Source organism: Notothenia rossii (assembly GCF_949606895.1).
Source record: "Notothenia rossii genome assembly, chromosome: 5".
NCBI classification, from domain to species: domain Eukaryota; kingdom Metazoa; phylum Chordata; class Actinopteri; order Perciformes; family Nototheniidae; genus Notothenia; species Notothenia rossii.
Genome location: NC_136903.1, coordinates 64837271 through 65125628, shown reverse-complemented (window position 1 = coordinate 65125628; position 288358 = coordinate 64837271). Strand labels below are relative to the sequence as shown.

Genomic DNA, 288358 nt, shown 5'->3' with positions numbered 1-288358 from the left:
GCAGCCATTATGTTGGTCTGCACTCTAATTGCCTTTTCTGTGGCTCCTTATCTACTATAAGGTTACATTATTAATGTATTCCCTTCTTCTCTTCCTCTCTCTGCTCCTCCCATCCGTTACTTTCCCTCCGTATTATGCTTTTTTTGGAGTATTCCCTCTCTTGTACTGTGTTGTATACGTTTTTGTGCATGCAAATGGCCTGCAAAGGCTAACATCGCAAAGTTCCTGCCATAGGGAGTTTCTCTCCCCGCCTGAAAAGCCTCCATTGGACTCCTTTGTTTGTTTCTGTAAGGTAGTGAAATCACTGTGTAACACTCCAGCACATTGTACATGATAGGCTACGGAGTGGGAGATTTTCGGAACACTCTAAGTGTTTGACCAATCACAACACATCCAGCCAGCTAACCAATCAGAGCAGACTGGGCTCTGCCTTCAGACAGAGGGAGAAAAGAGGTGATGCAGCACAGGCAGTATGAGAACAATAAGGAACCTTTTTGAACATTAAATCATGCCAAGATGTCACAGTAGAGCACAAAATACAAATATAAACCTGTAGAGAGTAATGTTGCCAATCTGCACTCTAGCTGCCTTTCCTTTTGCTCCTTATCTGTTTGGTTGCATTATTTTTTTATATAATTATTCTCCCTCTGCCTCTCCAAGGTAATTATTATGGAACCCCGAAGCCTCCGGCGGAGCCTAACCTGGTGCAGCCTGACCTGGTGGATCAGGTGCTGTTTGATGAAGACTACGGCGGTGATCTTCCTAGGAAACGAACCACCTCTGTCAGCAAGATGGACAGGAAGGACAGCGCGGTCCCCGAGGAGGAAGATGATGACGAGAGGCCCCCACTGGTCAACGGATTGCCCGGTCAGTAAATGTCAAAGCATAGAATGTCATGTTGAAATCTGAGAGATTCTGCTGTATTCTGTTTGTCATTTGGATGTGGAATTGCCACAAAACATTAGAGTCATTGTCACTGTCTCTTGTAAGACAAAAGACTGGATTGTTACAGATTGTATACCGTTTGATGGGCACTGTGCCGTCTCAATCTGTCACATGAAATGGCTTTAAAAGCTTGTCTAGCTACACCCTACGGAGCAGCTTCATCCTCTCTCCTAAGCTCTCCTCCCACCCTCTTCTCATTCTTGTGTAATTTAAGGTGGTAGTAATGTGCAAACTCAGATCATTTTATTTATACTTTTGTATTCCTTTAGTCTTTTAAAAGACCAGGTGAGAGAGTTGTTGCACAGTAACATTTAATGGCTGTTGCAAACTCTTTAAACCTTTGAAAATGACTTAGATGCAACAGACATGTTTTACCTGTAAGAACTATTTAACCAAATAACAAAACAGGTTAATTAACACTGATATCAAGCAATGCCTTTTTGAAATATCTTTACTAGACATTTATGTCACCACAACAATGCAACAGAGGCTTATCGTTTTTTTACATTAGGGCCATCAGTGGAGAAGATCCATCATTTTGGATCTGATCTGGAAAAATAAAAACATCTACATGAAGCCAATGGAAAGTCAGAAACATCCCTAACACTCAGTGACTAAGACCTCCATCAAGGCCTTTTTCAAAAATGATGTGTATATCTGCCCCATGTTTTGGATCCGCTCCAAAATGTAATGGGTTCTTCCTTGGCCCCTACTTCACCCTTTCAAAAGGTTTAATAAAAACCTGGCCTAATCCTGCTAACAAACAGACCAATAAAAAAACAAGCGGTAATCATACTGTAACCCTCTAGGCAGAGTTAATTAGATCCAATCCAAATGCAATTGTATTTGACCCAGATAAAACATAGGCTCTGACTCTCTTCTCCATTTGGAAATTTGAGCCATTTATATTTTTGAAATATTAGCCCACACCTGCAGCAACAGATAACACTAGTTCGACTCTTTGTTACAGAAACGGTGCCTTCCATTATTCTGGAATAGAGGCAAAACGATAACTCCATTAACGGATTAGTTGACCAACGACAAATTACTGGCAAACAAGGAAAGGGCAAATATTGTGGTGGTTTCGCAATTAGATGTTAGTGTAAACTCTACTAATCCTATGGGATTTAGACTGTTAGTCATATTAAAAGGGTACATATATTTTGGTACAACTCTCCTACTTCCAATGTCGAGGGAGATGGTTAGAAAGAAGGCATGATGATGTCAAATATTTCAGGAACTCAACAAGGTCTGACAATGAATGTGTTTTCCAAGTGTTGCTGGAGATTTGACCTCTTCAGTCAGTTGAAATCAAGCATTTGTAAAAGGCATCTTGGACTCTGGAAACTCATGATGGACATTGTTTTTAATGGTTAATTAATGAATAATTTTTATCAGATTAGACACTAATTGCAGACCATCTGTGGCAAATGTGCAGACGCCACTGTCAGCAGTCATTATTGTCAATATTTCAAAACGTAAGCAACCATAAAAATCATATTTGCATGCCTTTGTCCGTGAATAAACCATTTTATTCTGATCTGCTACCACATTCAGTGACTAAACATGGCCGACATGCTGTCTCCAATGACAGTGACAATATTGACACACATATTCAAATGTACTGCTGGCTACAATGTTGGGAAATCTTTCGCTGCTGTCCTAGACTCCCCCCCCCCCCCCCCCTTATCGACGTACCACAGGTCACCTTGAGAAAGTCTCATCCAGATAGCCGGACAGTGTGTGTGTGATCAATCAGGACAACTCCTCTGCACTCTGAGGAACAAATATGTCCTTAATGCTCAAGAACATCCCCCACAACAGAAATGGGTTACATACTGTGCGTGCGCCATACCTGGGTTTTTATAGTGAGAGAATTGAGGTTAACATCGATGCACGTCCAAACTGAAAATTGTATTTTTCTTTCCACGATGAAACATTGTTTTGACAGTCACGGCTCAAACAGTGCTTGCTCAGCTGTACAAAGGATTCACAGAAATCCAAAGTCTGTTTACCCAAATGCTCTGTCATATTGAAATCAAACAGGAAATGATGCCCAGACATCCAGGAGCTCTTTTTATGGAAAGAAAGCAGTCACAAATGGCTGCTCTGCTACAGCTGTGGCAGAGGAGTCTCAGACCGGCCATAGATGGGCAGAGTTATGGGTGAATAAAAAAAGAGGTTAATGGAAAATGTGAGCTCTAAGTCTCTAAAGTCTTGACTGCAGCTTTCCCCCCATCTTTGCTCTGTTTGTCCTTATCACCCTCCCCCTCCCCCCTGTTAAGTGGGCCCTCACCCTGCTGTGAACCTGATGTCCCCGGCTCTCCTTCAGGCCTGTGCCCTCAGGCTGCTTCAAGTGTTTACATGGCTCTTTGAACAGATGTGCATCTACTGTGTGTTTGTGCCCCTTTAAATAGAAAAACGCAGCTTTGTGTTTTTGATCAGAGCGGAAAAAGAAGAATGTGTTTTAGATCCTGCTGAAGGGGCTCTGTGTTTGCTTTTTTTGCACAAATTATGTATTTAATCTAAAATTCAGATGGAATGATCTCATTCAAGACGCAACATCCCTAAATGTGGTGTGCCTATCATCTTTAGGCATCATCCTCTGTTGCGAGGAGGTTAAAAGAAAGGGATGAAAAGAACTTGTGTTTCATCCCTTTATAACCATCTTCTGAGGGAAGGTGTGAAATGCTAAATGCATTAGGGCGGCTTTTGTTGTATGTTTCCTGTTCAGTGTAGAGCAGCTTCTCAATAATGGTGTTTCACTAATGCAGTGGTATATATAGGTGAAGAGCAGCAGTTAAGTATTATCATACAGGAACTGCCTCAGGCTCAAATGGCCCTTTCCAATGTGAATCGCTGCCACTATCATTGCAACCCACAGGGAATGTACATAAACACATATGCATTAACAGTGTGCACATGCAAATGTAAAACAGCCCTTTGGCGAACACACACACACTATCTCTCACATGCAAATCCTGTGAGCGACAGCAGCTCTTCCTCCACTCCCCTGCAGCTCGCAGGAACACAGAGGGGCAGAGGTGTTCCCGCTGGCTAACCATCCACTCTGCCTGCTCTGCTTCATGCCTGTTTTTTCTTCCTTTCTCCAGAGCTCAAAGAGGGGGCAGACTGGAGGAAAGCAGTGCCCAGCTACACCCAGTCAAGCAGCAGCATGGACTTCCGTACATGGAGCTCTCTTCCTCGCGATGACAGCCTGGAGCCCTTGCCCTTAAACTGGGAGATGGCTTACACCGAGACTGGCATGGTCTACTTCATAGAGTAAGTGCAAGACACATCACACGGGTCAAGAGATCAATTAGGGAACTGACTCATTATGAACATCCATTCTAATGCATAGATATATTTAATGAGCAATGATTAATTTCAATAAGTTTAATAAGTAATATAATGCCAGACATTCCATTCTCTTTCATAATGAGGGTTCACAGAACTTCTGTGTCCTTTATTATTATAAGCCAGTTGTGTTTCTGGAAATGCGTTCTTACAATACAGTATATACTGCAATAGTGTATACAGAGAAAGGTTTTTGCCATTATGCACCTTTCTTTATTTAAATGCTTGACAAAATAGAAGAAACACCTGTCACTGATAAAAAAGAAATGCAATCTCCAAATGATTTAGTTAATCTATTAAAATAAGTATCAACCAAAATTGATTATTACTTTCAATAATATTGAATGTATTGTAGTTACAGTTAAAAACTAGTAACTACAATAGTTGAACTAGTGGGAGAAATGGCACTGTTTGTCTGGAGCCAATGCCTTGAACCTCGGCAAAAAAGGCATTAGAAGCATTAGAAAGTCAAGGTAAACTTGCGGTTAACTTGCGGTCTGCAATGCGTGTCACGCTCGCGCACACAAGTAAATATATATATATATATATAAATGCACGTTCACTCTCACAACGCGTCAGACACAAGAAAATATACCTTAATTTGCATCAGAATCAGAACGTTTTTCTTTTTTTCTTTTGTATAATTTTTTTATTAAAAGATAATAATTTTCTTTTTTCATAATGGGACACAGGGTTCGGTCCGGATTGATTTGCAGTTCGGTCTGGATCCGGACCTTGGTTTTAGAAGCCCTGTTATAGCATAAGGAAACACAGATAATGGGTCCGTTTGAATCAAACCAGTATCTATCCAGAAGCCTAAAATGCACATAAAGTGATGTTTCCTTTATAACTGCAATGATATTCCAGGCCCCTCACTTATTGTGTAAGTAAAGCTCAGAGCTTCAGTGTAAATAGTCAGATTTATTGGCCGCAATCGTTTCGAGTGTTAACTTTGCCAAACATAAATACGTGTGAAGCTCTTCTCTAAACCAATCAATACTTTGATTTAAGAACAATCAATAAACAAGCCTCTCTCAAAAGTATGTACTATGTGTGGGTGTATTTACAGTACAGTACAGAACATGTGTGTGCATGCAAGCTCCTGTGTTTTATTCATATTTGGCTCCAAGCCACACGTCTGTAAAGATACCTGAAGACCATTGTGATTTTCCTCCTGATTACACACCCCAGTTGTTAACACATTTGAGGATAAACCACTTTGTCTGGTGTCTCATTCAGTGTTTTTTTAACCCTCTTTAAAAGGCCACGTAACCATAAACACGGTAATGTGACAGCTGAACATAAACCGATGGATCAGATGTTTCTAGAATGAATCCAGTGGCTCTTGTGTACAAGGCATATTTCATAGGGGACTCGGTTGTCGTTCTTCAGTTATTAACTATTCTTTTATTGGCTTCTTGTGCCTCAGCAGCGGTTTCTCTGCTGGCACAGGTCTTTATAGCTGATATTTACTGTCTGCTTCTGTGCTCCGCAGTCACAATACAAAGACGACCACGTGGTTGGACCCCCGCTTGGCGAAGAAGGCAAAGCCCCCTGAGAAGTGTGAGGATGGAGGTATGTAGGCTGCACTACTCAGCTGGGGTTCTCAAGCATAGAGTCATCCCATTAACCACTGCACATGTATTTACACAAGGGCATACCTCTATTGTATGTGCTCCACATTACATGATCCATCACTTTACACTTTTAATCAGACAACCAACTGGGCTAAAATAAGACTTGTCTTTGAATCCACATGTCTTCCAACAGTAACCCTCAGCCTTATGACCTAATTTACTTAAAGCTGGGATCTACTTTGAGGAATTCCTGTATCCCCAGGATGCTAATGTTGGCCTAAGTGCAGGCAGAGACAGAGAATGGCCACGGTTCAAAGAGTGGGACCCTTCCAGCCGGGTTTTAATGGATTTTTTACAGGCGGACAGAACGCTAGTTGGTGTGTTGCTTCTGAAAAGCTACTCCAGAGCTCTCTCTTGCGTGAAGAGCTCTTTTCTCTCCCGCCGCCCTGATATGTTCAGGGCATAGCGTACATCAGCCATTCCAGCCGGCCTGCTTCTTAAAACCACGGAAATGTTCACTTTATAATTGTACGCGATTTCCATGGCTACTGCCTTATGCTAAATGTCCCATTCAGGGGGAAATAAATACACTGGTAACTACTGCTGTTCATCACCTCGATGTTGAATGTGTTAACTCCCAGATGATTGACTGGAAACATTGTGCCAGCTCTTCTTCTTTCTTTCCTTCTCTTATCTTTATGTGAACTCCATTTGCATCTTTGCCTGAGCACCCTGTCTTCTCTCTGCAGAGCTTCCTTACGGCTGGGAGGAAATTGACGATCCACAGTACGGCACATACTACGTTGAGTAAGTTGTATCGACTTATTGATATATCCAAGCACTCCATCTGTTCCTCGTAGATGCACATAACACACAAATGCATTTCACCAGAAGGGTCCGAGTGCCTATTACACTGCTAAGTGTACATTAGCAGTGGACTAGCATGAATCAATACTTAAAATAAATAAATAAACAAATCTATGAAGCATACAGCTTGTTTTGTTCATCTCAGCCGAGGAGAACGATTGAAGTTTCTGATCAATATTTTCCCATTGTTTAGCAGTGGGTGGCAAAATGAATCTCTGAGGGTAACATCGCAGTGAACTGTATGAGAACACTAGTCTGATTGTGCTCTGCCAGTGTTAGCGTAATGAGCGTGTGTGCAGAATGCCGACTCTGTGTATACTTCTCTGTGCATATTGTTTGTACATTTGCAAAATGTGTTTTTCCTCCTCACCACCCCAGCAGAATCTGTGAAACACAGTTATTGTACCAGGAATAGAGAGAAGTGGGGAGCAACTAGAACGCAAGAAGGGAGGAGGGAGGGGGGCTGGGAGGTGAGGTAGCAATCTGTTGTGATGAAAATAAAATGGGGACTTGCATTGTGTTAGTGCTCAGACTGCAGTAGGATCCCTCCTAGTTAGAAAGAGTGACACGGGAGAGAAGCTCTTACTGTTTGGACAAGGAGAGTCAATGGCGTGAAGATGGGGCTTATGGCTGCCAGTGTTTTCACTTGAAATGAGCTCCCTGTGATGCTGTGCTTTGTATGCCAGGGGGACAACAGGCTGTTTACCTTTTTAGTAGAGGAACAGGATGTTGGTGGCAGTTAGGGGTTCATTTCCGACAATACACAATCGCTAACAGCTATACTACCTTCCCCACATAAAGGGGAGGCACGCCATCCTTTACTTTACGTGTGCTGTGTCTATGAATGTATTTATAATGGTGCAACGTTAGCATCCATGTGTTGGAACATCATGATTCCTTTATGGGGAAGGTGCATGCATACTTAATTGTGAAAAAGTGGCATACTAACATCAAAAGGTCAGAGGTGTGTGTGTAGATATTTAGTGTGTGTGTTTGCAGGTCTCTTAAATCTGAGCCTGTTTTTGTTGCAGCCACATCAACCAGAAAACCCAGTTTGAGAACCCGGTCCTGGAGGCAAAAAAGAAGCTGAGCCAGGAGACGGCTGCGATCCAACAAGCCGCAGCAACACCTACCCAAGGTAACAACTCTACAAAATCTGTCCCCCTCTCCTTTGCTCTCCCTTTGGAGTGTAAAGACAAAAAGACAAACTTGTATTACTGCAGAGGAGTTTAGGTTAGGGCACACAGAATTTGATCTTACACACGTTAAAAAAGTGCAACTGCTGCAATTGCGACATATCTGCTCCAATAAATGGAACAGAGACTTTTTTTAAAAACATCACAAGATATCATATTGTACCCTGCGTCGTGGGTTTGGACACCTCCCTCATCAGACATGCATGCACATGTATAACTATAATTAATCCACCAGCTTTCCGACTTTCACACTTGTCATTGTCTTTCTGTGTAGAAACAACACAGCAGGAAATTCCAGTAAAGCTTAAGTCATCTCAAATGAAAATGATAAATCCCTCTGTTCCTGTGCATATGTAAAACATCTTACCTTTTTGTGTTAATATTTTTAAACCTTGTTTTCACTGCACTAGTATCTGTGATGTTATAGACCAACAGCTGTATTTTTGGCTTCTTTGCAGCTGTGTAACTTTTTATTTTATTTCCATACTCATTTTTAATCACTCTGGACATGAGCATAAGGCAATTATCTAAAATTAAGTTCAACTACACTGTATAATTATTTTCGCGTTTGCTCTGCACCGAGTCTAACATTTTCACCTCAGTCGCTGTGCTGCGCTGTGATGAATTTGTTTTCCGGGAATAGAAAGCAGTCGGAATGTCATCATTTCATGCAAGGTCAGCTGAACGTGTCAACCTTCCAGTAGCCTCAAACAGTAATAGATTATCAAAATGAGCATGTTCTACTCTGGTTCGCTCGTGTTTTTCCCTCATTGCTGCGATAATGGTTTGTTCTTTACGTTGACAAGCCATTTTTCTGCTGCAATAAACATTATGAATTAAGTATGTTTTCATTACAATGGATGTATAATAGATTAGTGTGCTGCAGCAGTGGAGACAGACAGGCGTGTAGCGCTGGAAGGGTTCCAGGGAGTGCGAGAGGGAATTCAGGGGAGGAGGCCAGCTTTTAGCGGTGCATGTGGCAACAGCTGGTGGAACAGCACGTCAGAGGCCAAGCGTAATCAGACATCTCTCTGCTCAGGTGTGTAGGGACTCAGGAAACCGCCATCTCGCCCCTGATTACCGATTACACAACCTAGTGAGCTGTCAGTGGGCTGCCATTATGAAACCAAGGCATGAGGCGACGGTTACACCTCGGGCCAGAATAAAGATTGTTACAGTTCTCCAAGATAGGTTCCCAAGGAGTGAAACACAGTAAATGTTGCGAAACGATTCACTACTTATTTTCACCAGCTTGACATGACATTATAGTATGATTATAGAGGAATTATATGACCAAGCTTTGTGCCCACATGTTGCTTTGTTCTGATAGCTTGTTTACAGGATATGTCCCTGTCTTACATTGACAGTTGTTTTCAAATTCCGATGTTCAAGGTTCATTTTTTGGATACAGCTGAAGCTATTGCTCCATTGATGTAGTAAGAGAGATGTCTTCCCAATTATGCTGAATAATGTCGCTTGAGATTTACAATGCAATTGAGTCACACTAATCAAAGACCATGGCTGTTTGATGCGGTGGATCTGATGGTTTTTATCTGCCTCTGGCTTTCAAAGTCTGCCCACAAACATTGGCACAGAGACCATCCTTGGACTCTCCCACACAAGTACAGACTCGCACACGCCACACTCACTTCCTCCTGTATTTCATTCGCCCTCCATTACCTCTGTTTGTTTATTCACACACAAAAGCGCAGTAGAATGGTTATTTTAGCACTCACTGGCGGCAAGAAGAAACAACAAACAATTTTTAGTGTTTTTTTCTAGCAATGTGAATGTGATTATGCAAATGAGCTTTGTTTGATCCATGCTACAGTGTGGACATCTGAAGTGCACACGACTGTGATAAGTTACACTCACTCAGAGCCGTTCATGTCTGCGCTGGATGTTTATGACTGATGAACCATTTGATAGTATGAGAGTGCCTGCGTTTAAACTCCTCACACACGCCTCTGACAGTTATAGGGTTTTTAAAAACTGAAGGAAATGAGAGGGGAAATACGAAAAAATGTGGCACCGTCCAATCACCATGTGCAACAGAGAGAGATAAAAAGGTGGAATTGGAAGAAGATATGCAGCTTTAAATGAACAGACACAGAGCAGTTATTCTCAGGTGAGCCGTACATATGCAGTGATGCAGTTTTCTCTGATCCAATTTTAGCAGCAGATCTCAAAAGACACATACAATTGGCACATATACATTTAGCCAAAGGTAAATGTACTGCGTTTATAGAGTGCTTTTCCAGTCTTTACGACCCCTCCAAGCGCTTTTACAACACAAGTCAGCATTTACCCATTCACACATTTATACAGAGGCAGAGGCTGCTATACACACTCACACACTTTTGGACATGCAGTCGGGAGCTACTTTGGGAAAGTATCTTGCACAAGAATACAACAATGTTGACTGTGGGGAGTTGGAATCGGACCACAGACCATCTGATTAGGCTCCTTCTCAGGCATGATTCATAACCAGAACCACTGGTCATATTCCATCATTTTGTTATTGTCAACAAACTTAATTGTATTAAAAACAACAACAATGAATTCAAGGTTCAAGGTTCTTTGTTTTGTCATACCAGCATAGCTACAGTGTAGTTATGCCGATGAAAATCTTGTGTCACAGGCTTCTCCAACAGTGCAACACAATAACACAGATAAACAGAAACATATAGTGCAAGTAAATAGTAAATACAAAAAGAAAAATAGTTAAAAAAGTGAAATAGTGAAATAGAGTCTATATGCAAGTTCAGTCAGACAACTCAAGTGGTTCTTTAACATGTTTATTAGAAGCAGCATATAGTAGAGTTTGGCGACTAGGCTCAGGCATCATCACTCCACAGATATACATAGCACGATGAGTGATGATTAAATAACTAACCCCCGAGCCTACAGGTGGAAGCTGGGGTGGAAGCTGGGGTGGTGGTGAGGCAGGCAAGCAACAGCGACATAGAGGTAGCTGCAGCAATAGCAGCAGCAAGCAATGCATGGAGAGAGATCTGGCAGGTTAAATAGAGCGGCATATTACGGAGACTCTTACGTTTGGTTGGTCGTAGAGTGGCAAGGGGCGTTATGTATGAATGCAGCATAATTGCTCGAGTTGACTGCCTGAACTAGCTTGCAGGCTTCGCCCCATTTATTGGAATGATATATTAGATAAATAGATAAATAATTAATAAGTAGAAGATGAATGTTATGGATGTTATTTCAACAGTTCAGGTGTTTAACAGTCTTATTGCTTGTGGGATGAAACTGTCTCTGAATCTGGTGGTTTTAGTCTGGATGCTGCGGTACCGCCTGCCAGACGGCAGCAGACTGAACAGTTTGTGGCTGGGGTGTTGGGGGTCTTTTATAATCCGGAGGGCTTTCTTCCTGAGCCGCTGGGAGTAAAGGTCCTCCATGGATGGTAGCTCCGTCGTGGTGATGTTCTGTGCAGTTTTCACCACCCTCTGTAAAGCCTTACGATTGAGGGCGGTGCAGCTGCCTTACCAGACCGTGATGCAGCCAGTCAGGATACTCTCTATGGTGCATCTGTAGAGGTTGCAGAGTATCCTGGAGTCCATATTGAACCTCCTCAGCCTGCGGAGGAAGAAGAGCCGCTGTCGAGCTTTCTTGATGATGGTGGTGGTTTGAAGAGTCCATGTCAGGTTCTCAGTGATGTGGACCCCAAGGAACCTGAAGCTGCTGAATCTCTCCACCGTAGTCCCATTGATGGCAATGGGGGTGTGTCCCTCTCCCTGCTGCTTCCTGTAATCCACAATCAGCTCCTTTGTTTTGCTGATGTTGAGATGGAGGTTGTTATCCTGGCACCAAGATGTCAGGTTTTCCACCTCCTCTCTGTATGCCGTCTCGTCGCCATCTGTGATCTGGCCGATGACGGTCGTGTCGTCGGCAAACTTCACGATGGTGTTGGTGCTGGCCACGCAGTCGTGAGTGAACAGGGAGTAGAGGCGAGGGCTGAACATGCAGCCTTGAGGGGCTCCGGTGTTGAGGATCAGGGTGGATGATGTGATGTTTCCCACCCGCACCGCCTGGGGTCTGCCCGTCAGGAAGTTCAGGATCCAGTCACAGAGGGCGCTGTTGAGCCCGAGGTCTCTGAGCTTGATGACAAGCTTGGAGGGCACAATGGTATTGAATGCTGAACTGTAATCAATGAACAGCATTCTCACATATGTGTTCCTCTGGTCCAGGTGTGAGAGGGCAGTGTGGATGGTGAGGGCTATGGCGTTGTCTGTGGACCTGTTTGCTCTGTAGGCAAACTGCAGGGGGTCCAGAGAGTCAGGGAGGGAGGAGGTGATGAATGTTTTGACTAACCGCTCAAAATACTTCATTATGATGGAAGTGAGTGCTACAGGGCGATAGTCGTTGAGGCTGGTGATTATTGTCTTTTTGGGGACAGGAACGATGGTGGAGTGTTTGAAGCATGTGGGATTACAGACTGCAGCAGGGACCTGTTGAAGATGTACATTTCCAGGCTGTTTAAAGATATATTTTTTCTTTCTCTTTTAATATAAAATACAATGACAATCTTCTGCTTCTATAGCAGTATATAGGCATGCGTATACAGATAAAACGTTATTGGTTTTGGTCTTTTGATGGGATTTGTTGCGAATAAGGAATTTAAAGTATAATGCCGGCTTTTCTGTAACTATTGTACTAGTAATGTTATTTTGTCCTGTGAGCTTCGAGGTTGTGTTACTGCAATCAAACAATGTTGTACATAAATAAACTGGCAGCGTCTTTAAAAAGTTATGCACTATTTCTAAAACCTTAATGATATGTATTGCATTCAATTGCCACATCCAGCTACATCGAAAGCTCTGAAATAATGCAAAGTTGCTAGAATGTGCATCGTATATCACCCTCTGGCTTCAGTTTTAGTGTGTTTGATTCAAAGCTATAACGCAGTAAAGGCCAGAGTCCATCAAGCAGCAAGGGAAAAATGGAGTGTCCATGATCTAAAGTGCTGATACCGCAGTAATGCCAGATAGGGAAGCTGCTCCGTTTAATTCAGTGTGACCCTGACAGTTGGTTATCTAGAGTATAGCGTATGCCACAGCCGAGCAGCAGGTCCGTATTGATGTTGCTACTGACCTTAAGTTGTTCCTTACTCAAGTTATAAAAAGTCTACAATGACAAACCTCTTTTTTTCTGCATCATTGACTGCCGTAGGATAAGAGAGGACACTGTCAGAGGTATTAAATTGCTATTTTGCTCCATGGTTCTGTAAAAGGTGGAAGCACAAAACCGGTTGCAAGTGAATTAGCATCTTAAGCTAACATTTATATGATTGTATCTGGGTGTCTGCTCATATCAAGGGATACACAACAAGGTCCCTGTTGATGGGTTTATCTAGTTTAGACATGTACATCATGCCTGTTAATTAGAAGTGACTAATTACTATGTTGTTCCTCAGCACATAATGTGTGTCATCATTGACATTCAATGCAGACATGGAAGAATTGTGCTGTCTTTCAAGGGGGATATAAATGTATTAATCTGTGTTGCTCCATTTTTATGTCAACGCTGTTTGGAGATTTAAATAGTTTAATGTAGCTTGTTGTTTCACTTCTCACACCTCCCTCTCCATACGCTCTTTACAAACAGCCATTTTACACACACATGTGCTCTTTGTTTGCAGGTAAGGGAGGTGGGTTCAGCTTCACTTCAGACCCCAGCGAACTAAAGGGGGAGATGTACCACACAGCACTGAAGAAGAGCCCCCAAGGGTTTGGATTCACCATCATCGGAGGAGACCGCACTGATGAGTTTTTGCAGGTGAAAAACGTTCTTAGCGACGGCCCTGCTGCCCACGACAACAAGATGGCATCTGGTGAGCAAAGCAGATGTACACCTAAAGACTTAAATCTCATTTAGCTGGCCGGAAGATGGATGAGTTTAAAGCTTCTAATTTCTGTGATATTAAAAAAAAAAAAGATTTTACAGCCAACTGCTACCACGATGCACCTGGGGGTGTTACCTCTGCAGTGTTCACTTAACCTAACACTGTCCCATGTGTTCAACAAAGAAGCAATAACAGCAACTCTAGCTCTGTCAAGGGTTTAGGTTTATAGCAGACAGTCTGATTATGGTGGGTGGGAAGCCATGTGCCGCCTTTGTTGTTTAGTTACTGATCTTGCCATTGCCTTGCGACTGTCTACACAAACCAACAGCTGTCAGCTCTGTGTGTGTGTGTGATGGGTACAATGGTGCGATGTGACGGAAATCTACACCCGTCTCCCTTCCGCGCAGTTGTGGCAGAGAGTGCTGTTCTGGTCTGCTCAACAATAGAGTGTATGAAGGAGGGACAGGAATAAAGAAGCACTGAATGGTAGACTGAAGATAAAAGGAAAGGGAAGAGGTACAGGGAGCTGTCAAAATGAAATATGTGGGAGAGCAGTGAAGAGGAAAGGGACATTTTAGAAGAAAGATCCAACTGACAAAGGAAAGAATAAGTGCTTTCCAATAAAAATGTAGAGACGTGATGTCTGGATTAAATACCAAAAGTGAATCAGTTTTTCTCCCCCTCTTTTAGGTGATGTGATTGTTGAGATTAACGGGATGTCAGTGCTTGGAAAAACCCATCCAGAGGTTGTGCAGATGTTCCAATCCATTCCCATCAACCAGTATGTAGACATGGTTCTTTGCCGTGGCTACCCGCTTCCTCCAGATGTGGATCTAAGCAGCGACGACCCTCTTCCACCTCCCCCTCTCCCACCGGCAACCCAGCCTCAGCAGGCCCTGCATGGCGGGGAGGTAGTGACGGCCGTGCCCCTGATCAACGGGCAGCCGCTGCTCGTAAAGGGCGACGTCCTCCACGGCTCCTCTCAGGAGCTCCACTACGTCACCACGGATGCTAGCGGCCGGCCCGTGGTGGCGGCCTTGCCCAACGGGAGGCACGGGGAGGTGGTGGCAGGGCTGCTGCAGCCGGAGCTGGTGAGCGTGCCGCTGATCAAGGGGCCCGGGGGTTTCGGGTTTGCCATCGCCGACTGCCCGCTGGGCCAGAAGGTGAAGATGATCCTGGACGCCCAGTGGTGTCGCGGCCTGCAGAAAGGAGACGTGATTAAGGAGATCAATAGGCAAAACGTCCAAACGCTGAGCCACGCCCAAGTGGTGGACATCCTCAAAGACTTACCAGTGGGCAGCGAGGTCAACGTGCTAGTGCTGCGAGGAGGTGAGACACTGGAAGACAAATTATTTGTCTGGCTGTTAATCTCAGTCCTTTCATTCTATCCATCCTTCATTCTCGTGCTTTAATGTGCTTTTGAATGCGATTTGCCATGGTTTTCAATCAGTTCTAGAAAGTGGAGTATTTTCATTTTATACTACTTTATTCTTATACTCTATCTACAACATTTAGGAAGCATATTTGGTACTTTTTACATTTATTTTACTAGTTATTTTATAAATTCAGTACTTAGACAGGTTTTAAAATATGATTTTTTGGTTTAGATGAAATCATCCAACATGATATTTAAGTATATCTAAAACTATGTGTTGTGTTAACTGAATTTGTATTGGAATGAATACGTTTCAAAATGTTTCACAGTTCCAGATTCCTAATGCGAACATGTGCTGGTTTTGCTTTAAAATACAATTTTTGGAGTTTTCTCTGCAATATTTACTTTTACTCCTAATACTTTAATTACATTTTCCTAATCGTAGTTAAATACTTGTCAATACCACTGCTGTCAATTCAACAGGGCCCATGGGGGTTGAGCTCAGAGTGCTGATACTGACAGGAGGTGAGGTGTTGTAGTGGCTGGTCGGGGGGGCATTGACTGAACACACTGCTTTGTAGAAACCTGTGTGATGCCACTGTGTCTGCAACCTGTAGAAGGTCACCACAATAGAATAGACGTGATCCGACTCGATCCGACTGACTGAGCCCCATTTATCGTCGTCACATGCAGCCTCTTCGCATTTGCAAACTGTACATGTACATCTGGGGAAAATCTCGAGCACCCCTCCTGTGTGTCTCCACGCAACTCTGCTCTGTTTATGATGACACCCATCCAGGCGTAATGCAGTCTGTTACAAGTCTGAGAGCAGGAATTACATAAGCGTGGGGTTGTGCCTGAATCTAAAGTAGAGAGGGAGGAGTAAAGGCACCCTTCAGATGTCTCCTACAGCCGCCCCGGGGAATCACTGCTTAAATCGATGAACCCTGGATTGGCTTTGATCATCAACGGGCGTAGGGGACTTTTGGATGCCTCTACATCCATGGCCCCTTAAAGAGCCATGGCTAAATTTGTATAGAGACAGGGGCCTCCTCCCTGCAGCCACGCCCCAACTCTCGTCTCTCCTCTCACACTTCTCAACCTCACTGCTGTGCCACCATCACCATGGCCTACTCCCCTAACGCACTGTATGATCCCACAGTCAAAGCAAACAGGGCTCAGATGTATTCAGCTTGCCCAATTGCAGAGCTAATGCTGGCTTTAACCCTCATTAGACAATGGCATTTGGCTTGGTAAAGGATCCTCGTGTGTGAGTAGTGGGCATCAATACACACAGAAAAGTCCAAGCTTATAGGAAGGATGGAAGGAAAAAAGTGTGTTTCAGGTGTGTGCATAGCCATGTCGTCCTTTATGTGCCTTCGATGGATCTGATGCTGGATTGGGAATTTCGCATTGGAACAAAAAAATGCTGCTGCGTCTCCCCCCTTTTTACATCAGGCTCCATTAACCCCTCATCAAGCCAAGTGTTGGTCCGGCCCCACAGGGCTGTGGGCTCCAGAGGAGTGTTTGTTAATTCAGTTAATGCGGGGAGTCGATGGGAGGGGGGCTGTACGAGATGATCTGTAGGGAAGAATCTGAGCGCTGGAGATGGAGCGTGTGGGTGTACTGTACAGCGAACAGAGAGAGAGAGAGAGAGAGAGAGAGAGAGAGAGGAGAGAATTATCGTTCATTGAATTATATGCATGAATCTCTAATGCGCTCACCCGCTTTCTCTGCCCTGCAGTGGGCTTCCACTATGAAGTCCGCACTCCAGCACATTTATATTCCCTATGTATGTTTAATCGCACGTGGATGCATATTCCTTAATGGAGCATTCTTAAGTCAGTACACCTCTTGAGTTTTGTACTGGTTCGTATACTCATTGCTGCTGTTTCTCAGCCAAAGAGGCAGTGCCATCTGGTGGTTCAGTGATTGTTGTTTTTTCCAAATCATATCTATATTCCTGACCATATTCCTATCTGTGTCTCTTCATAGGTCAAACATCCCCTGTGAAGAGTCTCAAGCCTGTGAGTAAAAGCGTATATTTTCCTATTTCCTCACTATTGTTTCCCCCCTTGGGGACTTATCCCCCCCCCAATTTAATTTCAAAGCGTTTTGTCCTTCAGCTTAACCAGTAAGCCTCTGTTGCATCGAATTAAATGATAGCAATACATTTGAATATTGATTATGTTTCTGGGCGACTCCTTTTGTTTGCTCTGAAAAACGCTCTTAATTACTTCCTTTCAGTATTCGTATTCTTAGGGCTATTGTCAGGGGATTGCAATGGTAATGAAGCATGGATGAGCCTCTTTAGATATGGCGGTATTATTAATACAACAGTTTCAGATAAAGAAATTGCCCTTTCCCCCTGAATGGGGTCCACAAGGAAAATCTTTAGTTTCCCCATGGATTTTTAATTGCATTAAAATCTCATTGCTAAGCCTTCATCACAATTGTAGGAATACAAAGTGAAAGGAAAAATGAGTGGAAGTCAAGTGACCTTTATTTCTCTTGGTAATCTATCACTATCAGATGCTCAGCCCCTTGTTTGGGATAATGAGCTTAGGAGACTATCAATAAAAAGTGTGATGTCCTTTATTGGTGGATACAAAGGGTGTGTGATCTAATGAACTTCTAAAATGAATGTGTCCAAAAATAACAATGCTGAAAGCAAGATGTAGTATTGATGGTGTGTCTTTTCAGAGGCAGGAAATGACGGCCAGTACAGAGACTCTGGACTGCCTAACAGACTCAGCCCCCCAGGCACTGCCTTACCACTCCAACACGAGCACCCTGCGCTCCATCGACTCCCCCAAACGAGAGACCACGGAGATGTACCTGAAGTCCAAAGCCCTGCTGGAGAGCAGACGTAAGTGAAGACAAACACAGCTTGAATTGTTCTCAGAAGTAGTTTTTGAACCTGAAACTGTGATACCTCTGTCCACAGAGCCTTACACCAAAGACATAGACGTTTTTCTCAAGAGAGACATTGAAACCGGCTTTGGCTTCCGTGTTCTGGGAGGAGAAGGTCCACAACAGCCAGTAAGTATATATCACAAATACATATGTTTGTTTTAACTATTTTGATTTCTATTATGGAAAGATTACTTTATAAGGAAAGGGACATCCCAAATCATTTGATTTGAAGTGCCTTTTGTCATGGGGGTAAAACATCAGGACCCAAAGACAGTATGAAAGAGAGGAAGAAGGTATAAAAGTATAATAAAAAAAAGCAAGCTTTATTAAATGAAAGCTGACACAAAAAATAAGGAACAAACTGGGAAGACTATGAGAACACTAGGACAGACGAGGAAATCCAGAATAATATGGAAGTGCGACTGACCGAACAACACCAGGGAAAAGTAGATGACCAACTGACAATGAAGATACTAGGGAAGATGGGCACATATACAGTACACACAGCACAAATCACAAAGACACAACACAGCTAGGGGAGGCATGGTAAACTCAAGAGGTTGCATGTGAAAATAAATTGACAATCCAACAGCCGCGAAAACACAGAGACAGGAAGTACAACAAAACTAAAGTAAAACATATATTTAAAAAAAACAGGAAACAAAATTGCAGCAAGAACATGACACCTTAGTATCAGACTATAATGACATAGTTCTCAATTGAATTTGGTAAACCCTTGAAATCAACTTATGTGCCTTTTCTGTGATGTAATACTTTCACACTAACACACACAGTAACAGTTGACAGTGTCAGTGTGGTACTATGGAAAAATAGAATACTGAGAGTAACTATTTTTCTTGTGGAGGTTTTAGGTGTGTAAATAACACGTTGTGTAGTCAAAGATTGCACTTGTTTGTCTCTACTTTTTCACAACTTCTGCACCTTAATGATTAATAAATCAAATTTTCCTCAAAGGCCAGTTCTTCCTCATACTAACCCTCCATCAGAATGTGTTTCCCCAGGTGTACATCGGGGCCATTGTGCCCAACGGAGCAGCAGAAAAGGATGGTCGCCTGAGAGCGGGAGACGAGCTCATTGGCATCGATGGTGTGATGGTGAAAGGTCGTTCGCACAAGCAGGTGCTGGATCTGATGACCAACGCTGCCCGCAACGGTCAAGTTATGTTGACTATCCGCAGGAAGGTCATATACAGAGGTGGGTAACAAGTAGAACAACACCTGACACACTTAAAAACCTGACACTGTTATATTTAGATCATGATAAATGTGTTGCTCTTAACACCACACTGGACATCCGGAGAAAAAAATCCTCTGGCTCACTTTATATTTTGACAGTGACAACATTGCTTAGTGGTTAAAATAAAGATGTATGTTTTAAAAAAAGATAATTATTCAGAAGTTGTCTTTAGCAATAAATGGGTATAGCTGGTCCAAGATGAAGCCGTTTGAGCAATGGTCATGCAGTTGTATCTAAAGTAATATCACAGCTTTAATTTTAGATTCAATATTGTCTTTGGTAGTTATTGGCAACCAGCTTCAACATCCACACTCTGTAAATTACACCGCCGCACTTTCAAGACACCACTTTTATTTGCATATTTATTGTACATGAGCACACAATAAACTCCAGTCGGTTCTATAAAAACCATCAGGATTGCAGGCAAATACAAAGTTGCAAAAAACACAAATAACATCTGTATCCTTTTATTTCAGATGTGAACGATGAAGAGGCTCTGGAAATGGCTCCAGTGCTGGTGAACGGTTCTCCGAAACTACCTCACCTGCCAATGCCCTGCGATCTGGACCACGAGTCTTTTGACATCACACTCCACCGCAAAGAATCTGAGGGCTTTGGCTTCGTCATCCTCACCTCCAAGAGCAAACCGCCCCATGGAGGTGAGTGTTTAGATTCTCAAATCCTGCAACAATCATTTACAATATACGTTTTAGGCTTATATTTGGTGGAAATGTAGATATCTAGATGTACAAAAAAAAGCAGTTTTAAGTTTTTTTTATCCCTCTGGAAATTGCTACTACTGCAAATGGATTATCCCACAATATTTGTATCATCATATAATCCCTATATAGTCCAGTGGTATCAAAGACAATAGGAGAAAAACATATTGATGTCTGGTTTTCTGATGTTATTGCAAAATATAATGTATTTTTATTTGTAGCAGAGAAGGAGGATCTCTAGGATTTATATAAGCTGCTGTATATTTAATGGTAGTGCCTAACGCATAGAACAAACCATGATTCGCTCATCTTCCATAGGTGATACATACTGATGTAAAAAGCATGTACACCAAGTCAATTGGGACTGAATAATAGAACAAACTAAATTATCTTGATTGTCTTTGCTTTAATATATCATTCAGATTAGATCTTGTTCTAGCTCACATAGACATTGCTATGCCATATTACATAAAGTAGCCAGTTATTCACTTTATAGAGTGTATCTCACATCATACAGAATCATATATAACCACATATATCTGCGGTAGGAAAAAAATATTTTCTATGTGTTACCCTTAGCCCAGAAGCGAGTCAATTCTTGGTTGGAGTCAGGAATATTTAGCTTCCTCAAAAAGCCAAGTGTGAAGGACTCTGAGGACTTTGAAAATACCAAATATGTGACAATGAACAAAAAATAAATATATTCATGTCTGATAAAAACATTTCCACAACTAACACTCTCACGCATTGAACAATTCAAGATCTCAACCAGATTTAAACAAACCAAAGCAGTTTTGCTTTGACAATATAAACTCCTATTATATTGGTTTTCTAGACACATTTTCTTTGTTCACAATATCTGCTACATCTACGTGGTAATGTGTCATTTCTCTTCATATTAACCATTTCAGTCATTCCACACAAAATCGGGCGAATCATTGATGGCAGTCCCACGGATCGCTGCGGCCTGCTGCACGTCGGAGATCGTATCTCAGCGGTCAACGGGCGCTCCATCATCGAGCTCTCTCACAACGACATCGTGCTGCTCATCAAGGAGGCCGGCAACGTGGTCACCCTCACTGTGGTTCCTGAGGACGGTGGGTATCTCTGGGTGCACATGTCTGCAGGACTATGTTGGTATTGTCATCAATTTGGTTCAATTAAAATGTTTTTACTTTATTGTCAGCAACAGGGAAATTAGTTTTGAAGGCATTTAATCAAAGCTATCAAACTAGTTAGAGAATATTAATAGTTTACTGTCAGATTGAGTTCTAATGGAGGTATTCAAAAATGGATAAAAAATAAACCCTATTCATCTGAAAATGTTAAATTAATGAAAAAGAAACCTTGGTCATTAAATCAAACATGTTAATGTAATACTAACACATTAAGTAAGACAGCTACGTCTGATGATAATGCTTTTTTTGAATGCTGCATCTTCTTGTTGTTGACCATATTCGAAAGTATTGTTTCTTCATTTTAAAATTACAATAAAAAAAGTAATTTTTTTATATATTATTTTTCACACTGATTTCTTGAACTTGAAAATGTTTTTTTTTAGAATACAAGGGCCCTCCATCTGGAGCGAGTTCAGCTAAGCAGAGTCCAGCTCTTCAGCACAGAACCCTGGGTCATAGGTCAGCACTACAGGATGAACGGTAACAATCTCACTCAAAATAAAGGCATACAAAAAAAGGGAAATACAAAGCGTTCAGGCCCCGGGAGTAAAAGGCCTTTGAAACTTTCAAAACATCTCTTGCATATTAACCCAACCCTAAATAATTACGCTCAAACAACAATAACCCCCTTGTGCATAGCTCTCCCAGGAATGAAGCTTGTCTTGTTTTTCGTCAGCTGTTTTTTTTTATTCCCACAATCACAAATTCAAAATGTGCCCAAGCCACAAAAGACACCTTCACTAAACATTTGTGTATTTCTCTCCACATTGTAATGGCCAACTCCTCTTTCCTCTCTCTTTCTGCTCCAACTCCCACTTTTTGCCTGAGGATGTTATGCAAAAGAGCACAACAATAAACACAACAAGAACCCCCCATAAGATTAAAAGTAAATCCCTTTATGTTTATGGTTATGGTTTGGTAATATTAATACAATGATATAGCTAGCTGCCCTTATAAACCATAAAACAACCTCTGTAATTACACTCAACATGAAATGATATGTGGAAGAGGGAGGGGTGCCCTCAGAGCAAACAACTAGAGAATATTCCTTCTCAGAAAAAAAGCAGCTGAATAAACACAAACGTGTGGAATACAATAAAGAGGCCCTATTATGCTTTTGGGGGTTTTCCCTTTCCTGTAATGTGTTCTTCATTTCATTTCATTTCAAACCTTTATTTAGACAGATTAGTCCCTTGAGATCATCGATCTCATTTACAAGGGAGACCTGCATCATTTAGTTCCACATGAAACATAAAAACAACATACAAACAACAGAGGATATCATATTTACATATTCAACATTTACAACTACCCAGAGTGTCAGAAAGCATTTCATTTAGACATGCCTTAAATACATTCAAAGAAATAAAAATGCTCAATTTCAATTTTGCCTGTAGACTGTTCCAAGCAAGTGGAGCTGCGCACATAAAAGCTGTCTTACCTAAGACAGTCCTTACTCTTGGCACATCTAACAAGACTATATCCTGTGATCGCAGACAATAGCTGCTTGCAACTTTCTGCTTTATCAATGAACAGATATAATACGGGAGTTTGCCCAACATAGCTTTATAGATAAAAGTGTACCAGTGACTGAGCCTCCGTACAGTGAGTGATGGTAAACCTGCCTTGGTATACAGTGTACAGTGATGAGTAAGTGCTTTACAGTTAGTGACAAATCTCAGAGCACTATGATACGCAGCATCTAGTTTGCTTAGGTAGTTGGCAGGTGCATTCATATACAGCAGATCACCATAGTCCAGCACAGGTAAAAAGGTCACAGTGACTAGCCTTTTCCTGGCCTCAAGCGAGAAACAGGACTTATTCCTGAAAAAGAAACCTAGCCTAACCCTCAGTTTTTTAAGCAGGTTATTGACATGAAGTTTAAAAGAGAGACAGTCATCAAGCAAGATACCAAGGTATTTGTAACAGGCAACAACTTCAAGTTTTGTTCCTTGCGTTGATACAATATCTAAAACAGGCTCTGGTGACTTTTTAGCTTTTGAAAAGAGCATTATCTTGGTTTTATCCACATTTAAAAGAAGCTTTAGTTCAGAGAGCTGAGTCTGAATAATGTTAAAAACAGCCTGTAATTTAACAACCGCCTCCTGAATGGAGGGACCTGCACAATACATCACGGTATCGTCCGCATAAAAATGTAAAGTAGCTTCATCCACATTTTCACCTAAACTGTTGATATATATGGAGAATAAAAGTGGACCTAAAACAGAACCTTGAGGAACACCATTAGCAATGTTTAACCACTCAGAAGACAGCCCATCAAAGTAGGTTGTTTATTACATAGTGACAAGGCTCTGGTTTCAGACAGAGGGTGAAAAGAGGCGCTGCAACACAGGCAGTATGAGAAATATAAAGAGCTTTTTGACCATTAAAGCAAGTAAACATGTCACAGTACACAAATACAATGTGAACCTGAAAATCCACATAATAGTGCCTCTTAAAAATCCAGCATTTAATACATTGTAGATTTGCATAATGGCTTTTTGTGTTTGTGGCCTTGAGCAAGATTTGTACAGCATGTGTTACTGAAGAAATATCTGTTGTTTTTTTTATAGTTATAACCTGGACCTGGAAGAGAAAAGGGAGGCTGTCAACTGGTCTGACCACAAAACTCTTCCACTTAGTGAGCAGGGAACGATGTGTGTGACGGGACCCAATCAGGTAAGAGTATCTCTCCTATTGCTTCTACTATATGTTTTCTTTTCGAATATCTGAAGGTTGTACTGCTAAAGGCACATATTTCTAAATAATAAGTATGCAAGCTCGAACATTTATGACTTTTATGAAATAAATATTTCAGTTTATCTTTTTCTTACAATAAAGCATGATGTTCCCAACACATACTGTAAAGCTCTGACCTCCTTTTTGTTGCGACACATTGCCCAGATACATTACATTGAGTTACATTGACTTCATGGATTCTGCATTCATTAGGTGTGAATGCTAGCTATTTATTTTTGCTTTTATCATTTATAACTTTCATACTTTCTATTCCTGTGTTCCCATTCAATGAATCTCACACTGTTTTTTTAACCCTTATTCATTCAGGCTACAAGGCCAGAACATCTTTCATATAGTCTCTGTATTAAAGAGTGCCTGACATCACAGCTAAAGTGGAGAGCTGCTGTTGAATATTATCTAAAAATGATATTGAATGTTGTCTTATACGAAGAATTGTAAATCTTGATACATAATGTTAGCTCCCAAAGTGTATGCCCATGCTCACAATGTAGCGAGAAGAAGTGTCAGGGTTGCCCAGAAGTTGGCACTTTGACTCTCTTGGAAACTAAGGCCAGAGATTTGTGGAGTGAAGCAGTTATTCAACATGCTCCCAATCTCACAATGTTGCACCACTGACAAGAAGTCTTATTGGCAGAGTCTTTTCTCTCTCCTAATATTTTTTGCTGATTAGATAATGGATTTTTGAGCACAAAGCAGTCACCGGAAAATTATGCTTTACATAATTTTGATTAAATTACTGCTCGACCTAGGACTCATTTAGCAGCTACAATCACCATGGCAAACAGTGGATGCAACAGCAGACACATAGTACTTATTCACACTTAAGTAACCTCAGAAAGCTCACAATATGCCACATATTTCATACATTAACATTAGAACCGCCAACGGGTACATTTTACCCGCAGCTGTTTCTTGATTGTATGTCACTTTTTTCCAAAAAGATATTCAAGTCTCCCAGTCTGTGACTTTTCCTGAAAGTGTGTTATGTAGCACCCTCTGTTGTAAAAAAATTGTCAATATGAAGTCAGATTGAAAAAATTGCCAAAAATATTGCCATTTATACCTATCAGCACCAGCGGGTAATATTTACCTTATAGAAAATGCAGTGATTTTCGCGCTATTGACTCGCGTAAACATAAACATGATGTGTTACTATAGCAACGCCTGTTGTTTACTGCAGTTCCTTATAGATAAAGAGAGAGACTTAGAGAGAGAGAGATAGAGAGACAGATAAATAGATAGTTTGAGAGAGATATGGATAGATAGATGGATCGATAGAGAGAGAGAGATAGAGAGATAGATAGATAGTTAGAGAGAGAGAGATAGATAGATAGAGAGAGAGAGAGATGGATAGATGGATAGATAGATAGTTATAGATAGTAGATCGATAGATAGTTATAGATAGAGAGAGACACTTTGCACATAACTCACGTTAGCGATATTTCATGCTTCATGCTATCTGCATACATATACAATAAGAAAGCTGAGAGTCCACATATTCTATTGGTATACGTTTCATCACTGGGCGATCAAAACTCACTGTTAACCCTGTGTTCTAGTATGATAAATAAGAGAATATTGTACCTTGAAAATCAATGCATTCTAATAGCGGGTACATTTTACCCGTTGGTTGTTTTAGGTATACAGCGACCCCTGTCGGTTCTAGTGTTAAGGGGCATTATTAAACATTTGTATTTCTTTATATTGCCTTCTCTTGTTATAGTTTCAAATGACGTTACTTTCCGATCAATATAAACAAAGAATAAAGCCATTCAGAGAAGAGGGAATCAATAATGACATCTCAAATCAATAGACCATTCACTGAGTCTGATGAGACATAACCGATCCGAAGGACGATTTGGCCTGAAGACACAAAAGAACAAAAAAAGGGCAATAATTAAACAAGAATGTTTTGCAATGACGTTTTCCATCTAAATAAACTGCACCCTGAACTTGTTTTATCACAGGAAGTATTCATTAAGCCCAGCAAGTATATGTGGTTTCATGGAAATGTTATGTGCATGAGTGTGTACATTTTATTGCATGTCTTTATCTTTCTCTATGTGAGTGTATTGATGACTTGTGTTGTGTTTAATCGCGCAGGGTTGCCTGACAGTGGAGTTGGAGAGGGGTCCCAGGGGCTTTGGCTTTAGCCTGCGGGGGGGGACAGAGTACAACATGGGCCTGTACATCCTGAGACTGGCTGAGGACGGAGCTGCTCAGCTGGACGGAAGGATCCATGTGAGTGCTTCCTTTATAATATAATAAATATCTTTCCTTTATAATAATTCCTTATATCAGCTCTGACCTATGAGGACTGGAATTGGTTTTTACTGCTGGAACAACCTGGAAGAATAATCATGCTGAGGGAGTTTAACGTTTCTTTAGGATATCTATGGAGCTATTTCAGGGTCATAAGTTTTGATCATTCAAAAAAATACAATTTATTTGAAAGTTCGAGTTTTTATCCTGAACTTTGAAAAATAAAATTATGTATTCAAAATAAAAATAAGTATTTGAAATCATTTTTCAGGTTGAATATCATTTTGATTCAGTTCAGCAATTTTTTTGGAATAAAATATTTATTTTCAGATTTCACTTTTATACATATTTTGATATTTGAATCCTTATTTTTTTCAGTTACATTTTTATCGTTTTCAGATTCAAAACAATTATTTTTTTAGTTTCAAATCTTGTTCTTTCAGGTTTCACATTGCTTTTCACGATCTGAAGGTGAAGGTTAATTTATCTGGATATCATTTTTTCAAGTTAACCAATGACTCAACATATACTCAGTGTTGGATGGAAAAAACAACATATTGCTAATTACGCTATTCTTAGACTCTTCACAGTGGAGGGGCTGACAGCATACAGAGTCCCCTCAGGGATGAGCTACAAGAAAGGCCATGGGGTCATTCTTTTCTCGCTCATTATCTCTGAGAGTTAATGAATCTGCTTGGAGTATTTCATTGAAATTCACATATCAGATTATGAGATATCTTGTGTGCATAGTTGAGCAACGGGAAAGCACATAAAATGTTCTAAACTTAAAATTAAAGGTCAGACGGTCATAAAACTATTAAGATTCATTGTTTCTGGACAATGAATATTAATGTTAAGATGTCTCGCTGTGGGACAAAGTGTATGGCAGGCAGACTGAATGATCGACAGACAGGTATCACCATCAACAGAGACTTTATTAACAAGAAGTAAAAGAAACTGACTAAATCAAAGTGAATGCGTTCCTTGGGAGCTCATTTTGCTACATTTCATATTGTTATACAGTTTGCTAAGCTATTATACTGAGCGTTACATGGCTGAAATCAAATGTTGCACATTTACTCGTTTATGAAGGAGAGCAGTAAAACAAATATTAGTTCTGTTGCAGTGTGTTGAATGCACCAGGGATAAAACTAATGAATAGAGTTACAACAACTGCCAGCTTCAGTGTTCAGGGTATAATGTTGTGGTGCTTTCAGCTAAGATGTGTTTACACTAGTTTTCGCTTTCATTTAGCAAAGTAATTCAAGATCTCCAAGCTGCACAATAAGAGAGAGAGTGGGGAGATAGTCTTTAGGCCTCTATTTTAAGATATGATTGGATTCTTTTCTTGCTTATTATAATAGATTTCTATCTTGTATTTTTTTTTAAACTAGTGTTTCCTTGAGTGTGTGTCTGTGTGTATTTCTCACTGAGGCAACGTATGATCATATGGGTAATGTGATATCTCACGGGAAATTATTCCACATTTTGTGTGTGTTTACCTGCGAATGTCTAGAAACATGTCAATCTGCACTCTGGTTACAATAAGGGAAAACAAAAGTGCTGGCTATGTTTAGGTTAAGAATGTGGCTTGCGGCTAAATCACACAAAAATGAATCTGATTACTGTTACATTTCAAAAGAATTGGGATAAGTAACAGGATTGTAATGTCACAAGGCATTTTGAAATACCGATCAATATATTACTGGTAGATGTAATGCCTAAAATGTTAATTAGGTTTTCCTTTAGACTACTTTCACTCTTTTTTTTATTTTAAATATATTTTAATGCAGTAAGTGGACACCTGATTTATTGAACAAAGATACTGTTTGCTTTTAATTCATGTGTTAAACTTAAACAGCATTTAAACTGTTTTACTCTGTAGGCCTACCCTGTAATGTAAGATGACACAATTTTTCTTTTGCATTTATTTGCATTGTATTTGATATTGAGGTAATCAGAAAGTATTTTTTTAACTAGTAATTGTAACTGAATTAACTTTTAAAGGAACCCTCCCAACCCTGAAGTCACAAATATGTCATGTTAGGTTTAAATAAACTACAGAAGATGCGTGAAGAAGTGCCAGTGGTCTCCTGGACGAAAGGCTACTGTAAGTGTTTTTGGATCCATTCATGCACTTCAACCTTCTTCCTATTGTACTTCCTCGGTCACGAATACTACAATACATTCAAGGTATATGTTCTGGTGTATACACAGTGCATTAGTTTCTCATGGTTTATCTATGAACAGTGTATGAGAGAGCCTGATGTATGACGCTGTCCATTTCCAGGAAAGTTCACACTGTGAGGGACCCTGTACTTTTTTCTGTCTGAAAGAGGTTCAGCTAAATAAAAATTCCCCCATGGCCATGAAGTAATCCCTCTGTTATTGTCAGGATGAGAGGGGAGACGGTGCAGATGAGAAGCTGCTGGCTGAAATCCATCTCAGGCTTGCCAAGCTGTGATCTGTGCATAACTTTGCCTAGCCAAGGGTGGAGACAAATGTCAACACTGATTAGATACTAACAGGATGACATGTTTACACTGTTTATCACGAGGTATTTTGCCTCCAATAATAGGCGATACCTCTGGGGTATTACAAGGCTGTGTGTGCAATTTAGATACTTAGATATGTAGCGTGTTTGTGAAGGCATACCTCTTCTGTTTGTTTGAGTGAAAGTGGGAATGTATGCACAGCGGAGTAAACTAGGCTTCGATCAGATGTGTTTCTGTTTGGTAATTGCCTGTTCTGTTTTTACTGACAGGTTGGAGATGAGATAGTGGAGATTAACGGGGAGCCGGCACGCGGCATCTCTCACACCCGGGCTATCGAGCTGATCCAGGCTGGTGGAAGCAAAGTGGTGCTGTTGCTCAGACCAGGGGCGGGCCTGGCTCAGGACGGCAGTAAGTACTACACACACCATTAAATCAATGATGGTTATAGCATACAGAACAGAGACCAATTCACTTTGAGTTTAAAGTCAATATAGACTGCTCTCGGGCCTAGAAAGCTGTTGCTAGTTTGTCTTTTTTGGCAGAGTCAAGGATAGTAGGGGAACTTTAGTACTTAGTTGACCTAATTGCATTTACATATTTAATTTATATCTGGTATAAAATCCTTTATTTTCTCCAAGAGGTATTGTCGTTTTTTCTTTACAAACTCCTTAACGGCATAGCTTGGGAAATACGTTTATTTACTTTTTACAGAGAGCTATAAAAGACCTTGATATCATTGTCCTGTCTGTCTGTCGAAGTTAAAGGGGCCATATTATGCTTTTTTGGGTTTTCCCTTTCCTGTAGTGTGATATACAGTATATGTTTTTATCCATGTAAATGCTCTCCAGAGGGAGTTTTTCTTCCACACAGTTAAGGCACAAAATACAAATATGAAACAAAAAATGAGCATAATAGTGCCCCTTTAAGACGAGAGCAAGTTGTCTATTAGCATAAAAACTAGCTTGCCTGGTTCCGTCCAAATGTAGAATGTTGTACGTTAGATTAACGCAATTAAATTATGTTAACAACTAGATTGGATGTATCTACTAAATGTGTTTACGGGCAAGGACACAGTAGTTAAATACATGCTGAATACATAAATACTCCTGACGTTTAGCTAATGATAATGACTCCATCCTTTTGTTTGTTTCCCGAGCCTATTTTGGAACACTGTCCGTATCGACTTAAATGTACTTTCTTTATTGACTTTTTTATTTATGCATTGAATCTCTAACCATTTGCTTTCTTTTGGCTCTTCTTCTCTTGCCCCTGATGCAGGTAGTACAGCTTCTTCTACTCTGTGCTACTACACTGAGCACCAACACTAACATCTTCACTGCTTTACTGGCTGCTTCTATTTTACCTTGGTAATTCTTGTTTCTTTTCCTTCTGTTAACCTTTCTTGCTACATTTCTTGTTTTGTGTGTGTATTCAAATGATTGTATGCCCTTAATGAGTCTTAATGTAAAATGTGTGCTTTTGTTCTCAGGTCAACATGATCAAAAAGTCATTTCACCTGCAAGCTCTCCCGGAGAGGTGTTTTTATCAGACACATCACCCCTCTCCTCTCCATATCCCACCGGGGCTTCCAACTTTGTTTCCCCTCCCTTCTCCAGCAATCTGAAACATTCGCACAGCTGGAGCAGCATCTCCCCCCAAGGCCACAAGCCCCGCAGCAGGGGTTTGGACTCAGTGAAGGAGATTGGTGAGAGGTCAGAGAAAGAGGCAGACAGGCTCTCTCCCGCCTCCCCTGAGCATATTAACTTCTACAGAAGGACCAGGCCCCCTAAGGACCCCAGAGAGCTAAGCAGCCCAAAGAACACAGGGGAGGCATTTCCTAAAGCCAAAGAGCAGCATCACGGTCCCAAAAAGACTGAGAGTCAGCCGAAGGAAGAAACGCTGACTAGGAAAAGGATGTCTCAGACAAAAACACGATCCACAAGCCCTAGAAAGTCTCCTCCAGCTGCACAGCAAGCGGCTTCAACAGTGCAGCGTGCGGAACATCCACAAGGCGCCCAGAGAAGATTAAAAGTCTCCTCCAGCAGAGAGAGCTTGGATCATGAAAAGAAAAATGGCAAAGGGGGGACCATTGGGACCAGAAAATACTCACAAAGACGAGAGATGGAAGCGAGAGGAGAAAGGATCGAGCCTGGCCATGAGCAAGAAAGTTTCATAAGAAGAGTGGGGGGAGAGTTTCAGCACCGCAGGACGTCTCATAAAGTCAGAGAAGGCGAGAAAGGTACATCTAAAGACTCAGGGCAAAGAGATGCTAATGGGAAATCCATGGAAGACAAGAATTCAAGTAAAGGAACCGTCAACAAAAGAGAATCACTGTTGCATTTTAAAGATTTGTGGAGTAGAAAAGGGTCCGTGGTCTCACCAAGAGAGGCAAAAGGAAGAGAAGACACATTTGTTCACTCCAAAGAAGCCAGCAGTAGGGAAGACTTTGTGGCCTCTATAAACAGTACTCCAGGGACCCCGCAGAGCCCAAAGGGACCCATTATCCCCGGCCCTTGGAAAGTGCCCTGCTCAGCCAGAATCCTCACCGAAGCAGAGGTCCTTCAAGACCCTTTGTGATAAATATTGAATCACCCAGACATGAGAATATTTAACAGTGCTCTCAGCGGGTTGTTTTTCTGAGTTCTTCCATAAAACAGGGCAACATGGTGCCACTTTTATTACCTGCTGGTCCATGTTCCAGATTTTCTCTTTGGACTCTGTCTTTTTCTGGGAGTCCTGTGACATAACGTGTTGGCATGTAGCAACTCCCCCTCTGCCTTGTCCGCTGCTTCATCATCTTTGATGTGAGACTTAAGCATGTGTGGCATGCTCGGGGCCTCACCAGACACGACATTTTGAAATGTGAATATGTGCCAATCCTGGGAGCCTCCTGTGGAACCATGACTACCAACAGCGCTTCACCCATTACAATGCAATGACCCATATGCAAAGAAAAGGAGATAGGCCCTAGCCTCTCGCCTGTAGTATACACCAAGTGTGACTGTCACCTCGGGTTTCATTTAGCTCTCGGCCTCATAGCGGGATATTTTGACTGTCTTTTTCTTAAACGTTTGCTCAATTGCATGCAGTCGGTCCTTCTGTTTGTTTTACTGCACGTGTTCTGCACATCACTGAGGATGATTTTCTTGTTTATAGTTCTCATTTACCACTCCAGGCACATTTCGAATATAACCCAGCAAGCATACACTTTACCGGGGACTCAAGACTGTTCTACGATTGCAGACGTGACTCTCCTCCTTACGAACAGTATCATTAAAAAGACCAGAAACTTGTGGTTTGAGATCTCGTTTACCATGTGTATGATAAGCAACCAGTGTGTAATTTATTGAGATGATAGAATAATATGTGTATATGTAGCTGTAACCAAGCCATTCCACATTTTTGATATAGAATCCAGAGATTTCTCCCATGTTATTTGCGCTTTCACCTCTGATGTATTTCAGTGCTAGGAATTACCATGGATCTCGTAGTTCATGAAATGTATAGGTAACGCGCAAACCGCTCTACCAAATGTTCGCAATCGCTCAAACGTGTCTCATTGTGAAATATTATATCTACATATATATTTGAATGTGTCATGTTTTGCAGATTCTAACTTAAATATATATTGAATTCCATTGCACTGCATCTGCCCTTGTAGCATATCAGAATGACCATGAGTTGTATCTAATTTGTGATGTTGACTTGCGACCAATGCCATTTTATTCTTATCGGTAATATGTTTATTATTTTATAAAGCTATTTCATTTATTTTAAAGACTCTCTCTTTACGGCCAACATGTCAATTTATATTATAATGTGCAAAAGTCATGTCCCTAATGGTTTAACCTTTGCCCACTGAGAAAAGAAACATTTGGGTTTTTAATGTATGTATTTGTCAATCCTGCTGTATAATTATCTGACAGGGAAGCTTGAAGGAAAATGGAGCCTAGAGGGTAATGTGTTGGCTTACTGAGATGCTGCTGATGTAAAAGTAGCATACAAAGATCACAACTTCCTATGTTTTTGAATGGTTGTTGAGCTGAAGAGATAAACAATTGGTTCCATCATGGGGTCAATGAAAATGAGAAATAGTCGGATTACACTGTAAAGTCAGTCAGAGGAAAGGAAATATACTCTCAGCACAACTGCTTATAAGATAAAGACATATTAGGACGAGCTCAGGGAACACAGAAAAGTAGCAAACGTGTGATAAAGTCAATGTTGGTGAAATGGTGGTTAAGGTTTGTGCGTGACTGTGATAAGAGCCTGTGATTGTATAAGAGAGTTAGCTGTCAGGTTTAAAATGACTTGAGGACACATGAGCCAATCAGTGGTAAGTTGTGTGCAATAGTAATAGTGGTTGGTTGAAATCCAACTAAGGGTCAGGTACAGGCAGGTCACTGGTTAGTCAGATAATGCCCTTTTTATTGTATGTCCCCTGCACTGTTGTTCTCCTACCTGCTTTGGTTTTCTTTATTTCATCTCTGTATCATACTGTGGCCTTGCATCGCTTCATTAGAAAAACAATCCTTGTGGTATCTTCTACATTCTGTAGGAACAGTAGATGTAAATGTTTGTACATTGTACAGCACCTTTATAAATACTTGCTGAGTGCTATTTCAAGGGGGGGAAAAATAGAGGTATATTAAATCGCTCCATTATTTTTTTATGTATAAAAAAAAGAGAACATATTTAAAAAATAATTGAAAAGAATAGACTATGACCTTGACATGGTGTTCCGTTCATGCACTGAAAAATAAAGTTTTACTGAAAACACCTTCTGGACCTCTTGTATCGAAATTAATCAATTCATTATAAAACATTTGTAATTAAAACTGTTGTATTCTATTTCTGTCATAATTGTACACACATTTAGATTAAATTGCTTCTTATGCACTTCCTACAAGACCGCCTTTTATATGAAAAAATTGCCAGAGCTCCTGTTTCTATGGCAGATTTCCAGTTGTCATGGTAGCCGACTGCTCTTCTCGACAGAGAAAGCTCCAATGCACGAAGATGCTTTTTCCATTACAAGAGAAAGCTAAGACTCATCATATGCGTCGTGTCCATTAAATATCAGTTTTTCAAAAGCATAGGAATGGAATAATAGGGCCCTATTTGAAATGAGAAGAGCAAAGAAGGCAGAACACATGAATGAAAGACACATACTGAATTAGAAACAACTGCAAACCATTAACCCTCCTATTGTCTTCGTTTCCCCCCCCCCCTTACTTTGGTGTTCATGGTCAAATTTGACCGGTCCTGTTTTAACTGCTATTACATTAACACAAAAAAACATTAATCATCACCAAATTTCATTTAACACCCTTTCAAACTGTAAATATTGTATCAGACTACTGGTATACATGAAAAAGTGTGTGTGTGTGTGTGTGTGTGTGTGTGTGTGTGTGTGTGTGTGTGTGTGTGTGTGTGTGTGTGTGTGTGTGTGTGTGTGTGTGTGTGTGTGTGTGTGTGTGTGTGTGTGTGTGTGTGTGTGTGTGTGTGTGTGTGTGTTTTATCTGATCCGCATGGTTACTAATTTATTTTCTTTATGGCGGTCATTTTTGACCGGGAACACCATGGGTGTTACAAAGTTGACTAAATCATCCAGAATTCAATGAAAGTGGTGATCAGCAATTGTATATGTTCAAATGTCTACTGTAAAGGATCATAAAGCCTTAATGCGATCGGACGTATAACAAAAAAGTTATGATTGATGAAAGTATCGAGCAGATTTGACCCGAAGACAACAGGAGGGTTAAAGGGGCCCTATAGTGTTCATTTTCAGGTTTCAATTGTATTTTTCTCATAGTGCCTCTGCTGCAGCACCTCTTTTTGCGATGTAAGTATTTGCAGACCATTTACATGCGCAAAAACCTATGTAACACACTACAGGAAATAGAAAACCCCAAAAACCTTAAAGGGCCTCTTTAATTTAAAAGTAGTTCATCAAAGACTCTACATAATGAGCTTGCTAAGGCTAACTATAAACCTTAACATCAAAGATAGATTTATAATAGGTATGATACCTTTTGTAACTTTTACCTTAAAGTTTAACATATCTTCTGCAGTGTATTCCATCTAATTCATGCTGCAATTGCACGTCTCCGCCTAAGGCATCTACAACAGTAATTTGTTCGAAAATGTTCGTCAATATAGAAAAAACGCTTGATACGTGAATAAGTGCCAAGCACCCTACCATCAAGTCCTTGACTTTGACCCTGGTGTGAATGAAAGCCACTGAGTCATTCAGAACTCTATACAGCCGTAGTAGAGTAGCCTTAATGGCAATAGACGGAATGGTCTGAATTGCATGTGTTGTTAATTGACTTAAATTGCTTTCAAATGCCTGGAACTGTACCAAACTGGATTTATATTCATACTATTTCATAGAGGATGTGGTAAATTGTCTGCAAAGAACCAAAAAGAAAACATAGACATTCTAAGTTTGTTCAGATGTACACCATAGGAAGAATATCTAAACATTACGTTTCACTAACCCTAATGTGTTAATGTGTGAAAAATGACCTTCTGCTGAACAATGTCGAAAGAATATGAGATGTATTTGTGTTTTATGCAACCTTTATCTAAAATGGGTATAAGCATTTGTTGATATAGATTTAGTATCAATTAGAGGTGGGAATAGGCACACATTCATATGTGCATAGTAGCCTTGTACACAATTCTGGTTGCATAGACAAAGGTTGTTTTGCTAGCAGCTACACCATGGCCCTTTCTCATTTCATCCCCTCCTCGACTCCTATCCTCGAGACTTAGTCCCGCCCACAGGAGATGCAAGCGGAGGAGCAGAGGAGGGGAACCGAGGAGAGGGGAAGCAGCAGGCGGTTAGAGAAATGAGAACTCCTCTCCTCTGAGCGGTCATTTTAAAGAGACGTCCATTAATGATGACAGGAGGCCCAGCAGCCCTCTGTCTGATGGACAGATGTGTTCATGAAAACTTATATATTTACTTTTAATTCATTCACAGTGCGGTATAATGAGACAATAACAGGCTACAAATGCGGACACACACACACACACACACACACACACACACACACACACACACACACACACACACACACACACACACACACACACACACACACACACACACACACACACACACACACACACACACACACACACACACACACACACACACATAAATATATACAATTTCAGAATCAAACAGAACACTCTCATAATAACGTAACACTATCAGAGACTGGATATACCCCCCCCCCCCCTCTCTGGTCGCTACAATGAGGAAAATAAATTACGGGCCAAAAGTTTTATTTACAAGTATTAAAAGTAAGCAAAGGACACCAAACAAACTGAGACCTGTCTGTCCGCCGCATCTACGCACACACTGTACCACACGCACCTACAGCTCCTAAAGCATATAATCAGGCTACAGACGTTGTGTATTTTATTACGTGAAGCACTAAATGGTTTTAGAAAAATATCAAATCTTTGTTTGTAGATATCTACTAAACTACAGCAAATAAAGAGAGTACGCCTGTTATACTGAGTGATATATATTTTACACACTGCTCTGCTTTCTGCACTGACCTCACAGCTGTTCTCACTGCAAACATCGTGTCGCGATGAAAGCAGTTAATAAAATAATATCCAGGGGATGCATGCAGAGCTGTCATTGGCTGAGATAAGTCCGGCCGTGCGTCACGACTCTTTGAAACATCTCTGTTCCCGGAAATGCATCTACGAAGGAGCCGTGGAGGCATGCGTGGAGGACCGTGGAAGACCCATCAGTGTATCCTCGGTTATAGCTCCTCCAGAGAGCCTGCTCGAAGCTTGATCCTCGGTCCTCGAAGTGCATTTAGAGAAATGAGATGTCCTTCAACATGGCGCGCTGAAATTCATTTCCGGGTCACTACCGGAGGACCGAGGAGTCGCGGGCTGTGGCTGCAGTCGAATAGTCCATTTAGCTTAGGAACCTTCCTAACCGAGTGAAATGACCCGGAAGTCCGTCAGTGGCAGCCATGATAAGTGCCGTTCAAATTCTCTAGAATGATAGGAAAGGAGGTTTCAAACTTCTTTTATAACCTCCTTTAGCTTAGGAACCACTGGACCTCCCTTGACGAAAGGAGAGGAGAAAATGCTGCCCCACAATGCCTTGCAGCCGCAGCATTTGACGTCACACAACAGTCGGCCGTTCACAGACACAAACGATTATGACGGAGAAATTATATCATGAAAGTTACAGTGCTTATTAAGCATTTTAAAACGTATGTGGTAAGTTGCCAAAGTGCTTTTTTTTTTAAACGTTCATCAGTATTATAATCAAAAAGAGAAATATGAACGTTAGTTTTTACTGAAATGATCAAATAAAACAACATTTCACTGAGCTGTGTGGGGTTTGTTCAACTTTTAAAAGATGTTTGAATGGTGATATAGGTGTTAAAGACTAACGTTTATAATAAATGCATGTGTATTGATTTTAAGATCTTTTCATAGTTCATACAATCATACGTATTGGGATCATTTGTATTAATGTGGACCGGAGGGAGAGGGTGACGAGCATAAGTTTCACTTTTTTATTTCAATTCCAACTTTGGTCATGAAGAATATGTTTCTCTGTTGTTCATAAAGCATAAAGCAGCAGCATCAGAGCACGGTGCAGTCTCTAGATGAGTCCGTCGTTCTTATTATGCATCCATGTTGTAGTCCGCTGTATAGAAAACTGTAGTTTCCATAGTTTCCCCATAGCAGCAGACGCACAAAATGACGTCCGCTGGCGCATCATAAACACGTCGGATAGTGAAAGTGCATTCGGATTCTCTAAAGTACCGCAGTCTCTTCTCCTAAATGTTTTTGAATTCTCCTATCCACTATCCCTTAACCCCGTGACATTTCACTCAGAGGTCAAGGAATAGGAGATAGGATTAGAATTTAGGAGCTGATTTTTAAACTATCCGAACGCAACTTGTGGCTGTGTCTCAATTCAGGGGTTTCATCCTTCGAAGGGTGGGTCATTTTTTTTATAGGGTGCCATTTGGACTTCATAAGTTGGGTGAAATAAATAGTTAATTTACCTACTTTTAATGTTCTATTCTATAAAGGACATATCTAATTTGCTAAAAAACATTTTGGTCAAGCTCAGGCACCTAAATCTTTTATATATATAGATATATTAACAACACGTGCTACCCGGGATATGTCCACCCTGTTAAGGACATACACATAACTGCTTAAATGAGTTTTCAGTGCATTCTTACAATTAAAATGACTTTTTAACAAGGGTTGTATGTCCCTAACTCTAATTAGATATGTATTTCATACCCAATTAGTTTTAAGTAGTATACATTGAGAAAAACAAGTGTAGATCATGACAACGTGGCATATTTTTCCACTGTTTTTCATGAGAAAACTTAAATACAATAAGAATTACTAAAAGTTTCTAGAATATATAATCAACCTCTCTCATTTCTTTATAAAAGTACAAATATACACTTAATATTTGATATTTTCATTAAACTATGCTAGAAAAATACCAACATAACAGGGTGGACAGACGTCTAACAGGGTGGACATACGTCTAACAGAGTGGACACCAGTGGAAGTCCATCAGGGCCTTCAGGACCTTTTCTCCAGGCCCTATCATTTTAAAGTGTAATTTTTGGTTAAAATATTACACAGTATTAATTCTATTGTTAAAACAATCTTTTATATTAAATTATTAAAATTGTTTGAATATATCAAATCGTTTTGGTTTGATGAACCCACTATTTGGAGCTGGAGCTGCAACTTTGTGTATCTGTCTCTGCCTTTGCTTTTTCATAATTCATTCTTACTTCCTTCTTTTTGCCCTTTTCTCCCTCTCACAGACCTCATTAATACCCATCTTCATGCCTTTCTCTCTGTCCCTCCTCCCTTTCTCTCTCTCTTTTTCAAGGTATTGCTGTCTTCTCTCTGGGTCAGCATCACGGTGTGCTCTGTAGTACCGCTGTGATTCAGCTGCACTTATCGGGGGGGCCATTCCTATACAAATGCATGCCATTACTTTAAGTACTATACCTATAATTCTTGTGTACATAATATACTAGATAATATACCCATCCGTGTTTCCCTAGGATTTTTTGCAGCAGTTTGTGTTGTGCCTATAGATCTAATGGTGGTGATAATTTATTATATTATAAAAACATTATTATAAGGTTATAATAGTAATATAATAATATAACAATAAATAATATAATATTAATATAATATTAACAAATGTTGTAATAAGTAAACAATACTTACATTTCCACCCTGTTAGGATGTTGTCCACCCTGTTAGTTGAATAAGCCTAACAGGGTGGACACTAACAGGGTGGACATTTTGAGCAAAAGTTAGCCTTACCCTATCTGTGTTAGCATATTTGCTAGCATGACCTTGGATATTTTATGAGGAATCAATCACTTTTTAAAGAAACTTTTTAAAATAATAAAATTCGATTAATATCCTTCATACTTAGGCCTAACAGGTTGGACATGTTATGTTCAAACACATCAAACTAAATTGACAGAAACATCAAAATCAGTTGTAAGAGCAGTAGAAACCCACACAGCTTACCTCAGTTGAATTTCCCGCCTCTGGTGTCATTTAATTTCATAGGTGTGATGTCACTGAGAAATAATGTATTTTTCTTAAGGGACAGATACACAGCTCAACAGGGTGGACAGCGACCCGCGGGGACGAACATTAAACCTTATTTTTTTGTTTACAATTTGAATAAAAACATTATTTGATTAGATATAGTATAAGTTAAATAAAATAAAATAATAATAACATATTTATAAATTAATTTGTTTTTAATAGTTATATTTTAGATCTAAGTTGAATGACCAGCAGTGGGGACATGGAAAAACTCCTCGATATCCCTTTAACCAAAGCTTTTAAAATGAAAAAAAACAACTTAGATGTGCATATCATTGTAGTCATAATAAATTAACAATTGAACACACATTAAAACCAGCATTTAATTAGTATTTGTCCAAATTTAGACAAAATACAACATATTTTGTACTGGGGACACCAAAGGCACCACATAAAAAAAAAGGACCCGGGTGCATTCGTAGACCGCACACGTCACTTCCGCCAAAAGAAGGCTGTCCCAATTTTTTTTTAAAAGACGAGACTCCTCCGAATGAGGCCCACGAATGCAGCCTACTTTTCCCCAATTTGAAGGATACATCTGATGCATCCATGATCTGATGTACACTCCGCGGCCTACCATATCCCAGGGTGCAATACGCGCAGGCAAGAGGGAGTTTTTTTCAAATGAAATGGCTTCCGGTCTCCCCAGCAGAGTGGATTTAAAAGCAGCTGAAAGCGGAGGAATCACTAATAAATGTGAGTATTGGGTTTTAACCTATGGTTTTAACTTACTTTAAATTAACTGACGTCACACACGTCAAACCCAAGGGGCATTAAAACGTACATTTTCGTTAAATAATACGGATAAATATGTTACGCTAACTAGCTAGCTGGACGTACTGCACTGTTGTTTACACTTATTTTTAATTCAATTCAGAAGTTTACTAAAGTCATACAGAGATCTTGGCCCTTTTTTAGATAAGTTATACTTTATATTACATAAATAGGCAAAAGTGAAAACATTTAGACCGGTATAGCCTACAGTACGGTGGGATTTATAAAATGCTACCCTGACGTGTAGCTGCTGTTATCTTTATTTATTTTTCTGACATGTTCCAATTTTTTACTGTTTATTAAACTTTGGGACAACATTACAACCTTTTTATTCAGCTCATGCTGCTTTGAGGTAGGGCTAAAAGAAAAGCATATTTAAAATATTTCCACCAGATTTGATCATCTTTTATTTAGGTTAAATTGTATTTAATTTATCCTAATCCCATAATAATAAGACAATCATAAATAAACAGCATCCTTTAGCTTGGTGTTAGTTTGTGCTGTCAAAGGGATGCAGGTGTGACTGTCATTTCATCTCTTTAGTTTTTTAAAAACCAGAACAGTACATTTTTAAATGATCCTTTACGGATTGTTTGTCTGAAAGGCTGAGTTACATTTTGCAATAGTACTTTTGCAACCCTGTATTTAATATGATTAATTCACTTTTTCTTTTTCTCTTGTTTTTCTCTTTAATTAGGACAATTCTGGAGGAATGGATCTGCTGGAGAAGGACCCCTAATCTGAAAAGTGCACAGCAGATCATCAGGACAGAGCTGCCATCCACCTGGACCCCCCGAGGAGCTGGAGAAGGACCCCTAACCCCAGCGGATCATCAGGACAGAGCTGCCATCCACCTGGACACCCAGTGGTGCTGAAGAAAGCAAAACGGCGATCAGGGACATCCTCCACCCAGACCTCTGCTTACTGCCGTCCTACAGACTTGTGTCTTAATTTCAGAATTTGATTTTGTACGTGTCCTTTCTTTTAATAGATATTTAACGATTATAGCTTGAGTCTGTCTGATTCCCCAAACAGCTGCTTCTACATACTTGCTGCATATATAATACAAATAAACAACTTCATAAAAACACTTTTTCTGATATTTGTGTTACTGCTGGTGATGTTAAATAACATGATTGATTTCCTCTGTCTCAATGATGAAAGTTATAATAATAGAAGACATTAAGCTGCAGAGAGAGGATGGATATATTCTTACCTCTACTTTGTGATAAGATCAAAATACAATATTACATTGTAATTGTTAAACACATTGTTTATTTCATTTACTGAGGTTTTAACCATTATTTACAACATGTGTACATAAGCAGTGGAATAATAGGGTATCTCTAGGTCATTAAACTTGTATTCATAAAAAAAATAGGTCATAAAAAATGTTTAATTGTGTATTTCAGCAGAGTGGGGGGGGGGGGGGCACGGTGCTGCTGGACCTGGAGGTGCTGACTTGGGGTCAGTGGGACATCATCTGGGCAGGTTTAGGGGAAGAAGGAGAATATTATAATCACAGCTATTAAGATTAGAACACTATTATTGTTAACAATCAATCTATACAACATGATTTTGTTCATTTAAAAAAACATTATTTTATTAGAACAGAAAAATTAAGACTTATTTTAAATATGAAATAATATGATTAAATTACATCAACTATATATAATTTACTTATTAACTTACATTACTGGGGGCTAAAAGAACAGCTTCATCTTATTTACCTGGCCATGGTCCTCTTTAATTCATCGCTGACGGTGATCTCAAAGAATGTGTAAAAGTAAAGTTTCTGGATCCTTTTCAGCTGAGTTAGCTTGTAAGCTAATTTGCTAGAAGGCTGCTGAAGCAGCGCGACCGAACAGCGCGTATCAGGTGACGTAAATACAAAGCCCTCCGTAAACTAGACTAGCATCCGTTATCTACTAATGCTATATTCTTTTTTGAGCACCTTAAAAGGAAGTGAGGTGCCCCACACAGTTGGAAAAGGCCATATTGTTTTTGTTTTGCAGCATTGTGCTGGCAATACTCATCCCAACCAACCAGAGACCCCAAGCTTCTTTATTATCCTGTTTTTCAGTGATGTAATCTCATAATCAAAAATATCCTGGTGTTTCGTCTCTGGCTCACTGAAGAGAACAGATGCAGGCTGCTTAACTTCATTAGCCCTTTGCTGCCAGGTTTCTTTGTAATGTCTGTGTTTCTTAGGCAACGCTGGGTGGAGTAAGAAGAGGGCCCCTATCAACAAACGTATGTGGTTGGAAATGGGTGGTGGAGTGAACTCCTTGGAATTCAACCCAGAGTGTGAGTGTGTGTGAGGCAATGAGGCAATGAGGCAATGAGGCAATGAGGCACAGCCCCCTTGTTGAGGGGAAATTGTTGAATGTAACCATGACAAACACTGAAAGCTAGAAAAGTGACTCAGACTCTGCATCTACTGTATGAACTACTGTAGAAAACAACCACAATCTTCACATTCATTGTTATTGTATTTGTTTGATTATTATTATTGCCAATACAATTTAAAACACTGTTATTGTTATTATTATTTGCCAAGGCCATATATATTCAGATGTATTTTATTATGATATTTGTCATCATGTTCTTGTAATGGTTGTCTTCAGAAATGGGAAGTAACTAAGTACATATAAGTACTGTAATTAAGTACACTTTTGAGATACTTGTACTTTACTTGAGTATTTCCATGTTATGCTACATTGTACTTCTACTCCAAACAAACAGAGGTAAATCGTGTAATTTTGCTCTACTGCATTTATTTAGTTACTTTGCAGATTTTGATTAATTATGTGAAATATAATCAACCCTTAAATCAGACTTTAGTTACACCTGGAGTAAATTCACAAGCTACCCTGCAATATACAAAGTAATTAAAACTAATTTCTCCTTTACCAGCTTTGATAACACTTTTATGCATCAATAATTATAATCAGAACATATCATATACAATTATTCTGAAGTGGGTCAATCTGCATAATGAGTACTCTTACTTTTGGATATTTAAGTATATTTTGATGCTAATAATTTTGTACTTTTACTTGAGTAATATTTTTGAATGCAGGACTTCTGAGTAGACTTCTCCCACCTCTGGTTTTCTTTACAGAAGTGTAAGTCTCATCAAAAAGTAGGGTAAAATATAACAGGCTAGTGGGTTTCCCCTGTTAAAGAACCCGAAGAGGGATTACCCTCTTTTTTCCAGGACACACCCAAAATGTTCAACTGTTTGGTTTTGCAAAACATTGGGAGACGTTTCCAATTTTTACATGAGGTTGGACTACTGGGCTTCTCTCACCGGTGGTCATACTGGAAATGTGTGTTGTGTAATTTACGGCGTAGTTACACACACATTACCAAAGAAACTCAGCAAAGTAGTTCAGATTATATCATTGAAATTGTTGACATGTCTTTCCGAAACCTCTGCCTGAAACCTGTCTGTGAATGTTGTCTATCCTGCCTCTGGAATACAAGCTGCTATTTTAAAAGCGAAACTTCCTTTTTGCCTTTCAAAATAAGACACTTGTTAACGCTGTATAGATAGATGAATCGCTATACAAACAACAAAGAGAGCACTCAAAGATGTAGATAAGAATATGAAAACATATATAAAACTAAAATAAAAACTAGTCACTAAATATTTAAGTGGAAATATACACAAAGCTACTTATAATGCTATGAATGTTGTCACAATAGACACATCAATGTTATGATTGGTTAATGATGTGTATCAAATATCTGTAATTCAAGAGTAGGCTGATTTAAATTATCAATGTGTTTATTATTATGTATTTACCTAATGTTTCTTTGTGCTTTTATTGTGAAGGCCATTCTTTTCTAACTTCCTATAATTCTGCTAACTTGGCCACAAATAGAAAGTAATCCAGTGGTGCGTTCAGGGGAGGACCACAGTTAACTGGCAGCGGAGCGACTCGCTGCTCTGCATCGCCTCTCAGGGGTTTTTGGATCAACAAGAGACAGAACCTGGATCAGATCTTCAGTCAGCTTCTGCAGCCCGGCATGGAGGTTCTCCTTGACACCTGTGGACGGAGAACAGTCAAAGTTTTGCTGTTACTCCACCTCTTCTTCGCGAAGGCAACAGGTTAGTTTTACATCAACTTTGCAGTCTGGTTAATGAGATCATATTTATTATTCACTTGTTCTAGCAAGATACGCCAGGCTAGATCTTTGGTCAACTCTACATAAAACAGATAATTGCTTTCTCTAATTTTCTTTTATTATGCCAATAATAATCATAGATTCCAACTTTTTTTTAAATATGTATAAATACTGTACTGCTACCCAGTAACATTAAATATGTCTGATATTCGTACAAAAAAAACTAACAGTAGATAATAACACATATTAAAACTTGTATTTTCTCCATGGATGTCAACACTGCCATTTAACTGTTTTAATTCATTTTAATATATGATTTAGTATTTGAGTCAACATGTGTTGTTATGGAATGGGAAGGACATCATTTAGAAACTTCTGGAAAAAAACTGAATGTAATGATCTTCCTAAATATAAATAATATGGAGACTATGTTCACCTAAAGTGGCCACTCAGTGAGTACAACTGTAACTTCAGCAATTATTTCTCTACTACTTTCTTTTCTCTGTAAAGTTTTCTGTCAGTTATATATTGTGCATTTGCATTTTATACAGCAGGCAATGTGCTTCTAAATAGAAAATGGGAAAAAGGCAATGATCATACAAAATAAATCTTCTACCGTTAGGAGCACTCCCCTGAATATCTTAGATGTGTTCTGTGGTTTAGTTAAAGATAACATAACTCCATTAAGTATGAAGATGCTTAAACGAAAATGTATCAGTAACCCGTTTATAACGACATCCTTCACATAGGCTTAAATAGCTATTTAATTATTGTATATTTTTCTTTTTTTATAATGTTTATACATCAATCATAAATAATTTAGAAAAGCACTGTGAAATTGCACGGTTTTGGAAATACTCTTGGACGAAAAATCCATGAATTAACAGCTTAAGTATTGACAGACTAAAGGACTCTTAGTTAATGATTAACTAACTTTAAACTGCTGACTTTTTGACCTAATAAAAAGTGAGCAATTAAAATAATATTTACCATCATTTATAACTTACACATAGGGGATTTTCTCACCCGCATTTTACCATTAATATAAATGACTATATGACAAGTCTGATATTAGCTTTATTTATTTACATTTTTATTGTAAATAAATGTATTGTCTGGAACTGGATCATTATCATGCCAGATTTTAAAACAAAAATAAGTCGCTGTTCATGTTTAATTTGTCTCTTTTTTCCCCCTAGCCGACTGCCCCAAACCTCAGACAAGGGGAGATGTTGTCCTAACCGACAACGCACTTCTAATGAATACTTTTCCAAAGGGTGTTGTTGTCAATATGGAATGTGCGAATGGATTTGTGAAAGACAGTGGCTCTGGGCTTATAACCTGCATTGATGATAATTGGACTGAACCAGATCTCACCTGCAAGAGTAAGTCTTGTCCTCTTTAATTCAATTACAGAGACTCTTATCTTATCTATATTGACCTTTAGTTAGTCCTTTTGAAGTGAATACCCTGACCTTAAAGTTCAGTGTTAATGGTTTTTATTTTTTTATTTAGCCTTTATTTATACAGGTGTAAAATCTTGTTTTATATTACAGAGAAGGACTGTGGTCTCCCTACTATTCAACCGAATATGAGCTTTAATACCAGCGCCGGTACCCTGTTTGGTGCTGTAATAAAAGTCATTTGTGACAAAGGGTGAGTTTTAATGTGAAAGGTATTTTTCCCATGTAATTGCTATCTAGCTGAGTTATACATTAATTTAAAGGTAGAGAAACATGTGTCGGCAACACAGTGACAACACAAAGGATGCCATCAGTAGATGATCATTTCCCCACGAAGTATGTGTTTTTGCTGTACAGTTGCCGTACAGAAAGTGCTGCTGACAATTAGCCTTAGATGACTGAAGTCAAGGTGGATTCGCTAATGGAAACAGTTTCTAAAGATAACCAGAAAGTCTTGAAAGACAAATAAAGCTGTTGCCAGAAGTGCTACGTTGTGGTTTTGCTGATTAGAAATGTGGCTCTCCATTTGCGTACGTTGAGATATTGGTTAATTTTTAGTTCTTGACTGAACTCTGTAAGAATTTGCTATCAAAGTTGAAATTGCCCTTCTGTTGCAATACAAAATGATAACTCTACATTATCAAATCCTCCTTAAATAAACCTCCCCTGCTTTATTTTCCTTAATCTTTCAACAGCTTCCAAGTCAGTGGATCTAGCTTCAAACAGTGCTATTCTTTCGGTTGGTTTGGAAAGGCCAAGTGCGAAAGTAAGTCTCTCTGTTTTTGTATTTTATGAAGCTGCAACCAGAAACATAAATTATTGTTTGGTCCCGCAACAAAAAAACAAAAGACAGCAGTGGGTTGTTTTTTTATGAAGTTTTTCTCCCTCTGTTTACTGACTTCTTTGTTCTTTTTCTCAATTCTCATTGTTTGTCAGCCTATACAACAGTTTATACACAACAATATGCATTATTTGAATTTTCTCTTGATTTTTATAAGAAGAATGTGTGAAAAACATTTGTTTGTCTTGTTCCTCAGTTGTAACATGTGAAATACCTGTTAAATTGACCAATGGCAAAAGCCCATGGGATTCTAAAGATGAACCAATGTATGGAGAAATCATACAGTACGTGTGTGAAGACGGATACACCCTGATTGGGAAAAATAACACTAAGTGCAGCGAAACTGGTGTATACGATTCTCCACCGCCGACTTGTGAAGGTAAGGACAATCCATTCATGTGGATGTGGACCACACAGGTGGTTTTGCATGTATTAACCCATTGTTTAAACACATCTATTTACATTAGGTCCCCCCATTTTCAAACCATACAATTATTGTAGATAGATTTCCAGTCTTTATATGGCGTAATGAATGAATTTAGACATTTCTGCTGTTAAAGCATTGATGCTTTCGTACTCAAAGTCTTGCATGAAAGAGTGTAATGGACATATGTACAATGACAACGTTTTATTCATTTTCGTACAACAGAATAGTACAATTATTTTTAAAGGGGCCCTATTACGGTCATTTCATCTCAGGTTTCCTATTTGGAGCACTATAGCCATTACAAGCGCAAGTGTTACATAGTGATGTCACAAAGGAGTCCAATGGAGGCGTTTAAGGCAGGGTGTGTGTGAGAGAAACTCCCTCTAGAGGCAGCTTTGGGATTTAAGCCTTTGCAGACATTTACATGTACTTAAACCTATATAACACACTACAGGAAAGGTGGAACCCCAAAAAGCAAAAATATGGCCCTTTTAAGGGGATACACTAAGGTAAAAAATAATAATGTAAAGTTTCATATTTCATATCTATGAGTTGAAATATGTACCCAGTTCACGAGTAGTACATCCCCTTAATGAAATTCTGCCTGCAATGCAATATTCCTCAGAAAAACCACTGGCATGCTTTGACATGTTGTCTTGTATCTGTGATCAGTGGTAAATCTTGTTCTACCGCAGGCGTGGTCAAAACATTCCAATCTTTAATGAACATGAACAGAGTGTTTATCTGTAATATACTGTATTCAATTACACGCAGTGCACATGCTTTAGGTGTTGCCATGGTGTCACTGACGACACTCTGTATTGAACACTTTCAAGTCCACACATCATCACTTCAACTCCTCTCCAGACACTCTGATCCCAGCTCTTTTGACTCAAGCTTCACAACATCTCTCTATTCCCCATTCATGGCTGTCCTCACTCACAGTTGCTTTAATACTAACTGTCACACTCATACTCTCCTTAACAACTTAACAAGGTATTGACTAAAGAGCAACCTTTTGATGTAGGAGGATCAGGGGAAGATTTTTCACATTCTGCATGTCAACTAAAATGCTCCTCGACCAAACTGCTGATTTATTTTATTTTATTAAAACCCAAGAGAAATTCACCAGTTTTGTATTCATAGGAATGACGGCCAAAGCTATAACTACAACAGAAATGGTAACACCAACACCAACACCTAAACCTGCAGCACAAGGTATAGAAATAATATCGCCTCCATACAAGAAATCCAGTTTCACAATATTTCATCATTTGTTAAGACATTTTGACTTATTATTTTCCACTTCTACAGATTCCTCTGCCACACCCACAACTCTTAGAGATAACACTGTCAGAACCAGCACAACAGCCGCTGTCTCACCTTCAGTGGGAGGTAAAGAAATATGTCTCCCAACAAACCGATGGGCATGTAATTAAGTTAAAAACCTTTTAGGCACAGCACTTGGCAGCATGATTGGATTATGTGCATGCTGCATGCATCTGAGAAATTGCTTCTCAGCTTCACAAATCACATTTATTCTGTCCAAGCTTTAGAAGAACTAAGAATTGCTGTGATCGCTCTGTTCAAAGGTGGCAGAGAAAATGTGACAGCTGAAGGTAGAGCTACAACCAGTGTAACATCAATGACGTCGTCTTCATTTCAAGGTATTGAACCATTTTTGGAAAAGCTGTCAAGTTGTAGCTTGGGCTTTTACTGTGCCTCCCAGGAGCAGATGCTTCCGGAACCCTCCTTGTAGCCTCCTTGCGCGTCTTTTTAATTTGTTTATCATCACGGTGGTATGGTGGACCACAGGGCAAACGCGCTACAACGCAAATTGGGGGGTAATGGAACAGGCTATTTATTGGGTCTTGGGCAGTTGCCTGGCAACAAGTGAAGACTGCTCACACCGGACATAATATATATAATCCAGCAGTTAATCCCTTGTAAAATGTGTTTTTAAACTTTGCACATATTAAACTAATGAGATGTTAATAAGTGCATTTCTGATGTTTGGGGGAATTGTAATGCTAGCTGTTTACCCATGTTTCCCGTCTTTATGTTAAACTAAGCTAACCATCTGTTGGATATAGCCTCATATTCAACAGCGAACAATAGTGGTATTAATCTTCTCAATTAAATCTCCAGCAGAAAGCAATTAGGCTATTCCTCAATTTAATTCATGGTTCTGAGTTTGCCTTCTAATTATTATTGTTTGCAAGGCGGATATTACAAAATGTAATTGACTAACTGACGATAACTGTCATCTAATATTCAGACATGTATCCCTCCCTCAGTCCCTGTGTCAGCTATTATATTAATGTGTTGGTCTTTCTCTGCCTTAATAATCCAACATGGAGACACTGAGAGGAATGAGCTGGCAGCAACACAACAGACCTTTTTGTGTGTATAGTGTTACTGATGCAGCCCGAGTGAGTGCTGTTGTTCATGCCAGTTGAAATAGTTTACATACTAATAAAACTGTTGTAAACTTCCAGATAAGCATGATGAGGCTGTAGATACTAACCAGGACGTCGGTGAGTTGTTGAGCCTCGTTACAATCAAGATGTTTGAACTTTATGTATGCTTTGCATTTAACTTTGCATTTGTTTTTCAGGACACATGCCTGTTATAATCAGTGTGATATGCGTTTCATTAGGTAATGTAAATAGGTTGTCCTCGGGAGAACATTTACCTACATTTTTCAGTTAAATACAAAGCATATTCTAATGTTTTCTTTCTTTACAGCTGTGTGTATAATGGCGCTCTTTTTACACAAGTTTCTTCTGAAAAGAAAAGGGTGAGATCCACTGATTTACTCATAATGCATGACTCCTACTTGATTATGCTTTTTATTCTTTTCACTGTCTGCTCCTTTTAACTTTAAATATACTTTGTGTACTCTCAGAACATAATGTACAGGTCAATGTTAGCAAATATGTCTGCAAACAGTTACAGCATGCAGTGAAGTAATATGCAGTAACTTGTGAGAAGGTAACTCAGGTTCAGATTCTTCACTGTTTTTGAGTTTTTTAACTGTTTGAGGAAATCTAGAGGTCGGTGTTTCCTGACCTCTGCTGAGGAATGAGGGAAGTTAACAGGAAATCCTTTAGTAAAACCGGCTGTGACGTAGACACAGCATCAGGAAGTAAATTCCCTTCAGGCCGGATTTATGAATCACGATGTCTTTAATAATCAAATTCAATAAAAAGAACAGTTTGTGACTCTGATAAAGTTGTTAGGAATGCATGTAGCCTGATTTGACAAACAAAAACATACAGAGATGAAGGCACTGAAAGATTTGTAACATTTTATGAATTCAATTCAAATCAAGATAAAGAGAATACCTGATTACAGCCAGATTAACATTCCTTAAACATGACCAATTCATACAAGCACATGCATGCTTAACAGCCAAGGTTAAAGCTTATTTGACAAATAAATCATTGTTCTCTCAAAGTTGCAACGACTAACACTAACATTTCAGAATACTAAGTTAATACCTAATAAAACACCCTTTGGTGAACTACTAAAATCTTAACATAAAAACGACATAATCCAACAATTCTGACATAAATTCCTTATGACACCATAGCTCATATGACACCAGAGAAGACCTGAAGCCGGAGTTATTACAGTTCCAAAATCTTTAGATTGCCAGCCTGACAAAGGTACATGTCCTGTCTCCCTGTGTGTTAACTGTTATAAGAGCAATTGCCAACCAAAATATCTCTTAAAACATATTTAAATGTTAAAAATATTGTTCTTAAATTGGGGCATATGAAGAAAAATCAAGCTTGAATGTTGTGTTCTTTTCATTTTCTGCACCACCATGAAATTATCTCAAACTAAACAATTTTCTGCTTATTTTTTGTCAGCTCTGCAAATGGAACCGCGCCTATCTACTAAAGAGCATTTGTTACCCAGGAGGGACGTGCCAAAAAAACAGTAGTAGTGCCTCTCAGAGGCGATGGGGAAAAAAGATAACTCACGTTATTGTTATTGCACTTCAAATGGCAGATACTCAAATCTGTAAAAGCATCATAATGTAAAGCAAAATCCACTGAAAAGCACTTTTTTAATGATTTTTGTATTGCCGCTTTATTTTAAAAGTTGTAAATACTTCATGCCACTATAGAATTGCTATTTTGTATGTTATTTATGTTATAGACTGGAATAAAATCCTTAACATTGCTTCCATGTCTAATGAAGTCTTGGGAATATATTTTTCCTTTTTTGTGTCTGTGTGTTTGCAGTGTATGCAAATCTTAATTCATTCATTTATGTGTTATTTATGTGCTTTTTTGTTAGGACAGACTCATGAAAAGTTGATTCAAGAGGCTTACAATGTGGTTTCTTCAGATTGCAGACTGAAACGGCGACTGTTAAAGATACAATCAGCTGCATTCTTCGCCCTCTGACTTTCTCTTTGACATTATCTATTGTTCTGGGGCTCTTTTTGTAAGCTTCATGTGCAAACATAATCAGAAACCTTCTTTCTTGAGAGAAGAATCCTACAGAGTAACTCCCATCAATGAATGCTGTTTAACTAACTTCCCCGTCACTAAGTGTGACGGGAAATTCTCAGGAAAGTGATGAAAATATGTCTGACCTTGAGCGTGTGAAAGGGCTCATTGTGCCAAAGGAGCAGAAGCCTTCAAGAGCTTGTCAACCTTTCATATTTGACAAGGCTGGGATTGTAACGCACCAATTGATGATACAACTTTTTTTTATATTAAAAAAACCTGACTGAGAGATTTATATTTTCAAAATCCCTTGTAGGCTACACTTAGCAAATGGCAAATATATGTCTTGAATCTGTTACTTAGATCTTTTGGAATATTTTACAAATAAAATGTCAAATTTGAAGTAATTTTTGCATTACAAGCATAGATTGCAAGGCACAATATAAAAAAAATTGAAGTTTAGTGTTGAGAACATGACCTTCCTTCTATTTTTATTTTTGTATTTTCACAACTAAGCCTCCCACCCATCCCCTCCTGCTAATACATTGAAGACCTATAGAGTTACAACTTCAACAACACAGTAAAACAGTAATATATAATAATAAAACAGTACATTTTAATACTTAAAATGTATCTAATTATTAACATTAAGTAACACTGTCCAATCCATATGAATAATATTCCTGTATTTAGGTGTGAGTGTTTGGAGGTTCATTATATCACTCATATAAAGCCAGAAGGAGTAAAGTGGAAAAGATATTTAAAAAAACATTCCCAAGCAGAGCATTGCTCACGTCTTTCACCATAGTACTATTATGTTTAGAAATTAGCCTTTGTTGTGCCTTAGGGGAGAATCCAGGCTATTATCCTGGCAGGGGGGGGGTGTAGTACAGAGAAAAATCCCCATTATGAAATGTGGTTACACTGCCTCATTGTACCCTGGTCTGTTGAAGGGCCAGGGCTTTGAAGTGGGCCTTTTTGGGATCAAAAGAGAGGTTTTCTTGTATCTACTTCAAAAGAACTACAATATTTAAGCCCTGTTTTACAGTGTGCTTCAGTGTATATGATTGAGCTTTAGCTTGTGAAATCCTCTGGAAAAAGGAAGAGCGGGATCATAAACAGGACATGGCCTCCTCTTGGTAGTTATTCATCTTCGTTGAGTGGACAGACAGTGTATTATCAGACAGGAAGGGTTTGTAGTTTTTCTCAGAGAAGCCCCGACAACAGTGGTGGTCTTTGTGGAAGTCTTGAACTATCCTCCAAACCCAGTCACCAAACAAAGGGGGAAACAAAGGATTATGATGTTACTGACTGTTTGTATGTTCTCTGGATCGGTCTTCTGATTTAAGAGATAAGTCTGTGGATATTCTACAATTTCTATTTTCAACAAATCCCATGGGGGGACGAAAACCAACAGTGAACAGAACCAAGTATTTCTATGTATTTTCTGTGAAACCATTTTTGCCTGAAACTATTCAAAAAACACCAGTTAACCACGGTATTGCATTGGATTACATGTTTCTTCATCAATATAACCACGGACATTCTAGGTATTTTACTTGCTTCGGTAAATACTCCAAAATTTGACACATCCACAACTGAAATAGTTCCCCACAAAAAAAAAAAAAATGTACTCCAGTTTAACAAACATGTGCTTCAAACCACAGCGCCCAGCTGTTTTATGAACTGTTTGCAATGAAATGGCTTGAGGTTGAAAACAACAGACAGGCTTGTTGCAGCAATGCTTTGGCTTTGAGGCTTTGTTTTTCAGTCGTGGTTTGCACTAAATGCTAACTGATCTTAGTTTAGCCTGTTACCATGCTAATAATTTACTGATAAGCACTACGCTAATTCTGATTTAAAAGTAATTTGTTTTTGCAGTATTTGTTCAAAAATTTAAATATGAGACAAATACAAAAATGTATCCCATGATGGCGCTACGTAAAAAGTTAATTTCATAGTATTTCAATGATAGTTGAGGCATTTTCAAATAAACTCAAAGATGCCAGCCTTAAATTCAGGAGGTCCACAAAGTCAGAATTGATATGAATCAAAATGTATTAATATGTGTTTATAAGAATATACATCAGTCTAGAGTCTAGACCAAAGTGGTGGCCCACCAGACCATCATTGCCATATAAGAAGAAGACCCTTTATTTATCTTTATATAAAAGGGACAATTAAAAAAAACTGTATCTGTTATACACAGTACAATACATAAGGTCCAAATACATACATATACTGTACATACAAAAACATGCATTTCTGTTATGGAGATGTCAGAGTTAGTTTTTCCAAAGCAGTTAGAAGTGTTGGTGCCTTGCTCAAGGACTACTCAGCAGTGTAAGGATGTGAACTGGCACCTCTCCAGCTACAAGTCCACCCACCGTGTTTTTGGTCCGAGCAGAACGTGAACCGGCACCCTTCGGTTCCCAAGCAAACTCCCTATAGAGACTGAGCTACTGCAGCCCCACACATAGAGCCAGGGATGTGTCACTGCTAAAGATTAACAATACTAATAGCTCTATCCTTTAAACACAGATGGGTTAGTGATACACATGGCTTAACTGTTTACGAATCAAACGTGAAATTTCTCCAAGTGCTTAATCACCCTATCACAAGGGAGTTTCCCTTCCATTACAAACACAGGCTCTGCCCAGTGATCCAGCTTTGCAACTGTAGTGATGTTGTACAAGTAAACAACAATGTGTGTTTAATCCAGTTAGTGCATGGTTATTATATATAGTATCATGCAAAACCTGCTTTACTGATCCTCTTCTGTAGCTTCAGCAGTCCTTCGTTAGATGAGAACTCTACCACAGGATGTGAAGAGACAAGACCTGAGTGACATCAGCAAACATGCCGGGTGTCCTCCCTGCCTCAGCAAATTTTCCACTCACTCAAATCAAAAGCATTGATTCCTCCTTCTCTCTCAAACTCTGCTAAGTCAGCACAAGCACAGTGCCACACCCATCCTGGCACATAAAGTACCTTCACTATCAGAACAACTTGAAAAACATTTCCCAAATGTCGGGTTCACAGAACCTTGTTTAGGACAACATTTGGGAACTAAAAAAAGTATTCAACTGTCTTTGAAAGGGGTTTCGTAACATTTTCTTTTATGTAATCTTTCTATTCAGAACTTGAAGAAAACTTTTGAAAATCCCTTTCAATGGAGTTATGAGGCTTTCAAATGTAAACACAATATGTCACTTCTGTGCTTTAATTGGGTTTGCATGAGTCCCTATCCTGTTTGTGACGGACAGGATGAACTCTGTCCATCCTCTTTGTGGGGATCATATGCCAGAAGTTCCCTTCTGTACTTATAAATATAAAATAATACAGTATAAAATGATATGACACTGTTCAAAGATGATGAGGGCATAAGCATTTAACTGAGCTTAATCTTAACCATAACACTTGCGTGTTGTACAGTAAAATAGTAATTAAGTGCACCATTATAGGGTTGTAAAAGCTTATCAGGCTAGAATATATTTGCATACATTTAGCAACAGTTTTGGCTCCTATTTTGAATCATTTATAACCCAGTTTTAATTTAGCATGTTTACACAGAGATACACATCTTTTTGCTAGTTGTTCAAACATCTGTACAAAATTGTAAGCCTTTCCATTGAGGATTTAACTCTTAAACGCACGTAAATATTCCAAGAGAAGGAATACTTTTCGGAGCATGAAAATAATTTATGCTGAGCTAAGCTGGGATGTATTACCTTGTGAGGATATGAAGACCAGATGAGACTGGAGCGGAGTTGGAAGCTTATTGTGAAAAATGCAGAACTCAGGCCAAACTCCTAAAACATATTTTAAGCTAGACCAAAAAATAAAAATAAACATATTGTGAGTATATACCCATGCATAGATTCTTATTGAGGGCTCACTTTGAGTATCGAGTCAATTTCAATAATTTATCATGCTCTTTCAGGAAGTCTTCAATCAAATATGATCCATTGCAGCTGGACATTAAACTTGCTCCCTGTTACGGCCCGCCCTCTACTCCATGGTAGTGGCTCGTGGGGAGACCCGCAACATAAAAGAAAATACACAAAACATCTAGTATTTAACAGCGACCGTTTATTTAAAAGCACAGCCGTTACTCACATGGGCCAACCGGCCAAAGAACGAGGTCTGGAGGACTGACAAAAACAAACAAAAACAAGAAGGGGGCCTGAGCCAGCCACACCACAAGCTTCCATCCCCTACCCAGAGATCTAACAAAAGACTACGGGTAAAATAAAGCCGCGAAAATCTATACTAAGGTCCTCCAGAATCCACATATTAACACACAACAAAAGAGGTCTACAGATCCGAAAGAGCAGCGAGAGTGTCCACAGACAGAGGCCGTTTCTCAATCTCGAGGATACTGGCTTCCAAGCCAATATTTCAAGGATGCTACGTCATCGAGTGCTGCAGAAGTACTGTTCCAATCTCCAGCATACTTGGAATTCCACCGAGGCCGCGTCCTTGGTTTGGGAGAAATTTCGAGGCTGCACATGGGTAGACTTCGTGTCCTTAAAATCCCCACAATGCTTTGAGAACGGACCAATTTCAAAAACCCTTGCGGAGAATGGCTGAACCGACGCAGCACACATTTAAATGTAAGTCTGTAGTTGCGTAGAACATGTGACGGTAAAAATGTCACTTTGTTATCACCAAAAATGTGTTTCGTGAAAGTAAAGCAAGTTCATAATTAGATGGGCATCTTGAGGTATTTATTTTCGGTACAGTTTATGTTGAAACCGTTAGAGAGAGTGGCACACTTGTTAGCCTGTTCCATTCTTCTTCGTTTTCCGAAGCCGTGGCTTGGAAGCAGAGTCCTGCACGGGTCTGATTTTCAAGACCCGCTCCCGCCCCGCACCCGCGACGTGCAATACCGAACCCGCCCCGCTACCCGCACATATTACCAATTAGTTCCGCAACCCGACCCGACCCGTCGGCACAGGATCCGCAACCCGACCCGAACCCGCATATATATATGAGCAGTGAAAACGTGCAATTATTAACACACGCAGTTGCATATTTCTCTCAAAAAGCGTGGGATGTTGGTTATTCTCTCCATCTAGGAGGACACCAAAAGCCTCCCAGACGTTGGATTTCGCTCTTGAGGAAGTGTTGGAAAATGCTGTATTCTCCGCTAGAGAGCTTCACCTCAGCCATTCAGAATGTGGCACGCTCATAAGCAGATTGATGCGCTGCAGACGTTATGATTATGCACGGTCCCGCGGGGGAGAGGTCTGAGGATTTAAACATTAAACTAAATTATTATTATTTAAATATATTTATTATGTAACACCCGCGACCCGACCCGCATCATCTTTGTTTTACCCAGAACCGAACCCGGAAAAAAGTGTTTGGAAAAAATACCACCCGTGAATCACCTTTTTCCACGATTCAGGACTCTGCTTGGAAGCATACTTGCTTCGTTTCTGAAGGAAGTGACTTGGAAGTACGCTACTACCAAGCCAGCATCCTCGAGATTGAGAAATCGCCAGAGTCTTCCGGCATAGCGATAGCCCGCCTCCTTCTCCTGCGGTTTCTCCTTATAACGGGTGAAGTGGAATTGGAAACACCTATGGAGAGGCGGAGCCAGGGGCAGATCAGGTGCATTTGAAGTTGACAAACGCGCTCTTGACTATGCTTGTCTTTAATGACCACAAAGTCCACACACCGAACAGGCAAATACCACTCAATACACCCAAAAAAACACTCGCAACAATTGCGAGAAACGGAGCAAAAACTTCCAGTCCTGATTTAAGAGATCGTGGCTCTGAAGTATTCACCAAGGCGACCGACTTTACAGACTTCTTCATATCCCGCAAAGCATAACAATTAGCCACAATATGACCCGTTTTCTCACAGAAGATACACACTGGGCTATCCTTACGTCCCCAATCCACCTCCCTCGCCTTTTCCTCCGCAGCTCTCGACATGCTGCCCTGTAACGGCACGTTAGCGGAGCTTTCCCAAACCGGGCTGGCGAGCTATCCCTCTCACCGAAGACAAACTTGTGAGTGAGAACATACTCGTCAGCCAAAACCGCAGCGTCAGACAGTTTAACGGGCTTTTGCTCGTTAAGGTATGTGGCTACTCTGTCAGGTAAACAGTTTTTAAACTCTTCCATGAGCATCAACGTTCTTAGATTCTCTAGAGATTTTACCCCCGTCGACAAGCACCATCGATCAAACAAAATCTCTTTCTCACGGGTGAATTCCACATAAGCCTGAGTCATTTTTTTTTTAATTACGAAACCTCTGACGATAGGCCTCTGGCACTAGTTCGTAGGCACGCATTTGCAGCTTTGACCTGCTCATAATCCAGACTAACTTCGTCAGGCAATGCAGCATAAACCTCCTGTGCTTTTCCTGTAACATAACAATCCACATATTACTATGTCATTTCAGGGACGTCGCAACCCGTTCAAAAAGAATAAAATAATTATCAATGTCCCTCTCATGGAACATTGGGTATACATCGTGTATTTAACCACATCAAACTCCTGTGATTGTGCAGGCCCCAACTGCTGAGCCTGGTGCGCCAATGTCGCCAGTTCCAGCTCCCTTAACCGTATGATATGCTTGGTCTCCTCCTCTAACTTCCTAATTTCGTGGTTACAGTCAATCTCTTTCTCTTTGACCATCAGCTTGCGCATCTCAATCGATCAATCAATGTTTATTTATATAGCCCAATATCACAAATGTTACATTTGTCTCAGTGGTCTTCACAATGTGTACAGAATATCAGTATGACAATACGAAGCCCTCTGTCCTTTGGCGCTGACATCGTACAAGGAAAAACTTCCAGAGAAAACCCCACAGCTTAAAGGGGAAAATGGGAGAAACCTCAGGGAGCGCAACAGAGGAGGAATCCCTCTCCCAGGACGGACAGACGCGCAATAGATGCCGTGTGTAGAAGATAATACATTTACAACATACAGTAGGTAGTCCAAATGTTTGGAAATGCATGTGTCTATAATAAGAATATTAATCCACGAGGATGTCAGCAATCTTGTGGGAGCCATCAGGGAAGTAGTATGGTGAGAGTCTGGCAGGACCGCAGAGACAGGTTCAGCCACAACTCTAAGTCCAGGACTCAGATCCAGTGCTCAGGATAGAGGATCCAGGACACACGACCACAGCAACAGGATTAGCCTCGACTCTGCGTATATATGGACACAAAAAAGAGATTTGGGGGAAGCTGGGTTAATCGGAACATGAGAGTACACAGGTACAAACAGCCAGAAAAACGGAGTAAGGTGCCCCCCCCAACAGTCCAAGCCTATAGCAGCTAAACTAATGTGTCTACATAAATGCACTCCCTTAGGATAGGTTGAGGGAAAAGGGTAGCAAGTAACAGAGGTGGAGAGGCACACACAGGGAAAAAGGTCCCATTGGAACCTGAATTTGTCAGAGATAGGAGTGGGTCAGTGACTACGTACCACACTCCCCGGCCGGGCTAGGCGTTCTCTGCAACCTGTTACCCTCTAATAAACCTCGAGAGGTCATAGAGGGGAAAGGTTTGGATAAAGTTTTAAATATAAGATCTAAGTCTTTAGGATTTAAGTGAAAGAGTAAGAACTAAAATGTATAGGTGAAGAGGGACAACGTATCTACGTCAATGCACTCTTATTAGATTATTTTATTTTATCACTATAAGCTTTATCAAAAAAGGAAGGTCTTAAGCGTACTCTTAAAAACGGATAGGCTGTCTGCCGCCCGAACACAAACTGGAATCTGATTCCACAAATGTGGAGCTTGATAAGAAAAGGCTCTGGCTCCCATTGTACTTTTAGAGACTCAACAACCCTGCATTCTTGGAACGCAATGCCCTAGTAGGACAGTAGGGTATAATGAGTTCTTTAAGGTAAGATGGCGCCTGCCCATTAAGGGCTTTGTAGGCGAGAAGAAGAATTTTTAATTCTATCCTGTGTTCTATAGGGAGCCATAGTAAGGCAGCCAGAACAGGAGTAATGTGGTCCCTTTTCCTAACTCTGGTTAGTACACGAGCTGCAGCATTTTGAATCAGCTGAAGCGACTTGACTGACTTTTTGGTACACCCTGATAATAAAGAGTTACAATAATCCAGCCTTGAAGTAACAAATGCATGGACTAGTTTCTCTGCATCGTTTTGAGGCAAGATATGCCTGATTTTTGCAATGTTGCGTAGATGGAAGTAGGCGGTCCTTGAGATTGATTTTATGTGGGCGTTAAAGGATAAATCCTGATCAAATATCACACCAAGAATCCTTACAGTCTCAATGGAGGCCAAATTAATGCCATCCATAACTAGTATATCTTTAGAGTTTGTTTCGTAGATTCTTTGGGCAGAGTACAATAACTTCAGTTTTGGTCATGTTTAAGATCAAAAAGTTTAAGGTCATCCACGTTTTTAAGTCCTTGAGGCAGTCTTGAATTTTATTTAGGTGATTGGTTTCATCAGGCTTGATGGATAAATATAGTTGAAGCTCTTGCTCGCTCATTTTTGGTGAGACCTCCTTCTCTTCGTCTTTAGAAAAATAGTCAACGCCCACTTCTTCCGACAACACTTCCTTCTCTATCAACGCCTCCAACAGCTGTTCCTTAATTACCTGCTTCCGGCTCTGTTTACTAATCGGAACTTCAAACCTGCCTGCGATTAACTCAAGTTGTTGCTTACTACATGCGTCCAACTTCCCCCGCGTCGGACCAGCAACAAAACCCTCTAAATCAAAATCCATAACGTAACTTCTAAAAGTTAAACCACCCCCAAACAAAACAACATACCAGTTACGGCCCGTCTACACTACAGGCATGACAAAATCTTGAAGCTGGGCGTGTCTGAAGCTTGGCGATTTTTTGCGAGCAACCAATCACATGAATCTCCCGCCCCCGACATACAAAGCAATAGCAATGTTAAAACGAAGTAAACTGGATATAAACTCTCCAAACAGGCGAAAAAACTATCAGTTTCACCCACTGTCTCTGCCACCTCCCTCCATGCCTGGTTCCTCCAGTTTGTATCCCGGTAAATAGTTCCGGTCGTAAAGAACCGGGTGATTTGCTACAGTAATATCTCGTTTGGAATATGAGGAAATGAACTGCGGTCTGGCTCTCCCAGCTTGTACGCGGTTTGATTGGCTGCGCTTGCACTGGCGGGATTTGCATAAACGGGATTTGATTGGCTGATGCCAAGCATCGAGCCTCGAAAGTTGAACATTGTTCAACTTTTGATGCCGATAGATGCTTGTGATGCTTGCAAAGCCATGCCATGCTCCCCACAATGCAGTTCGGCGAAGATTAAAAATCTTCTACGTCACCCCATTCAAGTGAATGGGCGAAGCGTTGAAAGCATTTTTTGATGCCTGTAGTGTAGATGTACCGTTAGGCTACCACACAAGCAGCTCTACACTGTTTACAAACAACCAAAACAAAAACAAAAGCCGTGGCTTGGAAGCATACTTGCTTCGTTTCTGAAGGAAGTGACTTGGAAGTAAGCGACTACCAAGCCAGCATCCTCGAGATTGAGAAATGGCCAGAGTCTTCCGGCATAGCGATAGCCCGCCTCCTTCTCCTGCGGTTTCTCCTTATAACGGGTGAAGTGGAATTGGAAACACCTGTGGAGAGGCGGAGCCAGGGGCAGACCAGGTGCACCTGCGCAGCAGGGAGAAAGAGAAGACAACACGGAGGGGAGCACATAACACTCCCATTACATTATTTTTTCAAGATCAGGATACTATGATGAGGCTTAATAGTTGTAACGATCAACAATCTAAAATAGTTGTGTGTAGTGCCGTGAAAAGGGAGTCGGAGGCGGTGTATTCAGAATGGAGTTCCAATCTGTATTAGCCATTAATATCAGAGAGGTTAACACATGACTGCTCTGCTTGATGCGCTAGGAGGAATGGCAGCTGAAGTTACAGGTGTTCCCTACTAAAGGGTCCGTGTGGCAACACAATACAAGAGGTGAATTATGTCCAATAACATGTCACCACACAAGCCCCCCCAGAATTCACATGTAAACAAAATCCGTATGGCGGGGAGGAACAACCCGCCTGCCCCCACGAGACCTGCGCACCGGAGTCGGTGCAGCGACCTCCGCCTGTGCGGCCCCCGACAGAGGAGGGACCGGAACAACAGGCCCACACACCCGGACAGGAATCGAAGCCGGGGGTCGGCCCTGTCTCGGCGGCCGAACCAGCACCAATGGCCGGTCCACGTCCAAGTGAGCAGCCTTCACCCCATTATTATTTAAATATATTTATTATGTAACACCCGCAACCGGACCCGCATCATCTTTGTTTTACCCAGAAGCGAACCCGGAAAAAAGCGTTTGAAAAAATACCACCTGCAAATGACCTTTTTTGCGGGTCACCCGTCGGGTACCCGCGGATACCTGACCCGATGCAGGACTTTGCTATCTGGTCAGTAGGTTGCAAACTGTCTATTTGTTCCATCACCTGCCAGATCTCTCTGCAGCATACACATTCATCTGAAGTGGGCATGCTTTCACAGCATTGACATGTACACCTGAATATTGTACATAACATTAAAAAACAAAACAATATCTGCCGGACGTGTGAGGAACAGATGACAAATTAAGATCGACATTTAGTGCAGGTCAAATTAAATAAAACAGAATTTACCATTCAGTATTGCCGACTCGAGTCTCGCCGGCTGCGGAATCCGCTTCTCTTTCACAAGTTTCTGCCTCGTTGTTCGATTGCTGGGCAGGAGGCTCGTACTTATAAGGCAAGATGCCTTGAAGTGAAAGGCTAGCTGGTTCACTCTCTACTTCTGTAACTGAATCCAGATAACCCACCTAATCTGAGCTTGAATGATCGCCGTCGCTGTCGCTGTCTGAAGTTATCGCGTTGCTTGCCATTTGGACTGATTTGATCAAATGGCAATGTTTGCCACGTGTGACGTCACCGCTCGTTCGGGAGTGATCGGGGGCGTACTCGGCAAACTTCGGAACCAACATCGGTTTTTAACGTATATGTCATTTAATTATGACGAAACTTTAAACATTTTTATTTATTTTCATTCTGGTGATATCTAAACTACATTTTAAAAAACACCTGTGTTAGATGCATTACATGGCCTTTAAGAACTGCAGTTGCGAGGATATTATACAGGTATCATAGTTCATTTCATTTCATGATAATCAACATGCCTTAAACCTTTTCCCCTGCCACTACAGTTTAGAAAAAACACCTTAAATCAATGTGTGGCCGTCACATAGTGTTAGGGCACATCCGCCCTGTTAGCCCTGCATGAGTCCCTATGGCTAGAGGGGAATCTCACCACACAGGAAGTGATTCAAGTTCACACATGTGGTAAACAAGAAAACGAAATAAAACCTCACCCACACGCAGGCCAACTCGTCTTCTCTGTGGCATTGCAAAATAAACCTGGCAGCCTAAATAATGTGGCCTAGGCTTTGTCGATTTTTTCAGTGTTTATCTATTTTAAGTGAATGGTCATAATTTGGTGAGTATGGGGAGAGTGGTCATAGCACAACAGACTTAACAGTGGCGGGAAGAGAATGAAACAGGAAATAACACTTGTTGGTAAAATACTTGAAGCTCCTCTTTAACCTTGTTCTCATGAGTATAGGGCAGATGGAGATCTTTAAAATGAAAACCAACAAGACATAAATGGTTCCCACTGAAGCCTCAGGGTTAGACCAGTAACAGATGTTAAACGTACCATCAGTGTGGCAGTCATGTTAATGTGAATGTTTACATGCTTTCCATACAGCTGTTCTTACTGTAAGCATCTTCAACAATATGGATTATAAGTATTGTCATGAGCAGCCTGCTTCCACACCAGTAAATACATGAACAGAACCTTTACTAACGCTTAATATGTAGACATGTTGCTTACAATAACTGCATGCAGCAACACAAATGTAAGTGTTGAGGTGAAGTATAGGGCGGTTCCGAATTTCGCAGTCCACACGTAATACTAGTGGGTGTAACCTTTGTTTAACAGTGACCTCTTCAACTATAAAAACAAATGACAGAATACAACACATTTAAAGGAGTTTCTCTACCACCCCTGACTGAAACCCCTGGATTGGACTCCTTTGTTTAATGATGTTACACAATGACATCACTATGTAACACTTGGGCTTCTATTGGTTAGCGCTACACGTTGAACGTGATAAGATAAGGAGCTAGGTACTAGGTGGTTGACCAATTACAACTGATCTGGTCAGATAATCAATCAGAGCAGACTGGCCTCTGGTTTCAGACAGAGGGTGAAAATAGGTGCTGCAGCACAGGTAGTGAGAAAAATAAATAGCTTTTTGAACATTAAAGCATGGAAACAGGTCACAGTAGAGGCACAAAATACAAATATGAAAAGGAAGATGTCCTCCCTAACATAAAAGCTGTTTCTAACATTTTCCTTTACTTTGGAAAATCTGATATTCACACCCACTTAATAATGTATCCAACCATTTCTGTCACTCTAACTACAAACGTGTACAACACTATGTATGCCTTCCAGGAATGCCCATATACAATAACAGTGAACACCTCCCTTTTTTTATTTACTGACACAATCTGGTTTTAATCAACTCTACCCAAACCTTTATCGCAGTTAGGTTAGTGATCTGACTCTAATATCTAAAGTTAGCTGACATTAGCCACCGTAAGCACTGGTGGTCATAGAATTAGGGCTGTATCAGCACAAATTTGAATTCACATGAATACAACTCATAAGCATGCTATTTTTTCTTTCATAACTCACACAATCTCACTTTAAATCTTCAGTTATTGTTTTTACTATAACCAATCTATCATTTTAATCGTTGTTCCTCCTCCCACATCAGCTGAGGTCAAGGGAAAATACAGAAAGTGCTTTACGCAACCATGGACACAGTCACACTTACCACATTACAGTGAAGCAGACAGGGCGTGTGGAAGCAGAGCTGGGTGGATCATGAAGGGATGCCACTGCTGATGTCATGCTAACTCGAGACACACCGTATGACTCACATTTGTTACAAGGAAATGGACATGGATTTTCTTGTTTATTGTTGATATAGCAACTGACTCTCCTAAGAATAAATCATTACCCATTCGCCAGGTTGGCTTCTTGCAGACGCCAGAGATAAAAATAAAGACATGGTGGGGGTGAAGGTTTTTACCCTGGTCAAGTCTAGAATTTTTTTATTTTAAGACTTTTCTATTTAGCTCCCCAACACTTGTCACTCTTATTGAGAAGGTCAGTAGGTAGTGGGGAGTCATTCGAGCTTCAGTGGACGGCTACTTGCAGTTAACCCTTTTTTTTGGGCACTGTTACTCTCTAGTTAGAGAAAATGTCAAAAGAGAAAGAGTAAGGTGACTTTTCAGTTTCTTTTGATACTCTATAGAAATTAGGTCCATATCAGCCGATAAATAGAAAATGTTTCTCATCTGAAATTGTGTGATTCTGTGGTTGCATATTATGTTATGGTTACTTATGTAGACATTAAGAATTCCTTAAGCTAACTACTTGTACATAGTATCACATTATGCTAAACATGATGGCATATCTGAGATTTATTACAACAGAGATGCAAAATGCTGTGAATATCAACTGAAATAGTATTTTGGCTGTTTTTCTGTTATTTGACCTACCATTGTTGATATGAATGGGCAGAGCAAATCCATTGCTTTACAATTCAACACTAAAAATAAATTAGAATATACATGAAGGGAAAATACATTTCAGGAATGCATTAGTTTAAGCCAAATTCACCAAATAAACTTGCAACTAAATGTACATTCATAATTGATTTGTCAATCAACCTGCCTTTTAACCTTAACCATATGGGTAAAAGCAGGCATGTATTACAAGATTACATAACTAATAAAGTGCCAAAACTCAAAATAATTGCCTCTGTGACCTATGGGTTCTATGGGTTCTAATTGGAAATGGTTTAATAAAAACCTAAAGTAGTTGCTGTCGAAGAAAATATGACATTGTTGCTGACATTAAAATAATACAAAAATAAACTCAAACTTAAAAATGAATCATATAAAACATAAATAGTGTATTAGCTACATTTGTATTACATAGTCAGCCAAAACGGCCTCATTTAATGAGATAAATAAAACACTGTACAACTTTGACCACTTTTTTATTTATGAATGAAACAGAAAGTAAGGAAATTTGGCCAACAAATGTTAATTCAACAAATAATGTGCACTATTTCTAGATTTAAATGTATGAAGGGAATATCAGAACTTGACAGCTGTGAAAACGGCTCACAACTTCTGAACTACTGAAGCATTAACAATATCTTTTCTTTGTTACCAGCTTCCATCTGTTCCTGAAGGAAACCTACAGGACAAGGTAACTGTATCTGGAACTTGCACGCGACACGGCTGAGTGACAGCAACATGATTATAGAAGAAACTGAATTATTTAAAAGTGCAACAGACTAACAAAAAGGAACTCAATGGAACAGGGATCAGGGTTATCTGGTAAAACCTTCACTGCTTCTGTAATTTAAAAAAACAAACACGCTAGCCTTGGATCGTAGCTCATTGCTGCCATCTTCTGGTACTTTTAGGGAATCCATCATGCAACTGCTGGAGCCAAGCTTTGTTGATAGTCCCTCTACATTTTAACCGATTTCAAATGGTGCTAGACATGATGGAAACTCTGAACACCAGACGAAAACGGTCAGCCTTGGTAAGAGGGGCGGACAGCTGCTCAGGAGATTTAGACGTCCAACACCCTTTTTTCTTCTGGTTATTGGAGCAAAAGCTAATAAAGGACTTATCCAGTGGCCACATAATCATATAAATGGATTGTCTTGACTGATGGCATAACACATCTGAAAATGGTTTGTAAAATATTGAGTGAAAACAATGCAACCATAATGAAATCCTAGTGATGCAACTTGTGAATGAAGTGGTCATTGTCGTCCTTCCTGGAGTCGGTTCCCTCTCAAGAACACCGATTTCAAATGGTGCTAGATCATATTTTACACTCTAAAACACCATCCGAAACCAGTTCCCTGGAGAAGATGTCTTTAAGAAAAACTGCATTCTGAGGCCATGTCCTTTCCTGCAATTAGAAAGAAGAAAAAACATTACTCAATAATAACTTTTGAACATGTTGCTTTCATTGCTTCACTTGCATTATGGTGGGTTAAAAACATGGGACTCTTCAATGTTACTACAGTTAATTCAATCAATATGTTGAAGCATTTTACCAACAAAAATGATCTTATTCTATCAATAATAGTGACTGACCCCTGGTTAGGTTACAGTATGGTAAATCCATGTGTGAAGGAATGTCATTCAATTTATACTACTATACTTTTATTGCTTAATATTCTCACTGCTTTGCTTCGTTGAGATGAATATGCTTTAAAGCAATACCATCCTTAATATAGAGCCATCATCTGCAACAACATATACCAATGAAGATAAAGGAACATGTACATGAGACAAGGTATGGTAATAGCATGTAAACCTAACAAACGATGCAACACAGGCAGGTAGTCAGAAAACTCAACATATATATATAAATCATGTTTAAGTCTGTAGATTGATACATTTAAGTATATTTATATAGGCGCTTATTTGCGCTGATCATATTATCCTTTGAAAACAATTACAGTCATTTCCAAAGAGAGAGACCGGCGTAAACCGAGACGTCAATGCAGACGCTTTGCTGGCCGAATAACCACTGAGTCATGGTCAGATCCTGCAGAGTGACACAGCAGCTCAGTGCCTTGCATAAGTGCATCAGATGATCAAGATCTCAGAGTAAGAAAGGACGCGGCAGCAGACTGGCACCAGAGATGAACTCCAACAAAAACTGTCAGCGAATCATACTGTGGAAAAATAGATCCATGCAGCTCCCTGTAGACTTCTTTGTAATGCACAATAGGATAAAGTGTCCTCTCTTGGCTCCGCCTCCAGGCCTGTTCCTGGTCCTAGCGGGGTTGACTGTGGTGCAAGAAGCAGAAAAAAGCAGCTCCAGAAATAGGTAAGGATCATTAGCATGAACCCCTGTTGTCTCTGCTGAGACATGCAGTGCAGAATGTCTATAGAGAGCTCATTCAAGACTACCGCTGTCACTATTACTGTTCCTATGTTTTATTGAAATGAAAACACACGCAGACAACTAATGTGGTAAACTCACTGGATTCTATTTGCAGGTCTGGTATTAAAGGACGGCTGTTATCTGCCTTGTCAGCGTCTCAGACACTGTTGTCCTGTTGATGGGGAAAGGTGACGTAGCAACTAATCCAGAACATTCATGTGTCTTTCGGGGACAATTTGCCTGTCTGTCACGACCTAATCCTCTTCACTGCTACTCTAATGTTTTGGCTTAGAAAATAACAGCAGCTGTACTGATTGGTTATATATCCAACACTGATGATCACATTTGGGCATGTATGATTCATCATTGTTTTAACAACGTGCACTAAATAAAGATTATTCAGTATTAAAAAAGAATGCAGTGCAAGCTTACAGAATAACAGCATTGTCTGTCCACTCCTTGTTTTTGCTTTTCTGACTCCCCCTGTGTAACACTGCTACTTGAGAAGGTGTCTAAAGCTTTCTTGCTCTTTAACTGCAAGCGCTTTCCTCTGACTACTGAGTGGGCAGAAACTTCTTTCTGCATCGTAGCATTTTTTCCGCCAAGTCACCTGACTATCTACTGCTTGTTAAAGGCACATTGCCCCCTTTTTAAAAATAAATAAATAGATAAAGCAACAATTAGTGTAATGTAGAGCCTCTGTATCAAACTGTGAGCACTGTCCAATGTTCAAAAATGATAAAAATGATAAAAAATCTACAATCACAAATACATTTGGCTAATGTATCTGATTTAGAAGAAGGATAAAAAAAAACATTCAGTTTGTTTACAACAATAACATAATAACTGCAAATGAATCAGGCAGCCCAACTGTGTCACAGGGAGACACTGGGTCGGGTCATATTAGGGAAGGCGACGTAAAAAGAACACAAAATGCCTGGTTTGCGTGTGACTGTGGGTGCGTGCGTCGGTTAGGGTGCATGTGTTCACAGGGTAGGTGGTTAATCCTCTTACAGATTACAGGTCCTAATTTATCAGGAGTGTGTGGGGGGGGGGGGGGGGGGCAGCAAACTCACTGAGGTAATGTGTTTTTATAACGCCACTCAACATTTTCACAAAGAAAGAGTACTATACAATATATATTTAAACGGTAATTGACTGGACCAATCAAAGCCAAAGGTTGCACATACTTTTTTGCCTACAAAGGTCCTAAAAGTACCAATTATGTTTTGATCTTGTAATAACTCGTATATCTCCTTCTACGTTGCATCAACACATTGCGAAATGTTCGCAGGCGAGGGAGCCTTAACATGTTCAGATGAGCCGGATGCTTTGTTTGTTCGATCTTTTGCGCGATGGGTGGAAATAGACTGGAAGGCCACAGATGGAAGGGTTGATTTACATGTTGTCACCCTCTTCTGGCTCCCACGCTGCCTGTTGGGAAATATTAGATGTGTGGCTGATAACACGTGCAGCTTTATGAGGTAAATAACTAGAGATAAATGCGTACATAAAGATGTTAAATGTGGCATCAAGGTGTCTGGTTAGGCAGGTTTACAATAATATTGTCACTATTCCAATCTCCTATGTACTGTAGATCTTTAAGAAATATTTACAGATCATAGTAACTACCTTTCAGGAGTCTACAGACGTTTTGTACAAACTTTTGCAGCTTGTTAGGTGGAGATCTGCTAACGATACACACTTGTCTATTAATACATCGTCATCGAGCAAGGCCGGCAGCGCTCCGAGTTTAAATGTAGCTCCGTCATCTCTTGGCTCTGCGCCCCCTCCTATTCTATAATCTGTGTGAAGGAGGAATTTTTTTTTAAAAGGCAGTGGGTCGCTAACCATTTCCTCTGAAGTTGTATGTGGGCTACAGGTGATGCTGCCCCCCTGCTGTAAACATATGGGTCAGTATATTTATGCGGCCCCTCCTCTTTTGCTTTTTTGCTGCATCTAGTTTTGGCTTCAACAACATCTGCTGAATTGCAATAGCTTCAGCTGATAAAGCAGGGCTTGTTTTTATTGTGAAATGTGTCCAAGAACTTTGAATAAAGTAGTAGAGTGCATAACATTTAGCCCACTTGTACTGGGCTCCTCTGTTTGCTTGACTTTAGAGGCAGCGCCCCTCCCTGAAAGAATGGCAAAATAACTGAGGTCACGTTTTCTTCTTTGTGAAAGTGGGTCACTTGTTCTACTGGTCAGCCTCCAAAGGCATGATAACATCACAACTGCAGAGGATATGGTAGTCAGTAAAAAAACATTCAGGAGTTTTGGTTTTCATATAATGCAAATAAGCAAACGGGATGTTGTTGCTGCAGTAAAGCCACCCCTGACACTCTTTAAGAGATCAGCTTGTACTTCCTCCCATGACCTTTACCTGTTGTTTTAAAACTACCATAGTGACATTCCCTCAAGAGTCAAGTTTGTATTTACTACACTTAATAAAGCTCCCCTCCCCTTCTCTCTCAGGCTTTCTCTCTCTTTCCATTTTCTTGCCAGTGGTTTAGCAACGCGAGAAGCGACTGCTGATTCACCCATTGACCAAACAAATCCGCTTGGCAGGAGGGAGTTTGCTCCTCCTGTGTGCCTCATGTTCACCTCACCGCTCTAAGATGTGACGAATCACTTTATCTCCCGCACCCTTCTGGCAGGTAAGCAGCAGGAGGCCTTCCCCTCACTGGGGTCACTGGAAATGTACGAGAGCCAGAGGCCAGCAACATCCCATCAGGCGTTTCAGTGTCCTATTGTGCTTTGGCGGGTGTGCATTACAAGATCTAGTAAAGGGAGACAAATCCACTAAATGGTTCTCTCACAGCAACAACAGCTCACAAAACAGAGAAAGCTCAAGGCTTTGTGTCATGTATTGTAGTTACATAATTCGTCATCGGTGTAAAATGACATAAAATAGACCCTAGATAGAAAAATAAAATAAAACAGTAAGTATTCAGGTTATAGATGACGAATACCTGGATGTCAACATCCCTTTACAGCTAATGATACATTCTAAAGTGTTTGTTACTCAATAGCCCCCCCTATGTTCGAGAAATGAGCTTGTTTTCATCATATCAAGTGCGCAATAAAAAGCCTGAATTACTATAAAGGACCTTCTGGGATCTCGGTGACGCAGCAAATGTTGTTTGACATCTCAAAGATAAAGCAAGCTGCGTCACCATTGTGTTGCTCTAAGTTTTCCTCTGGAATTACGCAAGCAACAGCACAACCCTCCGTGCGTCAATATGTGACTATGCTTGGAAAGTCTCTTTATCCTGATTTCTAAAAAAAATAAGGAGAAAGAGGACACCTTCGTTCTAATAACATTTTATAAATGAGGAGTTGAATGATCGTGTCAATATGAACTGCATAACATCGTCTCCTTCCACAACAGGATTACGCACTATCCATCTCTTGCTACGCACTATCCACCTCTTGCGCAGCATCCTATTCCGAGCTCTCCCTTCACACGCCATCCCCACCGACTTTACGCTTTGTTTACACCTTTGTTTTATCATTACAATCAGCCCCGAAGCAAGGTTTGGATCCAGAAACAACATCGCTTTCACACCGTCACAGCATGTTCCACCATCGTAGAGCAAGGTCCCTCTGGATTGCATGTGTCGGTCCCTCTCACTGACGCAGTTAAATTTACCTGTTGTCATGTCGATGATGAACACACTTTTCATCAGGCTTTTTCATAAACAACTCCCTGCGTCCTGTTTCCCTGCAAACACTTGACTTTTATATTATTGCTTTCAATATTCTTTGCACTTTTACGACAGCTCCACTAGGCTCGCTTTATTACCTATTCACCCAGTTGTTGAGTGGTTATGCAAAGCATAGTGGTATTCTCTACGCACCATACGCAGCATTATGTATATCCTCTCGTCCTATAATGACATAAATGACTTACGTGTTTTATCCCATTCATGTTCCCCTTCTGTTCCTAGGCGGGCAGTTCCATTTCCCGGCTTGTTCCTCTCAGACCCGGTCCTCAGGTTGCTACGTTCCCGTTTCAGCCTTATTGTCTCTATTATCAATCTCGGAGGGCACGTTTATCACTGTGTATCTCTTGTACGATTTTCCATAGCGCAACACTGGAACCCCGCCCCTGATACACCCCCGGCCGCTGGTTGGCCGGACACTATTTCCTCATCGTCAAAATCACATGTGGTTGACGCATGTTTACAAACATCGGTGAAATCACATGGTAAAAGGGCGCCGTTTTTACCGTAAACTACCTCCATTTGACGCAGCTTCCACATGTCGTGCAAGACTCTGATATTCTTTTTTTTAGAGTAGCCTAAACATTTCTATGTATAAGGGCCACAGCCTGTCGACAGTCACATAGTGTAATACATTAGGATATTCTAAAGCAACCTATAGGAACCTGTTCCAACCCGAGGAATAAAAAGGTCTAATAAGAAATGAAAAAATCCGATAGGCCTACGGAAAATGTGTACATCTCAATGCATGTGCATGTGTGCATAATAGCTAATAGCTGTATTTGTATATGTGCATGTTGTAAACAACTGTGTGTAGCCTACTTGTATTTACCTGTATAACATAATGTTCGTGTAGAGTAGAAACTGAAGTCCTTCTTCTTTAATCATGCCTTTTAAAATTCATTAAAAAGGAAACATCCAACACGGATAGAACCATTTTTCTGAACTGTTTACAACCCATATCAAGCCAGAAGTCATTGCTTTATTTTAAATATGCTAGGTCATTGCCCAAAAGGTTAATTTTATGCTATGTATAATCTACTGTTGTCAATTCTTACTTCTGATCTCACTATATCCCCTTGTGATTTATAGTGTGTCTTCTTAATAGACATTGTCATAGCCATATTTGTGTTGTATATTCATTATGGCAATGTGATTACTTTTCTTGAATAACAAGTGTTTTGTAATCCGTAGAACCTGCATCAATTTGTGAGGTGACGAGACAAAAAATAAAAAGCGTCTAAATTGTAGTTTCGTTTTTGTTGCAGCAGATGGCAGTGTAACCTTACAGTGCAACACAAACAGTTGGATTGGAAAAGTGGATGAGTTTAAGCAAGCCATGTCTATGGTTTAAGCTTAATATAAGTGTGTGTTTAGCTGTATGCCTTTTGACTGCTCTTTTGCATGACCATGTTCTTAATTTGGTAGGGAAATTGTCTGGATTGACATTATATAAATATTTGAAGAGGTGGTTTATAGCATATCTACATAATGTTGTAGGCCTACTTATGATTTAGCCTAAATATAGTAATTTGTCCCATACTAGGCTTCTACAATAATTATAATCCTATTTATGCTACTACTAGCCTACTTGTACTGAATGCAACTTGTGAGAAGAGATAAATGGCCACAGGTTTTCGGGGGAATTGTGCTATTTTAGTTTCTCTATTTCACTGTAAATTACTGCTTTATTTTATTGCTATTTAACTATATTTTATTACAGTGTCCTTAAATATTTTTTGTTTTCTATTGTAGCTATGCACCATGACACCAAGTATGTGTAACCTATGTACCTATCTAATTTCTGATTCTGATCCATTATAGATTATTGCATGGCATAGATAGAGCATATGCAGCTATGGACAAAATTAAGAGATCACTGCAGCATTATCAGTTTATCTGGTTGTACTATTTATGTTGGCTTCGAGTAAAATTAACAAGCTTTTTTTATTCCATAAACTACTGACAACATTTCTCAGTGTTGGAATGCAACAGACACCGGAATGGCTGCCATACATGTAGAGATTGAGATTTAAGAAACATTTTCTAGTGGTTTCTTAATTTTCCGGAGCTATAGCAACGACAAAGCCATACATCGAGTTGTTGCTTTGTCGTTCGCAGTGCCAAGGATGTATAATAAGAACCGATATCATTATGTCAGTGTAATTTACGGTCAGTGACGTTCTCACCCCTTACGGTAATTGGCACATTACGTCAATTACGTTTTGGCGGGATATCAGCCGAGCCCCCAGTTCAGATCAGAGAACCTTAATCACAGGTGTGCCCCTCGTACCTTGACACACACACTTCTTCTCAAGTAAGTACATGATTAAACTACTGTAGTGTTATTTTAGTTAAGTACAAGTTTTTGGTCTTTGGCTTGGCTTAAAATGCATTCAACCTTAAAAGTATTTGACAAGAGAACAAGCGGTTCCATTAGTCGCCTAGCAACACTATTTTAGCAGGTAAACACCGAGCACATACTGTAAACTTCCCAGGCCGAAAACAACACCACGTGAGCTCAGTTTCGAGTATTTAAACCTCTCTGGTATTAATCAGATATTTTTTCAACAGCGACCATGAGTTGAAATTACGATTGACTCCCAGTAGGTGGAGATACAGTGTTTAGTTTGGGGTGTTCTTGACTGGGAAAACAATTAATACTAAGTTTATCTCTACCCAAACTCATTCTCTCCAGGTTGTTTTTGCATGCTGTGAAAGTGTTAGTGAGTAGTGACTATTTATTTTTCATCTGTGCTGCAGTGAAAAGTAATTTGTATTCGTAGGCTAATTGAGATACTTTTTACTTAATGAGAATATTGTAGCCTCCTTTTTAACCAACAACTATATTTGAAAATTGTTTTATAGGAGATTCATTTTTAAAGATACATTTATTAAATGTGCACTGTTGTTGTGTACTATCTTCTCCATATAAAGTGGTTAACTCAACTTGACTTAAATGCTAATTTGTTGTGGTATATTAAACCAATAATATGTGTAGCATAGCATACTGTACGATCTCTTATTAATCTGAAAGGGTTATTCTGGATAAAGAGTACTATTCATTTTAGCACCTGAGTACATGTTGCTTCAAGTATGTCTGTACTTTTAACATGGCACATTTTTAACTGCAAATTAAAGATTTAATTACCTTTTCCACAACTGGTTATACATTGCATTCAATGCATTGCATTGCTTTACATTTTTTTTAGGATTGTATGACAGATTTACCTGATATTTTGTTATGTTGTGACAAGTTTGGGGTTTTAGTAGAGTGGTATGATGTCCGCATGTTAAAGTTTTATTAAGCAAGATATGCACACCAAATTAGTGGAAAAAATGTTGCCCAGGTAGCCTATGGTAAAAAATAATGCTAATAAATTGTCCTTGATTGTGTGGCAAATGTGATCTTTGATGTTTTAAGCACTGACATTTTCATATGTTTGGATATTATTTGTTGTTGCAGGAGTTCAGCGATGGAGCGATACAGCCATGTTCAGAGTCATTCCCGAGCGGCTATCAGCAAACACGGCGCTGACCTTTGCACCCACTCAACTGGGCAGAAGCCTCTAGCCCAGTGGGCTCGGTAAGTGAACCGTAACAGCAGACATGTATGTGCTGTCAGGGTGTAACAACAAGGGTTGAAAAAGGTCACATCAGCTAGAATGACAGCAGCTGTTAATTTACTGCCGCTACATCAGCTGTGCACACACACCTACACATACAGTCAGGCTTTTCACACACACACATTCCCTCTCCAGAATATCAACACCCAGAAGGACGTGTGGCTTTTTGACATTTTGTTGTGTGAGTGAATCTGCTTCACAGCCATCGGGAGTGCATAGGTCATTGCCTTTTTGGCACAAAACACTTTTGCATTAGAACATGTTGTTAAGATACAGATTGAACACAAACAGGTTTTAAATAAGGATATTCAATTGTTACATGACAACGCTGAAAAGGCATACTGTATGATGTCGATAATATTTAGTTGGTGAAAGTATACCAAAGTAACATTAGTTGTCATGTCAGTGAACCAATTAGAAGATGTTTTACTATTTCTATTTTTATCCATGAAAACACTAGGTGGCCTTCATGAATATTTTGTATCTATTTGCACCAATCATAAGGACATTGGTTGAATGAGTATGTCTTCGGAAAAAAATGTACATAACAAATGTCAGAGGCAGGTAATGAGTCACAATTAAACCATTTGATCATTTACAGGACTGTCTCAGAAAATTAGAATATTGTGATAAAGTTCTTTATTTTCTGTAATGCAATTAAAAAAACAAAAATTTCATACATTCTGGATTCATTACAAATCAACTGAAATATTGCAAGCCTTTTATTATTTTAATATTGCTGATTATGGCATACAGCTTAAGAAAACTCAAAAATCCTATCTCAAAAAATTTGAATAGTTCCTCAGACCAAGTAAAAAAAAAAGATTTATAACAGCAAAACACAATCAAACATTTGAAAATGTCCACTAATGCACTCAGTACTTGGTTGGGAATCCTTTTGCACGGATTACTGCATCAATGCGGCGTGGCATGGAGGCAATCAGCCTGTGGCATTGCTGAGGTGTTATGGATGCCCAGGATGCTTCAATAGCGGCCTTTAGCTCATTAGCATTGTTGGGTCTGGTGTCTTTCAGCTTCTTCTTCACAATACCCCACATATTCTCTATGGGGTTCAGGTCAGGGGAATTTGCAGGCCAATCGAGGACAGTAATGCCATGGTCAGTACACCAGTTACTGGTGGTTTTGGCATTGTGGGCAGGTGCCAGATCATGCTGGAAAATGAATTCCTCATCTCCATAGAGCTTTTCAGCAGACGGAAGCATGTAGTGCTCTAAAATCTCTTGGTACACAGCTGCATTTACTCTGCGCTTGATGAAACACAGTGGACCAACACCAGCAGCTGACATGGCTCCCCAAACCATCGCTGACTGTGGGAACTTCACACTGGATTTCAAGCAACTTGGATTTTGCTCCTCTCCAGCCTTTCTCCAGACTCTGGCGCCTTGACTTCCAAATGAAATACAAAACTTGCTTTCGTCTGAAAAGAGGACTTTGGACCACTGTGCAACTGTCCAGTGCTTCTTTTCCTTAGCCCAAGTCAGACGCCTCTTCCGTTGTCTTGAGTTCAGAAGTGGCTTGACCATGGGAATACGGCTATTGTAGCCCATTTCCCGGACACGTCTGTGAACAGTGACTTTTGATACCTGGACTCCAGCTTCAGTCCACTGTCTTTGAAGCTCCCCCAAATTCTGGAAGCGACTCTTCTTCACAATGCTGTTAAGGCTGCGGTCATCTCTCTTGGTTGTGCAGCGTTTCCTGCCACATTTCCCCCTTCCAACAGACTTTTTGTGGATGTGCTTTGAAACTGCACTCTGTGAATAGCTTGCTCTTTGAGAAATGTCTTTTTGTGTCTTACCCTCCTGATGGAGGGTGTCAATGACGGTCCTCTGGACAGCAGTCAGATCAGCAGTCTTCCCCATACTTGTGATTTAGTTTACTGAACCAAGCTGAGTGTTTTTCAAGGCTCAGGAAACCCTTGCAGGTGTTTCGAGTTAATTAGACGATTCAAGTGATTCGTTGAACACCCTACTAGTATACTTTTTCATGATATTCTAATATTTAGAGATAGGATATTTGAGTTTTCTTAAGCTGTATGCCATAATCAGCAATATTAAAATAATAAAAGGCTTGCAATATTTCAGTTGATTTGTAATGAATCCAGAATGTATGACATTTTTGTTTTTTTAATTGCATTACAGAAAATAAAGAACTTTATCACAATATTCTAATTTTCTGAGACAGTCCTGTATGTTAAATAGTTTACCAATAAACATGATGTTTACATTTCCAAATCACAACAATTTCATCTCTTAATGAGTTTCCCTGACACTGATATATATATGAAGGAAAACTTAAGCAATCCATTTTATAAAGGATAAGAAAAGTATGGTATATAATAATATGCTGCCTTTTTCTGACATTTACATTAGACTACCTTTATATCTTTCTAAATGAGTGGGACATACTATGATATCCTTATAATCCACCAACATATCTCTATAACTTCTATATTTCCATGCTAATCAAGATATATCCAAGTATTTTAAAAGCAGACAAAGTTGAGTTTGGCTGCACAGTCCCAGCTGTCCAGGTGCTTTTCCTCTCGTGCGAGGGCCCCACAGTGGTGAGTCCAGGCGGGGCACTGGGGTGGCCCCTCTTTGCCCCATGCCTGGCTTGTCATGTTGTCCCCGTTCACCCACAGCCAGCTGCCCGCCAGGTAGCGCATTCCGGTCCACACGTGGTTTGTCTGGGCTTCCGCGCTGGTCTGCAGGATTTGAACCAGATCATATCCTGTGTTGAGGCTCACCAGGTCGGTGTGTTGGTAGCGACAGTGCTCCATCGCCTCCTCCCACGTCTTTTTTTCTTTCACCAAGACCAGTTCTTCATTATAGCACTAGAAAGGGTATTTCTGGTTACAATTCGTTTTGAGCCAGCCTTTTTCAGTTAGTACCACACAACTGGTTCTAACTCGAACTGCATACCAATGTTCCAATTTTGTACACGTTCCATCCACATCTTGGTAGGATACGATCCACGCATCTTTACGCATGTAAGTTTCATGTTTCGCCATAAGTTGATCATGTTGCACCTGGTTGCAGATTGAAGACGGATCGATATAATGATTTTTGCAGTATTGTGTGGCCTCTGACCATGTCATACTTACATCGACATACTTCCACCCACAGAGGTCCAACTTGAAAACACTTGCAAGGATGAGAAGCCTGAGTGCACTTGTGCATATGTGCTCCATATTGAGTTGATGTTCCAGTCGGTGGAGTTATCTCTTGTCAAGGGTCTTATGTACACTGGAAGGAGCAACAAGCACCCAATCACAGTGCATTCTAGGCTGTTATGAAAATACCCAGGTGATACAGGTACGGATACAAATTAAGGGCATTCAAATGAATACAATAGGCTTAATGGAAAGTCTTGATTGCCTTGAATTTGTTTGGGAACAATCATGTCATTCCAAAACAGCTGTCATACCCATTAAGGCTAGATAATGGAATAAAGACAACATTACATGTTAAGTTGCATATTTTATGCCACTCTACTAGACAAAATCTTTCTGATATTGATATTTGTATCTTTGTCACTGACTTTGTGGCATTATATAAGCGCAAACCCATATATGCGTTATACAATATAACTACCGTTTGCCAATCCTTAAAGAGTGTTGTATGAACATTGAGCTCTTTAGACTGATACATATTTGGCTAATGGTATGTTTTGAATAGCACGTTTGTTTTTTCATAATAAACATTCAAACTACACTCATCAGTTCTTCGGGCTATTGACTTCTCTGCATTAGTCAAATGACTGATTTTCATATAAATGGAAACTATGACTGTAAAAGCATGCGTAATTAAACCTTTGGTTCGTGGGAGAAAAGAAAGGTTTCTTGTTCCAGTGTTTCTATAATATTCTTTGATCGGTGCTTCATATCATTTACATTTTAGGAATGACAAGTTCAAATGTCCATTTTAATCCAAGCCCATTTCATTTGTCATTTCCTTTGGAGATTAAATAAAAATGTGTTAACTCGTAATAAATTATAATTTAGTTATCAAATCAACCAGGAGCCTACTGCTTTGCATGATTGGATGTTTGTCTATTGTTTTTAGAATAGTAAATAGATTAAATTAACCAGGGACTTATTCTGTTTGACTGGTCGTTAAGGATAATGAGTATGTAGTTCTTCTAAACATCTTATGTTTAGATGGTAGACAACAGATACCAAGTAGCTGGGTTAAAAACCCTTGGAAACCACATATCTTGAATATACAGAACAAATGTACATGCTGTACATTCCAGAGTACAGCTAAACATTTCATAATGTGAAAAAAAGGGTAGAGGAATTTTGATGTATGTATGAATTTAAATGTTTCAGTTCAAAAATCAAGTAAGCTCCACAGAATCAAACTTAAGACGACCCACAAAGATATTGTCAACAATCACAGTTTATGAGTCAGGCACAGGTAATACTAACATAGAAAGCAGGCTTATTTACACATGCAGTACATTACGAAAGCAGCCAGTTGTTCCATAGAGAAGCTAAAAAATGTGTACCACAGATGTAAAACAGGTTTAATATCAACAAGGAGATAAAGTCTAACTCGGGAATGCTGAACCTGCTTTATGTTGTGTCGAATTGTAATGGCAGTTTCATATATCAGTTTCGCAACTTTAAAACTCTTTAAAAGTTAGTTTTTCCGTGTTTTTCCCTTTTTCTCTGAATTTCAAAATGCTGCTGCTCCTTCTCATTCAGAAAGACAATAGTGAGAGTAAACTTTCAATGTTTTTATAGAAAAACTAGAACTGTACACTAATGTCATCATGAAATCACCAGAATATCACAAAAATAGAAATGTACTTTCTGACCTTTCCCAATTAAATTTGGACCAATTAAACGTCATGTTGTTAATTATGCTTATCAGTCTAAAGCATTGAGGCAAATACTAATAGCTTTCTGCTGACATTTCCATGTTATGAATAACTTTGTAGCATTACTTAATCATCACTAAAACCAAAGAATATGCTTGCCGTCTCATTTATCTATTTTGTACATTGCTAATACTTAAAGAATGGTTAAGAACGGTAACAAGAAATTCCTTTTACAAAAATGGCAGTTGTATTTTTAACACTTTTCAGTTTGACAATCTGTGAGAAAATATAGAAAACTTTCAGTAAATAGAAAATGTATGTTTTTTTCTTTCCCTTTTTTGCCCATATCACACTTTAAAGGTCTTAACAACGTCGAGGGAAATAGAAAGGAAAAGAAAACATCATTTCCTGAAAAAGAACAAATCAAAAAAAAAAAGAAATCCAGTGAGCATCAGTCCTTTTTTAAAAACTGTACAAAAGCTGGTCTTCATTCAACTGCCTGGCTTCAATGGTTTCCTTGCACCACATTTGTGCATTAACACAATAGAGCATTGGCTCCTTCTTTGTTGGGAATCAACAGCACATATTTGGCATTATTTGGGTTTCCTACAATGATTGTACAACTAGATGGAAGTCAGGGCAGTTAACAAATCCCAGTCACCTCCCTGCTGAGCAGCCTCAGTCCCAAACCCAGCGTATGTAGGCTCTTCTTGATACCAGCAAAGGCCAGTGATCCCTAACTTTTCACATTACAGGCATTGTCAATATCGTCATCATAGTCATGAGCTTCATCATTGTTGTCATCATTGTCTTGAGATTTGCAGTACGGAAGAGGGGAGGTGAATGTAATTGGTGGATTCTTGTTGAATTTGTGTCAGTGTTGACAGTCTCTGAGGCAGCAGAGGGGCTTGTGGGTAGTGTGTCCTGGTGGATGATGGGTAGAACAGGATGTCATGGGTGTCGAGATTCACATCTCCGTGTCAGCCACCGGGGTCTGGGTGGCAGAGTGTCCGTTAGTGGTGGGTCCGGGGTTGGTCCCATTTTCTGGTGGAGACTCCCCATTGGTGGTGGGCTTGTCGACAGGCTCCTGGGGTAGAGGGGCCACTGACACCAGGGTGTTAGCCTGGTTCTCCTCATCCACTTGGAAGGTATCAGCCTAGGGAAAGAGAAACATGACCACCAGAGCTCATACACGTTAAAGATGCACATTAAAACCAACAAGTTTAGTTTTACTGTCAACTTGGACATGCCAAAAAAAGCAAGAAAGGGTGTTGTTGAAAATTAGTTGTTTTGGGCGTTTAACCAATGCATTCTTTGTTAATGAGGTTTAATGGTTTCATCTGTGAGCACTCACAGTGAATGAAGCATTTTGGTAATTTGTTTTACTACTGGGTGGTTAACAATGTGCATGCATGTTTGTTGTTTCATTTTGGTTCTAGCTGAAACAAACCCTTGAACCTTTGGTTAAGGACCTTTTAAAGTTTGGGGATATGCTTTGTCTTTCTGCAAGAAAATTGGGGATAACATTTAATTCCCTTGCCAGACACTTATTCAATAAATAAGACGACAAGAGTAGGCAATTCAGCAATCTCTTTCATCCTAACCGTCATATGGGTGTGCCCCCATATGTAAACGCTTTGAGAAGTGATGTCATGAGCTTTAGTAAAAACTAAAACCATCTGTTGCCCCCTGGAATGGGATTTGGAGTAGAAAAAAGCTTAAAGCACCAATGCAACTTTGAGTTAACGTGACATGTGAGTCAAGCATGTCCTCCCTTGAGTGAGGAATTGACCGTAGGATAACCATACGTTTGACCTAAAATCCATATGTACACAATCACGGTTTTCAATTTCCTAAGTGAACTGGATCTTGTGGGGCCAAATTATTTAAGCTTAGGTCAGTAAAGGTAATTGCCACACATGATGTTATTCTCCACACAGTTTAAGCACCAAAGGCAATACAGGATAGAAAGAACATGTCTACGTGGGATTTATTTTAAAGGTAGTCGGGTTGGTATAATAACTTAAACCAGATAATGAACAATGATTTCTTGGACAACTTTAATGATTCCCCAAGTATAAACAACTACAGATTTTTGGTTCAGAATGCATTAACAATGACACCTCCATTAATCCACTCACCAGTCTGACTCCTTTAGAGTTCTTGTGATGGGTCTTGAGGTAGTAACCAGCTACCAGCAGAGCAGCCAGCAACAAGCCAGCCAGCAGCAAGGAAACCAGAACCAGCTTAGAGTTCTTCCCCCAACGAGGACTAGCCTCCTCCACATCCGTCTGAGGACAAAAAAACAGAACGAAAAACATGAGTCATGTGTTTTTTTGTGTTTGTGTGTCCTTGAAACCCATCTAGGGAAAAAACTGTATCCGACACGCATGAACACATGACGTACACAAAAAGGTGTTAGGGTGTACATTGTTATACCAGCAGGAGGAAATCTTATTATCCGGTTAATGTTATCTATCGTGTCTTAAAGCTAGAAAGGAAACGACCCCACCCAATGGCTTTGTTTACGAAGATGTGTAGTGAAAACTGAAATGTAGTGCATGTGGAATGCAAAGAGGCAGAGGGGTGTGACAGGCACACCCATAACCCAAGATTGCTCCCAGGGTAGTAGAGAAAATGCTTTGCAGCTGACAAATGGTCTGTTTGTGGGCTTTTTGTTTGTCACTCAAACTGACAGCCTGGCAGCTTGAGAATTTAAGTCTTCACACTCAGCCAGTGCTTTTGCTTCTCCCCAGTATATTCCCCTGTCTAGTTTGATTGTTAGGCAACCAGAAAATATGCGGCGGCTGAGTCGTGTGGATATGTCCCTTTTATATTGCATGGTGTGATGTTAGCTGGATATGTGACATTGAATACCAGCTTATACATGACGCTGCAGTTCCAGAATGATCTGAATAATTCACAATGCCACACCACTACTATACTAGTGTACAATCAGGACATGATAAATAGAATTTCTATAAATATACGTGGTACTGTACCATGTCTTTGATGTTGTCATTGTTGAACTTCTCAGCCATGCCTGCAACATCATCTGCAAATAATACAAAGAAAATATGTTTGTTAGTGTTTTCCTGTAACTAACTTTTTTTTCTATGATGAGTACTTTGTTTATCTTTTTGTATCATATTCACTACCACAGGACGTCACTCACCTTCAACATATTTCCCAGATACAATGATTTCGTCTGTGTTGTCCTCCTGGTAGATCTCTAGCTTACAGTCTTCACCACACAGCTCCTGCAGAACACTTTCAATCTTCTTTTTTGTGTCTTCCTGCGAGGAATAAAAGAGGATTAGTATTGAAACATTTTTCGTTTCAACATTTGAACAGTTTAAATGATTAATTTCTAGATTGCACAATGTGAAATTCAACAGTTATCCCAAATAATAAGCTCTCTCCAAATCTCAATAGCTGCCTACAATAACGCCTTGAATCCTCCACTCCGCCTCTTATCCCTCTTTGTCTGTTTCCTCATCTTTTTTTGTCTTTAATCCGATAAGGGCTATCACGACCCGGTGCACAACCTTTTCCCTGATATCATCTGTAATCCAAACATCAGGATCTGCTGCACTGTAGGAGCCATTGATCCAAGATCAGATTGTTAGATGCACAGCTATGGGTGGGACACAGTGACCTCTTCCTGGAAATCTTTATCATAGGAAGCTCTGTATTTGAACTCTGTGCAAAGAGAGCTCAGAAACAGCTGGATTTCTTAAGGAAACAGCTGGATTTGAGTTATCACCAACAAGTGTTGTCACGATACCAACATTTTGGTTTCGATACCAAGTCAAGAATTGCGATTCAGATTTTTTTAATTTATTTTTTTAGATACTTTTCTTAAAAAAAGGGAAACAGTCTTAAATGTAATTATTGTGCTTTATTTCACACCATAACACAAACTTTTAAACAATGAGAAAAATAAATAAAATAAATGACAAGAATTCGTATTAAATCAAATTAATACATTTCTTACTGACAGGCCTTGTGGTGTCCGTAGGTTTGCCCTCACTGTCAGAGATATAGCTAAAATACATTACATTTTGCTTCTGGCGACTTTTTTGTCAACAAGCCGAGGCGCAGCGGCAGTTGCACTCCCACTTGCAGCCATGCTTCTCGTTTTCTCACATGCTCTGGCAGCTAGCGCGTGTACGAGAGAGGGGAGGAACTTAGACGTGCACGAGAGGGGAGGGACTGCAGGCACGGCTGCAGTGCAGGGAGTGGAAGCTAGGGGTGGGCGATACCACAAAATCTGGATTCGATCCGATACCAATTATTTCCGGGCCAGTATCGCAGATACCGATATTTTATAGACAAATAAACGTTTTACTTTTGCAAATTTAAAGTGCAAACATGAAAAATAACAATACAAAGTGGCCAGAGTAGCGAACTGTGTTCTTGCACACATCACAGTTCGCTAAGGTTTAATTGCCAGTTGTGAAATTGCTCCACACAACGCTGCTCTTTCTCTCAGCCATCATGCACGTGTGTGTGTTGCACTCGCGAGTCGCTGGCTGCTGCTGTCCTGCCCTGCCGGCTGCTGTCAGTCAGCTTGATAATCGGCGTTCAGGCAGGGAGCGCGCTGCGTGAGCCTCCAGGAGAGGAGGACAGTATGGAGAGAGAAGAAAAGAGCATATACTTGTGTTCGTTTGCACATAGTTTTTTGAAGAAATTGACGAGTAGAGGACACGGGAAAAAAAGTATAAAAGTATCGATCCTATTGGCTCTAGTATCGATATTTTGAAACGTAATATCGGAAGTATCGATATTTGGTGATCGATCCACACACGGCTCTTATTAAAACAGCGCTTTCTCTCCGGAGTACTTTCCCCCGTCATTCTTAAAGTACCGATACCAATGAAACGGAGGAATCATAACGTTTTTAACGGCAGGGTATCGCGGTACCTTTCAAGTATCGGTACACCGTGCAACACTATCACCAACACCTGCTTTATTTACAACTCCATCATCCTTTCTCAGTCTCGGGTCAGAAATACCAAATTGGATAACTTAATGTAAGCCAGTCCTTTCAATATTTTAAAAACAAATATGACTTCTCTGCTTATATTTGATGTTTATGACTAAGAACCCAAGGGTCGCTCTATTGTGTATTCTCTTTTCAGCTGTTTACACACTGTTTAAATGATAAATAAGGTATTTTCTCCATGAGCTGAAATCACATCTAGTGGTTGCAGACATCGACATGAGTGCCATGATTCCTGTAGAACTCAAGGCTGTTATCCGGAGAAATTGAGAAATGTGTGTTTCTGAACATAAACGCCTCCACACTGCGATGCCAGGCCTCTGTACATCACATATTCTACGGCACCACTGAGCCCACCCATGGTGCTCCCCTCCTTCTGCCCTCACAGCTCAATCCATATCCTGCCTAATGCAAAAGGAATCTCTTGGACTTTCCACCCGACAAAAGAAGACTATGTTAAAAATGTTGGATTTTCTCCAGCTTCACTGATTTATGGGAAATGGAGAAGAAACAGTCATAAATAAGGAATATATTCCTATTGAGCTTATGTTCATTAAGCTCATGGCCAACTCAGAATGGCATCAAAACCAAGCTAGAGACTATTTTACTTTCTTCTGTGTACTTTGTTGGTATGTGTGGAAGCATGCATGTGCAAGAACATTTTGCACCCCGCGATCATACGGCTCTGTAAGATTTGTGCTGCACAGACCACCTTTACTGTAAAGAGCAGGAACACATAAACAGACAGAAGGAGGTGCTTTCTGAACTTACACAGTTGGAGGAGGCCTTGAGTTTTAGACTGACAGAGTTTTTGTCCTCGACCGCCTCTTTGCTGACACAGACAACATCTTCCTTGGGCACCGGCTGCAGATAGAAATAATAATACATGGTATTTATTTAGCATTGTTCTAAGTATTGAAAGAGAAACAAAACATTTCATACAAACAGACAGAGACACAACCAAAATGACTTCCATGGGCCCATTGCACATTCTCAGGTTCATATTTGTATTTTGTGCCTCTACTGTGACATGTCGACAAGCTTTAATGTTCAAAAGGTCTTTATTTTTCTCATACTGCAGCACCTCTTTTCACCCTCTGTCTGAAACAAGAGCCCAGACTGCTCTGATTGGTTCGCTGGCCGGCTCTGTTGTGATTGGTCAACCCCTTATCCTATCCCTTAACCTATCACATACACTAGCCAAAAGAAGCGCGAAGGACTACAATCAAGACGTTTCAGGCAGGGGGGGGGAAGTGTGTTGGAGGGAAACTCCCTCTGGCGTGAACTTTGGGATGTTAGCCTTTGCAGACCATTGAAACCAAAACCCTAATGCCATTTAAACATTTGAAAATGTGATAGCTAAAAAGTGTATAATAGTGAAGACTGAATAGACAATATAGCACTAGTATTTGATTGTACTGGTTACTATCATAGGACATGTTTCTGTGCACATACTGTATATCCAGAGTGAATATTACAAACCAGGGACTTAATATCTAAATAACTTTATGACAGACTGAGGGATTTGAAAGGACTTCTTTGTCTTACCTGTGGTACATTGTCGGGGCCGTCCCCTCTGGCAGGCACATGTGCTGGGGTCTCTGGTTCCTCCGTTTTGGGCATCTCAGTATGTTCCTCAACCGTAAACTCCGGTGTATCGTCTGTTGACTTCTCTGTATCGACATGGCTGCTGTCGTTATTGTCGATGGCCTCTGGTGTAGCTGCCGGTGTTGCTACTGCTGGCGTAGTCGCTTCACTCACTGGAGATAGACTAGGGAAAACCTGGATCTGTGGATCCCCTGACTCTGAAAAAATAAATCCACTTAAGATGTTAATTTGTGATTTGTGGCATTTCAGATGTTTTTGTACAGGTGATGTACAATAAGTGAAACATGATAATAAACTAATAAGCAACCAACTACTCATGCAACCTGGGGCCTGCAATAAACGTTGATATATTCCAGACCACAACTTGAAGAGTTTGAATCGATCAGGCTTTGGCAAAACAGTATAGTTTCTACAACATGTTTTTAGAATTTCTTTCTTATCTTTTTATCTATTTTACACATCATCAAAGCATACACTGTAGTGTTGGTAATCTTTTGCCTGTTGGCAGAGGCTGATGGCTGTGTTTACAGAGGAAGGTCTAAGGATATAATGAATCGATTTTATTGCAGCACACACATGGATTGACTGTCAAACTATATTTTTATTGACTTAATGTTGTTCTATAGTGTGCAAGCGAAATAGGTTGATGTTCTTTCAATGTTCTTCTTTCGAGCTGACACATCAATCTATAGAGAAAAAATACACAGTATTTCTATGAATAATTGTGGTCAGTGTTTCTTACCAGTAGCTTCTGATGTCATTGGATCCCTGTCTCCTCGTGCGAGCTCCATTGCTAACACAGGCGCCAACGTCCCTGTTACAACTTCTGGATCCTGTGCTGTGACTCCTCCTGTCAAATCAAAAATAAAGCGTAATGTCACATTGTTTGAAAAAACACAATAGCATATTTATACTATTGTATTCAACATTCAACAAGTAGCATATTGGTCTTTTAAATCGTGGCAAGACTTTTTCAATTCAGAGTCCAGACATCTTGGAAAAGGATGTGAGTAATTTACAGACGGCTAGCTCACATGTTCCAAAGTGAGATCTCATTATCACTGGTGCAAGTCTAACGGTGAGCTCTAATTTCTCCGCTTGGAGCACTTGCTGCTGCTGGTGAGCGCACTTTTCCATTTTGTATTACCAGCTACTCAAGTCCAGCTTCTCAGAAGTGTGATTCCACTTCAACTCAGTTCTGCTGCCATAACATGATAGCGCTGTTATGTGAGGTACTAGCTCAGAGCTTAGGTGGTTGGTAGTTTTCACCAGTGTGCTATTGTAACATCAATTAACTTCTAATGCATGAGATCATGCTCTTTGGTGTGCTCCCATCAAGATTTCAATCCCTCGAGGCTCTACAGTGATGTAAGATTAGGTCAAAGATCTTATTGCAATAGATAAAAGATCTGCTCAGAACCACGGATCACATCATGAAGTCATTTATTTACTTTGAAATAGAATCGTTCTCCCTCTGAGGTTTTTTAAAAGATCCTGTGGTAACAGTGACTTAATTTACGGTAGGCAAGAATGAGATAAACTAAATAAGTTGCTGAAATATATTAATTTGAGTAGTCTTGTTTTCCAGTTGAATGTGCAGATGAAATGTGCCGCTGGAAGGTGCCAGGTAATGATGCCATTGGAAACGTAACTCTTTCAATTTTTTTTGAATGATGTAATATGCCTTTATACCATTTTCCATTTGTCAGGGATCCGTATGACTCTGGGGAGAGTCCTTGATAAATTGCATCACTAAATCAAAGTCGTGATAGGGTATTTCTAGTCAGGTACTCTCAGCTGTAAATTACTTCAACTTGCAATGTTTTTAATAAGCTGGATAACTTTCAGGGCACATTTTCATTCTCCGTGCAAATGAGTCAAATGTGCACCACACCCTGCAGCCGCTGAGCTAATGAGCTGAGTCTTTATCGCTCTGATTTCCACATGTCAAATTGCAAGTGTAAGATCCAAGAGTCAAACCAGAATACCCAGCATGCTTTTCTTTTACCCAGATTTCCCTCTCTCTGTCTATGAACAACAACATTACCTCACTCTCAAAACATTCCCATAATGCCTTACCTCTGCAGATCTCATTACCATGGTTCCCGCACTGGCTGCCAGTTTGAGTTTGTGATTGATTTCATGTTATTAATCCAAGTTTGCTGCCCCCTGTTGTAATAAATCTTACTGCCATTCATACTTTGTTTACAATACTGTTTTTAGCCGTCGTGTCTTTTTCTGTGCAAGTATTTTTATGTTAACAAAAGAGCACACTTCAAATTCCTTTTATGTGCACACACTTTCCTCGCAAACATAGCTGATCTGATCAAGATTGATTTGATGGCTGTCTTTGTTTTTCACTTTGCGTAGTGAATATGTTTATTTATAATCATTCCGTGTAAGATATTTCCACCATGTAATTAGAGGTAAACTGAAACATAGATTTTTAATAGTTTGAAATGTAGAACAGATTAGCATTTTTATTGTTTTCAAATTGATATTTCCTTGACTGCTTGCCTCTTGTGTTAAATTACAACTTATGTAAACACTTTTACACCATAACAAAGCATGTTTTTCCTCTTGCACCTTCCTTGTACAATATAGCTTTTTACCTCGGATACACCCTATACTATAGTCTCCTTACGCTTGTCTGTAGTCAGTACTTGAGATGTTCACACTTGAAGCACATACATTCACACAGTGGTGGCACTGTGACACATGTCCACTGACTTCCTCAGATAAATCATTGTGACAGGCAGGTGCCACCAGAACATAGTAAACAGTGTGTGTGCCGTGCTAGCACATGGGGCAGTATAATCTCCCAGGAGGTCTTTTGGCATGCTTTAGTGCCAGCAACTGTCAACTGCAGCTGTCTGTCATACTGTGTCTAACAGGGGAAGTAAGTCTACAATTTGTAACTGGTTCAAATAAATGAGAAAATGCATCAGAGCCACTGACCTTTAAAGCAGTTTTTACTTTCTTGCCCTTGTCAAGCCCACAATAAAAGGCCCAGAAAGCTTTGTGGTACACATGGTCAGGTTTCACTATACAGTCAGAATGTTGCCTCGTCCCACAATCCTCCCCGACTCCAGTTTACCATTAGGAGCATTAGCGTGGGTGTGGACCAGCGACAGGTCAAGGACTCCCTAACCTTGTTAAGTCTGTCCATTAGACCTGGAGTCTGCAGCCTGTAGCCTACAGCTGCCACCCCTCACCGTCCCTGTGTGGTCTATCTGTTTATGTTACCGGAAAGGATGGGGTGACATGGTCTTGCATAAATCAGGGTTTTCCATACAAATGTGACACACAGGAGTGTTAGAGTGCAGAGGCTGAAATGTGTTGTTTCAGCCTCTGTGATCACTTTCTGTCATCAGGTGATTTGTAGCAGCATGGGGAGTAAAGCTATGTCAGTGTTGTTGTAAAATAATAAAGCCTCAAGATTGATGCTGATGGCTATGTTTTAGTTTACAGTTACAGTTTAGGGTTTTGGGGAGTCTCTGATGGGATTTTGGGGAGATGCTGTGGTGAGTGAGAGGAAATGAATTCACATTTCCTTTTAAAATGGAGAGAAACACAATCAAACTGGCATTATATGAAACACAATTTCCCTGTTTGTATAACCTGTTTGGAAGATCATAATTGTTCAAATCCAAACTGTAAAAGATCACTATGTTTCCCAAGTATTTAGCTTATTATGTCATGGCATCTCAAGCACTCTTGTAACACTGGGCTGCTTAATTTTCATAAAGCAAATCATCCTTATTTGTCTTCAGACACAATAACACCATGTCTCTTTTTGTTGCTACACAGCCAGTAAACATTCTCAGCATTCATCACTCATTACAGACAGACACTTGCCTGACACACCAGAGCTCAGATGGAATGAAACCTCTGCATATAATTGCCACTTATGACCAACATTTGCAGAAGCGGTAAGATCTGAGTCACCGCCCTTTTATTGTTTTGTTTTTTTTCTAGACTTGAAAGCTTCCAGTCTTGCTTTTATTCAGGCAATTTCAGTCCAACTCTAGATGAGTTTTTCATGGCTCGTTGCACAACAACCATGAAGTTCTGCTACTTTTCTAATGATGTTTTAGTGTTTATGAAGACAAGGGGAACTGCATGCAGTTTACTGGTGTCTTTTTAATGAAATTGAAGCCTTGAACTCTAACTTTGTTTGTTGTTGTTGCAGAGGTGTCTTGGAGCTTTTTGCTGACCTGCTCAGCACACTTCCTGTCCGTGTAACCCAGGGGTATTCAACTAAAATTCAACAAGGTCCAGTAAGAGAAAATCTCCCCATGTAAAGGTCCGGAACATCAAAATGTCTAAGTTGCTTTATGAATTAGTGATATATATATTGAAGTAGCCTGTAGCTTTATCAATGTCTGCATGTTATCAAAAACTGACTGCCAAATAAAGAAAGTACAATTCATTAACAATATTTATTGTCAATTAACATTGAACTATACAGATATACAGTAAATGCTGTGGATATGTGTAATGTTCCTCTCGGGCTGCATTTAAAAAATAAAATAAATAAAATAGCTTTTGAAAATATGTGCATCTTAAAAGTGCTTAATTTTAGATAAATAAAATAAATTGTAGCAGCAGCTTGAGTTTCCCTTTTTCTTTGTTAACCGTTTCACATCATGACTTAACTGTTTCAGCCGATTATAGAACAATATCAGTCTTTCATAACAATTTAACAGTTTTAAAGTTTCTCTTTCTTTCCCTCTCATTGCAATCCATCACTCACTTTTTTTTAAATCAGTGCGAGAATTGAGCCGGAGCTTCTCCTGCCAGGAGTTTAAATCTGGGCTGAAATGGTGTCAGGGCCGTTCTCATACACACATGCAGGTGCTCATTGGTTAGCCTCGGTTAACCTGCCCTGGAAAGATATTTAGTTTTAATTTTGATCCTGGTGGACTGATCATATTGGGCTGCTTATTTTTAGTGACCTCAGTTCTGACTTGAGAGGGAATGTTTGGTCAAACACTTTGTGTTTTGTTTCATAGTGGCGTGTTGGCACTTTTAATGAGCGCCACGGCCTCTGAACAAATGAGACACACTGGTTCTGTGCTCCCAGTGGGCAGGATGAACATGAATGAGTCCACTCAGGGTTAAAAGCTCTGTTCTCACTGTCCACTTTCCTCTTCTTGGAGAGCGCCATGTGTAATTATTTGTCTCTCCCTGTCTGCCGCTAACACGCCTGTTCACTCTCCTCTCCGCTTCTCTCCCTGTATCGCTAATTATTCTCTCATTTACTCTTATTTTCTTCTCCGCTTCTCTCTGCCGCGCTCTCGTCTCTTCTTCTGTGTTGCTCTCCCTGTATCGCTCACTCGTCTCTTTCGCCCCCTGTCGGCGGCGGTTAAAATAGAATTGCCCCGTCAAAATTGAAATCCCCTATTAACGTATTGATTATAGGTCCGGGTCCGTCTGGGTCCGGATCCGGACCGCGGTCCGCCTGTTGCCGACCCCTGTTCACCACCTCACTTCCCCACTACCATCCTCTTGCACACTCAACAATAACCACAGGTAAAGGTGATGAATCACTGATTCTACTGAAACCATTCCACTGAAACATACTGTACATCAGCTCACACCCCCTGACCCTCGCACAACAAACAGACTTGACTTCTATTCCTTCTTTGTGTGTAATGTCAGAAAGCGTCCAAGAAATCAGTCATCATTCGTGAGTCTTGCTATCAGCGCACAAACACGGCAAACCTAATCGGCCCTGACTCCATATGTCATACAGCCCGGCCCTCACTTCATTGCTCTCTAGAAGATTTCCCCACTAGATTGCTGTGAATGACGGCTGCGGTCTTGAAATGCTTCACCCCCCAAAATATACAGTATTTCAACCAACGTTCTGAGTTTGTTTCCAGAGAAAAGTTAAAGGCACATGTTTTAAAACATTGTAGTATAATCTCAAAGAGGGGGATTGTTTAATTAACCACAGATTTTCATGAATATGTACAGTAATTTCCCCATGTTGCGCAACTTTGCACGCCATGCATCTTCCCAATGTAGCGCATACATCTGCAACCACTGTACATCTGTAACTGTGCAACCTCTCTCGTGTGTCTTCTATCTGAGACATGCACAAGCTGTTGGATGTTTTGAATGGGTAGACCCTCCCATGGCTTTGGCCCACAGTCCCAGTTAAACCCCAAAAATATGGCCTTCCACCTTTGGGCCCCCAGGCCCTCTCTGCTTCTGTTGGGGAAAATCCTGTGCTGTGTAATGGGGCATGGTGAGGATATAATGGTCAGCACACGTTAGTGGACCACCCTGTCAAAGTTGCTGCCATATGTTGTATGCAATAGTTATCACATTGTTGAAAAATGACGATCCAACCCTAATATCATATCATTTATCAAAGGTTTTTCTATTCATAAATAAAGTTTGCAGCTCTGACTAGTGACAACACCTATTTTTCAGCTTTTTAGGCTACATGCAGGTTCCCTAAATATTTTTGACTGAGTGTGTCTCTAGCCAGACATCTTCTATAAACACTCTTAGAACACTTCGCCTCCTCTTTTCCTCTCAGGGTTTCATGGCCTGCAAATGTTCCTTTTGTGTACTTTATGTATGAGTTTCTTCCAGAGTAGTGATTGAGTGGGGTCTGTGGGAAGGGGCAGCATGAACAGCACATAATTTGAATCCTTTTATTGGACCTTATCTGGGAATTGAATGTTCAGAAATTGCGAAAGGTTCCTAATTTAACGGCCATTAAGTGTAATTTTCTTTCTGCTGCTGCCTCTGTACCTGGCTCAACTTTGTAATGTCAGAGCACCTCTGCAGAGGTTCCCTGACGTCACTCTGGCATCTATTGGATAGACATTTGATCCAAGAGCTCACACCCCCTCCACCCCAGCCCTCCAGCACTCTCCACATGGATTTTCAAAGTAGAACTGAGGGTGGAGACAAAACAGTAAGTGAAATAATCAGTCTTTAATACACGTTTTATTTAGAGATATTCTGGCCTCTTATAATTATCCTGCAATATATTCCTATGTTATCTTCTTAATGTTAAAACTTACTCTAAGAAAGGACAGACAAAGCTTAATATGGTTCACTTTCTTTCAATCGAAGCTCCAGCAGTTAATCAGATGTTTATATTTTGAAAAATAAAATAATAAAACCATTTTTTCTTTAAATGTCTCCTTATATTTAGTCCAATAAGGGGTTCCCTCAAAGCATCATCCATTTAGATTGTTCCCTTATAAAGATGACTTTCCTGATTTAAATATCTGAAGTCATATCTTGAAGAATCTAAATTTGCGAGGTAAGAGCGTGCTGAGGAATGTGACATTGGAGCTACATCCCTCAGGGTTAAACATGCTCTGCAACTCTATCCTCTTTGAAACAACAGACCGCTGACCCCACTATCTTGACCCACCCCCCCCCCACCCCCCCACAGCGCACCCCCCCCCCCCCCCCCCCCCTCCCCTGTCGTTCCTGCCACAGCGATTAATAGCAGAACCCTGCCCATTCTTCCCGCTTGGCTGAAAAGCAACTGGATCCCGTGGTTTTAATCAGGGCTGTTGAAGCAGCACTTACTTCAGCTGCCCAGCTGCAGCATTCAGCCCACCCCACCCTGAGGCCACGGCAGCCCCCTTATCGAAAGCATGATGCCTGTTTCTGAGGGACCACAATCAGGAAACATGACATCTGCTTTCAATTGGGAGCATTATATCACCCCCCTCCTCCTCCTAACACACACACACACACACACGCACACACACACACACACACACACACACACACACAACCACACACAACCACACACACACACACACACACACACACACACACACACACACACACACACACACACACACACACACACACACACACACACACACACACACACACACACACACACACACACATTTGCCCCACTACAGTTTCACTGCCTCGTGCCTGTCTGGTTTGAGTGTGTGCAGGTAGACTGTTCGGGGATCCTGTTGCAGATCTGGGCGTCAATAGCAGAGGCTCAACATTGATTTTGTCCAGAGAGATTTTCAGGCATACTATATCTTACAAATAAATATACCAGAGTAACTACTTGCACACACATTTAGGGGTGGTAGTGAAAAATAGTAGGCCATTAAGGCGCCAAACTTTAGTGCACTTTTGGCGATGTGCAAAGATTTGTTCGCTCACAAGTTTCATTTAGTTTTTTTACAGGACGTGTTGCCATCTGATACTCAGGCTCTGACTTCCCATCTGATTCTCTGATTAAAAGCACATAACGGCACCTAGTTGTTTGATGAAGAAGCTTGTTTGGCATGTCTACGCTTATTGTATAAGAATACACACATTGTAAATAGTCTGGAACAAGATCAAAGACAGAGCTGTTAAGTGGAAAAGCAGCCTTCCTCCTATTAGGCGTGGATCAAAAACACTATCCCAAGTACACTGTGTGTGTGTGTGTGTGTGTGTGTGTGTGTGTGTGTGTGTGTGTGTGTGTGTGTGTGTGTGTGTGTGTGTGTGTGTGTGTGTGTGTGTGTGTGTGTGTGTGTGTGTGTGTGTGTGTGTGTGTGTGTGTGTGTGTGTGTGTGTGTGTGTGTGTGTGTGTGTGTGTGTGTGTGTGTGTGTGTGTGTGTGTGTGTCCAGGCATCTACTTGCCACCACTGGCTCACTTGACATTTGGATTTGACTTGGCCCGCTCATACCTCATTCACACCAACGGTGTTTCAGGGCCGGTTCGGAGCTGGAGCTTGAAAAGCACCGTTTTTTCCTGTTCACACCGCAGCGGAGCAGCCTCTTAGCTCCGGAATCCGGTTTGTTTCAAGCTCCAAAAAATTGTCCGGCTAGAGCAAAAGCACCGCATATGTCACGCTTACGTCAAGGCAGGGGCAGGGGCGGGATCAACTCCTGAACAACAACAAAAAGGTTGCGTTTTATCCAGTTTCTACACAACGATGGAGAAACTTAACAAGCAGCAGTGGTCCACTGAAGAGACCAGCTACCTACTGGGAATCTGGTCTTCCGAAGAGGTACAGAGGAAGCTGGAGCACAATCGGCCATTGTTGTTATTGTTGTTGTTGTTGTGTGAGCCTTGAGGGGTTTCCGCGCGGTTTGGCTTTATGAAGCAGGTACGCAAACGGTTACGTCATGACGCAAACAATGACGCAATGACGCAGCACCAGTCAGACTCTGGGCAGTGTGAAAAGAGCCGGAGCTGAACCGGTTTTGAACCTGAAAAGCTCTAGCACGGAGCTTGAACCGGAGTTGCGTTGGTGTGAATGAGGTATCTGTGCCACTTTCTTCACGAGAGGACAGAACACTCTGTTGTTGACATTGTTTCTGTGATCCTTTGGTGCATCCATTCAATGGGTACAGCACAAACAATGATTTATATAATTACATTCTCTTGGGTTGGCAGAGGAATTGGGCAGGGTTTGTTGCTTAACTACAGAGCCTCCTAAAAACCACTTCACAGCACAGACTTGAGCTGAAACTGTATTACAAAAATTGTGTTTAAGTGCAGTTTTAGAAATGTAAATGTCATTTTTGCACACATGAGGCCAACTGATCAAAAACAAAGGAGTCTTTAACTCCCTGTTCATTGCTTCATCTAACCATTGTACTGCTTTTCTTAAAGAAATCTCCCTAACATTCTCACAAAGGGTTTCCCCCAGAGTCTTTGATCATCTAGCCTCTGTTACAATAACCCACCTCCACGTTGTCTGGGTAACGGTTACACTCACTACCATCTGTGAATCCGCTCGGACTTCATCACAGCAAAGTTATACAGTAAGCCCATCTTTCCTCTACTTGCGTAACTCGGCCCCGCTCCCCTCCCCTGGGTTTACAAAATAATACTGCAAGAGGGATTTCTGTCAGACAGGAGACAGGTGGTTTATCCTGTAGTTGAAACAGAGTTAAACATTACTGTTCTCCTTTTTGTTTTTGCTCTCCAATATCTGCTGTATATTTTGTCTTGATGAAAGGCACAAGGTCCAACTGCGGTCTGTAACACATTGCTATGTTTTAGCAAACTGGGGTTATTTTCAAAAGCTAAACATTGTAGTGTTTGTAAAGAGGTTTTGTTCTTCTCTGGTTCAGAAACTATAAGTTACAATTATGGCCGGGCAATTTTTCGATGCAGATGTCTTACATTGCTGATGATCTCATTCCCATAAGCTATATCCCATGAACAAGACAGGAGGTTTGAATTAAGCTATTCAGCGCGGGGTTCATTCCCAGCCACAACACGGAGTACTCCAGATGATCGTAAAGCTTTAGTTTGTTCTCAGCGCAATTCTTTTGACATCTTGGTCTTTCTCTTTGTTTATTTTGATTGGACTTGGCTCGGCCACTATTGAAGGATGGAACAATCATCCGTCTTAAAAGTTTCACAGATATTTCTATTCAGCACATGATACATCCCCTAGTTATTTGCAGGATTCTGTATATATCTACATCGTAATGCTTAAGCAAGTACAAGCAATACGTTTTACATTTGAAAAAGAATGTGCTCTTTGTTTCATGGTCTTGGTTTACTCTCGTATACGTTTTTTTAAATGTTCTTGAGTTGAACTACTGAAAAAAAAACTAAAGTAATGCTAAATATCCTTTAAGTGAGAGGAAAATCATATACACTTTGGAAAAAAAAGCAAATCTTACAATTACAATTTCAGAAACAAAACCTGAATTGGATTGTTGTCCCACCCTTCTGATTGGTTAAGAAAGATGAGATACTAGGAAGTTGTTGATAGTTTTAATACAGCTGATGGATGGAGTTGTTCCATTCCAGATGAGCCCTTCTCGCTGTATATAGAGCTCAGCCATGTGAGCCGCATGTCTCTACACATAGTTCAACAGCCACAGTCGTCCCTGATGCCTCAATAAAGCTCCCACTATATCAGCATGGCCACATTCGAAATGCACATTAACGACCATACTCCACAACCTTTTCTCACGCACACTTCAACTGATCTCGCATTCCACGGCTAAATATAAATACAAACATTTTTCAAAGTGCTTCAAGATCGTGGGAATCCGCTCAATGAAATAGCAAACATAGCGCCAGAGATTCAAAAATAGTTTGAATCGGAATAATAACAGATAAAAAAAAGTAAATACTCGAGATAAAACGGCTCTATTTTGTAAATGTATAAGTTCAGAATAGAGATCTGGAAATCTATTATCATAATTTCATACTTAATGCCTCCACACATTTCAAACCTCTCTCTAAAATATTCCCTTTGTTAGCTAAGGTTCTCCAAAGTAATGTTTTCTGCCTGCATCTTGAAGGAGGAGGTATATTTATAACTGTTTCAAAAATCTATTTTAGGGACATACTCTATTCCACAGAGTAAAAGAGTTGTAGGGTTAAAACCTGGTTTCAACTCAAAGACAATTCAAACACTCCTCCACCCCCAACCCTCCGGGCCCCCCCTCCCTCCCTAAGGATGGCCTTACGATCTCAGAGAAGTTTACCCTCATTCATAAAGCATGTTTTTACTACTCACCATTTAAGAAGGAGGCGATGAGAAGCAATGCAAACGGCAACATTTTGAGGAGCCTGTTTGTTTTCTGTACGGATGATGCTGCCATTCTTGTCCCAAGTGTGCACACGTCCGAAGGGTGTGAGCGAAAAGGGAGGGAGGAAAAGGTTGAGTTGGTTGAGCTGGAGCAGTTAGGGGTTTCCTCTTACCCAGAGCGGGACAGTGTGAATAAAGCACCACTTGTGTTCTGTCAGTTTTTATATAGCCCCCCCCTTCTCCTCTCTTACCGAGGCCCAGCCCTATACCCCGTCTTCCACTGGTTACTTTAACCCTTCCTCTGTGCCCCCACCCCTGAAGGCGGATGGAGGGAAGGAGGAGAACTGGATCCTGTTGGGATGTTGAGTATTTTAAAAAACTATGCCCAGCATTCTTTGAATACCTATCAATGTTTACACTTATATACATATATAAGCGGCTCGAGGGCTTGAGTCCAACATATTAAGAGTACATGTAAGTGAAGGAGAGAATATGTTTTGGTGATTGCTGATTACTCATCTTTTAGCACTGAGTTACATTGTCTGCCTGAGCAGTGCACTCTATTTGTATGGGAGCAGTAATCCACCACACAATGAAAGGTGATCGCTGACAAAAGGGTGACACCCTGGTCCCTAATAGGCTTATGGAGATAGACTGTGGAGCTGAATTTCATACTGGAAACAAAAGTGTGATCCACTGTTATGCTAATGGTACTAATCCATTTCACTGGCTCCGAAGCCCCCCCCACTCAGCCAGGCCATCAATCAACACCAGCCATCTCAGTAGTGAAGACACCACAGGATCCGTTTAAACCTTTCACACGTCAACAGAGTCCTGAGAGCCCCCCCTCCCCCCCCTGCAATTTGGGGACCTTTGCTTCACTTTTGTTAGCTCTTTTTGCTAGCTGTTCCCATGCTCTCTGTAAATCACACATCTGGAACCACTGGCGAAGGCATGCTAAATGACTTGTTAAAAAAAAAAGAAGCACCACACCCTCCGAGACAAAGAAAAAGTGAACGACAGCAAGTCGAGAAAAGCAAACTGGACCACTTCGTACATGCTTGTTAGAAATGCTCTTGTAATTTGATACCAGTCCCAATGCCCATAGTCCCCCTGTCCCTGTTTTGGCCCCATCCTTCCCCCACATCACCCCATTTCCTTCCTGTAAGACCCCTTCCTTCTTTCCAGACAACTATCAGATATTCAGCTCAAACAGCAGGGCGTTGAGGTGGGCAATTGCTCCCTCACTGTGACTCCAGAAGTTTGCTAAAACTCCAACTTCAATGATCAGTGCCGGGCCCAATACAGCAGCCACAGCTGGACATCAGTATTCTTGTCACCCCATTAAAACATTCATTAGACTGTTGGCTGGTTAAGTATTTCGGCTAGTTGAGTCCTCGTGAATCACAGCTTCCTCTCTAATGGCAGTAAGGCACATTTTTTTACACAAACCCTGGCAGTTTAGTTTTACTTTCTAACACCTTGTACCTCTCGTTAATTCACTCTAGAAAGCTCCATAGTGCTTTCATTTGCTTTACATTTGATAAATTACTTCAAGGCATTGTGCATTTTCATTCTAGAATGTTTCAGTCATTGTGGTTTAAGAAAATAATAAAGAGACACTTTGATTCCGGTCACATGGCTTGATTAATTAAATTACCATAAACTCATCCTGACTAAATCAAAAAGATTTGGTCTCAACTTGGATGGTGCCTTTACTTAGAGTTTTGACTTAGAAAACCTTCTTCAAAGCTCAAAGATAAAAAAGGATTCGAAAAATGAATGAATATCCTGGTAAAAAATCCCGTCAGCAAGTCCCTGCAAATCGACACTTGATTCCCACGATTCATGCTGTTTAAACCAATCCAATGGCATCCAATATCGTTGCAGGAGAGAAACAGGGCAAACTAAAGTTACTGAATGACAGTCGGAAAAAATATAATTTTGTTTACATGAACAAAAAAAAAATTCAAAACAGGCAGTCAAATTGGTTTCGAGTCTCGAAACTCGAAGTTAAGGACTTGCCAACTATGACTTTGGACTTGAGTGCAAGGTATTGAACCTTGTTGTTGCAATGACTCGGACCCACCTCTGGGAATAGTTGTGTACAAGTACAGTAAGATTCCCTTTACCGCATATCATACACAGAAAAAAAAGACGGAGGTAAGGTAATCTGTGTTCTCTGTGACGACGTGTTTCAAATAAGGTGTCACTGAATAGCTTGTAACAGAGCAGGAAACCAACACAGACAGCACGAGTATTCCTCCAACAACCTTACAGAAAGCAAATCTGGAATTCATTTCTACTATTGGCATCCTGTGATTCAAAGCCTATAGGCCTTTGCTTCACATGGCTTTATTTGTTTATAGTATATTGACTGTTCTGCACATCTGTTAAAGATTATGCAGTTTAACAAAATAGCCCCCATTTCTTTCTTTCAGCTGCAGCCGTGTTTCTTCAGTAACAGTACATTGCTATCATCATATATCTGCCGGTGCTGTAGATTATCTCTGACAGCAGTGTGTGTTTTCGTTTAGCTTGCAAATGCGTTTCAACCAGATTTGAGGATTGTGCTTTACATTTCCGTGCAGACTCACCGTATTGTGTTTTTAATGATTTCTAAAATGCATGGAGTAGTGTCTCAGGAGAAAAAAGGAAACCGTATTTCATTTTTTTTAAGTGTTTGTACTTTCTCACAAGGAGTCCCCTTTAGAACCACCCTATACTTTTAAGACCACAAAAATCCTAAGCACTTACCAAACAATTGGCATAACTCCATTACTCGCTGTCTTCTTCTTTCTGTCAAAGTGTATTTAAAAATCACATCTTGTGCTTTCTGTGAATATGAACAGAAAACAACATTTAATATTTTAATATTATGCATGCCTTTTATTTAATAGTGTTTCATTTAGTCTCTATACTATATATTGATACTTTTGCTGTAACGTAATGTCCCATCAGTGGGACGACTAAAGCAGTTCTGATTCTGATAATGAGCTAAAGACAGCCAAACTCTGCAGATGAAAGTAACAGCATAGCTTGAATCTTACTGTAATATTTTACTTCTGGGATGTCTTTTAGACAAAAGGTCAGAAGTGTTTTATCTATGAAGACTTCTTTTGCGGTCATGGAAGTTTAAGCTAATTGGACACCCAATGATCGCTGAGGCTTGGCTGACGAATCTGCTTTAAAAGTCAGATCCTCCTCACTAACTAGAGAGCTAATTAGAAGAATATGCCATAGGTCATATTCTCAAAGGAATTCTTTTTCACAGAATGTATAGTCTTACTGATACATGTAAGTTCAGTATCTTATAAGAGACAGTGACTTTTGTTTATAGTTCAATACGTTTCTCAGTTTTAGCTTTTATTCTGTTTGAGAGCAAGAGTTCACCAGCAGCGGACCATTCGAGCCCCAGGCAGGACATATGACAGGAAGTTGTAAAACGGCATCTTGTCTAATGTGACGATCTTTTGTGTAAAGACCATTTCTTTGCCCCCGTTCATAATTAAACATATATATTATCTATTGAGATTCATGGTTCTGATTTGACTTAATGAATAAACGAGGAGAGAAATTGGCATGCGCTGCTAGATTAATTAATTAAAGCTCTTACTGAGAGGGTGTTTTTAATTAAATGTTGGTTTATTTATTTGTACAAACACATACGCAAGCCTACACAATCCCATAAAACACATACAAGTTGGAATACACTTTTAAATGCGCTTTGAAAATGGGTGTCATAAATCCCACCAAGCTCACTGATTGGCTACAAAGGAGGGAGCCTGTCTTATAGTGATTTCAGGAGTGCTGGAGAAGGAGGGAGAGCAAGGGGCGGAGGAGGGGGAGTAGTGGGAGGAGATTTAATTTCAAACAGCAGCAAATGTTGACCGTTACCTCCTTGGGCTGAGCAGCGAGGTCTCTGTCCTCCAGTGAGCGGGAAGAGGACAAAAGAAATTGGAAAGAAAAGAAGATGAAGTCACTTCTTCTCAAAACGAAATTGGTGTCAAGGTCTACCCCGGTGTTAGTCCTTCACATTCTAAGGGCAGAGTGTGGGTTCAGAATAGGTCTGTGTCTTGACTAAAGCCTGTGTTTATAAAGGTCATGACCTCAACGACCACATGGCTCTGCAGATGTTACACACACACACACACCCTCAGGCGGCTCTGCTAAAACTAAAACAGAAACTTTTTGTCCTCTTCATGCACCACATTTTCACGGCCTGTCACATGATCCTTCTCCCTCTCCCAGTGTGTGCTCAAAAAGATGAATTAACAGTGAAATAAATAAAAACTGTGATAATAACTCTGGCCAGTAGATGGCACCACTAGACTGGAGTGTTGCGGATCAACCTTCTGGACATTAGCTTCACCAGCACATCATTAAATCATTAATTTATTGTTCATGCTGTATATTTGTGTGGAACTGGAAGCATTTCTACTGGAGTGTATGTAAAGAATTCAGCTTTTATACTTGGGTGGTAAATAATGAAGGCAGTTATGACCAGAGTCTGCAAGTGTCGTTGCTAGTGGACAAAAGAGAAATTACTACAGCAAATTGGGGAAATAAAATGCCGTCATGGTTTAGCTCATCCAATAAATCCTGAAACAAGTTGTTACAGATAGAGGCTGAGCTGTGGTCCCTTGAGATGTATTCTATACAGTCATCTGGGATTTCTTTCCTGGTTTAGACAGCTGTCTTTTGTCCTTGGCAAGAACAAACATATCAGAGCCTGCTTGATTGTGTGCGCTCTGATAAGGCAGTCTGCACTTAATTAAAGCAGCAGGAGACTGATGCTTGCAGACCTCCATCGCCTGGAGGCTGCGTTCCAGAGGTGCTTCAGGGAATTTGAAGCTTGATTGTCCGGTAATGGGAGTGTCCATTATGGAAAGGAAAAAACAAAGGTACCACACATTTGTATTTGGACCTACTGATAGTGGATGCTGGATTTCTTCCCAGCTTAAAGCCACCAAGGAAAAGCATCCTCTGTTTACAAAAAGATGTGTTAGTTCAGTTCAAATACAATCTAGCACAATAACCTACCTAAAATGTACGTTTTATTGGCTTATTTTCACAATGTGATCGCAGTATTCCTTCCTATTTCATTGCAGGTCTACTGTAAGCTCGATAGCTAGCTAACCTCCTCATTTCAAATATACTGACAAAACACTTACAATAATGAAACAATCTCACTCTGCCAACAGTGACAGTATGCCAACATTATAATCCCAGAATGTCAACAAGCGCTCCGGTCCCAGCTGTGGGCTTCACGTTTCAGTGTCTCCGTTTCCCTCGTGCTTTGAGCTTCTTGCAGTGTTTCTTTTTTATTCACAGGGTTTTGTGTTGGCAGTGATTTTAGTAAAAGCTACGCATGTTTCTGAAGTTGGTGAATGTTTTCTAAATGCTGCGCATGTGTTGTCAAGTTGCTGAAGATGTTTCTTCATTTGCATGTGCTTTGTCAAAGTAGTGTTTTTTTATTTGCAAATCTGTTTTGAAAGTGCAGCAGGATTCTCACAATTGGACTTTTTTTTCCTAGCGTGTTTGCACTTGACGGCCACCCTAATCCAGTCTTAAACCCACATACATTACATTTACGGATATATATATAACAAAGGAAAGGATAGAGTCCTAAAATGTAGGGTATGAAATCAGGGAATACTTAGAATTTGGCTTACAAATGATTGTGAAATTGTGAAACTGAAATCTTAAACAAGTAATAGTTGACTAATAGTTAATTTTCTTGTTAAACACTCACCTTGTGACAGACATATCGTGAGCATTCCTGTTATTGTGTCCATCCCTTTTCTATTTACATATATTCCTTTAACCACTCGCTGAAGCGGAAGGAAATTGAAAGGCGCCTCTGTTGGATTTTTGAAGGTGTATAGAAAATCCAAGGCCTTTTTTCCATTCAGTATTCACTCCACAGTAAGAGCCGCAGTTTGAATTATTCTTCAAGATCTGCAGTCTTTGTGTAAGGTCAATTTTCCACTGAATGAAATATCCTGGGCAGCAGGAGAAGCTGAGGATGAGTTCTACAAGCGATCTCACAGAAATGAGAAAAGTGTGTTGAGCTGTTATTTTACTGTACGTTACAATGTAGTAAAATCAATCATTGGCGAAGGCATGATTGAGATATTGTGACACCTGTCAGGGGTTGATAGGAGAATAATGGCTTTCTAATGGCTGTAGTAGCTCCATAAACCTGTGAGGCACCATCCAACCACGGTGTCCATCAAGACGATATCCCGTGGCTCGCTCCGCTGTCAGAAGAGGAGGTTTGAGTCCTAATGATCCTCCTCTGCGTGTGTGAAGCAAGTGAGGGGGAATGTCTGGCTGCTGATTGGCACTCTGACAAGCAAAGAGAGAATAGAGGAAAGACGAGGGGTTATAGCCTGGCAGGTGTACAGAGGACCCTCCGATACATTGATACCACCCCCACGTGGATCTGACAGGTAAAGCTTGGGTTGGATGTTGGGAGAGATGCAGTCCTCCCCCTCCTCCCCCCTCTGCTCTGCTTGCCCACAGCCCCGAGGGTTAAACATGAATAATAAATCCTGCGCTCCTTATGGCAAGTGCTCATGAGCCCCTATATGCTGCTCACATGCCACACCAAATACTGTCACAGTATGACGCCAGTGTAAACCGGTCTTCAATCCATGGGCTGCTCATCACATGCTGTTGTCTTTCATACAATTCAAAGGGAAGCTTATGTCCTTCAGGATATTTCTTTGTTGTTTCACAAGCTCAACTCTTCTTTGATATCAAATGTGCTACTCTGGCCAGACTAGGCATGTTCAAATATACCCTTTCCTGCATTTGTAAACACCAGCTTTCCTTTGTATGATTGCAAAAAACATTTCCCGCAAACAATGTTACTCCCGGAATTAATTAAACCACTATCTTTAATTTATTACAAACAAGGTATGAATTGACTGTTCAATTGGTACATGTTGTGTACAATACCTGTTATTCCAACCTGGTAGCACATCGCCCAATTTCTGCCAAATGAAAAGTGTGTGAAATTTTCTATAAAAATACATTGTTTCTTATATATGTATTAAATTAGAAGGGGTCGTGGACACTTCTAAACATAATTGTCACAATTTTTGTTGGACCGTATCAAATGTTGGTTTTAAGCTAAATCATATCTGTAGTCCCTTGGCCGGTGAAAGCAAAGAAAGCACAATAACAAATACAATCTTTTCAAATCACACTTTATATTAAATTACTATATTACGAACTATAATGTCCCCAAATGTGTGGGTAATTTGTTCAAATATTACATTTTGAGCACCAAAACATACCAAAGCACCACAAATATTCTGTCAGTTATTTAAAAAAAACTCACAACTTTACTGTTTTATGATGAATAATGTTGGAGCATCAGTTGGTTACTATTTTCTTAGGGAATGGATTCCTCATTTGTAGCCTTTATTTAACCAGGTGAAAATCCCATTGAGATCAACGATCTCTTTTTCAAGGGAGACCTGCAGCAATTCATTGATACAAAGCTGGATTAAAGCGTGCGGGTGGTGATGTCAGAGGATGGCTAATGCCGTTTGTGTATGTGTCCAACAATTATGTTAATGTTGAAGAAAAACCCTTTCAAGGAAAGCCAATAATAGCTTAACTGTCAAATTAGCATGCTAGTGGTCCACTAACGTAATAAGAATAGATTATCTAGTCATGTGTGTCAGAGTTCATATTGGCTCGGAACTGACGTCATTTCTCAACAGCAGACCTTTGTCTCTGAAGTAAACAACATAGAAAGTCAGTATTCCTGAATAGTATTCCTTTAAGATGCTTTGGACAATCATCTCACCACCAAACTGCTCTACGCCAAGGACATTGTATTCATTCATTGTATTAGTATAATGTAGTATTATAAGGTCAAAAAGCTTTACAGTTTATTCAACAAGGGCTTTATTCCGAATTCCGTATCACCTGAAAAGAAACCAGGCGAAAACCCTTTTCATCAGCTGCGCATTTAATGTATAACAACAGTACAAAGTGAATCTTTTGCTTGCAAAATAGGAGTGTTTTTTTATGTACAATATTTTTACAACAATATATAGTTTAAAAAACATTACAGTTTAAATGTCTGACAGTGTATTGCACAACACATTTATAAATTATCATCATCAAACCACACATGAAACAGATGAGTTCTGCCATATTTCAACACTTAACAGGAAATGTATTTATTATTTATATAATTGTATCTTGCTCTTCTAGATTAGCATGAATAAAGGTCCTGTGGGGAGCACATTAACCCCACTGATACTGAAATGGTAAAAGGAGCAGCGCTCCGGAAAGACACTGATAGATAGTCCATGTGACTTTTACATTGAGCGATGAAACAGCCTACAGCACAGAAATAAGTTCATATTTCAGCATTGCAATGGGTGAAATACAAACAATCAAAACTAAAAACCTGAATGACCGCGATGCCTCAGACTGGATTTTTCATCATGATAATCGTTTGGAGTTTAAGATATGGCACTCTATAAATACAGCAGCAAAGACACAGCAAGCAATTAGGTCAAATGTACATATGGAAGCAAAATAAAAACACGTGAACTTTATGCTGAAAGATGGAAGGATGTTAAGAGCTGTGAAGCAACAGGACCATATGCTGATCCAAATACATGTATCAATAATCATATATCCACTCTGTGGACAAAATATTAAAATCACCTACTTTATACCGCTACACTCTCTTTTGGGGCACCCACAGCTTAAATATCTCCAGGGAAAAAAGTCCTCCCAGCTAGTTTCTTACATTTGATTTCCAGGTTATGTTCAAAATACATTTTTTTGGGAGGATCAATAAGGCATCAAAGCCTTCATCAAACTTAATCTGATCGGATTACTTCACAGGAGCAGCAGGTGTTCTTAATATCTCGTACACTTTGTGAATTTCAAGTATCGCGCTTAATGTAAACAATGACTGATGAGACAGGGGAGGGGGAGGGGGGCGCTGTTGGCCAGGGCTTGGCTAATCTGTTTCTTGATCAGACTTAAAGCATCATTAATCATGCTTTCTGCTACAGTTCAATTTGGTCTCCACTTATCTTTGAACGGCTGAATTGGTGGTCTATAGATCATCACTGTACAAAATGTCCTATCTTAAATGGGATCTTTTCCGTACAATGACATGTATTATTAATAAATTCTACAGGAGCATTTAACATGAATGAAACATGAGACATATTATATTTGGCACAAAAACCCCGGGATTTGGTCCGGAAATATATCTACATATATTTCATATTTGAAGGTTTGCAGTGCTGTAGAGCCGGACCCTCACCTTTTTCAATGCCAAATTGTGTACTGTTCAATCCCTGGCGGAGTTGCGATTCACTAAATCTTCATTTAAAACAAGGACAGGGATCTTCAAGTGTGGAAATGAAAAGTAATGGCATCAAAGTCTTTAGTTTTCTCTTTAGTAAGCCTTTAAAAGGCAATAGGGAAAGGCTTAGCAACACAAAGTTACACACATCTCTGCTCCAAACAGCGATGTCAGTCCAAGTCCGTGATATGTACTGCGAACACGAGTCCTTCATCTTTGACATATAAAAAGTATTTTGAAACGTGCCATCCCATTAAATTGGCTCCTGTCTTTGTTGCGCTCCTCCAGTGACTTTTCAAGTTGAGTCATTCTTTTATTAAGTGCTGTTCTCTTCAGAGCTCCAGCCATGCCACACACACATATTTAGTATAAGCACCGACTACAAAGACAACCATTACCCAGCGGAAAAGAATTGGCTGCGAATTCAGCAACCGTGATGGCCCAAATCGTCTTTGTGTCTCTCCTCTAGGAGCGTTTTAGAAGTTGGGTGTTTGCCTGCTGGAGTTTCTTCTGAAAAAACGATGACATGGGATTCAAAAGTCGTGCTTTGGGACGATCTGTGTGCTGCGGAGTGTGTATGTACATTTGTATGCGTGTATTAATCTCTTTCGTTTGTTTATACAGTAGGTCCATTGAGTCTGCAATGACAGTGTACATCATGATTTGAGTGTGTGTGTGTATAGGTGCTTAGGTGTGATTGTATGTGTGTGTTCACGTGTGCATGAGAGTACCACATGTGTTGCTGATGGGTTTAATACTCATCTGTTAAAGTATGTGTTGTAGTGTTTGTGTGTCTGTCTGTATGGAGGTGTCTCAGCTCTCTATAGACATGGCTGCGATGATCTGCTCCAGTTTGTATGCCAGCTTCTGCTTCCGGGCCTGTTCATCCTGCTCCAGTGCCTCAATAATCTAAAACACACAAAAACACACACAAGAGCACAAACTATGAAACTGAGGCTTATTGTTCAGAAATAGGAATCATACAAATATGCAAATACAGAAAAAACTGATTTACAACACCAACAACTTCCACACTTAATAGTATTGTACATGTGGCTGCACTTGATTGCTAGTTCCTAATATATTGTCAATTTGAATTTATCATTTGATTGATCAGAAGTTGGTGCATAAGTGTAAAACCATCATTCACCGGTTCCAGCTGCTCAAATGCATCCAGTAGCTGCTTTTCCAGGTTATATCTTTGTAGATGAAATATCCTCATATCTTAGAGTTTTGGGCTTTCAACTGACAGAACATGACATTTGAAGATGCCACCTTGGACTGTGGGAAATTGTGATTTTCACTCTTTCAGACATTTTATAGGCCAAGACTTTGAACAAGAATAGATCGAGTCATCATGTTGCCACACATTGCCAAACATTTTAGGGCAATTTAAATGTTTATCAATGAACTGTAATTACATTACATTACATTACATTGCATTTAGCTGACGCTTTTATCCAAAGCGACTTACAATAAGTGCATTCGACCAACAAGATACAAACTTGAGGGAAACAGAATCATATAAGTACATCAGGTTTCATAGAGCCAAAACATTTCAAGTGCTACTCAACTGGCTTTAAATAAGCCAGTCCTTTATTAGTATATTAGTGCTTTGTTAGCAATTATTTGTTAGTAATTCTATCGCTTGTAATGAATTGAAAGCATATTGCGAAAACAAGGACCTGAGAACACCAAGGGTGTTTCTCAATCTCGAGGAAAGCTGCTCCAGAGCCACTATTTCAAGCATACTACGTCATCGAGTGCCGCCGAAGTACTGCTCCAATGTCCAGCATACTTGGAATTCTACAGAGCCCGGCGTACTTCGTTTGGATACATTTCGAGGCTACACATGTGTAGACTCCGAGGTCTTAAAATCCCCACAATGCTTTGCGCACGGACCAATTTCCCCAAATCTGTGGTGGAAAATGTAAGCCGGGGCCTCTCATATGACGCACACCTGCACACTTGCTTGCCTGTTCCATTCTTCATTTTCCGAGGCTATGAAGTATTCTTGCCTCGCTTCTGAAGCAAGACGCTCGGAAGACATGTGCTACCAAGCAAGCGTCCTCGACATTGAGAAACACCCCGTGATAACGACCTGGCAGATTGACACAATAAACTCACCATACATAATCAGAACAATATCTTGTTCTTTTGATACTATGAGCACTGTTTATCACTTTGGATATTTAGCTTATTTCTGTACAACACTACCTATTTTTAAATCTGCACAGCCCTCCAATTAAACTCTTATAAACTATCTTTTGTCACATTTTCACTGTACTTAGTTATTAGATATTGTATATTTATATTAAACATTTCTTGTTATTTTTTAATGTCAACTAGTTTTTAAATATTTTTGAATCCGTCTAATTCATGATCATTCTCTTACAATGTTCAGAGTCTCATGATAACTGTCTTTTAAAACACCCATAGTCATCTTATTATTTGCCACTATAAGAATAGCTGCTTTAACATACAAATATTCCAACTTCAGTCGGCTAACCACACCATCAGGACCCCTCCAGCACATTCCCATGTTAAAGAGTGTTGACTGGGCCTCACCTCTTGGCTGTACTTGCTGACGTAAGTGTAGATCTCATGGAGGGCACTGAGCATGTTGAACTCACTGGAGTGAAGGCGGGCCTGTTCAGCCAGATAGGCATTCATATCCTGATCACTGATGGCAGGCAGGCGGTTGATGTCAGCGTAGTACCTGAGAGGAGAGACACACACACACAGTCAGAGTCAAGGGCATGCATATAAAAGCTTTTCTGCTCACCTAGTTTCAGTCTACTGTTGTGTGAGCTCAAAGAATATCTAAAGGCAGGCATTTTGGCAGGAATAAGGAAAGGCATCACTCATAGGTTCAGTCATTCAGTCACAGTGACTTCAAACCACACCAGAACTCTGTTTTGCTAAACAAACACACATATGACTTAACTTACGAAAGCTTTCACTTGATTACACATTCAGTCTGTTACTTCCAACCCTATTAGAGCTGCATCATTAATTGTGCCACCATTTGCAATAATAGCTTTATGCAATTCCATTTTTATACTAATGCATTGCAGGGAGATCTGATGAACCAATCCAAGTCTTACTTGCATCAACTAAGGACATGACTCCGTTGCCCTGTATGAGCAGGCTTTAGACCAGAGAGTAATGGATTACATGTTACAGGATAACGTAAAAAAGATTAAAAGAAAAATCTTAATGAGATTACTGGTACATTTTTTGAAAATGGGAATTTATAGCAGACTTACAGTGTTACAATAACATCAAGATCAATATATTGTTAAGTTGTACTATCTGCATTTTCCTTTTGGTTATCTTCCATTTTTCTTAATTTTCCTTTTGATCTTTTAATGCAATAGCTTTACACCTTATTTATTCAACATACAAACTTTGATTGCTTTTAATAATATATTGAACTAAAACAGCTTCTGACTACTACTGAAACTACTCTGTAGGCTAGGGGTGCATACCGGTTCCCTGTATTACCGAAATACCGGTTACTGGCGGCTACGGTATACCGTACAGAAATCAGATCCGGTTTTCGATACTCTTTCGATATTTTTTATTTTTTATAAAGTGAGGCGTAATATCCTTAAACTCGCACCCAAACCGCCAGCCAATCAGATCGCGCGTCTTGCAATGGCTTCGGTGATTGGCTAGATTGCCAAGCAACGCCCTTCACCTTCCTCCCAAACGTCTGAGCCTTTCGGTTAGCTTTCGTTTTTTCATTAGCTCAATGTCTGCACGAAAATCTAAAGTGTGGCTGCATATGACAGCCAGTCTGAATGGTGGGGTCTGTATCCACTGCAAGAAGTTTATTTCTGGGAAAGGCGGCAACACATCCAATCTCTCAAAACATTTTCTACTGTCACATAAAATCAGAGTACAGGAATGTACAGTCTTCAAGCCCGTGTTGTCAAACGTGTTTTTCATTGTTTGTTCAGTACTAAAAGGTTGAAGTCCCATAATTAATTTTAATATTCATTTGACATGTTAACTATATCATAAAGCGCTTCATGGGCGGTGTTATTCAATACATGTTTCCCTTATGCAACATGAAAGTATCACGATATGTATCGGTCGAGTATCGGTCAGTGGTATCTGTATCGTAAAAAAGTCAACGATATGCATCTCTACTGTAGGCCTAGCATATACTTTAAGATGACACATTGTTGATAAAAAGATATCTTGGTTTCTTTTTTTCTACGGTTACATTTTTCTTTTGTCTTACATAAGACACCTTTATAAAAAGCTATCTTATTTATATCTCTTTTATCTCATTTATGGGCATTGCATTTGATATTGAGGTACACCAAAAGTGACACAGGAATCAGGTTACATTACTTTTAAATCGTGACACAAGGCATTAGGTTGCTGATTTACCTTTATTTTACATATAACTAATAATTGTTCCGGAATGCCTTTTTTTAAAGTAAACCTCCCAGCCCTGCGTATGACTGTGTAATTATGTAAACTTGGTAAATGATAAAAAAGTGACGACAAATGGATTACTCCACCGGTTTTGACAAAACCTGGTATGGTTTGTCAAAAAAAGAACATAAATAGCAACCAATGTTTGGCGTAGTACAAATACAATACAAGTATTTAGGCACTATCAAACCACACACAGAACATCGTAATAGTGACACAACCTCTCATAGTGACAAGGTTATGACAGAGACAACTATCATTATCATCTCGTCAAGAGTCCTGAGGCTCTCGAATTACAAGCCTCTTCTGTCTCCTAAAATAACGTCTCAACCTGACACTAACAACAACCTTAAACAAAACAAACCTTATCCTATGCAAATATAGGCCCTGATTCGGAACTGACCCTGTTGAGACTTGAGGACAAGCAATCACTTCTCAGTGGGGATTTCACTAATCTTTTATATCCTTGAGAATGGCATTCGATTTTGCATGGGCGCAAACACACATACACACCTTTCTACCCAGCTCTTGTAATGCGGTATGTCCTTGGCGTAGAGCAGTTTGGTGGAGGGTGAGTCTTTGCCCAGACGGTGCTCAGAAGTAGAGCATGAGTCCATGAAGGTCTGGGCCACCACCGACAGACAGGCGTCCGTGATGCTGCTCTTATGGATGTCAAACACAAACTGGGGATTCTTGATCACGTTAACCCAGAAGCGCAGGGGCAAGCTGTGGGAAATAAAAGAGTAGAGTGTACAAAGGAGTAAGAGACGGGAAGATTTTAGTCTTCGTCTTTTTAATTGTGACCTTTATAAAGTTACAGTTTGTGCAATAGAACAAAAGTTGGTAGTTCTTCAAAGAGCAGCATAGAAATAGAATAAGATAAGGTGGCACTTTGGCATTAAGGGTTGAATAATTGTTCACTTGGCCCCGAGCTTTGCCTGTTTTTATTAAAAGTTCTATAGAAAATATTGCCAGCAAGTGTGATGTCTCTACAGTGGAAGTTAAGTAAGGTTCCCTCTCACCAGTTGCTCTTCCAGGTGTGACGGACGTCCGTGTCGTGGATGCCGTGCTTGTCGGCCTGCTCGTCCAGGAAGTCAAACATATATTTGATTGCGAGCGGCAGGGCGGTGCCCCGACACACAGTGCTGAACAGGGTCTCAAACAGGTCGTCCACAAACTTCTGCAGGGTGCCCTAAAGAAAACAGAACATAGAGTTGAGACCTAGTGCCGCACTTATATCTTTTGTAAATGAAATATTTTCCTATCTTTGGGTTTTGGACTGTTGTGGGAAATTGTGATTTTCACTTCAGACTCAAGACTGTTGGTCAAGTCATTGTGCCGCCAACCATTGCCACATACTTTAAGGCAATCAAAATGTTAATTCACTTTAATGAACTGAAAGCACTTTGCGAAAGGTATTAAGTTGTGAGACGTAAACGAGGAATTCAATCAGAACTGCCAACATCATGTTAGCGACCTGTCAGATGGAAACAATTAAATCCGAAAGAAAACATTAACTGAGATATTACAGGTAGCGTACAGAGGGTTTATCAAAGATTAGTGTGTGGTGATGAATTTCTGTGGATTCATAACTGTGAGCGACACCTATTACAATACCCATAGTCATCTTATCCTTTGTTGATATAGGAATAGCTGCATTAACTTCCAACATTAGTCGGCTAACAAACTAGCCATAGTGTACCTTTGTAGCTAGTAGCCTCGTCAGGTAGATCTCAGACACCATCTTGCTGCCGCGTTCGCCCTCTTTCTGGTCCCCGTGGTCGTGGTTCTTGACTAAGTGCCAAACCTTGACCCCGCTCTCCATGTCAGGGGTCAGCATGGGCACACGGGAGTGGGGGCTGTCAGGGCTGGTGGGCGTGGAGCGGAAGGAAACGTCCACACCTAGATGGTCAAATGTCAGATAATCAGAAAAAGATATTCTAAAATGCTCTAGGTGTAGTTTGTAGAGAGAATACATCTCGTTTGATAACAGAACAAAAGGCACATTTGTCTTTCAGATCTGAATATAAGGCGCATTGTCTCTTTGTGATCTGCAAGTGAACATGTTGGGTCTGTTTGTTCAGACTGTGTATTCATTTGCTGCCATTCTTTCATTGGTTGTCATAGTAATGATGCACTCATTCACTAAAGACATGTTTTCTATCCTGGCTCTGATCCTTACTTTCTGTCACTTTGTGCTTTCTGCTCTTGTTGTCATCATGTTTTTTTGAAAACATTTGAAACCTCATATGAAAGACAAGTGTTGGTTGTATCTTTAAATGTGTCTCTCTGATTGTAGATCAGTAGTTTGTATAGATCTAAAGTGATAAGACTGGATGAATAAGTTTGAAAATAGCACTTCTTTCTGTTTAATGTGCTGTAAAACAGTATCTGCTAATGTGCGTTACTACAGACTGATGAGTGACAGCAACAGATGGAGCAACACTGCTGTGAGCTGAATGAATATGAAGTATTTGTTTTGTTTTTTGAAACAGCACTGACCGTATCTACTGATGCTGCGTGGGAAGCTGGCTGAGCAAGGAATATTGAAAGAAGACATCTGTTTGGGCACCAAGGCCACCACGCAGCGCTCCGACACCTTGAAGACAAAGGTTAGGCATGGCTATTATTTTTATGAATAAGTGGAATGCAGCTGTAGGTCAAGAGCAATGGCAGCTTAAATTCAAAAGCTTTTGAATAGTCCATCTGCAGTTGAATCACTAGACATATAATTGGACTATACATAATGTCCTTAAGGTAAATTCACACATTCTTTCACAAAAGTTGTATATATGCTCCATTATCATCACACTATACAGAAAGTATAGTATTGATCAGCTTTAACTACAGTGTAGGACTAAACCTATTCATATTACAAAGGCGTACTGTAGAATGTACTTAGCTTAAACTTAAAGCCAGAACACTTAACTATACTTCAGACTTAAACAAAAAATGGAATCAAAACTGTGTCTACCACATATTTATTGCCTTTACTTGTGTGTATTTTACATCTTGACTAAGAGGGCACAGTTGTCTTGATTTTGTCTTCAATGGGCCCTTCAATGCGTTTTTTGGGGTTTCCTTTTCATGTAGTGTGATATATAGGTGTTTGTGCATGTTAATGGTCTGCAGAGAGTTACATCCCAAAGTTCCCTCCAGAGGGAGTTTCTCTCCTACACACTCCCCCCCCCCTGCCTTAAAACAATTTCATTTGACTCGCTTGCTTCCATCCGTAACATAATGACATCAATATGTAACAGTGGCGCTTCTATTGGCTAGGGCTCCAACACACTGTACGTGAGGCTAAGGTTCTCGAAATCTCTAAGCGAAGGGCCAATCACAACAGAGCCGTCCAGCTAACCAATCAGAGCAGAATGGGCTCTGGTTTCAGACAGAGGGTGAAAAGAGGTGCTGCAGCACAGGCAGTATGAGAAAAATAAAGAGCTTTTTGAACATTAAAGCATGTAGACATGTCCCAGTAGAGACACTAAATGCAAATACGAACCTGAAAATTAGCACAATAGGGCTCATTTAATTATAAAATATGTATGGATCATTTTGCATTGATTTCACTGGCTGTGGAATGCTTTTAATTAAAACTAAAATTATATTTAAAAATGTAAAATTGCTCAGCCGAGGCTCAGTGTAAGTGTCGGTCCTACATTTTGTCATTTCTGTAGTCCCAGGTAAATATTTATACTGTAGCTGGGTTTGGTTGTCTGACACGTGAGCTAAATTCACACTACTGTTCTGCATGAGCTGTAAAATGTTGCTAATACAAATCCAGCTTAGCAACATAACAAATATTTCCACACCTGGCACCATGGTTAAGAATGAATGAGATAAATAGTTTTTCTCCTTGACAGATAATAGAGATTCTTGTCAAAAACATGCTTTTTTGTGCCGAAAAATTCAGTTCTCCTTTGTCTTTATTTATCTCTTTGTTTAAACAAAAGTATGCTGCCTTGAAATGCTTGCTGTGTGCGAGTGTTACATTTGGCCAAAAGCTGATAGTGAGGACAGACATTTGATTGACAGCGGAGCAGGATGACTCATCTGAGTTTGGTGACCTGTGTAGTCGTATTTATGAGCAGAAAAAAAGATGTTGTGAGAGACCCAGGAGCACAAGTGCATATTCGGTTGACTAAGCGTGCCTGCGACCAAGGGGTTGACAAAATGTTGGCAGGGGTGGCGGGGGAGGGTATATGAATATGAATGAGTAATGCTGTGTCCTTCATCAACAATATCTAGTGTGATGCCCTTGAGCAACTGGATAATCACAGCTTTTAAAAAAGGCTTTGTAAGAGTGAACGAGCTCTGTAGTTCATCATTAGCTACAGCTGAAACGAAAAGTCAATTGAAAGAAATTCATCTGCAACTATGTTTCATAATTTCATTTGAAAATCATTCATCATTCAAATCAGGAGTCACTTCTCAAACTAGCAAGCCTTACATACAACATTACATAACATGACATAATAAATGTGAAGTGGTTCTGATTTACTGTTTTTATTTTGAAATTGAAAATCTTTGGATTCTGGACCGTTATTTGGACAGCAGAAGAAATCTATGTATATCCCCTTTGGCTGTGAGAAATGCAAATAGACATTTTTAAGTCTTCTCTGACATTCTGTAGACAAAATAATTGATCTTTTAATCAAGGAGATTCTTACTTTAATAATAAATTAAAAACTTAAAAAGCAGCCATTGGTTTAGGGCTTACTTTTTGGCATTGCTCATCAAAACACACACTAGTCACATCAAGCTTCATTATGCTTTTCTTATGGTGGAGTATTGACATTATTGACAGACCTGGTAGTGCATGAGTGTGTTGAGTCTCTTCCAGTCACTCTCTATCTTGGTGGTGATGTCCTCATCCTGCAGGACCACACGCGCTGTTCTGCCCTGCCGCCACTCTGAAGGAAAAAGCAATCAATAGTAAATGTGTGACATTTGTCATTTTGGAAATGTTTGTATCCTAAGTGCCTGACAGATTTTCTAATGTCCATCGTTTGTCTTGCAAAGTTCCTGTGCGCTGCAGGTGAACTTTTGTGCTGTTAGTTTGTTCTTAAAATGTAGCAAGCTGTCACCCGTAGCAAGACGGCTGAACGTGCATTTCTTTCTTGATTATGATTTTGCAAACAAAACACAAATGACACAGTGTCTTCACAGAGATTTAAGTTACCCAAAGCAACAAGGAAGAAACAGATCCTCTCCAAATCCCTCACCTATAAGATCTCCTTTAAAAGTGTAAACTACAAACCCAAAGCAGAATCAGACACTACCTTTGAAGGTGCGTGTCAGCTGGATTTGTGCCAAGTCATTCAGAATTAGATGACATGTTGTGGGCGTAAGCCTAAGTGTAGGTGAGCTGTCAGTAAGGTTTAACATCAGTGTTGTTGAGTGTTGCTCTGGTTGGGGCTGTAAACAGGTAGGAGGAAGTTGTCTTCCGGAAATTGATTTGGAGCCCTTTGTTGATGTCAAATGTCTTCAGTGAAGCACCTGTGATAACTCCCCTGACAAGCCCACTACAAGCCGTACTCTTCCCACCTGTCATCATTCCAACATATCATGTTCCATGGCACATTTTCAGTCTATGTTCTATTTCTCACTATATAAAACAATTAGCTTTATATAATTAGTCTTCAACAGTAGGATTGCAGCCTCACCCAGATCCATGTCTGCAGCCCGTGGTCGCTGTGAGCACGGCATGTTCTTGTACACCGCATCCAGGATCTTCTCTTTTACCTGGGTAATGGTGTCACAGTTGAGCACCTTGACAGGGATTTCGGGGCTGTTCTCATTGTCTGGGTTCACACAGCTCAGCGTCTGGGGATCCGGGATAGAGAGAAAGAGGGGGGGGGGGGGCAGGGAAGGTAAGAGAAAAAGGTAGAGGGAAAGGTGTTACTTGCTAGGAATGTCCTTTCATTACATACTCCTCACCAAACTGTCCTGGTGGAGAGGATCGAGGCCAGAAATGTAATTTCACACCTCCAGGATGTGGCTGTGCCGCTACAGCAGGGGCATTACACAAGTAATGAGACACAGCCTCTCAGACTCTCCGACATGGATATCAGAAAGGTGTCATCCTGTCGCTGGCTGCCTCTGCTGTGGAGCTAAAGCCTGAGGGGGAACTTATTCTGACGGGCTACTGGAGGAACCCAGCCGGCTTGATTTTAATGGAAAAGTATAAAGTAGGGGCATGTTGTGTATACAGGTGGCCCTACTGCATTTCCCTTCATTGCAAAGCATACACCAGCGACGAACTTTGGAAACTCAGTATTCCTTATTATATTATACAGGGGTTTTTCTAGAAAAATATGATATGAGGGCAAACTGTGGTGCTGATCTTGAATATAAGATATATCTATTCTCGCAAAAACATGACACCCGTATACAAGATAGCGCCGTGGACGCACACAACAACGCCACGTTGGAGCTTGGTAAAAACAAAGCTGTCTATGCTGTCTGACGGTCTATTTGATAGAATTTTCATATTTTTCGAGTTATTTTACAGTTTTTGCAGACATCATCATTTTGGTATGAGGATGCACGCCGAAAGTAAGAGGGCGCAGCGCCCCTGTTACCCGGTTTAGATAAAACCCTGTTAGCTGTTTAAAAGCATGTATCTTTATTTAATTGAATTACTTTTCCACTTATTTGGGAAGACAGACTGACCTAAAGTTTAAATCCTAGATAAGTGGTTTTCAACCTGGGGGTCAGCACCCCCAAGAGGGTCACAATATTATTACTGGGGGGTCCACAGATGTTGTGTGAAACAAAATTACAATTACATAAAGATATATACAATAAGATTTAGACAGGGAATAGCTACTATTACGTTACATCACCTGTACCACTAATGTGCTTAGCTTTGGGGCCTACACTAATAATACAAGGGCTATAAAAGTGTTCGTACTGGGTAGTTTATTCAGGATTCTTTTTAAGTAAACGCTGATTTACAGATAAAAAACCTGTTTTGCCTCTACAGGGTTTCCGCGGGGTCTTAAAAAGTATTAAAAGTTGATAAATCAATTTAGCGAAAATTAAGGCTATTACAAAGTATTAAACAGCATTTTCCAAGGTATTACATTTTGTAGCTTGTTTTCAATAAGTATATAAATTGTCCAAAGAGGTTGTATTCTACAGTCTGCCTGAATGTAATCATTGCGTAGGTGTGTATTGTGATTCTGTGTAGTTTATTTATGGCATCCCGTTGGATCTGACGCCATCTGAACAGGACATTGCACGCTCACTGCTTGATAGCGCGAAGCTCCGTCTACGCCGTTATCGTTATGGGGAAATGCAAGTTTACTTCGAAATTGTTGGAAGATGAGGAGGAAGGACAATCAATACTGTATATACAGGGTTCTTACGGTCATTAAAAACCTGGAAAAGTCATGGAAATTCAAAATGCTAATTCCAGGCCCTGGAAAAGTTATGGAAAACAATATTTTTCCCAAAGTTTTTGGAAAAGTCATGGAAATGTAACTAAAGTTGCATCAAATATAATTTATATTTTATCTAATCGCCAAAATAGTAATACTATAATGATAATACATACTGTATCCTATAGTAATGAAACGTAAAATGGCATTTAACTGTCGAGGTATTTTGCTGGTGAGAGATTTTAGTTGCTTTTGCCTGTAGAAGCTAGTAAGCCTACTATTGGATTTGTTTTAGATAGGCACAACATGTTTCATATGCAGACCTTATTTTCCTGTTCCACGTTCAAATAAACCATTTTCAGTGGTACCGCTGAGAAAGAGTAAGGTTTTTTGGTCATGGAAAATGAGGTAAAGGTCATGGAGAATCATTGGTGAAAAAGTGTATGAACCCTGTGAGGTAAAGTGTGTCGCCAATGTAACCGGTTAAAACTCAAAGTGGCGATGAGGTCTTAAAATGTATGGAAAGGGTCTTAAAAAAGGTCTTAAAAGGTTTTAAGTTTGACCTCAGGATTCCTGCATATACCCTGCTCTATGAAAATGTGCTTAAACAGCCGGCGCACTTCCTCTGGGCTTGGGTCACAACTATGTTAAAGGTGTTGTTTTCTTGATAATAAAAAAAAGCTTTATCTTCTTTAGCTTGACATGATGGCAATCTGGGTATTTCAGGTTATTTGTTCACTCCCTTCATGTTGTTGAAGCTCCTAATATTCAAAGAATTCACAAAATGCTACATTTCTGTGGATCTGTCAAGGCTCTTTCCGAGGAATGTTCACAAATTAATACAGACAATCTGGTTGATTATTTTCCGCATTTTGTCCCCTAATGTCGTTATGACTCACCAGCGTCTTGTATTCAATCTGCTGTCTGATGAGCTTGTCCTCGCTGAGGGAATAGCGAGCCTCTCCAGTGATTGAGTCTATTGGTCCCTTCTCCATTTGCTGTTTGATGGCACAGAACAGCATGAAGAGAGGCTCGCCAGCACACTCCTTTGTTTTGGAAGGGAAACCAGGGATTAGAGGGAAAGGTGGGAGCAAGAAATATAAGACATGAGAAAGAAGTAAAGGAGAGAGATCTGTAATCATCAGCACATACAATGACACTGAGTATCTAGAGCATGGCACACCAAACATGATAAATGGAGCTTTTTACTCTTGTGTGAAATGCAAAAGTTTGACTCCGCAGGAAACCATTATCCCTCCACAATGTCCATAAAACTCATCAATATCTCACAGTTAAAATGACAGCAAACAGCAGTCAATACTAAAATCGATGCTAGTCATTTTAAAAAGCAATGTCGTAGTCTATCACATTGACACCTGTAGCGATAAGGCGTGAAAGAGATTTAATTTTACCTTGAGAAATTTGTGTAGCAAGAAGGCAAACCAATTTGTCAGCATCTTCTCTGCCACGGACTCGGTTCTGCAAGACAAGAAGAAAGCACACTCATTTGTTAGCAAGAGGCGTCCCATAGAGAGCGGCAGTGCTCTGATTATTCTTTTATAATTTAAGACGTTAGAAGAGCCCGACGTTGTTGAAACCAAAAAAACATAACATGGAAAGTTTACAGAGAAATACCATCCTTACTCAGCTGCTCGGTCTCAAAGGACACATACTCTGATACAGTCTGCTGTAAGTTAAGTGCCGCCGGTGCACAATGTATTTGGGTCATGACATGTCCACTTCAAGCCCTTTTACTTTTCTTCCTTGCTGTGTCTGCACTTAGCTACTTCACGAGCCCAGATGGGAAAGCTGTAAAGGCTCTTCTGAATCTGATTCAACTCCTGCAGTTTTATAGACACCGCTCTGTTTCCCTTACATAACCTGCTTTCTGTCTGCCACTCTTTTTTCGGTCCTTACCTGCATTTCAAGCCTAACCTGCATTGACTCGACTGTTAACGGCATCCCATTAAATTGTGGTGTTTCCGCAAGAGCAGCATGTTTGGGCTAACAAGTTATTGTTGTACCCGCTCCCATGTGAACCCATCCTTATATTTAATGAGTCTGCTTCAGATTTAGAAAGCCCCCTTTTTCAAAAAAGAAAGAAAGGAAAAAATAAACCTCATGAAACATTCAGTAGGCCAGTCTCAGCTAGGAAAACAGTCTGCAGATATCCAGAGGTGAAGGGGAGAGGCGAGAGAACGGAGGACATGAGAGGTGGCGGGGGGAAGAAACGTGAGCTAGAACTGAATGTTTCATGAGTGGCACGAAGAAGATAATTTAGACTGACATAGACCATGCCGCCGCTGCACTCTCGTCCACATTAGGTTCTCTTCCTCTGCCAGTCCCTCCCACTCTCACTCACTTTACCTCTCCTGTCTCTTTCACCTGTTCCTCAGACTCCTAACGGCTGTTTCACGCCGCTGAACAAAACAAAGCTCAACAGAGGTGGGCTTTCCTTCACTGGTCTAGTTACTCATCCAACAGAAGTGCCGTAACTGGGCTGGAAAGAACAATGCACAAAGGTATTATCTATGCTGAAAGATAAGCAGTGTTGATCAGAACCTGGCAGGTTTGAGATAGAAAAGGTCTCTCTTGGTTAAATCCTCTGACCACACTGGAAAAATATGGATGGAGAAAGTAAGGGAAAAATAGCTTTTACTTTAAGTTCCTGAAATTTACAAGGAATGCTTGTAGATATAAATTACTTATTACACAGATGTGCTTAACAATTAAAGGAGAGTTTCTCTCCCACACACTCCCCCCCCCCTCTGCCTGAAATGCCTCCCATTGTACTGTAGTCCTTAGTTGACTTCTGTAACATAGTGACATCACTACGTAACAATCACGCTTCTATTGGCTAACGCATTCCAACACATTGTACGTGATAGCCTTAGGGGCGGACATCTTTAAGGGGCTGACTTATCACAACAGAGCCGTCGAGCTAACCAATCAGAGCAGACCGGGCTCTGGTTTCAGACAGAGGGGGAAAAGAGGTCAGAATCAAAACTGTGTCTACCACATATTTATTGCCTTTACTTGTGTGTATTTTACATCTTGACTAAGAGGGCACAGTTGTCTTGATTTTGTCTTCGATGGGCCCTTCAATGCGTTTTTGGGGTTTCCTTTTCATGTAGTGTGATATATAGGTGTTTGTGCATGTTAATGGTCTTCAGAGAGTTACATCCCAAAGTTCCCTCCAGAGGGAGTTTCTCTCCTACACACTCCCCCCCCCCCCCTGCCTTAAAACACTTTCATTTGACTCCCTTGCTTCCATCCGTAACATAATGACATCAATATGTAACAGTGGCGCTTCTATTGGCTAGGGCTCCAACACACTGTACGTGAGGCTAAGGTTCTCGAAATCTCTAAGCGAATGGCCAATCACAACAGAGCCGTCCAGCTAACCAATCAGAGCAGAATGGGCTCTGGTTTCAGAAAGAGGGGGAAAAGAGGTGCTGCAGAACAGGCAGTATGAGACAAATAAAGACCTTTTTGAGCATTGCAGCATGGAGACATGTCCCAGTAGAGTAGAGGCACATAATACAAATATGAACCTGAAAACGAACATAATAGGGCTCCTTTCATTTTCTCAGCAACTGCAAATAAGCTGTCTGAAAGCCTAAACTGAGCCTCCTAAGTCACATATCTTTACTCCTCCTTAGATGATTAAAATGAACATTCATTTTTTCCAAAAGGTTAAATAAATAGCTTTTTGAAACTCAACTTTTAGCAGCAGTGTAGTAATTCTGGTTTACCTGCGGAGGAGTAGTTTGGGGTGGTTCTTGCTCTCCAGGTTGCGTTCTATGAGATCGGAGAGCAGGTGTTTGAGGATGTCAGTAGCGTACTCCAGCCGCCCCTGCAGAGCGGTCATGATGAGCGAGGCAACGTAGCCGCGGTCACGCATGGAGAAGGAGCGCTGCAGCTCCAGTGTGCGGATGAATGTCAGCAGGAAAACCTTGTTATTCACCAGCTGAGCAAACTGCTTCAAGGCTTTCTCCACATTCGCCTGTCCGCTCCCCGGCACCTACACGCATCATGCATTTTTGCACAGACACAAAGAAGCACATGCTCATTAGATAATGCTCATTGAAGGATGAGAGAAGTCATAATGTGGACAGAGGAACATGAAGACCGAATAAATATCTACAGGAATTCTCACGAACCATCTAAAGGCATAAAAGAAAAACAGAACCGCTGAAGAGCAGAACCCCCCAACATAGAAACTTGTGGTTTATAGTTTTAAATTCCCTCAAGAATTTAATCAAAAACACAAACGATTCTTTATTTTCTGCAACAAATAAAAGACACGTTTATTTATTTGGAGGAAGAAGAATAGGACGATGTTTAAAATGCAATCAGACAGGCTCCTTCAAAAAATCTTTTGAAACCATTGTGAACATAACTGCTTGATTGAACCAACTCTAATTAGAAACACTAGCTTAATTTTGACATTGAGCACATAGGAAATATTGTTCAAATAATGAAAAAGCAAATGGCTGGTTGTTTAGAGGTTCTTCGAAATAAGTAGAACTAAACCCCGGAGGCCGCGTCGAAGAACATTTTAAAACCAGGTACTTTTAGTATGAAATGTGATAATATCTATAGGGGTTCTTTGAAAAGAGAAGAAACGCTACACTAGAACAGTGCGAAATATGACATGCCAGCATTACTGAACAGGTGTCGAAGAATATTTTGATCGGAGATTTGAATATTAAAAAGCAATAGTCCAAGTGAACAAGATGAGTTTTCCTCAAAATATGTGCATGACTGAGGCCCCAGCCACACAAGGACGATAACGGTCATATCCGCTACAGTTCTCAATCATATAGAGTCAGACGGTTCGGCCAAACGAGGCCGACATGGAAACGCATAAAACGATAACGATAACGGGTCGCAAGGTGGGTAGATTTGCGAATGAAACGCTCTGGGGGGGCAAACGGCTCCGTGTTTACGCCTATACGATCATTTCCTGATAACGATGAAGCAATAGCCCCGCCTCTCCCACCTCTCCTGCTCAGAGATCAGCTGCTGGGCTGTCAGAAGAGGGAAAGGAAAAGAGAGGCTCCGTTTTTTATTAGTACAGAGTCGTTATCAATTTGTTTTAAACCTCAATAAATAACAAAGAAGACCTCTGACCGGCACTTTTCTAATTTTGTCCGGAAGATTTCAACTTTAACGGAGATGTTGACCGGTGAAAAAAAATCTAACTGAAACTCTGCCGCACGGACCCCTCGTTCCTTGGAAGAGGCGGAGAGGTGGGTGTTTTTCATCTCCTGGTGGACTACCGGAGAGATTTACAGCAGGAGCAAACGCTTGCCTCGAGGAGGGAGAAAAAGAGCCAGAGCGGAGAATAAACAGAAGAGCAACCATGGCAACCATGGCAACCATGCGCGGGAAGTCTTCTTCGCTGCTTTTGTGGCAGGAGTACAGCGCCACTTACAGGCCTTGCATATGCACTACAGCGTCTCCAGCGCTTTCGAGCGGTTTCATGTGAACGGACACGTTTCTGGTGCCTATTGCGTGTGGACAGAAGACCTTTTTGATATTGATTTCGGTCCGTTTGCGTTATCATCCTCGTGTGGCTCCAGCCTGAGACTAAGGGATGTAGAAAACCCAAAAAATCTGCCCACAATCCAGCTGATGTAGCCAATAAACAAACCAAACTACAAGCACAGTGAGTACACTGACATTTGCTCACACTGCTTGTTCGACAGCAGTTTGACAGCACTTGCCAACAAGCCAAAATGAATTCATTTTGGAGTATACTAGAGCCTTAAGGTCAAGATGCCAGAAAAATTGTTGAAAGTTGACTCGAGTGCAGCAGCCGTGCTTCAGAGGTTTCTTACCTCCAGCTCTCTGAGCACTGGGTGATCATCGATGCCGGGGAAGAGAACCCTCATGGCGTAAGTGCGATAGTCGAGGTAAGGTATGCCGGCTCTGTCCAGATCACTGGTTAACTCGTTGATGTCTGTCTGCAGCTCTGCAAAAGCTACATATGACAGAGGTAAGGGTTTAAACATTTTTAACAACATGTTGTAACTTTGATCTGTTCATCACAGCAAACCTAAGACAGTATTTTTCATTCCCAACTGTTTCTGATTGAAATGGTTGTAAAACAGTACAAGTATGACGAGTAGTGCTTGTATTGAATTCAGGAAGCATGGCAATGTAGAGTTTCACATGACATTACAAAATACATCCAATAGTAATTAGCACTGTTCATAATGATCTTACAGCATATATTTCATTTTGATTTTGATAATTGTTTGTCAACTTATTGCAACTAAGAATACAGATATCCAAAAAGTTGCTCGTTAATGCTATAATTAATGAATATTCAAGTATTATTGAGCCAATATACATATACAATGTATATATAATAAGTATTATATCTTACACAAATATATCATTTTGTTAAACACAGTCATCAACAGTTCTCGACATATGGTGCTATTATGCACTTTTTTCTGGATTTCTGAGAGTTTATTCTCTTGGATCAGTTTCCCTCACCTTCCTTGCACTCCAGAGCCACGCGGGACTCCAGATTGTCCATCTGCATCTGCAGGCGCTTCAGAGTAAGATCGTTCTCATGTGATTTCCGTCTGTAGGCCAGCAGGACGATAATGACGATGATGAGGAGCAGCCCTCCTCCAGCTGTGATGCTGAAGATGGCAGGAAGAGTGAGAAGGCTGTCGGACCGGATGTGAACTTCTCCTGGAGAGATGTGAAGTCCTCCTACTTGGACCTGAAAAATATTATTAATAATGCAGACGTAAGCACGGTATTTCAAAACAGTGTTGAAAATCCTAAAGCAACAAAGAACACCACTAATGAAAAGGCTGACCTGAATTCAAAACATTGTTGCTGAAGCATTGAATTGGCACATACAATAGAGACATGGACCACTTTGCTGAACAATCGCCTTGAAAGGAAACCTTTTTTAAAAGTTCCAGGCACATCAGCTTTCTTTTTTTACAGCTTTTTTCTCATTATTTGCAGGAGTGCCTGTCAATAATTTTGCTGGGCAATATAATGTAATTGGGAACCCACCAGACCATGAGTGACAGACAATGACAGAAAGCCAGCGACAAACTGAAAGCCTGTCAGTGACCCACAAACATAGTGACGTATGAACAGTGACCCACATCCTCAATGACAGGCCATCAGATGCTCACAAAACCACAATACAGGGACACGCTCCATAGACTGACCAGGACTTTGTGCTGCCCCGTGAGGTTGGGTGGCTCGCAGAGTAACTGAGTGTCGGTCACAGTGAGGGTGCAGGGCGTGTCTCCAATCAGCACCGTGTAATTCAGCCGGGCTCCACCAGAAGCAGACGGCACCAGGTTACGTCCCTGCAACACAGTTAGAGGAGACATGTAAAAAAGATCCACAAAAATAACATAACATTTGACAACACAACTAATATGACATAGCAATTTAATAGGACTATTCAAACAATGTTTTGATCATTATGAGAATGTTTCTACAGTACAGTAAATATATGTAGAATCGAAGTGTCAAAGGCTTTATGGTTATATGCTCAATGTCTACACCATAGTTGTTTGCAATGAACATTTTCAACAGTGTAACATACAATATACCTAAGACAAAAAAAAATAGGAAGTCAAATAGTGAATGTCAAACAATGGCAAGGTCAAATGTAGGACTAAATACATATGCTCTATTGAAATGTTCCTCATTGTTTCTAAGGGTTCTGTTTTGAAGCATAATTTCACAGTGATCATTTGCTTTCTATGTAATTCCTATAGCATATGCAAATATGGGTAATTAGTATGATTACTGTAATCAACCATCTTGGAGAGAATGGCAGGAAGTTAAGGTGCGATCTACACTGCCAACATATATTATATGCAGAATATCATACATACGTTATATTATATGCAGGATATCAGCAACATTATTTACCCAATAAAAGCAAATAACTAATGCAATATGCAACGAAATACGCTGTTTTATGATGGCACACCTATCCAATGACCATTACACATGGTGTACAACTGAAAGGCAAGAAAAATCTTTCCAAGAAACTACAAGAATTAGCCACTTATTGGAGTTCACAGAGAGCATATTCGGAAATGTAGTTTTTCAGAAAAACAGAAATGTAGTCAACTGATGTGTTGTGTGTTTACAGTGTGTGCAGTAAAGCAATTCAAATAAATGAATAAAAAAGTACAAAGTAAATGAAGTACATGTATTCCTATGTCAGTGCAGATGGTTATAGACTTCAGAATACCCTCTTGCATGGAAATTATAAAAATTAAGCATAAAAGCAGTAGCAGCTGTGATGTACTTTGAGTATGATTGGAGCTCCAGGTTTCTGCTCCAGGACCCCGGTCAGACTGAGGGGCTCCAGGTACGGGTTGGGGTAGTAGACAAAGCTTGTGTTGTTGTAGGTGAGCAGAGCTTGGACGTTGTTGAAGACGAAGCCGAACTCATCCACGTGTTTGATCGTCTCCTGGTCTGCAGTGTACTCTGCTTTCAGAGAGGGGGCGAAGCAGCTGATGGTGGTTGTGTTCAGCACTTTGCACACCTGGAGCAGAAACCAAATCAAGATTACACACCTCACAGTAAATTACCCAGAAGCAGACATGCAGTATTGAAAATACCAGGCTAAACATATCCTCATACACATATTTAAAACTCACTGTGTTGTCTGCTGCATGATTAATCATTGCACACATTATTAAGAAACATAAATAATTAATCTGCTTACAGGTTAATTATAAGAAGTATTTGAAAGTTCTTCAGCAGAATTATTTAACCCTTAGAAAGGTATTTTGTTGGAAATCCTACATTTAAAACATCTTCTAGTTATTGGAATACATTTTCATTACAAGGCAATACATTAAGAGTGCCCTTGATTTTTCTTTAAAAAGCACTTTTCTGAATAGATTTGAGCAGATGTCTCATTTTATGCCCATACAGTATGTGGTTGATTTAATATTCTTACTCATTCTTAACATGCAGATGTTGAAAATATTATGGAGCCTTTTAATCATATTCAACTTATCCATCAACATACACATACTGACAGTCTCTGTAGTGTTAACCTACATAACATGAGATTAAGGATATATATGTCTGATTTTCATTCATGAGCTGTTTCAGTAGTATGTTGCCCCCCCCCCCCCCCCGCTATTCATTTGTTCTTGTGCTGCTCGTGTGTTTTTTACATTCTGCTTTGCTAGGGCTAATGCTATAGTACTGACACTAAAGGCATTCATAGACCTGGGTCAAAGGTTAATAGGAGACTATTAAATGTGTTTTTATATACCAGTATCAGGCAGAAACTCTATATATGAACATGATCCCTTGCTCCCTCAATGGGCTTATTCCTAAATCACCACTGTTTTAAGTCTTTGGTACTTAATTACTACCAAATAGCTTTCTGTTTTCCTCTGCAATTCTTATAAATCCTTCTCAATATCTAGCAGATTGTTAAATTCCCCTAGCTTCAGGACAATTTCTAGCTTTAGTTTTTATCTAAGCTATTACTAAAAGTTGTTTCAAGTCAATTAACTCCTTTTGTGATCCAACACACTTTTTTAAGCATTTCCGATGATGTTGTCGAGATATGTGCGACGCAGAGACTGCCCTCATTACATTTTGCAATGACCCTCTTTTAGCAGCTGATGCGGGTTGAGGGTCAGTTTTAATCCCTTCAGATCTCCTTGCTGCCAGGGACACTGTAAAACAGAGTTTTAATTGACTGGCTTTAATTCTTGACTAACATCATTAATGCGCCATTTAATTATAGCTCAGAGCATACCTCAAAAACAAAACATCTCACTTTTGAAAAACAACTCTTCCTCAAATATATTTAAAGTTTTCATATGCCACATCTTGGTTTTCTTATACTTGTGTCTTTATTACATTTAGTGTTTGATTGTATTATTGTGGCAGCAATAAATATGTAACACTTTCATATCATATTTACCTTCTCTTCTATCTTTGTTTTGAAAATATGTATTTAAAAAATCTATCTACAGCTGGTACAAGCAAACTATTATCACTCAATTTCTGGCATCACTTCACTATTTCTGGCGTTTTCTCTTCAGAATAGATTTTTAGAAACATATATCGATCTATTTCAAGGTCAAGCTAAAAAAGTTCCTTCCAAAAGTTTCGACCCGTTTTCAGCCAGTGTGCAGTCTCAGATCCTCGGGCAATTCCCTGACTTGTCCAAAGTGTAAAAATAGAGGCTAAAGGTGACTGGGCTTATGCCACCGGGGCTTCAACACTTTGGAACAATCAATCACTTTGAAAGGACCTGCCTTAGCTCCTCAGGCAAGCAGAGTCAGCACAATAAATCACCTCCCAAACCCGAGGTGCACTTTCATGTCAGCTTTTTTTTAAACTCATTTTGGACTGATCTAAATGCCACCTCCCTCCAACCCTTCTGTTTATGGGTGGCTTCATTTTTATATCCACATCCAGGACAAACTACAGCCTATTATATTCTGTAATAGTATTTCAAGGTGTTGATGGTTAATTTGCTCTCCACCCTACAGGCTGTTTGACACAGAGACTGGAGATTTTTCTTTAGGAATATAGTCATTTATCCTTAAAACTAAACCAGTTCAAACATTATTTTACCATTGGAAAATTGCGGGGGACCCTATAATGCTTTTTGGGGGGTTTTCCCTTTCCAGTAGTGTGTTATAGGTTTTTGTGCATGTAAATGGTCTGCAAAGGCTAACGTTCATTCCCAGACTCTCTCCCCCCCTGCGTGAAACGCCTCCATTGGACATTTACCTCCGTAACACAATGACATCACTATGTAACATGTGCGCTTCTATTGGCTAGTGCTCTAACACATTGTAGGTCATAGGATAAGGGAAAGGACATACAGAGGGTGAAAAGAGGTGCTTCAGCACAGGAAGTATGAACAAAATAAAGAACCTTTTGAACATTTAAGCATTGAAACATGTCACGGTAGAGGCACAAAATACAAATATAAAACCTGAAAATGAGCATTATAGGGCCCCTTTAATGAAATGTAATATACGTATTAACTTTCATCCCAACGTCTCTCCGTCTTGTCTTTGTCAGGTGAGCTCTCTGGGTGTGATCACATTCAGCCTCTTTAAATCATTTGTGAAGATGTCACGACAGATAAGTATGTAAAGACAAAAAGTAGTACATGTACCGCAACCATAAATCTACCTCGTTGCTAAAGCAATATATCACTGAAGAACACTTTAACTCTGACATTTACATCAGCTTGAGTAAGCAAAACCATGCAGGTTGAGTGCAGTATATTAGCAGTTGTCTCACTCACATTGACAGATTCATGGCCGGCATATTTGACTCTGACTCTCGGCTCCTGAACCACATCCAGGTTTGTTCCAGTCACTGTCAGGGTTGTGTGTCCACTGTTTGGAGGAGAGGAAGGAGTTTATTCATAAGCAAGAAGAACTACTGATCAAACACATGCACATACTGTATGAGCTCCAGGTAGCCAATACATATATGAATGCAAACCACAATGTAGTGAGAGTGATGGCCGCAGAGAGAGCAATCTTTTTAACTTTCACACCCTACATTTTCCAGAGAAACTGCATTAATGCGGGTATGAGGAGCTATAGCTGGCACGGTAGCTCTCTCTTTGTTATTGGGCAGGAGAGCCAGATCAAACGGCAAACCAGCTGGCTGCTGTTTTATATTCATCCATGACTGTGAGGCTGGCATAGCATGAATACAGGTGCTGCTTGTTTACATATCTGTGCTCGATGTGATTAAAATAAACAACACTCTCTAATCTTGGTATAACCTGTGCAGCAGTTTGAGCTTAGAAAACTAGTGTGGAATTTGAAAGTAAGAAAAGGAGAGACAAAGAGTGTGGGAAAACATGACGGAAGAGAGGGGAGAAAATGGCTTCAGAAAAAGTGGCCGGTATCGTCAGCCTGACAGTGACAATCCTTCTCTTCTTGCACTTCAAAGGTTACCTAAGCTTGTAGGGCCACATAGTGGGACCGCACATTCATGATGAGGGCTCTTGGTTGCAGCTCCACAAAGCTCCTCCTCTCACCAGGCTCAGGGCCAGGGTGGATCTGTGAAGTCTAATCTGCAGGGACGAAGTGCTGTGTAATCCCACCCCGGACCAACATAAGTTTCTCTAATTAAGCGGAATACAGGTAAAACAGTTTGAGATTTGATAGAATGTAGCAAATTCACTATCTTTGTAAAATGTGCAGCATCAAACTCTGAATTAATATTTAAAATGACATGCAGCTTAATAAAAGTTATATTTTGAACATGGTTTGTAATTTTTGTTACATTAGTCATGTTGTTTCGAACACTGATTTGATATTGTGAAACAACCTTGTTATACATGACAACCGCAACATCTAATTTCTTTGGATTTATCTCGCTGTAAACCTGCGCAACATACAGATTGCTAGGCACTGTCATAATCTGCACTTGGCAGGCCACCACGTGTAGGCAGTAGGGGGTTGTCATATTTTTTGATTTTTAATAAAAACTGCTATATAATTATACTGCTAGATTATATGGCTGCTCTAGTCGATTAGCTGACTAATTGGTTGTTTTGGTCTCAGTTGACTAAGATGTTGTTGTTGTCTATTAGTCATTTTTTAAAATGTTTTTCTATTTGTTTACTAGAACTGCATGAGCATGTCTCAAGAGTTAAAGTCGTGTTTTTGTTCCATTCTTTGTGGAAAAAGGTAGTTTTACAAATCTGTCAATTAAATCGGGAAATCTTAGTGTTTTAGAATGTCTTTAGTCTAAGACCTTCCTACTAAATAATAAATGTAATGTTAGAAAACAAAGGCGATGGATAAATAGAAAGATTGTGTCCTTGTATATTTTTTGCTCAACGCCCATTTACTAATGCCTATAGTACATATATATATATATATATATATATATATATATACATATATATACATATATATGTGTATATATATACATCCTTCTGTCTATGTTTGCCACGCAGTACTATTGACGTTATACTTCCTAGAAATAGATTTGCAACTTGTGCACAGTGTTTGTTTAGCAAGCCTGTATGGGTTTGAATTATATGCTATAACATTTCAAATACTGTCAACATAATATGCTATATGAAGAGCAGCTCCCATTCACACCCTGTTAGAGCCTCCATTCAACCAGGGGCCTGCTTCATCAAACATGCAACATGCAAGCTGCAATCTGCTAAATCAAATCACTTCCTCTTACATTAGCTACTACACGATATTCTAATCTAAACTAACACCATACTCGAAACCCCCAAGCATACGAGAGCACTGTAGAACTGCTGAGAGCGCTCTGTTACCATTTTGTGGGCATTCGTGGACTTTCTTATATAAATAAGACCACATGTGGCTGGTTACTGTGTATACACGGTACTATGATGCGTTGTGTTACCTGGTGATGCTCCACAGGGGTTCAATGCGCTGTACTGTGGGGTCCTCTATGTACTCAAAGGCCAGACTCCCAGGAACGTTGGCCCGGTCCACACTCAAACTGACTCGCACCGGTCCGGCTCTCGTCACGGACGGTGAAGAGAAGCACACGATCTCCGACATGCTCCTCCTGAGGGGAGCATCGAAAGAGCGGTTTACACATCTTTTCAATTTTGACTCCCCACTCATTATTGCGGTTGCATACCCCTGACTTCACGCAGTTTTAAACCATGCAAATTAACACGAGAACGAGAGGATTCATTACAGCCAGTCCCCTCCCTTCCTCTTTACAGACACATTAGGGATGGAACACCGTAATTAGAGGGTGCTCTAGCTAATGGCTCCCTCGCTTCAACCTCCTGACTCCTACCATGTGAGCATTTTGAACTTTAAATAGATATCTATAAATACATAGAGAACAATACCTACTGCTGTGGGTCTCTCCACCGCCGACAAGACTTTTCATGTATCCCACCAACACTTAATTGCATCTTAAGTGCGCTTCTTTAAATAGAGTGATCTTTTACTCTGTTTCGTAGAGATTAAAGAAGGCTTTGATACTGTGTGCAGGTACTTCCATTGCCTCTCTAAAGGATTAAATATCACATTAGGAAGTTGTGTTATCATCAGATTTACCTGTACAGCTCGCAGGTCTGATTCCCAAAGTACACGGTTACAGTGCTTCCAGCACCCAGATTCTCCCCCACAATGGTGACCTTGGTGCCCCCAGATTCAGGTCCTCTGCCTGGGGTCAGAGCCAGCATTGAAGGGGTCTATGGAGAACCAAAATGAATGATGTTTTATTCACCAAAGATCAAACACAGAATACGGCTGTCTCTATAAGAAGAAAACGCTAAAAATTAACAACAAAATTGTTTTAAAAAAGTAGACAAATGAGCTTATTTAAAAAAAAAAAAGACATCATATCATTTATAATGTTTTGGCACATTTGTGTTTCTTTTATCTGCATTATTTTTTAAACTTAAGTACGTTTCTTCCAATGGAAATGTTTTGGGTCGTTGAAACGCATTTGCACCTGTCGGTCACAGTAATAACCTCTACTTACATTTCCTTTTAATAATACCTTTGCCCTTCAAAAGCAAACACAAATCAGTCTTGGTTTGAATGCAATAAACAACACCATACTTTTGATTAGCCATGTAATGAAAATCGTGCAGAAGGTGAACAAGCCATAAGAAATACTTTTGTAATAAGGATGAACGCTCTTATGCACAATCTCTTGCACTCAGAAAAAATGAATTATCTTATTCTATCTTCCTCTCTAGTTTATGATTGCAGTGGATGAATTAAATAGTTTTTCTGGCTTTCTACCTGCAATCACATGTTCAGCCTAATTCATTGCAAACACTTGATGTTTGCTTTGGCACAAATTGACAAAGTAAATGTTTTTCATATTCAGAATTACCACAAAGAAGTAGAGCTGGGAGGACTGTGTGCGTAGTTCTGGTCTGCATTCGCCAATGCACAGCTTAACTGGACCTGGAGCACTTCCTTTAGGAGCTGCTGCCATCTCACACACAATCCTGTCAAGACACAATACACAAATGAAGGTGCATAAAACAACAGGCGTGCAACAGATCACTGTGCATACAAGTAATAACACACGCCAGACTGCAGAATCACTGCACTGTATCACATTTGTTATCAACTGCACAGTGGGGAGATGGCCTCTGCTGGCCAGTGTGATTGAAGCAGACTTTCATAGAAGTTGTGGGTCAATATAGAGGGCCATCTTTCTTCCTAATGGGAAACCTATAACAGCAATATAACTCAAATGATAAACTGCACCCCTCTCCATCTCAAGCACGATTGCCACCCACCATTACCTCCGGTTGCCATGACAACATAGGGGTTTCTTCAATAAGTCAGTATTTCCTGTCAGGTCAATAAGATAAAGTGTGCCATGAATAAGTCATTATAGCAACTGACCCCATGCTGAAATGAATGGTTGTAACAGTTGTAATGCCGTGTTTTAAAGCACTGTGCATGCCAAATGAATGGCCCTGCAAATGCACTGCTCTGCGCAAGGAACTCTGCTTTCCCCCTTTTACAATAAGAGCACCCAATGAATCCTCCCTGCCCATCCCTTCTATTCATACATCACAAGAGTTTTCCAATTTTCTGCTGGCATGTTCTTTTCCTTTTCTTTTTTCCTCCTGTTTTTACAAGGATATAAATAAAGACCCTGTAGCCAGAGCCCAATCGCATTACATGGCTGTGAGAGAAACACATGGCTAAGAGATTGTCCCTCCAGTCAGCGACATGCAGCGCATTTCAATTACAGCTGTGCCGACAGCCTCATAACGACAACGACACAAAGACTGTCTCTTCCTTTGGCTGTGACTGCACCACGGCAATGCAAAGCCCCCCCCCACACCACACACACACACACACACACACGCACGCGCACGCACACACACACACACACACACACACACACACACACACACACACACACACACACACACACACACACACACACACACACACACACACACACACACACACACACACACACACACACACACACACACACAATCCTACAACCTGATGAGGCATCTCTGGGCTCAAGCCTATCACAGATTCTGTTATTGACTGTGAGAAAAAATTGTGCAATAGACAAGAGATTGTATTTTTTTGCTTCCATTTGCGTCTGTACAGTATGCCTGTGTACAGTACAGTTTGATTTCATGCGCATCTGGGCAGGGGAGGGGAGGAGTCTCTCTTACTGTTCTGCAGTAATGTATCCCTCCTCCTGTGGGGTGCACTGCATCCCCGCCACCTCCACGTTCCCCTCCAGCTCAGAGAAGGACAAACCCAGGTTCAGGCCCTGGATGGTGACCAGGGTGCCCCCCTCCACAGGGCCTGCCACTGGGCTCACCTACATAGGAAGGAGAAGAAAGTGGTGATGAGGACAGGATTTCACATACAGCGATAGATATTATATAAGCCGAATAGCAAGGGTGGGTCCTGTGTTTGTTCTTAAAAATATGAGTGCCCTCAGGTGTCGGAGGCTGTTCGAAAATCATGGGCTGTAATACTAGAATGATGCCTCTTCGTGGGTCTAAAGGCAATATCATGTATAGATTTATATGCAAGAGTTTCCAGTTATTGCCATAACGAGAGCTTAACTCCAGAATGATTATTAATTGTAATTTGCTGCAGTTTTAGTTGAGAATCACACAGTTTAAATGGTTTTCCCAACCCAAGAGGAATATAATTATGGTGAAACACTAATTCTGTATAAGCCACGGTCAGAAATGTGACTAGTACTTGCTCAAAATATTAATTCTTAGCTACTTTAGGACAATAATGCTTGATGTCAAATGGTATTTTCCTTAAAGGGCAGCTAAAACATTAGCATAATGTAGAAATTCTATGTCAAAGGCAACTGGGCTGTTTTTGTAGACGTTCTATTCTTTGAGATTCTTTCAGGATTCTAAAGTAAGTCCAGCTGCTTTTGTCTTAGCACTTCTACATGACTTGAATGACTGAGCTTCTTCACAGTCTTCCCACACTTTCCGTGTAAACTCTATGTAAACATTAAGTAGATTTACTGTAAGTCACATTCTGAAGGGGTTTATTCAAAAAGCTTTAAAACCCACCATAATTCAAACCAAACTTTAATGAATAATGCATTGTATAGCAAAACCTTGAGAAACCCTTTTCACATTGTGAACTTAACCACCATGGCAGGAAACCTCCGGACCTGCAGAGCAGAACAGGAGAAACTCTCCCTCCACCCAGCACCACTGGGTAGTTGATACATTCTGCTGCAGCTCCTTCAGGAACACTAATAATGTGACGGGGACTTCAAAGGCTTGCGGCTCTTTGAAGCGGAAGAGCCTGGCATCTCTGTGCCTGACCCACTGTGCCTCATTCAAGAGAATGAACAGGAGTTTATGACATAAAAGATCCATCACCACTAAACAGACTGAATCCGTTTAGCTGTCAAGCACTTTAGGTATTCGCCTGGCGTGGGATAGAATGTGAGATAGCTACTAGGTATACAGGAACTTGGAAGGGATATTTGAAGGTGGTCAAAGATAAATCTTGTGTTTTCTACCAAAATAATAGGAATAGCCTTGCTCAAGCGCACAGAACCCCCAAAAACTGCCTGAGGGGAGATGCACAATGGCTGACCCTGCGCCATAACCCCTCTGAAAATGCATGTGTGGTATCTAGGAGTGGAATTCAAAGAGGTGCATTTCAACTTTTTAGTTGCAACTTGCCTTGTTTAGAATTGCATTGTGTTGATTGACTAATACATCGAGCACCATATTGTTGTCTGATACTAAGTGGTACAAGTAGATGCATGGTTGAAGAAACAGGCTTCAAACGATATGTCCTTTTTATCTTGAGCATTAGACATTACACATTAGATCTTTAATGGAAGTTTCGCGAAGGACATTTCACTAGCCTTTCACTAAATATGCGTACTGTAGCAACAAAACCATGGTATTTGCTCTTTAGAAATCTTGTCTATTATCGCTAAACTAAACCTAACCTGAGTTCAAATCAGCTGTTTCTGTCACAAGAAGGATGGTAACACTAATCTACTCAGTTGGCCGTCAGACTGAGTGAAATAAATAATTTTAATTAATTGTAATAACCTGCTTCACCTTGGTCAGACACTTATTTTACTTCAGTCAGTGAAATTGGCTTTTTTATAAAAAATAAAAAAAGACTTTGCCTTCCTTACATCTTAGACTTCAAAGTTTCCGAACAAATACTTGCAATGTCATAGTTGCTTTCATCTGGTTAGCCAAGTTCAAGACTAAATGAAAATGAAATATTAAGTTCAAGAAATCTAGTCTTCTAAAGTATAATGAAAGGTCACATTGCTGCTCTGTTGTGTTAATTGGCATGACTAAAAAAAAATAAGACTACCAACCCCAGAAGTTGCTTATTTTAAATAAAACAACTTTCTGAGTAAAAGACGTTAGGGGTGTTGAAATTAATCGTTTCTACGATGCATCGTGATGCAGACGTGGACAATTCTGCATCAATGCAGGGACAGAACATAATCGATTATAGCATAGTAATGTTGCTTCCTGATCTTCCGGCCGCGGCTGGACAATAATGTTTTTTTGTTTTGTTTTTCTGTCACACGAATATCAAATGGGTCGGTGACGCAGAGATCAGGGAACAGAAGTGACAGCGGCACAGCGACTCCAAACACGGAGCAGTCTGCTTTCTCCACAAGCACCAGTCCAGAACCCAGGGACGTGCACAGGTACTGGCTAATGTTGCCCGGGCAATGGCCCGTTTTCCCTTTTTGGCTGACCTGTTTTTTTTTCTTTCTGTTGGGGTCGAATCAACATGATAAGCCCAGAATTAGTATTGTAGTGTCTCGCTGCGGGAAACACACCAGCTTCATTTTTCTTCTACTTCTTCTTCTCCTTCTTCCTACATGTAATTGCCCGCAACATTTTCAATCAAGAACTCGTTTCAGTGTGAACTCATTCCACAGTATAACCACAAAAGTGTTTTAAACCACATAGGCCTACGTTTTTTATTATTTATGCTCTATATTGCTAAGTGTGTGATTACACATGTTACGTATTAAGCCTATACAGGACTGTCTCAGAAAATTAGAATATTGTGATAAAGTTCTTTATTTTCTGTAATGCAATTAAAAAAACAAAAATGTCATACATTCTGGATTCATTACAAATCAACTGAAATATTGCAAGCCTTTTATTATTTTAATATTGCTGATTATGGCATACAGCTTAAGAAAACTCAAATATCCTATCTCTAAATATCAGAATATCATGAAAAAGTATACTAGTAGGGTGTTCAACGAATCACTTGAATCGTCTAATTAACTCGAAACACCTGCAAGGGTTTCCTGAGCCTTGAAAAACACTCAGCTTGGTTCAGTAAACTACATACAGCTTAAGAAAACTCAAAAATCCTATCTCAAAAAATTAGAATAGTTCCTCAGACCAAGTAAAAAAAAAAGATTTATAACAGCAAAACACAATCAAACATTTGAAAATGTCCATTAATGCACTCAGTACTTGGTTGGGAATCCTTTTGCACGGATTACTGCATCAATGCGGCGTGGCATGGAGGCAATCAGCCTGTGGCATTGCTGAGGTGTTATGGATGCCCAGGATGCTTCAATAGCGGCCTTTAGCTCATTAGCATTGTTGGGTCTGGTGTCTTTCAGCTTCTTCTTCACAATACCCCACATATTCTCTATGGGGTTCAGGTCAGGGGAATTTGCAGGCCAATCGAGGACAGTAATGCCATGGTCAGTACACCAGTTACTGGTGGTTTTGGCACTGTGGGCAGGTGCCAGATCATGCTGGAAAATGAATTCCTCATCTCCATAGAGCTTTTCAGCAGACGGAAGCATGTAGTGCTCTAAAATCTCTTGGTACACAGCTGCATTTACTCTGGGCTTGATGAAACACAGTGGACCAACACCAGCAGCTGACATGGCTCCCCAAACCATCGCTGACTGTGGGAACTTCACACTGGATTTCAAGCAACTTGGATTTTGCTCCTCTCCAGCCTTTCTCCAGACTCTGGCGCCTTGACTTCCAAATGAAATACAAAACTTGCTTTCGTCTGAAAAGAGGACTTTGGACCACTGTGCAACTGTCCAGTGCTTCTTTTCCTTAGCCCAAGTCAGACGCCTCTTCCGTTGTCTTGAGTTCAGAAGTGGCTTGACCATGGGAATACGGCTATTGTAGCCCATTTCCCGGACACGTCTGTGAACAGTGACTTTTGATACCTGGACTCCAGCTTCAGTCCACTGTCTTTGAAGCTCCCCCAAATTCTGGAAGCGACTCTTCTTCACAATGCTGTTAAGGCTGCGGTCATCTCTCTTGGTTGTGCAGCGTTTCCTGCCACATTTCCCCCTTCCAACAGACTTTTTGTGGGTGTGCTTTGAAACTGCACTCTGTGAACAGCTTGCTCTTTGAGAAATTTCTTTTTGTGTCTTACCCTCCTGATGGAGGGTGTCAATGACGGTCCTCTGGACAGCAGTCAGATCAGCAGTCTTCCCCATACTTGTGATTTAGTTTACTGAACCAAGCTGAGTGTTTTTCAAGGCTCAGGAAACCCTTGCAGGTGTTTCGAGTTAATTAGACGATTCAAGTGATTCGTTGAACACCCTACTAGTATACTTTTTCATGATATTCTGATATTTAGAGATAGGATATTTGAGTTTTCTTAAGCTGTATGCCATAATCAGCAATATTAAAATAATAAAAGGCTTGCAATATTTCAGTTGATTTGTAATGAATCCAGAATGTATGACATTTTTGTTTTTTTAATTGCATTACAGAAAATAAAGAACTTTATCACAATATTCAAATTTTCTGAGACAGTCCTGTATATATAATATTTATTACAGGCTACTGTAGGCCTATTGGTGTCGGATTTTGGAAAATAGATTTTGAGTTTTCTTATGGGACTTTACTTCCTCTCTTTTCTTGATCGCCCTCTCTCAGGAGAACAGTTCACTGCCCGCTTCATTGTAGGATTTCTGCCATGTCTCTACTTTAATTTGACCATTTCTGTTATTAAGTTATGGAATACTAAATGAATAAATAATTAGATACCTTACCGTTACTGTGCTCATGAAGAATGAGAAGAATAAGAATAATGCGTATTGAACTGGTTTCATTAATAATTATAGAAGCCCTATTTTATCAGTATGTCTGCACAGCAGTTACAATAGTCAAACTACATTGAATTGTCCCCATTTTTTCTTTAGTTAATAACATTAGATATTTTAATGAGATATGGACCGCAAAACAAAACATTTCACTGGTTTTCCTTTTAAAAGTCAAGTCACCGAATGCAAGTAGTAGCCTTAGCTTATTTTGTTATGAGATGATGATGTGAATTACTGTTCAAATTAGTTAATGTAGTAATCGTTTTTGGTCTTATATTTTTTTTCGGGGGGAGGCCCTTTTTCCAGTTTACAGCAATAGCCCCTCCAAATGTCTATGCACGTCCATGCCAGAACCAACAGCAGAATGACCCACTCTGAATCAGGCTGTGTCGCTGCGGCTCAGAGACACACATCGATTTATGTTTTTGAAAAATACTCGTTGTCGTAATGTCAGGTTTTTGGTGGATTTAATCAAGTGTTGGATTGCAGAGTATGAATGTCCTCTCGCTATTTTCAGACGATAAATACGTATGTAAAGTTTGTGAAGGCAGGAGGAAAGCTTCCGCGAACACCGTCTCCTCTCTGCTGCTCCAAACTCCCCCCCCCCCCCACCCCCCCGAAAATAATGAGTGACAGGCTGATAGTGACCTGATAGAAACTTTATTACTCACTTAATCACTGATTGATATGATGAAGCTAACTTAATCCCCTACAATCATGGGATTTATGTAACAGTAAGACAGAGAATGTAAGTGTGCACCCACATGCGGTATTTTAGTTTTTATATGCTGTTGTAAATACTCCAGTTGCCTGCTGTGTTCAGGCTCAAGTCATGTTAGTGATGCCACATTCAGTGTCCTTTTTTGAGCAGAATACCGTTGCTAGATGCTGCAGCTAGGCTGCCGAAGTATTCGTTTTTGAGGATGGAACAACTTCACACACAGATATATGGAGGCTAGACCTATACCATTTTTTACTTTGGTTTATAATTTCATGTCAAGACATTTATGTTATTGATTTCTGACACACTTTCTAAATAATAAAAAGGGAGTTCATATTTATCTTACTGCATGTATTCATTGATGAAAAAGAAGAAATTGAGGATGCACCGCATTGTTATGCATCGGGGAATCGAATCGTTGACAGGATAATCGTAATCGAATCGTGAGACCAGTGAAGTTGCACCACCCTAAAAGACGTTCACATCCCACAAATGCACATTGTATTTGAGGCTGGTTGACTGAGTGACTGACTGACTGACTGGGCGACAGCCAAAAAAAAAAAAAAAACTGACCTCAGTAATGCGTGGGTTGGTACACTTGACATTCCTGGCAGAAAGGTCCAGCCAGCGGCTAGCGTAGGGGGAGATGGGAAGACAGTGCTGCTTCATGGTGCATCGACCCTCGCCGCTACACCACCCACACTGAAACTTCCTATCCGCCCGCAGACACATGCCACAGCTGTCCCGCTGGGCGCTGCACTTGTAGAGATGCACTGTGGGAAAACACATAAGACAGTTAAGATCAGTTTTAACATCAACTCTTTTTTTCACATTTCAATATTGATGTTTCCGAAGAATATGCCTGCTATAAATAGGTTGTATGCAAATGTCAACCATAGATTATACAGTGGGAACACCAGCAGGTAGTCATGTTATAATTTGATTTAATTGGACTCCTTTGTTTACTTCCATAACATAATGACATCACTATGACATAATGACATTACTATGTAACACTCGCGCTATCACTCGCTAGCATTCCAAGACATTGTACGTGAGGCTACGTGTCGGGACATCTCTAAGCGGTTGACCAATCACAACAGAGCTGGCCAGCTAACCAATCAGAGCAGACTGGGCTCTGGTTTCAGACAGAGGGTGAAAAGAGGTGCTGCAGCACAGGCAGTATGAGACAAATAAAGATATTTTTGAACATTAAAATGTCACAGTAGAGGCAAAAAATAGAAATATTAACCAAAAAATGTGCATAATATGTCCTCTTCATCAAACTGATAAACCAAAAGTTGAAAAAACTCAGCTCCAAAAATAACTGGCTTCAACCACTGGCAACCTCAGAATAAAATAAAAATAAATGAATAGAACATTTGGGGAAATTCCTTCCTCCAAGTACTCAGAAATCATATGCCGAATTAATCCCTTCTTCTTTGAAGTCTGTCTCTTACATCCTCTCCTGTAAGCAGCTGATATTTATGCCCATATAAAGTAACTTCCCTAAGTAATGACGAGGCTTGTTGAAATTCAGGGCCATCTCCGTGTATATCCATGGCTAAGTGGGTTTATTTAATGTACAGCCCCCAATGACAACTGAACAGCTTTTATTGGACGTTGATGGAGAGGAAAACAAGAGCAGCTGTGAGAGCCAGACCTAGCAAATATGAAGATTCAGCCTTCACCCACACGAGTGATTGGGTGCTTTTTGATAACAGTCCTTGCTATTGTGAACTTTATCTCAAGGCCTTTTTGGAACATCGGAGCGGTCGCTATGACCCATATATCCCCCGTGGATTGAGTGCTTTACACTTCTTTGGCATGGCAGTGATGGATTGCAGAGGCACCTTTAATCTTCTCGGGATTGTCGATGATGAAATTGCCGTTCCATACGATGGAGAGGTCCACTGCCAGGTCACTGATCTTCACACCCTCGTACATGTACTGAAGAGCAGAAAAACAGAGAGTGAGAGAGAGTGCGGTAAGTGGATCCAGACAAAGATAAAGTTAAAGTGAGAGAGAGAGGTTTGAGTAAAAAAAAAAACGATACAGAGTGGAGGAAAATGAGAGGGATGAAAGGGCAGAAGAGAGACGAGGCTTTTAACCATCTGTCATTTCTGCCATGGTTGTCTGCTCCTCTCCTCTTTGACATGTGGGGACGCAAACCCTGGCTGGGGTGGCTGATCATCCACATCTGAGGAAAATGGCCTTTTCATTTATTGTCACACAGGAGCAAGGTATGCTCTGCATGGAAATATAGCCTGTGATTTGCATTCTGCAACAAAAATCTCTGTGTTCATCCCAAACCTGGGACTTTCCATATGTCAAAGTCATCACATTCACGGTTGGTGAACACCTATATGTTACTCAGACAATTTATCTTAGAGACAAGGCGGTATTGAAGTAATGGTTTTCAATGATTTATGCTTAAACCAAACCTTTCCTTTTTCTTCTTTCGTTTCTTCCTTTCCTGTCAGTCTCCTATCTCTCAAATGCTTTCCACCTTACCTTATCAATCTCGCTTTCCCTTTCCACTACTTTTTCCTCAGTGTGCTCAACACCTCAGGCGGTATTCACTGATGTACCCTGTGTACCTTGCCTACACAGCATCCAAGCTGTCTGCCTCATTTGACAGCTGTGAGTCTCCCACTGGGAGTGTTTGAGGTCATACCGAGCTGTTCTGGCACTGCACGCTGGTGCTGTTGAAGCGCAGCGCCGTGACACGGTGCCTGACACCCTGCACATGCACCACGCACTCGTAGCCCCGCTGGCCCGACTGCGGCTGGGGAAGGTTCCGGGCCTTCAAGGTGATGGGTCGGACCTCACCGGCCGGAAGGAGAATCTCCCCGGAGTGAAGGAGCTGAGGGCAGTCCTGTGAAAGCAGAAAGCAAACACATTTAATTGTAAGAAAACATGCATTTGGTTATGTTGTCCAATGTCCATGTTGCCAAGCCTAATAATAACCCATGCATAATATATAAATAGTATTTAATAACTTGTTTTCCCTTCAGAAATTATGATATCTTATATCCATTGTATACTAGCTTTGTATATGTGCATCTATCTGTCTCTCTACTATGTAATCTGCATTAGTACATGTCACAGTTATATAAACATGAAGGACTAATGTAGCACAGGGATTAATGGGGCAAACAAATTGCTAATCCAAATATAATTTGCATTCATATGCCACATATTACACTTCCCACAACAGTAAACCGTGTCAGAAGACATATTTAGTATTTGTTTATCTATGGTAAAGTCAATACTATTTTCTTCTCTCAGGGGCGCGATAAATGTTCCTAAGCCGCTCTATAGCGGTGTCGCTCTCAGGTTGGCAATAACAGTCAGTCAGTCCAACCTTGATTCAGACTGAAATATCAAAACTATCTGGATGGGTATTTTGTTTGAATGTCCATGGTACCTGTAGATTAATAGTATATTGATAGTCCTCTGATCTTTAATCTAGACCCATCAGCAGGTCAAAGTTCTCACTTATTCAGTTAAAGGTAAAACAAATCTACTGTTTTGCTCAGTAATTGTGGTTTCTAAAAGATAATTGCCTGACTTTTACCTCTAGTCGTTTTTAATACAAGTTTTAACTATTTAACTTCTTGCTATGACATTTGGTACATCCATTCATGTCCCTCTCAGGAAATAAAGATGATCCCCCCCTTTCACATAGCGCCATCATCAGGTCAGTTTTTTTGAGTTTTGAGGTTAGCATGTGATGCTAGCATTGAGCTCAAATCCCCATTGTGCCTCTAGAGCTGCTAGCAAAGCTTTGTCTGCTTGATTCTTTAGTGGAGCTTTATCTTTACATCTCGATAAATGGATTGTGTGTTTGAGGTAAAAGTGTCACACAGCAATAGATTAATGTTGCTCTTGAAAGCTACACTTTAATCAGCTAATGAGATTGTAGCGGGAATGTACATTACCTCTGAGGCGTTGACTCTGCCCTCCTGGAAGGAACAGCTGCTGGGGTCGTGGGTGCACAGGTTGCGATATTTACACCAGTGACAGCGAAAAGTGCTGTTCACACAGGACAGACACCTGCAGGAGGAAATGAATGCATCACTTCATGGCATGGAACATTTAAATAATGCCTCTTGTTTATGGAGTTGCTCTGCATTAACAGTATATTAAAAGAAGAATCAATCCTTCTTTATTTCCTCTCCAGGGTAAGAGGATTTAAAGGGGAGACTGATGAAGGATTAAGCTTTCTGTTGAATTTATCATGCCAGTGTGTTTTTTTGAAAGATCAGATGTCCCATTTTCCTATGCAGACAGCAAAGAATGGTAGCCTTTTTCTCATAGATGACAATATATAACCCTTATTATGAAGTCATTTCAGGAAAGCTCCATTCAAGTGCTTCTGTTATTGAAGCACTTTTAAGCAATTAAAAGTTAAACAGTGTTGCATAAAAAGATGTACTGCGAATACCTTGTACTGAGATGACATTATACATTTAAGTTTTTTTGAACAAACCCTTGCCTTTTATAGTCATTTTTGACTGCAATAAAAACAGAACATCTAACCCGTCCAATTCTGGATTATCAACAACATGAATGAAAAGGAAAACAGAATAGTTGATGGGTAGAATTGCACAACACATTGGCTCTGATTCAGTGAACTGCAGCCAACGGTCAGTTATGGATTAGAGTTGAGCTGAAGTAACCCTGTTAGACTGGATTTAATCCATCTCGTTCAGCAGACGGGGAGCTGCATTTCCATACAACTTTGGGTGTAGAACTGGGAGATGAAAAGATGAGAGAACAGAGATGTGTGCTGCACAGCTGTTGATAAACCAGACAAAGCAATTGGAGAGCTGAAAATTGAACATGTCCTATTTTCCTGTGGGGGGGTATCGCAGGCTTGGCTGTGTATAATAGAAGTGTACCACTGTGCAGAAAACAGATCTATGCACTTTCAAAGTCTGTTCTCCTGAATTTGGTCATGCAATAAAATGAAACCCTAAGGAAACTATAAAAACCACTAGCAGAACTCCAATACTGCGGCTCATAGCAAGCTACAAATGTCAATAAATGCAGTGCAGCACCATTACATTTTGATATTAATTAGCTGCCCAAGGCCAGTATGGACATAATAGCTAGGTGTGTGTGTGTGTGTGTGTGTGTGTGTGTGTGTGTGTGTGTGTGTGTGTGTGTGTGTGTGTGTGTGTGTGTGTGTGTGTGTGTGTGTGTGTGTGTGTGTGTGTGTGTGTGTGTGTGTGTGTGTGTGTGTGTGTGTGTGTGTGTGTGTGTGTGTGTGTGTGTGTGTGTGTGTGTGTGTGTGTGTGTGTGTGAAATATGTTTAGGGGGGTCGGGTATTAATAGAACTGGACTGGCAGAGAGCTTTAAACACTGGATAATTAATTATGGAGGGTGATGTGTTGCTGATGTGATGGTGGTAGTGGAGGAAGAGGTGCTGGGTAAGGAGTGTGTTTGGTTTGAAATATTAATCACAGGAGTTCACAGGGTCACTCCGCAGCTAATGGAGGCTGTATTTTTGCGGTGCGGATGTGATGAGCTCCCGACTGTTTCTCTCTAATGGCTTAATATGGTTATATTAGGGCATTCATGTTGCAGTGAAAGAGCGCTTTGAATACGTGGCATGTGCGTCCATTGTGAGCTAATTTCCAGGGTTTGGCTATGAAAACACCATGCAATCAAGTGTGCCATTCTAGAGTGAACTTATTCCTGTATTCAGTTTTAAGTCTTCATCTTTCGGTGTAATTTATAGCATAGTTAAAGGTTAGTAAAGGGCAGCAACACCTAAAAAACTGAGGACATTTGACTTCCCCTCTCATCTATTACACAAAAGGGAAACTCTAATGATAAGTTCTTTGAAGTTATTAATTCAACATTGTATGATTTAGCCTTTCCGGAGCTTTGTTAAGCTGTGAGAACTCTGAAAGTGCTGATTCACTGACATATTTTAGGGATGACAAATGCTGATAATTGGCATTCATCCTATGGAATTACTATTCAGATGGAAACACTCTTGTCATTTAAAGTTAGGAGGAAAAAAGTTGACATTAGCATAATGGCTCAAAGTCAAGGCCCAGTCAGGAAGCCTATATTAGCAAGACAAAACAGAAGAGCATTTAAATAAAGTACTATACCATTTACATTACTTTATTTGCCCTCAAGGCACTGGAGAAATGCTAAAAATCTAAATCTAATATCTTAAAACAAACAAACTCTGGCAGGGTCACTTGGGACCAAATCAAGTCAGGAAAGAGATCTGTGAGTCTACTTCTTATCTATTCAGGGCTCCTCTGGGACTGCTGGCCTACAGCAAAGCATACTGTGCGTCTACAGTTGTGAATATGTATAAGGTATATTGCATGAAAAGAGCCTTAAGAAGCCTATCTATTTGTACTATCAATAAATGAAGAAAAAAAAAAAAAGAACCCTTAAAAAAATATATATCTGCTTTGGGTTTAATAAAAATAAATATCACTGGGTTGCACTGTAGTTATCTGTATTTAGAGCTGTAAGCAATCCGCCCACTGACTGCCAGTTTAAGCAAAGTCGAAACAAACAGGCCATGGCAAATGCATCATGTTGATTGAAATGAAACCTGACAGATAAATTGAACTGAGAGGTTATCTAACAGCCCGATCTTAAGTGGAGTTGTGAGCATCAGTACATCATTGCCCTAAATTAAGTTGTGCTCTCCCATCTATTGAACAAATCAGAGCGTGGAGGGGGGAGGGGGGGGTGAGAGCTGGCAGCTGGACTCACGTTTGATGGGTGCTGCAGTTGTAGAACTTCACCTCCGTGCTGGCGACCATTCGACCCGTCTCCTTTGAGTTTAGACGGAGCTCTACGCCGGCCCAGTCTGAGGGAGGGGGAGGATAATAAGTGAAAAGGTCGAAAGAGGGAATTAATAATATGCAAGCGTCAATGACAGAGAGAGAGACAACAGTGTGAAAGAGGAACAGAGACAGACAAAAAAGGAAGGGTGAAGGAACACAAATAAGGAGTGAGAAAAGGAGGTCAAAATGAGAAGAAATGTTAATACTTTTATCACACTTTTGTAAAGAGCCACCTGGTGTCTGCGTCTCTGCAAGGGCACATTGCTGTTGTCGTGAGAAAACCTTCAGTCATAAACTTCAATTGGAGGATTACTGTATATGCTCTGAGAAAATTCCACAGCTACTTGGTACTTATCAAACTCTTAGGATAAACACAAATGCAAGGTGGTCCATTTCCATTTTTTTGGATGAATGTGGCATATGATGATGGTTACATATTGTAACCCTAGTTCTATAAGCACAGGCGGAACCCTCTACCAAGGATAGCTATGCCGCTACCTGAAGAGGATGTTCACATATGCCTTATGCATACTGTGAGGCTGTCGCATGCATTCGGGTAGGCTCTTCCGGATACATTTATGAAATGCAAATTCAGTGGGTGAATGTTTGTCTCACCTTGTCCTTCTGGTATCCGAGGGACCTCCTTCCCAGCCGGGGATAGACACATAACCCTGTTCCCGTTGACATGACCCTCCACTCCAGCCTGCTCTCCGAAGGAACAGGTGATCCCAGGAGAAAGGTCTGGAACATTATTCACCTCCAGCAGAAGCTAAAAGAAAAAGTGAGGGATACAATGTAATGTTCTGAACTTAGTGAATACTGTGGCAGGGCTTTGGCATTAAAGTATAATTATATTTTTTTAGTTGGAAAAGTAGTCTTTTCGTTTTCTTGCTGCTCTTATCTTTTCTGTCTGTTAAATATGAAGCTGTAGCCAGGAGATGGTTGGCTTATTTTAGCTCCCTTTTTTCGAAAAGTTCTATAAACCTAGAGATACTGCTTTTTCTTTCGCCTTTTTGCTTTTTTCAAAGGCAACAAACTCTTCCTGTCAGCACCTCTTTAAGTTACTAATTAACAAGCTCAATCTTGTTGTTGTATAATCCCTACGAAGGCCAAATTGTAAAACCAATCAAATGGATTCAAGGAAGTTACTGCTCCTGGCTTAGAAATAGTCTGGCACAACACTAGCTTGTAAAAGCATATTCTGTTGTTTTTACCCTTGTGCTTTTCTACGGATTAAACCAACAAGATATGAGACGTTACTTAGTGAGCTGAAGAAGTGCTGCTAGGCAGGGTTTGTTATGTTTGGACAGAATCAGGCTAGCTGCCTCTTTGTGCAAAGCTAAGCTAACCAGCTGTGGGCTCCAGCAGCACTTTTAAGAGACAGATACAGAAGTGCTATTAATCATCTTACTCTCGGCAAGAAGGAATGTGTATTTCCCAAAATGTTGAACTATTCCCTTAAAATAATCCTCAACTCCTACTGTACTTCATTTCTCTGTGCTCCTGGCTACTGTAAAATAAACAGTTGAATTAAGCTTTTAGGAAATGTAATCGACCTTTTGGCGGATAAATCACAGATGCTGATACAGCGGCTCGCTGCTACAAAAACAACTCCCACCCTTTTTTCATTTTTTTTTCTCATATTTATCCTTCATCCCACAGTGCATGTGTTCAGACCAAAAATAAATACAGTTGGTGTCCTACAGGGAGAAACACCCTCTCACAAAACTAATCTTGGCTTCTAGTATTTTCTTACTATACATGTGGCTGTACAAGGCTACTCTCAGTGATTGCTCATAAACATTGTGAGTGGAGTGACAGATTGGCAGATGATAAGCAGACTCACAGGGACACTATGTGCTGACACAGCGATGCTGTCGGGGTGAGCGATGACCTTCACACAGCGATCAATGTCGGTGGCGAAACGGAAAGCCTCCTCCGCCCTCAAACACCGATCCCTCCTCGAGCACCTGTAGACCAAGCGGGACTCATAATTAAAATTGTAAAACATAATGCAGCAAGTTTAATTATGAATTATGCAAATGCTGATGCTTTTTGGCCTGCTGCCTCAAAATGGCATGTTGATTCTTCTTTGTTCCAAACTGAAGTATCTCAACCACAACTGAGTATATTGCCATTCAAGTTTGTGCATTTATTCATGGTGCCCAGAGGATGAATCCTTCTGAGTGACTAGTGATCCTTGTAAAGAGCAGTTGGGAGTTCAGGGCCTTGCTTAAGGACACCTCAGCAGTGCCCAGGATGCAAACTGAAAGGTATTTCCCAAAGAGTCCATTAGGGCTGAAACTGTGTGAGTTGGAATAATGGTATTGTAACACTAATTCTATAAAGAGTGACAGACATCTACGAGTCAACGCTCCGTATTTTGGTCCAATCGGAACTCCATTATATTACATTGCATTTAGCTGAGGCTTTTATCCAAAGCGGCTTACAATAAGTGCGACCAAAAAGATACAAACTTGAAGAAAACAGAATCATATAAGTACATCGGGTTTCATAGAGCTAAAACATTTCAAGTGCTACTCAACTGGCTTTAGATAAGCCAGCCCTTTATTAGTATATAAGTGCTTTGTTAGCAATTCTTTGTTAGTAATTCTATCGATCGAAGTGGAGTCGAAAGAGATGAGTTTTCAGTCTCCCCCGGAAGATGTGCAAGCTATCTGCTGTCCTGATTTCAATGGGGAGCTCATTCCACCATTTTGGAGCCAGGATAGCAAAAAACTCCAACTGCGCCCCCTTGGCTTCCAAGCCCTACAGACTGAGCTACTGCCCCCCAAATATTAGTACAATTTGAGTTCCATCACATTATAACATATGGACAAATCCCAGGTATAGGTTTAAAATCATTGTAAAGCTGTTTAATGTTTGTTTTAATAGTTTGTGGTTTTATGCATGTTTAGATTTGTGTTTGTTCTTTGCATGGCTTTTAGTCAGCTGTATTTTGAAATCGTTCCCTTTACATTTTTACTGTGGTTTTCTGCAGAGCACATTACACTGGTTGCAACAGTAGAATAAGCTTCAGCTCCTAGATAGCAACAGGCAATTAAAAGTAAGGATTGAAAGGGTCGGCACCAAAGTGCGACCCTAGAATAATCATGTAAGAGAGGAGTACAAAGATAGATTTAAAGTTATGCCAAGGGGAAGGTATTTTGAATACTTTTACAAATGTATCCAGTTCCTGAAATGGGGGTTTGTTGTTGAGATAGTTTTTAATGCGGTTGTTTTGATACCGATTTATTTGAATGAGTTACAGTAGGTCTCTGCAGGCTCAGAAAGTAATAAAAGAACAAGAGTCTCCTAGCTGCAGAGTTAAATTGTAGTGGCAAACTCAAAGAGTATTTGGCGGCACACCATCATTTCTTTCTTTTAAATGCGTAATGCGCACAGCGAGGGTTGATAGTACTTAATACACTCTCAGCTGCTGCTGAGGGGGTGGCACCTCCTGAGAGAGCTGAAAGAGCGCGGAGGCCTCTGCTGTAATTACAACACAATAAAACGGCGGAATGGAAACGCGGTGACAGCTGTTCCTGGCTCCGCTCCTTGAGGCGGACCGGAGCCACAGGAGTATAGACAGTCACCTCCTGACCGCTCATCAACTGAAGTGCCTGGAAAAAAAGTGCACCTTTTATCTCAGTCTATCTTTCATTGCCTTTTATTTGCCTCTTTTATTCACAGCGTTTTGTCTGATGGATCCATTTGTTCCCTTTGCCATGAGGCTTTGTGCATGTTCAGCAACGCCCCCCCCCCCCCACATACACTTTGTAGGATAGGTGCTTTGGTGCACTGCATCAGGGGTGGGAAAGTGAGACCCTGAAAGAGGTCTAGATGACACACTGAGAGTCATTCAGAGGCTAGAAAAAGACCCCAATCAGGATTTAATAGACAGAAAAATAAAGTAGCCTCATTCTGCAATGTGAGGGATCATGACTCACTGCTGGTTACTTGAGGAAACAGCAGCCTATCTATTCACTGATAAGTGTGAGGCATTCATTTAAATAAACAGTGTAATGGGACTTGCAGACAAAGTCAGCACTCTGGGAAAAAAGGAAAAAACAACTGTTTAATGAGGTAATTTGGATTAAGACAAAACTTTTTATTTTATTTCTCTCACTTTGCTGAAGATTTGATAACACTGAGAGCTGCAATTTTAATAACGCTGATCATCATCAAGATAGGGCTCGTTGAAATGTAGACGTCATATGATGAGACGGGTAAATCCCTGGCTGAGGTCAGCTTCAAATGCGGCCGCTTTTTCAGAAACACAGCGTTTTAATCTCCGAATTCCCTTTGCTCCATATTAAGGGTTTTATGCAAGCTAACCTGGGGGTCAGATAATTAGGATGGAAAGGATAAGCCTGCTCCGTGAGGTCCAAAATATTCCCTGGGTGTGTAGAGGTGCAATTTTTATACCCGCTGTGAGTTACAGGCAAATCCCTCTTTAGCCATTAACACTCCTGCCTGACAGACAATCAAATCTGGTCGGCATGCAGTTTTTTGCTATCGTGAATGGCGTTATTTATGAGGGATCACTCTGTCCAACAACCGCTTCCTGGTTCTCAGTTTGTCCCGCCAGATGTTGATAGCAGTGAACCCCAGGGATCTCTGTTGTATTAAACCACACAAATCTCATGCCAACATGCCTAGCCTTTTTTATAGCTTTCCACGAGCTGTATGGTAATCATTAATGTTGTGGTTTCAATCCCTGGGCTGTGTTTGTGAGCATGGGAGAAGATAAAGAAGGACACTCACATGTTGTACAGGACACACCAGCCACAGTGCGGGTCACCGGAGCTCAGGCACTCAACACATGTCCCGTACTGCTCACACGCCTCCACAGGGATCTGAGCCACCTAAACCAGAGGGAGGACAAGGAGGGTTAAAATAGCCCAGGCTATGGAAAGACATAAAGAGAGCATAACAATGGCACTGGTTACCTTGTTTAACATTTGAACAACATGTTTTATATTAGCTGTTTGTAAAATACTGAATGTGCTCTTTCAAAGATACAGAGGTGCACGTGGTAACAGAGGCCCAAATGTATGACAGTGTTTGGTAAAATGTTTGACCTCCTAGAAGATAAGCATGACACGATGTTATAGGCATATGATTACTATGTGACAATGTTTAACATGATGATTAAACATTGTCACACTGAGATAGGCATATGACAAGCATGATCATTTCTGATGTTATCTTGAACAAAGAATACTGCTTTGAAGCAGTATCCCTCCATCTTGTGACTTTGAAACACCCTCTCTTGTATGTAAGCAAGTGAAGGACACTGTTCGGGAAATAATTGTACCATTGCTTTATGGTGACTACCTCCATTCTGCAAGAATGATATAAGTACACTACATACAGTACATCCTGATTATTGAAACTCAAGCCGGTGTCAAGTTATATTTTTCTAACATTATCTATTTGGCATCTGTAAAGTTGTGGACATTCTTCCATAACAGACATCTTGAGTTAACATCACACCCAGGAAGGGATTTCAATTCAGAAAGTGAAGCCAAATATGATCCTTTACTTTTTTGCACAATCAATATAGAAATTACAATGTCTATTTTTATTACATTACATTACATGTCACTTGTTAGACGCTTTTATCCAAAGCGACTTACATACTCAATACTGTGGTAAATCCCCACAGGAGCAATTTGGGTTGAAGTGTCTTGCCCATGCTGACTGCAGTGGGGTTTGAACCTGTGACCCCCTGATCCGAACACCAACGCACAATCCACTACGCCACACACCTTTTAAATATTCTTATCAAATTTGTCTTCAATTTATAATGTGCTCAAGACACACAGGATGAGAGGAGAGAACAGGTGTGACTAGGCCACTATATTGTACATCTTCCAACCACTAAGGGTCGGAATATCAGCAATTTGGCTTTTCACAAATCTCTACTAATACAAATAAATACAGTAGATCTGATGAATCGATCTCAATATAGAATTGCAACAAGCATTTATGTAGCTATCTGAATTAAACATAGGTAGTTAGTCAGTAGGCTGATTTTAACTCACTTTCCAACCACATTCAAGCATGTGTTGTAGTCACCAGTTCCCACTTTGTTCTAGCTCAGCATTGAACCAAATTCAAAAGTCTTATTTGTCGACTATTCTCATTCATAATTGCAGTCAATTTCAAACAAACCTGTACAATCGTTCGGATTCAAGCTATTTCAATGGGAGGAATGTAACCTGAATTCTATGTTGTTGCTTTTTACTGTTGTTTTAATGAATTAAAGCATTTGAAAATGTCACCTAGGGCTCTGGGAATTAGAGCTTTTTTTTATCATTTATTTACAAAACAATTACTAGCAAACTGAATTAATAGTAGACAAATATAATAAAAAAGACAGCTATATTCTGAAAAGAGATCAGATAAACATCTAAATCAGAAGACAATCTAGCAAGCCTACTATTTCATGTGTATGTAACATGGAATTTCACCAAAAGACATCTAATCAAATGCTCGATCCTGTAGATGAAGTACATAATCACTTGCTTTGTTTGACCTTCCCATGTTTAAACTACTATGCAAAGGACGTCTGATTTTAAACGCTAATTTTATGTTAATCTAATTCCATTGCTGATTAAAGTTCTAAATTCCTTTTGTGACAAAAGTCAAAAGTGTCTGCGATAGACTGGAAATAAGGGTCAACGAAGGCATACAGCCAAAACTGTCTGATGAAATAATAAGCAGTTCTGATGAGGAGGGACCAGAGCCCATTTCATCATGTTGTCTCTCTTGCAAAATATGGAAGCAAAATCACAGCTCACTATTTTTCATTTGTTTACTTCTTGCTGCTGACACAAATGTGCAACTTGCAGCATTGTGGTTCTTCCCACATGACACATTTCCAGATTTTCTTTTATCCTCAGATGTCAAACAGAACATAAAATGACTCCACAACTTTTTGAAAAGCATTTTTGCAGCAATGTTCCTATTACTTAACTTTTCTTTAAAACGTTTGATATAGAACGTTCTTGCACTGCTAAACCATGACGATTTCTGGAATGACAATTACTCTGTGAGGGCCCAGTATAGGTTTATGCTGCTATTTTTCACACACAAGAGCGCACACAAGCATAAAGACATAGTCAAAGTGACAGATAGACAGCCATACACTTTACGACTGCTGCCTGAATGTCTGGAAAAGTATAAACTCTCCATTAGCTGCTGCGCGAGGCACCACCTCTGCATACAAAACCAGGTCTGGAGCCGCAGCCTGAGCCCGGTTATTTTATACTTTGTTATTATTCAAGGTCTGGACGTATGATGCAAGCAATTTCTTGATGTAGGCAATCACAAATGAAGAGTGGATTATGGATTAGAGTGTCTCCTCCGGTGCTCCTGATAGCGTAAGTGGGTGCTCTCTCAGGTCTGTGTTGGCAAAATGGATTATCTGCTGCTCCCTATGAAATAACTTTCTCTCTTTTTCCTGCAGTTCAGAACCCATTCAGTGCATCCCATTAGCAAAATGATTTTGCAGCGCAGGAGGGGCTGAGGTTCTAAGTCCATGTCTGACACAGTGCGAGTAATCCATGAATTGTTGTGGACTGGAGCTCGCCTAAACTTACAAATTCGGTCTGTGCCTTGGCCGTTAGGCAGCGTGACCTTTGAAAGAGGAGAGCTATGGATCTTCTGCTTTCTGCTGCCCGGCGGAGAATCAACTGTGAGGCTCTAGCTGCACATCAGGGCTGATTTGTTTAGTGGATCCGACCCGAGCGGGAACGCACTGTGTTGAATCCAAATAAGACCCAAAGACATGACCTTAGGTTTTATATCCACAACGTCTGGAAAGCATTGCCGCCCAGTATGTGAATCACTTGCATTGTATAGTACGGTACTCACATAGGTTAAAGATTATATTTGAGTATTTTCATGTTATTGGATAGTGACAGTAAAATTGAGGGTGGACAGAGGAGTGAAGCATGAAACAAATGTTTCCGGTTCAAATCAAAGCAGGGACTATGCTCTTATATGCGTCTTAATCACTATACTTTGTGGACTTTAATAAAACACTAACATCCTGTAGCCACAAAAATTGATTGGAATTAATTCCTCCTTAACAAGGGTAGCATTTAAGATCACATAGCCTTTATAGAACACTATGTTCTTCAAGCCCTGGACCATCGCAGGTTAAACTCCACCAGCAAAACCGTATTTTGTCCAAACGACAGAGGACATTACAGCTAAAATATTTTTTCAAATGAGATGAAATGAATCACTGATGAACTTCAAATATGAAGTGTTGCAGTAGATTCTGGTTTACCTTCTTTAAGAAAGCAAATTATTATTACAGTCAGTCAACATTGAATGTATCTATCTTTCAAATGTTCTGCACGGTCGGGAATTTATAGAGGTATTTCATGGTGACTTAAGGTTGTAGCAAAATTGAAGGATTGTTTTTAGTTCATCCTGTACTGTCACGATGAGTTTCCCTTCTGACTATAACGGCTACACTACCATGTTTATACACACTTGCGTAAGTGAATCAAGCCTTCATCCTCAATGAATGCACACTGTACTGCAGAGTCCTCATAAATCATTTATCATCAGTAGTATTTCTCATCAAGCTTCTGTTTATTTTGTCTTCTGAGATAATTGATCATCATTTAAAGCAAACACAAAACTATAACAGCCTCTGCTCAGGCGAGGTTAAATAGCTTTTTTTCAGTATTGTATGATTGCGTCCATCTTTCCAGCTCTGGGAATTACAAATATGTATCTTTTCACAACATGTGGGATGCCCTCACACTAATGCTGGACCTTATCATCTTATCAGTTGCTATCTTTTTAACGCTTTCATCCGGATTAACTGGAACTTTATGAATGCCTTCAGATAAGCATGCAGGCTTTTAGACTACGGTACTTGACTTACCGTCTTTCTATATCTATTCATCTCATCTGGTTATCTGGTCATATACAGGATGTTGTGCTTTTAGATTTATTTGTGTCTTTGTTCTATTTTCATTTCCTAAAATTAATAAAATAATCACTTCTTGGTCACATTAACTCATGAATTAAAATGTTTTGTGATGCAAACAACATATTACATCTTTACCAACTGTATCATACTGTATATCACCGATTAAATGTAATTCCTCATACTTTTGGTGTCTTGTTAGTTTTTTTTGCTTTGACTAACAGCGCACAAAATCCTAAAAACTAATGTCACATATAAAAACATTTTTTATATTTTTTCTTTACTATAAAATTACACATTAAGCATTACTTACTGTATTATCGAAACGATATATTATTTATGATCCATTTTATTGAAAGTAACTTTACATAGCATGTGAGTTAAGTCTGTTAAGCTGTGATTCGCAACTGGGTATGTGTACCCAAGAGGCACTTCAGGAGTTGCCAAAGGGGAAATGCAAATATTAGTAGCTGGTTTTGAAGAATGTATTAAAGAGGCCCTATTATGCTCATGTTCAGGTTCATGTGTATACTTTGTTCCTTTACTGTGACATGTCTCTATGCTTTAATGTTCAAAAAGCTCTTTATTTTCTCATACTGCCTGTGCTGCAGCACCTCTTTTCACCCTCTGTCTGAAACACGAGCCCGGTCTGCTCTGATTGGTCGGCTGGATGGCTTTGTTGTGATGGCTCAACCACTTAGAGATGTCCCCCCCCCTTAGCCTATCAGGTAAAATGTGTTGGAGCCCTAGCCAATAGAAGCACCAGTCATAGTGATGTAATTAAACAAAGGAGTCCAATCAAGGCGTTTCTGGAGGGAGGTGAGTGTGATCTAACCAGCCGACTGCACAGGACACACTTCCCACAAACTCGGGTCAAAAAACACCTGAATATCATCATTCATCATATCCAGTAAGCAAGCAAGCTTAGTTGAAATAAATTGTTAAAAGGGATGATGAATGGTTGTTGTGTCCATTGTCTGTAATTCAATGTATACCTGACTGAACCTAATTAACAGTGTTCTACAACATCCAGTTTTAAATCTATTCAAGTGGGCACATTGGGAACATGACGGATGGTGTTGGTAAACGGGTGCATGAGCTCATCTGATAGAGCTGCGGAGGTACGTCAGATTAAAAGAGATTGAATAGCACACTCGCATACAGGTGAGAGAGGGAGGACATACCGACAGAGGTAGAGAAACACAGAAGGGGATGAGGATGGCACTTTGGGAGATTGCCCTAAAATACCCTGCAGCACTTTCCCCGCTTTAAGGTTTAAAGCCATCAATTGTGTGTTTGGATACTGAGCATTTCTATTCTTAGAAATGATCAAACCTAAAAGCACACAGTGAGGAAGAAAAAAGATGAACTGCTTTTTTTTTTTTTCATATGAATAATGGCTCCCAAATTATATTTTGATATGGACACAGTCACATACTGTATATCCACACAGAAACACACACACACACACACACACACACACACACACACACACACACACACACACACACACACACACACACACACACACACACACACACACACACACACACACACACACACACACACACACACACACACACACACACACAGATTATTCTCCTCACTCTTCATCATCATGCTAACCCTGCGTGTTTCACTCAGACAGAGAGGCTCATTGTTATTCCACAGGGGTCGGCTGATCTCAGCCAAATCTGTCTGTGCCCTGCTCTTCATTCTACATCATTCCTGTATTGTTTGGCTCTCAGGAATCAGAAAATCTCTCATCTCTGGGATCTACTAGAAATGTGGGAAATCTGTGATTGAAGCCCCCTCCCCGGGGGATCCCTTACCCCTAGCTGCGGGAAAGTCTGAAGGGAAAGCTGAGCAAAGATGGAGAGGGAGACAAAAAGGAGGAAAGCTTTACTCTGCTCCAAAGTCCTGAGGGCTATAAAGCCAAAGCTGTTCTAACATTGAGAGAAAAAGCCTGGCCAAGCTGTGTTTGGTTATTATATGTCACTGGAGGCATAGTGAAGAGAGTAGCCGGCTATCTCCTTGAAGGAAGCATGTGTCTCTCCTTGAACGACCAGAGCTCATCAATAAGTGATGTTTGTCTCTTCCAGTCTATCACACAGAAGGAAGAGCCACCTTGATTTGTTCTAGAAGACAATACCCAATGCAATACTGTCTCTATTCTTTCGCTCTTCACATGACATCCCTTGTTTTGTGAAACTCGAAGCTTTTATACGTTTTTGGCCTGGTTTTCAAGTTCCCAGAAAAGGCTTTTTGGAGCTACTCGGAAACAAATGACAGATCTGCAATTGCCCCGATGCCCTTATCCCATCTGTCCAGTGACTCTGGCTCAATACATTCCAGCAGTCACAAGACAACTGAGAGCAGTGATAGGGGCTTTTTTTTGGCCGCACTGACACCTAATCCTATTTCACAGTGCCATGCAGCTGCGCCAAAATAAGCACTTGATGGGAGTTGAAAGTGATTACCACTGTTCACTCTTATCTCCAATGAGTGCAGAGAATATCGTCCTACAACAACAACTGCTTGCCTCTGTGATGCCGGGCCAACTGAGGAGCAGGCGAGGGGGGATACAGCCACGCAGAAAAAAGCTGCTAATGGTTTTCTATGGCGCGTGTGTGGTGTACAAAAGAAGCGTGCACAGTAAGGCGATTCGCATGGATAAGTAATTAGAACAGTGGTCCATCCCCTTCCACACAGACTGCATATTTAACAATCCTTAGACATACAGCTCGTGAATGTTTGGGAGTTGCCACATTGGATTTTGGGGATAAATCATAATCATCTGGTAGGATTCCAAGTAAATGGCATTTATAATTTAATATTTTTGATTTAAAACAGTCTTACTGCTAATTCCCTGGCTGTACGCAATAATAAGGATAACTGAAATGCTAGTATATATGCAGAAAAAAAAAATACTTTTTGCAAAGTCCTGATAAACTGGATTGAATCCAATCCTCAGAAAATGGGGATTAAATGTATTGTTTCATTGACGCGATGGCAAAGTATTCCCATGCTGTATCTTTTTCATACCGAGTAAAAAAACTGCTAAAGCTGCAAATACAGTATCTGGCTCAAGGACGTGTCAGCTTGGTGAGCGCTTGCTGGCATGAACTCGCGGGCTTCTAGCTGAAGACCATCTCGCTTCATCTCCCTGCCGTTTAGCATTTCTCCTGACAGCAAGAGGCAAAAACGAGGGCGTATCCTCACCTGATTGTCAGACATGACATAGAGAGAGTTCCTGTCAAGGGAGAAGGCCATGTCCCGGAGGATGGGGCTGCTATCCTTCATCACGCTGACTGTCTCGTACAGCACTCCTCCCTCCAGAGGACCGTCCACTCTGATCTGCAGAGACAGAGAGAAATACAGAGATGAAGACACAGTGAATGTCTGACTGCAGGACAATACTGTACTTATATGTAGTGTCCACTGTATATCCATTTGTATGCCTAGTACGCTTCCTTTACATCAAGCTGTATGCAAGCTCCCATTGTCCCTTTAAAACAATGGTGTGATGAGAAAATATTATTTAAAAGTCAGCTTTATAAGAAATTAGATAAACAGCATGTTCATATGTCAACCCACAGACATGATCATTGATTTCGGAAGACATCCCCACATACATGAAGTCGTATCCATCAAGAATCAGACAGTGGAATCTTACAAATAACTCGGGACAATTATCGCCAACTGTCCTATTTCAACATTGACAAAACCATGATGGTCATGTTTTATTGTGCTTTTGTTAAGGCCATTCTGTCTTTTTCTCTAGTGTCATGGTTTGGTAACCTATCTTTAAAGGGCAGAATCTCTCTCAGTCAGATCGTTAAGGGGTCTAGCAGGCTAATAGGTGAGTCACAGCTAAACCTGGAGACCCTGTACCTCGGACGTTTACCGCGGTTATTCAGCTCTATGTTAACGGATGACTCCCACCCTCTGCACAATGCATTCCAGCTTCTTTCTTCAAGCCTGAGGTTAGTATAGGTCCATAGGTGTCTAACCAAACGGTATAAAAACAGCTTTGTTCCAGCATCCATCGCACAAATTAAGTGCCTATTTATTTATTTATTTACTTGATTGTTTCATGTAAATGCTAGTGGTGTTTACATCTGATGGACCACAGGGTACTCTTTTTATAGATGTGCCTGTTGTTTTAAAAAGTTTGTCATAATGGATCCCTTGTCTTTTAACTGCAAACCAAATATACTTACGGATACTAATTAAATAACCTGATCCTGGTCATGGTTTGATGCCTGCCCAATTTCACATCTAATTCAATGAGTATTGTTTGTTTTCATGCTTAAAATGTGTCAGAAATGTATAAGAAACCATAACTATTTTCACTTACAGTAAGGGGCTAGTTGCATTTTTGTGAAGAATACATTTTTGAAATATTCATTTAAATGTAACCATTGTACCAGTGTACAAAATGTCCTCCTCTTGTACAGTTGTGTTCAGTCATGAGTCATGACAAATGAACTGAAGTCCAATCATGACGAATCAGTTTTGAATACTCTACTACTCTATATAAATCAATGAGGACACTAGATTGTAAACCCAGAGGCTGCTTATGTGAAATGTCAGCTTGTTCATTTAGGAACATGAAGTGCCCTGAAGTAACTCACAGATTCTTAATGGAAGCAAAAAGTGAGCAGTAGAGAAATCTCTTCATCACTCATTTATGTCACCTAGAAAAGGTACGTTCATTGTAGATGAGAAGAGGACACAGAAAACATCTGCCGCTCCTCATTCAGTTGCGAATCAGATCCTTACCCTGAGGTAACGTCACCCAGTAGAGTTTGGAATTGTGTTCGGTGAGCTCAGCCTTAATTTGACTTTAGAATGACTTTCAGGCAGCAATCTTATCTTTTGGGGCTTATTAAATGCAAGCATGGAAAAACAGATGCCCACTGGTGAAGGGCTTTCAATTCTCTATACTCCCACCTCTGTCTACAAACAAGATGTGCTGTTGCAGTGAAGGAAACAAATAAGCCGAGCTGTCTCACTAACAAGTGGCTTACTGATGTCGGAGCTGTCGAGATGCAGCCTTGTAAGGATGTGTGTGTTAAGATGTAAAGTGGTGAGTGAGCTGAAAAACCGTCTATTACTGCTGATATAAACTACATGTCGGTAATACTACTGAAAAGAAACCCCTTTTTTGTCTGATTTATATTGCGTAACCATTGCTCTGTGTCTTTTTCACCAAAAAGACTAGGCAATGTCCTTAACAAATGTTATTTCACAAAAAATATATTTATTTGCAATCATGGCTCCAATCTTTCACAATTGGTGCCGGAATGATGTGAATTGCATCATACAGAGATGATAACTTGACACTTGAAATATAAGTCAGAAATGTGAAATAAGAGAAAAGTCTGAGAAACGCAGGGTAGCTGGAAAATCCTTATTAGCTATGCAAACCCAGGTCGAAGCCTTATTTAAATTCCAGGGAGATTGGATTCTTAACCATGTGATGCAATTACAGTGAAGCTGAATTAATTTCTCAATCATAATAATTGAAATAAATGCAAGATAATGAAGATTTGGAGCTGAGAATGGTGGAAGTGTTGCGATACGTCTGCAGTGCGATTGCACCCGTCTTCCCTACACGCACCCCGACGAGTGGACCCAGGCGACCTTGCCACCACAATCAAATTTGACTACAAAAGATTTTTGAATGCGTGCCAGCTCTGGCTCTCAATGGGGACAGTCAATCAATACAAACTGATTACATGATTGGATCCCATGGGCACCAAAACTTCATCTATCAATCAACGCCTACACCTTCCAGGCAGCTGTGCCTCTCCATCCGTCCGCCAAAGATGAAGAAGGGAGGGAACTGTGTGTGTGTGTGTGTGTGTGTGTGTGTGTGTGTGTGTGTGTGTGTGTGTGTGTGTGTGTGTGTGTGTGTGTGTGTGTGTGTGTGTGTGTGTGTGTGTGTGTGTGTGTGTGTGTGTGTGTGTGTGTGTGTGTGTGTGTGTGTGTGTGTGTGTGTGTGTGTGTGTGTGTGTGTGTGTGTGTGTGTGGGAGGGAGGGAGGGAGGGAGGGTACATACTGTGGGGTACAGAGAAGAGAGCAACGTCTCCCAAATACAAAGTAATGAACACAATAGCGACATGATTGTCTGTTGATTCTAGATCATTTGAGGCGACTGTGTCTCTCGCTGGTTATTACCTCGACACCATGCAAAATCCCATTCTTTAAATAGTTATTTCATATACAGATTTGTCTCCGAGCTAAGCTTCTTTCTCTATGCTCATTGTCTGGTGTCTCTCTCTTGCCCTGTCTCCTCTTTTGCCTTCTTCTCTTCCTCTTCCTCCATATCATATTCCTACTCTTACAGCACCACTATCCCACGCAGTAATGGAGCCAGTTTACATGATTGTTTCCCATACTCGGTATTTCATAAATAGCAGAGATAGAAACCAGGGCATGCAAGCGTTTTTGGGATGAAACCATCGTTTTAAAAAACTAAAAGAATCCAGTCTGGAGAAGCTACTGAGCTCTTTGTGTTTTTAGTTGGGGGGTAATGGAGTTGACTGAGGGCCAGGGGTTCAGGAATGAGCTCAGACTGATACTGACCCATCGTGACCGTTCCGTGGTGTTTGATTTCAGCGGATTTAAAAGTGTTTTTATCATTTAAAACAGGGCTGACCAGGCAGCAGCCCTCTGGGAGTACAACAGGTCCTCAATCTCTCCTTAAGCCCCACAGCTCTATAATGAGAGTAAGGCAGGTTTAATTGGTTTTATAATGAGCCTGCTTGTAGGGAAAGACACACACAAGTGGCACACACAGGCACATACTCACCTAAGCAGATGCGAGCAAACAAAGAGACACGTACACAGAAACACTACGCACACTCTCCCTTTTGTTGGGTGCTGCCATTAAATGTTTAGTTGTAAATTCTGTGCATGATCACTTGTTGGATCAATACATTATCATGGATACCAGGAACACACAGCCAATATGCAACAATCCATATCATGCAAACTGAAGCCCCATTCTCACTTGACATACGTTTTCATGATATCAACATGAATGAATCCTGTGTATGATCCGCAGCAGGACAAAAATGCGGTCTCACTCATGCCGATTTCAATCACAAATGCTTACAGTAGCTAATTTGTACATCATAAAAACGATCTGATCCGCGTCAGATGCTTCAATGTGGTCTTATTTAAGTAATGAAGACATTGCTTTGAGGTCAATATCAAGGTCTACATGTATTCCAAAAGAGCCTCAGTAAACCTCTTTTTCAATGCAAGCTGATAACCCTTGTGTGGTCCGTGTCATGTAAGAGGAGATTTGCCATTAATACCACATGTTCATGTGACCTCAGTGAGCTCGTCTTTTCATTCTCTCTTCCCAGCGTCTCACAGTCGAATGGGATATATATTTAACCCATGAATAATATTCAAGCCAATAACAGCAATATCCTTCCTGCTGCTAAAATTCCCTTGCACAACCGGTGATGGATATAAACAACCCAGCTTAGTATTGCTTCCACAAACAGATACGCAACCTGAGCCCATGTGCTCTTAACGAAAACAGCCTCCTTTTCTGGGGCTTGGTTTGCATCTTAAATGCTCGGCTGCTCTCTCATCCTGTGAGAGCCAAAGAAAACAAAAAAAAGCCAGACTTCTTAGATGTCACTTGGCTAGAGTCGGGGTTGGCTCCGTTGTAAAGCTGCCAGACCTTGCATGAGCAATCCACTCACCAAAATGTCTCTCTTGTGAGTATTTACATATGGGGTTGATTTGGGGATTCATTTCAGGAGATGAGTTTATTCATGCTGAGAGGAAGTATACATGGAAATGTCCTCAAACCTCTGCTTTTCCGCTGCAGATTGGGAAACCTTGTAAAACGGATGATTATGTTTATGTGGTAATCGCTGCCCAATCAAAAAAAGTCAAATTGTGTCCATATGTGGCCAGCCGGTCGGTGCCCTTCACATTCACCCTGCTAACCTAAACATATGGATGATGACCCAGAAGGCACGGAGCACTCTGTTGAACCAATCATTTCCAATCTGCCACTCAGACAAGGTTTCATCTGTCCCTGCAGACTGCTCTGTCCGACAAACACAGAGAAGTTGGTTAATTTCTGCTATAATTAACTTGTCTTATTCAGGCGCTACATTACATTTAGCTGGAAATCACTGAGTCATGCATGCAAACAACTCCTTTTCAGAAAAGCATTGTTTTTCATGTAAAAACACAAAAAGTAAATATGTCACAATTTTGAAGGAAACCACACTTACATCTTAAATAAGACTGGAAAAGGGGCACGGAATGAAAATACACTTAGGACTAGATTGAAATACACAGACTGTAAGCAAGATAGATTTTGGCAGCAGCTTGACTCAATATTGTGACACGGGGCATGCAGCGACATAAGGGCCAGACAACTGGCCACCTTTAAGGTTGAGTGGCTGTGCATATGGTCCGATCGAGGATGACAGCCGAGGAGAGCGGGCATTGATTAGCCCATATAACCATCACGGCTCTGTGAATGCTAATGAGACAACGGTCAGGGATAGAGCTGATGGGAGAGATGAGCGTTCAGGGGAGGGGGGGTCACTGAGGTGGAGATGTATTACAGGAGAGGACTAATCATTCAGCCATCACATTAACTACCGTCACAAAGAGAGGCGTATTGATCCCAGCCACTACACTAGATACGCAGTTTTTTGGAAAGTGCCCATACACGTTTACCAACTGGGTTGGAAGAGAGATCATGGAGTGTGAGAGTGTGAGCGTGTGTTCATGCATGTGTTTTAGAGGGTTATTGTTAAAAGCCTTCCAGTTGCTACAGCCCAAATGTCCCCTAACCTTCAGCTGCATGGCGAGCTTCCAACTCTCCATACCACAATTTCTACAACTCAACCACAGTCTCCTCTCAGTCTCAGCATGTTCACGTCTCTTCTCTCTCCTTGAGGACATGGTTTCCTGTTCTCTATTTCCTGTCTTCCTCCGTACGCCCCCCCTTGTCCCTCCAATCATTCCCATTGTTTGTCAGGTTCCCATGGCCCACCAACAAAAGCAGTGGGAGGGGGACAGTAGAACAATTCATGGCACCCGTATGGTCTTCATTTTGCTGACCGCAATGCAGTCACAGTCCTCTTGTGTGTTTCCATTTGTGTGAGCAGGAGAAAAAGAACAGAAAGAGAGAGAAGAGAGGACAAAGGGAGTTGTAGAGAGAGAGATGGAGCTGCTAAATAAAACTGCAGTCAGGAAAAGCAGACTGAAGGACACCTCTCTTTGTTATCGCAAAATTGCCTTTCTTAATACCATTTACTATTTCGGCTGCACTAAGACATCTAATGGCGATCCGCTCTGAATGCTTTCACCCTCAGGTTCAGCTCCCTTCATGCAGTTATGGAAATCCTTTCAATTTAGCCTCAAACACACATATTCAACCTTTGCCCCTCCCCTCCCCTGAAAGTCCATTCTGAATGATTGCAATCGCCAAATCTCCTCTTCCTGGGTCTTCATAGCAAACTGTGACTTTGAAAAGTCCAAGTCATTTAGCCGCGGACTGGAGAATTTCCCCACCCGTCAACTCTCAATAAGCCATAATGAATCCACTATTTGCCCATTAGAGTATTTGACTAAGGCTTTCTTTCTCGATTTCTAAGGAAAGCTGCGAAACACTGAGGTAATGTGCTGGTTGTTTTATTTTGTTTAACACTGCACTACCTTAATATTTAAGCATGTTCATCTTTCAAATTATATTTACTAGCACAGAACTAATTTTCTCTTACAATGATGGACCAGTAAAGGCATCTGAGGCTTGTTTGAACATTGTTGATGCAGGTTAAGGGTTCAAGTGCATGATGCTTCAGTTAAACTACAGCTTCTCCATTAGATCTCACTCCCAAGCTTATGGAGACCCAAGGTTTGAAAATCAACCTTCCAGAAACTAGGAATAACTCAAAATTGAGTTGCACAATATACATCATAACAGATTCAGTATGTCATGTTACATCTGATTGCTCTTTTTATGCAATTGTGGTCCTTCTGAGTATTACTGGCCTTTGCAAAAACATTTCCTCAGAAAATCAATTCCATTAAACGCCCGTTATGTGTCTGCGGAGTGTTTTATGCTTACTCAGTCACTAGCTAGGATACGGTAGCATAGAGACACAAATATGCTGTCCTTGTGGAAAAAGTGAAATTGTGTTTAGCCCCTGGGGCAATGTGTTTGTTTGCCCCACAGCAGTAAAGGCAGGAAAAACTGTCCAATTAAAAATAACCAGACATATTTTCTCTGCATACAGTAAAGAGAAATGTATAGTAGCAATGTTAAGTGGTTACAGTGTAGCAACATAACCTGCACAAGTAGTCACCCAGCTGAGCTTCCTAAAAAATGTAACTACACCCTGAAAATACAACACAGCGACTCTAAGAACCGTGATTGGTCAGTCGGGCTTGGGTTTTTTGTTTTAAACATGTGATAGCACAGTGATTACATAAGGCTAATGTTGCTATAATGCACAAGTGAATGAAAGACAGTAAACACAGTAACTGTTGAGAGAAATATAGAAGTGTGACAGGTCACGATCATGATTATCTGTGTTACAGTTATAGTTGGCCTATAGTTAACCCCTTGTGCCAATTCTAACTTAAAGAGGCCCTATTATGCTTTTTGGGGGTTTTCCCTTTCCTGTGTGATATAGGTTTTTGTGCATGGCTACAAACCCAAAGTTCCCTCCAAAGGGATTTTTCAACGATTGGACTCAGTATGAGAACAATAAATACCTTTTTTAACATCAAAGCATGGAAACACAAAAATGAACACAATAATTAGCTAAATAGGGCCCCTTCAAAACATAGCGCTGTTACTAAAACAAAATTATAAATCTCTCTCCCAATTTGAATTGATTTGTTCAGTTAAGTCAGTAGCCACTAACTGTGATTCATAATATTTTTTCAAGAGATAAATTATTCTTTCATCATTCAATCATGCATAACTGAACACATTTGTGAGCTACCACCATCTTTAACTGTCTACATTTCAATAGTAACATTATTTTCAGAGATTTTCTCTTAAGATTTAGTAAACTCAGATAAGCCGGTGATTTTTATTTGAAAGATTTGTATGTACCAAGTTCACTTTCTCTTTCCACCAGACAAATGAGTATTACGTATGTCAGTGAGATGTATTCATGTTTCTCTATACATGTTACATGTTCATGTTGATTTAAATGTTGTGTACCTCTGGTTTGATCTCTGGCACACTCTTTGTAGAGCTTGCTTGATTTTTTTCCGCATCATCACCTAGAGCCACACCACCAAACTCATTATTGTCGCAACAATTGGTATAAACCTTGATGTGACTCTACTGACTGTAATGTTAATTTAGCAATTTGTTGCCCCTAGCATTTTGCTATCAAAAGGAAACTTTGCAACTAAAAGTGACATCAATCAACTCGTTCTGCTTTGGGACTGGAATAGATTTAAACAGGGATCAGTGAGTAATAATGGCTTTTACCTGGATTCACCTCATTAGTGCACGTCATGTAAAGTGCAAAAGCCCCTTTGTATTAACACATCAGTTACCCACCGGGTCATATTACTCAGCTAAAATCAACTGCCTAAGGCAACAAACTGTGGCAGGTGATGATAGCAATATCCTGTTATAAATCTGGACGAGGAGCAGGCTAAACGAGAGATGTTGACGGATTCATCCATATGCTGCATGCAGCCCGGATGGTGGTTATCCCTGTGACCTTTGACCCCGGTTACAGCCTTCCTTTGGCAGGTTTGACCTTTGCAATGGCCCTGCTGCTGGAGTGATCTGCTGATGGCATTTGTTGTCATGCCCCATTTCCACTCGGCATGTCCATTTAGGGGTGATGGAATAGGCTTGGAGAGGTGACCCTGTGCTCCTCCGGGGCTCCTGGGAGTCTGAATCATGGATGCTCATTCTGTCAGAGTAATGACAAACTCTGGCCCTCTAGACACTCTGCACTTAAAGCAGTAATGATGGATTCCTTATGTTCCTAACACACGCCTCCTGCTCACTTCCTGAGAACATGCAACATACTTTTTCTTTGTGATTTCACTTCTCTCTCTTCCTGAATTCTTTCCTCCTTTCCTCACTTATTATTTCAGTATTTTGACCTCTGTTTCTGTTGTTTCTCTCCTTTGCTATTACTCTGTCTCAGACAGTCGTTCTCTCTCTTTCTGTCAGGCTATCTTGTCTTTTTCCCCTGTGGCTCATCCAATGAAAGAGCTGCAGTGATGCTATCTGTGCTCCCAGTCTGGACACTGTGTGTAAGCGTGTGTGTTGTGTGTGTCAGACAGATTGCTCCTCATAAGACTGAGGCCCCCGGGCTAATGTCACAACAGTCCTCTCACACACTTCCTCAGTCAGCTGCATGCCTGTGCGACTCTGCAGAAAGCAGAGCCCCCCGGTACTACCAAGTCAATTCAGTTACATCAGAAAACAAGCCTTATAGGAACTTGATTATAATATATCAGTACACTATGTATTTCAAATGATACATGATGTCAATGAGCTAAATCAACTTTATGAACCGCTCAGAAAGAGGTCATCTCATGTCCGTGGGCCCGGTGCAAAGGGTCTTAAAGCGATGAAAAAAAAGACGGAGGAACATTTGAGTGGATGATACGTTTCTATAGATGTCTGTTTCCAGTACATCTGTACCGTGATTGCTTGTGCACACCAAACCTACCTAAATGCATACTAAGGCATGCCAAGGAGCATTCGATGGTCAGTGTGTTCAAACAAAGTGCGTGTCACAAATGTCTGGGTCTAAATTGAGAGACTATGTCTGACGATGTTGTATCTTTATGGAACTGACAATATGATTTACATGTCCACTTCGATTAGCGATTGGCCAGGTGTGCAAAGCAAATAAAGAAGTCTAGAGCAGAAATGATGCCATGTTTGTGGATTGACAGATCATTTGAAACAATTTTGATCATTTATTACTTTCTTGTAATTTAATTCAAGAGGAAACTCCTCATTTGAAGTGGACGTGCAAAGCAAGCCCCCTGGATAGGAGACTGTAAGGCTTTTCTTTGTCATATATTATAATAACTATATATCTATTATTGGTATTAGACCCTTCGGAGAGAACTAGCATTTTTGGTTGTATTTTTTCGAACTATTATCTTATATTATTATATTTCTAATTGCTTATTAATGAAAACAGCCCTTAAATGGTCAGGACTTGAGTCTCTTTTAATCCCTCCTTTTATTTTTCTACACTTTTTCACATTTTCTTTCAACATTATGAATGCTTTAAGGTGACTGAGTCTTAAAGTGCGCATCAATATTCCCATTTCAATGTTTGTCTTTTATCGCCCCTCTCTAAGACAGCTGCGGTCGATCAGTACAGCTATAAACACTTCTGCCTTCAGACACGGCCATATGACACGTTTGAACTAGTTCCTTTCAATCATACACTTGTCAGTCAGTACTTGTCAGTACTGTATTAATCCTCAATCCACACGAGAGCGGGTGATGCAAGCACAGCAGAGCAGCAGAAACCTCACACTGAAGGAATACTAAAGCAAGCTTGAAGGAATATGATTGGCAATATTCAATGTTTCTTATTATAACATATGTTATGCCAACTGAACCAATGGCTTTAGTCAATATATTAACAGTTTAAGAATTACCTGGCCTGTGTCAACCTCTGTAGTTTGTACCGACTCTAAAACAGGTCACTAGTATATATCATTTTAAGGCTTAAGCTAAGTAGTTCCCAAAACAGCTTGGCACTGTCATATTTTAGAAAGGCTTCTCAAGTGGGAGTGAAATGTGCATGTGTTACGGTCTATTTTCAACTGCAGATTTGGTGTGATAGAGAGTATTTATGGCAGCAGAACAATATATGTGGGGTGATTCAGTAAACCACTGTGCCCAAATTCATCATAATGAAGAAACTTGTCACCCAGTTCAACAGTGTGACTCACTGGTGTGTGTTTTTAATAGTTTGAGGACACCAATGAAGGTTGAGGCAACACACAGACCAGACTTATCCCCTAAACAAAGTAAAAATTAAGATAGACTTGAAAACAGGAGACTCACAATTAGGGATGGGAATTTGAAAGCAAATGTACATTCAAATATTCGGCCCCCAAAAAAACGTTTAACCGATTGACCGGAATGCACATATCCGATAAAAACAAATGTGGGAAATTTTTTGAAGAAAATAATAAATAAATAACTACATGTTCAAATAAGTATAGAAACCAAGTCGAATTTGTCAAATGTATTGAACTGGTGATCACAGTTTGAACAGTTGACAGCTATAGGCCTACAGCTTTCATGCTTAAAACATAACTTGGTTTTTAAATGAAAGAGGGATCATACACGAACAACCTGACGGGTTAGGGTAACGTAACCCTATTACAAGAGAGATAAACAACCTATAACAGCGCCATGCACAGAATGCAGCTATTCAATACTCATTCTTGTTTAAGAATATGAGCATGAGGTGATTCACAATCAGGCCAGCTGTAGAGAAGACCCTCTCAGCTGGAATTTGGGCATAAGATGAGGTTTGAGTCTGCGTGATCTGCGTGTAGGGAGGGGCAGCAGCTATATCATTAGCTAGAACTAGCTAGATCTGATGGATTTGGACATAAACGCGAGTGAAGTATAACCGGACGTGATAGAGAGAGATCAGCACCTGCAGCTCTGCCCGCTGTGAGGGACCGGTGAGCGGAGCAAAACACACCTTTAGACCTAACACACTTAGCTATGGCACTGTATACATTGAATTATTCAATTTGATCATATGTAATCAACTTACTGTAGATACCCTTCGGAAAAAACTAAAAAACTAAAATATCCCTACTCACAATACACAAGAAAGAATTTGAGTCAGCCTAAAAGATACAGACAGCACTGTTATTCAAGATGCAAAAATCCATGTCAAGTACACAGAGATAATTGCCCCTTTAAATACTTCATAATGCTTAACGCTATTCAAACCAAAATCCACCAGGACAGTGTTAAACAAGAGGCACTAGAGGCACATTATTTCCTGTTACTAATGCAACTAATACAAAGGCGCCGGAGGAACAGGCCTGTGCTTCAGTCGTGGCTCAAGTTGTCATGGGTGGAAATTCACATCGATTTGTGCTCAGCACAAAAGGCTGAAGATGCAGCGCTCCATGATTACTGCACCTTTGTTCAGCATAATGTCCCACATAATCACCATGATACATTAAACATAACTAGTCATGCTAATTAGGGTATTAATTGATCACATAATTACATGAATTAGTGTTAATGGATTAAAGATCATTATTACCTAAATGTGCCCGGCAGAAAAAGGGGCACAAACAGCTGTCGGTGGATTTCTAGTTGCCGACTAATAAATGATGAAATATGGAGTTGTTTGGCAGAAACTTTTTTTAAATGATGTAAGACATTAAAGGGACATTTCAACAATTTTCTCTTGAGGAGCTTAGTTATGTCAGACAGTGTTGATATCAATAAAGTCATCAGGGTGATTTAGGGCTTGGCATGGACTCGTCAAATTCTTACCAAAGAGCCTTAGTTACAAAATGTGGGCCTTGAGTTTGATTTACGCCAAAGAGAAGGACGAACAAAAAGATGCTATATGTTGCATTGTGGGAAATGTAGGTTTAAACATTTTCAGACTTTGACTCTACAAATAAGGACATTTTGACTATTCTTTTTGTAGTCTTTCGCTCGCAATTCCCCATACTTTAAGGGAGTGCTGTGCTAAATCGCTGGAGTACAACTTTAATATTTAATTATCAGGTTTTATTATAAGTCTTTTAAAATCATCAGTGTCATCAGGTCAGGTACCTTCCTACAAAACACACTCCGTCAATATGTCCTGGTGATTAATTTTCAGTTGACAGAGACATGTAGCACTTATGAGGAGCAATTAACTTGAAATGTCAACATTTATAATATGAATTAGACAATTCAAGTTATTTCTGTGCTTGGACTTGATGCTTGAGATTGTTGCAACTTGTATAGCCTGCATCAATCTCATCCAAGCATTTTAGCAATTTTTTCTGTTGCTAGTTTTTAAATCGTAAGCTTTAGAAACATGACTTACCCTTTGTTAATCCCAACCTCTAATTAGATTTGGAAGGAAGTGCAGTAGCTGTAAATGAGCACTGCATCAGACTTATTTGAAATCGCTTGAGTTGTGGGCAGTGATTCGGAGGTCTAGGACCAGGCTCCATTTTGCATTTGTATTGAAAATCTGAAACAGGAAGATAAATCTCCCTGACAGAGATGCCAATGGGTCATCAATAGCAGCAGCCTCAAGAAATCATTGTTGTGTTTTGAGTAGATACCGTAAGTGCAGTCATTTGTCATCAAGTGGATCTGGTTGCATCTCTTTGCTGTCAACAACCACACATTCCCTCAGTATTGAGTTCAGTGTGTGAAAAAGGCAGTTTTAGCCTGTCCTGCTTGTCAGTGACTGCATTTCTGTTCTCACCTTCTTCAGCCGTCCACTCTTGGTCCCCAGGATGATCACACTGTGTCCGTTGTAGACGTAAGAGGTGACAGAGGTCAGCCTGTCCCTGCTCTCAGTGAACACCGTGCGACCCGACACCAGCTGCGAACCTCCCAGGGGCTGGTTTATATCCAGGCCACAGAAGTGATCATCGATGGGAACGGGCTGCGTGGACAGAGGGAGGGGGTTAGTGACAGGTGTTGGGGAGAAGATGAAGAAGGCATTGAGAGTGGAAAGTCAGAGATGTTGTTTTCGAGGAGGCGAAGGGAAGAAAACAGGAGAAGAGGTTAAAAAAGGGAGGGATAAAGAAGAGGGGAGAGTGAGAGGGAGGAGAAGTGAAGATGACAGATGTAAGGAGGGGAGGTGGAGGTACGAGAAAGGGGGAAGAGCGTAAGTGGGAGCTGGAAAAATGACTGAGATCACGGCAGACACCTACGAATACAAGAGAAAACTCAAACTGACCTTTGGCAAGCCCCACATGCATTAGGTGCACCATTTTCTGGGTTACTTCAAGAAGGTTCATTCTGCCGCGTTAATCAGCAATTCTCAGAGCGGGCAAATTCTCGGGGCAGACTAATTGCTGATGGCAAACGAAGGAACGCTGTGTATTTTGCGCCTCTTTCTATGATTTTAAGATCACTCGATCTGACATCACACAAACACTCGGCACAAAAGATGTCAGGTTTTGATTAAGCATCAAAGAGAGCTGCATGCTTTGCAGTCCTGTTACATCTACTAACATTCACTTCAAGCATTTGCTAATTGCCTGCCACTCAGTGTATGCATCTACCTTTTAGGGCAGCTAATTTCTTATTTCACCTCCTTGAATTCCTAGGCATATTCATCTTTTGTTGCTTTCCTTCCATCAATGTACCTTAGTTTACTGAATGTGATTGGTGTAGTCAACTCAGCAAAAACACATTTCCTATCTTACCCCAAATAAGACTTTCTTTGCCTTTTCCTTTTTGAAACTAAATATTGTATTTGCTTATGTGAACATAAGTCATTAGAATATATGTTTCAAGAGTTTCATTCGTTCCTATTCACTGCATTTGACGTTAACCATCTGGAAGTCTGCTGACACATTTTTTATGTAAATTTGAACTTCTTGGAAATAATCCTCAGAAATATTGTATAAGGGATTCATTTTATCAACCGACATTCAAAGTCTCCAGAGGATGAATCCTACTGACGAAAATGATGCCCTTATGTTTCATTTAGCGACACCGCAAGTTGAAATGTGTCATTTTAGAGTATAAGTCTTATCAGCTATTGCACTGATTGCCATGAAATTGAATGCATACATTCATCAGATTGATTTGTAGACACAAGCAAACTTTTCTAATTGTGTTAGCATCTTAACAACTAAGCATGGTTAAAGCTGCTATAATTTAGCAGGTTAGCATTTGAATTGAGTGCTGAAATGACAATTTAGCACAGGGGTGTCAAACTCAAGGCCCGGGGGCCAAATCCGGCACGCAACCTCATTTTATGTGGCCCCACAAGAGCTTGCAAAGAATATAATATGTTTATTATACGGTTACATGGGGATTTACAGAAGCACGTTGCCCATAAACTACATGTCCCACAATGCATCTCAAATAAAACCCTTTTTCTCCGAATTTCACTTTCTTTCTTCAAAATATGCCGTTTTTCTTAGAATTTGATTTTGCTCAGAATCTTTTCTTTTTTTTTATGTAAATGTTTTTTCAATATTTCACTTTATTGTTTTGTTTTTCAAGAATGTGGCTTTTCTTTATAAATCATTTTGTGACATTCTCACTGAAGAGACTTGCAATTATAGACTTCTACTTTCAGACGTAGTTAATTATGAAGTTATTACCCTATCCGATAATAATCCAATGCAGAGGCAGTAATGTAATATAATACATTATTTGATATATATTATATATGTATTTATATATTTTCTTAACTCTTAAAGTTACAACCGGCCCTTTGAGTGCAATCATAATGCTGATGTGGCCCGCGATGACATTGAGTTTGACACCCCTGAAATGTTAGCATAATGCACCCCTTTGACTTAGCACAGCCTTTCAGAGTATTGGGAGTCTGGAAGTCTAATATATAAAGTAAGTTTAGGTACAGCAGCTTAATAAACCCCCTTCGTCTTTAATATTTTTATTAAAGTCGTTTCGTTCTTTTACTTGACACAGGAAGGAAAATATCTGATAACAACACATCCTCAAAAAGCAACATTGTGGCTAGCCCTAACCCTAACCAATGAATCATGTTACCAAAAACACACAGTATCTAATGACATCTTAACAAAGCTGGAACCTTGCCTTTCCTTAACAGTGTAATTGAAATATAACGCTCTTTGGTTAACTGCACGGTCAGAGCAATTTATAGCATTATTATGGGTCTCCTTCCTCCCTCTGTTGCCTTTATGAATTACATCACATCTTATTTGTTTGATGGCATGCTGAAATCAAAGTACATGTTGTGAAATTCAAGAGCCATGGATGCGATGAACATCATTGTTTTTATGGGTCGCTTTCAACTTGTTTCGATGAAGGCCACTCATTAGGCAGAATTATAGCTTTCACTGAGGGAACAGACTTGGACATTTACAAGAAAGCTCTTTTTTCTCAAGATCAAGAACAGGTCTCAAAGGGTTCAAAACTGCTGACAGCGACAATAGTAGAAGGAAGGAGAGTGGGGGGGGGGGAGTGGGAGTCAGTGCTCAAAACCCTTAATAAAATCAAAGCTCAATACAGAACTCCTCTGATTAGCATTGTGGAATTAATCTCCTCCAGCTCTTCTGCTCTTGTGGGACCCTAAACAACCTCAATGGTATCTTCAGCAAAGCTCTTGTTCCCTGCCTATAAGCTATTAAAGCTGCAATCATTGTTGTGGATAACCCATTTTTAGTAAATCTATATCAATGCTGCTCACCACCTTTTATATTGAAACTAAATGTGTGTTATAAGTGGCAAATCAGACCACTTCTCCCTCTATAGTCCACCTACCGCCTTGGTGCACTGCACGTCTTTCCCCAGCAGCCAGTGCAGCTCCAGATTTCCCTCTCCTTGGTAACAGGACTGCAGACGCTCCTTAATGCGTGTATTGATGTCTTGGATGGTGAAGACACAGAGAGCGGAGTGGTCTGGAGGGTCGTGGCACTGCTTCTGTCCCTTGGAGAAAACGGCAAAGAGCACGTCCTCCTGTGCGCTGATGTTGAGCGACTTTGCCAGAACCCTGCCGGCCTTGGAAAGGTACGCCGCCTGCAGCAAACGGTACTCCTCGCCTTTGTGTACGCACCCCACAGGAAGCGACACGTATGAGTGGAACTTTTTGTCACCTTTGCAGAGGCGGATTATGCGAGAGGTGTAAAACAGGTCGCCAGGGGATCCGCCGGCGGGCATCCCATTCTCAGGTGTCTCCGGCTGCACTGTCATGAAGTAGACGAAGTTGCCGCTGGCGAAACCGTAGATGTAGTTGATGTCAAAGTGTGGGACAAGAGCCAGCGTGTCTGAGGGGATTTTAATCAGAGAGGACACAAAGTCAGTATGAAGCTCGTAGTCCAGCATGGCAGAGGATTCTGGGTCACGAGGCAGCTTTCGGCTGGAGATAGTCGGGAAGTAGTCCTGTTTCCCACCGACAGCCGTGCCGATGTACAGAGTGGCATCCTGACCCTGCGAGGGCACAACAACCCCGTACATCGTCCCTGTCTGGTTGTCACTGGAGAGGTAGTGTTCCTTCTTGTGCGTGGGCTCCACAAGGATGAACAAGTCATCCAGCCGCATCAGCTTGCAGACGCCCTGGTACAGACTCCCGCAGGCCAGCAGCCGGTTCTGGGAGTAGTCGATGAGCAACAGTTTGTTAACATTGTCAGTAGATGCAAGCGGCTCAGAACAGGGCTGGACAATCAGTGGAGGGTAACATGCCTTGTTGTCATACTCCGGCCCCGTATCATGGGACACCAGGAGGGTGAGGTTAGCTGACAACTTGTAGATTCGGTTGACAGCTCCGATGTACAGAGCTCCTGTAGACTGATGCACAGTCAGGTGGTTCAGCGCCCAATCCCTCCTTTCCGATTGGAAGGCGTTCAGAGTCTGTCCAACAGTCTTCTTTTGATTCACAGAGATTAGAGTCAATAGCCACAGGGCCAGGGGCCATGACATGACCTTTAGAGGACGGTGACCTTTAGCAGGGCCACAGCAAGTCCATCTTTTATCAAAGCACGTTCCCATCCCCATAGGGCTCCAAAAAATACAGAGCTCAGACAAAGCACCTGGGACCGTGTGTCTCCAAGGATTTGAAAAGATGAGCTGAAGTGCTGTCTCGTCGTCCTTAAGTGTTCTTCACATCATTCTGAAAGAGAAAAGAAAGAAGTGTTTTCAACTCAATAGATCCTTGATACTTTTCACGAGTAGAAAAAATGCTTTCATGGTATCATCATAAGACAAATCTTAAAACAAAGAAATATATGTACTTGTTTGCGATTCTATCTCTGTTTAGTCAGACACATTAGACATCAAAGAAACAACTAATCATTTGTTCAAACTGTCTCCCCGTATTTACTAACCCGAGAGATAGTCCAATATTCCCACTATCAACAGGGGGGCTCATTATATTTGCCTCTCTGAAAGAGCGATCTAAATGTGGCCTATTACTTGAACAAAGCAGAGACACACTGTAGCTGCGCCTTTCCCCTGTTTGGGTGGCTAATTACATAATTCAAATGCATTAATTATGCGTCCATATTTTGGGCTCCCTGTTTTCCTTTCTCCCCTCTGCCTTGTTCGTTTTATGGTTGAATCCAGGAGGAATTAATCACTCTCCAGAGCAACCGACATTCCTAAATTAATCAGGCTTTTTTCTAGGGATGGCAGGGAGTCATTAGAGATTCACAGCCAGGCAGCATCAGCCCTTACACTTCCCTCTTTAATTTCATTAGCATATTTTATGTAGATATTTCCAGGGGACAAACAATGCCCCTCAAACACAGGATGGGCTGAAGGATGGATGAGTAAAATGCATGGCAGAGAATCTTTTATGGTCTTTTTACAGAAAGGTTTGCCTCCCTCCGTCAAAACTATTATGTGATGCTTGTTTTAGTTTTATGCGAGGTATTTCTCATACAAATGACAAAATAAGCTCATTTTGAACAACAAAAATGATGTTATCAATTAAGTAAGAGCAACACAAGCACCGTAGATAAAGTGGCTTCATACACGCTGTTACTTCATGGTAGTCCATTAATGGAGTAATAAACCTGCCTGCATAGGAGGACGGACCATAAATGAAGACGCCTACATCACCCTAAATCCTTCCTGTGTGCAACCAGAAGCTTCTCCAATCCAGCTCCTAAAGGCTTTCCTATCTCCCCAGCATCCCTTTCACACTCCTCTAATAATACTTTTTTTTCTAAATCATTCAAAACCCTTAAGGGAAATGCTTCTTCATTCCCTCTAAAGATATCGTGCCAAGAGCTAGAAAGCTTTAGCTCAAAGGCAACAGTCTGTTTTGGCTGCGACTGTAAACCGGGTGTTTTCTCAGCGAGACTTCCCGGTATAAGTAAAGGTTAAATGAAGACAGCCATGTCAGATCCTAATGCGGGGGTCATGATGCGGTGGGTGCTCTCCATTGGCTGGCTTACAGGACGTCCGGCTGAGTTGAGAGGGAGCCAGGGATGGAGCGGATGGACTGACACTGAGCTGGCAGGGTCTGCTCCTGCTCCTCTACAGCGTCTCCTGTCCATCTGTCCCCGCCACGCTCACATCGGGGGAGAAGTCACTCGAGTGTCTCGACCTCCTCTGCTCAATTTGGCAGGCTCAGTTTGAGCAACTCCACCCGTCTTTGGCCACTAAAGAACAACATCTGACATAGGGCTGGACAATATATCAATATAACGTCAAATATCGTGACAAGAAACTATATCGTCTTAGATTTTGGGTCGTCATGTGGCTTGAATCTTGCATCGTCCTGGTTTCAACATTTATTACCGCAAATTAGTGTAATTTGTATTATTTTTCTTTACAAACTAGGTCATTGTATCAACATTACTGAAGATTATTATCAAAAGTCTCTAAGTAGGTTGAGAATGCACCGATAGCCAAACCTTCAGTGTGGTTGGAAAATAGAGTTATAGGAATTTGGTAAAAAAGATTGTAATATTTAATCCTCTCCATACCCCAGCCCTAATCTTTAATTGTGATACATGACATGAGTCTTAACTCTTAGTCACGCTCTGTTTATCTGTTCCTCTGCTTTTAAAAGTTACATGATTGAAACTTCCTCTTTTTCTGTTGTTAAGTCTTTTTTTCCAGCTGCACAGGAAAACTGTTTGCTTTTATTAATTCTCAGAAAGATAAGATTTAGCAGGACACGTTGGCACCTTCCTTATTTTAGGAAAAAAGATGTCCAGCTTACATGTGAAAATCCTTCAAATCATCTGCTTTCCAATCTGATGAGTCCCTGAAGGTTCTGTGTCGATGTACCCAGGACTTTCATCATTTGTCCATTTGCATGTTCAAACCCAATGAAAAGAGTATTCAGGCATTTTTGAGCATTTTCAGAGGAAGCAGTGACAGTCCTTTTATTTTTGACAGCTTCTGGGTAAACTGAAATATAAACTCTTTGAAGCATTCATGTGTTTGTTTTCAGTAAACAAAATTGCCTAAACCAATGGAAACCGGAAACCTTTATTCCTTTGAGAGCAAACCTTTTTCTAAAACATTCTTCTTCTTTTTGATGTAGGCTTCCTTGTGTTCTTTTTTTTAAACCGATTTAATCCTTTGTGCATATCCCTTAACTCATAAAAAGGAGCAGAACATTCATTGTGTGTTTAGTTACCAATCTATATATGTTATATTTACTCCGTGGGCTGTCCCGCTGAATCCCATTACTTTGAACTTCTATACTTCAAATCACACTTCCTAGCAAAGACCTTTGGTGTAATTTGTATTGTAGTCTTATAAGAACCTCAAGCGTCCTAGAAGTCATTAACAAGACAGTGCTCTCGATATCCGACCGCAAATAGCAGACAATATGATATTTGCAAAGCCAGGTTTGAGTCTTGCATGACCTTAAACAACAGACACCAGCAGTGCCATCCAGAGGTTAATTTAGTATTGAGAGACTTCTGTCAAATCCCGAGAGGAATTACGGAACAGGGAGAAAAAATAAGAAGAGCAGGCAGACGAAGCAGCAGCCTCATGGTTTCATCCATTTCTGTTCTCCCGGCTTTGGTCACGTCTAAGGCGTGAAGTCATGCTGCTCAGTGTTTACCCTGGATTATAGAGACAACTCTTTGCCCTGCACAGTCCTCCCTGCTGAATCCTCCGCCTCGCCACTCAGACACGCTCCAGCCCAGACGTGACTCATTCACACTCACACACAGGAACAGGGTTTGCTGAGGCCTCTGGGGGACGCCAGCTCTCAGCGGGCACCAATCGTAGCATAGATGAGGGAGAAGCCGGCCTCCTTTGCTCCTCAAACACGACCCTTTGACCTGGATCGAGATCAGTGGAACCAAAGCTATCCTTCAAGTTCAGCTTTTATTGGGGTGAAATGCTGTCATACCTTAGCTAGCACCCAGTTTGTCATGATTCATGAGACAGAGAAGGGTTAGTTTTTTCTTGTTTGTTGACCCATCTGCCATTAGAGATGGACTAAAATGTGAAGAGGGGGTCTTTCTTTGTTAGCCTGTCAATGTGCATCATTCTCAGTCCTTGTTCATGTTCGATAGCATTAAGGGCTTAAATCATGGCCATGTAAAATAATAATTGGGGTAGATTTTCAAATTCTAATGAGCTATTGTGAATAACACTCAACAAATGAAACGTTGGAGTTAACTAAATCTATTCTGTCAACAAATTACACATAATTGTATTACTGTAGGTTAGTTGAAAGCAATAATATTAAGTTTAAGTTTAACCGAATATGTGTTACTTATACTTTGCCTAACCTAATACAATTATGTGTAATTTGTTGACATAATATATTTATTCAAATTTAACTTTTAAATGTTTTGAGTGAATATCACTAAGTGTATTTAAAAAAACTCATAACTTGCATTTATTTTAAGGCAATTTAACTCATAACTAAAGTTTTTTGGCGACCGTTAAACACAAAAATGTAACTTTTTTGATATGATGAGGAAACACAGTGGATAATGATAAAGGCATAACTATCTCTGTTCCTTAAATGAACACAATTTGTAGACTAATTTAGCAGAAACAGCACACTGTTAAAGAGTTAGTTGTTTGCATTTTGTTATCAGATGTGTTGGAGATCGGTAACACTGTAACAGACGTGCCATGAACTTTTTAAAGGTCAGGAGAAAACATCTCCATACTCACACTTAGTTATCGGGAGTCATTGTCGTGAGCCTCAGAGGCGATAACAAATATTGTTTTGTCGCTGTTGTTTTTTGTGGCCTGGATTTATCTGGCTGCACAAAAGCAATAACAGTATAAGACCACAGGAGCGGAAAAGTATCTTAACTACAATAGTCATAACGTGCGTGGATTTTTGGGTCAGTGGTTTTTGCTAAGAAGAGTTCCTTCCAGGAGATGAGTTCAGATTTGGGGATTAATCTCTTGCTGCAGCTCTTCTAGGCAGTGTACTGTACAATATTTGCACGTACAGTTTATAATCGTACATGGCTTCATGGGATACTTTTGTATGGGGTTTCCTGCGAATACACATGGACGAGTCATTGGGGGGGAGGGCCTGCGTTGTACACATTACACATGAATGAGCTGGGAGGGCGCCATCCGCAACATAACTTGACTTCCAAATGAATAAATGAAGGCAATTAGTAGATCTGTTTACAATGTTGTGCAGACAGAAGTAGGTCAAACGTGGTGGAGACAGGGGGGGGGGGAGCCAGGGCCAGGGGCTGTCGCTGGTACCTACAGTGATGAGTCGGGGAATTAGGACATGAAGATGCCGTCTTTATTAAGCATGACTTGTAAATGGATGTCAAAGTGAATCACATGGGACCGGTGGGGTTTATTAGAAACAGGAATGTTTTGTGATCAGTCCACCGTGTTTTATCAGTGGCTGCGTTGTGGAGGGCCTCCCTCATAAGGCCCCCTCACGGAGACGCAGACTCGGGCCTTAGAGGGCATAATGCGTTGTAGCGTGGATGCTCACACTGCAGATACCCACAGGATATCAACACTTTGTGACATTTTGTGACGGTTGGCCTGTGGTTAATTTTCCCCATTATGTTCTGCAATGTATATTCAACCAGAAGTGAACCCCCCAGACTTTTTTCTTGGTCAGACGAAAAACAAATATTTAGATGAATGATACGCTTTGTAATGGAAAGAATTGCAATAAATTAATTTTGTTTAGCTGGTACTTCTGTGTCCCGGCATGATTTTTATATTAACAAAAACAAACCGTAATTGCCTTTTCTTTCCGTACTTGTTGTTTAGTTTATTGGTCAGTGCAGATATTGCACGCTTTAGTACTCTCCAGCCGGCCACTAATCTTGATGGTATTGTAGCGGAGGACGTCTGCGGGGAACGGTAAAGCAGCAGTATGTCACCGAACACGCTCTGCTCTTAATAACTGCAGGATGCTGCGAGGGACCTGGGCCGAGGCAAATGTGACAAAGGGGACCAATTCCAACACATCCCCACAACACAGTCAGCAGCCTGCTCTGCAATGCATGCCATTATTTTAGGGCGTATGCATTATACATGCAGATACAGTACCATATCTGAAATTGCTGTTAAGAGCAGGGCCCAGATGAAGGGGTTCTGCTACCACCGCCAGATTTACCCATGCATGCCTTTCTCCTCCCTTTCCTCTTCTCAGCTCTGTCTCCTCTTCCATAAATCTCATTGTCGGTCTTCCTTGGTTAATGGTGACCTCAAGCAGGCTCTCTTCTGTCGAAGCCCTCGTGTTGCATATATGATGAGCAAAGAGGGGAAAGTCAAAGTGACCTCCAGCACTGTGATGAAAACCGATGCAGCTTGAGTGCAATAGAGGGTCTTCTATAATTCAGCGAGCGCAGAAGAAGACAGATCGAGCAGCGTTTTTTATTTGGACCCACACAGCATGTGCGCCTTGCTGCAGCGGCTAACCCGGCACCCCTCACCCTTAGTGTCGCTTAAGTGCAAGAAAAGGAGAACAAGGGGTAAACAGAGGAGTCCAACTGGGGCTCTGAGTGATCTGTGGATGGTGCAGCTGAGGGGAATAGAGAATGAGGGTGTTGAAATGTGAGATTTACTCTCTAGCCCTGAGACAAGTACAAAACAGCTCTCCAGTTGTGTTTTTTCCTTTAAGAGCACTCTGTCTGAGCCATTTTTATTTGGCTCAATTTCAGCCTTTAGCATGGCTGTCATTTTATTGTCTTCTGTGTTTTTTGTCTTGACATCTGTACAATCTATATTGTATACACTGTATATATATAACTTCTGCACAGATGGATTCAGTTACATATGCGCAGGTTTACATTGCTTTTGCATGAATGAGTCGTAGAGAACTGATAGTGAATATACATTACACTTGGCAGTGAGACTAGACGCCAGCAAGTGTATGAATGAGAAAAATAATCAAACGCATTGACGCAGGGCAACCATGTGAAGCACATATGTCCATAATTCCCACACCACTGCACACAGAAATCAAAGAAGTTATTCCAAAGGAGCCTGTATGTTTCCCCTGCTTACTCCATCCGAGCCCATATGGCTTTGTGGGGTGGAGGATGCCAAGGTTGGAGTTAGCTGGCTGGAGTAATTAAGATCAAAGAAATTACAATGCAAAAGAAACAGCTGCTACCTCCACTGCTGACAAATCACTGTGAGCATGAGGAGACAGCAGGAGACAGCAGGAGACAGCAGTAGACAGCGAGCAAAGGGATAGAGAAACAGTGGAGAGCAGGCCCGGACTGGCCATCGGGAGGACCGGGAGGTTTCCCGATGGCCTGGCCTGATAAGTGGCCTGCTGGCCTGAGGATCTTTTTTTTTTATCGTGAACGCAACGCTGCGCAAATGTGGGTCTGACTCTGCCTCACAGAGGGTGACTGGCTGTCTACATGATGTGGTCTGCCGACATGGCCACTTTCATACAGATCATACACAATGCCCTTGATTGGTCTCTGTGTGTCATTCAAGCTCGGGAGGGTGTGTATGTGTGGCGCGAGCGAGCGAGAGAGAAAGCGCGCGCACCGGTTGCGTGTATTGTTGTTGTTAGCATCTGGTGCTAGCTAGCGGCGCTAACGGACATAATGAGCTGTCAACAAGGTGGAGGAGAGTCCTCTCCTGTCAGACTGAGAGACTGATAACTACATCTCAGGTGAGGTAAAGGACTCTGAGTGTTTAGATAGTTAACTTAGTCTAAGTTCTCTGTGGGTCTCAAACGGTTCGGTCACCATTTATGTAAACACATATTTCCATTTGAAGGGGGAGTGATTAGTAAAATATGCATGAATAATAAATTTAAAAATGTTAACTAGGTGAAAAAAGGTAAGATAAACTTTAAAAACGTGTTGCTGCTGCCTCAAAGAGGAGCAGGGGGAGAGGGGGGAGACAGGTGAGGCTGGTTCAGGAGCCCAGACACACTCACAACTATAAATGAACCAAAAATAAATAAATAAACAAGTTTCAATGATTTTTCATATTGGAGATGGTATGTTATGGGTTATGGCCATGTTCTTATGATTTTATGATTATGTAAATGTATACAGTTATGTTTCATATGGGTGTAGTCTCTTTATTTCCCCCTCAAAGTGCACCAGATTGATGCATTTAAGTCCAACATTTAAAAAAAAATCGGACCCCACCTAGAGGATTTGAGGTCCACTTCCACTTAAATATGTTCACATGGATAGGTTCCTAAATAGATTTGCAATTTTTTTAGAAATAGTAACCCATGTCCATATGTTTATTCTGGGGTAGTCACTATGGCCAGCAACGCTGTAAATATTGACAAATAAATCCAGGAAAATGGCACCAAAGAAAACTGGTAGTGGCCTGGCTGGGTGTATAATTCCCGGCCTGACTTATTGTCCCAGTCCGGCCCTGGTGGAGAGGAGGAGCGATGGTGCATGTTCTACTATTCAACAACTTTCCCTCTAAGTATCTGCTGCTGCAGAACCCCTTTAACATTTAATCCGCAGTGCAAATAATGCCTTTGGTGGCCATTCAACCAAAAGCTGCACAAACACAAGCATCTGCCCAGATTATCCCAGTGTGTCCCCACGGTGGCCTGACTTGGCCCTAATTCTGACTCTGGAATTCTATCCAGAGTCCAAAAGTCAAATTCATAGACATACCGTATCTTAAATGTTCAGAAATAAACATCGCCTTCATAAAAGTAGGACGAGAGGTCCGCAAACACAGGTGAATTTTTACTGGAAGAGACATTGACTGGAAGCCAAATGGGACCACAAGTTCTTAGAAAAGAATTTACCCAGCCGAAAACATTTCCCCTCGCGGTAACCTTTCCTCCTTGGTAGGATTTGTTCTACAAATTATTATTGAATTCTCCAAGTCTATTAAGTAAGTCCAGTCCCACTTGGTTTGTGGCCCAGAGCCGAACGCTGCCCGTCTCGGATGTAGTCCAGGTGCTCGGGGCTTGTGGGACACGTTGTAGGAAAGTGGTTACAAACTTTCTTTTAGGACCAGCCAAAGCAACTCATTCAGACGACTTTATTATTCCCCCAAAGACTGTGTCTGTCGGCAAAAGACACAAGGGAGAAGCAATTAGAACTGTCCTCTTTCTGGAGTTCAATTCAGCTGGTTTGAAAGATGTTGTTATACTGTATAACCTTGAACGTTCTCTAACTCTTCATTCTTTAAAACAGTTATACTCAAGCAACTGTAATATACAGATGGTATTTTAGGAACTGAAACTGTTTTAATGAGGGAATACCCCGAGGTAACGTCATGTTATTCCAACTTGGAGTTTCTCTATGCAGTGACAGATCAATGTGAACATTGTTCAAAAGACTAACAGTGTTTATTGGGATTGTTACCTCCTACTGACATGCCATGAAGGAAGTACTACAAAGATTTCAATTTCTCAGAAATGTAAAATGATTTAAGATGGAGGCGACTGCTGAAATCCAGGAAAGTCGAATGTTTTAAGTGCACTGAACACATTTCCATACATTTCCCCACGTCATACAACCCATTTACCATGACCAATGATTACATTTCCATTTCTATATTAAATTCTCTCACTTTAATTGATAGCTAATTTGAATTTTCCAAGGTTATTTTTTATTTCCACGGCATTAAATGTATGAATTATGTCTTTGAAGGCTAGCACCATCCATGAAGGACTAGCTCACTGGTATATTGGTGGTTTAGCATTGCGCTTCCCCTGTAGAGGATTGTGCATAAGAGGTTTAGATAGTGACTTTTGGTCCCTTAGAGTCAACAGTGGAAGCTACATTTCACATAAAGCAACTTGAGATTTTTCTTTTTTTAAGCCAAAGAAAATCCCTTTCACCTTTACCTCCACTTCAAGCCCAACCTTAGATAACCCTGATGATATCATCAATTTACTCAGACATTAAAAAACCTCCCCTGAGCCTCAGAAAACATTATACACCTGTTTAAATGTTCCGAATAGGGCCGCTCATGATGAGGTAGCAGATCCTTATGTCGAAAATCACTGAAATGCCCCTTTAAGAAAAAGCATATCACAAACTCTAAAAATTGATGTCAGTTATTTCCCAGGAAAAAAACAAACATGCACTTCCTTCAACTTTGTCTGTTTTTTTAAGAACCATATGCTGTCTGCTCACACCAGTGCCAGAGAAAATGATGCAAAACACACACATCAGCAAAGTTATTGCACTGTTTGTATTAACAACGGTGTGACAATCTGGAGGCGGTGCGCCATATTGCAAGACTGCCATCACTGCATGCTGAGCGCTTCCAAAGCTGCCATCTGGCAGGTGAGCCGCACGCTTCCCACTTGTACCTCTCCTCCTTTTCACTTCGCTCCTCCAATGTTTGTTACCACCTCTCTTTTTATTGGTCTGTCTTAGTCCCACTTCTTTATCTTTTTCCCCCTGTCCTCTCTGCCTGTTTCATCTCCATTGTCCATCTTTATCTACCTGTCGGTCCACCTCCCTCCAGGCCTGGATCACATACTGAAAGAAGCGTGAAGATTGAAAGGGGGATGAAGGAGTGGAAAGAGTGAGGACAACAGCATAGCGGTCGTGCTTTATGATCTGCAGTATTTCATTTTCTCCTTTCCTTTTCCACGTCACTGAAGGTTTCATATTGCTACTATGTGTCTCTTCTCTTTTTTATGCTTTCTCTCCTGCTGCTTATTCCATACCCTCCTATGCAATAGTAAATCCACATATGAATGGACACACACATACAGTACAAGCCCACACATGCAAACACTAACACACACAATACACACACACTAGGGGCTCTCCTTATTTTTCTTCTTCTTCTTCCTCGGGCTGTAGCATCCGAACAGTCGTGTTTAATCAGTGTCTCCGTTGGCAACGGGGGTAGTGGTGAGGGGGAGGGGGTGAGGGTTTGAGGTGGGGGGTCTCCAGCTATGGGTAGTAGTAGTAGAGAGCTGCTGTGCACTCACACACCGTGTAATTGCGTTACATACACTAATTCTCCTGATGTATTATTGCAGCAACTGCACCTCGCCTTTGCCCCTGACCCACATCACGCTTCCTGATGTTCTAATTAATCTAAAATCAATGTCATGGTTTGGAACTGTGGTCATTTAAATCCGGAGATGTTTTCCTGCAGCTTTAGTAGAGTTGTGTTCCTGATTCCTTCCTTTTGTTTCTTCTCAAACAAACACTAAAGCACATTAATCTTCGTAGGAGCCGGAGATAACTCCTTGGCTTGTGGATGAATTTGACAAAGACAGATGTTCTAAATTACTTCACCTACACCAGTCTGATGGGTTTTTGGGTTGAGAGAAAAATATTTCAGTTTCACCCCCACAATCACTCTAAATTCTACATTTAAAAACCTGGAACAAATACAACAAAAATAAATCAATGGCCTATCTTCTTTTTCATTTTTTTGGACATGTCCTGTTTTTTATGTAATGCATTAGTCTGACTCAGCATGGTGGGAAATGATGTATAGGGCCTTAAAGGGTGAATTAATCAAACACTTGACCCTAGTGTCCAACCATTAAACTGATATCACCCTCTGTTACTTCATTTGCTGAAAAATACAATAAGTGTAATGTGTACATGTCCCTCAAAACATTGACATTTAAATCTGAAAAGCAACTTGTCTTTTCAGAAACGGGGTGCAGGTGGTCACACTGGATGATCCACAGTGTTTCTATTTTATAAAAATATTTTCTTTAAAAGTAGAAAACTGGTCACACTGACATCTGTGGGTTTTCTTGGCATGACATTACAGAATAGACCAACAATTTGGAACATGTTCCATTGTAGTAGTGTGGCAGGCACACATATTGCAAAAAAAGAGACAGATTTCAAAACCTCAGCATGTATAACCAAAAGCATCTGCATGGCAATAACCACAAGAAGTAAGTGGCAAACATATGCAATGCATGTATTGTCTTCTGATTAAACTCACCCTTATAAATGGGCCTAAGAGTTTATTGGTAAACCCTCAAAGGAACCAATTAAACTCCTTTACATGAACCACAATCCCCGCAACCAAAACCTCAGTTTCATTTATTGCCGTCAAACGCAGCGTGGAGTGAGAGACAGAAATAATATGGAGATTCATTTAAATTCTAAAATTAGCAGGCAGCTGATAAAGTGCCGGAGTGCATGACTGGCATGAGCACGCTGAGGGAGTAGCCAATCTTTCTCTCCCTCCCTCCATGAGAGGCTTTACCCACTCTGGAGGGGCCAGGAGAATAAAAGCTATCCAACTGGCCAGCCAGATAAGCCGGACCAGAAAGAGCATACAGAGGGAAGAGGGGCTTCATCTGGTTTGCATGATGAGTGAGAGTCAAAGAACCTGAATTCAACAACCACCCCTCCTCACCCCCTCTGGTAGCACCCAAACACTCACACAGACGGGGGGCTCGAACAAAGACGCACTTGGTCAACAGCATTGTTGAGGTTGGCACAGCTACAGCCCTGTGTGCTTTAGTTCTCTCAGGTTGGAGGCTCCATCTCAGCTCCTGCCCGGCATTATCAGCGTCCCAGAGGCTTTGGCTCTGCCCCGGCTGCCAGGGCTGCAGGAGGCAGGGCACCAGTGGAGGACTGACAGTCTCCAGGCTAAATACTTCACTCTGGTATTCTCCTGATGCAATAATCTGATGTGCTGCCCAGAATAATCCACAAGTGCAGAGAGTTTTGTACAAGCAGGCTGTTTTCTCAACTAAAGTGAGATATTTCCCTGTTATAATTTAATGATGTGCTACAGTGCTGCTCCTGTGATGGGTGCTGAGACTGAGGCGTTCACAGCAGCTCGGTCAGAGCATCAGTCCACATCTGTTGTTTGTTCCAAGTGGCCAGCAGAGAAATCATCAAATAATTTGCTCATGCAACATCTTTTATACAACATCAATTCAGCAGAGTGCACCGGACGTCTTTGGCTGCGTCCTATAGGCGCGTAAAGTGTACCCAACTTTAACCTCGTGTACACTACAGGCTGCTGCTGCTGCTCGGCGTCTAACAGTAAAGGAGAGGCTACTCACCTTGAAAAAAGAGGAGACTCATTCATGAATAGCGCAGATCCGGTTATTTTCAATGGGATTTTTTAGTTGGGAACGTCCCGCGTTGGAAGGTGTGTGCAAGCTAAATGCCGCGAGGTAAAAACTGCCGGTTAATTTATCCTATGCGCTGCACGCGACGCGCAGCCAGTAAAGTCATGTGAACAGCAGCGAGCATCCCTCCGTCAGCCGCTGAGAGAGAGGCTATATCAAGTGACCCTGCTGCCTCGTTCAGGGATTGATCATTTTCTATAACAGCCTGCCACAAAATCTCTATCTATCTCGCGTGCGTGCACTCTCTCTCTAGCTCTCGATCTCGCTCTCTCGCTCTCTCGCTCTCTCGCTCTTCTCTCTATTCTCTCTCTCTCTCTCTCTCTCTCTCTCTCTCTCTCTCTCTCTCTCTCTCCCTCTCTGTGGACGCTATATGAAGTCACCCATCAGTTCACTTGCACCTCACGTACACTGCGCTTTCTAGACCCAACCTCCGTCGCGTCATCCTTTGACACAACTTGAGCGCACTGCAATACATATTTTATGTCTTTTAGGGATGAAGTGCACTCTTCAAAGTGTCTGTAGATTTATACATCAAGGCAGAAGGAAATCAATATATTCTAGAGAAAAATAATCAATAGGCTAAATGTAGTACATGTAAAAGAGAATCGTCAGATCTTTATAGAATATATATTTATATACGTTTTGTAAATGGACAGAGGCTGCCGTTATCAGTAGGACACAGGATGAAGATAATGTCAGGGTTTAAAATAGACCTATTTTTCATATGATTGCTATCTGTATATTTTTCTAAAATGACTGCCTTCCACATGTACAAATGGGTTCCATTTTCGGTTGGTTGATGTATATTGGTGTTGGTATACTGGCTGTATATTTCCATACATGTATCCACACATCCTCTTTGGTAAATCTATACTGTGTTTTAGAAGGTTTAAAAGGAAATTATGTCAAAGCAGTTCAAATGCAGGTTAGGCCAACTCATCAAGTTAGAAACAGAGTTAGACTGGACCATTTTGTTAAAAATAAGTAATAAAACCTTTCACAGTGAATTCATATTCAACTTTTCATTCAGAAGTCCAGATAAAAGCACAGCAGCAGACACTCAGAGTTTCCTTTGAAATAGTGCCATCTGTAGGCGGAGTGATGAAACACATCCTCCTAACTCAAAGCCTCTTTTTAAAAGAAGCCTCATTATTGAGTTGCTTCTGGTAAAAGATTACAACTTTTGTGGCTGTTGAGTAAGAGGGAGTATAAAGTATGGGTATCCCTTACTTTGTAGGAAAACTATGCACACAAACACACACACATACAGCCAAAGCCAGGCAGCAATTTGTCCAGATGAAACTATCACAGAACTGCTTACGTTGGTGAAAAGCTCAGTCGGCACTTTTCCTAATGTTAGTGGGAGGGGGGGCACACTGGGTCTGTCGGCCAGCTGTCTGCCCCTCATTATGTGCCGTTTGGTGTGCGGAGATGAGTTGGAGATGTCAGACGGGCTACCTGTTCGGGGCGTGTAGCTCTGGGAGGCCAGCGGTGTCCCTCAGGGCTGAGCAGATGGCAGCTGTCCTCCTCATCGAGCCCACGTCAGGGGCCTGGATTCACAAGGCCACGTTACACACACACAAACACTAATATGCAAAAACTCACAAGCCTGCACACATACAAACACAAAAGCAAACATGAACCTGAGGCAAGCAGATTCACAGGGCTAGAAATAAGTATGCAAACATGGCTGGAGGGAATCTACAGTTTCAGGTGAGGGGAAAAGTGAAAAATAGAATCAGAAGATAGACCGATATAAGTGTGTTGAGTTGGCTTTGTGATGAAGTGAGTATGCCTGTAATAGTTCATTTAAAATGGTTAAAATACCTCCCTGTATGAATTTTAGTCTTTCTCCAAATGTTAGTTGTTTTATCAGTAAAGTCTTGATTCATCAGTAAATTAGCTACCAATTGTGCTAGAAAGTATAACATGAGTTGCAGTAAATTCACAGATTCAGTCTTTATTTTCGTATACAATACTATATTATACAATACCTACAGTATAGTTTTTGGCAAAGAAAAACCTTATAAATATGCAATACGCATATTACCCCTATTCTGCTCATTTTCAGGTTCATATTTGTTTGTGTGCCTCTGCTGTGACATGTCTCTATGCTTTAATGTTCAAAAAGCTCTTTATTTTTCTCATCCTGCCTGTGCTGCAGCACCTCTTTTCACCCTCTGTCTGAAACCAGAGCCCAGTCTGTTCTGATTGGTTAGCTGGCCGGCTCTGTTCTGATTGCTCAACTGCATAGGGATGTCCCACCCCTTACCCCTGTATTCCACCGGCTCCGTCTGCGCCGCGTTACGGACGCATTACAGCTGCGCCCCGGCGTTCACAGCAATCACGGCCACTCTAGTCAATGCGTGTTATTCCACCAGACGCACCGCGTTGCGGCTCAGAAGTGTCTCAGAAGCTGGGCTCCGCTAAAAATATGCGGCTGGTCTATTTTTGATGCGAGATGTGCGAGACGCGAGGTGTTGCATAGCGCTTGTGGGGGATTGTGAGAAAGAAACTCTTTAGGATTTGAGCCTTTGTAGACCATTTACATGCACACAAACCTTTAGAACAAACTACAGGAAATGGAAAACCCAAAAAGCATTATATGGCCTCTTTAAGACAAGACAATGCTGCAAGTTGCAGGAATAGGAAAAATAAAAATATAGTTGGATAGGAACAAATCGATATGTTAAAATCAAATACTGTATAGTAGAAGAAATACTGTATAATGTAATAATATATACATATGCGGAATACCAACACGTTCTCACTCCCAACCCGTCACATGTTGACGGTCCGTCAGGGCCCCTCCCCTTCACCCTATTACGCACAGGGTAGCTACTCCTTGAGAGTCAGTTTTCAACGGGCAGGGCGTCCCATTGACTTGCATAGAGCTCCCTGAACGTTGGTAATAGACGAGTTGGGATCACGGCGAATTTAGTATAATCACACACATTCTGTGTTTTATATTTAATTATTCTGTGTTCTTTATTTATTGAATGTTCAATACCTGACAAGGTAAAAACTTGGGTCGCAGGTTCCTCAACAGTGCATTACAAGACATCTATCAATGTGTGTGTATACCTCCACCAATCAAACTGTCGTATTCTGCACATTTCTTATACTATCTACTGTACATACATCTTATAAGAGTATAATACATATGTATAATATCAGTTAAAATAAGTGCTTAAACATACAGTAGTTAACATTGCAGGAAAGCAATATATTAGTAGCCTATTTGTAGGCTTAATATTTATACCCCCAAAGCTTTTTTCTTATTCAAAATAAGACCTTAACCTAAAGTATTCTTTAATGTTTAAATAAAGCCTATTAGTTTGTCTGTCTGTGTCTCCTATTAATATCTAATAATAAAAATAATACATTTCAGTAACATGCTTTAACCACCAGATGTCCCTTTCTATCAGCTGTGCACCGTTATGGTGTAAATATACCAATATACCGATTGGATCAAATATAATATTCAGCCGAATTAGTATTGATATTGCAAGGAGACTTATATTCAGTGCTTGAATTGGGCCGGTACTCACCGGTACGCAGTACCGGTGTTACAGTATAAGTTGAGTCATGACAACTGGCGACATTCTATTATTTTCGTCATAGGAATCCGGGGCGTGTACATTGAGGACCCATTGTTGACTTACCAGGAAAGAAACATCGTTTGTCGTTTACGTTCATCTTTTGCTATATCTGCCTTCCTAAGATCACTTTGCTGCACATTCAGTACTCGTATGTGAGGTTGTGGGTGAGAGTCCGATATCGTGACGCTTACAGGGAGGTATCGAACATTACAAAGTAGGTGACTGTGTGGATGCCTGTTCAAAACATTGCAAACTTCAATAAATCATTTAAATTATATATTTGTGTCCGACTTTCATTTGTTCATCGTTCTTAATGTGATGTATAGTAGCTTTGATAGCTGTCCATACCTTCAGACAGCCTAAAAGTAAAACACAAGTTGTTTATTCACAGCCCGAACGCTCATCGAGATGACTGGATCAGTCATGAAACTTGTGATCAGCTCCGATTAAATTGTGATATCAATTCTGTAGCTAACCTCCAGGGAGCACGTTTATTTTATGAAATACCTGTATCCCTCTCATCACAACAAGACTCTACACTGTGCAGGAAAAACAATTACATACATGAAAATAACCTTGATGCATGGGAATTAAACACACAAACTATCTTCCGTGGCTATAGGCTACTGATATGTCACAGTAACGGTAAACCACAGAAAAGTAAGTCCAGCGGGGCACAAGTTGAATACATATAATACGGTAGTTCTATTATGCCTTTAAGCCTATACGTTTAACGTTTATTTCATAAAATAAACGTGCTCCCTGGAGGTTAGCTACAGAATTGATACCACAATTTAATCGGAGCTGATCACAAGTTGTCATGACTGATCCAGTCATCTCGATGAGCGTTCGGGCTGTGAATAAACAACTTGTGTTTTACTTTTAGGCTGTCTGAAGGTATGGACAGCTATCAAAGCTACTATACATCACATTAAGAACGATGAACAAATGAAAGTCGGACACAAATATATAATTTAAATGATTTATTGAAGTTTGCAATGTTTTGAACAGGCATCCACACAGTCACCTACTTTGTAATGTTCGATACCTCCCTGTAAGCGTCACGATATCGGACTCTCACCCACAACCTCACATACGAGTACTGAATGTGCAGCAAAGTGATCTTAGGAAGGCAGATATAGCAAAAGATGAACGTAAACGACAAACGATGTTTCTTTCCTGGTAAGTCAACAATGGGTCCTCAATGTACACGCCCCGGATTCCTATGACGAAAATAATAGAATGTCGCCAGTTGTCATGACTCAACTTATACTGTAACACCGGCAATATACGTATATATTGTAAACGCAACGCAGCGCAAATGTGGGTCTGACTCTGCCTCACAGAGGGTGACTGGCTGTCTACATGACGTGGCCTGCCGACATTGCCACTTTCATACAGATCATACTAATGCCCTCGATTGGTCTCTGCGTGTCATTCAAGCTCGGGAGGGTGTGTGTTGGTGTATGTGTGGCGCGAGCGAGCGACAAAGTGCGCGCACCGGTTACGTGTATTGTTGTTAGCATCTGGTGCTAGCTAGCTGCGCTAACGGATATCAGGAGCTGTTTCAACAACAAGGTGGAGGGAGAGTCCTTTGCTGACAGACTGAGAGGGTGATAACTTCAGCTCTGGTGAGGTAAATTACTCTCTGAGTCTTTAGATAGTTAACGTAGTTTAGGTTATCTCAGTGGGTCTCAAACGGTTCGGTCACCATTTATGTAAACACATATTTCCATTTGAGGGGGTAGTGATTAGTAAAATATGCATGAATAATACAAACAAAATGTTAACTAGGTGAAAAAAGGTAAGATAAACTTATTGAGAGCTACAACTAGTCTTTGCTGTTGCCTCAAAGAGGAGCAGGGGGGGAGAGGAGGGAGACAGGAGAGGCTGATTCAGGAGCCCAGACACACTCACAACTATAAATGAACCAAAAACAAATAAATAAACAAGTTTCAATGTTTTTTCATATTGGATATTGTATGTTATTGCTTATGGCCATGTACTTATGATTTTATGATTATTTAAATGTATACATTTTTGTTTCATATGGGTGTAGTCTCTTTATTTCCCCCTCAAAATGCACCAGATTGATGCATTTAAGTCAAACATTTAAAAAAAAATCTTACCGGGGGAGCATGCCCCCGGACCCCCCTATAGGATTTGAGGCCCGGCCCCACTGTTCCCAAATAGATTTGCTATTTTTTTTAAATAGTAACCCATCTCCATATGTTTCTTTTTGGGTAGTAGATTTAAACTAGAGGGCTATCACTTTGTGCAGCAATGCTATTGACAAATAAATCCAGCAAAATGGCACAAAAAACTGGTAGTGGCCTCAGGGACGAGGAGTCATTTAACCAGCCAGTAGGAGTCAAGCTTTATTTTCTTTTATATCCATAAAGAAAAAGTAAATCTGTTTACAGTTGTTTCATTATGGATGTTGAGAGGTATCCATATATGTCTTCATTTTGCTCTCAAAGTGCACCAGAGTGATGCATCTAACTTCAATATTTAAAAAAAAAATGTTCCCGGGGGAGCATGCCCCCGGACCCCCCTAGACTAGAGGGTGTCAGGTCCACTCCCCACTTATAAAAATAGCACTTTACCACTGCACCCCCTCTAATCTCAGATGCACCCTGAGTCATTTTGTTTAAGTACAGTGAGCCTTTCTAAAATATACAGTAAAGAGACAAACCCACCAGCATTATAGGATATACTATGACTTTGTGCCAAATACTTGTTGCTGATTTAGAGTACTGGCACCTTTTTTATTCCAATTCAAGCACTGCTTATATTGTGAAGGGTAATTGAAGATTTTGTTTAATTGATATATTTATGATCCACGTCACATATTTAGTTTCGGCGGCAGTTGTTCCTGTTTGTCTAGAAGTCTTCTCATCAGGGCTCTATAAATAGCGAACTACGGCAGATATTTAATGCAGCCCAACTGTGTATTACAATGACGTTATGTGATGACCTCCAAAGAGAAAAGCAAGCAAACTCGGAAAAAGTATTATTTTATTTTTAAAAAATGTTTTCGGATTTCACATCAACAGGAAGTCCGGTTAACTCAAATGTCCGTGCGGAACAATACCCCAACCCATAGATCCGTGGGTGAATAATGTCAATCACCACATTACAGACATCCCTTCACATTTACATTTTAATCTACATTAAAGTATTTTGTGAGGCTTTCTAAAATGTTTTAAAATATAATCAGGGTTGTAGTTGAAGATTTTGTAAATTATTGCATTGCCTGGCAACTAAATCCATTAATTCCCCAACCACACATGGATTAACATCGATTTAATACATTAATGGAGCCTTTGTTTCTGCTAAAAGAGGTGTCGACCAGCTGGGGCAACAAGGAAATCGGCGAAATTGAGTGTGACTATTACATTTTTTTAAATTATTATATTAATATTGACAATAACAACCGACCGTCGGGGAGCGTTCTCATGGCGCCTATTATCAACGCTATGGGAGTTCTATGAAGGTCTATGGGACGCCCTGCCCGTTGAAAACTGACTCTCTGTGCGTAATAAAGAGACGGGGAGGGGCCCTGACCGACCGTCAACATGTGACTGGTTGGGAGTGAGAACGTGTTGGGAATACATACCAAGGTTAGCATGATGATTCAGACACACAGTAGTTGAGCTGTTTTCCACTGCTGGTCAATGCTGTGAAGTATGAGTGCAACTAAATTGCAGCAGATTGTTATATTCACAGCACATGCTGAAGTACTCAGCACTGTTTCATTCAAGGGCGATTCCAACTGTTAATTAGTTTTGAAGTTGCTGTGCAAACTTGTGTTATCACTCCTTCAAGAGCAGCACTCCTGCAGTGTTTTCAAGACTCTGGAGAAAACTCACGAAGAGGAGAAGCCACAGGTTAACCGCTCAAGTGAAGAGCATCTGATGGAGGCTGCTGCGGATGCGGAAAAACAGAGTTGTCTTTGAAATACCTCATTAAATCATACTAATTGGAAAATTAATGTGGCTGAAAATCTTTTACACCAAAATAAAAACGTTCCCACTTGTCTATCCTCTAAACTGATTGTGGTGAATTCAGTGGCGGCCGGCCCATGGGGGCGCTAGGGGCGCCGCCCCCCCCTCTTCCCACATGTTTGATTGTCATTAAAAATTAAAATAACTTAAAAAATATATTTTAAAAAAATATTTTTTTAATTTTTATTTTTAATGAACAAGGTTAATATTATATAGTTGGTATCAGTAAAATGTATAATCTACAATCAAATCTAGTTTAAAATTGTTTTACGATGTCTAAAGTTACTGATAAGTCACATGTTTCCTGGCTGGCCGCAGCGTGTATCATTACCCTCTCTCGTCTGGGCGGTAGAAAGGAGCCCTCAGCCAGAGCAGCAGCAGCCAACAAGCTGACTGTTGCTATCTGTAAACTATGCCGCCGAAACATAATTTCAGCCAATCAGCGTCGTCAGATCTGATGCTCAAAGGGCGCCCTTTCAGCGCCCTGGCCTGTGTGTCTGTGAGTTGTTTGGACTCGTATGTATCCGAGGTGACGCTACAGTAGTTGTCTGCAGGTGTAGACTCCGGGAGAGACAGCAAGCGCATTTCGTGGCATCTGCAGGCAGTGGCAAGTACTTCCGGCATCTGCCAAAGAGGCCGCTACTCCGTGGTATCCGTGGCAAGTACAGGACTGTCTCAGAAAATTAGAATATTGTGATAAAGTTCTTTATTTTCTGTAATGCAATTAAAAAAACAAAAATGTCATACATTCTGGATTCATTACAAATCAACTGAAATATTGCAAGCCTTTTATTATTTTAATATTGCTGATTATGGCATACAGCTTAAGAAAACTCAAAAATCCTATCTCAAAAAATTAGAATAGTTCCTCAGACCAAGTAAAAAAAAAAGATTTATAACAGCAAAACACAATCAAACATTTGAAAATGTCCATTAATGCACTCAGTACTTGGTTGGGAATCCTTTTGCACGGATTACTGCATCAATGTGGCGTGGCATGGAGGCAATCAGCCTGTGGCATTGCTGAGGTGTTATGGATGCCCAGGATGCTTCAATAGCGGCCTTTAGCTCATTAGCATTGTTGGGTCTGGTGTCTTTCAGCTTCTTCTTCACAATACCCCACATATTCTCTATGGGGTTCAGGTCAGGGGAATTTGCAGGCCAATCGAGGACAGTAATGCCATGGTCAGTACACCAGTTACTGGTGGTTTTGGCACTGTGGGCAGGTGCCAGATCATGCTGGAAAATGAATTCCTCATCTCCATAGAGCATTTCAGCAGACGGAAGCATGTAGTGCTCTAAAATCTCTTGGTACACAGCTGCATGTACTCTGGGCTTGATGAAACACAGTGGACCAACACCAGCAGCTGACATGGCTCCCCAAACCATCGCTGACTGTGGGAACTTCACACTGGATTTCAAGCAACTTGGATTTTGCTCCTCTCCAGCCTTTCTCCAGACTCTGGCGCCTTGACTTCCAAATGAAATACAAAACTTGCTTTCGTCTGAAAAGAGGACTTTGGACCACTTTGCAACTGTCCAGTGCTTCTTTTCCTTAGCCCAAGTCAGACGCCTCTTCCGTTGTCTTGAGTTCAGAAGTGGCTTGACCATGGGAATACGGCTATTGTAGCCCATTTCCCGGACACGTCTGTGAACAGTGACTTTTGATACCTGGACTCCAGCTTCAGTCCACTGTCTTTGAAGCTCCCCCAAATTCTGGAAGCGACTCTTCTTCACAATGCTGTTAAGGCTGCGGTCATCTCTCTTGGTTGTGCAGCGTTTCCTGCCACATTTCCCCCTTCCAACAGACTTTTTGTGGATGTGCTTTGAAACTGCACTCTGTGAACAGCTTGCTCTTTGAGAAATTTCTTTTTGTGTCTTACCCTCCTGATGGAGGGTGTCAATGACGGTCCTCTGGACAGCAGTCAGATCAGCAGTCTTCCCCATACTTGTGATTTAGTTTACTGAACCAAGCTGCGTGTTTTTCAAGGCTCAGGAAACCCTTGCAGGTGTTTCGAGTTAATTAGACGATTCAAGTGATTCGTTGAACACCCTACTAGTATACTTTTTCATGATATTCTAATATTTAGAGATAGGATATTTGAGTTTTCTTAAGCTGTATGCCATAATCAGCAATATTAAAATAATAAAAGGCTTGCAATATTTCAGTTGATTTGTAATGAATCCAGAATGTATGACATTTTTGTTTTTTTAATTGCATTACAGAAAATAAAGAACTTTATCACAATATTCTAATTTTCTGAGACAGTCCTGTATATGCCACAGATGTGGTATCTGTGGCAAGTATATGCCACAGATCCCACAACTTGCCGTGGCAAGTATATGCCACAACCATGCCACAACTTGCCGTGGCAAGTATATGCCACAACTTATATATGCCACAACTTGCTGTGGCAAGTATATGCCACAACTTGCTGTGGCAAGTAAATGCCACAAGTTAAGAGTTAAGAGAAGGTTTACGGTAGCTGCCACTCGCCTTCCGTGGCAAATGCTCATATTTAAATGTCGCTGTTTTGGCATGACTTTATCGGACTGATCTGTACACAAGACTGATGATCTGTTACTGATGGTCCCATCATATTTTTCAAAAAGATTAAACATTATATGTTCTATAGATTTTACTTGGAGAACGTGGTTTGTTAAAATAAATAAACGTGCTATTTTTATGATAGTACTCAAGATATATTATTAGTAAGTTGACATAAAGATCTAACATTGTTAACCAGAGGTGGGAAATAGGCTAACTTGTATACTCAAGTACTGTACTTGTGATTTAGAAATAGCCTACTTGTACTTTAGTTGAGTATGTAAATGGTATGTTACGTAGTAGCCTACTTACCACACTACAATTCAGAGGTAAATTGTGTAATTGTAGCCTACTCCCCTACATTTATTTAATACACTACCTTTAGTTACTTACTACAGATTCTGATTAATGATGATACATATAATCAAGTCTTAAATCAGACTTTATAGTTACTCCTGGAGTAAATTCACAAGATACCCTACTACAGTATACAAAGTCATTAAAACTAGCTGCACCTTTACCAGCTTTGAGAACACTTTCATGATCAATCATTATAATGAAAACATGTATTATGCACTTATCATACTAGAACACAATGAGTGTTGCCATTACTCGCCGTGGCATGTGCCTTGGCATTTGTGGCATTTCCCACAGAGGCCACTACTCTGTGGCATCTGTGGCAAGTATATGCCACAGATGCCACAACTTGCCGTGGCAAGTATATGCCACAACTTGCCGTGGCAAGTAAATGCCACAGATGCCACAACTTGCCGTGGCATTTGCGCATGCTGAACGGGAGTTGCCACAAGATGCCAGAGTTAAGAGAAGTTTTACAGTAGCTGCCACTCGCCTTCCGTGGCAAATGCTGATATTTAAACTCGTATTTATCGTGTAAAATGTCGCTGTTTAGGCATGACTTTATCGGACTGATCTGTACACAGGACTGATGTGCGATCTCTATTTTTCAAAAAGATAATAAATTATCATTTATATTCAATTTTACTTGGAATAGCCTACGTGGTTTGCTAAAATAAACAAACGTGCTATATCTATGAAAGTAGGCTAAACATAGGCCTATATTGTAATAAAAAAAGAAATATTGGCAAGTGAGCGTTGCAACGCAAGCCCTTGGCAATTGTCGCTTCTTGAGGGGAGTTTCCACTGCTTGCTACGATAACCAGGTGTATTGTTACTAGTAAAGACAAATAATTAAAAAATATATATCTGTATTGACACAGCAACATGTACAATGGTGTTATTAGACTTGGCTACAGACTTAGGGCAGCACCATGAGAATGATAAATACTTAAATAAACATGAAGAATGTTCTCTTAAGCATGGTACTCCAAGCAATCCTCATTTAACCGTATAAAGTTGATTTAATATGTTGAGGAAAGAGGGTTACAATGTAATATAATTACACCCTTGTTAAAACTTTTTTTGTGCATCAGTAAAAAGGTTATATGTCATGCATGCAAATACCAAATCATTGTGTTGCTAATTAACATAAACAGATTTTGATATGATACGTTGTATGTACTTTATTTATCTAAAATGTTGAAATCTTTGCGTTACAGCAGTGATAAGGGATAGGAAACATAAAATAATAATAATAAAAAGAAACAGGAAATAATTTACACACATTATTAGTAGATATTTATCTACAGAGTATCTAAAGAATAAACAATATAGCCTACTGAATATGTAAGAATACACTATAATAAACCATCTTACTAAAACCAATAGAAACATATATTTGTCTTTCTTAACCCTTTTATGCATGAATTATGAAAGCCTCACTCAGGATTTTTTGACCAGGTGTTTTTATTGCTCTTGGGGCATGAAAAACAAGATTTTAACTTTAGTTTATTTTTATCTAGTTTTTTCAAATTTAGAACATTTAAAAATACATTTAAAAAAAGAATTTTAAGGATGATGTTTTATAATAATATATCTTGAATATTATCATAAAAATAGCACATTTATTTATTTTAACAAACCACGTTCTCCAAGTAAAATCTATAGAACATATAATGTTTAATCTTTTTGAAAAATAGAGATCGGACCATCAGTAACAGATCATCAGTCTTGTGTACAGATCAGTCCGATAAAGTCATGCCAAAACAGCAACATTTTACGTGATAAATACGGGTTTAAATATCAGCATTTGCCACGGAAGGCGAGTGGCAGCTACCGTAAACCTTCTCTTAACTCTTAACTTGTGGCATTTACTTGCCACGGCAAGTTGTGGCATATACTTGCCACGGCAAGTTGTGGCATATATAAGTTGTGGCATATACTTGCCACGGCAAGTTGTGGCATGGTTGTGGCATATACTTGCCACGGCAAGTTGTGGCATATACTTGCTACAGATACCACGGAGTAGCGGCCTCTGTGGCAGATGCCGGAAGTACTTGCCACTGCCTGCAGATGCCACGAAATGAGCCAGGCCCTACTGGGCTCCGGTGCTAGTGGATCGCCGGAGCTGTAGATTAACATTTACATGCTTATTGTAGTTGTAAGGGCAATGCCTGTGGCAACATGGAGCATATGTGTGGGCTGGACCTGTATTTTACAGGAAAGGAGTGATCAGAGGGTCGAGTTGTCGATTCTTGTTAAGTTTTCATCTTCCTCACCCTCTCAGACTTTGATTTGCGCGCGCTGCTAAAGAGACGCGCTACCATGGAAACCAAACAATGGTGTAGCTGTATCAAAGTCTGAGTGGAAACAGACGTGAGTAAATCGGATTTTGTCAGAAATCGGGAGAAATGTGGAGTCTCCCGCGAAAATCGGGAGGGTTGGCAAGTATGACACACACACACACACACACACACACACACACACACACACACACACACACACACACACACACACACACACACACACACACAATGTTCGTATTTAGTCAACACATTCTCACTCCATAATCGTCCAGGAGCGACGTTTGGTCAGGGTCCCGTGGCGTGCTGTCGATTGATTTTACAGTGATATCTGCACTACTCATCGACTACAAAACACCAGATTATCCTTGTTAATTACACAACATTGATTGGTTTAAATTGTGTGCAATGCTTTTGTATTTTTCCCCTTCCATTCGGAGAAACAAATGTTTTTTCGGAGTAAAGGATGGCAGAAGACACTACACTACCCAGAATCCCCAGCTATCGTTTAGGACTACACCATGTGTTCTGTTTGACAAACCCCGTGATTAGTTCTCAAGCTCTGTGATTGGTTGACCTCCAACTGCATTCCATATGAAAAAAAACGTTTCGTAAAAGATAAAATCATACTTTATTCAGCAGTGCTGGCTTTACTCTTTGAAAGTCATCACATGAATGCATTGTAAATGGTTCGGCTGCATTAAATATATTACACATCTGTCGTAGTTCTTTATTTTTATTTATCTACAGAGATCGGGCTCAGAATAGACCGGAAACTATTCTTTTACCGTTCAGTTTGAATTTCACAATAAAGTTAGTAGTAATATTTTGTTTTGATATTATTGTTTTTTATTAACTACTAGGCCGCTGGGTCATGTTAAGACCATCTTTTCTGTGTTGCTGTGGGTTTTTTCCATCGCTTTTGTGTTACAAATATCAAAACATTAACTAAATATATCCGTCGTAAACTAAACCAGAAACAGCAGTATATTTTATTTTGTTAACACTGTAAACTTGACAGCTTTTTAACCCAAACCACCTACTGGTTAAAGCACGTTATTACACGTTTAGAGTAATGCAATGCAGGTAGATTGTGTTGCTTTTTAATGACTGTTTAAAATGTATTTTTCTTAATGTATTTTATTATTGTTAACTACTTGTTACTTGTTGCTGGGGACGCTGCTATCGATATTGTGTTTCGCAACATGTTCTCTATCTATGGCACGTCTCTACTGGGAGTTGTAGTTTTAAAAGACGTTTTCGTATTTCCCATAATAAGAAGTTGCCAGTATACTGTGTACATCCCTGGAGGTTTAGGGGATAGGAAACACTCACATTTAAAACATATAATTAATAAATGGGTGAAAATTGCTTAATATATATACCCACATGCCAGCTAAGGTCAGAAGAGCTTTATTCTGGTCTTATGTTTGTGACCCCTCCTGTTGTTAATTGATAACATTAAATTACATTACATTCATTGATAAGCCTAAAACATGCACTTGTCAAGGTTCAGAGGCAAATTTTGCAAATATGCCAGTAGCCATCGATCATCTTAAGATAAGATATACTTTATTGATCCCAAGTTGCAAACATTTGCGTTACATCAGCATGTGTAACAGTTGTAAATATGCAGTGGTGTTTATTTGTAAATCATTTAGTATAATCACACAAATTCTGTGTTTTATATTGAATAATTCTGTGTTCTTTATTTATTGATTGTTCAATACCTGACAAGGCCGGAGATGAAATATCTATATACACAGTGCTTGAATTGGAATAAAAAAGGTGCCAGTACTCTAAATCAGAAACAAGTATTTGGCACAAAGTCATAGTATATCCTATAATGCTGGTGGGTTTGTCTCTTTACTGTATATTTTAGAAAGGCTCTCTGTACTTAAACAAAATGACTCAGGGTGCATCTGAGATTAGAGGGGGTGCAGTGGTAAAGTGCTATTTTTATAAGTGGGGAGTGGACCTGACACCCTCTAGTCTAGGGGGGTCCGGGGGCATGCTCCCCCGGGAACATTTTTTTTAAAATATTGAAGTTAGATGCATCAATCTGGTGCACTTTGAGAGCAAAGTGAAGAGATATATGGATACCTCTCAACATCCATAAGGAAAAAACTGTAAACAGATTTACTTTTTCTTTATGGATATAAAAGAAAGTAAAGCTTGACTCCTACTGGCTGGTTAAATGACTCCTCGTCCCTGAGGCCACTACCAGTTTTTTGTGCCATTTTGCTGGATTTATTTGTCAATAGCGTTGCTTCACAAAGTGATAGCCCTCTAGTTTAAATCTACTACCCAAAAAGAAACATATGGAGATGGGTTACTATTTTAAAAAAATTGCAAATCTATTTGGGAACAGTGGGGCCAGGCCTCAAATCCTATAGGGGGGTGCGGGGGCATGCTCCCCCGGTAAGATTTTTTTTTGAAATGTTGGACTTAAATGCATCAATCTGGTGCATTTTGAGGGGGAAATAAAGAGACTACATGAAACAAAAATGTATACATTTAAATAATCATAAAATCATAAGTACATGGCCATAACCAATAACATACAATATCCAATATGAAAAAACATTGAAACTTGTTTATTTATTTGTTTTTGGTTCATTTATAGTTGTGAGTGTGTCTGGGCTCCTGAATCGGCCTCTCCTGTCTCCCTCCTCTCCCCCCCTGCTCCTCTTTGAGGCAACAGCAAAGACTAGTTTTAGCTCTCAACAAGTTTATCTTACCTTTTTTCACCTAGTTAACATTTTGTTTGTATTATTCATGCATATTTTACTAATCACTACCCGCTCAAATGGAAATATGTGTTTACATAAATGGTGACCGAACCGTTTGAGACCCACTAAGATAACCTAAACTAAGTTAACTATCTAAAGACTCAGAGATTAATTTACCTCACCAGAGCTGTAGTTTTCAGCCTCTCAGTCTGACAGCAAAGGACTCTCACTCCACCTTGTTGTTGAAACAGCTCCTTATATCCGTTAGCGCAGCTAGCTAGCACCAGATGCTAACAACAATACACGTAACCGGTGTGCGCGCTTTCTCGCTCGCTTGCGCCACACATACACCAACACACACCCTCCCGAGCTTGAATGACACGCAGAGACCAATCGAGGGCATTAGTATGATCTGTATGCAAGTGGCAATGTCGGCAGGCCACGTCATGTAGACAGCCAGTCACCCTCTGTGAGGCAGAGTCAGACCCACATTTGCGCTGCGTTGCGTTTACAATATATACGTATATTGCCGGCGGCTGAGTACCGTGCCGGTACTCAGTAAGAAGTGCCGGTACCACATGGGTAAAAATCAGAAGTGCCGGTACTGCGTACCGGTGAGTACCGGCCCAATTCAAGCACTGTATATACATCCTATAAGAGTATAATACATCTGTATAATATCAGTTAAAATAAGTGCTTCAACATAGTTAACATTGCTGGAGGTATGCACAAATATTGATAGATGTCTTGTAATGCACTATTGAGGAACCTGCGACCCAAGTTTTTCATTCATTGCATAACTACACCGTTTGTGAATAAACCTTAGAAAATCTTGAAAGGGATGTGCAAAATAGTCATTATATACAGTCTTTAATGAACTATTAATAGAGAATAACGAGTAATGAATATACTTTATAGGGATCCTATTAATATCTAATAATAAAAATAATGAAATTCAATAACATGCTTTAACCACCAGGTGTCCCTTTCTATCAGCTGTGCACCTTTAGAGAGTGGGGTAAGTAGTGCCAATTTTTACTTAAAGTGCCTTTAAAGCAAGGGGATTACAGTAATGCCTCCAACTAAAATATTTACATATAGTTTAGGATTGTTGTGCATCCCTGGGAACATTCACTTCGGATCTTAAATAAACTGTTTGAGAAATATAGCTTTAGAAAAAAAAGTGGTTTTGAGGCAAAACTTGCCCTCGGTGCGGGGTAAGTTGTGCCATTGATAATTGAAGTAAAACAGATCATTTTAATCTCACAAACAATAATGCTATATAAAAACAAGACAAATTCAATACAAAATTATTTATTTAATGTTTATTTAAAGTTTTAACAACATCAAAGGCCACTTTTCTATAACAAGGCCTATGAACACCTAACATCCTACTTGTCCAATGCTGCAGGGAAATATGAACTTCTGTTCCCTTTTGGCTGTACCACCAAGTTTTGTGGTGTGGCCAATTTGCTTAAACAAGGCCTAGCGCCACATGAACACATTCTCAGAACAAAATTAAAATTCCAAAATGAGCACCTAATCATCTGCATCTGAATCTCTTCTCAGATTCGGCATACTACTGAACATCCCACTTGTCAATGCTGCAGGGGAATGTGAACTTATACTCCCTTCTGGCTGTACCACCAAGTTTTTGTGGTGTGGGTAGTTTCTTGAGCACATCACCTCTAGGGATGACTCCTTCATCATTCTCTCTAAATGTGAAGATGGGCTTTCCATCAACAGACCTCTTACAACTTTGCTTCAGAAACTTTGCACTGATCTCGTCACCTTCAACATTCTCCACCAATCCAACATAGTTATAGGATTTGGATTTTTTACCTGCAAACTTCACAATGACAAAGTCACCAGCAGACAGATCCTTGTCACCATCATCATCATCACTCTGGACATCTGAACTCTGATAATGAGTGGCATCGCTAAGTGGAATCGGAAAGTCACTCTTCTGAGCTACTGGAGAGCACTTTCTTTTTGGGCTTGGTTGGCTTTGACCCTTTCAGAGCCCCCTTCTTATTTCCACTCCTTTTCTTCTTTTCATCCCGTTCCTTTTCTCTGCTGTGTGTCTTCTCCAGGCCATCATCTGCCTCATCATTGGTGGTGGAGCTTTCTTCTGAGCTACTGTACACAGCTGTTTTCTTCTTGGTTTTGGTTTGATTTGCAGCTTTCAGAGCCCTTTTCTTCTCTCTTTCATTCTTTTTCTTTTCCTGTTCAGCCTTTTTATCTTCTTTTTCTTTGTGAGCCTTCTCCAACTCCATCTTCTCAGGTGTGTCGGTCACGATTCTTGTTTTCACTTTCTTTCTTACCATTTTTTTTTCTTTCTGTGGCTTTTGGCAAGGGAAGAATGGCTTCTGGAGACACATAACCCAAGTGAGCAGAAGAACCAGATTTGTCACTTGATAAGTGCTCGGGATTTGTCAGAGTGGCAGGTGGCTCTCCTGGGTCTGGATCTGCTTCAAGGAAAGGAAAGGAAAGGAACTTTATTGTCATTGAACACAGGGAATAACAAGATTACGTGGTCAGGTGGAGGGTAAGCCTGAGCCATGCCACTATGCGCACCGCCACTATTGGCCTACCAGATTTTTTTTTTAAATACCTGTGACATGTGTTGGCTCATGAAATGGTCCAGGCAGGTGAGCAGCTGCACTGGTGGAGGGCTCTTCTCCAGGCAGGTCAGCAGTGGCACTGGGTTCATCTTCTGGATTTGCCCTGTCTGTCACCATTGATGGTGCATAGTCTTCTTCCGGGAAGATGTCCCTGTTGAAAGGGTATATGCCTGTTGCTCTGAAACCTGAGGTTATGTTTGTTGGTGGCATTGCAGAGAGGAACGCTTGCTTCACAAGTTCCGAGACCTCATAGATCGATACGGTTCGCCCAGGATGTGATCGCATCCACCCATCCATCGCTCGGTTATAGTAGGTTTTGAGTCCATAGACAGCTTTGTCTAATGGTTGCAAGCGGTGTGAGGTGGCAGGGTGAGCATAATGACCCCATTCTCTTTAGCAATTGTCAGTGACTTGAGTGAGATGTGAGACTCATGGTTGTCCAGAATGAGCAGGACTGGGTGATCGGTGGAGCAGTTGGTGTGGCGGATGAAGTGCTTCAGGAAGATGAGGAAGGCGTCTTCATTCATCCATCCAGACTTTGTACAATGACCAATGGAACCTGCTGGTGATCCATTGAGGAGGCTGTCCTTGAAGCGGAGACGCGGGAAAATGAACATGGGTGGGACTGCATTTCCAGTGGCGTTTACTGCACAGGCCACAGTGACGAGCTCTCCTCTTTCAGCAGATGTTACTGAACCCACTTGTTTCTTCCCTTTCTCTGTGACAACCTGCTTGGGTGTCTGCAGTGTCATCACACCAGTTTCATCCATGTTGTACATCATGTGTGGAGGGAAGCTGTACCTGAAATGAAATAAAAGGTAGTGCTGATGATCAGAGACGTTTAAAGCAGTTTTAACATACTTGGATGTGGTTGTGTGTGTCAATGTCAACTCTGCTGCCGAGGACAGAAGACCCTCTAGAGATGCTGTGCCCTCTCGCCAGGCTGCCAGGCTACCTAGTCAGGGTGTGGGTGGCTGGGTGTGTGTGTGAGAGTGAGTGAGTGAGTGTGAGAAAGAGAGAGGGGGGGGGGGCGGGGGCTCGGAGTGTTCATGTGATCATATAAGCATGTCAAAGCCAGATGATTATTAAGTTACCTGTCACGATTCTCATGTTATGTCACGTTTATAGTTTTGTAGGTTTGGGTGTTTTTGCTGTTTTCCATGTCATGTTTTCCTTTGGGTTATTGTCTGGTCCTTTTCCCTGTGTTTTCCTCTTGTCATTAGTTTCCCTGGTGTGTCTAATTGTCTGATTATGTTCACCTGGGCCTCTGTGTTTTCTCCTCCCTCCTCACCTGTGTCTTGTTGTGTGATTGAGTCTTGTGTGTATTTAAGTTCTGGGTTGTCTGTCTGTCTTGGTCGGTTCGTCTTGTTCCCTGACTAGTTCTGCGGTGAGTGTTCTGTTTGTCATTGTGTATATATATCATAGCCTTGAAATAAAGGAAGTTTCAGTTTATATCTGCATTTGGGTCCTGCTTGTTTCACAAACCGTGACAGTACGAACCGACCAAGAAATGGGCCCAGCAAATCCGTTCGAGTCGGAATTATTAAATGTTTCCTTTTTTTTGGCTAACTGCTCGGATAGATGGAAGAGAGCATCCGGAGTTCAGCAGCGGGAGGCTGTATTGTCGGAGGCGCGCCAGATGGCTGGAGAGAAACCAGGTATGGTGAAGTTCTTACCTGGCTGGATTTCAAAGATCCTCCCTGTGTGTGATTCCCGGCCTGCTAGCCCCAGGCATGCTAGCTCCCGTCCTCCCAATTCCCAACATGGCACCATACGCCTCGGTAGGTTCCGTCTGAAGTCAACCCATGCTTCTGCCCCAGTTCCTGCTCCTGTCCAGGAGTCATATTCTGGAACTCGTCTGGCTTATGGAGGTCCACGGAGTATTCAGGCGGCTGCTAAAAGGAGGAGTCGCAAGGCCAAGCAGGCAGCTCAAGCCCCAAGAGCCATGGTTCCGGCTCCAGAACCGGACCTTACAGCCATGTTTCCGGCTCCAGAACCGGACCTTACAGCCATGTTTCCGGGTCCAGTGCCGGCCCACACAGCCATGTTTCCGGCTCCAGAACCGGACCTTACAGCCATGTTTCCGGCTCCAGAGCCGGACCTTACAGCCATGTTGCCGGCTCCAGAACAGGACCTTACAGCCATGTTTCCGGGTCCAGAACTGGACCTTACAGCCATGTTTCCGGCTCCAGAACCGGACCTTACAGCCATGTTTCCGGCTCCAGAACCGGACCATACAGCCATGTTTCCGGCCCCAGAACCGGACCTTACAGCCATGTTTCCGGGTCCAGTGCCGGCCCACACAGCCATTTTTCCGGCTCCAGAACCGGACCTTACAGCCATGGTCCCGGCTTCAGTGCCGGCTCCAGTAACCATGGTCCCGACGCCAGCTCCTCGAGTCCTGTTGGCGTACTGGCCGACTCCAGCACCTCGTCTCCTGTATGCTGTCCGTCCGACGCCAGCTCCCCATGTCCTGTCAGCATACCGGCCGACTCCAGCACCTCGTCTCCGGTTGGCTGTCCGTCCGACGCCAGCTCCCCGTGTCCTGATGGCTGTCCGTCCGACGCCAGCTCCCCGTGTCCTGTCAGCATACCGGCCGACTCCAGCACCTCGTCTCCGGTTGGCTGTCCGTCCGACGCCAGCTCCCCGTGTCCTGATGGCTGTCCATCCGACGCCAGCTCCCCGAGTCCTGTCGGCATACCGGCCAACTCCAGCACCTCGTCTCCTGTTGGCTGTCCGTCCGACGCCAGCTCCCCGTGTTCTGTTGGCGAACCAACCCACTCAAGTGTCGTTGGAGGTCCCGCAGACTGCCTTTCTGCCGGGGGTCCTGCCAACCCCATGTCCTGAACCGTTGGAGGTCCCGCAGACTGCCTTTCTGCCGGGGGTCCTGCCAACCCCATGTCCTGAACCGTTGGAGGTCCCGCAGACTGCCCTTCTGCCGGGGGTCCTGCCAACCCCATGTCTGGTCCCGTTGGTGGTCCCGCAGACTGCTCTTCTGCCCAGGGTCCTGCCAACCCCATGTCCTGTGCCGTTGGAGGTCCCGCAGACTACTCTTCTGCCGGGGGTCCTGCCAACTCCATGTCGTGTCCCGTTGGAGGTCCCGCAGACTACTCTTCTGCCGGGGGTCCTGCCAACCCCATGTCCTGAGCCGTTGGAGGTCCCGCAGACTGCTCTTCTGCCGGGGGTCCTGCCAACTCCATGTCCTGTCGCGTTGGGGATTCCGCCGACTGCTCTCCTGCCGGGGGTCCTGCCGGTCCTGTGTCGTCTTCAATGGGGGATCTTGCCGACACCGGCTCCTGACCGGCCTCCGGAGCTGTCTGGTCTTCACCCCTCCTCGGACTCTGCCCTGCCCCTGGGCCGTCCGCCCGAATTCCCCTTTTTGAACTCTGCCTTGCCCCCGGGCCGTCCGCCCGAATTCCCCTTTTTTGAACTCTGCCTTGCCCCCGGGCCGTCCGCCCGAGACCCGTCCTCCAGACCCCCTCCACCCACCCTGCTGGATTTTTGTTTTTTTGGGACGTCTGGAATCCGTCCCTTGAGGGGGGGGTTATGTCACGATTCTCATTCTCACGTTTATAGTTTTGTAGGTTTGGGTGTTTTTGCTGTTTTCCATGTCATGTTTTCCTTTGGGTTATTGTCTGGTCCTTTTCCCTGTGTTTTCCTCTTGTCATTAGTTTCCCTGGTGTGTCTAATTGTCTGATTATGTTCACCTGGGCCCCTGTGTTTTCTCCTCCCTCCTCACCTGTGTCTTGTTGTGTGATTGAGTCTTGTGTGTATTTAAGTTCTGGGTTGTCTGTCTGTCTAGGTCGGTTCGTCTTGTTCCCTGACTAGTTCTGCGGTGAGTGTTCTGTTTGTCATTGTGTATATATATCATAGCCTTGAAATAAAGGAAGTTTCAGTTTATATCTGCATTTGGGTCCTGCTTGTTTCACAAACCGTGACATTACCTGTCCATCACTTTAGAGAGGTCATCAAAGAACTCCCCCACGTTGAGCTTATTAAAGGCAGTAGCTCTTCCAAGAGAGGTTGCTTCAGGAACGCGGCATGCCAAATGGTAGCGTGCTTTAAAGGTGTTGAACCAATCAGGTCCTAGAAAAGGTTAAAAGTTTATCAGCACATTTGTTACGATGTGAGGTGCAGGTGAAAGAACGATACGTGGAGAGAGGGTTTTCTTGAAAAAATAAACAGGCGTTTTATCCTTAGCCTTCCACATTATTCCACAGAAACACAAACTGCATGTCTGGTGCTGCATTCACCAGCAAGGAACAAACACAAAATGCCCCCCTTCCCCTCTCTTCCCAACAACATTTATAGGAGACTGCCCGCATTCCCACTCCAACCTGGCCAATCAGGTCATGGTTCTGAAAGCGGTGTGAAGGGTTAAATACAAACTTAAACACTGTTGTCTACATTTAATAAAACCCTAACGACTTAAGTAAATTCATTATTGCATCAACATACATATTATACCTTCAAAAACAACAAGGTCTGCTTAAAACGGATAGTTTTTAACCTAATTGACACTCATAAAATCACACATTTCCTGACCAATCGCGTCCAAGACTCCGCCTACTCATACGCCACATACAGTATAAGGAGTACTTTGGAGGCGTGCTCCCCCTTTGAGCACTGGGACAAGATGGCCTCCAGGTCTGAACAAAGGAAATGGTGATTACTTGGTGCTTGTGTATTTTACAGACTGACAAATTAATTTAGATGCATTTTATTAGTTTGTCTATGTAAACAGTTTTTATAACTTTAACTGAACTAAAGACAACTCTGAAAAAACATGTACTACCTTTCTTAACAAACAAATAGTTAAGACCAACATGTTAGTGAGGGAGTGTGTGCGCTTCCTCACATTTCACACCTCCTCCCCCTCTGGCTTGCACAGGTCAGGCAAACGAGAAAGATAGTCAGCTATAAGATTGTTCTTACCGGAACAATACTGTATGGTGAACTGGTATGGCTGGAGGGCTAGGCACCAACGTAGAATCCTTGCATTCTGATGCTGTTTAGATTGCATCCACTTCAAAGGTCTGTGGTCTGTCTGCAACACAAACTCTCTTCCAAGAAGGTAATACTTCAATGAATCTATTGCCCACTTTATAGCCAGTCCCTCTTTTTCCACCGTAGAGTACTTTTTTTCCCGGTCAAACAGTTTCTTACTCAAGAACACTATAGGCTTCTCTTCGCCAGGCTCTCCTTGGGCTAGCACTGCTCCTAGTCCAACACCAGAGGCATCAACTTGCACAAGAAATTTTTTTGTGAAGTCCGGGCTCTGCAACACAGGAGCTTGACAGATCTGCCTCTTTAATGCCTGGAAGGCATTTTCACACTCATAATTCCACACAACTTTAGTGGGAGATTTTTTTGTTAAATCAGTAAGTGGGGCAGCTAATGTAGCAAAGTGGGGAACAAACCTTCTGTACCACCCCACCAGGGCTAAAAAGGACCTCACTTGCTTCTTTGTCTGGGGTCTGGGTATTACCTGTATGGCCTTTACCTTCTCCACCTGTGGTCGTATTTGCCCACGTCCAACCAGGTATCCAAGGTATTTCACCTCCTCTTGAGCCCAGGAACACTTGTTGGCATTCAGGGTTAGCCCGGCTTCCTGTATCTTGCCCAACACAGCTTTAAGATGCTGCAGATGTTCTTCCCAGGATTCACTGTAGATTACCACATCATCTAGGTAGGCTGCTGCAAACCTGGTGCAATCATTAAGAACAATGTCCATTAATCTTTGAAAGGTTGCAGGCGCTCCATGAAGACCAAAGGGTAGTACAGTGTAATGAAACAAACCCATTCCTGGAATCTGAAAAGCTGTATACTCTTTGCAGGCTGGCTCATAAGGCACTTGCCAGTAACCTTTACAGAGGTCTAAAGCTGTGATGTACTTGGCTTTCCCCAACTTCTCCAGTAGCTCGTCAATACGCGGCATAGGGTATGAATCAAAACAGGAAATGCTGTTCAGCTTCCTCATGTCCGAGCAGAATCGAGGTTCAGTGGTGTTTTTCTTAGGAACAAGCACTATAGGATTTGACCACTCACTTCTAGATGGTTCAATGACTCCCATGTCCAACATCAACTCCACCTCCTTCCTCAGTGGTTCCATCATTCTTTCAGGAATTCTGTAAGGCCTCAGGCGAACAGGTTTAGGGTCCTTCAGTATAATGTTATGCTTTATCACATTAGTGCGTCCAGGTTTTTCTGAGAACAATGCTGGGAAAGATTGCTTAAGCTCACCCAGTCCCTGATCCAAACTCAGATGCTCCGGAGGAGCCTGGGGTTTACACTTCTCTCTGTGCGGCACCATGCCAGCCTCCTCTGTTTCCAACGCATCCTCTTCTTCCAGCTGGACATCTTGGATCATCAGAACATGTTCTCCACCTGCCTTCTGGTTTTTCCTGTCATGATATTCTTTTAAAAGGTTTACATGCAACAGCTGTTTGCACTTTCTTTTATCAGGACAGAGAATTTCATAGGTCACAGGGCCTGCCTTTCGGGTTACTGTATAAGGGCCTTACCACTTGGCTAGTAACTTACTTGGCCCTGTAGGGAGCAGTATCAAGACTTTCTGGCCAGCTTTCAGCTCTCTTTCACGAGCACGTTTGTCGTACCACACCTTCTGCTTATGTTGAGCTTCATGCATGTGTTCTTTGACCATTTCTCTGTAACTGTCCAGTTTATCTCTCATCTGCAGAATGTAAGAGATGATGCTGTTGGTTGTAGTTGCCACTGCCTCACCAGCCACCCAGTTCTCCTTCAGCACATCCAAAGAGCCTCTGACCTGTCTGCCATATAACAACTCAAAAGGGGAGAAACCAGTTGAAGCCTGTGGCACTTCTCTGTATGCAAACAAAAGGAACGGCAACCATTTATCCCAATCTTTGCCAGTATCATCAATACAGTTTCTCAACATTTGTTTCAGTGTACCATTAAAACGTTCTACCAGACCATCAGTTTCAGGGTGGTATGGAGTCGTTCTGATCCCTTTAACCCCAAGTTGCGAGTACAGTGACTTCATCAGATGGGACATAAAGTTTGTACCTTGATCTGTTAAGATCTCTTTAGGGATGCCAACTCTAGAGAATAGCTCTACTAAACACCGCACTATATGTTTGACCTGAATGGAACGCAATGGATAGACATCTGGATATCTGGTGGCGTAGTCACAAATAACCAGGGCAAACCTGTGACCCTTGCTACTTTTTGGCAGAGGACCAATTATATCCATGGCTATTCTTTCATAAGGTACACTCATTATTGGTAATGGTTGTAGAGGGGCCCTGTTTGAAAGTTTGGTAGGAGCTACAACCTGACACTCATGGCACGTTTTACAGTAATCAATTACCTCTTTGTATAATCCTGGCCAATAGAAACGCTGAGCTATGCGGTCATACGTTTTTGCCTGCCCCAGATGCCCAGCCCATGGCACAGTATGACCCACCTGCAGGATTACTTGGCGAAACTCTTTAGGAATGACTAGCCTAGGTTTCTCTATGTCTGCCAAATACAAAAGGTTGTCTTTTATGATGAAGGGATCCCCAATTTGATTTTTCAGCCCCCCTGTGTTTGCATCTTCCTCCCCATCTACTTTGCATGCTTTGAAAATAGAGGTTTTAGAGATGGGTCATTCTCCTGACTCTCTCTGAAGTTATCTGGGATTTGCCATTGAGGCTCTATGGGGGGAGTTACAGGGAGAGTAAGCTCAGGGCATTTAGCCTTATCGTGATTTCTGTTTTTCTCTTGACGGCGCTGTCGCCTTGTTTTCTTAAGCTTATCACCCCCTTCACACAAACTATCATCTGCATCTGGGAAAGGTTCTAACCCCTTAGTCATAGAGCGCGTAGCTACATAGGAGTATGCTAGTGAGTTTTGCTGTACCAAGTAGTCTAAGATTGGCAAATCATCTCCAAGGATCACGTCATAAGCTAGGTGCTCTAGCACACCAACAGTTAGCATAAAGGCTTGCCCTTCAACCTCAATGATAACATCTGCAGTTGGGTACTCTTTTTTGAAACCATGAACACATGTGATATTTACCCCGCCATCAAAATCAGTTATTGCATTGCTAAGTACGCTGGACTTCACCAAGGTTTGTGAACTACCAGTGTCAGCTAGGGCTTTCACTGCTTGACCATTTACAGTGACCTCTACTACATGTCTATGTGGAACAATTCCACTCTCGGTAACATTAGCAGGGTCAACACTTTCTGGACGAGGTACCGAACACATCTCAACCGACTTAGACTTTCTTAATGGACACAATGAAGCCTTGTGACCAGGTTGCTGACAGTAATAACATATAAAGTTCGTTTTTACGTTTGGATATGCAGGTTTCTTACCAACCCCAGTGTCCATGCTCTCAACAGCTGGCCAATTGTGAGGTTTGCCCTCCCCATACCTTGGCTTCCCAACAGTCACTCTTTTCTTTGAAGGTTCCCTGTGGGCCGCTGCATACCGTTCTGCTAGATCTGCCGCTTCTTCCCCAGTCTGGGGATTGTGCTCCTTGACCCAGGTGCGGACGTCTGGTTGAAGCACACGGAGGTACTGCTCCAAAACAATAGTCTCTCCAATCTCCTCCTTAGTACGGCTGTTCGGTCTCATCCATCTTTTGTAATGCCCCTTAATACGGTTGTAGGTTTCTCTTACAGTCTCTCCCACTGGCAAAATGGTGCTCCGGAACCGCTGTCTGTAAGTCTCTTCAGTCACATTAAACTTCATTAACACTGCTGCTTTAACTGCTTCATATGACTCTGACTGTTCCTCATCCATTCCAGCATAGGCCTCAAGAGCTCTTCCTGTCAACAAGGTTACTACTCTGGCTGCCCACTCAAATGGCGGCCACCCCCATGTTCTGGCCATCCGTTCAAACCGAACGAAAAACCTTTCTGGGTCTTCACCTTCTTTGAAGTCAGGTATCCTCGGCTCACTTACATAGGGCCTTGCTGTCCGGATTGGTGGATCAATATTCTGCAGAGGCTGGACAGGCCAATCGGATAAGGAGACAGGCCTGCTAGTTTGAAGTGGATTGAATTTTCCATGTGGCTCAGCTTTTAGCAGGTGTGTTGAGGTTTCAGCTTGTAGCCTTGGATTATCAGCACGCGTTGCATAGGGATACTGTTGAACAGGGTCATAGTATACTTCTGAGTCCTGCCTTGACTTTGAAACCATGTCACTTCTTAATTGTTTAATCTGTTCAAAAAGTATTGCCTCAGTCTGCTTAGACCTGTGCACAAACTCTCTAATTTCTTCCACAAAGCTTACTGTAGAGACTTCCTCACCCCCAGTATGGGCTGTAAACACTTTGGGGCGAACCACCAGCTCTTCCTCATCTTCTTCACTTTCAGCTGCCACTGCTCCCTCAAGTGGCGATTCTTCTTCCATTGTCCCTTGTCTTTTTTCTTCCTCCATGTCTGGCAAGGCTGTGGCCCTTGCCTGACGACCTCTTCCACGCCCACCTCTCATTTAGTCACTCTGTCCTCAAAGACTCCTCACAGGCGTTTAAATATCCCACCACTGCCACCAATTGTTACGATGTGAGGTGCAGGTGAAAGAACGATACGTGGAGAGAGGGTTTTCTTGAAAAAATAAACAGGCGTTTTATTCTTAGCCTTCCACATTATTCCACAGAAACACAAACTGCATGTCTGGTGCTGCATTCACCAGCAAGGAACAAACACAAAATGCCCCCCTTCCCCTCTCTTCCCAACAACATTTATAGGAGACTGCCCGCCTTCCCACTCCAACCTGGCCAATCAGGTCATGGTTCTGAAAGCGGTGTGAAGGGTTAAATACAAACTTAAACACTGTTGTCTACATTTAATAAAACCCTAACGGCTTAAGTAAATTCATTATTGCATCAACATACATATTATACCTTCAAAAACAACAAGGTCTGCTTAAAACGGATAGTTTTTAACCTAATTGACACTCGTAAAATCACACATTTCCTGACCAATCGCGTCCAAGACTCCGCCTACTCATACGCCACATATAAGGAGTACTTTGGAGGCGTGCTCCCCCTTTGAGCACTGGGACAAGATGGCCTCCAGGTCTGAACAAAGGAAATGGTGATTACTTGGTGCTTGTGTATTTTACAGACTGACAAATTAATTTAGATGCATTTTATTAGTTTGTCTATGTAAACAGTTTTTATAACTTTAACTGAACTAAAGACAACTCTGAAAAAACATGTACTACCTTTCTTAACAAACAAATAGTTAAGACCAACATGTTAGTGAGGGAGTGTGTGCGCTTCCTCACAACATTGCAGTTTACATTCAGATAAGTTGAAGCTATCCGCTCCAAATAACTATCCAATAGCCTATACTTGATCTAACCTGCTTTTTCGTCTCTGGTCCAGCTGGCAGGGATGTCAATGCTAATTCTTTGTGCAAACTCAAAAGCCGGTTCACGGCATTTCATGACACCTATGCCATGAAACATTGCTGCTAGTGTCTTAATATAGTCAGCCAGCTCTTTCTCCATGTTCTCATTGAAGACTCGTTTGGCGACTGCTGTTCTTTCATAGCCTGGCTTTGTTACTTCTCCTATTTTTTTCTTATCCATATATCTTTTTATGGTCATCCTGCAGATCTTCATCTCCTTTCTAACCCGACGTATGGTCTTACCCTGTTGCACCTCTTTCACTGCTCTTTCAACTCCTCAAGAGGAGTTGAAACCCTGTCTGTCTTCCTTTTGTATTTACGTGGCATGATGGATTTTGGTCTAAAATTAAGAATGTCACATAGTTTTAGTTATCAAATGTAAGAATACAATGTACAATAACAATAAAATACAATAAAGTCATATATAGTAAATAATCATAAGTTGGGGTAAGTTAGTAAAGAACCTTTGTTTGCTCGCCGCCCTGAGGTTTCAAAAACTCCTGAACATGTCTTCAGGGTGTAGGATGTTGTGCCAAAGTCTGTTTTTGCAAAGGACTTATTGCTCTGCTCATCTAGGACAACATACATTTTGACAGCTCTCTCTCTCTGGCCTGCCGGATACACTCTGACTAGACAAATCTTGGTGCATGATCTTGGCTTTACTTCAGTCCCAGAGATGTCAGTGCATTTTGATGTGACAGGAGGAGATTCGTTTTGCTCCCCGCTTTGATATCTTGAGGTTACGGCGGCCCCTGTTGTCCATGGAGCCGGCCCTGGATGTAGTGCAGTAGGGTGGCGGTCACTGTTGCACTCTCTGCACTGAACCTTTTTGTCACAGTCTTTGGCTTGGTGGCTGGTTGATGCACAACACCCAAAGCAAATGTTTGAATCCTTAAGATATGCTTTTCTCTCATCCAGAGATTTGTACCTGAAACCACGGCATTCCCTGAGAGGGTGTGGTTTGTGGTGGAGTGGACATTGCTTATCTGGGTCGACTGCTCTTTTTTTTGCTGTGCTTTCATAGCTGTTATCAAAGTCTGCTGAGACCTCTGTCCTCCTTACAGACACTGGCGTTCTCATGTTGGGTTTGAAAGGCTTCTCAGTCTTGCTTATACTCTGACCACCTGTGAGCTGGGCAAAGCTTGGATCATTGAGTATCTTGGCTTGGTCACAAACATACTTTGCAAAGATAAAAAAATTGTGGATACGATACTCTGTGTGTTTCTTTGTAACGTGATGCTAGAGAGACCCACTTGTCATGCAGGGAATATGGCAGCTTTTGGTCGATGGGAGTGATGCCACAGGATGTGTCTAGGTTGCTCAGACCAGATAGAAATCCATCTGTCTTGGCGGCTTCAAGCTCCAGAAGAATGTCTCCCAGCTCCCTCAACTTTTGATTTTCTCTGCTGCTGATTTTTGGGAAATCATCGGCTTTTTTGAGGAGTGCATTTTCTATTGCTTCAGGTGACCCATAACAATCTTCCAACCTTTGCCATAGCATATTGACACCTGCTGCCGCATTGTGGATGTGAACCGATCTGATTCTCTTTGCATGTTCAGAGGAATTCGGTCCAAGCCATTTACACAGGAGGTCGAGCTCTTCTCTTGATGACAGGTTCAAGCCCTCTGTGGAACTGAGGAATGATGCTTTCCAGGCCCAATAGTTTTCCGGCTGGTCATCAAACTGCAATAGCCCGGAGCTAACCATTTCCCGACGTATTAAATACTTGGCCAAATCTGCTGTAGCTGATGAATGAGACTCATTGGCTCTGGGTGAAACATCTGCATGTGGCTGAGCAGATTGCTGAACATGACTGGATGGTCTTGCTGCGTGTGACTGCTCATGATGACTGTAGATTTTTCTGGATGGACCTTCAGCAGGGCTATATATGTGGATGGCATCTCGCTCCTGATCGTGTGCATGTTAAGCAGGTAGTTTAGGAAATCCACCTTCAATGACCCCACGTGGCTGTACAGCACCTCTTCCCATGTAGCCTTTAGCTTGCTCACCGTCGTCCATTGCGTGCTGGCGCCCCGGTGTGGGTATGGGTTGTTGTGGCTTTGAGTCTTGGTGAGAGTCAGGTGCTGGATTCCCCTTGTACCACTCAGTGTACGCACTCTTTAGGCTTGCACGATCTGGATCTCCATATGCATCCTCAGCAGCTGCTTCGAGAACTTCAGCTTCAGCGATGGCAACTGCAGCAGCACTTTCTATCCGCAATGTGTTGAGACTAGCTTTAAGCTCCGCTTTCTTTCTTGTAGCTTCAGCATCAATAGATGCCTGTGCTTTAATCATGTCAGCTTCTCTTTGTGCAAAAAAAGCCCGGACACGTGCAGCCTCTGCTTTTGCACGAGCTCTAGCTGCCATGGTGTTGACTTTGGACATGCGGCTTGAACGTGAGGTGTTGGAGCATTGTGATCTTGTTTCCCACTCATCATTGTTGTCTGCCATCATGTAGACCAGGGGTCGGCAACCCCTGGCACGCGTGCCAGCATTGGCACGCGGCACCGTAACCAGTGGCACACTAGGAATAAGTGGAAGTGTGCAAAATATTTAAATTAATTTTCGGATCCTGAACGCGAGACCGCCGCCAGAGCTCGTCTCCCCGTTACCTGCAGAAGGAAGCCATGCACGCAACGCAGCCCCGCTCTCTTTATCTCCAGTTGACTTTCTGCCGCTTTCCTCCGTGGTGCAGTGCTGATCGTTTCACCACGGAGGAAAGCACTTCACTAATTGCAGTACCCATAAGGAGCTGTACAAATGACGCAGTTTTTGCGTGGCTGTGTTTATTTAGTTGAAAGCCCAGTGGCGATCTGCTCATCTCTCATCGAAATAATATGCTACAAAGGGGCGGACTGGCAATCTGTGTGTAGAACTTTCCTGTCGGCTCCCAGACCGTAGTCGAGGAGGGCAGAAGCAACAAGCTTCAGGTTCAATAACCCACTTTAGCTTAAATGACTGGAGAGAGGCGAGCTCTTCTTGGGAGGACGTTGCATTTATTTAGCTGTTCTTCTGTTTCACAAAATACATCACAGACCTCTGTTTTTCTGCTTTCCCGTTTCACTTCCAGAAACATACACACGTTCCCTCACTGTCGCTCTACCATTCACAAACACACATGCACAAGCCGCACCCCTCTCTCTCTCTCTTAAAGGGACAGCGATCTCATCTCACTCTGCATGACCCTAATATCATAACTTGTGTGTTCTGGAGAATCACAGAACGGAAGATCGTCCTTATTATTATGCCGTTTAAACCAATTATTTAAATGTGTTTGTTAAATTCGGCATCATGTAAGTTGCGCTGACAGGTCCGCACACTGCTTCCCCGCAGCGAGGCTCCCCCACCCTCCTGCTGATAGTTGACTAGCGTCAAGCTCCTCAACCCCCCCCCCCCCCCCCCCCGTTGATAATTATCGATCGTTGGCACGCTGATAACATTTTTCTTTTTAAATGGCACTTCATATCAAAAAGGTTGCCGACCCCTGATGTAGACTGTAGCTTTGATGACAGAAGAATGCGGTTGTTTCTACTGGTATCCCATCTTCTGTGGCAAATCCTACAGGCGTGGTTGTCTTTTTACTTTTCTGCCCTCGCAAGAATACTTTTCGGATTGCAGGCTTGGCAGATAGCTTAACACGGAAATAAACACCCAGGAGACAGCAGCTCAGTTTTGGATGTTTACTGATTAAATTCCATTTTCATTTCCATTTTCATTTCCATTTTTGTAAAACTGAAATACAAACAAAACCCAAATTCATGAGACGTTGTCACATTAAACACTAAATAAACAAAGAAACAAGACTAAAACAAACATTCCAAACAACAGAGTACCTGTTAGCATAAATGCTACAAACATTTCCACTGCTGTTCACAGGCTAACAAGTTTAGCATCATTCATTGTTCTTCATGTTTGCATATAATCAATTTAAATGTGCAACTAAGTATACACGGACAATATATGGAATGGTACTTACAGACATAAAGACCCTAGGATTTGAGCAAGGATTTAGTTGACAGGAAACAACCCATGTGCTCCATAGACAGCCAGAAACAGGAAACTACGGCAAGCATTTATGGACACAGTGCAAAACCCAAAACCCTTTGCAGGCCCTCTTAAAGGGGCAGATGTCCGCCCCTTACCCCTGTATTCCACCGGGTCCGTCTGCGCCGCGTTACAGCAACGTTACGGCCGTGTTACGGCCGCATTATGGCCGCGTTACAGCTGCGCCCCGGCGTTCACAGCATTCACGGCCACTCTAGTCAATGCGTGTTATTCCATGCATTGACTAGAGTGGCCGTGATTGCTGTATTGATGCGGCCGTGATGCGGCCGTAACGCGGCCGTGATGCGGACGTGACGCGGACGTGACGCGGACGTGACGCGGACGTGACGCGGACGTGACGCGGACGTAACGCGGACGTAACGCGGCGCAGACGGACCCGGTGGAATACAGGGGTAAGGGGCGGGACATCTCTATGCGGTTGAGCAATCAGAACAGAGCCGGCCAGCTAACCAATCAGAGCAGACTGGGCTCTGGTTTCAGACAGAGGGTGAAAAGAGGTGCTGCAGCACAGGCAGGGTGAGAAAAATAAAGAGCTTTTTGAACATTAAAGCATATAGACATGTCATAGTCAAATGAATTATTATTCATAAACCAAGGTTAGTAAAATTACACACTTTATTCTTGCCTAGACATCACACCATAGGGCACTTTAGCCCCTGAACAGTGTAAGTGTGAGTACTGCTCTGAATGAACTCTTACATTAGATGTAACCCTAACTATAACCTTGCACACAGACGTGTTCATTAGGATCATTATACGATCACTCCGGGCTTCTCCCACAGACAGGAGAGCCAGCTCGATGCAATCTACTTCATGAAATTTACCATAACAGCACAAGCTGTGGGAAGGCAGCAAATGGAGGTGCATGCAAATGAAACAGCAATGAAATAAGACTGCTGGCCAAATCAAGCTGTCATAACACACGGAATAATAACAAACGAAAGCCATTAAAACCTTTCACTCCGAACCGTTGCACCTCACTGTGCAAAGAATAGGATTGAGAGGCTCTCGTATCCCTCATTTTGCCTAAATAGTCACATATACACTCCAGGCTTTATCCAACTCACATCCATCATCCCCGGATTATAATGAGACATTCATCAAAAGGAGTCGTATGCTGGAAAACAATTATCTCTCCTCTTGTCACAAGTTCCTGTTTAGGCTTTTCATATAAATCTCTCTTCTCTGTTATCCATAAAAAACTATTTCAGACGTGGTTTCCATCCAAAAGAAAAGTAAACTCAGGTGCATTTTTCAGGTGAGGCTGATGGATCGTGTTAAGGTTTAAAATATATTTTGTTTCTGATATATATCACTATACTGATATAGATTTATCTATGCTGTAGACCTCAGATTGTTCCCAAAAAACGGGGATAGAACATATAATTGAGACTAATGGGTCACATTTCTATGGGCACTGTACAGCAGTTTATTTAAAGTTGATCCAACATACAGCGTCCTAATGCTGAACTATAATTACTTACCAAAGCACCAAGTGTGCATTAAGCATCAGCTGAAAGTAGAACCAATGTACTCACAATATGCCCTTTTTTATGTAAGTAATGAAAGTCGTAGATATATTTTGTATTACTTTTGTGACCTGTTTTAAGAGTTCGCTAAAATATTCTCTCTGTAGTACAAAATGGGCTTGGGTCCAGAGACAGACAAAGTATTAAGAGATAGGAAAACACATTGTTGAACATGTTGGTCTTTTCATGGGATTTGTTGACAATAACAAAAGTATAGAAAACGTGCCAGCCTTATCCTTTAGGTAACAACACATTTGTTGGATTAGATAAAGGTTTAAAATATGTCTTTGAATCTCTTTTCAGTTTAGAAGCAAAACAGAATCACAAATAACGTTCTTCTTTAAACGTCTGACTCCACACACATAATTTCAAACAGTGCGAGGCAACTTGAGGTAACTACAGAACAACAGTGTGTCTGAGTAGTTAAACAGAATATGTTCAATATGATTTAGATGCTATAACTCTCAGTTTAAAAAATATCAATCTGCGATTTATACTGCCATAGTAGGGTTTCACATGGTGTAAAGGGTATTATTTAGTAACCCCTTCCCTTGAATAACAATTCTGAAAATCATAGCAAACCTAACAACACTAGGATGTCTGTCAAGCATTGGATTTCTCGACTAGAAAGTAAATCGCACTACCCCAACAGTTTTTTAACAGCTTTTTCTCTATAGACCACTTTTATAAAATTACTCTAAAACTAATATCAAATGAATGACTATTTAGAACTCTTCCAATACCAATTGTCTCTTTATATTTGATTTGGTTTTAAAGCATTATGTTTTTGCATTTGTTAAAATGTCAAAGAGGCCCTATTTTGTCAAAGAGGCCCTATTTTGCTTTTGGGTTTTTCCCTTTCCTCTAGTGTGTTTTCTTTTGCATGTTAATGGTCTGGAAAAGTGAGAATCCAAAAGTTCAGGCACAAAGGAGTTTTTCCCCCACAAACTGCCTTAAACTCCTTGATTTGACTCCTTTGTTTACTTCAGTAACAACATTCCTGTCGTGGAAATGCGCTATATTTCATAGTTAGGCCTTGTTAGGACTGGCTCAATTTATGGCGCATTTCCATTACAGTTTAGGAACTGGGGTAGTATCTATAGTAACGCAGCGTAGGCGGAGCCGTGACGTCATCTTCAATGAGAACCCCAGAAAAACAACATCAGCCGTTAGCTGTTGGCACTCAAGCTCACAGCTCCTCATATCTGTTCAGAAACTAGACAAAAGTTCAACAAGTACAAACCACAGACTGTCTGTGTCATGGCGAATACAGTCGCTTGTTTATTTATGTCTGTATAGGCCGTTGTTGTGAGTGTGGACGGTCGGAGCATATACTGCGTTAGCTTAGCCGATCTCCATTTAGAAAACACGCATTTTAAAAGGTTTTCCGCCTGCCGTCTGTCTGCAGACTTGTCAAAGCATTAATTCATGGTTTTTAATAACCGGTATCAGTATGTTGTTATTTCGGCATCATTTTGAAACGTGTATTACAATTAAATCACGGTCAAATATATTCATTTTGTTGAAGTTGTAGACCCCTTGCCAGCGATTCTCTCTCTAGTTTAGCATACTCAGCCCGACTCAGCCTGGCTGTTGGCCCGGAAAGAACCTCGATTTTATGGGGCCAGAAAAACTGTGAAATAGTACCCGCTAGCCGGTACTACGCCAAGTGGAAACGGGCCGGGCACGGCACGCTTAAAGCGAGCTGCGCACCGTAGTGGAAATGCGCCAATAGTGACATCACTATCATTCAGAGCCGACTGGACTCTGGTTTCAGACAGAGGGTGAAAAGAGCACAGACAGTATGAGAAAAATAAAGATATTTTTGAACATTAAAGCATGTAAACATGTAAAAATGGACAAGATACAATTATGAAACCTGAAAATATGCATTTTATGGGCCCCTTTAATCAACCCCTTCCATTGAACAACATTTCTGAAAATCCAAAACTAGGATGCCTTTCTAGCATTGGATTTCTCTGCTTACTGAAACCTTGGATGTATTTAGTAAATCCCATAGACCCCAGCAGTTTTGCCTCCGGCCAAAAACGCTTTTTCTCTTTAGACGACTATTCTAAAAAAGATGCCTGTCAAAGGATTGGCTTATAGAACTCTACCAAGGTCTATGTTTTTCTTTATATTTTATTTAGTTGTTACAGGGTGTCCGCGGGGTGAAAATTAAGGCTATTAAAAAGTATTAAAAAGTATGAAACGGCATTTTCCAAGGTATTACATTTTGTAGCTTATTTTCAATAAGTATATAAATTGTCTAAAGAGGTTGTATTCTACAGTCTGCCTGAATGTAATCATTGCGTAGGTGTGTAGTGTGATTCTGTGTAGTTTATTTATGGCATCCTGTTGGATTTGACGTCATCTGAACAGGACATCGCACGCTCACTGCTTGATAGCGCGAAGCTCCGTTTACGCCGGTTGTTAAACAACATCGTTATGGGGAAATGAAAGTTTGCGTCCAAATGGTTGGAAGATAAGGAGGAAGGACAATCAATACTGTATATAGTAAATGTGAGGTAAAGTGTGTCGCCAATGTAACCGGTTAAAACTTGAAGTGGCGATGAGGTCTTAAAATGTATGGAAAGGATCTTAAAAAAGGTCTTAAAAGGTATTACATTTGACTTCAGGATTCCTGCATATACCCTGTGTTAAAGCATGATGGTTTTACATTTGTTAAACTATTACAGAGCCTATAAACAGGGAACAAGATACTGTATTTGATATGCAGAATGTTAAGAGGTTGTTTACACCGACGAGGCGTAGCAACAGTTCATCTCAAATGTGTTCAGCCTGAGCAGACATGTGGGGGGGGGGTCGTATAGTCAGGTGATCTTCTTGTAGATAATAAAGATGACAACATTTCACAAGACCAGAAGAACCCCGAGCTGCCAACACGGCTCTCATGATGTTCCCATTTTCCAGCATGATAAAGTTCTTATTTACATAGAAACGAGCATATGAACCATCTGACATTGTAAAGGAAAATGTGAGGAATGCTTAACATGCAGCTCTTCGGCAGACATTAGTTTGAATTACCTGATGAGTAATAACGTATGTAAAGATATAACCATTATATACTATTTAGCCCAAAAATATGACTTTCATTCATAAATGTAATTCACCCGTGGGAAATGTTTTTACAAAAATACAAGCTTCCATTTAATGTCATAAATATTAATCAGTTACTTTGTCCAACAAAACTGACTGGATTCAATTAGAGGAACAATTCATGATTTTATTCATAAACAATCCACCTAATTCACCGTCCTGCAATATGCAAATCCTTGAGCCTCAACCTGAAGGTCTTTATACATAAAGTACATCAGAGTATAAGGATTATCGGCTTATTCATGTTTATTTGAGGGTTTATTGGTACCTTTTAATGCAGTGTTTCTCAAAGTGGAGGGGTGCAGAGGTATGACAGGGGGGGGGCAAGAGACCAGGAGGAAAAATGGTTATTTAAAAAAGACACAAAAAAAATCTAAATTTGAAAAATTATTGATTTTAAAATAATATGATACAGCACAATTACGTCTGGGTCTCTGTGTTTTATCCAAGCTCGGCTCTGTGTGTGTATGGAACGAGCCATTTTGTGTGTGTGCGCGAGCGAGAGAGAGAGAGCGCACCGGCACCGGAGATCCATGTTGTTAGCTTCCGGTGCGAGCTACGCTTATTATCACTGTTCTAGCAAAGTGATTTTTTTAAAGGAATGCTCACGTTCATGTGTTTTATAAATGTTAACTTGGCCCATTACGTGACAATTTGTGTTGGGGGGGCCCGACTTTTTCTTTTCTCCAAAGGGGGGGAGCCTGACAAAAAAAGTTTGGGAACCACTGCTTTAATGCACCTTTGTGCTCATACGTGTTGTCTTGTGTATTTAAAAAATGCATTTTCATTATTATGCATATTGTTTTTGTTTGGACCATAAGAAAATTGTCAAATAAACAAACTGTATTTTGCAGCCTCTAAAGCAACATTAATCTATCATTTAATAAAAAAATAAAATACAAAAAGAATAACTGTCAAAATCTAATGAAAAAATCTAAATAATAACCATACAAATCATTATTTTTTTAAGATCAAAGTGCTGATGAGTCAGCCTGAGTCCAAACACAGCTCAGGTATAATGAGCTCAGCTCTGCGCTCACATTCAGCTCACTCACTTCACAAATTAGATTAAACCTCACATTATAAACTAATGACAGAGACCTCGTTCCAGAGTTCTTGACGGATTATAGAAGTACGGCAAAGATTTATGAATGTTATAAACAATCCACCTCCTCCGCTGATTGAATTTAAGGTAAATTGACCCTTTCCCCTGTTACAACACTGTGTAAATGAAGTTCTCTGATCTGTTTATGTGAGCGCGGTGTTTATCATCAGTTTATTACCCTCATTGACTCTCATCTGAGGGTGTTTTTTGCAGGATGCCACATCCCGGAGCATTAGGGGAGGGGGACGGCAGACACTGAGAGCCAATTGTGTGTGAATGTCATATGAAACACACAGCTCTCCCATCCAACCCGATATCACGGCAAGACGTGAACATGTGACGATTTACCATGCTGGGAGACGTGAAGACGTCACGATTTCGTCCCTTCAAACGTGACAGTTACACGGTATTGTTAACCCATGTTAACCAGTGGATAAATAACCGGGAATGCCAAGCAAATGCTACCCCGACGGTCAGTTGTTATTGTCAATATTAATGTAATAATGATTTATTTTGTAATAGTCACACTCGATTACGCCGATTTTCTTGTTGCCCCAGCTGGTCGACACCTCTTTTAGCAGAAAGAAAGGCTACATTAATGTATTAAATCGATGTTAATCCATGCGTGTGGATCAAGCGGCAAACTCTGGGGAACAGCCGGGACTCCAATACGGAAGTGCCACACACTGCAGTTCATATATTGGCCGATAGGGACTGACTGCAGAAAGGAGCAATTTCCATAGACCCCCATGTTAAAATGCCCAACTTTACAGCATAAAAAAACATTTTACCCATGGATGCCATAAATATTATTATGAATATAGTTAGATTCCACCTTCATGATTATGGATCTGTGATTGAATTGTTTTCTAACACGACCCTTTTATTTATATTAGGTCTTACAGTTTTTGCATAAATTAGGGCATGGTCACATTGAGTGACGGCTCTGTGAAGTGACTGCTGCTGCTAGCTTCTTGTCTCTCTGCTAGCTGCTCCGTGAAGCTACTGGGACTCTGCCTGCTCAGCCGTGTTTTTTTGTTCTTCATGCTTATATATCGGACTATTGTGACTCGCTCTGCGGTTAAAACAGACGGTGCATGCATGCGGTTTTGCAGTAAGTGAAAATCGAGTACTTATTTATGTGTTAATGATTTTAATCAGCTACGTAATGAATGTTAAGGCTTGGGTTAGCGTGTAAGCGATTGGTAGCTACATCGGTGCTAACGATGCTAATCGTAGCCTCCAAGTTAAAATCATAGACTGTATATATAAAGGTTAAAACGAAATAGACAAGTGTTAAGAGTTAAGTGGGATAATACTGTAGAACAAACGGCTTCTGTTTGAGGTTGATAAAATAAGGTCATCCTTGTAACTTAGAGAGATATTTTATTATGTAGGTAGGAACCGTATGCATCGCTAAGGTTAATTTAAATTGGCTATGCTCAAGTATGTAGACAAGCTAATGTCGAAGTAGTGTATGTGAAATAAACCTCACAATAAGATGTGTGTATATTACAATTATTAATGTCATATTTCAAGATGATCATATAGATATTACAATATGGTTGGTTGAGCTGGAGTTCATTATTGAGCTTACACGTTAACGTCACAGTCATCTGAAGAACGAACCCAAACCTTGTTGTTTTTATTAATTGCATTACCAAATGGGTATCAAAAAAACCGTAAGCATTGGTAACACAACTTCCAAAGTTACAGTAAAATAAAAAGGACCCTGACTCGGACAATACACAATCCAACATGTTCAACAGAAGAGAATCAGTTATATTGTTTGTACACATGGTACTTTACATATATCTGTTTGTTTAAGGTGTCCAGGTGATGCAGACAGGCTAGACCAGAGAGTGAGAGACAGAACTGGACTACTCACAGCAGTGAACTTCAGCACAGGTACAAAGACTCTTTTTTTCATACTGTACAAAGAAAAAAGAAAGATTTTGGTTTAAATAAATGAAGTATTGACTTTAATACACTGATATAAATTCCATTAAACAATACTAAATACTAGATTGCCTACACATCAGTTAAGTTGAGGGTTTTTACCATGCAAAAAGTGACATTTAGATGTTAACAAGCAATATGATTTTGTCAGCTTTCTAATTTAATGTATTGAAGGCAAAGATATTTAACACATAGTGAGAACTGCTACTATTTATGTTAAAAGTTATTCTTTCAGTGGGACAACAGAGCAAGCTTCTACAGTTGCACTACGTTTTGATAACAGTTAAATACTATTTTGATAGTAACATATATTTCAATGTTGATGAACTTCATACTGTTCACTCATAATCTGATTGTCTTAGTGGTTCACTGTTGAAAACATAATTATATCTACAGCCCCTAAACACACAAACACACCGTTTTCATAAATAACACACTTGTTCTGCAATAATAGGTTTTATGTTTCCTGTAATTTTTGTGAGGAAAGGACATGCCTGAAAGACATAACTCAACATTTTCTCCTTCTCTGATTGTCAAGAAGAACATCCAAGAGGAACATTTAAAGCTGATGTTATGAGATTTTAAGACCAGTACAGGACATTCACTAAGAAACTACTTTTATTGTGAAAACAGTCAGCTGATCGAATGCACCTATTTCCACATCTACACTCCATCAGCTAATTATTTCTATTTGCCTCACTTTTTAAGCTTCAGATCACCTGTGCCTTGTACCGCAGAGTTTGCAACGTCACAAATAAATGGGGCCAGATGTGAATGTCAGATGTGAATGTGTAATCTAACATTTTCAGTAAGAATAATGGACGAAAGGAGTGCAAATACAAATTCAATTTATTGAAATGTGAACCAAAAGTTAATCAAAAATGTTTTAAATAAAAAGCACATATGGACAGAAGGTGTAAACCTATTAAATGAAAAAAAAAAAGTAGCGTAATTTTCGGACTATAAGGCGCACCTGAATATAAGCCGCAGCAGCTAAATTGAATGATGTGTACATATATAAGCCGCACTGGACTATAAGCCGCAGGTGTTTTAATGTTTAATCACCATATGTAAGGGTTCGTGCACAGAGGGGATTGTCGGGAAAGAGATGGCTGTTTGAGGAAGGTCCCATTTATTAACATTTCAACAAACAAGTTGCATATTTGCATAACGTATTCAAGTGTTACCATTTAGTGCAATAGTAGCTACAGAACATGTACTGTGCTGTGTAAACTGTACTGTATCACATAGCGTTTCAGACACACAATCTTTTCAACTTTCAAACTTAAACGGTGCGCTCCCAGCGCACTTTTAACACCTTTGCACAAACTGTCTCGCTCTCGTAATGTCTGTCTGTCTTGCTCTCGTTCTGTCTCTCGTACCACTCTCGTTTCCACTTTTACTTTTGCGCGCTACCTATCTCACTCTTTTCCGGCCTCCAGCTTTTCCTGCTGGAGCCTGCCGCTTAAAGGTGGGGGGCGCGGACTGGCCATAGAGCCCATAGAGTTAAAGGTGGTGGACTGTAACCTGTAAAATCCATAGATTTAGGAGGTCCCCTAGTGGCCGTTAGCTGTAAAATCCATAGATTAGCCGCACCGTTATATAAGCCGCAGGGTCGAAAAATGGGGAAACAGGCGCGGCTTATAGTCCGAAAATGACGGTAAACACATTTAGTCAAATAAAGTGACAGACTAGGCCTGTGCAGTTTGTATCAGCTTTGCCCAGCATGGGCTCCTCCATCAGGCCTGGTCCTCCTTGCTGAGGAAAGGCCCTCAGACCTCTCCGGGCCAAACCAACAGATAGGACGTCCATCACACAGAGGTTTCTCCCTGAAGTCTCTGCAGCTCTCTGGACACCACGCTATGTAATATTTAATGCAGCCGAACCGTGTATTACAATGCCGTTATGTGATGACTTTCAAAGAGAAAAGCAAGCACACTCGGAATAAAGTATTACTTTATTTTTAAAAAACGTTTTCAGATTTCAAATCACATAAACACCAAATCCCAGCATGCATTGCGGCAAAACCATCCAATCATCGATCTGAGGATCTTGCCTATATCTGTTCCGGTTTCGTTTATGACCGATGTATTTTGTTATACACACATTCCTTCACATTTACATTTTAATTCGCATTAAAGTATTTGTGAGGCCTTCTAACATGTTTTTAAATATAACTACGGTTGTAGTTGAAGATTTTGTAAATGAACATGAACCGAAGCTGTTTGCAACGCAATCGCACAACGTCACGTCCGTTAATTCCACATCCACACGATCCACACGCATGGATTAACATCGATTTAATACATTAATGTAGCCTTTGTTTCTGCTAAAAGAGGTGTCGACCAGCTGGGGCAACAAGAAAATCGGCGTAATTGAGTGTGACTATTAAAAAATAAATCATTACGTCGGGGTAGCATTTGCTTGGCATTTCCGGTTATTTCTCCACTGGTTAACATGGGTTAACAATACCGTGTAATTGTCACGTTTGAAGGGACGAAATCGTGACATCTTCACGTCTCCCAGCACCGTAAATCGTCACTTGGGGTCCTTCTCACTTCGGTTAAATGGATTCCTTGCGTCCCCCACTTGCGTCGTTTGCCTGCGACTAGTCCCTCCCACCAGGGAAGCATGGAGAGACGCAAGGAAAAGACGAGAGGGAAATTAGTTTTAAGAGCAATGGGACGTCCTTTCCTCCGGAGCGTCACGTGAAGCGACGTCCGTTTGTGATGACGCCACACAGTTGATCGTCTGACAGCAACCAGCTCTGTCCCCGTTATTTCCACACACACCCCCGCCTCTGTTAGTACACATTTACTGACACAAACATTTGTATGATCTGTTGTAGACCCAAATAAATAAAATAAAATAAGAACTAATTCTCAAAAAAGATAAACGCCATTCTTAAAATGTATAATCGAAAAATTGTTTGATTAATATTGATTAGAGTGCACAAAATAAATAAAATAATTCAGAGAAGAAAAAGAGATATGCTATCTATCAAAACCCAGTTAACATTCTTTGGATTGCACACTTTGTTTGTTTGTTTGGATATGTAGCAAATTAACATTTTAAATAGCACTTAATGACTGACTGAATGGAAATGACAATAAATGAAAATGTAAAATGAAAAAAGCGATCATAAAAATGTTTCCAAAAAATGAATAAAATGATTTTTGACCACTTTGTTGTTCAGATATGTACGGAAGAGTACGGAAGAGGATTAGGGCCACATGAATAAAAAAAAAATTTGTTCTAAGAAAAAAGTCAGAATTCTGACTTTAATCTCAGAATTCTGATTTTTACCCAGAATTCTGACTTTAATCTCAGAATTCTGACTTTTTTCTCAGACGAAAAAATATATATTTTCTTTGGGAGAAAAAAGTCAGAATTCTGACTTAATCTCAGAATTCTGAATTTTTTCTCAGAATTCTGACTTTAATCTCAGAATTCTGAGTTTAATCTCAGAATTCTGACTTTTTCCTCAGAACAAAAAAACATAATTTTTTTGAGGAGAAAAAAGTCAGAATTCTGACTTTATTCTCAGAATTCTGACTTTAATCTCAGAATTCTGACTTTTTTCTCAGAATTCTGACTTTAATCTCAGAATTCTGACGCCAGAGGGGGTCCAAGAGGAAACCAAATTGCAAATGGAGGAGCAAAAGGTGAATTATAAATATAAAGTGTGTTTTGGGCGTTCGTAAAAACAACGAAAAGGCGTTAGAATATGAAATGCAGACATTGATTAGCTAGCAGCAAGCGCATTAGTTTATATGCTATGGCTTCCCCCCCCCCCCCCCCCCATCTAATTCAGTAAATAATGGTTTTCGTTGACACACAAGTTTGTGCTTGTTGGAACAGTGACAACTAAACAACATGGTTTTCATGTTTCTGTAGAGATTTAATTAAGTGTGTTTAACAAGGCAGCTAGCAGCTAGCTGACAATAAGAAGGCTATTAACCATCAAAATGATCAAAATCTCAAACATCATCTCGTCTAGAATGGAGTAAGACAGTTGTGGTTGTGGGAAAAATGATATTGTAAAAAAATAGGCATTTTATGAAACAAGTTAGTGAGGTCAACAGTAAGAGTGTTTAACACTTTCTGGCTTTAAATTAAAGGTATGACTTTTGTTCCTGCATATAAAGTGTTCCTGATAAATAAGATCAGTACTCCGTAATGGACACTTTTACTGAGCATATACTGTGTAAAATAGGAAGAAGAGTCTTAACCTTACAATATTTAAACAATGTATTTTCTTTTCTTTTTTGCAGATTAAAAGCAACGTTATTGTCTGATGTACTATTCAACTTCAACCGCCATATTACAACCCCTCCTACGAATACCAAATTGTCCTCTTTATATTCTGCATTAGATCAGTTTGCTGCACTGCTCACAACAATGCCTGCAGAGCCGGATTTGGATGACTTAATCAAACTATACTTCAGACTTTCCCTAAGTAACAAAGAAATACTTGCTATTTTGGCACACACTAATCACATTGTAATTAGTGTCCGAACATTAAAGAGAATTTGTAAAAGACTTAACCTGTTCAGGAGGAAGAACCAGTCTGACTTGGAGGAAGTGCTAGCTTTTGTACAGCATGAGATCATGACCAATGGACAGATGCAGGGATACCGTTGGCTACATCTCCGTGCAATTCAACAGGGCCTTGTTGTGTCACAAGATAGCATAAGACGCATCATCAAACTGGTTGATCCACAAGGTGTGGAATTAAGACGAGCCCACCGCTTGAGAAGACGTCAGTACAGATGCAGAGGGCCAAATGCACTTTGGCACATGGATGGTTATGATAAGCTAAAGCCCTATGGCATTGCCATCAACGGCTGTTTAGATGGTTTTAGCCGCTACTGTATGTGTTATGGATGGAGGCCTATACCACAAACAGTGATCCTAAAGTAGTTGCAAGTTACTTTATCAAAACAGTTTCAGGTATAGGTGGATGTCCAGAGAGGATTTGTGCAGACAGGGGCACGTAAAATGTTTCTGTTGAAGAAATGCAGATGTTTTTGCGAAGAACCACCCAGACAGTTTTGCTGGGGAGAGAAGTTTCCTTTATGGAGGAAGCACAGCAAACCAGCGCATTGAAGGATGGTGGGGTATACTCCGCAAACAGAGTGCGCAGTTCTGGATGAACCTGTTTCAAACTTTCCATGAAGATGGGCACTTCACAGGAGACATTTTGGACAAAAGTCTTATCCAATTCTGTTACCTTAATCTTGTTCAGGTAAAATATTTTATTTATTTCTGAGATTAGTCATTAATAAAAGTAGTATGAGTAATAATAATATTATAATTCACTATGTTCGTGGACATTGCAGCAACCTCAGCCTCCATCTAGACAGGTAGAAGTTATGTCCGAAAGCTTCTTAAGACATGTCGTCTACATTTACTGTGCTTTTTTTCTATGCAGGATGAACTTGATGAAGTGGTCAACACCTGGAATTCCCACAAAATCAGACCAAGATCAACTGATGACACAGCATCTGGTCGGCCAGTGATTATGTACTCCTTCCCAGAGTTGCACAGTGCTGAGGATAGACTCAAACCTATTGCCATGGAGGAAGTCAATTTTTGTATGGAAGAGTGTACTCCCAAAGGCCAGCTTCCATGCGATGAAACTGTTTTTGAACTGTGTTGTCTACTCATGGCGGAAAACGGATGGGATGATCCAGCAGATCCATTTGCTGCAGCTCATCTATATCCTGTTACGAGATGATATACGACGACAAGTATTTGATTAAGGGTACATGTAGCGTACATGTCATTATGCAAAATATAAAATACTCACTGACCTCCTCATCCTCTACCAACCACCCCGGTCCCTCAGATCCACCTCAGCCGGTTTGCTCTCAATCCCCAAGGCCAAACTCCGGAGCTTCGGGGACAGAGCCTTCTCTGTGGCAGCCCCGAAGCTCTGGAACTCCCTCCCCCAAGACCTCCGTGAGTCTGATTCCCTCACCCTGTTCCAGTCCCGTCTCAAAACCCACCTCTTCAACTCTGCTTATCCTTAAACCCGCCGCCCCCCTCTGAACCAACATCCTCCTGACTGCTTTTCTGTTTTTGTTTTGTTTTTGTTTTTGTTTGTGTTTTTGTTCTTGTTTTGTTTGTCGACCTGACTCATAATGTAAAGCGTCTTTGGGTCTAGAAAAGCGCTATATAAATCCCATTTATTATTATTATTATTATTACTGTTCAGGACAAAACTGACCTTAAAAAATAAGTAATTATTTAGTCAAAAATGTATCAATAAAAATCATAGTCAATGGTATTTCATGTATTCCTTAAATGTTTGTCTCTCAGCAACACTATTTTCATTTTTCTTTACAGCTTTTCAACAGTTTTTTAATGGTACTGTATGTATGGGCCAAATCTTTGTTACATTTTTCTACATTGTATACACAAATAATTTACAACTGATTGCTAATTTTCACTCAGTTGCCAGATTATTTCATGTGCGCTCTAAAAACAGTAAGAGGCCAGTCATTAATATTGCCACGTAGTTTGCTGCAACTGAGACGGCCTTGCTTACACTGGGCAAACTTCCTCCTTTAAGAAAGGATAAGAACGCCATTCGCTGACATGACAAACCTGCTAGTGCCATGTACTGTATTGGTGAATACAAATATCACTTTAGAATGACTTATTGATTGCCACATGCATACAAAAATGAACATGTTAATTGTTCAGCATAACTCCATTGTTTTTACTAAAAATGTCGAATCACATTCTTGCAAAAGTGTAAGCACAGATACATCGTTCACACCTTTTTGCATAACACATTAATTAAATGGATCAGATTGTCTTTATGCAGTAACAAATTGTATTTATTTATTTAAATTACTTTGAGTATTTCAAAATGTGGTTACATTTATGTATTCTCGGAATTCAATGAAACAATGTAGCCGTAATAACTTAAGGTGAACAGACTTTGGGAAGCTTGGTTGTGAGTTCATACTAACAGGAGCACATTTTATCCAATGCTTATGCAATGAGTATGTCATTGCAGTATTCATCATATGTTCTCAGTATTGATATACATCAGTCTTTTAATTGTATCACCATAACATTGCAACATAGTTTTGGCAAAAATAAACAATTAACTTTATTAAGACAATAGAGGATACCATTTCTAGACAATTAAATACAAATGTAATATGTAAAAAAGGCATCAAGAATTCAAAGCATAGATACACAGAATGGTATTGTTCTTAATTAATTAGCAATTATTTTATCATTATTTTTAATGCCAAATGACTAATTACTTTTCTCAACTTTTCTTCACAAATATGAATTACTATAAGATATTTTAGAAAAGTATTGAAAAACTATTGCAAAGCTTATTTATTCAATCACTTTATACCCATAAGAATAGGGAACTTTATCAACATTCAGTCGAAGGCCTGCATACAAATGTGGTGTAAGAAAATAAATTTGATTCACAATGTAACTTTAACTTACATTTCAATGTTAAAAGTAACATTTGACAAAACTTGAAAATCCCGCACAAGGATGACTGGAAAATTACAGCCCTTTTGCATTGCTTTTTTTTTTTAATTATTGGTTGATCCACAAGATGTGAAATATAGAAACGGAACAAATATCTGCCTGCATTGTGCCAGTGCAATAACAATTATTAATGTATCCAAAAATAAAAGATTGCACACAACAATGCCTGCAAAACAGATGTTGAGACTTAATACAATTTACCTTCAGAATGTCTTTCAGTATCAAAACAATACTTAAATCTTAGTAAAAAGCAAACAATTGTAATCATAACTTCTCATAACTAAGATAACTGGTAGAAGACTAGTTCAGTCTGTTTATATGCACATCTGAGAGGTGTGTGTGTGTGTGTGTGTGTGTGTGTGTGTGTGTGTGTGTGTGTGTGTGTGTGTGTGTGTGTGTGTGTGTGTGTGTGTGTGTGTGTGTGTGTGTGTGTGTGTGTGTGTGTGTGTGTGTGTGTGTGTGTGTGTGTGTGTGTGTGTGTGTGTGTGTGTGTGTGTGTGTGTGTGTGTGTACGTACTGTATAGGGAAAGTGTGTATGGTGTGTATGTGTATCTACTTGTTTTGAAGAACCAACCAGTCCACCACTTGAAACTTTAACAAGACATTTGGAATCAAGGCAATGTGACACCTGAGGAAACATTTGATCATAAAACATTTTAAGCATTATTTTAAGATTATGTCTTAATTACTTTTGACGCTAGTATAACATATTTTCTAAATAAACAAGTATGCTTTGAACAAGGCAATTGCTTTGCGACTTTATATTCCAGTCAATGGTCAGATAAGGGGTTAGCTACACATTCATGCTTTTACACAAGTTATTCACCTGGGTAAGTGGCATATCATTTTACAATTTACACAAAAAGTAAGAGGGAGCAAACAGTACATTGTATTTTACAATTGTTTGTTTCCATTTAAGAACAATGAAGCATGCCGCTGTTCTTGTTTGAATCCTTAAACATCTTAGCAGCATTAAAAGGTCTTGAATTACATTAACAAATTACATTTCTGTCAAGTCAGGTTTGTGTTCTGCAACTGGAGAATAATAGTCAATATGCAAGTTTGTGGTAGTTTGTGAACACACCACCAAGTTTTGTGTAGTGAAAGATGGGCTCCCTTCTGGCCAGCTGGACTTCTATATAACTATTAAAGGTCCTGGTGAAGTGCTTATTTTAGGTCCCAAATATACAGTATCTATAGCACACCATTACTTGCAATTCTGCACAACTACTTTGAACATGAAAAACTCTTAACAGTTTTGATTGGTTTGGTTATTGTTGTTGGAGTCTAAACAATGTCCATAACCCACACATTGCTCTGAAGAACTGCATTGAATTCTGAACGGAAATCTGGGAAGTTCTGATAGCTGTCCGCTATGTGCAGAATATTCCCACATGTGTGCGCAATCGGTCTTCTTGTGAACTCTGTCATTTTCTCAAATCCCACGTAGATGCTGTCTGTCACGATGAGATCAGATCCTGTGCAGAACCGTAGAAACTTCTGAAGTTTACTCTCATCTAGCTCTCTGATGAATCTTTTCAGATGATTTGCTACCTCCTTTTGGTTTGTAGTCAAATCAACATCAAATTTCAGTAGTTTGCAGACTTTTTTTGTGGTGGGTTGCAGGTCAGACAACAACTTAGTCAGTGCCTCTGGACTGAGGTTGAGATATTGATGGTTAATCTCCCTCCAGCAGTCAAACACGAACATCGGTTTTTGGACCATCTCTTATGGGCAATTTCTTCAATTATTTTAGGAAGATTCTCTGCGGTGACTTTCCTTCTACAGCCATAGCTGTCGAGAACCTCCAAAAGGTCATCAGTGTCAACTGCAGTGAAATCAGTCAGCGCTTGCATCAAAACTTCACGTTCTTGGCTGCTCACAAGTTGCATAAAATATGCTTTGAGGTCACTGTACACATTATCAAACAGCACCTGTTCAAGGAAAGGCAGTGCAAGTTTGTTTGGGAAATATTCACAATCTTGGTAACCTTTCAAAAGGATTCTTCGAATTGCCTTCCATGTTTCAGCAGGAAAATCATGGCGAATGAAGGGCACTTTAACTGTTGTCCCAAGTGTGCATCTCTCATAGAATTCTTGCCAGAAGCAGCTGAGAACATCCCTCAGTACCCCAGAACCACTGCCTGCTTCTTCCTCGTTGTCAGGGAGAATGCACCTCACATTCAATGATTTGTTTAAAATCTCTGCATCAGAAAAGGCAGTAACCATGTCAGCTAGGGTGTTTGCATGATGTACAGTGATTGTTAGTTGTTTCTCTGCCTCAAGTGGACAGGAAAATTCTCAAATATGAGTGTGTCTTCTTCTTCATCTTCCTCGAAGCCGAAATGAGGACCAAAGGTGATTTCCGGATCACTAGAAATGTTTAGTGATCGCTGTGTCGTCCAAAACAATAATGACATCTGTGTAGTCGTCATTTTCACCCGAGACAAGATTAAATTCAGAAGTCTCTTCAACTGTGTCGCTGTCAGCGTTTGCAGAAGGTTTTGGCTTTGTGGCAATGTAAAATCGCAACATTGTCATTTGCACAGTTTCGTACATTGTGCTAATTGAAGGGCATGTTTCAGCTGTAAGGCAGTTTTGTTTAAAATCCCAAACCTCAAAGTCAAACTCTGATTCAGGTCCTTTAGGTGATATTCCATCAGGAAAAAATAGTGTCTTTCCTGTTTCAAGGATTTCATTCAAACCAGCATTAGTTGATAGTTTAATTTTTCTAGTCCCACCTCCTTGTTTTGCCCTTACTTGTTTGGTTGTGTTAGGCTGGATTCACAATGACACTATTTCAATATTTCTTGTGGCTTTCAGCTTCTTTGTCTGTGTTTTTCTTGTTTCTGTACCTGATGCGTTGCCTTGAGAACTTTACGATCTCAGTGTCATTTTTTCCCTCAGTCTTTCATAAAGGCCTTTTTTCTGCTTTGATGTGGGCTTTTTATTTCTACAAGGATTAAAGATGGCTATTTGGTCTCCGTAGGAGGGGATGTATTTTTGAAGAGTGGCATCATCCATAAGACCAATGACGTCGCTGTCAATCTGCAAAGAAGAAAGAAAAGAAAACACAATCAAGTTTGTGCACATTGTATAACCATTGTCAACCCTTGTACATCGTTGTATATAGATTAGAGCTGTCAAGTTAACGGAACATTTTTTTAACGCCACTATTTATTTTAACGCGATTAACGCATTAGTATTTTTTGTCCTCGGCCGCCCCGTAGTTTCAGAGCGCATCGACTTTAAAATAACATTTACAAGCTGATGCTGACAGCCCCGCTCCTGCCGTCCACTTGCGGCAGACCACACTTCTTCGCTCACCGGCAGGCACCGACTGGCCATCGGGAGGACCTGGAGGGTGTGTATGTGTGGCCCGAGTGAGCGAGAGAGAGATCTTACGTGTATTGTTGTTGCTAGGATCTGGTGCTAGCTAGTAGCTGCGCTAACGGATACAAGGAGCCGTTTAAATGAAAACAGAGGAGCGACATTTCGCCGACAACTGCGCCGAGCACTTGACTTTATGCAGGTAGCCACACAGTGGGACATTGTGGGGAAAGTCAGCACACTCAGCACGGATAGTGCAACATGATTGCAGCGTCCAGGCAGCTTCCGTTCGAGCATATGCCTTGAGTTGCACATAGCTCCAACGATCCATCACACACACACACACACACACACACACACACACACACACACACACACACACACACACACACACACACACACACACACACACACACACACACACACACACACACACACACTTTGTATTGTATTATTGTATGAGAGAGGTTCCAGATTGAATTGAGGCAAATATTTGTAATGTTCAGAGGTTGTTGTGTTTAATCTTCATGAGAATATTTGTCATTGCTCAAATGATAATAAACATTTGCATAAAGCATATTTGTCCACTCATATGTTGATAAGAGTATTAAAAACTTGAAAAATATTCCTGTAAGGTACATTTAGAACAGATAAAAAATGTGCGATTAATCGCGATTAACTATGGGCAATCATGCGATTAATCGCGATTTAATATTTTAATCGACTGACAGCCCTAATATAGATATATACTATTTTGCCATTTCGCAGACCAAATCAGTCCTGTTCAAAATACAAAACATGCATTACTTTTCAGAATATTAACCCTTAAAAAGCCAGTTTTTGCCATGATGGTACGGTTGTCACTTTATTAGAAAAAAAAAAAACTACTTTTTTCCCTGTTTACCCTAAAGTTTATAACCTTCACACAAGTATAACCCTTAAAAGTGTTTTTAACTTGTTCCAAGAGGCAAATAAATATGATTGTGGAAATCAGTTTGATGCGTAACATTCTTTTAAGACCAGAGTAGTAACATTAACGTGAGAGACTGACATGATACGCAGCAACACATACTAGATAAAATTACCAACATTGTCCTGCTGTTTTAATCCCCTTCAGACAGTACAGCAGGATTCATATTCATATGCAGATAATTCTGTGATTGTGGGGTAAAAGGACAATGGCCCAAACCCCTGTGGTAACAATGCTACAGTACCAAGAGGGGTTGTTCTAGGCCAGGGGTCGGCAACCCGCGGTCCTCGAGCCGCATGCGGCCCTTTAAGCCCTCTGCTCTGGCTCCCTTGAGCTTAGACAAAAATATGGAAAATAAAATAAAAGTATTTGTAGGACTATTTATATTTTGTTGCATGGTTGAAAATGTTTCTTATCTTGTATTTTGAGGTGATACTGTGACTTTGACACATAAATAAAAAAACAAAACGGTTTTAATTAGGTCAACTAAAATATGCGTCACATCCTTCTACGGTCCCGCGCCAGCCCCTTTTCCTGCGGGTGAATAACCTGACCCCCGGCTCGATGAGCGAACTATGGATAAATCAAAGAAAAGTACCGGGGGAACACAGGATTTAATTCTGCGTGGACAGAGTTATATGCTTTCACAGCAAACGATGCTGGTTTACCGGTATGTTTGATATGTACACTGTAGAGAGAAGTTGTCAAAGGTGCTGCAGCCTTTACGTATCGAGGAACAACACGGGAGAGGAAGACAGCTGACGATCTTCAGTCATAATTCAATGGGGTATGTAATTTATTTCAGAAAACACTTTTTGTTATATTCCATGGAATGCTCTTAACACCCCGATAGCAATTAATATATTAAATGCTTTGACAATAAATACATACACAAATTAATCTCTGGAAGCCGTAGTATGAAGGTAGATATGGTGCAAAATGCGAGAGCGTGTAAAAGTATGGGATTAGTTTTGTATCATAAAGATAAAGCAACACTTTCTCAGAATAAAGCAAAACTATGAGTTTAAAAGAAAAAAAAACTAAGTCAAGCAAAATAAAATAAATTTCAAAAATAAAACTATAAGTTGCAAACCAATCATTTGTGTAATCATGTAAACTATAAGTATTTTTTCTTTGTTTTAACATAGGTTTTTGTTTGCAGTTCTTGTTTCTTCTTTCTCAATGATCAGACTTTAGCTCTCGTTGCAGCTTTCTCTTTTGCGCTCCCTCATTTTTTGTTTGAGATTCTGAAACAAACCTCCCAGGTGGGCGGGACTTTCAGGGGTGCGTCCCCATTGGCTACTCAGTTTTTGAGTGACAACCCAGTCCTCCAGCGATTGTACAGTGCAGGCAGCTGCGGTGCGGTGGCTGCCTGAGCCTGGATAGAACACCCGCAGAAGTACCAGCATTTCAATTATTATAATACTACAAGTGAAAATATATTTAAGTATTGATCATTTGTGTTGTTTGTGCTGTACTACTGTATACGGTCTGTTTCTTTATTGTGGTAAGTGAGAAGTAAAGCTGTGCTATGAAAGTTAGCTTTTGCTACCTTTAGATCCATAACAATGCAAGCTAAGTAGCCTAACAGTTAGCTACAAAGCTAGCAGTGAGTGAGCGTTCAGACACCGGCGCACACACTCAAACTGACTCGTGTGTGCGGCGTGCCTGACTCTACCAACAGGCTTTCATGATTCTGTTTGGATATGCAAGTATAAGCCATGATAGCTTATTTTATTAACACGCTAATTTGATATGAAAATCAATGGAGGCTGAGTTAACTTTGTAGGAAAACCTACCGTCCATGACTGCCCCTGAGCTGTGTTTTATTTGTTAACTTCATATTTAATTTCCTAAAACATTTATTTTCCTCTCATATTAACTACACCCTCCAGAAAAACGCGATTCTGCGATCGCAGAATTTACCGCATAATCAGCAAAATGGCGCAGATTTCTAAAAGGCCGCATATTTATCAAAAGGCCGCATAATCCCCGCATTTTTCCACACAAAGTTGAGAGAAAAAAAAGTTAACTCGTCTTGACATGACGTCATCAGCTCGCGCATCACATAATGTAAACAACACTGTATAGAGTCAACGTGTGGAGCTCACACGATAGAGAAAACACCAAGATGAAAATATCTAATCCATCTCATTTACCGACGAACATTTCTACTAAAGACCGGGCAAAAAGTGGGGGGAAACTATTCTGCACCCAGTGCAACTGTGTGTTGGAGCATAAGAGAAAATCGACGGTGACGACCCACTTTGATTCATTCAAACATTCGAAAATGCTTTCTGCTGCTGCGGACAAGAAAGCCAAACAACTCACGTTCACGAGGCATCAACCTCCAAAACCCTTTCGAGGGCTACAAGAAACGAGGTGAGTAGCCTACAAGATTGAAGCTGCAGATAACGAACGAGTATTAATGAAAACAGAATGAGGCGGAGAAGTGTGTGTGTGTGTGTGTGTGTGTGTGTGTGTGTGTGTGTGTGTGAGATTAAAATAGCCCAATTGCTTTTACAATAAATAAACATTGAATATGTTTAATTGAATAGTAAAGGGGTTTAACGTTAGTGGCAGGTTGTTTGTGAGAGAGAATAAATAAGACAGCCCAATATTTTAAAAAAAATCGATAATTTTTTCCCGCATATTTAGCATATTTCGCAACTTTCCGCATATTTAGCAACTTCCCACAGTTTCACCGCATAAAATCACATAAAACCCCGCATGTTTAATCGCATAATCAAGGATTTTAGCCCGCATAATCAAGGAATTTAGCCCGCATAATCAAGGATTTTTGCCCGCGTTTTTCTGGAGGGTCTAATTAACAGTGTGGATCATTGAGACAGCGTGGCGTCCAGAGGTCTTATCCCGTTTTCCCACTTCCTCTGAGGGGACAGCACGGAGGGGGGCATGAAGAAAGAACTGCACCAGCTTCATCCACACTGTTATCGCTTGCTCAGTGTCATTTCATTTGACCAAATGTCTTTACATATACATTTAATATATTTTATTATTATCCACCTTTTTGTTTTATGTCCTTTTATTTAAAACATTCTTTGAGACTTCATCTTCTGGTTCAAATTTCAATGAATGTAATTTGTATAATCACTCTTTTGTCTTTATTCTACATGAAAATGTTAGAGATTCCATTCAAATCTGTTGATTATTCATATTTTCCTCAGGCTAGGAATAGTATGTCGAATTTTTAATGCTAAATGTATATCATTTTCTCACAGGATATAGAATGAAACAACACAGTTTGTATCCATTGTGTATGAATGCTTCAGCTCTTCAGACCGACATAGTAAGATGTGAGCATGTTCCTAATTGTATTGGTATGCAGCCTAGGTCTGGACTGTTTAATAAAGCATATCTGCCACTTTTATATTGCAGAATTTGTTGAATTAAAGCCATCTTTAATTGTTTGTCCTAAACATAGTAATATATGCTTTTGAAATGTAACATGTCTTTGAAAAATAATAGTATACAGTTTATATTGTGTATCACCTTTAGCTTGAAAATACATAGATGTGTTTTTTTAATCTATAAAAATAAATAGACAGACACTTTATCAATCCCAAATTGGGAAATTATTTAACAGCAGCAGTGTGTTCAGGTATTAAAATATTTAAAGTTGGAATAAAGTATGAACTACACATCACAAGTATAATGCACAGCAATCCATAAGATGAGTCCGATATGTTCATGAAACTCCCCAGGAGACACCGACACTAATGTGGCCGAGTGGACTCCGGAGTTTGCTGCATGAGTTGCACTGTATGATCTGTGGTGTAGTGGGCTGTCACTCAAAAACTGAGTAGCCAATGGGGACACAACCCTGAAAGTCCCGCCCACCTGGGATGTTTGTGTCAAAATCTCAAACAAAAAACGAGGGAGCGCAAACGAGAAAGCTGCAGCGAGAGCAAAAGTCTGATCATTGAGAAAGAAGAAACAAGAACTGAAAACAAAAACCTATGTTAAAACAAATAAAAAAATATTTATAGTTTACATGATTACACAAATGATTTGTTTGCAACTTATAGTTTTATTTTTGAAATGTATTTTATTTTGCTTGACTTAGTTTTTTTTTCTTTTAAACTCATAGTTTTGCTTTATTCTGAGAAAGTGTTGCTTTATCTTTATGATACAAAACTAATACCATACAAACCTGATGTGAGCACTTGCAGAAAAAAAATCTGAGCTTGTGTGCATACATTTACACTTGTATAAAATATCCACGTAACTGTGAACCAAATGTACACTTGTATAAAATATCCACGTAACTGTGAACCAAATTTGAAGTCACAGAATAATAAAAAAAGTTTTGTAGCTTGTAGAAAAAAAATGAACTTAGTGATGAAATGTTCACTTGCAGAAAAATACATATTTTTTAAATATATTTTCCATTACAACTGCAACTTGGTTATTACAACCTCTCAAATCAGTCATTACAACTTGACGAATCTGCTCTGTGGCAGTATAAATCGACGAATCTGCGGTCTTGACTTTTGCTACACTTCTTGCGATAAATGTGTCGCAAAAGTAATTTTCACCTGTAGATCAGCTGTAGATGTGGGGCGAGGGAGGGGGGTTGGAGCGAAGGGGCGGAGCTATCAGAACGACGAGGCTGGACTGCGGGGCTAAAGGTTGTGTCGCTACCAGTCCGCTGACATGGCGCGTGAATCAACGGTAAGTTTTGCCCATTACTTGCCCAGTATTACTTTGAATATTATTATTGTGATTGAGGATTAAATCCGCTTTGTCGACCACCGTTTTATATCGTGCAGTTTAGCGGCAAAATAACGTCAGTTAGCCAGCTAACGCTAGCTTTGTTGAGTTTATGCTAGCTAAACAAGTAGTGGTTGTAGTCTACAGCAGTAATTAATATATTATAGCCTACTGCTTTGGCACTAACGGTGGTGTTTTTAAAGCCTTTGTAAATTATCCATGCTATTTTCTATTTAGCTAACATCGAAGTAGTGTATGTGAAATCAACCTCACAATAAGATGTGTGTATATTACAATTATTAATGTCATATTTCAAGATGATTACTTAGATATTACAATATGGTTGGTTGAGCTGGAGTTCATTATTGAGCTTACTCGTTAACGTCAGTCATATCTGAAGAGCAAACCCAAACCTTGTTGTTTTTATTAATTGCATTACCAAATGGGTATCAAATAAACAGTAAGCATTGGTAACACAACTTCCAAAGTTACAGTAAAATAAAAAGGACCCTGACTCGGACAATACACAATCCAACATGTTCAACAGAAGATAATCAGTTATATTGTTTGTACACATGGTATTTTACATTATATATATATATCTGTTTGTTTAAGGTGTCCAGGTGATGCAGACAGGCTGGACCAAAGAGTGAGAGACATAACTGGACTCCTCACAGCAGTGAACTTCAGCACAGGTACAAAGACTCTTTTTTCATACTGTACAAAGAATCAAGAAAGATATTGGTTTACATAAATGAAGTATTGACTTTAATTCACTGATATACATTCCATTAAACAATACTAGATCAACTACACATCAGTGAAGTTGAGGGTTTTTTCCATGCAAAAAGTTACATTTAGATGTTAACAAGCAATGTGATTTTGTCAGTTTTCTAATTTAATGTATTGAAGGCAAAGATATTTAACACATAGTGAGAACTGCTACTATTTATCTCTCAATATTGTCTGTAAAAACGTGGTAAAAGTTATTCTTTCAGTGAGACAACAGAGCAAGCTTCTACAGTTGCACTACGTTTTGATAAGTTAAATATTATTTTGATAATAAAATATATTTCAATGTTGATGAATTTCATACTGTTCATTCATAATCTGATTACAATTACAAAATAATTATATCTACAGCCCCTAAACACACAAACACACCGCTTTCATAAATAACACACTTGTTCTGCAATAATATGTTTTATGTTTCCTGTCATTTTGTTAGGAAAGGACATGCCTGAAAGACAAGACATGTTCTCCACCTCTGAGGGTCAAGAAGAACATCCAAGAAGGAACATTAAAAGCTGATTTTATGAGATTTTAAGACAAGTACAGGACATTCACTAAGAAACTACTTTTATTGTGAAAACAAAGATCTGCACACCGAATATTTTTGTAGTCTATCAGGACCATCATTTGTTTGTGACGCTGCCTGCACCTCAGAGAAGGGGTGGTTATAGTCAGGCTTATAAAGTGTGGCGAAAAACATAGTCAGCTGATGGGATGCATCTATTTCCACATCTACACTCCATCAGCTGATTATTTCTATTTGCCTCACTTTATGAGCTTCACATCACTTGTGCCTTGTACCGTAGAGTTTGCAGCGTCACAAATAAATGGGGCCAATCTTCAGTCAGATGTGAATGTCTAATCTATTTTCAGTAAGAATAATGGACGAAAGGAATACAAATACAATTTATTGAAATGTGAACCAAAAGTTAATCAAAAATGTTTTAAATAAAAAGCACATATGGACAGAAGGTGTAAAGCCTATTAAATGTATAGGTAAACACATTTAGTCAAATAAAGTGACAGACTAGGCCTGTGCAGTTGGTATCAGCTTTGCCCAGCATGGGCTCCTCCATCAGGCCTGGTCCTCCTCACAGAGGAAAGACCCTCAGTCCTCTCCAAACCAACAGACAGGACGTCCATCACACAGAGGTTTCTCCCTGAAGTCTCTGCAGCTCTATGGATACCACGCTGTCTCAATCCGTCCACACTGAATATGAGGGGAAAAAATAATAAGCAAATAATAAATGCTTTAGACAATAAGAAATATAAAGTTGACAGTTGAGTTGCTCAGTTTTTTTAGATTGTCAATACTATTACTGTATAACTAATATATCAGGTTAAGAGGCACATTCAAATAAAGATTGGTCTTTAAATACATGTTGTCTCTTGAATTGTTTGTCTAAAGTCAAGGATCTATAACTGGTACTTAGTTTTAATGATACAGTCTGGTTATTATGCTGTTTGGAGGAGGCCTCACAGGTAAGAGCACTCACTAGCTACCATCACATGTATGGAGCTATTTCAGGGTCATAAGTTTTGATCATTCAAAAAAATACAATTTATTTGAAAGTTCAAGTTTTTGTCCTGAACTTTGAAAAATACAATGATGTATTCAAAATAAAAATAAGTATTTAAAAACATTTTTCAGGTTGAATATTATTTTTGATTCAGTTCAGCAATTTCTTTTAATAAAATATTTATTTTCAGATTTCACTTTTATACATATTTTGATATTTGAATCCTTATTTTTTTCAGTTATATTTTTTATCGTTTTCAGATTCAAAACAATTATTTTTTCAGTTTCAAATCTTGTTTTTTCAGGTTTCACATTGCTTTTCACCTTCAGATCGTTTTTCGCTTTCAGATCTTTTTTTCCGCTTTCAAACTTTTGACCCTGATGTTGCTTGGGGGGGCGGGGCTTAGCAAAGAGTAGTTTGGCATCCTGAGTGACAGGCCTCCCTCTGTCATGTTGCCTTCATGGATGTTAGGTAACGCGAGAAATATAACTCAATACTTTCTATACACGATACTCCCGTGATGGGTGGTAAACTGATACCAGCGTAAAAGTTCCGTTAAGCGAGCTGTTGAGCATCGTAGTTGGCAACAATCAAGGTATAAGCGCAATAAACTGTGCTAGAATGTGAAATTACGTATCCGCAACGAGCCAGCAGGTTGTTCTGGTGGACCTAACGCCATCCCCCGCTGTCTCACAGAGAGTTACCGCAGGTCCTTCCTGCAGCGGTCAGACTATACAACCAGCACAGCCTCTAGACCCCGCACAAAACAACTCAGACTATCACACCTCTTGTTGATAAATACCAACCATGTGTAATATATACAGGACTGTCTCAGAAAATTAGAATATTGTGATAAAGTTCTTTATTTTCTGTAATGCAATTAAAAAAACAAAAATGTCATACATTCTGGATTCATTACAAATCAACTGAAATATTGCAAGCCTTTTATTATTTTAATATTGCTGATTATGGCATACATCTTAAGAAAACTCAAAAATCCTATCTCAAAAAATTAGAATAGTTCCTCAGACCAAGTAAAAAAAAAAGATTTATAACAGCAAAACACAATCAAACATTTGAAAATGTCCATTAATGCACTCAGTACTTGGTTGGGAATCCTTTTGCACGGATTACTGCATCAATGCGGCGTGGCATGGAGGCAATCAGCCTGTGGCATTGCTGAGGTGTTATGGATGCCCAGGATGCTTCAATAGCGGCCTTTAGCTCATTAGCATTGTTGGGTCTGGTGTCTTTCAGCTTCTTCTTCACAATACCCCACATATTCTCTATTTCATTTCATTTCAAACCTTTATTTAGACAGATTAGTCCCTTGAGATCATCGATCTCATTTACAAGGGAGACCTGCATCATTTAGTTCCACATGAAACATAAAAACAACATACAAACAACAGAGGATATCATATTTACATATTCAACATTTACAACTACCCAGAGTGTCAGAAAGCATTTCATTTAGACATGCCTTAAATACATTCAAAGAAATAAAAATGCTCAATTTCAATTTTGCCTGTAGACTGTTCCAAGCAAGTGGAGCTGCGCACATAAAAGCTGTCTTACCTAAGACAGTCCTTACTCTTGGCACATCTAACAAGACTATATCCTGTGATCGCAGACAATAGCTGCTTGCAACTTTCTGCTTTATCAATGAACAGATATAATACGGGAGTTTGCCCAACATAGCTTTATAGATAAAAGTGTACCAGTGACTGAGCCTCCGTACAGTGAGTGATGGTAAACCTGCCTTGGTATACAGTGTACAGTGATGAGTAAGTGCTTTACAGTTAGTGACAAATCTCAGAGCACTATGATACGCAGCATCTAGTTTGCTTAGGTAGTTGGCAGGTGCATTCATATACAGCAGATCACCATAGTCCAGCACAGGTAAAAAGGTCACAGTGACTAGCCTTTTCCTGGCCTCAAGCGAGAAACAGGACTTATTCCTGAAAAAGAAACCTAGCCTAACCCTCAGTTTTTTAAGCAGGTTATTGACATGAAGTTTAAAAGAGAGACAGTCATCAAGCAAGATACCAAGGTATTTGTAACAGGCAACAACTTCAAGTTTTGTTCCTTGCGTTGATACAATATCTAAAACAGGCTCTGGTGACTTTTTAGCTTTTGAAAAGAGCATTATCTTGGTTTTATCCACATTTAAAAGAAGCTTTAGTTCAGAGAGCTGAGTCTGAATAATGTTAAAAACAGCCTGTAATTTAACAACCGCCTCCTGAATGGAGGGACCTGCACAATACATCACGGTATCGTCCGCATAAAAATGTAAAGTAGCTTCATCCACATTTTCACCTAAACTGTTGATATATATGGAGAATAAAAGTGGACCTAAAACAGAACCTTGAGGAACACCATTAGCAATGTTTAACCACTCAGAAGACAGCCCATCAAAGTGAACACATTGGGACCTTTCAGAGAGGTAGTTCACAAACCACCCCACTGCATGGCTGGATATGCCAGTACTGAGTAGCCTCTGTTTTAAGACACGATGATCAACGGTGTCAAACGCTTTGGAAAGGTCAATAAACAGAGCTGCACAACTCTGTTTATTATCTAGCATACTAGTAATATCATTTACCACTTTCATTGTTGCAGTGATGGTGCTATGTTTCTTCCTGAAGCCTGACTGATGTTTAGACAGGATATCATTTATACATAAAAACTCCTTTACTTGTTCACTCACAAGTCGTTCGAGCACCTTAGCCAAAACTGACAATTTAGAGATTGGCCTATAGTTATTTAAAATAGTTGCCTCCCCTCCTTTCAGTAGAGGCAGGACATAAGCAGACTTCCATACTTTAGGAATTGTATTTGTGCTGAGGGAGAGGTTAAAAAGAGAAGTAAGAGGTGGAGCAATAAAATCTGCAGCTATCTTTAAAAAGAAAGGTTCTACGTTGTCCGGGCCAGCCGGTTTCTTAGGATCTAACTTGGATAAAGCTTCATGGACAATACCAACAGTTAAAGGAGTAAAACTGAAAGGGTTTTCCAGACCACATTGTTCAGAGTCAAGGACTGGAGCGTTCACAGAAGCAGAAGCACAGTCAGTGACAGAATCAAACAGAGAGCCACAAGAGACAAAATGCTTATTAAAGCAATTTAGCATGGTGGCCCTGTCTGATATAATGCCAGATGCTGTGGTGAGGTACGGAGGTAGCTCATTTGGGATATCACCAGTGGAAATCGATTTTATGGCTTTCCAAAATTTACTAGGATTATTCAGGTTTTCTGTGGTAACTGACAAATAGTACTTTGACTTAGCACTTTTGACATTTGAAGTAAAGCTATTCCTTAGCTGCCTAAAGCGTAGCCATTCTACCTCTGAGCCTGATTTCCTAGCCTTTGCCCAGGCATTGTTTCTCTCATGAAGGAGACTGGACATTTCAGCAGAAAACCAGGGATTGTTTCGTCCCTTCACTCTAAATTTACGCAGAGGTGCATGTTTATCTATAATTTTTATAAAACCAAGATAAAAATAAGACCATGCAGTTTCTACATCAGCACACAGATCGATTTTTCCCCAATCAAAATCAAACAGATCATGTAAAAAACCCTGCTCCACTAAGTGTTTTTTATCTCTCTTTGTGATGATGCGTGGTTTAACTTTTTGGACCTTAGTGTCCCTAATTGTGGCTACAACACAGTGGTCACTCACATCATTAGCAAATACTCCCACAGATGAGTATTTATATGGAACATTTGTTAAAATTAGATCAATTAAGGAGGATTTATTTGGGGACTTAATATTTGGGCGAGTAGGACTGTCTATAATCTGAGTAATGTTCAAAGAGGTACACAGGTTTTTAAAATCCTCTGACACAGAAGTTAACCAATCCCAATTAAAATCACCAAGCAGCACTATTTCCTTGTAGGAAAGTTGAGATAACAGTTTTGCCAATGAAGATAAGGAGTCCTTGACAGCCGAGGGGGCCCTGTAGCAACCCACCACCATGACCTGTTGACCCTTTGTTACTTCGACATTCACAGCTAAAAATTCTAGTTGTTTACTAACAGATTTGGAAACCATTTTTGTTACACAAAACTTATTTTTCACATAAATGGCAACGCCACCACCTTTTTTAGGACGGTCAGTGCGATATACATTGTAACCATTTATGTAAATGTCAGAGGCCAAGATCGATTTGTCTAGCCACGTTTCTGATAAGACAATGACATCAGCATCAGTTGAACTCGCCCAAATACGGACAAAATCTAATTTAGGTAACAGACTGCGCACATTTAAATGAATTAAACCTAACCCCGATCTAGAACTAAAATCAGCAGGAGTAGCTATTTGACTAAAACTACCAGGTGGACCCGGATTTGGCTGTACATTTCCTGATAGTAACAACAATAAAAATACCAAGCACCTTTTCCTCTTAATCAACACACATACATTTTCAGCTGTTCTAGAGTCACCAGCAAACTTCGCAAAAGTGAGATTAGAGTTCAAAAAACAATTCTGAAGGACCATTGTGGCAGGCATGTGAGAAAGACAGACATTTGACGAAATGAATGTCCGCGACAGTGCAACTAGCAATTGTTTGTGCAACCCATCCGAACCTGTACAGGGGATGTCCACTGCGGGCGGCAGAACGGACCCGCATCCAGCAGAATTGTCAGGATGACTAGCGAACTTCTCCTTGTCCAGCACAGTCAAAAAAAGGCACAGCAGAAACACGACATTTGCCATTTTCCCAGACCAGCTCAACAGCATCCACGATGTTCCCGAAGCAAAACCACGTCAGGACAGCAGCAAGGAAATAGGCAATCAGCAGTGTGGCAACACTCCGGTTTCTCCGCGGTATCTCCAGACCAGGCCTCCCCCGCACAGTAGCACCCAACAGGTGGGAGTAGGCCTCTAACAGCAGGTGGATAGCGGCCTTCAGCCGTGGGAACCACCACCAGCAGAAGCAGAAATGGGTGGACGGCAGGCCCTCAAACCGCGGCAGATCCTCCACAGATCAATGGCGTTAAAGATGGAGTCAGAGCCACTTACAGGGCTTTAGAGCCTGGATGTGTGTCTGGTCGATGCGTGACTATGGGGTTCAGGTCAGGGGAATTTGCAGGCCAATCGAGGACAGTAATGCCATGGTCAGTACACCAGTTACTGGTGGTTTTGGCACTGTGGGCAGGTGCCAGATCATGCTGGAAAATGAATTCCTCATCTCCATAGAGCTTTTCAGCAGACGGAAGCATGTAGTGCTCTAAAATCTCTTGGTACACAGCTGCATTTACTCTGGGCTTGATGAAACACAGTGGACCAACACCAGCAGCTGACATGGCTCCCCAAACCATCGCTGACTGTGGGAACTTCACACTGGATTTCAAGCAACTTGGATTTTGCTCCTCTCCAGCCTTTCTCCAGACTCTGGCGCCTTGACTTCCAAATGAAATACAAAACTTGCTTTCGTCTGAAAAGAGGACTTTGGACCACTGTGCAACTGTCCAGTGCTTCTTTTCCTTAGCCCAAGTCAGACGCCTCTTCCGTTGTCTTGAGTTCAGAAGTGGCTTGACCATGGGAATACGGCTATTGTAGCCCATTTCCCGGACACGTCTGTGAACAGTGACTTTTGATACCTGGACTCCAGCTTCAGTCCACTGTCTTTGAAGCTCCCCCAAATTCTGGAAGCGACTCTTCTTCACAATGCTGTTAAGGCTGCGGTCATCTCTCTTGGTTGTGCAGCGTTTCCTGCCACATTTCCCCCTTCCAACAGACTTTTTGTGGATGTGCTTTGAAACTGCACTCTGTGAACAGCTTGCTCTTTGAGAAATTTCTTTTTGTGTCTTACCCTCCTGATGGAGGGTGTCAATGACGGTCCTCTGGACAGCAGTCAGATCAGCAGTCTTCCCCATACTTGTGATTTAGTTTACTGAACCAAGCTGAGTGTTTTTCAAGGCTCAGGAAACCCTTGCAGGTGTTTCGAGTTAATTAGACGATTCAAGTGATTCGTTGAACACCCTACTAGTATACTTTTTCATGATATTCTAATATTTAGAGATAGGATATTTGAGTTTTCTTAAGCTGTATGCCATAATCAGCAATATTAAAATAATAAAAGGCTTGCAATATTTCAGTTGATTTGTAATGAATCCAGAATGTATGACATTTTTGTTTTTTTAATTGCATTACAGAAAATAAAGAACTTTATCACAATATTCTAATTTTCTGAGACAGTCCTGTATATGCCGTTAAAAACTGTGCTGCTAAATCCGCAGAACTGTTACAGGGTGTGTATTATGTAAAATGTGTAACTTTAAAATATATAATTTCTTTTTTTAATCTTTAATACTTTTTTCATGCATGCTTTAGGTAACATTAAGCCGTCTTTGGCTCTTCTCTGCTGTAACAATGTAAATGTATCCCCTGTGGGACTAATAAAGGTAATCTGATTCTGATCGCAAAAACCAAGCCAATACTATGCTGCGTTCATGGAGCTACGTGGAAGTGGCGTAGGACAATGCTTGATTGCGGATACGTAATTTCACACTCTAGCACAGTTTATTGCTCTTATACCTTGATTGTTGCCAATTACAATGCTCAAAAGCTTGCTTAAAGGAACTTTGACGCTGGTATCAGTTTACCACCAATCACGGGAGTATTGTGTATAGAAAGTATTGAGTTATATTTCTCGCGCTACCTAACATCCATGAAGGCAACATGACAGAGGGAGGCCTGCCACTCAGGATGCCAAACTACTCTTTGCTAAGCCCCGCCCCCCCACGCAACATCAGGGCCAAAAGTCTGAAAGCGGAAAAAAAAGATCTGAAAGCGGAAAAAAAGGTCTGAAAGTGAAAAACGATCTGAAGGTGAAAAGCAATGTGAAACCTGAAAAAACAAGATTTGAAACTGAAAAAATTATTGTTTTGAATCTGAAAACGAAAAATCTGTAACAGAAAAAAATAAGGATTCAAATATCAAAATATGTATAAAACTGAGATCTGAAAATAAATATTTTATTCAAAAAAAATTGCTGAACTGAATCAAAAATAATATTCAACCTGAAAAATGATTTCAAATACTTATTTTTATTTTGAATACATCATAGTATTTTTCAAAGTTCAGGATAAAAACTTGAACTTTCAAATAAATTGCATTTTTTTGAATGATCAAAACTTATGACCCTGAAATAGCTCCATACACATGTACCTTAGCTTGACTTAAATGTATTAAACATATTAAGTGATGGCAAAATATAAATAACTAATGTCATGCAAACATATTAATATTTGCTTGATTCCAGAGTTGAATTTAGCACAATTGCATACAAACGTTAAGGGATTTTAAGATTCTGAAGTCTTCGTTCTAAACAGAAAATAGCATGGATAATTTACAAAGGCTTTAAAAACACAGCAGGAGCCCAAGACAATTATAAAACGTGTCATTATTTCAGTACAGTTCAATTGGTTTTATTTTCATAAACGGTTATCAACCGTTAGTGCCAAAGCAGTAGGCTACAATATATTAATTACTGCTGTAGACTACAACCACTACTTGTTTAGCTAGCATAAACTCAACAAAGCTAGCTTTAGCTGGCTAACTAACGTTATTTTGCCGCTAAACTGCACGATATAAAACGGTGGTCTTCAAAGCGGATTTAATCCTCAATCACAACAAGCCTCGTCGTTCTGATAGCTCTGCCCCTTCGCTCCGACCCCCCTCCCTCCCCCCACATCTACAGCTGATCTACAGGTGAAAATTACTTTTGAGACACATTTATCGCAAGAAGTGTAGCAAAAGTCAAGACCGCAGATTCGTCGATTTATAATGCCACAGAGCAGATTCGTCAAGTTGTAATGATTGGTTTGAGAGGTTGTAATGGAAAATATATTTAAAAAATATGTATTTTTCTGCAAGTGAACATTTCATCACTAAGTTCATTTTTTTCCTACAAGCTACAAAACTTTTTTTTTCTTCTGTGACTTCAAATTTGGTTCACAGTTACGTGGATATTTTATACAAGTGTACATTTGGTTCACAGTTACGTGGATATTTTATACAAGTGTAAATGTATGCACACAAGCTCAGATTTTTTTCTGCAAGTGCTCACATCAGGTTTTACACGCTCTCGCATTTTGCACCATATCTACCTTCATACGTAGCGCTGTAAAAAGCAGGACCAATCATCTGTGCTGGCCCGGCTAAAATAACTGGATGGCCTACCTGCCTGCCAGCCTTCCTTCTGTGCACAAACTTATCTAGTGCCCTCATAGAGAACCGCAGTGACGCATCATAAAACCCGGAAGTAAACTTCTTCCGGTTCCTTCGTCAAAAACCAATGCAATTTCTCCATAGGATTTTGGAAAATAGCTCGAAATAAGGTCTGTGGTTGACACACATTTAAGAGAGGGATCACGTTTTTTTCAGCCGGATAATCTCCACATGTCAACCCTACTTTTATAACTTTTGAATCATAAATCTAGTCCCCAGAAGCAAAATGCTAACGTTATGCTATAGACGAACTACAAGCCAGTACAGCAGCAGGGTCGCACGACTTCAACGTCACGCCAACTTAAGATCGTTTCAACTGACTTGCACTGAAACTGCACTTTGAACACTTTAAATATATTAACATTTTAAACTGTATACCCCGGTTATCTAGGCCCTTTTTGTTTTGTTTAATGTATACCACGTTTGTCTAGGCCCTTTTTGTTTTGTTTTATGTATACCTGTCACACTGTGGGAAACGATATTTCGATATTTCTGGATGTATAACACATGTAGAATTTTTGACAATAAAGCTGACTTTGACTTTCGTGCGCTTGCATATTTTAACAAAGCTTTTCATTTTAGCCACACTGAATTGAACTAGAAGTCATGGCTGTGTCAATTACCAGTCTGATATCGTTTTACAAAGATGACAAGAAGAGTGTAGATAGGAGAGAACCACTACAAGTCAGGACACGTAACAGTGCAGCCTAGATGAAGGTGTGCTTACCGGTGTTGTCAGGGCTAATATGAGGGACAAGGTTTATAGTGTCGGTGAGTAGTGATAGCAAGAGTACCGTTAACCTAGAGTTAATTTATTCACATTAATTCCCATCAACAAATCCATTTTATGTGTCACATGAAATCTTTATTAGGCAAGGCAAGTTTATTTATATAGCACTTTTCAACACAAGGCAATTCAAAGTGCTTTACAAAAAATGAAAGACATTAAGAAAATGGCAATTAAAATCAGTCATTAAAAAGAAAAGCTAATAAAAGAAACATTAAAAGAAAAAATACATGGATAAAAGTTACAGTGCAGTCTAAGATATGAATAGTTCAATTAAAAGAAGCGACAAAAAGAAAAGTCTTCAGCCTGGATTTAAAAGTAGTAAGAGTTGCAGCGGACCTGCAGGTTTCTGGGAGTTTGTTCCAGATATTTGGAGCATAATAACTGAACGCTGCTTTACCATGTTTAGTTCTGACTCTGGGGACAGAAAGCTGAAGACCCTGAAGACCTGAGAGATCTGGATGGTTCATCATTTAGCAGGAGGTCAGAAATGTATTTTGGGCCTAAACCATTCAAAGCTTTATAAACAGCAGCAGTATTTTGAAATCTATTCTTTGACACGCAGGAAGCCAGTATAAAGACTTCAGAACTGGAGTGATGTGATCCACTTTCTTAGTGTTAGTGAGGACTCGAGCAGCGGCGTTCTGAATCAGCTGAAGCTTTCTAATAGATTTTTAGTGAGACCTGTGAAGACAGACACCATTGCAGTAGTCCAGTCTACTGAAGATAAAAGCATGGACAAGTTCTTCCAAATCCTGCTGTGACATTAGTCTTTTAATCTTAGATATGTTCTTTAGGTGATAGTAAGCTGATTTAGTAACTGTTTTAATGTGACTGTTGAAACTCAGGTCAGAGTCCATGACTACACCTAGATTTCTGGCTTTATCTGTTGTTTTGAACATTGCAGACTGAAGCTCAGCGCTAACTTTTATACGTTCTGCCTTGGCTCCAAAAACCATTACCTCAGTTTTATCTTTGTTTAATTGGAGAAAGTTCTGACACATCCAGTCATTGATTTGTTCAATGCACTTACTCAGTGTTTGAATTGGAGCATAGTCTCCTGGTGAAATGGTTACGTAAATTTGTGTGTCATCCGCATAGCTATGGTAACTTATTTTGTTGTTCTTCATTATCTGAGCCAGTGGTAGCATGTAGACGTTAAAGAGAAGAGGCCCCAAGATTACAAATATTACACACCAGAAAACACAGAAATACCCATGAAATAAACATACAGTAGGCTATAAACAATTAAAGGGATAATTGGGAAGGCATTACAAATGTAAATATATTTTAAATAATAAAACAATCCCACCACCACAGGTATCTACAGGAGAAGAGGGAATTCTCTCCACAAAATGTGAATGCCAATGTGGAGAATGCAGTCATGCGGCTGCATTAGCCATCTTTGCCATCCACAATTTCAGCTGCACTGACACCCCCTGTCAGTGGAAGAAGCCAAAGGCAGCTAAACATATGCATTCAGTGGAGGAGCTATTTCCTCCAACCAATAACTCATTCAACCCGCTGACAAGAGAGCCCACCTCCGAAGATCGTGACTTGCTGAGGGACAGACTCGAGGGCAGGTTCTCAGGAATTTCTTGGCTTCTCTCCCCCGAGCCAGAAGAGGAACACTGTAGCTTGGAAACACTTACTTTTCCTGAAATTATCAAATCTGTTGGGCATCAGGGACCTGAGGCTATTGTGGCAAGCATGGCATTGTCTGAAGAGCAACAGAGGGCAATTCAGGTGGCTACCACTGGTCAGCGAACCAACCCAAACTGGCATTTGTTCAGGAAAGGAAGGTTGACTGCCAGCAACTTTGGAGCTGTCCTGAGGTCAAAGCGTGTGACTGCTTCCCTTATTGCCAGGGTGCTAGGGCAACAACAGGCCCTTGATGGTATTTTGTCTGTACGGTGGGGGACTATGAATGAATGTGAGGGCATCAGGTTATTCACCACTGCAACCCAGATGCAGGTCCATGAGTCAGATTTGTGGCTCTCCCTATCAGGATTGTTGGGGGCATCTCCAGATGGTCTGGTAGGGTCTTCCGCTGTGCTGGAGGTAAAGTGTCCCTACGGAGCAAGGGAAATGACAATTAGTGAAGCATTGCAAATCAAGGGCTTCTGTGTCAGTAAGGAAGGAGAAACATTCAGCCTGCGTGAGGAACATCCTTACTGGCACCAAGTGCAAGGTCAGCTTCACCTCACTGCAAGAAAGAAGAAGAAATTAAAAAATTGTGAATCGTTTTTAATTTACATTTACTCGCCTTTGCAATGTTGTGGTTGTTAGAGTGTTAGGTTTCCTGTCAGCTTGTCTATTGGGAAGATATAAAATATTAGTTTCATGGAAGTCACCCCGTCACATATAAGAGCATTAAGACATACAGTACATAGGCTAAAACAAAACATCTAAAGATATAACCTTGCACTTTGATAAGTCTCGTGAACATTTTCACTATTTTGACATTTTTATAGATCAAAATTGAACTAAAGAAATAAATGGTAGATTAATCCATATTGAAAATAGGTGTCAGCTGCTACACTAATTATAATAGTTATATTTCTTAATGAATTAAGATAAGATATTACTAGGGATGTAACGATACCAAAAACTCACGGTACGATAATATCGCGATAACAAGTCCACGGTACGGTATTTATCGTGATATTGAATAATAAAGGGAAGAAAAAAAAAATCATAATTTTTTTTTTTCAATAAAACATTTTTTTACTCGGAAAATGTTTCTTTATTACATAATGAATCTGATTTTTACAGCCTTTTTGTAGGATAGCAGTATTTTAAAGTGTCAAAAACAAAGTGACAGTAACAGACTGGAACAAGAAAACCAGTGTTTTTGTACCTACTGGTAATACCAAACAAAGTAAGCATTTTCTTTATGCCACTGCATCTCACAAATAAACAAGGACATTTAATAATCAGACCCTGCAATAAAATAAATCAAGTTTCACTTTAGTTTTTCAAGTAACTCAACTCAAACTCACTAGTCACTCACTCAGCATCATCAGACAGGTTTTTAGGAATATGAGAATGTCCACATTTCCAGGTATGGGATGTTTGGGCATTTACAATATCCCCTGCTCTGGAAACAACTCTCTCGCTTGGTACTGATGTTGCTGGGACACCAGTGGTCGCGTTAACCGAATATTTTATTTAACAATGACAGAAAAATCTGAAAGCAGTCTGTCATTTTGACAGATTAGAACAAACTCAGAACAGCGCCAACGTTTCCCCGCAGCGAGGCTCTGGTGTTATGCCGTGTTATGCATGCCCTCCAAAAGGAAATGATATAGTTCCCAAACCGTACTTTGCCGTACAGATCAATACATGTCTGGGAGGTTTTGCTTCACGCTGTGCGCGTCCCGCGAGGTGCATGCACACACGGCATAACACCGCCCCCCCCGCCCCGTTGACAGTTCACGAGCATGCTCTATCGTGATATGTTCAGACCCGACGGGTAATAAGGGATTTTGAAGGATATTTTACGATCCTGTCTGTCAAAATGACCGACAGCGAAAAAGTCTAACGCCAGGCTTATTGACATGGCGAGATATAAATATATGATTGGTACATGTCTCTAGGTGTGTAAATGTAGCCCTGTAAATACGATGTCCTTTTGTGTTATCTGTTGTTTTATTTTCATGTTGTAACCTACTTGCTGCCATGCTGGACAGGTCTCTCTTGAAAAAGAGATCGATAATCTCAATGGGACCACCTGGTTAAATAAAGGTTTAAAAAAAAAAAAGTGTTTAAAAAAATAAAAATAAATAAATAAATATATATATTTTTAAAAATCGCGGTAGATTTTGTCAGTCTCACGACGGTATTGGGAAGTTTATTTACCGCGATATTCGGTATATCGTTACATCCCTAGATATTACTGTATTGATCCCAATTTGGGAAATGTTTGTGTTGCAGTAGCATAACAAGAAAAACAAAATATAAGTTATTATATATACAAAAGTATGTGAGGGATGGAATATTAAATTGAATATAAATGTAAAATGTACATGTGATTTTACGTCCAAGAGAAGCTATGGAGCAGAGAGTTCTCTGCCAGCCAGAGGTGATTTGTTATTAGTTCAATATGTCAAACTGATTTCCCTGACTACAATCTTTAGTTCCATGGTGAAACGTTATGCTGCTTGCACTAATTAGACTTATCATATAAGCCACACAGGTTTTAATAGGATGTATTCATTATCTTTACTTATGTTGCGGTCTTTTCAGCAGCGCCATCTCTAAAAAGGCGATACAGTCACTACCCATCATTTACATTTCACCGTGATATGGACAAAAATGTAACGTCAGCTTACCTCATGGCACGAATCCAGACTCTCCTTTGGAAAACCTTGGCCGGGAAACGATAGAACAAGCACGTTTCATGCGAAGACCTGTGTCTGCAACCCGGAGCAAAGCAACAAACCATTGTGTAGCTAATTAGTAGCGCTAGCTTTAGCTAACGTTAGATAACGAAACGAACTGCGGAGTAAAATTGGAAAACACTGGTAATTAATTATTCTATAATTTGTAAAACTACGTTGTTAAAAACGACAATTTCAAAAATACAGATTCTAATGGTCAGATATCAATATACAGATACTAAAGATAGGCATGTACTTGCTTTCAAGCAGAACACAGGGGAAAACAAACTTATCCGGAGTGTTTACGTGTTAGGCGTAATGACGTACAACTGCCTCGACAATTTCTGTAGTCCTATTCAGCCACTCGGTAACAACCATCGTTTTTCAGACACTTAAATTCTTCAAAAATCACCAGTGGGGTCACTGCTGATGTATTTAATGCCGTAGAATAAAACGTGATTTATCTCTTAAATTTGTGTCAACCACAGACCTTATTTCGAGCTATTTTCCAAAACCCTATGGAAAAAATGCATTGCTTTTTGACGAAGGAACCGGAAGTGCTAAAAATGCTAACTTACTTCCGGGTTTTTGGACACGTCAATGCGGTTCTCTATTGATCATGTGCACGTTCGTGTGTGTTGGACGAGGGGCTCTGTGAGGAAGTCTGAAGGAAGAGGCAGATTTTTTCCGGTTCTGTATTTTCAAATTCTAGCGCACTCGAGCTGGTTTCTCTATGTTTACCTACCCCACCGTTAACTCTTTTTAGGGTGCAGCTATATGTTTTATTTATTTCAAAGTGGGCACATTTTAATTATATATTTGTTTCCTTCAAATGTGCAGAGGACTCCCCAAGTGCTGTGTTTAATTTATTTTAAAGTAGGCCTGTGTATTATTTTTAATTCTCCTTATAGGAGTTCTTTGTTTCTTATTAGAGGTTAACAGTTTTAAATAACGTAATAAATAGCCTAATAAATGCAAAAAAAACTGTAGTTTTTGTCTGATATAACAATGAATACAACTTTATTAGCAAAAAGCTATGAAATATGCTTTGCGGCTCCAGACAATTTTTTTTTTGGGAAAAAAGGAGCAAAATTGCTCTTTTGGTCAAAAAGGTTGCAGACCCCGGTTCTAGGCGAATTTTGGGTATTTAATTAGCAACTGCCTCCTTGCGTTGTACTTTGACCACTGATCTCTAAACTGTTACAGGAAAAATAATTTGAAGTAATGACGGCAAAAAAAAAGAAGGTTGGGTGATATGTCTTTCCCCGCCAGGCAGGTGAGCGGTAACTGTCAGGCTCTCAGCTAGCTGCTAGCTGTCTTGTTAAACACACTTATTTAAATCTCTACAGAAACATGAAAAAACCACCAGGCTGTTGCTCTTGGTTAGTCGTCACTGTTCCAACAAGCACGCGTGTCAACGAACTAAACCATTATTTACTGAATTAGATGGGGGGGGAAGCAATAGCATAAGCTAATGCGCTAAACGCGTTTTCGTTGTTTTTACGAACGCCCAAAACACACTTATATATTTATAACTCACCTTTTGTTCTTCCATTTGCAATATGGTTTCCTCTTGGACCCCTCTGGGGGAAAAAATATGAATTCTGAGATTAAAGTCAGAATTCTAACTTTTTTCCCCCAAATAAAATGTATTTTTTTCCGTCTGAGAAAAAAGTCAGAATTCTGAGATTAAAGTCAGAATTCTACGGAGCCCTGGAGGGTTCATAGAGAGAAAAATAAATAAAAGAATTAAAGCGTGCGCACGCTTTAGTAACTCGTGCGCACGCTTTAGTAACTCGTGCGCACGCTTTAATAACTCGTGCGCACGCTTTAATAACTCGTGCGCACGCTTTAATAACTCGTGCGCACGCTTTAGTAACTCGTGCGCACGCTTTAGTAAAACGTGCGCACGCTTTAATAACTCGTGCGCACGCTTTAATAACTCGTGCGCACGCTTTAATAACTTGTGCGCACGCTTTAATAACTCGTGCGCACAAGATAGTTAGGTATATAATGTAGCCTACAGCACAACAGACCAGCCTTTCTCCCCGAAGCATGAAGAGGAGTTCACCTGCTTGATCGGTAAGTTAAGTTGATTATTAGCTTGCTATTAAACATGAATTGCTAGCTTAACTGTGTATTTGGCCATCTACCTGTTAGTTGTGCTGGCTATTTATTAAGCAGCCGACCGACATAGCCAACTTGCTAAGTTTAACAAGCTAATACCGGTAGCACTAGCAGCTAGGATAAATGGTGTCAACACTAGTTTTTCAACCAACTGTTCGTGGATGTAGTGATAAAAACACTTTTGATTGTGCATCAAGTGTAATGTTCTTATTTGTTATAAATAACACACGGTCTTGAATCTTTAGACTAGCTTCACTAGCCACTTTATTAGCCAACAAGCAGTACCAAGTTACATCTTGTTCTACTCACTTCTATATGTCAATATATGTTATACTGCCACCTAGTGGTAACATATATGCATTGTAACTATGCATAAACATCTATCATTACATCAAGTTTTTTCAATGGATTTACAATGTCACCATAACATACTTTACAAATCCACAGTTCTTTGCAATCGTAAACGTTGTGAATGTTTGCAATTTATACTTTGTTTAATCCTCTTTCCAGAGCAGACAGTTGAAACAATGGATGCTGAGCTGAGGGGTTTGTTAATTAAGCGGAACATTTCTGAGGAATTTATCCAAAAGCTGGAAAATGAAAAGGTAAGCCACTTTACATATGTACGAATGTAAAGTGTGAATTGCGTACTACCTTTCCATGAGATGAAGAACAAGTCAAAGAACTGACAATCAATATTTTTGTTGAATCCAGAAAGCACACATTTTGGCCACAGTGAGGGTTAGTGTTGCTTACAAAAATCCAAATGGATTTTCTTTTTTAATGAAATTATTTTAGCAGGGATTGAATAACAGATTGTTGGAAATTTGGCAATACAAATAAAATTGGTAAGATGTTGAACATTTTAGGAGAGTATTCCCAATTGAAAGTGAATTTGAACTAATGTGGCTCAATGGTTTTAAGAGTCAAGTCATTCATAATTCTATTATTTATTTCGGCACATTAATATGTAATTATAATCATGCTCCCAACGATTGTTTTTGGTTTTTTTCTCCAGATTGATGCATCAGTAATACCTGCAATGACGGATGCTGACCTGGCAAAGTACATCCCTAAAGCTGGAGATAGAATAGCTACTGTTGCCTTCTGCCGGCATAACAATTCATCGCTTGACACAAAGAGCAGGAAAGACACAATGCTCACAAGGCTGCGACAGAGATTGGTCTCTGGTGAGGCACCAGTACCTGCAAAAAGAAAGCCATGGGCAGGAAATACAAGTGCTAAAAAGCAAGAGAGACGGGTTGAACTTGGATGGATGGATTTCGATGGAAAGCAGAAACGGTACAAACAAGTGAAGGCAATCAATGGTGGAGGAACCAGACACCTGATCATCAGCAAGGACAAAACATTAGTGGAAATCAAAGAAATGGCTGAAAACTTGTTTTTCCCCGATGGTTTTTCAAAGGGAAAGAGAAAGCTCTCATATTATTCAACTGAAATTGAATCTTCTCAGGTACAGGTCAGCAGTTCTAGCACTGTGGATGACTTGTATGAAGAAAGCAGAGTAAAAATCCTTAGATTGTACCTTCGTACCAAAATAAGGAAAGTGGAGCTGTCCTCAGATGAAGAGGAGGCAGAGATGCAGTTAACCTCAACCCCAGTTGTAGATCTTACTGGAAGTGAGCCACATTATTCAACTGATGTACAGGGGATCGATGACATGGTTCATCAAGAGATCGATCCTGAGATTATTATTGGGGCTATGGCAAATGATGGTGTGCAGTTAGATGACACACTACCGTGGAATGACCAGCCACCACATGGATTGGGCGACCCGCAACCTGCTCAGTGGAATGACCAGCCACCACATGGATTGGGCGACCCGCAACCTGCTCAGTGGAATGACCAGCCACCACATGGATTGGGCGACCCGCAACCTGCTCCGTGGAATGACCAGCCACCACATGGATTTGGCGAACCGCAACCTGCTCTTGTTACAGAGCCATGGAATGACCAGACAATGGATGAACCTGCTCCTGTTACACTGATTATCAGGAGGGGGCATTGTCTCACTGACCTTATCAAAGCCTTCACAAACCCAGACATTTTAAACACTGAGGTGTTTATAAAGATGCGTCTACCCAATGGTAAACTTGAAGAAGGAGAGGGAAGTGGTGTGACCCGGGACTGCTTAACTGAATTTTGGACAGACTTTTATGAAAGATGCACCTTGGGAGGGAATGTAAAAGTTCCCTTTATTAGGCATGATTATCAGTCTGAAGAGTGGCAGGCAATTGCCAGAATCTTAGTAGTAGGGTGGAGGATTGCTCGCTATTTCCCAGTGAAACTGGCAGTACCATTCCTTGAAGAGGCACTGTACGCCACATCCACCAGTAGCTTAAAGGACACCTTTTTGCAGTACGTGTCTGAACAGGAGAGAGAGGTCCTTGTTAAGACTTTGGAAGACTTCAACTCTGTTGACACTGATGCACTGTTTGATGCCCTTGAAGCACATGAGTGCCAGCAGGTTCCTACCAAGGACAATCTGATCCCACTGCTTTCACAGATGGGACACAAGGCTCTCATACAGGCACCAATGTATGTAATCAAGTGTTGGCGTCCCATTGTGGTGCACTTAGCAAGTGTGTTGCCACAAGATGCCCTGAATGATGTTATACAGCAGAAAACACCAACTGGAAAAGCAGTGAAGGAGCTCCTTCAGTTCCCAGATGAGATGACTCCACCCCAGACTGCAGTTGCCCGCTACCTGAAGAGATATGTAGGTGAAGTTGATCTGAGCACCCTTCAGCTTTTCCTCCGCTTCTGCACTGGTTCCAATTTAATGGAACAAACTATTAAGATACAATTCATCGAAACCTCGAACTTCGAGCGAAGACCACAATCTCACACATGTGGCTGCCTTTTAAAACTACCTGTAGGGTACCACAATTATCCAGACCTCCGCAGTGATTTTAATAGTGTACTTACAAGCTCTGTGTGGGTGATGGATATCATCTAGACAAGAAGGAGATAGCGTCTATAGGTTGCACCCACAATTTCTACTGCAGTTATGGTTTTGAAAGGAACATTTAAAGACAGGAGATAATTTTCAAGGTGTAAAAGGCTTTCTTTCAGCATTTAACATTTTTTCTTAGCTAGGCGCTACGTTTATATATGCACTTTGAAACTTTAATTTCTAATAACTTCTTCCGGTTCCTTCGACAAAAATGCAATGCAATTTCTCCATAGGATTTTGGAAAATAGCTCGAAATAAGGTCTGTGGTTGACACACATTGAAGAGACGGATCACGTTTTGTTTAGTTGGATAATCTCCACATGTCTACCCATCTCTTATAATTTTCGAATCATAAATGTATCGATCATAAATGTATCGATTCGAAAATTATAAAAGTAGGGTAGACATGTGGAGATTATCCGGCTGAACAAAACGTGATCCGTCTCTTAAATGTGTTTCAACCACAGACCTTATTTTGAGCTATTTTCCAAAATCCTATGGAGAAATTGCATTGCATTTTTGTCGAAGGAACCCATGCGCAGCTTACTTCCGGATTTTATGATGCGTCACTGCGGTTCTCTATACATCTTTACTCATAGTCACAGTAGAAGTTATGTTATGATATCAAAGAAGATACATGTTCTGATACACAGGAGCCAATGATTGTGTTCAATAGGCACACAACAGCTACTAGATAGCTCTATGCAAAAGCATAAGCTGAGCTAAGTAAATATGCATTTATGGTTAATTGTTAGGGATTTGCATATTATGTTTTGCCTTCATTTGAAAATCCTTGCACTGCATGACATGATTGTTGTTCAAATCTGTACTATCAACATGTTGAATTGGAATAGAGTGATTCCAAAGGGCAGAATAACTATTGAAGGATGTTTTTGTTTTTATAGAATATTTTACTCCAATGTGTTAATTGTTGTTCCTGTTCCTGTTGTACACAGGTCCTATTTTAAGAGTCTATTCATTTGACTAATCTGGTCTTTCTGTTTAGCATGAATGTATTTTGAGCAAGGTAAACATTTAGTTTATGGGGGAACGTTTAAAACCTCAACGTTTACTCAAGTTCTTATGTCAGTGCCTGTTTATTGGTGACATTCAAGTTTGCCTAAGTAGGGCTTAATGTTCAAATAAGATTAAAAAAAGCACTCCCTTTTGTATTTGTGTTGGTTTTCTTATTTTTATTTGTCAATCATGTAACATTGTTACATTGTTATCAAATACTACTTCACTGCAAGGTCAGTAATGATCCCTTTCTTTGTTTGTTTGTTCCACACAATAAAAGACGATTATTATGTGAAGCACATGGAATAAAGATTTATCATTAAAGTAAGATACATTTTCTGTTCACTGTATATGACTTTACATGAGATATCAAAGGTGAATTAATGTTTACAATACATGTCACACATTGCTAGATACATTTACCATATATACATATATATATAAATGTGTATATCCTAAACTATCCAAAAGTATATAAAGGAGTTAAAATTAGCACAGCCTTAAACAGCAGTAAAATGCAACATTAATTCAGCAGTAATATTAATCCTGAAACATCATATATAATAATAAAACACTGACAGGGAACATTTTACTGCACGGTGACTACTTTTACTATTCATACTGTTATTTACATTTAGCTGATCATACTTAAATACTTTTAAATATGTAAGGTTTTAAATGTAGGATATAGTGGAGTATTTCCACAGTTAGGTAGGGTTTTTACTTCAGGATTTTCAGAATAAAAGCTTAACTGCTTGTGCACAAGAATTTCTGGTTTTTCAGTATAAAAGAGCGTTTAAACTGACGGTATGTTTAAGCTACATTATACCATCAAAACATTGATTTTAATTTCTAACACAGCACATTCTCTGTGCCCATGTAAGTGCGTAAAAGCCTTGGGTAACCTCCGACATTCTCTATTGCTTTGACAAAGTAGCTTCCAATTACTTTTGGGTCGCTGTTGGTGAAAGCTGCTTTTAGCCAGATAATCCTACGGGAATATCCGTCTATGCATCCATTAATGCATATTCCATAGGGCTTGAGTTTGTCGTAGCCATCTACGTGCCATATGAAATTAGGCCCTTGTGAAAAATACTTTCTCCGGCTGAGACGTCTTTTCAGGCGAGCTTGAGAGTTGACTGGGTCGAGCAGAGAAAGAAGGATCCTGACGTCTTCTTTCCGGATGCGGATACCTCGCTCCAAAAGCTTTGCATACATCCAGCGATATCCATGAAGTTGTCCAGGGCCTCCCAATTGACCAACTATATAGTCGATAGCAACTTCCAAATCAGCATATTTCCGACGATTTAATCCACACGCTCTCAATATTCTCCTTAATGTACTTTTACTAACAATTATCCCTTGCAAAGCAAGTGTTGTCAGGATGTCTTGATAACTCATCCCAAGTCCAAAGTAAAGCTTAATTAAAGCGTCTCTATCCATAGCTACAACCATTGACCTAACCCTAACCGCTTTGCCAGGTCAGCAAGCAGGTGAACTCCTCTTCATGCTTCGGGGAGAAAGGCTCGTCTGTTGTGCTGTAGGCTACATTATATACCTAACTATCTCGTGCGCACGAGTTATTAAAGCGTGCGCACGAGTTATTAAAGCGTGCGCACGAGTTATTAAAGCGTGCGCACGAGTTATTAAAGCGTGCGCACGTTTTACTAAAGCGTGCGCACGAGTTACTAAAGCGTGCGCACGAGTTACTAAAGCGTGCACACGCTTTAATAACTCGTGCGCACGCTTTAGTAACTCGTGCGCACGCTTTAGTAACTCGTGCGCACGCTTTAGTAAAACGTGGCCACGTTTTATTTATTTTTCTCTCTATGAACCCTCCAGGGCTCCGTAGAATTCTGACTTTTTTCTCAAAAAAAAAAAAAAAAAAATTCAAATCCTCCCAATTTTTTTTCAAATCCTCCCAAAAAAAGTATTCATGTGGCCCTAATCCTCTTCCGTAGATATATCACATATTTGTAACTAAATTATACATGAATTGAAACAAAACACTGTATAAACTGAGGAGTGACTCCCGTGAGGTTCATGTATTTTCTTCACTCTGCTGGGAAACTGCTCTCATGTCAAGAAGCATCAGATCAGTGCATGCACTGTATCGTCCAATCAGTGAGCGATACACAGTAAGGGGGCGGGGCGAGTGTCTGAGGATTTAATCGAAGGATGGTCTGGTGGTTCCTCGATTATAGCTCCTCCATTATCGCTCCTCGGTCTTCCGGCAAAAATAAGGCCATTGGGACGCTACTCAAGATGGCGCAGACAAATCAACTTCCGGTGAGACAGAGGAGCGAGGAAATGAAAAATAAGGGAAGTGAACGTCTTGCCGTGATACTGGGTTGCTCCCATCCGTCATGCATTTTCATCAGCTGACATTTGCTGACATATTGTGCCTCCCTATTTATTCAAGCGCTTATAATGAGACAAACCAATACTGTAAATATTGACATAATTTAGCAGAATTTTGTAATGGGAATCGAGTATTCATAATTAAATCCACTTTTGATGAAAGGCAGCATCGCATACACAGTGGAGTTTAGACTCTGCATTTAACCAACCCAGTACAAGGAGGCAGTTATTGTATGTGCAGCACCAGTGGAATTATGTTGATATTAATGTCATCTAACTGCTTCCAGCTACATTCAGAGTCACTAAGCATTCATGTTTTCTGATCACTTTCCACATGAGCCATAACTTTGTCTTAGAGAAGTTTATTGGCTTCAAATGTTGATGTATTCTCTAAAATGGGAATGTACATCTCCAACTGTCCTCTCTGCAAATTCCATAAATACAGTACAAAGGAAAGTGGTGAAAGTGATCACAAACAGAAGATTTCCGGGTGTTGGTTGCAGTTGAGTTTGATGTTGGTTTCAGAGGTTGAACAATACCAAGTTTCGATTTCAAAAGCTGAACTTCTGTTGCCTCTCGTAGTCGGCATCTGAGTCTTGTAAGCTGGTGAGGAAGGCTAGCTCTGTAGTTAGAGTACAACTGGACAATCTGGAGGAGGTGGCGGAAGGGAGGACGAGGAGGACTGTATCCTGGAGAACCCCTCCATGCAGAGCTAGTGAGGATGAGTAGTACGTTCAGCCAGAGACTCATCCCTCCACCTTTGTGCCTGTAGCCATCAGGCTGCACAACCAAGGGCTAAACCCTGTAAATCAAATCAAATCAAAGTTTATTTATAAAGCACATTTAAAAGCGATTTTTGGTCGGGCCAAAGTGCTGTACATGTAATAAATACTACAATCACTTAAAAACACATGACTACATTCATAATAAAAGACAATAAATTACAACAGATATATAGAATAGACAGGGAAAAGTCAGGAATCGTGCTCCGCTCTGACTAAAAGGCCTGGGCCAAGGCCAGGCCAAGTGTGTTTTAAGTGTAGATTTAAAAACCCCTAGGGTCTGGGCCGACCTCACATGGAGGGGCAGAGTGTTCCAGAGCCTAGAGCCAGCTGCTGCGAAGGCTCTGTGCCCTCGGGTTTTGAGCCTGGTCTTGGGCACTACAAGCAGCAGCTGGTCAGCAGACCTTAAAGCTCTGGCTGGGGTGTAGCGCTGGAGGAGTTCAGCTATATAGGCCGGAGCCAGCCCATTTAGTGCTTTAAAAACAAATAAAAGGAGTTTCAATCAATTCTATTGATTGAAATTCAATCAATTCTGAACCGAATTGGAAGCCAGTGCAGTGAGGCCAGAATTGGGGTGATGTGGTCACGCTTTTTGTGGCCAGTGAGTAGACGTGCAGCTGCGTTCTGCACTAGCTGCAGGCGTTTAATTGACGCCTGGTCCATACCCACGTACAGAGCGTTGCAGTAGTCCAACCTTAAGGTAACAAAAGGCGTTAATAACCCTTTCCTGGTCTTTAAAAGATAAAAACGACTTGGTCTTGGCCAATAGTCGTATTTTACAAAAGCAGGTTTTGACTACGCTGCTGACCTGCTTTTCAAATTTAAAAGCGCTATTGAAGGTCACTCCAAGGTTCGTGACAGAGGGGAGGATATTATTTTTGAGGGAGCCCAGAATATCCACCTGGGAGGTTGGGGTCCAAAAAAGATAACCTCAGTCTTGCTCTCATTGAGGTTGAGGACATTTTGGCTCAGCCAGGATTTGATCTCTGCTAAGCAGTTCATCAATAGCCGTAATGAGTTGTCATTTGAATTGAGTGGCAGATAGATCTGTACATCGTCGGCGTAGCGGTGGAAGGGGATGTTGTGTTTTGTGAGAATTGAACCTAGGGGCAGTATGTACAGTAGAAAAAGGATGGGGCCCAGAATCGAGCCTTGGGGAACCCCACAAGTAAGAGGGGCTTTGGCAGAGGAGAAGGCACCTAGCTGCAAAGAGAAGCTACGGTCTGTCAGGTAGGACCTGAACCATGCAAGGGCAGAGCCTGTGATGCCTGCAGACTGTTCGAGCCGCGACAACAGGATGCTATGGTCCACAGTTTCGAAGGCAGCTGTCAGGTCCAACAGCACCAGGACAGCTGGCTGGGCTACCTGAGTCGGCGGCTAGGAGCAGATCATTAAAAACTCTTAAAAGGGCTGTTTCAGTGCTGTGCATGGGTTTGAAGCCAGACTGAAACTTTTCATGGATGCCATGTATTGTTAAAAAAGACTGCAGCTGGGCGTAGACTACTCGCTCCAGGGCTTTAGATAAAAAAGGTAGCTGGGAGATGGGCCTAAAATTTGCGAGAATGGAAGGGTCGAGATTTTTCTTTTTAAGTAGTGGCTTAACCACGGCATGTTTGAAGACAGCTGGGACACATCCTGAGCTAAGAGAGGTATTTATAAGCAGTGTTGGGCAAGTTACTTCCAAAATGTAATATATTACATATTACTTATTACTCTCTTTTGAAAGTAATAAGTTACATTACAATATTACTGTCTCTGAAATGTAATGAGTTACACTACTTTAGTTACTTTTTAGTTACTTTCACCAAAATAACCGCAAAAGAATAGCTATCTATTTTAAATGCTAAAATGTAGTTTAGTGCAGCTCATTATGCATCCAGTGAAGGGCAATGTGGTATATTATAACAACTGTGTAGGCCCTTAAGGCTACTAACAACTTGTATTACACGGCTTAGTTGAATACTCGATTCTGATTGTCAATTCTTAACATGTGACACGTTGTTAATACAGCAGTACAGACCGCTGTCAAGGACTATAATGAAGGTTAACATATTGTAAATCAAGGCAAATATTATTTAAACCATGCTCATGGTTTGAAATGGCAAACATTGAAAGGCAAAAGTATTATTAAAACCATGTAGCCTACTACATCATCACCTTGGTCCCATTTTATACGCTGGGAAGAGAATATTTACTGTGCTTGAAAACTGGTATCACATCATCATGTGAGGTTGACTTTGTGACCTGGAGAACATTTCAGCTGCAACATCAGCTCGTTGATAATAAGCTTGGGATATGAGATATCTTTGTAGCCATTCGTGGTGAACGCATCTCTGCTATTGTATGCATTATTTTTGACCCAACATTTCTACAGGCATGTCAGAATATGGTACTATTTTCACATGAATATTCTAGCCATTGTCTATTTTTATACCACAAGCTGCAAAATGACCGCCTTACCCCACTGTACAGGCAGGTAGTTGTTTAGATATACCTGGCACCTGCGGGCCGCAGAGGGGCGGCGTAGTTTCGGGCGACGAAGACTGCTGCTCCGGGGCCGGCGAGTCAGGCGGGAGTAAGCTAGTGTCCACAACGGAGGGTAACGTGATGTCCGCATCTGACCTGTTGCTACTGTCTGCAGTAGATGCAGTGTTGCTGGCGTTTAATGATGGTTGCTTTAACCATTTTCGTATAAATGATTATCCACAGATCAGATGTGTGTCACTGCTGTGGAAGCACTTTGGAAATGATGCACGCGCAGCGGAGCAGGTCACGCGCACCTGACACAATTTGTTGTTTGTATTTTTCGCTACGTTCTCTTTTTTGAATGGTTGCATAACGTTCAACTTCCCCGAAGATCTCGACGCGAAGCGTGAAGGGTAAACACCAGGTTCACTAATCTACCCGCACAATTTGTCCGGTGTCGGAATGTCCCGCTATGTTAGTACATTCTTAAAAAACAAAACACCATTTAATTTCGGGTTAAAATGTGTTATAACTGCGTTACAGAGCATTGTAACGGGTAATATATTACCCACATTTCATTAGTAATGCGTTACATTACTTCGTTACAGCAAAAAGTAATATATTACTGTAACTCCGTTACTTTTGTAACGCGTTACACCCAACACTATTTATAAGTAATAAAACACTTGCTCCAACTGATTCGAAAACATCTCTGAGAAGGCGAGAGGGAATGCTGTCTGAGGTGCAGTTTGTCGGCTGCAGGTGCATGACTACATCCGAGAGAGAAGAGAGGGATACAGGCTCAAAGTGGTCGAGGACAGCAGGGCACAGAAAAGGAGCAGGATCTGGGGTAGCACTAGTGTGGGCTAGTCTAAGAGCAGATACTTTTTCAATAAAAAATGTAAGAAACTTATCACAGAGAGTAGTCGATGGCACAATTGGAGAAACATCACAGGGATTAATGATCGAGTTAAGGACATTAAAAAGAACCTGAGGTTTATGGCTGTTTTTGGAGATTAACAGAGAAATGTGCTCCGTTTTGGCAGCTTTGACTGCTGTCTGGTAGTCGGAGAGGCAAGCACGAAGGATTTCTAAGGAGACATGGAGTTTATCCTTTTTCCATTTTCTCTCTGCACGCCTGCAAGCACGTCTGTGAGCACGAGTACAGTCATTGAGCCACGGCTCTGAGATAACTTTGGTGCTTCTAAGCTTAAAAGGAGCAACAGAATCCAGTATTAGGGTACATGTCGAGTCAAACATGGAGATAAGCTCATCAGCACTAAAAACACAGTTCACCTCTAATTTACAGATCGGAGAAGCATTAAAAACATCAGAGAACTGTGAGGCAGTCAAGGGGTTAATTGAACGCAGACGACGCGCAGGGGCACGTGATTCGACTCCTGCGGAAGGGATCGAGGTTGTAAACAGAACCGGTAAATGGTCTGAGATACGCGTTGCTGCACATATTTCATCAACAGATACAGACAGTCCAAACGATAATACTAAGTCCAAAGTGTGTCCTTTTTCGTGTGTTGGGCCAGCCACGGACTGAACGAGACCAAAAGAATCAAGGAGATTTAAAAAGTCCCTAACCAGAGGTTTGGACTCGCAACAAACATGGACATTAAAGTCTCCGGAGATCAAAACACAATCATATTTTTCACCATGATCCCGGACAGAAAGTAACCCACTAATAGTGACTGTACATACGTAAAACCTGCACTGACTTTAACTTACACTCACATCTGCACACTTATGTAACATTTAAAAATCCAAGTGTGTATATACTATGTTCATTCAAATGCTCAACGTCTTACCGTGATATCTTGTCTCAACAGTTACTTTATCAATCCTGAATTTAATAAATAAAGTTGTGTGAAATCTGTTGACATAATACATTTAATTAAAGTCTACATTTTAGTTTTTTCAGTGTATGACCCTCTTTATTCAGCCTTCGCAGCTAATCCCCGCCACCAAGCGTTCAGAATAATATTGCATGATAAATCTAAACAAAATAATAATACTTATCGACAATAAACATGAATGGCTCCTACATTCTCTTTTCTTCCCTGTTGGTTTTCAATCAAATAAACAACAGAATAATCAGCAATGAAAATAAGCACCCTAATTCATAGTGATGTGACAACTTGTTATAATGTATGTATATTTTAAATTACATTTTTTTTTAATAACAACCATTAAATATCACCTATTATGCAAAATCAACTTTCTCATGTATTTTATACATAAACATGTGTCCACTCTGTATTAAGAGATTCTGAAAGTTTCAGGGAAAAAGATTATCTCTCTTTTTGTCCTGATCATAAAAACCTGTCCGAACATGAGCTGATCAGATTTTGGCCACTTTATGATGTCATAATGGTTTTTTGGGTTGTCTAGCCATTAACCAATAATCAACCAAGGTAACCCCCCCCCCCCTTATCACCTAAATCTCCTCCTAGAGCACCATTGTGTTTTTTTTAACCAAATATCTCTCAGAGGGGCGTGGGGAGTGGCTCCTTATTTTCATCTAAAGTAACAGACAGAGAATCAGCACTTTTGAAACAGAGGGGATTATGGGATGCTGCAATGCATGATCTGTTTGGTATTTGGAGCCAAACCCTTCAGAGACATGTTTTGTATATATCTGAAACCTATAATATATTGATGAAAAACAATATAGGGGACCTTTAAACTAGACGAAATCTATTCACAAAAACGTAAACCTACACCCATACGCACACATCCAGTACACACACACACCCTGGTGGAGTGACACAAATAAGAAGTTCATATTAACAATGTTTCAAATATCAAACAGCTCATACAAATCTGTGTGTTAATATACAAGCCAACAGAAATATAGACCTGTCTGCACATTCTCTTTTTCAAAGTAACCCGGGCTATTTATTAAAGCAATAAAGATCATTTGACAAACCTCAATAACTTTTTTAACTATTCTTTGTATGAATACCAGATGGCAACTTGTATATCCAAAGTTTCTGGGTGTTTTCTATACACCTCACGTCTTTGCCTCTCATTTAAATGTTGGGTTTAGCTCGCTCCTCTTTCCTTCCCTCAGTTCAGGGCTTCATCACTATATGTATGTATGTGCATCAGCTACTTGGCTGGAGCAGGAACTTTCCTGCTGGGACGTCTACCTGTTCCTGGAGGTCATCCCTCTGTGAACAGGTGGGAGGAACTTGATCAGCCTACTCAGCATTTCCCCACTTCCTGTGGAGCAGGATGCGCTCTTTAAGCCAAATCGCTCTGGTAACCTTCCCACTGCACACATTTGAGCCCATGCATGAAATCTACAGAAAAATGTCAAGCCGAGGGGTTTTGAAGCAGACAAATTAAATGTTATCAATTGAAAGTGAATGTAATAGATCCCACATTTTGTTACCAGGCAAATCAAAGGCTATTGAAATGTGTTTCAAGGCAGTTTGGATGATATTTAAAAAAGACCTTCCATATTTTGATGGCCCTTTTTATTAAAGAGGGCTTGGTAAATCTTGAATATGTTTGACCTTCTTTACTGGAATTAATTTGCATCTGGCTTAATGGATAAAAGCAATTTTCTGTGCCACGTAAATTGGCATTTTCTTGTCAGAGGAAGATACTGCATGTGTAAATATTCAGCAGGAATAGAAGCCTTTCCCTGGGGCTGCAAATTAATGTGGTGAAATAGGAAATTGGGTTCTTAAAGAGAATCTTGCAGGTTTGTTTTTTTTCTACATTTATGCTTAAACTTGCTTGAAAATTACAATTAAAAAAGTGAATGTAGGATTTGATATGTTTTACGAGGCATAAGGGCAGGAATTCAGAGGGAAAGGAGCAATTTTGAGCTCTGCTCTTAAAAACGGTTTTTTTTAAGGTCATACGTCAAAAAGGGTAAACATCTCCGCTCTCTGACCGCGGATATAGTTAGTAGTTGCGTTGAGTTGAGCAGTTGTGTTTTAGTGAGCTGGTATTTTTCGGTAGTTTTACATTGTATTTCACCATTTGTAATCATGGTGCAGTATTGTGTTTGTGCAGGTTGCACAAATACCAGCCTCTCAGGACATCGAGTCCACAGTAAAAAGGACCGGAGCTAGCGTTCGTTCCTGGGTGCGTTGTGTATCCACCTCCCTGCAGCACATACTCTCCACAGCTTTATAAGGAAACCGTATTACATCTCTCTCGCCCCCCTTCGCTGCTCTCTCTCTCTCCCCTCCGGTACACGGCACCGTAAGACGTAGTGTGGAGTTGCATTAGGTAACGCTGTGGTGGCTGTACTGCTCCAGCCGTCTCCTTTGTGTTTGTTTGTTTCCCCCTGTCTGTCTTGTTTGTGTGGGCGTGGTGGCTGTCACTCCTGGCTCCCGGCTCAACCTCCACTCACCTGCTGCAATCAGCCGTGCACCCTCCCCGACTACACACCTGCTTTCCATCAAGCCATTTACAACGGCATATTAACGGAGGCTCCACAACCTTTCTCCGCCAGATCGTCAAGTATCAGCCGTATATCGCGTCTCTCCTCCGGTACACAGCACCGTAGTGTGGAGTTGCATTAGGTAACGCGAGATACGGCTGATACTTTTGTATTAGTTTCTGCAGGGCTGCCAAGTTTCAGTAAAAAGTAGGAGTGAGACTTTCGGGGGAAGATGCGTTCGGCGGCGAAAAAAATGTGGCCTTTTTTAACGTCGATTTAGAGGAATATCTCAATTTAAATTAACATTAAGACTGTTGTGATGTCTTCACCCCCATGCCAGCTGCTCTCCCTGCACTGTCGGCCTCCTCATGCTTATATAGTGTTAATAATTGACGAGCACAAGTACAAATGAAAACAATTGTAACAAGAAAAAGTTTGACAAATAAAATACATTTATTTATAAAATGTCAATATAAAGAACACATAGCAGCCTTTTAAGAAACAATAGCAGACTTTTCCTTTAATGCAATTTTTTTTTAAGTATAACAAAATTAGAACCAGAATAATATATATATAATATATATTATACAAAAATAAAAGTGCATGTCTTTGTTTGTGTTTTTTGGTTTACATGACATGTCTCATGTTGTAGGTGTTTGTGGCAGATTTTGATGCCTTGATGACGGAGGGAGGGGGCTCCCATTTGAAACACTGTGGCTCAAGGTTTGCCATCTTCACAGTCATGATGGATGATATGGATGAGTTCCATCAAGAGCCAAACTGTTTCGGGTTTTGGTTTTGTTCAGTCCCACCACAGAGAACACTCGTTCAGCATTTGAATGTGGAAGTACCAACACCAACTTGGCAATACGAGAGAGCCTCCCAAATCTGCTCATCTGTCACCTTTGAAAAATGTACATAGGAAGCCTAATTACTCTCAAGTATTTTTGTATAGAATTAAGTTGATTACGTCAATGGGTATTTCAAAGGGTGCAGAATAATTCTTACCTTATTCTTCATTGATGCCATGTTCCCCCAAAAGCTCTCAATGTCGAACGTGGCTGGGTCTTCGGGCATGGCAATGTCCATGGACAGGTAGTCCAGAAACTCCTCCCTCAGTTTGTCACGCTCGTCAGGTCCATTGTATGGGAGAAGTTTAGGAAACCTAAAAATAACACAATGTGGTAAAGTAATGTAGCTGAAACGGGTTGTTTTTCAGATGTGGTCATTAAACTTTACAATCTATTAAGAAAATGTTAAGAAAATGTGACAAGAGCAAAGACTCTACCTGACATCTTTCAGACTTTCAAACTAACAGACAAACAGACAGAAATCGAAGTATACATTTAAGGAATGAATGATCCAGTCTCAAAAGATAGCTACATGTTAGTGTTTGATTGATTGAATATTTTATTTGACAGAAATGCAAACAGCACAGGTACAGTACTGTAAATTCCCTTAGCTCATAGCAAATATCCATTAGCTTACACACGCAAATACGTGATGATTTAACTAACACTGCTATTAGTCACGGTTGTTTGTTGTTAAACCCATCGCAGCAACCTGCCACACTGCTCACCAGCAGCCTGTGTAACGTTCAGTCTCACGTAGTCAGACCCAAGGTTGACTTCATCAAAATAAAAATATTTGTAAACTGTGTTTGTAAAAATGAAGTGGTTACCTACCGTTTAACCTCCCGCTTCAGATGAAAATGTCAGTCACAGCATTATTGAGGCGCTGACAGACATCTCACGTTTACTTTTCGATTTCTCCGCCATAAGTGTTGTTCTCATCGTCGTTGTCTTCATTGGATAGAGATGCAATGACCCGCCCTAAGCTGCCTCTGATTGGTTTGTATACGTGGTGCCTTTCGTTGGGGGCTGATGATTGGTTATCACATATCTCGGTCAGCCAATCGGGGGCAGAATATGGCGGGCTCACCCTGTCCCTGACTCGAACTACGGAAAGCCTCAAGCAACAAGTTATGGAAATATATCATTAAATCAAAAAATAATTATAAAGTAGTGAGAGGGGGAAAAAAGTGTGTGAAATGGCAATTGTGGCGTGAGGTGTGTGAAGAGGTTAAATTGCGTGACTCTCACTCTCAAAGGGTGAGACTTGGCAGCTCTGGTTTCTGTTATGGATCAGTATCAACAGTCCTGCCAGTAACGTTACTATATTATCAATGCTACTTTAGTTATAGCCTGATATATCATAGCTGACTTCACAATGTTGTGATGTGACGTTAGCTAACATTCTGTAGCTAACGCCGGTCACTCACCAAGATAGCTGCCCAGTTCTCCGCTGGTTCTCCTCACACCACAGCTCAATTTCTCTCCGATGGCCGTTATTTCTCCTAATCCTTGGCTGCTCCTGGTCTCTTGGACGCCTAGCAGGCTCCTAATTATAAGGTTGTGGTCCGTCATATGCATTTGAATATTCATGTTCAACTTCTTCTGTGTCTTCTGTGTCGAAACTAGCATTGGGATCCATGTTTATTAATACGTTACACCGGCCGCTCTCCCCCTTGTGTCCCCCATGTTACGTCACACGCGGGAGGTCACGTGCCGAGGCTTTTTTATGCAGAAGTGAAAATGTCTTACAAAAACGACGCCAGATGTCACTGTAGTGTATATTTCTGTATATTTTTGGGAAAATGTAGTGTATTCATCATTTTCCTACACATTTACTCACAGTTGTCTTTAACCTGGAAGTTGCTCTTTAAGTGTAAGACGGAGTCAGCCGGTGTGGTCAAAAGAGGACTTCACTTTTGCGAAATGAAAAAGAGTAGAAAATGTCTATCACTGCCATTTAACGACCTGCTCAGCGGGATTTCAGAATTGCTCCTTTGCAGATGTGCCGGGGGTCACCGATTGAAATCTCAGAACAAATGTCAGAGAAGATTTTTTGTTGAATTAGCACTATAAGAAATGTTCCCCAGACCTGACCAGACGCGATGATTCTTAAATTGGCTTCTGAAAATGGCTGCTGATGGCGTACCATGGACATTGGCTCAGTACAATGTGTGGCTCTGATTAAATCTCTGCAGGGTTTCTCTCACTTTCAGGCTTTATTATTGGATTCTTTCACAATACACAGCGCGGATGAAGCCTGTGCTCAGAAATAGAGTTTAATGTGTGGTGCCTCTGCCTCGGCACAGGAAATCATTGCACAGTGGTTGAGCAAATAAAGAAAAGCGAGGCAGAGGAAGAGAGTGTGCTTCAGCATCCATCCTCGGTTTTTGGAAAGCAGTCGTGGAACCATGTTGCTTTCATCGTTGGAAGTATTATCTGAAATAAAGCAGAGAAATAGGTTTCAGGTATACACTTCAAATTATTATGATTTCATCCACTGCAGGTGTTTATATCGTTTTTCAAGGTAAAGCTGTTTTGAAATCGGCATATTTATCAGTGCATAACCTTCTTTTTCCAGAAATCTGTTCTTACCATGGTAAATCATCACTACTGATATGTATACAGGAACTTGCACATGTATGGGAACATTGTCTACATGTCTACACAGACAGCATTTTAGCCATTGTTAGATAAGATCGATTGCTGTGAAATTCTGTACAGACAGTCATGGTCTTGATCTGACTTTTATTCTAGTATCATCAGGAGGTTGACATATATGGTTTTCAGTTAAATGTTTTTACAACTATCAGATAAATCGCCATTTAATCTGGTGCAAACATTCATGTTCCCTTAGGAATGAAAGGTGTTGACTCTGGTGATCCATATGCTTTTATCTCGTGATTTTATTTTTCAACATTCCAAGTTGCCCAGAAGTTTTTCACTGCATACCTGCAAAATTATGTTCCCATTAGACTCTGCTGTACTATGTGTTTGGTGATAAGGAGCAAATGTTAGCATGCTAACACATTACATTTCAAATAAATATTATAACTGATAAACATATGAACATGTTGCCGTAGCATTAGTATTTAGCTCAAATCATATATTTCTCTATAGTTGCTAGATACTTTGCCAATAAAGATTTAAAACATGTTAAACTACCCAGCAGTATGTTAAAGAGCATCTTGCAGGTTGTTATTTTCTCTACATTTATGCTTAAACTTGCTTGAAAATTACAATTAAAAAAGTGAATGCAGGATTTGATATGTTTTACTAGACATAAGGGCAGGAATTCCGAGGGAAAGGAGCAATTTTGAGCTCTGCTCTTAAAAACGGCTTTTTTTTTAAGGTCATACTTCAAACGCGTCATATTACATAACAAAGGGGAAACATCTCCGCTCTCTGACCGCGGTTATAGTAGAGTTGCGTTGAGTAGAGCGGTTGTGTTTTAAGGAGCTGGTATTTTTCGGTAGTTTTACATTGTATTTCACCATTTGTAATCATGGTGCAGTATTGTGTTTGTGCAGGTTGCACAAATACCAGCCTGTCAGGACATCGAGTCCACAGTAAAAAGGACCGGAGCTAGCGTTCGTTCCTGGAATGCGTTGTGCATCCACCTCCCTGCAGCACATACTCTCCACAGCTTTATCAGGAAACTATTACTTCTCTCTCTCTCCCCCCCTTCGCTGCTCTTTCTCTCTCTCCCTCCCCTCCGGTACACGGCACCGTAAGACGTAGTGTGGAGTTGCATTAGGTAACGCTGTGGTGGCTGTACTGCTCCAGCCGTCTCCTTTGTGTTTGTTTGTTTCCCCCTGTCTGTGTTGTTTGTATGTGCGTGGTGGCTGTCACTCCTGGCTCCCGGCTCAACCTCCACTCACCTGCTGCAATCAGCTGTGCACCCTCCCCGACTACACACCTGCTTTCCATCAAGCCATTTACAACGACATATCAACGGAGGCTCCACAACCTTTCTCCGCCAGATCGTCAAGTATCAGCCGTATATCGCGTCTTTCCTCCGGTACACAGCACCGTAGTGTGGAGTTGCATTAGGTAACGCGAGATACGGCTGATACTTGCGCGATCAGTATCAACAGTCCTGCCAGTAACGTTACTATATTATTAATGCTACTTTAGTTATAGCCTGATATATGATAGCTAACTTTACAATGTTGTGATGTGACGTTAACATTCTGTAGCTAACGCCGGTCACTCACCAAGATAGCTGCCCAGTTCTCCACTGGTTCTCCTCACACCACAGCTCAATTTCTCTCCGATGGCCGTTATTTCTTCTAATCCTTGGCTGCTCCTGGTCTCTTGGACGCCTAGCAGGCTCATAATTATAAGGTTGTGGTCCGTCATATGCATTTGAATATTCATGTTCAACTTCTGTGTCGAAACTAGCATTGGGATCCATGTTTATTAATACGTTACACCGGCCGCTCTCCCCCTTGTGTCCCCCATGTTACGTCACACGCGGGAGGTCACGTGCCGATGCTTTTTAATGTGGAAGTGAACATTTCTTACAAAAACGACGCCAGATGTCACTGTAGTGTATATTTCTGTATATTTTTTTGAAAATTTATTCACAGGTGTCTTTAACCCGGAAGTTGCTCTTTAACAGAGTAGAAGGTAAACCAACTGCCTACATCTTAGTGCATAAGTGATAATAATCAAACACTATAATATAGGATAATATGTCACTATGAAAAGGGGCCATCTTGTCTGCGTATTGAGTACCTTTGATAGATACTTTGAGTGCATTTCGCAAATAAATACTAACAATTATTTAGAAGAAGGACTTTATTTGTATTTTCAATTGGGTTACAACTCTCAACAAGTAATCTAAATACATCACTGACAGTTACTATTAACACATATTCAGTCCTGAATGGAAACAGAGATGAAATGTGTTCTAATGAATATGACTCGCTTAATCATAATAACAATTAAAAGCAACGATGTGAGGAAGCCATCAAGTTAGACAAATGGTATTTTAATTACCACAGAAAATGCATCACATATTAGAAAGTAAAAAGCAAAAAAATCCTGAATCTTATTCTGCAGGTGGCAGGAAGTAGAGAGAATAATGAGAAAACATTTCATTATATTCATCTACCTTTTACCTTTTGTTTAAAAATGCAGCTTACTACTGTGATGTGGGCACTTTGCCATGAATACACTTCAAGATAAAATCCCTCTGATCGACACTGTGTTGATAAAAGCACCCCAGAATAATTATTTTCCATCTAATATATTGTAATTTCTGTCAAACCTACAGATAGAGAAGGCAAACACACACACACGTCTTTGTATGTCAATTTCAGCACCACGTCAGCTGCACTCAGTCATCCTCCGCGCTTCGTCTTGAAATTGCCGGCCCAAAGCAATCACAAAAGTTTTGATGAGTATATGCCTGCCTCGGCAAAGTTCTGCTGTGACACATTTACCCGCAAAATGTCCTCAGAAACAAGAAAACACACACCTGAGGCCAAATCCATATCTTCTCTTGGTGTAAAATAATTACTGCTCTGACAGGCCTGTCCAGCCCTCATATCACAAAATCATCCCCGCACTTCTTTATCTGCTTTGACGTTTGAATTAGGTGGTGCGATGTGGACATATACTCTGAGGTGGTGCAAGCTTGTGTTTGCTGTCACAAAGAGTCACCGGAGAGAGATGATGACCTACACCCTGCACCATGCCTCGCTGAAAGCTCTAACAAGCACCGCCCGACACCCGCCCCGAGGAAATTCTCACCCATCTGATCAGCAGGTCAGCGGGGATTTGTAGCCGGGGCCTCGTCTGATGAATGAATCATTTCCTCTCATCTGTCTCTCAAAACACTCTCTGTCCAAAGGCTGGATTGTGCAGGACATCAAATACAGACCGGGATGTGAAGAGAGGAGAAAACATAAACACAGTGCAGCCGGCGTGAATATATGAAAATCCTCTTCAGGGAGAAACATGTTGAGGGGAAGAAAAAGTGATTTATGTTGGTTGTCGTCAAAGATTTTTTTTCTTTGAGATTGAAGCACGTATTCAGACATCATTTCAAGAATTAGAATTGAACTTTATTAAACGGCTTCCCTTTGTCTCTCCCTCTGTGTCTTTATCCCACTCTCACTTTTCGCTTAATTTATTTTAATTAGGACCTTGAAGTAATTGCACCTCGTTCCTTGCAAGCTGAGTGATTTTATTTTTGCAAGTGGCTTCCTGCGGACATGCTGGCTGCAGTTCAAGCCGGTTTTTTTGTAGCTCTGCTCAGTGAGACATATATTTATTATAATGATGTCTCTATTATACGGTTGACAAATCCCAACAGAGCCGGCCAGCAAACCAATCAGAGCAGACTGGGCTCTGGTTTCAGACAGAGGGTGAAAAGAGGTGCTGCAGCACAGGCAGTATGAGACAAATAAATACTTTTTTGAACATTAAAGCATGTAAACATGTCACAGTAGAAGCACTGAATGCACTTTTCTGTAAGTGAAGTTTAATATCTTGTAACTCTATTTCTAAAGAGTTAAATATTGCTTTTAAGTAGGATTAAAGCAATGGATGTATTTTTCTTATTGTCAACAAATTCCAAATAAAATACCGAAACCAACAGTTAATTAATCGTAGATTCAAGTGCGCTCTTGGTAGCTGAATATAGATGATCCTTTGTGTCATTGACCGTCATTGTTTTAAAATTCTATTAATAGCATATAATTGAGCCGCTGTATAGCTCAGTGGTTAGAGTTGGCCGACACAAATATTTAAAAAGATAAGAATATTATTGAGACACACTGTTGTGGCATTTGGCTGAATTTCAGTTTCAAGTCGATGAGACACATAATGTCCTGCTGCGGTAAATACATACTGTGCTATAGCATTAAATAAGTAGTGCAGCAGAGAATTGTCCCCACCATTTACTCCAGTATGAGTAACGTTGAGACATGCACTTTCTAAATGCACTTTAATGCACTGTGCTAGTCTTTAATGTATGTGGATGTTTTTAGTTATATTGTTGTTAAGGTGAATTTGTAGAAATATGTTATGCTTTACAACTGCCCTTCTGAAACCTTGTTGCTGACACAGACAATACATTTATATTTTATAAAGTCTATAAACGGAACCATTAGCCTTGAGGCTGAGTGCCTTAACAGGAATGGGATGTTGAAAATATTATGGAAAATAAATAATAAGATGGATAAATTGTTAGTTATGTTCTTTTCACCTGATTTATTGTTGAAATGAAAAATGTAGAAGATCATCAGGCTTATTCTCCTTTAATTTAATATGCCTGCTTTGAAAAAGCATTTGTCTTCCATTGACTGATCTCCACTTAAAGATATATGCAGCAATCCTACAATTAACATAGGATTACACGTCCTAATCACGGGATTTCAAGCTTCGACTGCCAGTATCTTGAGTGAATCCACATTCATATTCCCCCACCTAAATGGTGATCAACTTCTGATGCTGCTTTTCTCCCACAATAGCTTCCAAGAGTCGACTAATCCCAGGTTTTCTCTGTTAAGACGTGCAGACATATTATCAAAGGTTAAGCTACCTCGCAGACACGGAGCGAGCCCGTAGAATTCAAATTTCAGTTCAAGTTGTGCGAGGCAGCTAATGAGAACTGAGGGATTATCAGTAATTGGCTGTGATCAGGTCAAATGGAAGGTGCCGGGCATCGGGAGGCTGAGTTTGGCCAGAATGAGGGGAGCGAGGGGACAGAGCAGAAGCCCCAGACTGTCTCAGTGACAGGCACACATGCTCTGGGTCATGCACACTCGTAATTCCCAGAAAGGTCACACAAAATGACACCTAGCAGCATTAAGCTCGGCCCCACTGTCTTTCTTCCCTCTCTTCAGAGCTATAATCTGTCTGATTCGTCTTCCCACCACCGCCTGTGTCATCTCTCGCACTTATGTCAGCCCCGCTAATGCCACCTTGGAGAACGAGAGGGCAGAAAGGCCAATCTCTGTCACATTCCTCAGATGTAATGTTTCTCCTGCTGTATCGTATCTGACTTAAAAGCACACTCTCTCTTGGTGTAACGCCAGAAAAAATCAATGAAAATAGATCTCACCGTGGACGTGTATACATTTATATTCTTCTTATGTTATTACCTGAGAAGGAACAGTATGTCAAGGATTTATTATGGTGTTAGCATTACAATGCTAAAGCAATTTGGTCAACTCTGGCAGTAAATTGGCTTGTCACATAAGATAGCATTACGGAGATGAACGGGGAAATGTCAGGGAGCACATTAAATTATGAGAGACGGGAATTATATTAACATTTAAATGAGACAGTCATGGTCCAGCGGAATTACAAGCTTCCAGTGTTTATGGGGTGGAATGATGTATTGAGAGGTTATTACATACACATGGTTGTTTTTTACACAACAGCAGTTTACTTCGAAATAGCATCCTGATGAAACTGATGTGATAACTAATCATCATGATAGGCTCATTAACAACCAGCCTATCACTGATGTGGAGAATAAATAAGAGGAAAAAGGAGCGGAGCAGCAGATATACTCCATAAATTTACTTTTCCGGTGTATCCATGCTTCTAGAATGAGAAATGTGGAAATCACAGCTCCTGATTCCCCCTGCTGCTGCTCCTGCAATCACAGAAAACATGTCCAGAGGGGACGGGGAAGGAAAACGAAAGCAGCGAGTACAGGCAATGACCTTTGCAGACTCCAAGCATGATAAATGTCAAAGGTTTTCTGTTCTTAATTTGTCAGAGTTTCCAGGGAAGCCTGACCTATGCCTACTTTCAGCCACAGCATTCCCATCACAGCAGTCGCTGAAGCGGCACCTCAGAACCTATTACTGCCCGCCTTTGCTGAGGCTGGTGCTGTCAAA

General features: G+C 40.6%; 5 protein-coding genes and 5 long non-coding RNA genes across 13 annotated transcripts in view; 7 read left to right on the top strand and 3 right to left on the bottom strand.

Moving 5' to 3' along the window:
• magi3b (membrane associated guanylate kinase, WW and PDZ domain containing 3b) overlaps positions 1-33543 on the top strand; it is a 161888-nt gene extending 128345 nt beyond the window's left edge. For 3 of the 4 annotated variants that reach the window (XM_079682495.1, XM_079682496.1, XM_079682497.1), the window contains exons 4-21: positions 661-867; positions 4059-4227; positions 5798-5877; positions 6629-6686; positions 7778-7884; positions 13599-13790; positions 14493-15131; positions 17173-17204; positions 17881-18046; positions 18125-18219; positions 19101-19308; positions 19827-20009; positions 20981-21166; positions 21631-21727; positions 23821-23926; positions 26111-26248; positions 29034-29172; positions 30254-33543. In XM_079682495.1, coding sequence (XP_079538621.1) covers positions 661-867; positions 4059-4227; positions 5798-5877; positions 6629-6686; positions 7778-7884; positions 13599-13790; positions 14493-15131; positions 17173-17204; positions 17881-18046; positions 18125-18219; positions 19101-19308; positions 19827-20009; positions 20981-21166; positions 21631-21727; positions 23821-23926; positions 26111-26248; positions 29034-29172; positions 30254-31341 — 3890 coding nt within the window. In that variant the 3' untranslated portion in view covers positions 31342-33543. Of the gene's footprint in view, positions 1-660; positions 868-4058; positions 4228-5797; positions 5878-6628; positions 6687-7777; positions 7885-13598; positions 13791-14492; positions 15132-17172; positions 17205-17880; positions 18047-18124; positions 18220-19100; positions 19309-19826; positions 20010-20980; positions 21167-21630; positions 21728-23820; positions 23927-26110; positions 26249-29033; positions 29173-30042; positions 30132-30253 lie in introns of all 4 variants that reach the window. The other variant, XM_079682498.1, reaches the window with a different exon arrangement.
• Positions 33544-39875: 6332 nt separating this feature from the next.
• Positions 39876-41293, top strand: LOC307040008. Its single transcript, XR_013808395.1, has 2 exons — positions 39876-40125; positions 40901-41293. It is a non-coding gene; the product is annotated as an uncharacterized lncRNA (long non-coding RNA).
• A 2807-nt stretch (positions 41294-44100) lies between these two features.
• LOC307040005 (complement decay-accelerating factor) lies at positions 44101-51262 on the top strand. The gene is made up of 12 exons (XM_079682504.1): positions 44101-44320; positions 45537-45722; positions 45894-45993; positions 46496-46566; positions 46838-47020; positions 48215-48286; positions 48383-48463; positions 48661-48735; positions 49567-49605; positions 49686-49727; positions 49817-49868; positions 50947-51262. The coding sequence occupies exons 1-12, from the start codon at positions 44239-44241 to the stop codon at positions 50975-50977; spliced, it is 1014 nt and encodes a 337-aa protein (XP_079538630.1). The 5' UTR covers positions 44101-44238; the 3' UTR covers positions 50978-51262.
• Positions 51263-67146: 15884 nt separating this feature from the next.
• Positions 67147-74887, top strand: LOC307040014. The gene is made up of 3 exons (XR_013808401.1): positions 67147-67523; positions 67696-67768; positions 74772-74887. It is a non-coding gene; the product is annotated as an uncharacterized lncRNA (long non-coding RNA).
• A 4447-nt stretch (positions 74888-79334) lies between these two features.
• Positions 79335-98077, bottom strand: LOC307040004 (uncharacterized protein). The gene is made up of 8 exons (XM_079682503.1): positions 97879-98077; positions 87132-87239; positions 86330-86586; positions 85553-85645; positions 82952-83072; positions 82779-82831; positions 81918-82067; positions 79335-80932 (listed from the first exon to the last, which is right to left on the bottom strand). Exons 1-8 carry the CDS (start codon positions 97961-97963, stop codon positions 80744-80746), a joined length of 1056 nt encoding a protein of 351 aa, XP_079538629.1. The 5' UTR covers positions 97964-98077; the 3' UTR covers positions 79335-80743.
• Positions 98078-105859: 7782 nt separating this feature from the next.
• Positions 105860-190177, bottom strand: LOC307039999 (plexin-A2-like). The gene is made up of 32 exons (XM_079682494.1): positions 189811-190177; positions 176190-177534; positions 173182-173364; positions 159923-160057; positions 152509-152609; positions 149588-149711; positions 148357-148510; positions 147668-147764; positions 144856-144970; positions 143589-143789; positions 142765-142861; positions 141485-141684; positions 135284-135435; positions 133960-134077; positions 133170-133306; positions 132496-132663; positions 130391-130484; positions 127400-127639; positions 126297-126440; positions 125596-125830; positions 124932-125074; positions 122841-123109; positions 120498-120564; positions 119985-120131; positions 117367-117526; positions 116510-116613; positions 114200-114296; positions 113400-113599; positions 112720-112889; positions 112211-112423; positions 109814-109964; positions 105860-108154 (listed from the first exon to the last, which is right to left on the bottom strand). The coding sequence occupies exons 2-32, from the start codon at positions 177417-177419 to the stop codon at positions 108059-108061; spliced, it is 5742 nt and encodes a 1913-aa protein (XP_079538620.1). The 5' UTR covers positions 177420-177534; positions 189811-190177; the 3' UTR covers positions 105860-108058.
• A 38947-nt stretch (positions 190178-229124) lies between these two features.
• LOC307040013 lies at positions 229125-236514 on the top strand. The gene is made up of 3 exons (XR_013808400.1): positions 229125-229377; positions 230092-230171; positions 235657-236514. It is a non-coding gene; the product is annotated as an uncharacterized lncRNA (long non-coding RNA).
• A 10148-nt stretch (positions 236515-246662) lies between these two features.
• On the top strand, positions 246663-248955 carry LOC307040010. The gene is made up of 3 exons (XR_013808398.1): positions 246663-246746; positions 247401-247480; positions 248014-248955. It is a non-coding gene; the product is annotated as an uncharacterized lncRNA (long non-coding RNA).
• A 15578-nt stretch (positions 248956-264533) lies between these two features.
• On the top strand, positions 264534-267916 carry LOC307040002 (uncharacterized protein). Its single transcript, XM_079682500.1, has 3 exons — positions 264534-264584; positions 265140-265234; positions 265648-267916. Exons 2-3 carry the CDS (start codon positions 265157-265159, stop codon positions 267607-267609), a joined length of 2040 nt encoding a protein of 679 aa, XP_079538626.1. The 5' UTR covers positions 264534-264584; positions 265140-265156; the 3' UTR covers positions 267610-267916.
• A 10935-nt stretch (positions 267917-278851) lies between these two features.
• On the bottom strand, positions 278852-283954 carry LOC307040011. Its single transcript, XR_013808399.1, has 4 exons — positions 283712-283954; positions 280329-281933; positions 279652-279808; positions 278852-279546 (listed from the first exon to the last, which is right to left on the bottom strand). It is a non-coding gene; the product is annotated as an uncharacterized lncRNA (long non-coding RNA).
• Positions 283955-288358: the final 4404 nt, after the last annotated feature.

Bases quoted from the DNA above. Each gene is read 5' to 3' on its own strand.
- LOC307040004 (XM_079682503.1), bottom strand. From the start codon at position 97,963: ATGGCAGCATCATCCGTACAGAAAACAAACAGGCTCCTCAAAATGTTG. The intron at 82,832-82,951 runs GTGAGTGACGTC...TATTATTTGCAG, and splicing joins ATCTGGGAAATATGTTGAAG to ATGATGTTGCAGGCATGGCT. The intron at 80,933-81,917 runs GTGAGTGGATTA...CTCTTTCCCTAG, and splicing joins ACTCTAAAGGAGTCAGACTG to GCTGATACCTTCCAAGTGGA.
- LOC307040005 (XM_079682504.1), top strand. From the start codon at position 44,239: ATGGAGGTTCTCCTTGACACCTGTGGACGGAGAACAGTCAAAGTTTTG. The intron at 46,567-46,837 runs GTAAGTCTCTCT...CTTGTTCCTCAG, and splicing joins TGGAAAGGCCAAGTGCGAAA to TTGTAACATGTGAAATACCT. The intron at 47,021-48,214 runs GTAAGGACAATC...TTGTATTCATAG, and splicing joins TCCACCGCCGACTTGTGAAG to GAATGACGGCCAAAGCTATA.
- LOC307039999 (XM_079682494.1), bottom strand. From the start codon at position 177,419: ATGGGGATGGGAACGTGCTTTGATAAAAGATGGACTTGCTGTGGCCCT. The intron at 152,610-159,922 runs GTGAGGATACGC...CCTCTGGTTTAG, and splicing joins ATGTCATGTCTGACAATCAG to GTGGCTCAGATCCCTGTGGA. The intron at 133,307-133,959 runs GTAATTCTGAAT...GGTTCTCCATAG, and splicing joins CCCAGCTCTACTTCTTTGTG to ACCCCTTCAATGCTGGCTCT.
- LOC307040002 (XM_079682500.1), top strand. From the start codon at position 265,157: ATGGATGCTGAGCTGAGGGGTTTGTTAATTAAGCGGAACATTTCTGAG. The intron at 265,235-265,647 runs GTAAGCCACTTT...TTTTTTCTCCAG, and splicing joins AAAAGCTGGAAAATGAAAAG to ATTGATGCATCAGTAATACC.